General features: G+C 46.8%; 2 protein-coding genes, 1 non-coding gene and 1 pseudogene across 10 annotated transcripts; all 4 read left to right on the top strand.

Moving 5' to 3' along the window:
• Window positions 1-51,587: 51,587 nt before the first annotated feature.
• pus1 (pseudouridine synthase 1) lies at window positions 51,588-70,546 on the top strand. Its single transcript, XM_070886410.1, has 6 exons — window positions 51,588-51,689; window positions 52,339-52,574; window positions 57,951-58,088; window positions 60,306-60,408; window positions 61,260-61,957; window positions 69,431-70,546. The coding sequence occupies exons 1-6, from the start codon at window positions 51,662-51,664 to the stop codon at window positions 69,482-69,484; spliced, it is 1,257 nt and encodes a 418-aa protein (XP_070742511.1). The 5' UTR covers window positions 51,588-51,661; the 3' UTR covers window positions 69,485-70,546.
• Window positions 70,547-101,830: 31,284 nt separating this feature from the next.
• Window positions 101,831-282,427, top strand: ep400 (E1A binding protein p400). Of its 8 annotated transcripts, none has more exons than XM_070888128.1 (56): window positions 101,831-102,123; window positions 109,948-111,299; window positions 122,483-122,596; window positions 122,728-122,815; window positions 150,426-150,548; window positions 155,565-156,001; window positions 160,445-160,768; window positions 164,164-164,349; window positions 165,239-165,379; window positions 168,136-168,217; window positions 168,372-168,421; window positions 168,665-168,722; window positions 168,820-168,909; window positions 170,055-170,171; window positions 171,083-171,285; window positions 171,389-171,566; window positions 173,034-173,170; window positions 173,810-173,979; window positions 175,716-175,890; window positions 177,895-178,031; window positions 189,520-189,706; window positions 189,787-189,956; window positions 193,304-193,482; window positions 197,473-197,736; window positions 200,054-200,218; window positions 201,113-201,283; window positions 201,372-201,466; window positions 204,202-204,521; window positions 207,635-207,837; window positions 209,938-210,107; window positions 213,166-213,362; window positions 217,271-217,382; window positions 219,235-219,378; window positions 221,075-221,236; window positions 226,121-226,204; window positions 228,182-228,316; window positions 230,364-230,408; window positions 230,497-230,650; window positions 233,109-233,353; window positions 233,718-233,891; window positions 240,672-240,719; window positions 240,810-240,946; window positions 243,667-243,723; window positions 245,434-245,512; window positions 251,040-251,213; window positions 253,141-253,186; window positions 253,271-253,380; window positions 256,432-256,645; window positions 260,566-260,714; window positions 263,516-263,620; window positions 269,428-269,623; window positions 272,782-272,939; window positions 275,065-275,211; window positions 276,930-277,007; window positions 277,524-277,601; window positions 281,046-282,427. In XM_070888128.1, the coding sequence occupies exons 2-56, from the start codon at window positions 109,977-109,979 to the stop codon at window positions 281,313-281,315; spliced, it is 9,555 nt and encodes a 3,184-aa protein (XP_070744229.1). In that variant the 5' UTR covers window positions 101,831-102,123; window positions 109,948-109,976; the 3' UTR covers window positions 281,316-282,427. The 8 variants fall into 8 exon arrangements, with proteins under 8 accessions (XP_070744229.1, XP_070744228.1, XP_070744232.1 ...); XM_070888127.1 differs by having other exon boundaries at window positions 253,138-253,186; XM_070888131.1 differs by lacking the exon at window positions 122,483-122,596 and having other exon boundaries at window positions 253,138-253,186.
• On the top strand, window positions 195,860-195,976 carry LOC139269845 (5S ribosomal RNA; annotated as a pseudogene).
• On the top strand, window positions 210,272-210,410 carry LOC139270103 (small nucleolar RNA SNORA49). The gene has a single exon (XR_011594450.1). It is a non-coding gene; the product is annotated as a small nucleolar RNA SNORA49 (small nucleolar RNA).
• Window positions 282,428-288,358: the final 5,931 nt, after the last annotated feature.

Genomic DNA, 288,358 nt, shown 5'->3' with positions numbered 1-288,358 from the left:
GTGGGTCCTAGACCCTGGAACACCTCACATCGACCCTCCCACTGAGATCTGAGTTTCCCAGACCCTGGAACACCTCACATCGACCGGCCCACTGAGATCTATGGTGGGAGGCACCTCATTCCCCCACTCAGTCTCTGAGGAGGCCGTCAAATGGAGAGCTGGACTAGACATAATAACCTGTCATACGAAACAACAACACTAATTGTCTGAAAGGAATCTTATCTGATCTGCATTTGAATGAATCCACACTGACTGCTCCCACTGACTCCCCAGCGAGCCTCTTCCACAGACTGACTGCTCGCTCACTGAAATAATATTTCTGCAGATTAGTTTTCTATTTCCCCGCTTTCCAGCACAACCGTGTCCTCTGGGTCTGCTGTTCTGGACACGGTGAGGCAGCTCGTCATGGGCGACATCATCCAGACCCTTTAGAAACCTAAAAGCAGCAATCACAGCACCTCAACCTCTTCCAGTGAAAACATGCCCAATTTCCACAATCACTCCTCCTAATGCAATCCCCCCGTCCCCTCAATTATATCCTTTTAATTGCTGCAATATCCCTTTCTGTACTGCAGTGACCAGAACTGTATTCGGTGTTCGAAGTGCAGTCGTCCATTGGTTTATAAAGTGTCAGGATTACCTCACTGCTGCTCACTGTTGACCCTTCAACATCTGATCGGCTTCACTCTCTGCAACTGAGCGTCGTTGCGATCACTACAATTTATCGTCAGCCGTGACCCCCAGATCTCTCGCATTCTCAATGCACTTTATTCCCTTTCCATTTAAGTAATGGTCCCCTCCTGGGTTTTTAAAGCACGTGGTGCTTTAATAGGATTTTCAATGTCAATTTAAAGGTTTTACTGTCACAACTGTATTCGATGCCATCGCGTCTTAGAGCTTCTGTCTTGTGTGTGAAGAGCTCCATCTGCTGTGAGAACCTTGCGAACTTTTTATATTTAAATTAAATAAATTGTCTCATTTATTTTTAAGACTTAATATTATTGGTACTTGGCTCCATTCCCTCAAGGCCAGCCCGAGATCACTGCTCCCCACTGGTGTGTCTCGCTCCTGGCCACATGTAACAAATATTTCCTGGATGCGTCTTGTCTCTGAAGAGGGCTGTGTATTTACAGTTTTGAAGAATTGTCTTCTGTTTTCTCCTGATGGGTCTAGCCCGGGTCCGGGTCCTGCAGCCACTCACTGCCAGCTTGCCCAGGTTCCCAACGCTGCCCCTTCCCCTGGTTCAGCCCATTCCCCAACTCCCCACAGCCCGTGAACCCCCCTGAGCCACTTTCAGTACCACTCGCCCTCCTACCGCTGGAGGCAAACTAAGAGGGACTGGGGTCAAGGGGGAGAGTGATGTGAGGGGGGGGATTGTGATCGAGGGGGAGATTGGGGTGGGGGGAGCTTGGGGTCGAGGGGGAGCTTGGGGATGAGGGGGAGCTTGGGGTCGAGGGGGAGATTGGGGTCGAGGGGGAGATAGGGGGAGAGTGGGGTCGAGGGGGAAAGTGGGGCCGAGGGGAGATTGGAGTGGGGGGGAGAGTGGGGTCGAGGGCAGAGTGGGGTCGAGGGGGAGATTGGGGTCGAGGGGGAGATTGGGGTCGAGGGGGAGATAGGGGAGAGTGGGGTCGAGGGGGAGAGTGGGGTCGAGGGGGAGAATGGGGTCGAGGGGGAGATTGGAGTGGGGGGGAGAGTGGGGTTGAGGGGGAGATAGGGGGAGAGTGGGGTCGAGGGGAGATTGGAGTGGGTTCGAGGAGGAGAGTGGGGTCGAGGGGGAGATAGGGGGAGAGTGGGGTCGAGGGAGAGAGTGGGGTCGAGGGGAGATTGGAGTGGGGTCGAGGAGGAGAGTGGGGTCGAGGGGGATATAGGGGGAGAGTGGAGTCGAGGGGGAGAGTGGGGTCGAGGGGGAGAGTGGGGTCGAGGGGAGATTGGAGTGGGGGGGAGAGTGGGGTCGAGGGGAGATTGGGGTCGAGGGGGAGATAGGGGGAGAGTGGGGTCGAGGGAGAGAGTGGGGTCGAGGGGAGATTGGAGTGGGGTCGAGGAGGAGAGTGGGGTCGAGGGGGATATAGGGGGAGAGTGGAGTCGAGGGGAGATTGGGGTCGAGGGGGAGAGTGGGGTCGAGGGGAGATTGGAGTGGGGGGGAGAGTGGGGTCGAGGGGGAGAGTGGGGTCGAGGGGGAGAGTGGGGTCGAGGGGAGATTGGAGTGGGGGGGAGTGGGGTCGATGGGAAAGTGGGGTCGTGGGGGAGTTTGGGGTTGAGGGGGAGATTGGGGTCGAGGGGGAGATTGGGGTCGAGGGGGAGATTGGGGTCGAGGGGAAAGTGGGGTGAGGGGGAGATTGGGGTCGAGGGGGAGATTGGGTTGGGGGGGAAACATTGAAGAGATGGGGAGAGAGAAATCTAGCTTTGCACTCTCCGGCATTTCAATGAGGCAAGTAGCTTGTGAAGTTGTGGCTATTTAGGCCTCCCACACGCCCACACCCCCACCCGCACCCCCCCAACCCACCCTCAGGTAATTCCAGAGCAATGTGCTTAAAGGCACAGGACAAGGTTGGCAGCTAAACCCCGCACTAGAGTTAACACATTCATTAGTGCAGTACCTGGCAGTGCTTTATGATATTGATGGAAAAGGTGGAATATGTTTTAATCTAGGCTGACACTCCACTGCAATACTGAGGGAGTGCTGCACTGTCGGAGGGGCAGTACTGAGGGAGTGCTGCACTGTCGGAGGGACAGTACTGAGGGAGTGCTGCACTGTCGGAGGGGCAGTACTGAGGGAGTGCCGCACTGTCGGAGGGGCAGTACTGAGGGAGCGCTGCACTGTCGGAGGGGCAGTACTGAGGGAGTGCCGCACTGTCGGAGGGGCAGTACTGAGGGAGTGCCGCACTGTCGGAGGGGCAGTACTGAGGGAGTGCTGCACTGTCGGAGGAGCAGTACTGAGGGAGCGCTGCACTGTCGGAGGGGCAGTACTGAGGGAGCGCTGCACTGTCAGAGGGGCAGCACTGAGGGAGTGCTGCACTGTCGGAGGGGCAGTACTGAGGGAGTGCTGCACTGTCGGAGGGGCAATACTAACTGAGGGAGCGCTGCACTGTCGGAGGGGCAGTACTGAGGGAGCGCTGCACTGTCGGAGGGGCAGTACTGAGGGAGCGCTGCACTGTCAGAGGGGCAGCACTGAGGGAGCACTGCACTGTCGGAGGGGCAGTACTGAGGGAGCGCTGCACTGTCGGAGGGGCAGTACTGAGGGAGTGCTGCACTGTCGGAGGGGCAGCACTGAGGGAGTGCTGCACTGTCGGAGGTGCCGTCTTTCGGATGAGACTTTAAACTGAGGCCCCGTCTGCTCTCTCAGGGGGATGTAAAATATCGAATGTCCACTATTTCGAAGAAAAGCAGGGGAGTTATCCCCGCTGTCCTGGGGCCAATAGTTATCCCTCAACCAACATCACTAAAACAGAGGATCTGATTGTTGTCATATTGCTGATTGTGGGAGCTTGCTGTGCACATATTGGGCTGCTGCATTTCCCACATTACAACATTGACTACACTCCAAAAAGTACTTTGTAAAGTTCTTTGATACGTCCAGTGCTCCTGAAAGGTGCTATATAAATGCAAGTCTTTCTTTCTGTTTACCTGTTTGACCAAGCTTTTGGCTGCCTGTCCTAATGTCTCCTTTTGTGACTTTCACAATGGGAGGCTGAGCTTAAAATTGGTGCCGTGACGTTGGCTAGCGCTGTTACTGGATATTTGTGACAGTATTTCTTTGATTGCCTTGAGTCAAGCCTCGTGCAGTTGGCTGGAATCAGCAGCTGGGGATTCTGACATGAATCCGTGACATTTGTTCCTCCAGCTCTGTGCTGCACTCTGCCCAGCCAGGAAGAATAGCTGTCTCCTCGCAAACCGCGACTGTGGGGCCACTGGGTCATATTTTCTGCAGGCCTGAAACTCAGAGATTTTCAAATCTGTCATAAATTTGTTAGTGACTGGTTTTCACTCACTAAAGTGGCAAAGATATCTGGGCATATAAAGACTGTGGCTGTTTAAAGTACATTTTCTCTAGAAAAGAACATAAGAAATAGGAGCAGGAGTCGGCCATTTGGCCCCTCGAGCCTGCTCCGCCATTCAATAAGATCATGGCTGATCCGATCATGGACTCAGCTCCACTTCCCTGCCCGCTCCCCATAACCCTTCACTCCCTTATCGTTCAAAAATCTGTCTATCTCCACTTTAAATATATTCAATGACCCAGCCTCCACAGCTCTCTGGGGCAGAGAATTCCACAGATTTACAACCCTCTGAGAGAAGAAATTCCTCCTCATCTCAGTTTTAAATGGGCAGCCCCTTATTCTAAAACTATGCCCCCTCGTTCTAGATTCCCCCATGAGGGGAAACATCCTCTCTGCATCCACCCTGTCAAGCCCTCTCAGAATCTTGTATGTTTCAATAAGATCACCTCTCATTCTTCTGAACTCCAATGAATAGAGGCCCAACCTACTCAACCTATCTTCATAAGTCAACCCCCTTAGCTCAGGAATCAACCTAGTGAACCTTCTCTGAACAGCCTCCAATGCAAGTATATCCTTCTTTAAATACGGAGACCAAAACTGCACGCAGTACTCCAGGTGTGGCCTCACCAATACCCTGTACAGTTGTAGCAGGACTTCTCTGCTTTTATACTCTACCCCCCTTGCAATAAAGGCCAACATTCCATTTGCCTTTCTGATTACTTGCTGTACCTGCATACTAACCTTTTGTGTTTCATGCACAAGGACCCCCAGGTCTCTCTGTACTGCAGCATTTTGTAATCTCTCTCCATTTAAATAATAATTTGCTTTTTTATTTTTTCTGCCAAAGTGCATGACCTCACACTTTCCCACATTATACTCCATCTGCCAAATGTTTGCCCACTCACTTAGCCTGTCTGTATCCCTTTGCAGATTTTTTGTGTCCTCCTCACAATTTACTTTCCCATCCATCTTTGTATCATCAGCAAACTTGGCTACATTACACTCGATCCCTTCATCCAAGTTATTAATACAGATTGTAAATAGCTGAGGCCCCAACACCGATCCCTGCGGCACCCCACTAGTTACAGTTTGCCAATCGGAAAATGACCCATTTATCCCGACTCTCTGTTTTCTGTTAGTTAACCAATCCGCTATCCATGCTAATATATTACCCCCAACCCTGTGAGCTCTTATTTTGTGCAGTAACCTTTTATGTGGCACCTTATCGAATGCCTTCTGGAAATCCAAATATACCACATCTACTGGTTCCCCCTTATCCACCCTGCTCGTTACATCTTCAAATTTGTCCAGCAAATTTGTCAAATATGATTTCCCTTTCATAAATCCATGCTGACTCTACTTGATTGAGTTATGCTTTTCCAAATGTCCTGCTACTGCTTCCTTAATAATGGACTCCAATATTTTCCCAACGACAGATGTTAGGCTAACTGGTCTATAGTTTCCTGCTTTCTGTCTGCCTCCTTTTTTTAAATAGGGGCGTTACATTTGTGGTTTTCCAATCCGCTGGGACCTTCCCAGAATCAGGGAATTTTGGTAGATTACAACCAATGCTTCCACTATCTCTGAAGGCTGAGGGGTGATCAAATAGAGATGTTTAAAATTATAAAAGGGTTTGATAGGATAGACTTAGCTAAGAGGTTTGGTCAGACCACACTTGGAGTTCTGCGCACAGTTCTGGTCTCCATATTACAAAAAGCATATAGAGGCACTGGAGAAGATGCAAAAAAAAAGATTGACAAAGATGACACCAGAACTGGGAGGTTATAAAAATTAGGGAAAGATTGAATGGGTTGGAGCTCTTCTCCAGAAAAGAGAAGGCTGAGGAGTGACCCGATAGAGGTCTTTAAGATAATGAAAGGGTTCGATAGGGTGGACGTAGAGAAGACGTTTCCACTTGTGGGGGAGACCAAAGCTAGAGACAGTCACTATTTAAACCCAATGGGGAATTCAGGAGAAACTTCTTTACCCAGAGAGCGGTGAGAATGTGGGACTCACTGCCACAGAGAGGGGTTGAGGTGAATAGTATCGATGCATTTAAGGGGAAGCTGGATAAACACATGAGGGAGAAAGGAATAGAAAGATATGGTGATGGGGTGAGATGGAGAGGGGTGGGAGGGGGCTGGTGTGGAGCATAAACCCCGGCACGGAGCGGGGGACCCAATGGCCTGCTCCTGTGTTTTAAATTGTATGTAATTCCCCTATACAGTGCGTGTGTCTAAATGTGTGATGTATACACTTCACTACATAATAAATTTGGGAACACCCCACCAAAATGTATTGTTTACTGTTGGCAATTCCTTTGGTTCGTGCTGGCTTTTCTGTCCCTATCAATTGCAATAACTACCATCCGTGCAGATCGCAAACAGTTGTGTGAGCTTGGAACAATCAGTAGCACTCTTACTCTGAGTCAGAAGGCTGTGGGCTCAGGTCCCCTCCGGCAGTTGAGCATATAGTCGAGGCTCATACCTCAGTGCAGTACTGAGGGGGTGCTGCATTGTCGGGGGGGTTCCATCCTTCAGATGCCTGGAAGGGAGGCGGAAGCAGACTCAATAGTCACTTTCAAAAGGGAATTGGGTCTTTGCCTGAAAGAGAAAGATTTGCCGGGCTATGAGGAAAGGGCGGGGGGAGTGGGACTAATTGTATCGCTCTTTCACAGAGCCGGCACAGGCACGATGGGCCGAAGGGCCTCCTTCTGAGAGATTCTAAGATGAGACGTTGAACCAAGTCAATTTACCTGTTCAGGTAGATCTGAATAATCCCACGGCACTATTCAAACAGAACAGGCAAGACATTCTCTTAACCAACACTGTTAAGGACTCCATCTAGTTTTGATAGTGGGATCTTGCTGTTCGCAAGCTGGCTACCACATTTGTCTACAAAACAGTAATGACGACACATTAAATGAATTCGCTCTACGCAAAGTGCTTCAGGGTATCTCAGAGTGACCCAGCAAGCCAAATGCTTTCTTCCCAACATCTTAAACCAGCTCCAACTGAAGTCCATTCATGAACAGCATAGTTTAAATAAATATTTTATTGTAATCATCTCTTATTATTTTTTTTTTTAAATGTGTACAGCCCAATCAGCGGTTGGGTGAAGTTTACGATTTAGTACAGGTGGGGAAAAAAAACCGAAGACAGAAATACAAGGTGTGGCTTCACAATCCTGAGACCAACTTGAATACATTTTGCATGAATGTAGCACGTTGGTGATTGGCAAATCACACAGCTGAATAACTGGACTCCCAGGGTACCCGGAGAAGGGGAATCTTAAGTTAATTGTTACTCAGCATCTCAAAATCGTACAATGTAGAGTTAGTCGTATCCGATGCCATCTGATAGCCACACTGCTCCAATGGCGATGTTGACGTAGTTGGGTCTGGGGTATCAACTTGGAACATCTCCTCCTCTGGTTGGACGACCGACTCCTCCACAGGGTGCGGCCTTTCCTTCGATTTTCGACAGTGTTTTCCTCTCTTTCTTTTCTTTTTTTTGTTTAAGTCCTTAATGCCTTTGTAGAAATAGCAACTGCAGAAGGAATTTGACCAGACAAGAAACATCTCATTAAGTCCAAGCACTGGGCTTCAACAGTTTTAAACACTTGAATATATTTTGGTGGGGGGGGGGCAAGTTGGGGAGAATGGAGCCTGCGGCACATTGAGCAGGACTTGGGCAAAGTGTAAACTCGAGCAGCCACGGAGCAGGACGCGAGGCTCGAGGTTGATAGGTCCTTACTATACAGTATAAATGCACATGAGGCCCATGCTTGAGAGAAGGTCAGTCTGTGACCTGTCCTTTATTCCTTAGCACTCACGTGATGAAGGTGGGTGGAGCTTCCCCTTTTGTACCTGAAGGCCCAGGTTAGGAGTGTCTCCCACCTAGTGGTCATTGTTCTCACAGTGTACAACTTAGATCAGATTATACATGGGTTACATTGCTGGTTGAATGCATGACAGAGGTCAGTCAGGGACGGAGCCGGGCTGGTTTGCTGTTCACTGGTGCAGCAAAGTCTCCGGCCTGAAATGAGTGAAGGTGTTCCTGGGTCTGAGGCTCGGGGGACAGGTATCCCAGAGGCCGAGACTGGAGCGCAGGGCCTCTACAACAACAACAACTTGTACTTATATAGCGCCTTCAACGCAGTAAAACGTCCCAAGGCGTGTTATAAGACAAAATAAACACATTTGACACTGAGCCACATAAGAAGAAATTATTGCCGATGGAGGTCGGTTTTAAGGAGCGTGTCAAAGGAGAAAAGAGGGGTGGATAGGCGGAGAGGTTTAGGGAGGGAGTTCCAGAGCTTGGGGCCCAGGCAACCGAAGGCCACCGATGGTAGAGTGATTATAATCAGGGATGCTCAAGAGGGGCAGAATTAGAGGAGCGCAGAGATCTTGGGGGGGGGTTGTGGGGCTGGAGGGGAGTAGAGAGATAGGGAGGGGCGAGGCCATGGAGGGATTTGAAAACAAGGATGAGAATTTTGACAGGTTTGGAACAGGGATCTGAGTCCGGGGCCAAGATCCTTGCTTTCCTGGGGCTGAGCCTTATCCAAAGGGTGGCAAGGTCACGATCGTCATGGACCACAATTTAGTTTCGGGGCAATTTTAACCGGACTTGCGGCGTGTGACTTTACACCCCGCCCGATTTCCCTCTCCTTCGAAGTCAAGCGGACGTCAATATCGGGCGGGGTGTAAAAGCGACAGAGTGCTCGATCTTGGCCGGTGAGTCCGGCTGGAATTGGCCCCAGATGTGTCTCAACTCTCTCTCTGCTCCTTACAGAAGCTGCTCGTTATTTTCCAGCCTGTTCTATTTTCCATTTGCAGCTCGTGCCATTGTCTGCACCGTTATATTGTTCTCCCTCCCAGCAGTGCCTCGGAGAGAGTCCAAACACTGGTGCTTTACTCTGTCATCCTGTGCTTTTTCTTTAAACAAAAGAAAAAATGCAGTTACGTGTGAATTATTCGTCGCTCCCAATAACAGGCTCCTTGCGTTAAGGGGCTGTCGGGTATTTTCTGTCACCAGATTGGGGGTGAAGGGAGTGGGGGGCATCAGATATGAACACAGCAAGTCCTGGCTCACTCTGTCAATAGCCCGTCTTACTGACAATCCATCCAAACCAAAATCCTGGGGTGATATGTGCTTCCTCCCACCACCCCCCATCACCCCGCGCAAGGCATGAACATTCAATCGCAAATCCCGATTGTTCTTTTGCGAATTTTATTTTAATATAAAAATTATTGATAACCTTTTATTTTTCGATCGTTTAAAACTCTTATACTCTTACGCTTGCTTTGAGCAGGCGTAAGAGTTTGAAGGACAATCGCTGAGGTGACTTCACTTCAAGCTGAACTTATGGGCCCTGAAACTGCGGCCTCTCCGGGTGCGTACGATGTGCGCGCAGGCCCGAAGAGGCGTCGCAAGTTTTGGTTACGGGCGCGTGAAGCGCATGCGCTGAAATCCAGCACTTGCGATCTGTCGCGCACCTCCACAGGGAAAGGGCCTTTGCGGGCGGAGTATTGGGCTATTGTCCTGCCCAGCGATTGTCCTTCAAACTCTTACGCCTGCTCAAAGCAAGCGTAAGGGTATAAGAGTTTTAAAAGATCGAAAAATAAAAGGTTATCAATAATTTTTATATTAAAATCCCTGTCCATTAAGGTAAGTTTATTTTTAACCCTATTAAAACATATAAAAGAATGTTTAAAAAAATATATTTTTTTGTCTAAAACATTTAATTAAAGACAATTTCAATTAATTTTAAATATGTGAAGTGTTTTTCTTCAAATGTTTGTGTTTTTCGGGGGTGTTCCCGTTCATACAAACGGCGATCCCCGTACAAACGGAACTCACCATCACTGTGACTGGGGAGAGACCGTTGTCATTGATTGGTCCGGCCCATGTGATCGCAGGCTGTACACACGCGCTCCTGGGATACATGGGCCCCCGCGCCGGGCTGCGTATCGAGGCCTCGGAGCGCAAGTGTTCGTTCTTCTGGGACCACCGGGTACATTCGTAAAACATTTTTGTGGTCGGAGGTTTCCGCCCGCGGGAAGCCTCCGACCGCAATTTCAGGGCCATAGAATCGTAGAATGGTCCAGGACAGGAGGGGGCCATTCGGCCAGTCGAGCGTGCCTGTGTGGACAGGATTGCTTGCAGCAATTTGGATTGGCTGCAGCTTGGTTTGGCCCCGGCAATTGCCCGCACCGTGACACAACCAGGTGTGCGCGCTTTATTCATTTTTAGCTCCCTTGTACCATTTCAAACCTTGGAGAAGTTTCCCGTGTCCCCGCGCGCTAGTCCTGGCCAGGAGAGCAAGAAGGTAAGGAAAAAGGGGAAGGTGAAAAAAGAGAGGAGACGACGAGGAGATAGAAAGAGGAGCAGAAGGAGGAACTACGGAAAAGAAACCCTTCGCACCACACAGGAAGGGGGCCATTCAGGTGCTCCTGTCGGTGCAAGCCCTTTACTGGAATTATACAAAGCTATTCCCACTGCTGTCGCTCTCCATAACCCTGTACCCTCCTCGGCTTGAAATAGTTAACCAATTTCCCATTATAAGAGGCAAAGTTCCCTTCCTCAACCATTCCCTACAAAGTATTCCTCGCTCCAACAAAGTTCAGTGATACAGGGGGTGAAATGTCCCTTTTTATAGCCCCGTTAGCGTCTCCCCCAGGAGGGGGGGGGGCAGGAAAGATTTCAGCCAGCGGAGGGGGACCTCTCCACCTCCCAGGAAATTGTGCTTGTGGAGGCGTTGCCATGGCAGTACCACGGCCCGCGGTTAACGCCCCGGGCCGCCGCACAACCAGCGATGACGTCACCACCGTGTGCGGCAACCCCTCACCACCCCACGGGGGAAAATTGCCCCGCGGGTCGCGAAGCTGGCTGACATCCGCTGTCGGGGGCGGTGCTTAAAGGGGGAGGACGCCACGCCCCGCGAAGCCACCTTTTTTTTTTGCCGGCCGACTCTCGGGTCGGCTCGGCGATGGCGTCCCCAGCGAGGTCCATGCCGCCATCGTGCAGCGGGCACTGTGTCTTGGGGGCTGGGCTGCTGGCCCAGTCTCACACTGCCCCGGTGGCCCTGGGGAGGCTGTCAGAGGCCGTGCAGAGCGCACGGCGGCCCACCTCTTTAAGCAAAGGTGAGGGGGGGAATGATGCACGTCAGCGCCATGCGGAGCGACCGCATAGCGTTTGACTCCACCCCCCCTCAGGAAGTGGAACGTGCGAGATTGTGTTCCGCTTCCATTGAGGGGCAGTAAGGGCAATTCCACAGCGGGGGCGGGACCTCCGTGCCGGGCACTAAAAGTCCCGGCTACGGAAGGCACCATCCACAATCGGGGCGTGGGGCAATTTTGCCCCCACAACCTCCTCTTTTCAATTGATTACTCCTCTTCACTTACTCTCCAACCAGAGGAATTGGTCTTTTCCCATTAACCCTATGGAATCCCTTCACCATGTTAACAACCTCTGTCAACCTGTGGAAATAGTCCCAGCAACTCCAATTTCTCCTCACAACCATCGTTTCGCATCCCTGGGATTATCCGAGTTAAACATCTTGCGATTTTCACCTGTATTGTCCGCAAGGGATTTTATTTTGATTCGGGCTTCACGTCGAGCCTGCAGCCCAGAAACAGGCCATTGGGCCCAACCAGTCCATGGGATATACGGCCCAGAAACAGGCCATTGGGCCCAACCAGTCCATGGGATATACGACCCAGAAACAGGCCATTGGGCCCAACCAGTCCATGGGATATACGGCCCAGAAACAGGCCATTGGGCCCAACCAGTCCATGGGATATACGACCCAGAAACAGGCCATTGGGCCCAACCAGTCCATGGGGTATACGACCCAGAAACAGGCCATTGGGCCCAACCAGTCCATGGGATATACGGCCCAGAAACAGGTCATTGGGCCCAACCAGTCCATGGGATATACGGCCCAGAAACAGGCCATTGGGCCCAGCCAGGCCATGGGATATACGACCCAGAAACAGGCCATTGGGCCCAACCAGTCCATGGAATATACGGCCCAGAAACAGGCCATTGGGCCCAACCAGTCCATGGGATATACGGCCCAGAAACAGGCCATTGGGCCCAACCAGTCCATGGGATATACGGCCCAGAAACAGGCCATTGGGCCCAGCCAGGCCATGGGATATACGACCCAGAAACAGGCCATTGGGCCCAACCAGTCCATGGGATATACGGCCCAGAAACAGGCCATTGGGCCCAACCAGTCCATGGGATATACGGCCCAGAAACAGGTCATTGGGCCCAGCCAGGCCATGGGATATACGGCCCAGAAACAGGCCATTGGGCCCAACCAGTCCATGGGATATACGGCCCAGAAACAGGCCATTGGGCCCAACCAGTCCATGGGATATACGGCCCAGAAACAGGCCATTGGGCCCAACCAGTCCATGGGGTATACGACCCAGAAACAGGCCATTGGGCCCAACCAGTCCATGGGATATACGGCCCAGAAACAGGCCATTGGGCCCAACCAGTCCATGGGATATACGGCCCAGAAACAGGTCATTGGGCCCAACCAGTCCATGGGGTATACGACCCAGAAACAGGCCATTGGGCCCAACCAGTCCATGGGATATACGGCCCAGAAACAGGTCATTGGGCCCAACCAGTCCATGGGGTATACGACCCAGAAACAGGCCATTGGGCCCAACCAGTCCATGGGATATACGGCCCAGAAACAGGCCATTGGGCCCAACCAGTCCATGCCGGCGTTTATGCTCCACTCGAGCCTCCTCCCGTCTTTCCTCATCTAAATCTATCAGCATAATCCTCTATTCCCTTCTCCCCCATACGCTTGTCCAGCCTCCCCTTAAATACATCGATACTATTCGCCTCAACCCCTCCCTGTGGCAGCGAGTTCCACATTCTCACCACTCTCTGGGTAAAGAAGTTTCTCCTGAATTCCCCATTGGATTTATTGGTGACTGTCTGATATTGATGGCCCCTAGTTCTGATCTCGCTTGCTGAAGGAAGACAGACGGGGAGGCAGCAGAGAGGAAGATGTCACGGGGACAAAGGACCATCTCCACGATGCACTTTGGTAGCTGAGATAGGGGTCTCCAGGAATTAACGGTTCATCTCCAGCACATCTGAGCAAACCCACCGTGGGGGGGGGAGGGGGGGGGAAATATAATTAAAACAATATCGGGCCTGAATTTGCGTTTGAGGTATTCCCGCGGGCGGATGCCTCCGAACCGCTATAAATCTACGCATCTACCTGATGGTCCCGGATCCACGGAGACCCCCACTCCAGGGCCTCTCCGCGTAGGCCTGCGTAATGGCCCATGTGCCCAGGGGTACTGGCAGTGTTCAAGTGTCCCTGGAATCACATGGGCCGGCCTAACCAATCAGAAAGGGGAGCCCCATTATGCTTATGGGGGATTCCATTTATGTACAGAAGCCCCATAAACCGAATAGGAATCACCTCCAAAAACACATGGACACAACCTTGAAATTTAAAAAAAAAATCATCACAAGTTTAAAATTAATTAAAATCCAATTTCATTAAACATCTCAAACAAAACTTAAATTTTTATTGAAGAATAAATATCATTTTTTTTTAAGGGGCCACACACTTATTTTACAGGCTCTTGAATGTAAAAAATAATTTAGCATTTTTTATTTTAATATTTATTTTTACCCTTACGCTGGTAAAAGGAGGCCAAAACTTGCTGTCGCCAGGTGTAAGAGTTTCACGGGCAGTAGTTGGGAAAATAGCCTAACTCTCCTCCAGCAAAAGTCCATTTCCTAGGGATGTGGAGGATCTGTCAATGAGATTCTTGACAGATTGCAAGTTCCGGATTTTCGTGCATGCTTGAACGCAGAACTTGCAGGGACCCTACGAGCGCGTGCGTAGCAGGTACATGGTCATAGGCCATGGAAAATCCTGGCAAATGTATATTATCTTCCTTTATTGCAAGGGGGATGGAGTATAAAAGCAGGGAAGTCTTGCTACAGTTACACAGGGTATTGGTGAGGCCACACCTGGAATACTGCGTGCAGTTTTGGTTTCCATATTTATGAAAGGATATACTTGCTTTGGAGGCAGTTCAGAGAAGGTTCACTCGGTTGATTCCGGGAATGAGGGGGTTGACTTATGAGGAAAAGTTGAATAGGTTGGGCCTCTACTCATTGGAATTCAGAAGAATGAGAGGTGATCTTATCGAAACGTATAAAATTATGAGGGGGCTTGACAAGGTGGATGCAGAGAGGATGTTTCCACTGATGGGGAAGACTAGAACTAGAGGGCATAATCTTAGAATAAGGGGCCGCCCATTTAAAACTGAGATGAGGAGGAATTTCTTCTCTCAGAGGGTTGTGAATCTGTGGAATTTGCTGCCTCAGAGAGCTGTGGAAGCTGGGACACTGAATAAATTTAAGACAGAAATAGACAGTTTCTTAAATGATAAGGGATTAAGGGGTTATGGGGAGCGGGCGGGGAAGTGGAGCTGAGTCCATGATCGGATTAGCCATGATCGTATTAAATGGCGGAGCAGGCTCGAGGGGCCGTATGGTCTACTCCTGCTCCTATTTCTTATGTTCTTATTCTCTTTGAACAATTTTGTTTATTAATCATAAAAATATTGGAATCGTTTGTAGGCCGGACTCATGTGATAAAAGCCTCCAGGAATATGGCTGGCCAGAGTAGGAGACCCTAATCTGAGAGATAGAGAGGAACATTGTACGTACCACAGCACGATACCGGCTACTGTTCCCATGAGTAGAATCCCAGTGACGACTCCTGCAATGATCTCCAACCCCAAGGTTGACACACCAGTCTTCGTCGATATAGATTTTATTCCCTTCGATAAAGTCACCAAGTGCCTGTCAAAGTCAGCAAATTCACTACAGGATTCTGGACTTAAACCCTCTGTTGACCTCTGTTTGAACGAACCATTTGCCTTTTTCAATGATTTGCGCATTTGAGAAGTTTCACCTAAACAATGTAATTAGAATCGTACGTTATTATAGAATAGAACGATACAGCACAGAAGGAGGCCATTCGGCCCATCGTGTCTGTGCCGGCTCTGTGACAGAGCGATCCAATCAGTCCCACTCACCCCGCTCTTTCCCCACAGCCCTGAAAATTGTTTCCTTTATTATTTGTGTGGTTTCTGTTAATTTTCTCCCTCTGTCTGAAGGAAAAACTCCTCTTACTTTGCCCAACTGGTTCTTGATGTTTCAGGTGCAAGGTTAGATAGTGACATTGGAAGGGTATTGAACCTTGGGTGGGGAGTGGAGAGGGGGGGTGGGGGGAAGGGGCATAGAAACATCGAAAATAGGAGCAGTACTAGGCCATTCGGCCCTTCGAGCCTGCACCGCCATTCAATATGATCATGGCTGATCCTCTATCTCAACACCATATTCCCGCTTTTCCCCCATACCCCTTGATGCCTTTTGTTTCAAGAAATCTATCTATCTTCCGCTTAAATATATTCAGTGACTTGGCCTCCACAGCCTTCTGTGGTAGAGAATTCCACAGGTTCACCACCCTCTGAGTGAAAACATTTCTCCTCATCTCGGTCCTAAATTTCCTACTCTGTATCCTGAGACTGTGACCCCTTGTTTCTAGACTTCCCAGCCCCGGGAAACATCCTCCCCGCATCCAGTCTGTCCAACCCCGTCAGAATTTTATATATTTCAATGAGATCCCTTCTCATTCTTCTAAACTCTAGTGAATACAGGCCCAGTCGACCCAATCTCTCCTCGTACGACAGTCCTGCCATCCCAGGAATCAGTCTGGTGAACCTTCGCTGCCCTCCCTCTGTGGCAAGTATATCCTCTCTTAGGTAAAGAGACCAAAACTGTACACAATACTCCAGGTGCAGTCTCACTAAGGCCCTGTATAACTGTAGTAAGACATCCTTGCTCCTGTACTCAAATCCTCTTGCAATGAAGGCCAACATACCATTTGCCTTCCTAACTGCTTGCTGCACCTGCATGTTTGCTTTCAGTGACTGGTGTACAAGGACACCCAGGTCCCTCTGTACATCGACACTTCCCAAGCCATCACCATTTAAATAATACTTTGTCTTTATGTTTTTCCTACCAAAGTGGATAACTTGACATTTATCCACGTTATACTGCATCTGCCATGTGTTTGCCCACTCACTCAACCTATCTAAATTGCCTTGCAGTGTCTTTGCATCCTCCTCACAACTCACAATCCCACCTAGTTTTGTGTCATCAGTAAACTTGGAAATATTACATTTGGTTCCTTCATCCAAATCATGTATATATATTGTGAATAACTGGGGCCCAAGCACTGATCCCTGTGGTACCCCACTAGTCACTGCCCGCCACCCCGAAAAAGACCCGTTTATTCCTACTCTCTGTTTCCTGTCAGTTAACCAATTTTCAATCCATGCCAATACATTACCCTCAATCCTATGTGCTTTAATTTTACACACTAACCTCTTATGTGGGACTTTATCAAAATGTTAAATTCTGAGGAGAAATGCTGTAAACTTGGCTTGTATTCCATGGAATAAAGACAGTTAAAGGATGATCTGATTGCGGTTTGGGGGATTTTGAAAGGAATTGATCGGCTATCGGCTAGAGAGAGAGAGAAACATTTTCCTCTGGTGGGGAAGTCTAGGGCAAGGGGACATGACCTTCAAATCTGAGCCTGGCCGTTCAGGAGAGAAGTCAGGAAACACTTCATCACACAAAGGGCGGTAGAAGTGTGGAACTCTCTCCCACAAAAAGGGTTAATTAATCATTTTAAATTTGAGATTGATAGAGTTTTGCTAGGCAAGAGTATTAAGGGATATAGAACCAAGGCAGGGGTGGATGAAGTTAGGTCGCAGATCAGCCATGATCTCATTGAATGGCGGAACAGGCTCGAGGGGCCGAATGGCCTCCTCCTGGCCCTATGAATCGGGATTTGGAGTGTCGACCCAAGCTGATTTCCTCCCGTGTCAAACACACAGGTGAGGGTAAAACCAGAGGACACAAAATAACTCAACACAAACTGGGGAATTATTACAGCTCAAACACAACAACTTGTATTTATATAGCGCCTTTAACATAGTAAAAAGTCCCAAGGCGCTTCACAGGAGTGTTGTAAGACAAAACGATTTGACACCAAGCCCTATAAGAGGAAATTAAGGCAGATGATCAAAAGCTTAACCAAAGAACGTTTTAAAGGAGGAAAGAGGTAGAGAGGCGGAGAGGTTTAGGGAGGGAGTTCCAGAGCTTGGGGCCCAGGCAGCTGAAGGCACGGCCACCGATGGTGGAGCGATTATAATCAGGGATGCACAAGAGGCCAGAATTAGAGGAGCGCAGACATCTCGGGGGGTTAGAGATAGGGAGGGGTGAGGCCATGGAGGGATTTGAAAACAGGGATGAGAATTTTGAAATCGAGGCGTTTCTGGACCGGGAGCCAATGTAGGTCAGCGAGCACAGGGGTGATGGGTGATTGGTGCGAGTAAGGACATAGAAACATCGAAAATAGGTGTAGGAGTAGGCCATTCGGCCCTTCGAGTCTGCACCACTATTCAATATGATCATGGCTGATCATGCAACTTCAGTACCCCACTCCTGCTTTCTCTCCATACCCCTTGATCCCTTTAGCCGTAAGGGCCACATCTAACTCCCTTTTAAATATATCCAACGAACTGGCCTCAACAACTTTCTGTGGTAGAGAATTCCACAGGTTCACAATTCTCTGAGTGAAGAAGTTTCTCCTCATCTCGGTCCTAGATGGCTTACCCCTTATCCTTAGACTGTGACCCCTGGTTCTGGACTTCCCCAACATCGGGAACATTCTTCCTGCATCTAACCTGTCCAATCCCGTCAGAATTTTATATGCTTCGATGAGATGCCCTCTCACTCGTCTAAATTCAAGTGAATATAAGCCTAGTCGATCCAGTCTTTCTTCATATGTCAGTCCTGCCATCTCAGGAATCAGTCTGGTGAACCTTTGCTGCACTCCCTCAATAGCAAGAATGTCCTTCCTCAGATTAGAAACCAAAACTGCACACAATACTCAAGGTGTGGTCTAACCAAGGCCCTGTACAACTGCAGCAAGACCTCCCTGCTCCTATACTCAAATCCTCTTGCTATGAAGGCCAACATGCCATTTGCTTTCTTTACTGCCTGCTGGACCTGCATGCCAACTTGCAATGACTGATGTACCATGACACCCAGGTCTCGTTGCACCTCCCCTTTTACTAATCTGCCACCATTCAGATAATATTCTGCCTTCCTGCTTTTGCCACCAAAGTGGATAACCTCACACTATCCACATTATACTGCATCTGCCATGCATTTGCCCACTCACCTAACCTGTCCAAGTCACCCTGCAGCCTCTTAGCATCCTCCTCACAGCTCACACTACCACCCAGCTTAGTGTCATCTGCAAACTTGGAGATATTACATTCAATTCCTTCATCTAGATCATTAATATATATTCTAAATAGCTGGGGTCCCAGCACTGAACCCTGTGGTACCCCACTAGTCACTGCCTGCCATTCTGAAAAGGACCCATTTATTCCCAACCTTTGCTTCCTGTCTGCCAACCAGTTCTCTATCCGTGTCAATACATTACCCCCAATCCCATGTGCCTTAATTTTGCACACCAATCTCTTGTGTGAGACCTTGTCAAAAGTCTTTTGAAAGTCCAAATACACCACATCCACTGGTTCTCCCTTATCCACTCTACTAGTTACATCCTCAAAAAATTCTAGAAGCTTTGTCAAGCATGATTTCCCTTTCATAAATCCATGCTGACTTAGACTGATCCTGTCACTGCTTTCCAAATGCGCTGCTATTTTATCTTTAATAATTGATTCCAACATTTTCCCCACTACCGATGTCAGGCTAACCGGTCTATAATTTCCTGTTTTCTCTCTCCCTCCTTTTTTAAAAAGTGGTGTTACATTAACTACCCCCCAATCCATAGGAACTGATCCAGAGTCCATGGAATGTTGGAAAATGACCACCAATGCATCCACTATTTCTAGGGCCACTTCCTTAAGTACTCTGGGATGCAGACTATCAGGCAGAAATCCCATCAATTTCTCTAATACCATTTCCTGACTAATAAAGATTTCCCTCAGTTCCTCCTTCTCGCTAGACCCTCGGTCCCTTAGTATTTTTGAGAGGTTATTCGTGTCTTCCTTAGTGAAGACAGAACCAAAGTATTTGTTCAATTGGTCTGCTGTTTCTTTGTTCCCCATTATGAATTCACCTGATTCTGACTGCAAGGGACCTACGTTTGTCTTCATTAATCTTTTTCTCTTCACATATCTATAGAAGCTTTTGCAGTCAGTTTTTATGTTCCCTGCAAGCTTACTTTCATACTCTATTTTTCCCCTCCTAATTAAACCCTTACTCCTCCTCTGCTGAATTTTAAATTTCACCCAGTCCTCAGGTTTGCTGCTTTTTCTGGCCAATTTATATGCCTCTTCCTTGGATTTAATTTTCTTTGTTAGCCACGGTTGAGCCACTTTCCCCATTTTATTTTTATGTCAGACAGGGATGTACAATTGTTGTAGTTCATCCATGTGATCTTTAAATATCTGCCATTGCCTATCCACCGTCAACCCTAGTCTCTGAATTAACTGTGTCACTCTCCATCTTAATGAAGAATTCTACCATATTATGGTCACTCTTCCCCAAAGGGCCTCGTATGACAAGATTGCTAATTAATCCTCTCTCATTACACAAGACGCAGTCTAGGATGGCGTGCTCTCTAGTTGGTTCCTTGACATATTGGTCTAGAAAACCATCCTTTATACACTCCGGGAAATCCTCCTCCACAGTATTGCTCCCAGTTTGGTTAGCCCAATCTATATGTAGATTAAAGTCACCCATGATAACTGCTGTACCTTTATTGCATGCGTCCCTAATTTCCTGTTTGATGCCATCCCCAACTACGACTGTTTGGTGGTCTGTACACAACTCCCACTAACGTTTTCTGCCCTTTGGTATTCTGCAACTCTACCCATATCGATTCCACATCATCCAAGCTAATGTCCTTCCTTACTATTGCGTTAATCTCCTCTTTAACCAGTAACGCTATTCCACCTCCTTTTCCTTTCTGTCTATCCTTCCTAAATGTTGGACATCCCTGGATGTTGAGTTCCCAGACTTGGTCAACCTGGAACCATGTCTCCGTAATCCCAATTACATCATACCCGTTAACAGCTATCTGCGCAGTTAATTCAGCCACTTTATTATGAATGCTCCTCGCATTGAGACTCAGAGCCTTCAGGTTTGTTTTTTTTAACACTCTTTGTCCTTTTAGAATATGTTGTAATGTAGCCCTTTTTGATTTTTGCCCTTGATTTCTCTGTCCTCCACTCTTACTTTTCTCCTTCCTACCTTTTGCTTCTGTCTCCTTTTTACTTCCCTCTGTCTCCCTGCGTAGATTCCCATCTCCCTGCCATATTAGTTTAAACCCTCCCCAACAGCACTAGCAAACACTCCACCTAGGACATCGGTTCCGGTCCTGCCCAGGTGCAGACTGTCCGGTTTGTACTGGTCCCACCTCCCCCAGAACCGGTTCCAATGTCCCAGGAATTTGAATCCTTTCCCCTTGCCATGTATTCATCGGAGCTATCCTGCTATTCCTACTCTGACTAGCACGTGGCACTGGTAGCAATCCTGAGATTACTACCTTTGAGGTCCTACTTTTTAATTTAACTCCTAGCTCCCTAAATTCAGCTTGTAAGACCTCATTCTGTTTTTTACCTATATCGTTGGTACCTACATGCACCACGACAACTGGCTGTTCACCCTCCCCCTCCAGAATGCCCTGCAGCTGACATGGGCTGCAGAGATTTGAATCATCTCTAGGTTATGATGGGTAGAATGTGGGAGGCCAGCCAGACATGCATTGGAATAGTCAAGCCTAGAGGTAACAAAGGCACGGATGAGGGTTTCAGCAGCGGATGAGCTGAGGCGAGGGCGGAGACGGGCGATGTGGAAATAGTTGGTCTTAGTTGTGCTGCAGATATGTGGTCGGAAGCTCATTTCAGGGTCAAATATGACACCAAGGTTGCAAACAGTCTGGTTCAGCCTCAGACGGATGTTAGGGAGAGGGATGGAGAACGGAGTTTGTGGCGGGGACCGAAAACAATGGCTTATTAAGAGGGGCTGACCAAAAGCCTAATCATAGATGGGTTTTCAGGAAGGTCTTAAAGAAACAACTTGTATTTATATAGCGCCTTTCAGGAGCTCAGGACATCCCAAAGCGCTTTACAGCCATTGAAGTACTTTTTTGGAGTGTACTTGTTGTGTTTTTAGATGCACTGATAATGACTCCACGAGGCAAAGTATTGTACTTGAATTGTAGTGACCTTTGTCCATTTAATATAACTCCTGAGTGAAGATCACACATGGTGGCCTGCCTTTTATACTAGGCCTGGCACACCTGTACAGGTAACCTACAAGTCTCCTACTGCAGTGCCCTCTGGTGGCACATCTTAGTGACCATACAGCTGGTGGACAAGTTTCCCCTAGTAGTGCCCTCTGGTGGCACATCATATGTAATAGTAAAAGCAGTAAACATGTCTGGATACATAACATCACTCTCCCCCAAGTCCTGAGTGCAAATCGCCTTCATGCATTGACTGTGCTCTGGGCTTAGCTCTATCTGGTTGACCCTTGGAGGGTCGTTTCCATCTTGGGTGAGTAGGTGATGTTTCCTTGGCAGTAGAGGTGCTGGTGGTTTCTGTTTCTGAGTCCACAACCACTCCATTCTCTACCCCCCCCCCCCACCACCCCGCCCCCCCGGCCCCTGCACATACAGATTATGCCGGTGGCTCATTACATTCATATACATTTAAATCCAGAAAAAAAAATTGCGTTTACAGCATTACATTTGTGGTACCGTTGTGAGGCAAGTACATTTGACTGGTGAGGTACATACTTGATACATACTTGGCCTCAGTGCTGGGGTCAGCACCGGTGCGTGAGCACAAACTAGTACCAGAGCTGCTGGATGGTGCCCAGGTAGTCTGGTGATGGCGCGGTGCCCGGTGCTGGCAGTGGGAACCCGGTTGGCTCGAGCTGCCTGCTCTCGGGGCTTTTGCCATTGCTCCTAGCGTCGGGCAGGTTCACAGATGCCTGTGACCTCCCTGTCCTCTCTTTGCGCCCCGGGTCACTGCTGTTCCCTGAGGAGCAGTCGTCTGGCAGGGCACAGGGAACTGCTGACTCACTTGCCTGGGCGTTATTTGGTTTGGGATCCTGGCTGGTCCCGGTCCCATTTGGGAGAACCATTGCGGGTGACCCTTCGTTCCCGGGTGTAGCCTTGGTGGCGATGGGGTCTGGGGGCTGCGCCTTAGCGCAGTTTGCTCTTTCAGGCTCGTGGCGGTTGGTGCCATCGGGTGCCTGAGAGGTGGAGCTGATCAGGGGCAGGGTATCGATACCAGTGCCGTTGCCCTCCTGAGATCGCTTGCTCTGCAGCTTGTCTATATTAGCTGCTTGTGGCACATTCCGTGTGCATCACTCTGGTCCCAGGGGCGCAGCTACAGCATTGGGTAGCTCGCTGGACCTGTGGCTGTTTGCCCGCTGCATTAACTGAATACAGTTGAAATCCTACATCGCACAACGTTTCATTACTCATTGTAAATAAACTGTAGCTCCAATCGCAATCGCACAACTTTTCTTTGCTTATTACATGTATAAAACTCTGATCATCAATTACACGCTTTACATTTAACTCACGATTACTATTACATTGATTGAGAATGTGGACCTGTCCCTTTAAGTGTGGTGGATTGCTGGTCTCCTTTAAGAGAGCCTTGCTATCTTTACCCCAATCCTCCTCTTCGCTTGGTACCACGTGTTGCTCCATCAGCGCTGCACCTCGTGGTCTGGCCGCTGTCATCTTTTCCTTCAGCACCTCACCTCGTGGTTTGTGCGCCATCTTTCCTCCATCCACGATGTCGACTGCTGTGATCCTCTTCTCCCCGGGTTCTGCCACCGAGGCTGGGAAGATCCGATTTTCTTCCTCCGGAATCCTGGAGCCTGGAAGGTGCATTCGGGTCGTCTCAGCTGGATCATCTCCACGCAGTCGTGCTGAGTGGTTTATGCCTCGGGTGCTGTGCTGGTCTGCTCTCTGGTGCTGGATCCAACCTCAGGTGGGGGCTTGCTTTGTCTCTGAGCACGGGGGACATCGATCGCTGGAGGGGTGAAGTCTTCCCACTTCCAATGGATCTTCTCCATCCACCTTCTTCCGAGTAGCGTTGGTCCATCACCTGCAACAATCCACAGGGGTAACTTGTGCAGCGCACCATCATGGAGTACCTTTACATCTGCACTACCAACGACCGGGATAAGTTCATCGGTGTAGGTGAGCAGCTTTGCCTGAACCGGGACCAACTTGGGTCGTTCAGTCTGATTGTCCCATAGCCTCCCAAAGGCTCCTTGATTCATTACTGACTGGCTCGCCCCCGTGTCCACTTCCATGAAGACTGGAACACCATTTATCTTGAATTCCATCCTCAACAGGGAACATTCTGCGGTGCAGGTAAACATGTTATATACCTCATCGTGGGGCTGAGCTGCCTCTCTGACTATCGCTTTATAATCCGCGCTGGATTGATGGCCATCTGCAGACTCTTCATCGACACACTGAGTCCTATTTCTTTTACACATTTGCTGGAGGTGGCCCTTTGTGCTGCAGCCTTTACACACATACACAAAGCGGCACTGGTGAGCCCTGTGATTCCCTCCACAACGCCAGCATGGAGCTACTCGATTAACCCCCCTCAGGGGACTCTGAGTTAAGGGACTCGGGAGCCTGTTCTCTCTCTCCTGAGGAGTTTCTCGTTCTACAGATCTGCCTCTAAAAGGCGCCAGTCTGTATACAGTACTTGCCGGGTTTGAGTCCTGAGGATGAGTCATCTGCCTAGAACCGCAGGTCGAGGTCATGAATGCCTGGCTCACGGAGATGGCCTTCTGCAGTGTCACTGTGGTATCCGCAGGTAGTAGCCTGTGAAGAAGGCCTTCGTGGCGGATTCCAATGACAAAGATATCCCGCAGCGCTTTGGTGAGGTGGTTGCTGAAATCACACGGTGTCGCCAGCCTGAGGTCTGCAGCATATTTCGCGATTTCCTGGCCTTCGGGCCATTGGTGGGTATAAAACCGGTGTCTGGCTGTGAGGATGCTCTCTTTGGACTTGAGTTGTTCTTGGATCAGCGTTACAAGCTCCTCGTACGTCTTGGTCGTTGTCTTCGCTGGTGCCAGCAAGTCCCTGACGAGGCCAGAGACAGTGGGCCCACAACTGGTGAACAGGATAGCTCTACGCTTATCAGCCAGTGTGGCTGTATTATCATCTGCCAGGTCGTTTGCTGTGAAGAAATGGTCAAGCCTCTCCATAAAGGCGTCCCAATCATCACCATCGGTGAACTGCTGCAACGTACCAAGGTTAGCCATTTTCGCGTGAAAGTCCATAATCTCGTCGCCAATTATTGTGTCTTTAAATACTCTAACAATGACTCCACGAGGCAATGTGTTGTACTTAAACTGTAGTGACTTTAGTCTATTTAATGTAACTCCAGAGTGAGCATCACACATGGTGGCCTGCCTTTTATACTAGGCCGGGCACACCTGTACAGGTAACCGACAAATCTCCCACTGCAGTGCCATCTGGTGGCATACCTTAGTGACCATACAGCTGGTGTACAAGTTTCCCCTAGTAGTGCCCCCTGGTGGCACATCACATGTAATAGTACAAGCAGTAAACATGTCTGGATACATGACAGTAGTCACTGTTGTAATTTAGAAAACACGGCTGCCAATTTGTCGATGGCCCTTTGTCAGAACATCACCGACCTGAAACGTTAACTCTGTTTCTCTCTCCACAGATGCTGCCTGACCTGCTGAGTATTTCCAGCGTTTTCTGTTTTTATTTCAGATTTCCAGCCTCCGCAGTATTTTGTTTTGGAATCTGTTTTTGTTATGTTGGTTGAGGGATAGATATTGGTCCCAAGACACTGGGGAGAACTTCCCTGCTCTTCTTCAAATAGTGCCATGAGATCGTTTCCATCCATCTGAGACAGCAAATGGGGCCTTGGTTGAACGCCTCATCTGAAAGACGGTCCTCCGGCAGTGCGGCACTCCCTCAGTACTGACCCTCCAACAGTGCGGCGCTCCCTCAGTACTGACCCTCCAACAGTGCGGCGCTCCCTCAGTACTGCCCCTCTAACGGTGCAGCACTCTCTCAGTACTGCCCCTCCGACAGTGCGGCGCTCCCTCAGTACTGACCCTCCAACAGTGCAGCGCTCCCTCAATACTGCCCCTCCGACAGTGCAGCACTCCCTCAGTACTGCCCCTCCGACAGTGCGGTGCTCCCTCAGTACTGACCCTCCAACAGTGCGGCGCTCCCTCAGTACTGCCCCTCCGACAGTGCAGCACTCCCTCAGTACTGCCCCTCCTACAGTGCAGCACTCCCTCAGTACTGCCCCTCCGACAGTGCGGCACTCCCTCAGTACTGCTCCTCCGACAGTGCCGCACTCCCTCAACACTGCCCCTCCGACAGTGCGGTGCTCCCTCAGCACTGCCCCTCTGACAGTGCAGCGCTCCCTCAGTACTGCCCCTCCGACAGTGCAGCACTCCCTTAGTACTGCCCCTCTGACAGTGTGGCACTCCCTCAGCACTGCACTGGAGTGTCAGCCTAGATTATGTGCTGCAAGTTCCTGGAGTGGGACTTGAACCCACGACCTTCTGACTCAGGTGAGAGAGTTAACTACTGAGCCATGGCTGATACTTACAGGAGGAGACGGAAATGGAGTGGTGGGGTGTAGCATTGTCAATGAGTAGATTTACAGAGGATTCCATCGGACATACGGCCCAGAAACAAGCCATTGGGCCCAACCAGCCCATGCCGGCGTTTATGCTCCACTCGAGCCTCCTCCCATCTTTCCTCATCTAAATCTATCAGCATAACCTCTATTCCCTTCTCCCTCATATGGTTGTCTAGCCTCCCCTTAAATGCATCGATACTATTCGCTTCAGTCACTCCCTTATTGTTCCCATTGGAGATCGCCACTCTAATCCTATTCTCCTCCTCTTTCCCTTTAATATTTTCCTTTCCTAAAGTGTTATTCGCTCTAAAATATTGTGATTGGCTCAGATTTTATAACTGTTTATGGTAATTCAGCCCGATACCAGTACCCCTGTGCAACCATATCATGATGCTATGATGATGGTCACTTACAATAAAAACAGGAAATGCTGGAAACACTCAGCGGGTCAGGCAGCGTATGTGGAGAGAGAAACGGAGTTAATGTTTCCGCTCGGTGACCCTTCACCAGATCACCCTTTGCTCTTGTCCTCTTGTGGCTGATCATGCAACCTCAGTACTCCTTTCCTGCTTTCTCTCCGTACCCCTTGATCCCTTTAGCCGTGAGGACCACACCTAACACCTCATGAATATATCTAACGAACTGGCCTCAACAACTTTCTGTGGTAGAGAATTCCACAGGTTCACTACTCTCTGGGTGAAGAAGTTTCTCCTCATCTCGGTCCTAAATGGCTTACCCCTTATCCTTAGAGTGTGACCCCTGGTTCTGGACTTCCCCAACATTGGGAACATTCTTCCTGCATCTAACCTGTCCAATCCCATCAGAATTTTATATGTTTCTATGAGATCCCGTTCACTATTTAACCTTTCATAGAAACATAGAAACATAGAAAATAGGTGCAGGAGTAGGCCATTCAGCCCTTCTAGCCTGCACCGCCATTCAATGAGTTCATGGCTGAACATGAAATTTTAGTACCCCCTTCCTGCTTTCTCACCATACCCCTTGATCCCCCTAGTAGTAAGGACTTCATCTAACTCCCTTTTGAATATATTTAGTGAATTGGCCTCAACTACTTTCTGTGGTAGAGAATTCCACAGGTTCACCACTCTCTGGGTGAAGAAGTTTCTCCTCATCTCGGTCCTAAATGGCTTACCCCTTATCCTTAGACTGTGACCCCTGGTTCTGGACTTCCCCAACATTGGGAACATTCTTCCTGCATCCAACCTGTCCAAACCCGTCAGAATTTTAAACGTTTCTATGAGGTCCCCTCTCACTCTTCTGAACTCCAGTGAATACAAGCCCAGTTGATCCATTCTTTCTTGATAGGTCAGTCCCACCATCCCGGGAATCAGTCTGGTGAATCTTCGCTGCACTCCCTCAATAGCAAGAATGTCCTTCCTCAAGTTAGGAGACAAAAACTGTACACAATACTCCAGGTGTGGCCTCACCAAGGCCCTGTACAACTGTAGCAACACCTCCCTGCCCCTGTACTCAAATCCCCTCGCTATGAAGGCCAACATGCCATTTGCTTTCTTAACCGCCTGCTTTACCTGCATGCCAACCTTCAATGACTGATGTACCATGACACCCAGGTCTCGTTGCACCTCCCCTTTTCCTAATCTGTCACCATTCAGATAATAGTCTGTCTCTCTGTTTTTACCACCAAAGTGGATAACCTCACATTTATCCACATTATACTTCATCTGCCATGCATTTGCCCACTCACCTAACCTATCCAAGTCACTCTGCAGCCTCATAGCATCCTCCTCGCAGCTCACACTGCCACCCAACTTAGTGTCATCTGCAAATTTGGAGATACTACATTTAATCCCCTCGTCTAAATCATTAATGTACAATGTAAACAGCTGGGGCCCCAGCACAGAACCTTGCGGTACCCCACTAGTCACTGCCTGCCATTCTGAAAAGTACCCATTTACTCCTACTCTTTGCTTCCTGTCTGACAACCAGTTCTCAATCCACGTCAGCACACTACCCACAATCCCATGTGCTTTAACTTTGCACATTAATCTCTTGTGTGGGACCTTGTCGAAAGCCTTCTGAAAGTCCAAATACACCACATCAACTGGTTCTCCTTTGTCCACTTTACTGGAAACATCCTCAAAAAATTCCAGAAGATTTGTCAAGCATGATTTCCCTTTCACAAATCCATGCTGACTTGGACCTATCATGTCACCATTTTCCAAATGCGTTGCTATGACATCAAATTGGAACCCTTCCTTTTGATTCCCCCCTAACATTGGCTTGTATTCTTGAGTTTCGAAGGTTGAGGGGTGATCGGATCGAGGGGTGTATGGTAAAAGGATTGGATAGGGGAGATACGGAAAAGGTATTTCTTGTGATTGAGGGGTGGATCAAGAACAAGGGACACAATCTTAAATTATCCGTCCAGGTGGGAAATCAGGAAGGACTTTTCACACAAGCCGTGACGGAAAGCTGTCACTCTCTCCCCCATGGGGCTGTGGGTGCTGGAGGTCAATTGGAGCTTTCATGTTATGTATGTATGTAGACCTTACCCAAATGTAAGACTTGCCACTAGGGGGCACACCTGTGGGAGACCTGGGTCACCTGTGCACCCTGGGGCAAGCAGGTATAAAAGATGATTCACCATGCTGTCTGAAGTCTGAGTAAAGAGACAAAGGTTACAACAGTTTGAGCTTGCGATATAGTCCTGTGGATTTATTCTGAACATAACAGAGATCACTAGGTTTTTGTTGGGTCAGGGTTTTAGTCACTTTAGTGCACCCCGTCTACGGTCAATTCCTGAGCAACACTGCTCTGTCAGACCTCAAAGTCAAGAATTGGCACATGGTGAAAGACTTTCAAAGTGTGGCAAAAGCAAACTGCAATCCTGAGGGAAACATGTTTGGCATCTATATCCTCAAACTAGCCAAGGTGTCAATCAGGGGGAAAACTCTCCACTGGCTGCAGTCAAACCCAGCACAAAGGAAGATGGTTGTGGTGGTCGGAGCTCAATCATCCCAGCCCCAGGACATCGCTGCAGGAGATCCTCAGGGCAGCGTCCTCGGCCCAACTACCTTCAGCTGCTTCATCAATGACCTTCCCTCCATCATAAGGTCAGAAGTGGAGATGTTCACTGATGACTGCACAGTGTTCAGTGCCATTCGCAACTCCTCAGATAATGGAGCAGTCCGCCCCCACATGCAGCAAGACCTGAACAACATTCAGGCTTGGGCTGATAAGTGGTAAGTAACATTCGTGCCACACAAGTGCCAGGCAATGACTATCTCCAACAAGCGAGAGTCTAACCACCGCTCCTTGACATCCAACTGCATTACCATCGCCGAATCCCCCACCATCAACATCCTGGGGGTCACCATTGACCAGAAACTTAACTGGACCAGACACATAAATACTGTGACTACAAGAGCAGGTCAGAGGCTGGGTATTCTGCGGCGAGTGTCTCACCTCCTGACTCCCCAAAGCCTTCCCACCATCTACAAGACACAAGTCAGGAGTGTGATGGAACACTCTCCACTTGCCTGGATGAGTGCAGCTCCAACAACACTCAAGAAGCTCGACACCATCCAGGACAAAGCAGCCACTTGATCGGCCCCCCATCCCCCACCTTCAACACTCCCTCCCTCCACCACCGGCGCACCGTGGCTGCAGTGTGTACCATCTACAAGATGCACTGCAGCAACTCGCCAAGTCTTCTTCGGCAGCATCTCCCAAACCCACGACCTCTACCCCCTAGAAGGACAAGGGCAGCAGGTGCATGGGAACACCACCACCTCCATGTTCCCCTCCCAGTCACACACCATCCCGACTGGGAAATATATCGGCCGTTCCTTCATCGTCGCTGGGTCACAATCCTGGAACTCCCTCCCTAACAGCACTGTGGGAGCACCTTCACCACACGGACTGCAGCGGTTCAAGAAGGCGGCTCACCACCACCTTCTCAAGGGGCGATTAGGGATGGGCAATAAATGCCGGCCTTGCCAGCGACGCCCACATCCCAGGAATGATTTTAAAAACCGTGGCTGAGAGTCAGGAGGTTGAGGATCATATTCCCTCGCTAGAGACTTGAGCAGATAATGTAGGCTGACAGTCCCAGTGCAGTGCTGAGGGAGTGCTGCACTGTCGGAGCTGCCCATTTTCAAATGAGATGTTTATACCGAGGTCACGTCTGCTCTCTCAGGTGGACTTAAAAGATTCCACGGCACTATTTGAAGAGGAGCAGGGGGAGTTATCCCCGGTGTCCTGGCCAATATTTATCCCTCAACCAACATCACAAAAACAGATTACCTGGTCATTCTCACATTACCGTGTGTGGGAGCTTGCTGTACACTATTGTGTTTCCTACATTACAACAGTGACTTCACTTCAAAAGTACTTCATTGGCTGTAAAGTGCTTTGGTACATCCTGAGGTTGTGAAAGGCGCTATATAAATGCAAGTTCTATCTATGTTTTTCTTTTTAAACCCGAATGTTTAACCCATTCACAAATATGGAGCAGTCTCCTGGTAAAAAGCCAATTATGTTATGGGGAGGGTAATCCCCCATGAAGAATGAATGGGAATTGCTTTATCCTAGTTAGGTTCTTGCATGCCCCAGGCAATTCGCCAACCGAGAAATCTTTCCAGGTCTCTCTGCTAGTATTGGAGTAGAGCTGGCCCCTGGGGTCCATACGAACAATGCGAGTGATTAACCAGCGCCTCGATTCTTCCTCGCCTTGCCTCACTGGCTCCCATGGCTGAAGGTTAGGGTTAGTTGTTGGTGTGAATCTAATGATGTCATGGGTCCTGTGCAATGCTCATTTTACTTTATGAATAGAGTAGAACGGGCCTATAGTCTCTGGAATTTAGAAGGAGAGGTGAGCTCATTGAAATGTATAACATTCTTAGAGAGCTTGACAGGGTAGATGCTGAGAAGATGTTTCCCCCTGGCTGTGGAGTCGAGAACCAGGGGTCACAGTCTCAGGATAAGGTATCGGCCACTTAGGATTGAGATCAATTTGGTGTTGCCTGCTAATTTAAATGGTTGTAGCTCACAGCCTAGTGACTAACGTGCTATCGACAGGCTGTGCGCTCAGCAGAGGGCCCAAGTTCGGGTTGCTGGAGCAAGACTGCCTTCACTCAAAGCTAGCCTGCTCCTTTTCAAGGCGGTCTCCAGCCCTTAACCGCCTCTGAAAAAAAAAATTAAATCCTTCAGAGCTAGGCCGTCTGCAGCTCTTAAAGCGGAACCGCCTTCCGCGCATAAAAAATGTTAAAAGTGCTTCAGCGCTAACTAAAATGGCTCAACAGGCCAGGGAAAGGGCGCCCAGAGTCTCGGACGCAGCATTCCAGCTTTGTGTAGGAGATCAACACTGGAAGGGAGGTCCTCTACCCATAGGGAGCAAGTAGGCCCTCCACAAAGAATGATGAGGGATCAGAGCACAAGGCTGTCATTGCCCTGCAGTGTGGCTCCACCGACCTGTACCCATAGACGTTTCATGACCACAAACGAGTGGTCAAGGTCAGTGAATGCATCTTCAAAAGCCGTTTCCTACCATTATCATCACAGACAGTCCCTCGAAATCGAGGAAGAGTTGCTTCCACTCCAAAAGTGAGTTCTCAGGTGACTGAACAGTCCAATATGGGAATTACAGTCTCTGTCACAGGTGGGACAGACAGTGGTTGGAGGAAAGGGTGGGCGGGGAGTCTGGTTTGTCGCACGCTCCTTCCGCTGTCTGCGCTTGGTTTCTGCCAACTGCACCACAAGCCTCACACACTACACGACACCACCTCATCACTCACCTACCAACCATCTCTACCAAACACGAGGGACACCTCACATTCCTAACTTTACCTCACCTCCTTGGAGGAGATGGGTGCTGGCCATTCTTGGAGGGGGCATGGCTGAGTCCTTGGCCAGCGACGGGGCTGATAGGATACAAGATCCTCGTCTCCTCATATATTATCCTCCTTCTCAAATCCCACATCTCCCTCAACCGCAATATCTTCTGATTTACAAGCTGCCCATGGTGTAAGCACGTACTTCTTGCTTTAACACCCCTCCCCTCATCACAACCCGACCCTTGTGTTGTCCTCATTTCAGATACCCAAGCGATGCAGCTTGCCCAGCCAGTGGCTGACCAAGAAGAGGGAGAGGAGAGTGAAGAAGAAGAAACACCATCCATTTGATTTCACACGCCCAGTCACTAGCTCCACGAGGCCAACCTGCAAGTCAGCAGCCTTCCAGCAGCCTTGCTGCAGCCACTGGGGTAGCACTGCATGACATCAGTAGGATAGGCAAAGGCACACACAAGACACTCACTACGAGAATGCATACGGGTGATGAGTTGATTTCTTGATGTAATATTGGATGCAAACATGGATAAAGTTGGATTGGAAAGTTTGCTTTGTGGACTTTATTTCAGCATTGTGGCCAAGAGGACGCTGCGATGGTCAGTAACAGAGCGAAGGTAAAGGCGTGGGACAAATGCTGAAAGGGGAATCCCCGGATTGTGGTCACTGGTACCGCAGGCGGATGATTCGATCCCGGATATCTCGGACAGGACAGGGCTGTCTTTTGGTTACCTCCTTCCTTCTGCTTCCTCCTCTCTCTGCGAGCAGCATGTCCCCTTTGCTGCCTCTGCTCCATCTCCATGTGATGTTGCAGCCCAAGGGGGGGACGGCAACTAGAGCCCCCAGGAGTGGGAGCAAGTGGTCTTCTCAGAGGCCTTCCTTTCACATCCAAAGCCTTGCAGACGTCCAGCAGCCCTCCCTGCATACTTTTTTTAAAATGGATTGCACCAAGCCGCTACTCCAATAAAATGTAAAAAATGTAAAAAAAAAAACGTTCCAAAAGCAAAAAATCTAAACTTGCCTGAAAGATGTGGGTGTCCCTTTAAGAAGCGCTGGCAACATCAGTGCCGCGCTGCTGCCCGCTTGTTCCTCCGTGCGTGGTTTGGAGACGCCGCTATCGAGGGCGGCGAGGTCCAAAATTACAGAGCGTGAGTCAATTCAGCCGTTGCACGCCGATTGACGTCACGATCTGCTGCATTTAAATGTAGGGTGGCGACCATGGGGAAGGCCAGCTCTGCCGCCCTCCCCAAAATGGCGGCTGCCGCATTCCGCACCGGGAGCGAGGCGGCCGCCATTTTTGTCGCCCCCAGCAAAACCGCACTTAACGGCCGGCGCTACACCTTGCTGTTTCGCGTCCCAGAAATATTACAATTTTTAGCAGCACATAAAACAACAGAAAGGAATATTCTCTCTTCCGGTGGGGGAGGGGGTGGGGGGAGGGGGGGCTTTGTTGTCGGCCCGTTTTTGCACCTTACCGTTGTTGACCTGAACTTCGACCTTTTGGCCATTCACCGTGACCTCACCCTCAGAGTACAACCTCAGCTCGTATAGTCCGGAATCACTGGCCAGGATTGGCTCGAGCACCAGTGAGCAGTTCCCTGACGGAATCAGCGATATGAACATTTGCGCTCGGGCTTCGTATGGGTTGGGCTCGGTGACAGGCTCCAGCACAGACCCGACCACTCTGTAGATGGGTCTGTAGTAATTGTTGTTTCCCGTGATGACTCCCCATTCCACTCGCAGATTGTTAGATCGGATCTCTTCATCCGTTTTGAATGAACACGGTATGAGAAGCCTGTCTCCTTCACTGACCTGAAACTTGGTCTTGCTCATCTGGATGTCTTCAATGTCTAAAGCTGATTTGGAAAGAATTGTTAGAGACGGTTAACGATAAAGAAGAAGCTGCAATCATTCTATCATTCCTTCAGCTAGATTAAACCCATTATGGGCCAGGACTTTCGCCTGCATTCTCGGCGGTTTACTCAGCGGCACAGCCGTGTTTTGATGAAAAACCGCCCGGCAAAACATAGAAACATAGAAACATAGAAAATAGGTGCAGGAGTAGGCCATTCAGCCCTTCTAGCCTGCACCACCATTCAATGAGTTCATGGCTGAACATGAAACTTCAGTACCCCATTCCTGCTTTCTCGCCATACCCCTTGATCCCCCGAGTAGTAAGGACTTCATCTAACTCCCTTTTGAATATATTTAGTGAATTGGCCTCAACTACTTTCTGTGGTAGAGAATTCCACAGGTTCACCACTCTCTGGGTGAAGAAGTTTCTCCTCATCTCGGTCCTAAATGGCTTACCCCTTATCCTTAGACTGTGTCCCCTGGTTCTGGACTTCCCCAACATTGGGAACATTCTTCCTGCATCTAACCTGTCTAAACCCATCAGAATTTTAAACGTTTCCATGAGGTCCCCTCTCATTCTTCTGAACTCCAGTGAATACAAGCCCAGTTGATCCAGTCTTTCTTGATAGGTCAGTACCGCCATCCCAGGAATCAGTCTGGTGAATCTTCGCTACACTCCCTCAATAGCAAGAATGTCCTTCCTCAAGTTAGGAGACCAAAACTGTACACAATACTCCAGGTGTGGCCTCACCAATGCCCTGTACAACTGTAGCAACACCTCCCTGCCCCTGTATTCAAATCCCCTTGCTATGAAGGCCAACATGCCATTTGCTTTCTTAACTGCCTGCTGTACCTGCATGCCAACCTTCAATGACTGATGTACCATGACACCCAGGTCTCGTTGCACCTTCCCTTTTCCTAATCTGTCACCATTCAGATAATAGTCTGTCTCTCTGTTTTTACCACCAAAGTGGATAACCTCACATTTATCCACATTATACTTCATCTGCCATGCATTTGCCCACTCACCTAACCTATCCAAGTCACTCTGCAGCCTAATAGCATCCTCCTCGCAGCTCACACTGCCACCCAACTTAGTGTCATCCGCAAATTTGGAGATACTGCATTTAATCCCCTCATCTAAATCATTAATGTACAGTGTAAACAGCTGGGGCCCCAGCACAGAACCTTGCGGCACCCCACTAGTCACTGCCTGCCATTCTGAAAAGTACCCATTTACTCCTACTCTTTGCTTCCTGTCTGACAACCAGTTCTCAATCCACGTCAGCACACTATCCCCAATCCCATGTGCTTTAACTTTGCACATTAATCTCTTGTGTGGGACCCTGTCGAAAGCCTTCTGAAAGTCCAAATATACCACATCAACTGGTTCTCCTTTGTCCACTCTACAGGAAACATCCTCAAAAAATTCCAGAAGGTTTGTCAAGCATGATTTCCCTTTCACAAATCCATGCTGACTTGGACCTATCATGTCACCATTTTCCAGATGCACTGCTATGACATCCTTAATAATTGATTCCATCATTTTACCCTTTATTTGTTAAAGAGCTCCGCCCACATTTTGAAAAGACCCACATTTGAGGAAACCGCCCACGAGAAGCTGCTGGAACGGGGCGGGAGGTGAGTACCCGGCAGAGAAAGCTAAGTTAAAGGTTTTTTAAATTATTTTTAAAATTCTAAAACGGTGATCACGTTAAAAAGCATGGTCAATTTATTTTTAAACCTAAATGTGCACGAGCAAGTCTAACCAATGGGGCACTCCGTGAGATGGTCTACACCAGCATAATCTGGGCCATTATAATGGGATCAAATAGGTAAATATGGATTTAAATATGAACCAGTATGTACAACTGGATAGAAAGAATTGCATTTATATAGCCCCTTTCATCACATCAGGATAACCCAAAGAAATTTACAGCCAATGAAGTACTTTTGAGTGTAGTCACTGTTGTAATATGGGAAACACGGCAGCCAATTTGCGCACAGCAAGCTCCCACAAACAACAGTATGATAATGACCAGATAATCGGTTTAGTTATGTCGATTGAGGGATAAATATTGGCCCCAGGACACCGGGGATAACTCCCCTGCTCTTCTTCGAAATAGTGCCGTGGGATTTTTTACATCCACCTGAGAGAGCAGACGGGGCCTCGGTTTAACATCTCATCCGAAAGACGGCATCTCCAACAGTGCAGCGCTCCCTCAGTACTGCCCCTCTGACAGTATGACATTCCCTCAGTACTGTCCCTCCGACAGTGCAGCGCTCCCTCAGTATTGCCCCTCCGACAGTACGACACTCCCTCAGTACTGACTCTCCGACAGTGCGATGCTCCTTCAGTACTGCCCCTCCGACAGTGCGGCGCTCCCTCAGTACTTCCCCTCCAACAGTGCAGCACTCCCTCAGCACTGCCCCTCTGACAGTGCGGCACTCCCTCAGTACTGACCCTCTGACAGTGCGGGACTCCCTCAGTACTGACCCTCCGACAGTACGACACTCCCTCAGTACTGACTCTCCGACAGTGCGATGCTCCTTCAGTACTGCCCCTCCGACAGTGCAGCGCTCCCTCAGTATTGCCCCTCCGACAGTGCGGCACTCCCTCAGTACTGACCCTCCGACAGTACGACACTCCCTCAGTACTGACTCTCCGACAGTGCGGCGCTCCCTCAGTACTGCCCCTCCGTCAGTGCTGCACCCCCTCAGTACTGCCCCTCCGTCAGTGCTGCACTCCCTCAGCACTGCCCCTCCGACAGTGCAGCTCTCCATCAGCACTGGGAGTGTCAGCCTACACTTTTGTGCTCAACTCCCTGGAGTGGGACTTGAACCCACAACCTACTGACTCAGAGATGAGAGTGCTGCCCACTGAACCACAGCTGACACCGGAGACTAAAACTCAGAGGGGTAGATTTTACAAATTGTGTTCCTGGAGCAGAGTTCCACTCACCAGGAGTGCATGTTGGGAATTCAGGAGTGGAGGACAAGGTGCTGAGTAGGATTTTCCAACCATTAGTTTTATTGAATTGAAAATCCTTCGAAGACTTCTGTATCAAATTTCCCAACAGGTGCTGTGTGAGGGGTGCGTATATCCATAAATCCTCCACAGTGGTTGAACCAAGGCAGAGTGAGTGTTAGCAGACTACAGATAGTATACAAGGTCTGGCTCTGGGGCTTCTGATGGTGTTGTTAGTAAAATCTCTGCCTTTTCTGACGATACTAAATTGCATAGAAGACTCTTGAAGGGAGAGTTATGATTTAGAGATCGCTGCATTTTCAATGTTGACCCTCCCTTATCCGCCAGCCTCGGGGCTTGGCCTGTGCCGAATAAGGGATTTTGCCGGATGAGGGGAGGTCACGTGTTATAAGGGGAGCGATGCTATATAAACGGTTTGTACAACTTCATTGGTATTGATCATTGGTCAAAAACAGTCCGTGTCTTCATTTCCGTGTCCTAGCAATCAAGTACACACGTTATTGTGTACATTAAGTGTAATTTTTACATCTTTCATGAACTCTGATCGCTGGCCTGACCCCACAATCTCATTGCTGTACTCCCAGCTGGGGAGCCACAGTGTGAGGGGGGGGGGGGAGGAATAGTCAGCGGCCAACTCCAGTCATATTTTCTCATCTGCTTCGCAGTAAGTAAAAAAACACTTGCGGAGTTGGACTGCCGGTCCAGTGGAGTTTGCATCAGAGCGGAGCGATCGGGGATATCGGGGCAGGCTGGCTTGGGGCTGGGTGTGTGGCGGAGAGATCGTGGGGGTTGGGGTGTGGTAGTGGGGAGGGGTGGGCAGGGCGATGGGGAGGGGTTCGGGGCAGGTTAGGACACGGGGCAGCGAGCACAGGGGATGATGGGTGAGTGGGACTCGGTGCGAGTTAGGACACGGGGCAGTGAGCACAGGGGGTGATGGGTGAGTGGGACTCAGTGCGAGTTAGGACACGGGGGCAGTGAGCACAGGGGGTGATGGGTGAGTGGGACTCGGTGTGAGTTAGGACACGGGGCAGCGAGCACAGGGGGTGATGGGTGAGCGGGACTTGGTGACTTGGTGCGAGTTAGGACACGGGGGGGGGAGCCGAGTTTTGGATGAGGTGAAGTTTACAGAGGGTGTTAGATGGGAGGGCGACCAGGACAGGGTTGGAATAGTTGAGTCTGGTGGATGAGCAGATGGACGAAGGCAGGGGTGGAGACGGGCGATATTACAGAGGTGGTAGTAGGCAGGCTTGGTGATGGAGGACTGCACGAAGACTGTACTTGATCCAGGCCCCCTGTATACAACATTGGGGGAGATCCATTAGTTAGTAATTATAATCAGTGCTGCAAGAATAACAGTGTTTATTAATTGATTATGTTCATGTATAAATGTTAAAAGTGTAGATTATATGGAAAGGCCTGTTTGTGTTGAGATAAAATGGAAGCCCACAGATTGCCAGCATGGGCTAAGTTTTGTAAGAAACAAAATGAAAGTCCCCAGAGCTGCCGCATTCGTGTATTGGAAAGCCATTTAAACTAATCAGAGATGGCCGAGCCAGACCAAACTGCCACATGTGTGAGGAGGGCCAATAAGGAGCTGCCCTGGAACCAAAGTCCAATCGGGAGGCTTTCTGAGAACAGTGGCCTTGAGGAATATAAAAAACGCAAGCCAGGAACTTTTCTCTCTCTTCTCTCCCTGTTGGACACACGGCAAAAGACCTCCTGTTGAAGACCAGCCAAATCAGCATGCCGTGAGTTCAAATCAGGCAGCCAAAGGGACGTAACGCATATCACTTTTTATTATAACCTCATTGTATCTTTGTTGTAACTTAGGTAGATCTGTAGGAAATGTGACGACAGCTGTTAAATGCATGTGTGTGCTTTTAATTGAAAGAATCGTCTCACTGTCAAATGTAAGCCCAGAAAGATTTCGAAATCCTACAAAATTGGCAGAGAATGCGGGCAACTGGCGAGACAGCTTTTTGATGATTCTTTTGAACAATTGGAAATCTCGGTAGTTGCGATTCTAACCTGTGTTGCGATTATAATTGAAACAATTAAACGGATCGGGAGTTGCGTCTTAGTGGAGCGGTCGTCTCGATAGTTGTAACTGTTTAAGTGGGGTGGGTTGGAGCTGTTTAAGTGGGGACCCACCAGGAGTTATATTCAAAAGGCACAGGATGAAGGGATCGGTCATGGACAGAAAGCCAACAATAAAAAGTAATGTTGAGCTAGTTTACCAGGAGGGGTTGTCCAAAAAGCTCCCGATACAAGACGCAGAAGAGTTAAGGGCACAGGCACAGCACGAGGGTGGATCTGTGTCATTTAGGGAGATGGGGAGAATTATCCAGGAGAGGGTAGATAGGGGAGCGCTGAGATCAAAATGGGCAAACAGTCTCGTGGCGTTTAGCACTTTTTATTGTGCCAGGAGAGATGAGGAATTATTGAGGCAAGACACCAAAATGATACAAGATTTGAAAGAATTGCAAGTAAAAGAGATTCAGTTAAAAGAAAGAGAGACTGAAGGTATAAAACAACAAAAGGAAGAAGGCCTCCAACTTGTGAAGCAGTTAAAAGAGGGAGAAATAGAGCATTTAAGACAAGAAATTGGCCACTTAAACCACAGCATTAAGCAATTAGAAAGAGAGGCCAAACAGGCAGCTTCACTGCTCCAGCAACAAAGCCTTTCAAACTTAAATGCCACCGCAGCCATTGTTGAAGCAAATGAAAACAAATTAGAGTTAAAAAATATATAAATTGGAAAACTTGAGGCTCCAGCAAGAGATAGAAGATGCAAGAGGTGCATTAAGAGAAGTCATTAAGAAGCCACATAGGGAGGCAGACCACTCCCAGTGCCAACTAGAAATAGCGAGGCGAAACAGTAGGTTAGGGGAGCAGCGGGCCCTGGTATCCACGCTAACACGGGGAGCCATAACAGAGACAGCAGAAGGGGACAAGGGGGAAACAGATTGAGAAGAGGAAGGAAGTCGGTATAATCCCCAGGAGAGTGGTGTAGAATGGGATAGCTTGGAGACACGAGCCAATCGTAGCCATAGTAACCACTTCTTCACGACGTAATGCGCACGATTACATCACCAGTAACCATACCGACTCACGGCCCATCTCTGGTGCTGACGCTACGGTGTGTAGCCACGAGTTGGGGCCCATTAATGATGGGGATGACCTACTGGAAGATAATAGGAGGTGGGAAAATTTCAGGAGGGGTCACCCCGAGTTGGAAGAGAGAGACTTAACACGAGTCCTCCTCTTGGCCTGTTCCACTTCCCTAAAAGATAATGTGCCAGAAGCAGTCCTCCAGCCTGGCACAGTGACCGATGCACTCATGACAGAGATCCTAAACCATTTAGGGATCCGAAACTTGAGCTTAGTGACTCTGCTTAATCAGACCAAGCAGCGCCCAGAAGAGACCCCTAGAGCTTTCAGTAATTGCCTGTACGATATCTATCAACGTACGCAGATGCTACAGTAGGAAAGAATCAGTGACTAAAGTAAATGTTGGTCCCTTAGAAGATGAGAAGGGGGATATTTAATAATGGGAAATGTGGAAATGGCTGAGCCCTTAAACAATTATTTTGCTTCGGTCTTCACAGTGGAAGACACAAAAACCACGCCAAAAATTGCTGGTCACGGGAATGTGGGAAGGGAGGACCTTGAGATAATCACTATCACTAGGGGGGGTAGTGCTGGACAGGCTAATGGGACTCAAGGTAGACAAGTCCCCTGGTCCTGATGAAATGCATCCCAGGGTATTAAAAGAGATGGCGGAAGTTATAGCAGATGCATTCGTTATAATCTACCAAAATTCTCTGGACTCTGGGGAGGTACCAGCGAATTGGAAAGCAGCTAATGTAACGCCTCTGTTTAAAAAAGGGGGCAGACAAAAGGCAGGTAACTATAGGCCGGTTAGTTTAACATCTGTAGTGGGGAAAATGCTTGAAGCTATCATTAAGGAAGAAATAGCGGGACATCTAGATAGGAATAGTGCAATCAAGCAGACGCAACATGGATTCATGAAAGGGAAATCATGTTTAACTAATTTACTGGAATTCTTTGAGGTTATAATGAGCATGGTGGATAGAGGTGTACCGATGGATGTGGTGTATTTAGATTTCCAAAAGGCATTCGATAAGGTGCCACACAAAAGGTTACTGCAGAAGATAAAGGTACACGGAATCAGAGGAAATGTATTAGCATGGATAGACAATTGGCTGGCTAACAGAAAGCAGAGAGTCGGGATAAATGGGTCCTTTTCGGGTTGGAAATTGGTGGTTAGTGGTGTGCCACAGGGATCGGTGCTGGGACCACAACTGTTTACAACATACATAGATGACCTGGAAGAGGGGACAGAGTGTAGTGTAACAAAATTTGCAGATGACACAAAGATTAGTGGGAAAGCGGGTTGTGTAGAGGACACAGAGAGGCTACAAAGAGATTTAGATAGGTTAAGCGAATGGACTAAGGTTTGGCAGATGGAATACAATGTCGGAAAGTGTGAGGTCATCCACCTTGGAAAAAAAAACAGTAAAAGGGAATATTATTTGAATGGGGAGAAATTACAACATGCTGTGGTGCAGAGGGACCTGGGGGTCCTTGTGCATGAATCCCAAAAAGTTAGTTTGCAGGTGCAACAGGTAATCAAGAAGGTGAATGGAATGTTGGCCTTCATTGCGAGAGGGATGGAGTACAAAAGCAGGGAGGTCCTGCTGCAACTGTATAGGGTATTGGTGAGGCTGCACCTGGAGTACTGCGTGCAGTTTTGGTCACCTGACTTAAGGAAGGATATACTAGCTTTGGAGGGGGTACAGAGACGATTCACTAGGCTGATTCCGGAGATGAGGGGAGTTACCTTATGATGATAGATTGAGTAAACTGGGTCTTTACTCGTTGGAGTTCAGAAGGATGAGGGGTGATCTTGTAGAAACATTTAAAATAATGAAAGGGATAGACAAGATAGAGGCAGAGAGGTTGTTTCCACTGGTTGGGGAGACTAGAACTAGGGGGCACAGCCTCAAAATACGGGGGAGCCAATTTAAAACCGAGTTGAGAAGGAATTTCTTCTCCCAGAGGGTTGTGAATCTGTGGAATTCTCTGCCCAGGGAAGCAGTTGAGGCTAGCTCATTGAATGTATTCAAATCACAGATAGATAGATTTTTAACCAATAAGGGAATTAAGGGCTACGGGGAGCGGGCGGGTAAGTGGAGCTGAGTCCACGGCCAGATCAGCCATGATCTTGTTGAATGGCGGAGCAGGCTCGAGGGGCTAGATGGCCTACTCCTGTTCCTAATTCTTATGTTCTTATGTTCTTATGTTAATGTAAAAAACCCACTTTCCCGCCCAATCCCCATATCCCTCGACTCCCCTAGAGTCCAAAAATCTATCGATCTCAGCTTTGAATATACTCAACGACTCAGAACCACAGCCCTCTGGGGTAGAGAATTGTAAAGATTCACCATCATCATCATAGGCAGTCCCTCAAAATCGAGGAAGACTTGCTTCCACTCTAAAAGTGGAGCTGAGTCCACGGCCAGATCAGCCATGATCTTGTTGAATGGCGGAGCAGGCTCGAGGGGCTAGATGGCCTACTCCTGTTCCTAATTCTTATGTTCTTATGTTCTTTTGTACAACCACCACATATACAGGGAAGGCTACTGAACTTCAGTTGGGAGGCCTCACCTGTAAGGTCCCAGCACCGATGCTGATGACCACCCCCGACGGAAGGGGAATTTTAGGGACTGATGTGTTGGATCAGTATGGCGCGGTGATAGATTATAATCAGGACTGTGTTTGGATGGGATTGGGAGGTAAGGCAGGAGTGATAGAAATTTCAGATGCTCACTCGGTTTTTGCTATTAAAAAGCCATCTGAGTATGATGCTCCGGGGAGCGAAAATGAAGCTGTGGCAAAACTAATTCAGGAACACCTAGCGGTGTTTGCCATGTGCAAGCATGACTGTGGAAAAATGGCAGGCGAGGAATCTAGTGAGGGACCCTCCCACTCATTCACTAAACAGTACCCCATCCCAAGGGAGAGTCACCCTTACATCCGAGACACCATAAAATCCCTAGTCGAGCAGGGTGTTCTTAGGACAGGCACTTTCACGACCAATTCACCCACATGGTCAGTTAAAAAGCCTAATAGCAGCTGGCGACTGACTTGATTACAGAAAGTTACATTCTCTAACACCAGCCTGCTCACCGGTAGTAAGAGAAACTCCCACCATATTATCTCAAATTCCTGCTGGTTCCAAGTACTTCTCAACCCTCGACATCGCCAATGGATTCTGGAGTATCCCTGTTAAAGGGGAAGACCAGTACAAATTTGCATTCACATTTGAGGACCAGAGCTACATCTGGACTTGCCTGCCTCAGGGGTTCCACAATGCCCCCACGACATTTCACAAAAGAATGGCTGTAATTTTAAAAGACTTTTCCCACCCGACCTGCTTGCTGCAGTACGTAGACGACCTACCGCTGGAAACCGACAGCATGGAGGAGCATCTGTCCCTTTTGCACGAATTTTTGACATTGTTGGCTCAGGCGGGACTAAAGGTGAATCCCCGCAAGGCTCAATTAGTAAAAGAACGGCTCACCTTTCTAGGAGTGTCCATTTCTCCAGAGGCATCATCCCCCGACTCTCACAAGGTGGAGATAATACAGCGACTGCCATTACCCACTTCCAAAACAGCCCCACGATCATTCTTGGGTTTGGTGGGGTACCAAAGGAACTTTATCCCAGGCTTTGCAGCGTGTGCAAAGCCCCTGTATGATTTAACAAAACTGCAGGGTGACGACATACGCCCGGCATGGACTGATACCCACACCCAGTCTGTGGCTAAATTAAAAACTGCAGTGATACAGGCCGCATGTCGGATCTCTCCTGACCCCATGCAGCCCTTCCATCTGGAGGTCGGGGCCACAGAGCAAAGCCTCACTGCAGTTCTGTACCAAATGCGAGCTGATCGATTACAGCCCATTGCATATGCGTCTCGAATCCTGCAGGGGGCAGAAAAGACGTATACCACATGCGAGCGCCACCTACTGGCCGTCTTCTGGTCGGTAAATCACTTTACCTTTATTACTGGGTTACAGGCTACCGCACAGCGGTGACACACACCTCTGAAACTACTGATGAAACCTGGAGATTCACTAGTTTCCTCGCAGAGCCTCAGCAAATGGACATTGGAATTTATGGAACGAGACATTGATACCATTTCCAAACCCACCACCTTGCTGCCACAATTTCTGGTCTATGAGGGGGACCCGCATGAATATCCGTTATCCCTGATTAACTTTGAGACCCATCCTGTGCAGAAAGAGCCCATACAGGGTGCCTCAGATGTCTACATCGATGGGTCCTCATATCATATTGAGGGATCCCCCTCACACCGGATATGCTGTGGTATTGCCAGAAAGAACCATCCAGCAAAGATGCAACAGACAGTGTTCACAATGTGCAGAAATCACCGCACTTCTAACTGCGGTAAAGGAAACCTCAGATAGATCCGTGACTATTTGGTCCGATAGTACCTATACTACAAACACCATGCTCTCCTTGCCCCTATACCACAAACTGACTATTGTACGATAGACGGTAAGGCCCTGATCCATGGGCCCTGGTTACGCCTACCTTAAACAGCAATCCCAGCCCTGCTTCATAGGAGAGGTAGCAGCCCATAGAATAGGGGGTCCGCATAGTGAGGGAAATTCCAGAGCAGACAGAGCGGCCAAGGACACTGCGATTGATGGGGAGATAGAGGATATAGTTGTTGAGCCCTGCAATGCTGTTAGCAAGGCCTCCCCAACAGACACCTAGATTTAAAATCCCTGCTACAGCAATACTGGTCATATGCTGTTGTAAGCGCCTGGCACGAGGAAGGCAGACCCCTTCCTCAACCAACAGCCTGGGCTCCCAATACCAGACTAGCCACTGCCCCTGACTCCGATGAGCAGTTGCTGATGTTCAAAAGAAAGCCAAACGCCTGCCCGGTGGTGTGTGTTCCACCAGAGGTGGGTCAGGAACTGCTCTCCCTCTTTCACTCCCATCCCACAGCAGGGCACTATTCGGCCCTGGTAACCCTCTACAAGGTAGCATCCACAGCTTGGTGGCCTTCCATGAGGGAAACAATCGACCAATACGTGACACGATGCCGACCGTGCCTGCAACACAATCCTCCTGCATGCACTAACCGAGCCTTGCCTCAAAGCATGCCCCCACCTCAAGGGCCATGGACTCACCTCCAGATAGACTTCATTGGGCCACTTCCACAGGCACAAGGCAATTTTCGGCATGCCCAAGTGGTGGTGGATCAATTCACTAAATGCCGCTCCAACACCGCAATCACGGCAGCCAAAACACTATTGAATCATGTTTTGTAGGTGAGGAGTACCAGTATAAGTGGACAGCGATCAAGGTTCATACTTTACCGGTAACATTTTTACCCACCTGCAGGAAATGTTGGGGATAAAACACGAATTACATATTGCTCATCACCCCCAGTCGTCCGGAGGGGTCGAAAGGGGGAACGGGACCCTCAAGTTAATGTTAAAAAATTGTGTGCGGACCACCCCACTCAATGGGCTAACATGCTGACAATATGCTTAATGGCAATGAGGTCCACACCTCATAGAACAACGGGGGTCTCCCCATATCAGGCCATGACGGGAAGGCTCATGGGAACACCTGGCCAGCTAACACTAACAGGGATGGGTCCCCTAACAATGAAAAAATGTAGTTCCAAATGGCTGGAACAAGTGATAGATCACACCGATCAGACCAATCGATTTGTGGCCACCAAATTGGGCAAGTCAAAAAGACAAATTAAAAAGTGCTTTGACAAGAAAGTACGTCCCTTTGAATACGAGGTGGGAGACTCAGTAATAATTCCAAATTGTGGGGAAAAGGAGCATGCCTTTGAGCCCAGGTGGTGGGGACCGCATATGATTATAGACCGATTGAACCCCGCGGTTTATTTGATTCAGTTACCGGGGAAGAAGGTTGTTAAGTACAAGAAGTGGTTTCACATTAATCAGTTTAAAACTGCCAAAGAGTAAATACTGCACTGATCTTGTTTCCCAGACCACGTTACGGATCCTCACGATGGTCAGGACGACACTGGCCACGACCGAAGCCGAGGGAAGATGGAGAACCGGGAGCTGCAGCATGACCCATGAACATCAGCAATCGTCAATGTGCTTCGAGAAGTGACGGTGCACTGAGGATACGGGAACGGGAGAGTCTCCGCTGGAGATGTTATCGGACTGTGATTAAATCCCCTACACCTTACGAGGTGGGGACCAAGTCAGGCCATGCACCTTTCTCTCTCGCCCTCTCAATGTCTATAATATGTGATCCCTGAGGAGATAAGCCATATGAGGGGTCAATTAGGATATTTCCCCCTCAAGGTGCAGAGTTTGTAAGAATAAAAGTGTTTATTAATTGATTCTGTGTATGTATAAATGTTAAAAATGTAGATTATACGGAAAGGCCTGTTTGTGTTGAGATCAAATGGAAGCCCACAGGTTGCCAGCATGAGCTAAGTTTCGTAAGAAACAAAATGAAAGTCCCCAGAGCTGCCGCATTCGTGTATTGGAAAGCCATTTAAACTAATCAGAGATGGCTGAGCCAGACCAGACTGCCACATGTGTGAGGAGGGCCAATAAGGAGCTGCGCTGCAACCAAAGTCCAATCGGGAGGCTTTCTGAGAACAGTGGCCTTGAGGAATATAAAAAACGCAAGCCAGGAACTTTTCTCTCTCTTCTCTCCCTGCTGGACACACGGCAAAAGACCTCCTGTTGAAGACCAGCCAAATCAGCATGCCGTGAGTTCAAATCAGGCAGCCAAAGGGATGTAACGTATATCACTCTCTATTATAACCTCATTGTATGTCTGTTGTAACTAAGGTAGATCTGTAGGAAATTTGACGACCGCTGTTAAATGCGTGTGTGTGTTTTTAATAAACTGTGCCAATTGTTCTGAAAGAATCATCTCACTGTCAAATCTCTCCAGAGAGATTTAGACATCCTACAGTGCTGACAATTAGAAGCAGGTGGAAGCCATAAATCTCAAACATGCTGTGGGGAGGGGGAGGTGGGGAGATGGGGGGTGGGCAAATGGGAAACATCTTACCCACAGCAACAACAAAAATGACACTGTATTTAATTAATGGCTGTGATCCCATGGGTAAACACTTCGTCATTATTGTTGCACCCTGTTGCCCAGAGGACAGCAACAAATGATGAACCTTCGCCAAATAGGTCAATCTAGCAGTTTATCGTACCTGAAGCAGCCTGCAGGCAGAGTGTAAAGATCCAGAGTCGAGGATAGAAGTGCATTTTATATTCTGTCTCAGCCGTAAGCCATGTTGGACGCTGCTCTGGGCAGGAGGAAGCCGGCCGGCCTGTCCATCCAAACAATGGCCCATTGTGACCCCCAGCATTTGGAATTTGGAACCCAATGTAACAAAAACAAGGTGACACATCAATGTTACTGGCATCACTATCTCCACTCACACTGTATCCATTGCAGCCCAATATAACACATCCACAGAACTAGAATTAATCCACACAATTCATTTTAAACATACTTTTTTATTGCAAACTAAACCTGCCCCCCTCAAATGGGTTGTAAATCCACAATTCAGCGTCTTGACACTTTGCATACTGCGAGTTTATAAACTAACCACCCCTCACTACACGATCCGCAGATTTATTCATGCAGCACTGCAGATGTCAATGGAAAGAAAGCAGTGTGGAATTAGCGTTGGGCACAGGGGTGGTTTTTTGGGAAGAGTGAGGGGGTGGTCTGGGTCGGTGATTCCAGCGGGCGTTAGAATCTCGGCATCGAATCCTGTTTCCTGCTGCACATAGTGCAAAGGTGGGGCTGGATGATTAAAGGTGGGCTGAGTGATTGACAGGTGGGCTGGAGCTGGGTGATTGATAGGTGGGATGGAGCTGGGTGATTGACAGCTGGGCTGGGTGATTGACAGGTGGGCTGGGGCTGGGTGATTGACAGCTGGGCTGGGGCTGGGTGATTGACAGGTGGGCTGGAGCTGGGTGATTCTGACAGGTGGGCTGGAGCTGGGTGATTGACAGGTGGGCTGGAGTTGGTTGATTAACAGGTGGGCTGGGTGATTGACAGCTGGGCTGGGGCTGGGTGATTGATAGGTGGGCTGGGGCTGGGTGATTGACAGCTGGGCTAGGGCTGGGTGATTGACAGGTGGGCTGGAGCTGGATGATTGACAGGTGGGCTGGGGCTGGGTGATTGACAGGTAGGCTGGGGCTAGGTGATTGACAGGTGGGCTGGAGTTGGTTGATTGACAGGTGGGCTGGGTGATTGACAGCTGAGCTGGGGCTGGGTGATTGACAGGTGGGCTGGGGCTGGGTGATTGACAGGTGGGCTGGAGCTGGATGATTGACAGGTGGGCTGGGGCTGGGTGATTGACAGCTGGGCTGGGTGATTGACAGGTGGGCTGGAGCTGGATGATTGACAGGTGGGCTGGAGCTGGGTGATTGACAGGTGGGCTGGAGCTGGGTGATTGATAGGTGGGCTGGAGCTGGTTGATTGACAGGTAGGCTGGGGCTAGGTGATTGACAGGTGGGCTAGAGTTGGAACATAGGGAGGAGATTATTCAGCCCCTTGAGCCTGTTCTGCCATTCAATGAGATCATGGCTGATCTGTCACCCAACTCTATATGCCCGCCTTCCGCCCATATCCCTCGTACCTTTGTTTAACAAAAGTCGATCAATCTCAGATATAAAATTAATTGATTTAGCATCAATTGCCATTTGCGGAAGAGAGTTCCAAACTTCTGCCACCCTGTGTATGTAGAAGTGTTTCCTAATTTCACTCCTGAAAGGTCTGGCTCTAATTTTTAGACTGTGCCCCCTAGTCCTAGACTCCTCTACCGTCGGGAAATGTTCAGACACAGTTAGGCCGTTAACTACATCTGCCACATGACTCATTACTAAATCTAATTTGGCATGCCCCCTTGTTGCCTCCAGAACAAACGGTTGTAGAAAACTATCCTGGACACTCTCAACAAATTCACTACATTTCTGACAGGTGCAAGTCTGCTAAACTATATGAACGTTTAAATCCCCCATTAAAACCACTCTGCCATTACTACACGCTTGGGTTGTGGTAGGATGATTGACAGGTGGTGCTGTATGGGTAGCAGAAGTTTGCAACATATTTAGATACAGTGCAATATATTTAAATACAGTGCAACATATTTGGATACAGTGCAACATATTTAGTTACAGTGCAATATATTTAGATACAGTGCAATATATTTAGATATGGTGCAATATATTTGGATACCGTGCAATATATTTGGATACCGTGCAATATATTTAGATACAGTGCAATATATTTAGATATGGTGCAATATATTTGGATACGGTGCAATATATTTAGATACTGTGCAATATATTTGGATACGGTGCAATATATTTGGATACAGTGCAATATATTTAGATACGGTGCAATATATTTGGAAACAGTGCAATATATTTAGATACGGTGCAATATATTTGGAAACGGTGCAATATATTTGGAGACGGTGCAATATATCCAGATACAGTGCAATATATCCGGATACAGTACAATATATTTGGATATAGTGTAATATATTTGGATGCGGTGCAAAATATTTGGATACGGTGCAATATAGAAACATAGAAAATAGGTGCAGGAATAGGCCATTCGGCCCTTCAAGCCTGCACCGCCATTCAATGAGTTCATGGCTGAACATGTAACTTCAGTACCCCATTTCTGCTTTCTCGCCATACCCCTTGACCCCCCTAGTAGTAAGGACTGCATCTAACTCCTTTTTGAATATATTTCGTGAATTGGCCTCAACAACTTTCTGTGATAGAGAATTCCACAGGTTCACCACTCTCTGGGTGAAGAAGTTTCTCCTCAACTCGGTCCTAAATGGCTTACCCCTTATCCTTAGACTGTGACCCCTGGTTCTGGACTTCCCCAACATTGGGAACATTCTTCCTCTGCATCTAACCTGTCTAAACCCGTCAGAATTTTAAATGTTTCTATGAGATCCCATTTCATTCTTCTGAACTCCAGTGAATACAAGACTAGTTGATCCAGTCTTTTTTGATATGTCAGTCCCACCATCCCGGGAATCAGTCTGGTGAACCTTCGCTGCACTCCCTCAATAGCGAGAATGTCCTTCCTCAAGTTAGGAGACCAAAACTGTACACAATACTCCAGGTGTGGCCACACTGCAGTAACACCTCCCTGCCCCTGTACTCAAATCCCCTCGCTATGAAGGCCAACATGCCATTTGCTTTCTTAACCGCCTGCTGTACCTGCATGCCAACATTCAATGACTGATGTACCATGACAACCAGGTCTCGTTGCACCTCCCCTTTTCCTAATCTGTCACCATTCAGATAATAGTCTGTCTCTCTGTTTTTACCACCAAAGTGGATAACCTCACATTTATCCACATTATACTTCATCTGCCATGCATTTGCCCACTCACCTAACCTATCCAAGTCGCTCTGCAGCCTCATAGCATCCTCCTCGCAGCTTACACTGCCACCCAACTTAGTGTCATCCGCAAATTTGGAGATACTACATTTAATCCCTTCGTCTAAATCATTAATGTACAATGTAAACAGCTGGGGCCCCAGCACAGAACCTTGCGGTACCCCACTAGTCACTGCCGGCCATTCTGAAAAGTACCCATTTACTCCTACTCTTTGCTTCCTGTCTGACAACCAGTTCTCAATCCATGTCAGCACACTACCCCCCAATCCCATGTGCTTTAACTTTGCACATTAATCTCTTGTGTGGGACCTTGTCGAAAGCCTTCTGAAAGTCCAAATACACCACATCAACTGGTTCTCCCTTGTCCACTCTACTGGAAACATCCACAAAAAATTCCAGATTTGTCAAGCAAGATTTCCCTTTCACAAATCCATGCCGATTTGGACCTATCATGTCACCTCTTTCAAAATGCGCTGCTATGACATCCTTAATAATTGATTCCATCAATTTACGCACTACCGATGTCAGGCTGACCGGTCTATAATTCCCTGTTTTCTCTCTCCCTCCTTTTTTAAAAAGTGGGGTTACATTGGCTACCCTCCACTCCATAGGAACTGATCCAGAGTCTATGGAATGTTGGAAAATGACTGTCAATGCATCCGCTATTTCCAAGGTCACCTCCTTAAGTACTCTGGAATGCAGACCATCAGGCCCTGGGGATTTATCGGCCTTCAATCCCATCAATTTCCCCAACACAATTTCCCGACTGATAAGGATTTCCCTCAGTTCCTCCTTCTTACTAGACCCTCTGACCCCTTTTATATCCGGAAGGTTGTTTGTGTCCTCCTCAGTGAATACCGAACCAAAGTACTTGTTCAATTGGTCTGCCATTTCTTTGTTCCCCGTTATGACTTCCCCTGATTCTGACTGCAGGGGACCTACATTTGTCTTTACTAACCTTTTTCTCTTTACATACCTATAGAAGCTTTTGCAGTCCGTTTTAATGTTCCATGCAAGCTTCTTCTCGTACTCCATTTTCCCTGCCCTAATCAAACCCTTTGTCCTCCTCTGCTGAGTTCTAAATTTCTCCCAGTGCCCGGGTTCGCTGCTATTTCTGGCCAATTTGTATGCCACTTCCTTGGCTTTAATACTATCCCTAATTTCCCTTGATAGCCACGGTTGAGCCACCTTCCCTTTTTTATTTTTACGCCAGACAGGGATGTACAAGTGTTGTAGTGGATACAGTGCAATATATTTAGATACAGTGCAATATATTTAGATGCGGTACAATATATCCGGATACAGTGCAATATATCTGGATACAATGCATTATATTTGGATACAGTGCAATATATCTGGATACAGTGCAACATATTTCGATACAGTGCAATGTATTTAGAAACAGTGCAACATATTTAGATACAGTGCAACATATTTGGATACAGTGTAACATATCCGGATACTGTGCAATATATCCGGATACAGTGCAATATATTTGGACACCGTGCAAGATACGGTGTAATATATCCGGATACAGTGCAGCCCCATGTGGTGTCGGTGGGTGGAACAGCTCGCTGCTGTGTGTCGGTGGGCGGCAGTGAGCGGGCCGGGCTGCGGATCCGCTCCACGCTGCAGTCTCCGCTCTCTGGTTGAAGCGGTGTTGCTGCACATGGTGGTGCAAGGCGGTGGGCGAGCAGGCGAGTCCTTCCTTCCTTCATCGGTGCGGCTCCGGCCGCATGGTTTTATACTGAGAGAGGCTGGATCTGCGGCGGCCTGGTCGCTGCAATGGCGCTTGCACCAGTAATGCAGGGCCCGGCTGCTCCTGCAGCACTCTGACTGTGCTTCCAGCAACATTGCAAGGCCGGGCTGCAGGACTCGGTCAGTGCATTCACCCTGCAGCAGTAATGCAGGGCCCGGCTACTTCTGCAGGACTCTGTCGGTGCATTCCTCCTTCCAGCAGCTTTGCAAGGCCGGGCTGCAGGACTCGGTCGGTGCATTCACCCTGCAGCAGTAATGCAGGGCCCGGCTACTTCTGCAGGACTCGGTCGGTGCATTCACCCTGCAGCAGTAATGCAGGGCCCGGCTACTTCTGCAGGACTCGGTCGGTGCATTCACCCTGCAGCAGTAATGCAGGGCCCGGCTACTTCTGCAGGACTCGGTCGGTGCATTCACCTTGCAGCAGTAATGCAGGGCCCGGCTACTTCTGCAGGACTCGGTCGGTGCATTCACCTTGCAGCAGTAATGCAGGGCCCGGCTGCTTGCAGCAGGAGCAGTCCCGGCGCTGCATTGGCCGGGAGGCCGCCATGCCGACTCTAATCGATGTGTTTGTGCCCCTCTCTCCCGCAGGGTGCCAGTCCGGGGCCGCGGGCCGAGGCCAAGGTATGGCCAGCGCGGTGCTGGAGGGCGGGGAGCGGCGGGCCGGCCCGGAGCAGGAGCCGGAGCCGGGGGGGAAGCGCAAGCCAGAAGCCGGCGGGCAGCTGCAGGCGGCCAAAAGGCTGAAGGAGGACCAGAGCAAGAAGTGCCCGAAGCGGAAAGTGGTCCTGCTGCTGGCCTATTCGGGGAAAGGCTACCACGGCATGCAGGCAAGGAGGGAGCCCTCGCAATACTGCACCCCCTCACTGCACACAAACAATCCTCCTCTATTACATTGGTTTTTTTCTATTCTATTTTTATTATTATAAAAGAAAGACTTGCATTTATATAGCGCCTTTCATGACCACTTGACGTCCCAAAGCATTTTACAGCCAGTGCAGTACTTTTTGAAATGTAGACACTATTGTAATGTGGGAAATGCGACATTACAAATGTGCACACAGCAAGCTCCCACAAACGGCAATGACCAAACCTATTATTTAAAAATTCATTCCTGGGATGTGGGCGTCGCTGGCAAGGCCGGCATTTATTGCCCATCCCTAATTGCCCCTTGAGAAGGTGGTGGTGAGCCGCCTTCTTGAACCGCTGCAGTCCGTGTGGTGAAGGTGCTCCCACAGTGCTGTTAGGGAGGGAGTTCCAGGATTGTGACCCAGCGACGATGAAGGAACGGCCGATATATTTCCAAGTGAGGATGGTGTGTGTTTTGATTGAGGAGTAAATATTGGCCCCAGGACACCAAGGAGAATTCCCCAACTTTTCTTCAAAATACTGCCGTGGGATCTTTTACATCCACCTGAGAGAGCAGACGGGGCCTCGGTTTAATGTCTCATCCGACAGTGCGGCGCTCCCTCAGCACTGCCCCTCCGACAGTGCGGCGCTCCCTCAGCACTGCCCCTCCGACAGTGCGGCGCTCCCTCAGCACTGCCCCTCCGACAGTGCGGCGCTCCCTCAGCACTGCCCCTCCGACAGTGCGGCGCTCCCTCAGCACTGCCCCTCCGACAGTGCGGCGCTCCCTCAGCACTGCCCCTCCGACAGTGCGGCGCTCCCTCAGCACTGCCCCTCCGACAGTGCGGCGCTCCCTCAGCACTGCCCCTCCGACAGTGCGGCGCTCCCTCAGCACTGCCCCTCCGACAGTGCGGCGCTCCCTCAGCACTGCCCCTCCGACAGTGCGGCGCTCCCTCAGCACTGCCCCTCCGACAGTGCGGCGCTCCCTCAGCACTGCCCCTCCGACAGTGCGGCGCTCCCTCAGCACTGCCCCTCCGACAGTGCGGCGCTCCCTCAGCACTGCCCCTCCGACAGTGCGGCGCTCCCTCAGCACTGCCCCTCCGACAGTGCGGCGCTCCCTCAGCACTGCCCCTCCGACAGTGCGGCGCTCCCTCAGCACTGCCCCTCCGACAGTGCGGCGCTCCCTCAGCACTGCCCCTCCGACAGTGCGGCGCTCCCTCAGCACTGCCCCTCCGACAGTGCGGCGCTCCCTCAGCACTGCCCCTCCGACAGTGCGGCGCTCCCTCAGCACTGCCCCTCCGACAGTGCGGCGCTCCCTCAGCACTGCCCCTCCGACAGTGCGGCGCTCCCTCAGCACTGCCCCTCCGACAGTGCGGCGCTCCCTCAGCACTGCCCCTCCGACAGTGCGGCGCTCCCTCAGCACTGCCCCTCCGACAGTGCGGCGCTCCCTCAGCACTGCCCCTCCGACAGTGCGGCGCTCCTTCAGTACTGCCCCTCCCGACAGTGCCCCTCCGACAGTGCGGCACTCCCTCAGCACTGCACTGGGAATGTCAGCCTCGATTTTTGTGCTTAAGTCTCTGGAATGGGACTTGAACCCACAACTCTTTTTGAATAAACAAAACAAACATTAGATCAAGTGCCCCCCGATCTGGGGGACACTACAAACACTACAAGGCCCGTTTTTTTGGGGGGTTTTTTTGGGCACTAAAATCAGTTTTTTTTTTCCAAGTGCCCCCTCTAAAAGTGGAGGGGGACACTAAAAACCCCGGCAATTAAAACAAATTAAACTTTAAAACATAAAATCAAATTAAAATTTGGTTGCCGGGGGTGATGATGCACTCCAGTCCCTCCGGCGCCCACCTCTCGCGGAATGCCGCGAGCGTACCGGTGGACACCGCGTGCTCCATCTCCAGGGACACCCTGGCCCGGATGTAGGCGCGGAAGAGAGGCAGGCAGTCGGGCTGAACGACCCCCTCGGTCGCCCGCTGCCTGGATCGGCTGATGGCACCCTTTGCTGTGCACAGGAGCAGTCCTACGAGGAGGCCCTCGGACCTACCCGCTCCCCTCCGCACAGGGTGCCACTTGAACCCACAACCTTGTAACTCAGAGGCGAGAGTGCTGCCAATTGGGCTTATTAAGCAATCCAATTGTGGCATAGAATGCACAGTCTGAAGGGGTGGTGCACAGAGATTCAATGGTAACTTTCAAAAGGAAATTGGATGAATACTTGAACAAGTAAAATATTGCAGGGAAATATAGAGTGGAACTGACTAGATCGCTCCTCGATCGAGCCGGTGCAAACCCGATGGCCCGAATGGCCTGTGCTGTACTGTTTTAAGATAAAATGCATCCATTGAATAGATTTTTGTGCATATGGATACAAATTAAAGGGGAAGTTAGCGAAACAATGGCTGTTGATGCACGGTCCATAAATTCTTTTAAATAGGGATTTATAAACATGTATAGGTGGGATGTGGGTGATGCTAGGTAGGCTGTATTTATTGCCCGAATAAACTGTTCCCGAGCCAGCGACTGCATTCCACTGACCCGCGTGTTCAAATCCCTCCCCGGCCTTGCCCCTCCCTATCTCTGTAACCTCCTCCAGCCCCTACACCCCTCCCAATCTCTGTAACCTCCTCCAGCCCCTACACCCCTCCCTATCTCTGTAACCTCCTCCAGCCCTACATCCCTCCCTATCTCTGTAACCTCCTCCAGCCCTACACCTCCCCCTATCTCTGTAACCTCCTCCAGCCCCCTACACCCCTCTCTATCTCTGTAACCTCCTCCAGCCCTACACCCTTCCCTATCTCTGTAACCTCCTCCAGCCCTCACACCACTCCCTATCTCTGTAACCTCCTCCAGCCCCTACACCCCTCCCTATCTCTGTAACCTCCTCCAGCCCCTACACCCCTCCCTATCTCTGTAACCTCCTCCAGCCCCCTACACCCCTCTCTATCTCTGTAACCTCCTCCAGCCCCCTACACCCTTCCCTATCTCTGTAACCTCCTCCAGCCCCCTACACCCCTCCCTATCTCTGTAACCTCCTCCAGCCCCTACACCCCTCCCTATCTCTGTAACCTCCTCCAGCCCCTACACCCCTCCCTATCTCTGTAACCTCCTCCAGCCCCCTACACCCCTCCCTATCTCTGTAACTTCCTCCAGCCCCTACACCCCTCCCTATCTCTGTAACCTCCTCCAGCCCTACACACCTCCCTATCTCTGTAACCTCCTCCAGCCCCTACACCCCTCCCTATCTCTGTAACCTCCTCCAGCCCCTACACGCCTCCCTATGTCTGTAATCTCCTCCAGCCCTAAAACACTCCTAAGTTGTCCGCGCTCCTCCAATTCTGGGCTTTTGAGCATCCCTGATTATAATCGCTCCACCATCGGTGGCCGTGCCTTCAGCTGCCTGGGCCCCAAGCTCAGGAACTCCCTCCCTAAACCTCTCCACCTCTCTCTTCTCTAAGGCGCTCCTCAAAACCTATCTCTTTGACCAAACTTTTGTCCACCTGTCCTAATATGTGGCTCGCTGTCAAATTTTCTTTGATAACCGCTCCTGTGAAGTATCTTTAGGATGTTTTCCTACTTTAATTTCTTCTTATCTGGCTCAGAGTCAATTATTTTTGTCTTGTAGCACTCCTGTGAAGCACATTTTACCACGTTAAAGGCGCTATTTAAGCACAATTTGTTGTTAAAGGCACTATAGAAATGCAAGTTGTAAGTAGGTGCTGATGCTTTTACAAGTAGTGGCTCTAGGCTACTTCCGAAGGTATTAAGAATGGGCCAAGTACTGCGGGACTATGGTCAGGTGTAGGTCAGGCCACAGAGCAGTGGAGGTGAACCCGTTAGCCTTTCACTGTCGTGGTATTTCTGCTACCAGCCCATAAATGGCCAGATTGACTAAATTCACTTTTATAATTCGATGTGAGATATCAGCTGCCAACTGCTGGCTTGCTAAACCCAGGACCATGGATCGTTCCAGCATTGTATCCTGCCTTGCTTCAAAACCGAAATATTGAAGATATAAAAACAGATCTCATTGAAACGTGTAAAATTCTGACAGGGTTTGACAGCGAAGATGCTGAGAAGATGTTTCCCCCGGGCTGGAGAGTCTAGAACCAGGGGTCACAGTCTCAGGATAAGGAGTTGGCCATTTAGGACTGAGATGAGGAGGAGTTTCTTCACTCAGAGGGTGGTGAATCTTTGGAATTCTCTGCCCCAGAGGGCTGAAGAGGCTCAGTCTCTGAGTATATTCAAGGCTGAGATCGATAGATTTTTTTATTGAGTCGATGGGGAATCGAGGGATATGGGGATCGGGCGGGAAAGTGGAGTTGAGGTCGAAGATCTGCCGTGATCTCATTGAATGACTGAGCAGACTCGAGGGGCCGAATGGCCAACTCCTGCTCCTAGTTCTTGTGTTCCTTTATGGGAAATCCTGGAAACACTCAGCAGGTCAGGCAGCATCTGCGCAGCGAAGAACAGTTCAGGCCGATGACCTTTCTTCAGAACTGGAAGATGTTTGAGGTTTAGCCGTTCATTAGCGAGGACAGAGCTGGGGAAAGGGGGGAGGGAGAACAGAGGGGAGGGTCTGTGAGAGGGCGTAAGGCAGGAGAGCTTCAATGATAAAAGGGATGATGGATGGTGAGAGGCAAAAGTTAGGTGGTGATGGAGCAAATGGAGAAACAAAAGATGCGTCCAGAGGAGGTGTAAATGGCAACCGCAACATCCACCCACTGCCTGGAAAAATGGGAGAGGGGCGGAATACTGGAGAGTAACTGGAGTGGGCTTGGAGTAGGCAGCTGTGAGAGAAATGCTAGCACAGACCTGGCCCGCATGGTATCTTTGTCTGAGGGTATTCAGCAGCACAGGACATAGAATCATAGAATAATTACGACACGGAAGGAGGCCATTCGGCCCATCGTGTCCGCGCCGGCCGACCAAGAGCTACCCAGCCTAATCCCACTTTCCAGCTCTCGGTCCGTAGCCCTGCAGGTTACGGCACTTCAAGTGCACATCCAGGTACTTTTTAAAGGTGGTGAGGGTTTCTGCCTCTACCACCCTTTCAGGCCGTGAGTTCCAGACCCCCACCACCCTCTGGGTGAAGAAAGTTCCCCTCAACTCCCCTCTAAACCTCCCCCCAATTACTTTAACTCTACGCCCTCATGTTGTGGACTCTGCTAAAGTAACCAGGTCCTTCCTGTCCACTCTATCCAGGCCCCTCATAATTTTTATACACCTCAATTAAATCGCCCCTCGGCCTCCTCCTGTTCCAAGGAAAACAACCCCAGACAAAGCAGAGCAATCTCTTTATTCTGTGACGTTAACAAACATTTGTTTTCTGGGATTTTCTTTAAAAACAGCGAAATGTTGGATCATCTCAGTTTAAGACCATTGAGGATGAGCTGGTGAAGGCCTTGGTAAAGGCGGAGTGTATTCCGGAGAACCATGGTGACGATATGAGGAAAATGTCCTTTCAGAGATGTGCCAGAACCGACAAGGTACAGTTTGTGATTTCTCTTCATTGCGATGCTGAACTGCTTTTGTTCATCGTCATGTGGGACTAGTTGTATTGATTATATTGATCGCCAGAGCTGTAGCGAACAGTGAGCTCAGCTGTAGTCACTAATAGACGGTTCGTGTCAACATTCTTGTTCACTTGTGCTTACAACTGACTCCATTCTGCACCATGAATTATTGCCGGTAATTATAGGACCCTCGGAGAGCTGCACTTCCAGTACTGTGCACAGTATTGTCTCTCTGCTATAAAAAAGACAAAGAAGCACTGCGAGCAAGTGCAAGGATGCTGCCAGAACCGAGAGGTTCCAGCTTTCGGGAAAGACTTCGAGGCGACCTGATCAGGGTCTTTACATTGTGAATGGGTTGGGCAGGGTCAATGTGGAGAGAATGTTTCCACTTGTGGGAGAACCCAAAACTGGGGGTCACAAATACAGGATCGTTACCGATAAACCCAATGGGGGAATGAGGAGAGATCCAGGGGTTTGTGGAACTTTGCTGCCACAGGGAGTGGTTGTGGTGAATAGCATCGGTGCTTTCAAACTGAAACTGGATGAGTCCATGAGAGAAAAGGGAATGGAGAGATGTTGGAAGGCTGCGATGAGGCCAATGGAATGGGAGACTGGTGTGGAGTATAAACACCAGCACAGACTACGTTCTATGTAATTGTTAAGTAACTCTGGCAAAAACCATAGGGATCGAGAGAAAGGCACTTGCATTGACGGACCAGCGATCTTTTAAATTCATTATTCTTACAATTCAAGGGTTATGGGGAGCGGGTGGGGAAGTGGAGCTGAGGCCAGGATCAGATCTGCCGTGATCTTATTGAAGATCTTATCGAGCAGGCTCGAGGGGCTGAATGGCCGACTCCTGCTCCTATTTCTTATGCTGATCTCTTCATTTGCAAATCAGATTCTGCCACATTTTGTGGTTGAATCTGGCTCATCGTACTGTGCAGTAATTAATCTCTGGGTGGCGTTTTTCTGCCTCTTCAGGTTCCTTGTAGCAAGGGCTTCTGCCGACACTGACTCCGTAAGGGGCCACAACAAAACGAGCAGCAGTAGCCCAGACTGGCGCTGCCTCCCAACCTCTTGCCCCCCCCCCCCCGGCAGGAAGTGTATGCGTTTGACTTGGGGATGATTCTCCCATCTGTATCTGGAATTGTGCAGTTTTGGCCTCCTTCCCTAGGAAGGATATACTTGCCACAGAGGGAACGTAAGAGCGTAAGAGCCTGATCCGCCATTCAATACGATCATGGCTGATCTGATCATGGATGAAGGTTCACCAGACTGATTCCTGGGATGGGGGGATTGTCCTATGAGGAGAGATTGAGCAGACTAGGCCGATATTCTCTGGAGTTTAGAAGAATGAGAGGTGATCTCATTGAAACATACAACATTCTTAGAGCTTGACAGGGTAGATGCAGGGAGGGTGTTTCCCCCCCGGGCTGGGGAGCCTAGAACCAGGGGTCATAGTCTCAGGATAAGGGGTCGGCCATTTAGGACTGAGATGAGGAGGAATTTCTTCACTCAGAGGGTGGTGAACCTTTGAAATTCTCTGCCCCAGAGGGCTGTGGAGGCTCAGTCGCTGAGTATATTCAAGGCTGAGATCGATAGATTTTTGGATATTAAGGGTATCGAGGGATATGGGGACAGTGCAGGGAAGTGGAATTGAGGTAGATGATCAGCCATGATCTCATTGAATGGCTCGAGGGGCCGAATGGCCTACTCCTGCTCCTAATTCTTATGAATCCTGGGGCCTGCATTTCACAGTTGCCCTGTCGGAACAAACTAGTTCCTCTGCAGCTTCATTTTATTTGCGGTAGAAATATTGTGGGGTGCTAACTCTCCAGCAGTGTTTCCCCCCGGGGCGCGTGGCCGTGTATCAGTCAGGAGGTCCCGCGCAGGCCGTTCGCGGGCTGTTGCCGCTGGACGCAATACCGTGTGTGCATTTAACGGGTCTGCGCATGGGGAAAACCCCGAGGGGAAATTGCTCTCCAGGCGGAGATCCCCCGGGATCGCGTGAAAGGCTGGTTTTACACCCCGCCCAGTATCACTCTGCCCTGGTGTAAAGCCAGTGTTGCACCCGATCCAGTCCGTTCCCCAATGGACGGCTTGGGTTAAAATGACCCCCAGAATGTGGGGCAACAACGATCTAGCCGTTTACTTGTTCTAACACCAACGGTGTTTGCTATTTTCCAGGGTGTTTCTGCTGCTGGTCAAATCGTCTCACTGAAACTCTGGCTCATCGATGACCTAGTGGATAAGATCAACGGAAACTTACCACCAGGCATTAAAATATTGGGTAATGGCCGCCTCTGGACTTCTATTGATGTGACAGCCCAATGTGAGAGTTAAAAAAAAAAAATTATATTCCGATGAGTGTGTCGGTGGGCAGCACTCTCACCTCTGTCAGAAGGTTGTGGGTTCAAGTCCTACTCCAGGGACTTGACCACATAAATCCAGGCTGACACTCCAGTGCAGTGCTGAGGGAGCACCGCACTGTCGGAGGGGCAGTACTGAGGGAGCGCCACACTGTCGGAGGGGCAGTACTGAGGGAGCGCCGCACTGTCGGAGGGGCAGTACTGAGGCAGCGCCGCACTGTCGGAGGGGCAGTACTGAGGGAGCGCCGCACTGTCGGAGGGGCAGTACTGAGGGAGCGCCGCACTGTCGGAGGGGCAGTACTGAGGGAGCGCCGCACTGTCGGAGGGGCAGTACTGAGGGAGCACCGCACTGTCGGAGGTGCCGTCCTTCGGATGAGACGTTAAACCGAGGCCCCGTCTGCTCTCAGGTGGATGTAAAAGATCCCGTGGCCACAATTTCGAAGTAGAGCAGGGTAGTTATCCCCGGTGTCCTGGAGCCAATGATCATCCCTCAATAAACATGACTAAAAACTGATTATCTGGTCATCATCACATTGCTGTTTGTGGGAGCTTGCTGTGCGTATGATTGGCTGCTGCGTTTCCCACATTACAACAGTGACTGCACCCCAAAATGTGTCTAATTGGCTGTAAAGCGCTTTGAGACATCTGGTGGTTGTGAAAGGCGCTATCGAAATGCAAGTCTTTCTTTTGGAACTTGCATTGCGTTTTGTACCATCAGCATGTTCTGTCTGCTGGTTTGTGTCTCCTGATGGCTCGTTGTTTTCTTCGCCAGGACTGAAGAGGGTTACCGGCAGGTTCAACTCGAAGAACACGTGCGATGCCCGCACCTACTTCTACATGCTGCCGACGTTGGCCTTCGCGCACAAGGACCACGACTGGCAGGACCCGGAGTACCGTCTCAGCAGTGGGGCACTGGGCCACGTCAACAGGCTGCTGGCCTGCTACAAAGGGACCCACAACTTCCACAACTTCACGTCCGGCAAGGGCCCGCGCGACCCCAGCGCCAAGCGCTACATCATGGAGATGTTTTGTGAGGCACCCTTCGTGCGCCAAGGGGTGGAGCTGGCCGTCCTGAAGGTCAAGGGTCAGAGTTTCATGATGCACCAGATAAGGAAGATGATTGGCCTGGTGATTGCCGTGGTGAGAGGTCACGCCCCCGAGTCCATCATGGCGCGGAGCTGGGGCGAGGAGAAGGTCGATGTGCCCAAGGCCCCGGGGCTGGGGCTGGTCTTGGACACAGTCCATTTTGAGAAGTACAACAACCGGTTTGGGAATGACGGCGTTCACGAGGCCCTGGAGTGGGCAGACATTGAAGAACAAATTTTGGCATTTAAAGAGGATTACATCTATCCTACCATTATTAAGACTGAAATTGAGGAGCAGTCCATGACTAGTTGGCTCAACACCCTTCCAATCCATGACTTTAGTGCTACAGTATCAGGAGTTCAGTTAAATGCGAACCACTCAAAGGTAATCCACAATCCATTCTCTTTTTTAATAACTTTGTGACAACAGGGATGAGGGGGTTGACTTATGAGGAAAGGTTGAGTAGGTTGGGTCCTCTACTCATTGGAGTTCAGAAGAATGAGAGGTGATCTTATCGAAACGTATGAGATTATGAGGGGGCTCGACAAGGTGAATGCAGAGAGGATGTTTCCACTGATGGGGGAGACTAGAACTAGGGGGCATGATCTTAGAATAAGGGGCCGCCCATTTAAAACTGAGATGAGGAGGAATTTCTTCTCTCTGAGGATTGTAAATCTGTGGAATTCGCTGCCTCAGAGAGCTGTGGAAGCTGGGACATTGAATAAATTTAAGGCAGAGATAGACAGTTTCTTAACCGATAAGGGGTTATGGGGAGCGGGCGGGGAAGTGGAGCTGAGTTCATGATCGGATCAGCCAACATCGTACTAAATGGCGGAGCAGGCTCGAGGGGCCGTATGGCCGACTCCTGCTCCTATTTCTTATGTTCTTATAACATAGAGCAATGGTAACAAAATGCATTTTTATTGGGTCTCTGTTTAGCCCGAGTGCTTTCAGTGATTTAGAATATTTTCGGCAGGGATTTTCAGGCTAATACTCCTGAATTGGTGCCTGTGTCGCCTGATTGATGGGGCACTAACTCTGCCCACAAACTGAGTACTGATCTGGTACAAATACGCACATAGAAACATAGAAAATAGGTGCAGGAGTAGGCCATTCGGCCCTTCGAGCCTGCATCACCATTCAATAAGATCATGGCTGATAATTCCCTCAGTACCCCTTTCCTGCTTTCTCTCCATACCTCTTGATCCCTTCAGCCATAAGGGTCATATCTAACTCCCTCTTGAATATATCTAATGAACTGGCATCAACAACTCTCTGCGGCAGGGAATTCCACAGGTTAACAACTCTCCGAGTGAAGAAGTTTCTCCTCATCTCGGTCCTAAATGGCCTACCCCTTATCCTCAGACTGTGTCCCCTGGTTCTGGACTTCCCCAACATCGGGAACATTCTTCCCGCATCTAACCTGTCCAGTCCCGTCAGAATCTTATACGTTTCTATGAGATCCCCTCTCATCCTTCTGAACTCCAGTGAATAAAGGCCCAGTTGATCCAGTCTCTCCTCATATGTCAGTCCAGCCATCTCTGGAATCAATCTGGTGAACCTTCGCTGCACTCCCAATAGCAAGAACGTCTTTCCTCAGATTGGGAGACCAAAACTGAACACAATATTCCAGGTGTGGCCTCACCAAGGCCCTGTACAACTGCAGTAAGTCCTCCCTGCTCCTATACTCAAATCCCCTAGCTATGAAGGTCAACATAGCATTTGCCTTCTTCACCGCCTGCTGTACCTGCATGCCAACTTTCAATGACTGATGTACCATGACACCCAGGTCTCGTTGCACCTCCCCTTTTCCTAATCTGCTGCCATTCAGATAATCTGCCATCGTGTTTTTGCCCCCAAAGTGGATACCTCACATTTATTCACATTATACTGCATCCGCCATGTATTTGCCCATTCGCTTAACCTGTCCAAGTCACCCTGCAGCCTCTTAGCATCCTCATAGCTCACACCGCCACCCAGTTTAGTGTCATCTGCAAACTTGGAGATATTACACTCAATTCCATCATCTAAATCATTAATATAATATATATTGTAAAGAGCTGGGGTCCCAGCACTGAGCCCTGCGGCACTCCACCAGTCACTGCCTGCCATTCTGAAAAGGACCCGTTTATCCCGACTCTCTGCTTCCTGTCTGCCAACCAGTTCTCTATCCACGTCAGTACATTACCCCCAATACCATGCGCTTTGATTTTGCACACCAATCTCTTGTGTGGGACCTTGTCAAAAGCCTTTTGAAAGTCCAAATACACCACATCCACTGGTTCTCCTTTGTCCACTCTACTAGTTACATCCTTAAAAAATTCCAAAAAGATTTGTCAAGCATGATTTCCCTTTCATAAATCCGTGCTGACTTGGACCAATCCTATCACTGCTTTTCAAATGCGCTGCTATTTCATCCTTAATGATTGATTCCAGCATTTTCCCCGCTACTGATGTCAGGCTAACCGGTCTATAATTACCCGTTTTCTCTCTCCCTCCTTTTTTAAAAAGTTGTGTTACATTAGCTACCCTCCAGTCCATAGGAACTGATCCAGAGTCGATAGACTGCTGGAAAATGATCACCAATGCATCCACTATTTCTAGGGCCACTTCCTTAAGTAGACTGTCAGGCCCTGGGGATTTATCGGCCTTCAATCCCGTCAATTTCCCTAACACAATTTCCTGCCTAATAAGGATATCCTTCAGTTCCTCCTTCTCACTAGACCCTCGGTCCCCTAGTACATCGGGAAGGTTATTTGTGTCTTCCTTTGTGAAGACAGAACCAAAGTACTTGTTCAATTGGTCTGCTATTTCCTTGTTCCCCATTATAAATTTACCAGAATCCGACTGCAAGGGACCTATGTTTGTCTTCACTAATCTTTTTCTCTTTACACATCTATAGAAACTTTTGCAGTCATTGTTTATGTTTCCGGCAAGCTTCCTCTCATAGTCGCTTCTCCCCCTCTTAATTAAACCTTTTGTCCTCCTCTGCTGAATCCTAAATTTGGATATGGGCGGGAAAGTTTTGTATTGTGTCCACTTGAATGGTAAATAGAAATTTATCTGAAAGAACAGTTATAAATCTTTACAACAGCAAAATACCGCGGATGCTGGAAACACTCAGCGGGTCAGGCAGCATCTGTGGAGAGAGAAACAGAGTTAACGTTTTGGGTCGATGACCCTTCGTCAGAACTGGGAAAAGTTAGAGATGTGACGGGTTTTTAAGGAAGTGTAAAGGCAGGGAAAAGGGGAGTGCAGGAAAGAGCGAAAGGGAAGGTCTGTGATTGGCTGGCTGGCTTGGGGCTGGGAGTGCGGCAGAGTGATCGGGGGGGGGGCTGCGATGGATGGCGGGGTCAGGCCAGCGATTGCTGGAGTCGGTAGCGAGGACGGACTTCAATTTGTTCATGTCGGAGTTCTGCGCATGCGCCACCCAGTGGCCGGGAGTGGTTCTGGATAAGGGAGTTCTGGATAAGGGAGGTTCAACCTGTACAAGCGTGTAACCAGGGAGCCGCTGCACCGAGTTGGGGTGATAATCCTCGAGGGTATCTCACCAGCTGGTGCACAATATTAAAGCATATTGGCTTGTGTGTTCTCGCCCTCTGCTCCCATTGGTATGAATACACTAAGCTTGTTCTAGTAACGACAACTATAGATTTGTCCCCGGTTCGATTACAGCATCGATAAATGCAGGGCCATAAATTCCGGCCTCTCCAGGTGTTTACGTGCCCGAAGAAGTCCCGCAGATTCCAGGATTAGGCTCATTGAGAACCCGATGCTTGCGAACTGTCAGAATGTCTTTTGACAGTTCCAACCCATCCCCAGGAAAAGGGCCTTCGCGGGCGAAGATTTGGACTATTTGCTGTAACTCCTGCCCAGCGAATGTCCTTCAAACTCTTACGCCTGTCAAAAGCTGGAGCGTAAGAGTTTTAAAAGATAGAAAAATTACATTTAATATCACACATTTTTATATTAAAATCGCTGTCCATTAAGTTAAGTTTATTTTTAACCCAATTAAAACATTTTAAAAATTAAAAAAAAACATTTTCTAAAACATTTGATTTAATTCAATTTCAATTAATGTTAAATATGTCGGGTGTTTTTTAATTTATGTGCTGTGTTTCTGTGTTTTGGGGGTATTCTCATTGATAGTAACGGGAGCTGGGTACAAAGGGAACTCATCTTTACTGTCAATGAGAATACTACACTGTGATTGGTGGTCCAGGCCCCCGTGATCCCAGGATACCCGTACAATCCCGGGATACGTGGGCCTCTGCGCTGGGCTGCTCATCGAGGCCTCGGAGTGCAAGTGTTCCTTCCTCCGGGACCACCAGGTACTTCCGACCGCAAATTCTGGCCCAGATCTTTGAATTGTATAGTTTTGCCATCAGTTTTTAAAAAAAATAGTTTTATTACTTTTATAAAATTCGATTTTAAAATTCACATCCTTGTTTTCAAATCCCTCCATGGCCCTCGCTCCTCCCTATCTGTGTAATCTCCTCCAGCCCCACAACCCTCCCAGATCTCTGCGATCCTCTAATTATCGCCTCTTGAGCATCCCTTGAGCATCGGTGGCCGTGCCTTCAGCTGCCTGGGCTCCAAGCTCTGGAACTCCCTCCCTAAACCTCTCCGCCTCCTTTAAGACGCTCCTTAAAACCTGCCTCTTTGACCAAGCTGCCGTAATTTCTCCTGATGTGGCTCAGTGTCAAATTTTGTTTGATAACACTCCTGTGAAGCGCCTTGAGATGTTTTACTATGTTAAAGGCGCTATATAAATACAAGATGTTGTTATCTACTCGTACCAACTTTTATAAAATTGTCTTGTCTCCAAGTGCAGGAAGTGTGGAATAATCTTTGAAATGTCCTTACTCATTCCTGGGATGTGGGCGTCGCTGGCAAGGCCGGCATTTATTGCCCATCCCTAATTGCCCCTCGAGAAGGTGGTGGTGAGCCGCCTTCTTGAACCGCTGCAGTCCGTGTGGTGAAGATGCTCCCTCCCTTTCCTCCAACCACTGTCTGTCCCACCTGTGACGGAGACTGTAATTCCCGGATTGGACTGTTCACCCACCTGAGAACTCACTTTTAAAGTGGAAACAAGTCTTCCTCGATTCCGAGGGACTGTCGATGACAATGATGAGGTGTTCCCCTGACATTGCTGCTCTTGTCCTTCTTGGTGGCAGAGGTCGAGGGGGAGGGAAATGCTGTTGAAGAAAGCTTGGTGAATTGTTGAGATGCAAGCTCTAGGTTGGACGTACTGTAGCTGCAATGCCCCAGTGATGGGGAGGGTGGCTATGGAGACCCAAGGGGCAGAAGCAGATGGCACTGTGTTTCTTGTGTTGTTGCGGCTTCTCCCATCTAGTATAAGAATTGAATCGGTGGGACGATGGTCTGGGTTGCAGTCTGGGCCACTCTGATCAAGGTGCACGGGTAGTTAGAGCAGGGAGACAGATTGTAGACTATTCCGACTCACTGGATTTCTGTAGCTGGTGACCCCACGCTAAGAACTGCTGTGGCAGGAAGTTTCTGCCGAGCGATCCTTCAACTTGGCACATTTCACGACGTAACAACAATGCTGCCCATTTGATATTGTAGGCTTGTAGAAAGTCGTGCATTTACATACACCTTCCACAGCCACTGGATGTCCCAAAGCGCATTACAGCCAATGAAGTATATTTGAGGTGTAGTCACTGGTGCAATCGAAACATAGAAAATAGATGCAGGAGTAGGCCATTCGGCCCTTCGAGCCTGCACCACCATTCAATAAGATCATGGCTGATCATTCACCTCAGTACCCCTTTCCTGATTTCTCTCCATACTCCTTGATCCCTTTAGCTGTAAGGGCCACATCTAACTCCCTCTTGAATATATCCAATGAACCGGCATCAACAACTCTCTGCGGCAGGGAATTCCACAGGTTAACAACTCTGAGTGAAGAAGTTTCTCCTCGTCTCGGTCCTAAATGGCCTACCCCTTATCCTTAGACTGTGTCCCCTGGTTCTGGACTTCCCCAACATCGGGAACATTCTTCCTGCATCTAACCTGTAGGAAACGCGGCAGGCAATTTGCGCACAGCAAGCTCCCACGAACACCAGCGTGATCAGGGTCATCTGTTTTAGTGACGTTGGTTCAGGGATAAATATCGGCCAGCACACTCTGCCAGCGAACACCTGTCTGAATTGCACCAGCGATACTCTGATCAATGACTTTATGTGGGCTGTGTTAATTTGCCATTGTCGTATGATGGACATCACCATCCTAATTCCCACTTGAGCCGCCATCGCGACGTGGCTCTGGCTTAAAACTTGGAATAATTAAAGCATTTTATCAATGATTAATGCATTTAAATCTCAATGTTGAAATATTAAATAAAAATCCGGCTTTATTGACGGAGGTGGTTTGGATTTCCAAAAGGCATTCGATAAGGTGCCACACAAAAGGTTACTGCAGAAGATAAAGGTACGCGGAGTCAGAGGAAATGTATTAGCATGGATAGAGAATTGGCTGGCTAACAGAAAGCAGAGAGTCGGGATAAATGGGTCCTTTTCGGGTTGGAAATCGGTGGTTAGTGGTGTGCCACAGGGATCGGTGCTGGGACCACAACTGTTTACAATATACATAGATGACCTGGAAGAGGGGACAGAGTGTAGTGTAACAAAATTTGCAGATGACACAAAGATTAGTGGGAAAGCGGGTTGTGTAGAGGACACTGAGAGGCTGCAAAGAGATTTAGATAGGTTAAGCGAATGGGCTAAGGTTTGGCAGATGGAATACAATGTCGGAAAATGTGAGGTCATCCACCTTGAGGGGGGGAAAAAAAAACAGTAAAAAGGAATATTATTTGAATGGGGAGAAATTACAACATGCTGTGGTGCAGAGGGACCTGGGGGTCCTTGTGCATGAAACTCTGCATGAATCCCAAAACGTTAGTTTGCAGGTGCAGCAGGTAATCAGGAAGGTGAATGGAATGTTGGCCTTCATTGCAAGAGGGATGGAGTACAAAAGCAGGGAGGTCCTGCTGCAACTGTACAGGGTATTGGTGAGGCCGCACCTGGAGTACTGCGTGCAGTTTTGGTCACCTTAACGAAGGATATACTAGCTTTGGAGGGGGTACAGAGACGATTCACTAGGCTGATTCCGGAGATGAGGGGGTTACCTTCTGATGATAGATTGAATAGACTGGGTCTTTACTCGTTGGAGTTCAGAAGGATATGGGGTGATCTTATAGAAATAATGAAAGGGATAGACAAGATAGAGGCAGAGAGGTTGTTTCCACTGGTCGGGAAGACTAGAACTAGGGGGCACAGCCTCAAAATATGGGGGTGCCAATTTAAAACCGAGTTGAGAGGAATTTCTTCTCCCAGAGGGTTGTGAATCTGTGGAATTCTCTGCCCAAGGAAGCAGTTGAGGCTAGCTCATTGAATGTATTCAAATCACAGATAGATAGATTTTTAACCAATAAGGGAATTAAGGGTTACGGGGAGAGGGCGGGTAAGTGGAGCTGAGTCCACGGTCAGATCAGCCATGATCTTGTTGAATGGCGGAGCAGGCTCGAGGGGCTAGATGACCTAATTCTTATGTTCTTATGAACGATGAAGTCCATTTTCCAACCATTTCCCTAACTCTCAAGTTTTACATAAGAATTAGGAGGAGTATTCAGCCCCTCGAGCCTGCTCCGCCATTCAGTAAAATCCTGGCTGATCTGATCATGGGCTCAGCTCCACTTCCCCGCCCGCTCCCCATAACCCTTGACTCCCTTGTCGTTCAAAAATCTCTCTATCTCCACCTTGCATGTTTCAGAGTTTTGACTCAAAACACTTTCTTTACCTTCCTCCTCTCCCACCCCTTCCCCTCTGCTTTCAGGAAGTGAGCGATGACATGGACGAGGATGGCTGTGATGGAGACGATTCTGACTGAGCTGTTCGCTCGGGGCTGGACCTTCCAACACGCTCCCCGGGCCAGCTGGCGGGATGCGAGGACTAGGATCACGGTGCATCAGTTGGAAGTTCCCTGGATCAGCTGTCCATACGGGACACTTCCACAGACTACTCTGGGCAGCGAGACCCAGCCCCAAGTTGTTGAGTTTTTACATTTCAATCTGGGGTTTTTTTTTAAAAGGAAGAAAATGTATTTTGGACTGTGCCTCCTCCAATTAATAATTTGTTTCAATCATTTGCTAAGACGGAGATTTAAGGAGCACTAGCAGAGGAATGTTTTCCCTATTAAATTGTTTGTAACACTCTGGTGGAGGGGGAGTAATGTGATAGACACACAAAACAATAACAGCACAGAAGGAGGCCATTTGGCCCATTGAGTCTGTGCCGGCTCTTTGAAAGAACGTAAGAAATAGGAGCAGGAGTCGGCCATTCGGCCCCTCGAGCCTGCTCCGCCATTCAATAAGATCGTGGCTGATCTGGTCTTGGCCTCAACTCCACTTCTCCGCCCACTCCCCATAACCCTTTATTCCCTTATCGCTCAAAAATCTGTCTATCTCCACCTTAAATATATTCAATGACCCAGCCTCCACAGCTCTCTGGGGCAGAGAATTCCACAGATTTACAACCCTCAGAGAGAAGAAATTCCTCCTCATCTCTGTTTGAAAGAGCGATCCAATTATAGTCCCACTCCTCCCCTGCTCTTTCCCCATAGCCCTGCTAATTTTTTTTCCCTGTCAGGTATTTATCCAGTTCCCTTTTGTAAGTTGCTATTGAATCTTTCTTTTATATATTTGTTTTTTTAGCTGGGTGTGGGAACAGCCAAATTCAGAGGACAACTTCCATTGGACTTTGGACCTTTGCTGTTGCTCCTGTAATCCTGTCTTGCGATAACGTTGCCTCCCTTTGTTGGTGGAATAATGGATCTGCGCGTTGCTGCCGCAGTACATTAACGCAGTCAAAGCTTTATTGTACCTGAATTTCAGGATTGTGTCGCTGTGCGGCATTTAAGCTGATGTATTTGTTTAAAAATAAAAAAAAAAGTGAAGGAAGTTCACCAAAAAATACATTCCACAACATTTTTTGAAACATGATATTTCCTATCCATCTTTTTCATCACTAAGTAATTCTATGGTTTTAAATCTGCATCTTTGTTTAGGAACATGGGGGCGGGAGGCCATTCGGTCAATTAGGCTGTTGAATTAGTTCTTGGCTGATGTATACCGCAACCCCAATTATCCGCATCCCGTGATCTCCTTGGCTAACGAAATCTTGGCTAACGATCCCAGTCTTGAAAACTCCAATTGACCCCCAGCACCCACAGGTTTTTTGATGGAGAGAGTTCCCGATTCCCACTGCCCTTTGTGTGACGAAGTGCCTCCTGACATCACCCCTGAACGGCCTGGCTCTGATTTTAAGGTGATACCCCCTTGTTCTGGACTCCCCCCACCAGAGGGAATAGTTTCTCTTGATCTACCCCATCGGATCTGTTTATAGTTCAATAATACACTAAGAGTCCAGACACACTTTATCGGACAGGAGCGTAAATAGATCGCCCTTCAACCCTTCGAGACGCAAGGGGATACAAGCCCAGTCTATGCATCCTATCCTCATACTTTAACCCTTTCAGCCCCGCGATCAGTCTGAGGAATCTGCGCTCTTTCCCCCCACTCCCCCGGGGCCGATATATCCTCCCTGAGGGGCGGGGCCTAGAACTGGACGCAGTGACTCCTGATTGGTCCAACCAGGACTTTGTACAACTGAAGCATCACTTCACTTTTTTATATTCCAGCCCCCTCGAGGTAAAGGCCAACGTTCCACAGCAGCCTTTCTGATTGCTTTCTGTATCCGTGTGCCAGCTCGTGGTGATTTGTGAACATAAATCTCTCTGATTCTCTGCAGCTCCTTGTCTCTCACCATTTTAAAATAAGGAATTCCTGCTTTTACTGCTGACTAGTTATGATCGCCTGGATGGGTTGGAGAAGAATTTTCCCAGATTTCTTTCTCTCTAAATTGGCCTGGGTTTTTAATCTGGTTTTTAGCTCTCCCAGGAGATCACAAGGCTCCGGTTGGGGTGCAGTGTAGAATGTTTCAGTGCAGGGAGTGTCACAGTTGTGTGGGGAGGACTGGTTGGGCCGGGTGCTCTTTGCCTTTCCGTCATTGTTCATTGTTCATAGGTTTATATGTAACCTTCAGGGCTGCTGACCGAGGGCCGTGTGGCTCTTTGTCGGCCGGCGAGGACACGATGGGCCGGAATGGCCTCCTTCTGCGCTGTAAATTTCTATGTTTTAAAGAGAAAAGATTTAGCATTTTTTCCCCGGCTGCTGTATAAATCTGCTTAACCATCTCCTAACATTAGTGTGTGTTCAGTAAAGTGCGCATCATTCCATTTATAAATTGTTCTGCTCAAAAATAAGCCATGATATTATTGGAACAAAAGCTTTTAAGACTGCTTCCGTTCCTGTCCAAGAAAGTGTGTCTGGACTCTGGGACTGTGGAAAAGACGGGGCAGAAAAATTACAAACATAAAAGCGGGAAAGGACCCTGTGGTCCATGCAGCCTGTCTCCACAATTGAAATAGCTTGTGGGTCACAATATAGACACTCCCTACCGATGTTACCGCTCATCTGTGCAGCCGCGCAGTCATCTGTAAGCAGGCCGCTCACCAGCTTCACACTAGGTACCGCGCATGCGCAAATATTTGAACAAGTCGTGCAGTGGGCAAGGCAGTGCAGTTTCTTCACCACAGGCATTCCCTCGGAATCGAGGAAGACTTGCTTCCACACTAAAAGTGAGTTCTCAGGTGACTGAACAGCCCAATACGGGAAATACAGTCTCTGTCACAGGTGGGACAGACAGTGGTTGAAGGAAAGGGTGGGTGGGACAGGTTTGCCGCACGCTCCTTCCGCTGCCTGCGTTTGGTCTGCGCATGCTCTCGGCGACGAGACTCGAGGTGCTCAGCGCCTTCCCCGGATGCTTCTCCTCCACTTAGGGCGGTCTTTGGCCAGGGACTCCCAGGTGTCGGTGGGGATGTTGCACTTTTATCAAGGAGGCTTTGAGGGTGTCCCTGTAACGTTTCCTCTGCCCACCTGGGGCTCGCCTGTGGTGTAGGAGTTCCGAGTAGCTTACGGGGGGCAATTATTCTCCTCCTCCACCCCACCCACAACCATCTGATCTGGGAGAGGAGGAAAACCAGATTTTAAAAACCCAGGCCAATTTGGGGGTGGGGCGGCATCTGGGAAATTCCTCTCTGACGCATGTAGACAGATCAAAACTAGCCCAGGGGTTCACTGTGGCCCAGATAATTCCCTGCAGCACCTACCCTTCCGTAAGCGGTGATCTCCTCCCCGGCCAGAAACTGGTACAGCTCTCGCTCGAAGGAATTCAGCGAGTCAGTATCCACCGCTCTGGACAGCAGCCTGTTCCAGGGGCGGGGGGGGGGGGTAAATTGCTGGAAGCTAATGAATAATACAGAGTCCAGCGCAGGATCTGCGTTAAGCTCTGTGACTTTACCCTCAGCAGCTGAATACCAATCGCTGCGGTGGCTGAACTGATGCACACTCCGCACGTGTCTGAATTTCCAATTTGAGTCAGTGTCGCCTCGGGCATTGGAAAACCTCACCCGCGCCTGTTCCTGTCATCAGGCCGTGCGTGTCGGCTATGCTGTACCAAGTGTGTCCTTCAACTGCCGTGCCATGCCTATCGTGGCGACTTTAACCCGACTCAGCACAAACCCGGCGGGCGGGCAGTTAAAGTCGCCCGGGCTCTTGCCTGTCCGAAAGCCGCCGTGATCGCAACCTCTGTGACTTTAACCTGCTCTCCTGAGCAGGCAGGGAGAACACCCGCCCGGAGCCAACAAGGGCATGTTGCAGCCCCGATGACATCATTGAGAGCCAGCGGTAATTTTAACTCCGGCCCCAGCGAGGAATCCTCCTGGAGTTAAAATCTGGTCCTGTATGTGCGTAGCAGGATAAATCTGATTGGTCTAAATTGCCAATATCTGTTCGGTTTACCATGTTAATTTGCATCAACATCCAACAGGTAAGAGAAAAGCTAGAGCAACCAATCATGAACAAAGAATAGCAACAAGACCAACCAATCAAATCACTTTTTTTTTGTTTCCGGAGCAAGCAATGAACACAGGATGAATCGCTGAAAATGTTCAAAGCAACCTTGGTGTCCATCTTGCTCTCCGAACCCCCGCTCTGCCCATTCGACCTACTCTGTTGAAGAGCTGTCCAATTAATCCCACTCCCCCGCTCTTTCCCCATTGCCCAGCAAAACTTTTCCCTTTTACGTATCCAATTCCCTTTTGAAAGTTACGATTCAACCTGCTCCCACTGCCCATAACAACTCGCTGCATTAAAAAAAAACAATTGTCCTTGTCCGCAATGTTCCCTTTGAGCTGTGCGGCCGTGCATCGCTCTGAAGGTCCCGTGCAGCCAGCTTGCCGGTGTTTGATTGGGTCGCGCAGCCTGTTAAAGGGGCCACACGGCCCCAACAAACAATTACACGGACCTTTGCTCATCTCGCCTCTGGTTGTTTCTGCCAATTATCTTCAATCCGTGTCCTCTGGTTACTGACTTGTCCGCCGATCACCCGCTCAGACTGCAAGGGGCACAAATCCAGCGGGCAGAGTGCGCATTCTTTTATAAAAGCAAACAAAAACCCAAGGTGGATCAAAGCTTTTTACAGAAGATTACATCGGATATATGGCACAGAAACAGGCCATTGGGCCTAACCAGTCCATGCCGGAGTTTATGTACCACTCGGGCCTCCTCCCATCTTTCCTCATCTAAATCTATTAGCATAACCCTCTATTCCCTTCTCCCCCATACGCTTGTCCGGCCTCCCCTTAAATACATCGATACTATTCACCTCAACCCCTCCCTGTGGCAGCGTGTTCCACATTCTCACCATTCTCTGGGTAAAGAAGTTTCTCCTGAATTCCCCATTGGATTTATTACTGACTATCTTATATTGATGGCCTCTAGTTATGCTCTTCCCCACAATTGGAAACACTCTCTCTGTATCCACTCCATCAAAACCTTTCATCATTTTAAAGACCTCTATTAGGTCACCCCTCAGCCTTTTTGCAAGAGAAAAGAGACCCAGCCTGTTCATCCTTTCCTGATATGTATAACCTCGCATTTCTGGTATCATCCTTGTAAATCGTCTCTGCACCCTCTCCAGTGCCTCTCTATCCCTTTAATAATATGGCGACCAGAATGGTACGCAGTACTCCGAGTGTGGTCTAACCAAGGTTCGATACAGGTTTAGCATAACTTCCCAACTTTTCAATTCTATCCCTCAAGAAATAAACCCTAGTGCCTGGTTTGCTTTTTATGACCTTGCTAACCTGTGTCACAACGTTTAGCAATTTGTGTATCTTTGTTCTCTACCCCATCCAGACTCGCACCCTCCAAGTAATAATGACCTCCCTATTCTCCCGACCAAAATGTAATATCTCACATTTAACTATATTTGCCAATTATATGCCCATTTTTCAAGTTTATTCATCTGTAATTTGTTGCAGTCCTCCTCGGTATCGACTATTCCACCCCCCACCCCCCCCACAAAATACCAATTTGGTGTCATCCGCAAATTTAGAAATTGTGTTTTTGATTCTAAAGTCTAAATCATTAATATAAATTGTGAACAACAGTGGTCCCAGCACTGATCCTTGTGGAACACCACTACCGACCTTCTGCCCCTGTGAATAGCTGCCCTTTACTCCTCACATCGACCGGCCCACTGAGATCTGTGTGTCCCAGACCATGGAACACCTCACATCGACCGGCCCACTGAGATCTGTGGGTCCCAGACCCTGGAACATCTCACATCGACCGGCCCACTGAGATCTGTGTGTCCCAGACCCTGGAACACCTCACATCGACTGGCCCACTGAGATCTGTGGATCCCAGACCCTGGAACCCCTCACATCGACCGGCCCACTGAGATCTGTAAGTCCCAGACCCTGGAACATCTCACATCGACCGGCCCACTGAGATCTGTGGGTCCCAGACCCTGGAACATCTCACATCGACCGGCTCATTGAGATCTGTGGGTCCCAGACCCTGGAACATCTCACATCGACCGGCACACTGAGATCTGTGGGTCCCAGACCCTGGAACATCTCACATCGACCGGCCCACTGAGATCTGTGTGTCCCAGACCCTGGAACACCTCACATCGACCGGCCCACTGAGATCTGTGGGTCCTAGACCCTGGAACACCTCATATCAACCCGCCCACTGAGATCTGTGGGTCCTAGACCCTGGAACACCTCATATCAACCCGCCCACTGAGATCTGTGGGTCCTAGACCCTGGAACACCTCACATCGACCGGCCCACTGAGATCTGTGGGTCCTAGACCCTGGAACACCTCACATCGACCGGCCCACTGAGATCTGTGGGTCCTAGACCCTGGAATACCTCACATCGACCGGCCCACTGAGATCTGTGACGGGAGGCACCTCATTTCTCCTCTTCGGCCTCTCAGGAGGCCGTCGAAAGGAGAGACGGATTAGACATCCCGTTGCAATCTTTCCTGTTGTACAAAGCAACAACAAATAGGTTTCCTACAACGTTGCCACATGATATTCCAAGTTGATTTAACAGTTGTACAAACTGAACTGTGTGTGTTTGGATTCAAATCCTTAGTGTCTTCCTAACGATCTATGCTTTTCTTCTTTCAGTCTTCCTCTGTCTTTCCCTGGCCGCCCGTGTCTGACTGCCATATTGGTCTTGGGGAAGCTGGTAATGAACCCACTTCCTTCATCACCCCATCGTGATGGAAGCAAGCAGGAGTCCAATGAGAATAGTGATCAGGTTCAGCGTCTTGCTCTTCGACCATCAAGCTCACCTTTGGTGTCTATTTCTCATGACTAGGTCCATGATACAGTCCATGGCAGTGTTGAATAAGGATTGACACTGAAATGCAAACCATTTGGACTGCAATGTTAACTTCAAATTCTTGTTCTTTTTTCCTTCACTCTGTACTGAAGCTCTTGTGCTCTCGTTTATGTAACGTCCTGTAACAGAGCCAGCCGTGGCTCAGTGGGCTGCACACTCGCCTCGGAGTCAGAAGTTCGTGGGTTCAAGTCCCACTCCAGGGACTTCAGCACAAAAAAATATAGATTGACACTCCCAGTGCAGTACTGAGGGAGCGCCGCACTGTCGGAGGGGCAGTACTGAGGGAGTGCTGTACTGTCAGAGGGGCAGTACTGAGGGAGTGCCGCACTGTCGGAGGGGCGGTACTGAGGGAGCGCTGCACTGTCGGAGGGGCAGTACTGAGGGAGCCCCGCACTATCGGAGGGGCAGTACTGAGGGAGCCCCGCACTGTTGGAGGGGCAGTACTGAGGGAGCGCCGCACTGTCGGAGGGGGGCAGTACTGAGAGAACGCCGCACTGTCGGAGGGGCAGTACTGAGGGAGTGCTGCACTGTCGGAGGGGCAGTACTGAGGGAGTGCTGCACTGTTGGAGGGTCAGTACTGAGGGAGTGCCTCACTGTCAGAGGTGCTATCTTTCGGATGAGGTGTTAAACTGAGGCCTCGGATGAGATGTTAAACCGAGGCCCCGTCTGCTCTCTCAGGTGGATGTGAAAGATCCCACGGCACTATTTTGAAGAAGAGCAGGGGAGTTCTTCCCGGTGTTCTGGCCAATATTTATCCCTCAACCAACATCACTAAAACAGATGATCTGGTCATTATCACAATGCTGTGTGTGGGAGCTTGCTGTGAGCAGATTGGCTGCTGCGTTTCCCACATTACAATAGTGACTACACTCCAAAAGTATTCATTGGCTGTAAAACACTTTGAGTCATCCGGTGGTCATGAAAGGCGCTATAGAAATGCACGTCTTTCTTTATTTTCCCCTGTTCTTTCATACTGTTCCACCATTGAGAAGTTCCTGGGCCTCTATAAAGTTTCCGTTTACCTTGAAATTTGTTCCATAATACATCCACACAAGCCAACTGGAAGGTCGCCTCCATTTTGTGCTGTTATAGAGATGGATATCAAGAAAAGTTAGGGATCTATTCGTGTCCAATGGAATCAAAGTGTTGGGTAAAATTGTTTCTGACGAGAGTGATTAGAAATAACCTCCAGCTGCTGACAAGGAGAAATGTATTTTTCCCAACCCCAGCGAAACCAACATGAAACAAACCAAATCATCATCATCATCATAGGCAGTCCCTCGGAATCGAGGAAGACTTGCTTCCACTCTAAAAGTGAGTTCTCAGGTGACTGAACAGTCCAATACGGGAATTACAGTCTCTGTCACAGGTGGGACAGACAGTGGTTGAGGAAAGGAAGGGTGGGACTGGTTTGCCGCACGCTCCTTCCGCTGCCTGCGCTTGCTTTCTGCATGCTCTCGGCGACGAGACTCGAGGTGCTCAGCGCCCTCCCGGATGCACTTCCTCCACTTAGGGCGGTCTTTGGTCAGGGACTCCCAGGTATCGGTGGGGATGTTGCACTTTATCAGGGGAGGCTTTGAGGGTGTCCTTGTAACGTGTCCTCTGCCCACCTGGGGCTTGTCGGAGTTCTGAGTAGAGCGCTTGCTTTGCGAGTCTTGTGTCGGGCATGCGAACAATGTGGCCCGCCCAACGGAGCTGGTCGAGTGTGGTCAGTGCTTCGATGCTGGGGATGTTGGCCTGATCGAGAACACTGACGTTGGTGCATCTGTCCTACCAGGGGATTTACAGGATCTTGTGGAGGCATCGCTGGTGGTATTTCTCCAACGCTTTGAGGTGTCTACTGTATATGGTCCACATCTGAGCCATTTGGAGGGTGGGTATCACTACTGCCCAGATTTGAGGTTCTGGTCTTCAAGCACTCTCTTCCTCAGGCGACCCACGGCTGTGCTGGCACACTGGAGGCGGTGTTGGATGGCGCTTGCATCTGCGCACATTCAGAGGCCGAACTCCAAGCCATCGTCAACACCTTCACCGAGGCGTACGAAAGCATAGGCCTTACACTAAACATCCGTGAGACAAAGGTCCTCCACCAACCTGACCCCGCCTCACAGCACTGCCCCCCGGTTGTCAATATCCACGGCCATGGCATCAATACGAGCTCACGGGAAGATTTTGACTTGGAAGGTAATCTGCAAAGTAACCACAAAGTAATGTGAAGACTTCATCAAAGTGCTGCTTCGGACTTGAGCGCAAGAGTTAACACCAGTTACAGAAACCATCCTTCCATAGAACCATAGAAATAGAATCATAGAAAGATTAAGAGATGGAAGGCCATTTCGGCCCATCGTGTCTGTGCCGGCCGACAAAGAGCTACCCAGCCTAATCCTACTTTCCAGCTCTCGGTCTGCGGCCCTGCAGGTTACGGCACTTCAGGTGCACATCCAGGTACTTTTTAAATGTGGTAAGGGTTTCTGCCCCTAACACGCTTTCAGGCAGTGAGTTCCAGACCGCCACCGCCCCCTGGGTGATTTCTTTCCCCCTCATCTCCCATCTAAACCTCCCCCCAATTACTTTAAATCTATGCCCCCTGGTTATTGCCCTCTCTGCTAAGGGAAAAACTGGAAGCAATACGGTGGAGGAGGATTTCCTGGAGTGCATAAGAGATGGTTTTTCTAGACCAATATGTCGAGGAACCAACTAGGGGGGAGGCCATCTTAGACTGGGTGTTGTGTAATGAGAGAGGATTAATTAGCAATCTCATTGTGCGAGGCCCCTTGGGGAAGAGTGACCATAATATGGTGGAATTCTGCATTAGGATGGAGAATGAAACAGTTAATTCAGAGACCATGGTCCATAATTTAAAGAAGGGTAACTTTGAAGGTATGAGGCATGAATTGGATAGGATAGATTGGCGAATGATACTTAAGGGGTTGACTGTGGATGGGCAATGGCAGACATTTAGAGATCGCATGGATGAACTACAACAATTGTACATCCCTGTCTGGCGTAAAAATAAAAAAGGGAAGGTGGCTCAACCGTGGCTATCAAGGGAAATCAGGGATAGTATTAAAGCCAAGGAAGTGGCATAAAATTGGCCAGAAATAGCAGTGAACCCAGGGACTGGGAGAAATTTAGAACTCAGCAGAGGAGAACAAAGGGTTTGATTAGGGCAGGGAAAATAGAGTACGAGAGGAAGCTTGCAGGGAACATTAAGACGGATTGCAAAACTTTCTATAGATAAGTAAAGAGAAAAAGGTTAGTAAAGTCAAACGTAGGTCCCCTGCAGTCAGAATCAGGGGAAGTCATAACGGGGAGCAAAAAAATGGCAGACCAATTGAACAAGTACTTTGGTTCGGTATTCACTAAGGAGGACTCAAACAATCTTCCGGATATATAAGGGGTTAGAGGGTCTAGTAAGAAGGAGGAACTGAGGGAAATCCTTATTAGTCGGGAAATTGTGTTGGGGAAATTGATAGGATTGAAGGCCGATAAATCGGCAGGGCCTGATGGACTGCATCCCAGAGTACTTAAGGAGGTGGCCTTGGAAAAAGCGGATGCATTGACAGTCATTTTCCAACATTCCATAGACTCTGGATCAGTTCCTATCGAGTGGAGGGTAGCCAATGTAACCCCACTTTTTAAAAAAGGAGGGAGAGAGAAAACAGGGAATTATAGACCGGTCAGCCTGACCTCAGTAGTGGGTAAAATGATGGAATCAATTATTGAGGATGTCATAGCAGCGCATTTGGAAAGAGGTGACATGATAGGTCCAAATCAGCATGGATTTGTGAAAGGGAAATCATGCTTGACAAATCTTCTGGAATTTTTTGAGGATGTTTCCAGTAGAGTGGACAAGGGAGAACCAGTTGATGTGGTGTATTTGGACTTTCAGAAGGCTTTCGACAAAGTCCCACACAAGAGATTAATGTGCAAAGTTAAAGCACATGGGATTGGGGGTAGTGTGCTGACATGGATTGAGAACAGGAAGCAAAGAGTAGGGGTAAATGGGTACTTTTCAGAATGGCAGGCAGTGACTAGTGGGGTACCGCAAGGTTCTGTGCTGGGGCCCCAGCTGTTTACATTGTACATTAATGATTTAGACGAGGGGATTAAATGTCGTATCTCCAAATTTGCAGATGACACTAAGTTGGGTGGCAGTGTGAGCTGCGAGGAGGATGCTATGAGGCTGCAGAGTGACTTGGATAGGTTAGGTGAGTGGGCAAATGCATGGCAGATGAAGTATAATGTGGATAAAAGTGAGGTTATCCACTTTGGTGGTAAAAACAGAGAGACAGACTATTATCTGAATGGTGACAGATTAGGAAAAGGGGAGGTGCAACAAGACCTGGGTGTCATGGTACATCAGTCATTGAAGGTTGGCATGCAGGTACAGCAGGCGGTTAAGAAAACAAATGGCATGTTGACCTTCATAGCGAGGGGATTTGAGTACAGGGGCAGGGAAGTGTTGCTACAGTTGTACAGGGCCTTGGTGAGGCCACACCTGGAGTATTGTGTACAGTTTTGGTCTCCTAACTTGAGGAAGGACATTCTTGCTATTGAGGGAGTGCAGCGAAGGTTCACCAGACTGATTCCCGGGATGGCGGGACTGACATATCAAGAAAGACTGGATCAACTGGGCTTGTATTCACTGGAGTTCAGAAGAATGAGAGGGGATCTCATAGAAATGTTTAAAATTCTGACGGGTTTAGACAGGTTAGATGCAGGAAGAATGTTCCCAGTGTTGGAGAAGTCCAGAACCAGGGGTCACAGTCTAAGGATAAGGGGTAAGCCATTTAGGACCGAGATGAGGAGAAACTTCTTCACCCAGAGAGTCGTGAACCTGTGGAATTCTCTACCACAGAAAGTTGTTGAGGCCAGTTCACTAAATATATTCAAAAAGGAGTTAGATGTAGTCCTTACTACTAGGGGGATCAAGGGGTTTGGCGAGAAAGCAGGAATAGGGTGCTGAAGTTGCATGTTCAGCCATGAACTCATTGAATGGCGGTGCAGGCTCGAAGGGCCGAATGGCCTACTCCTGCACCTATTTTCTATGTTTCTATGTTTCTTCCTATCCACTTTAGGCACCTCATAATTTTATACACCTCAATAAGGTTTCCCCTCAGCCTCTTCTGTTCCAAAGAAAACAATCCCAGCCTATCCAATCTTTCCTCATTGCTAAAATTCTCCTATCCTGGCAATATCCTGGTAAATCTCCTCTGTACCCTATCTAGTGCAATCACATCTTTCCTGTAATTTGGCAAGCAGAACTGCACACAATACTCCAGCTGTGGCCTAACTAGTGTTGTATGCAGTTCTAGCATAACTTACCTGCTCTTGTATTCTATGCCTCAGCTAATAAAGGCAAGTATCCCATATGCTTTTATAATTACCCTATCAACATGTCCTGCTACTTTTAAGGATCTGTGGATATACACTCCAAGGTCCCTCTGTTCCTCCACACCTCTCAGATCCTCCCATTTATTGTGTATTCCCTTGCCTTGTTGTGCTTCCCCACATGCACTACCTCACACTTTCCGGATTGAATTCCATTTGCCATTTGTAATGTCTGTAGCTCCACACTGTGGACGCCTGTGTTACTGCAGCTAGTGCTGTTCAATAAAGAGCAGGTCACCTGACCAGCAGGTCAGAAGATTCCGGACTGGCAGCCATCTTTCAGGTTGTGTGTTGTGTGCTTCCCTGAGGATATCACATTTGGCGACAGGAATGGGATGTAATCGGATAATACAAAGCTGAAATTTTTGTTGGTGAAGGATTCAGCCAGCCGACAGAGACTTTGAGAGTTTTTGGAAACAGCTACAAATCTGAGGTAAATTACGAGCACACTTGGTTAAACTGCCAGAGTCAAAATGGCTTCCCCTATGGAAATTATAAGGCATCTGGGGGCATTTCAACGCAACCATGAATGTTTCAGGGCATATGTGGATTGGCTAGAAATGCTTTTCACTACAAATAATATAATCGAAATTCCCGATAATGAAGACAATAACTGGGCAGTGCTGGAACGAGAAAGAGCTATATTCTTAACTGAGGCCGGGCCCAAGTTGTATGAAATGTTGATAAATCTGCTTGTGCCAGACAAGCCAAAGGATACAACGCTGAAACAGATTTGAACTAAGCTAGAACAACATTACAGCCCCGTTCTGTTCGAAATTGCTGAAAGTTATCGTTTCGGAATAAGAAATCAGAAGGCTGAAGAAAATATCAGTGAGTACATTGTAGCATTAAAAAAGCTATCTATTCACTGTAATTTCAGAGACTTTCAGAACCGAGCATTGCGTGATCACTTTATTTGTGGGATGAAAAATGATGCGATCAGAAGAAAGTTATTTGACGACGCCTAACTTGACTTTTGATTTAGGTCGATGAGCATGGCCGACCAATATTCCCAAGAATTTCATACTAATTTCAGTCATCAGACAACCGAGGTGAATCGCCTGCAGGTTCAAAGTAAAAGGTGATGGGGCCCCAAAGTCTCTGAAACTGGAAATGGGAACAGAGCATTGACGTCCTGCTATCGGTGCCTGGGACAACACATTGCTCAAAGTTGTCCATATGTGAAAGCAGAGTGTTTCGTCTGCAAGAAAACTGGGCATCTTGCGAAGGCATACCGACTGAAGGGTAAACCAGCTTTTAAAGCTATGAGTAGAAATCCCCAGAGACTACATAGCATGGAAGAACAACAACAGGACGAGGAGATGTTAGAGTTAAACGTCATCAGGAGCACGAGGTTAACGGACGGCGATTTGAAAAGTATCATAGTCCACATAGACGTTGCAGGATTCAAGATACCCATGGAAATCGACACTGGTGCATCCGGGAGTGTATTGCCGGAGTCGCTATACCTCGACAAATTGCAGGATTTCCCATTGGAGAAATCTAAGATGGAGCTGCGAGGCTACTCGGGAGAGAACATTCCGGTGGTGGGTCGTATCACAGTACCGGTGAAATACAAGGATCAAGTTCAGAGATTGCCTCTAATAGTAGTGGCAGGAGACAAGCCTGCCTTACTAGGAAGAAATTGGTTGGGATCGCTGAAGCTGGATTGGAGTGAGATTTTTCGTGTTGAAATGAGATTTGCGTCAAAAGATGATGTCATCAAGATTTATCCGAAGGTGTTCTGCGAAACGGCCTCCGATCCAAGGCTTCAAGGCGAGTGTCAGGGTACAGAAGGACGCTAGATCGGTTTACTGCAAGCCACATTCTGTACCATATGCACTCAAGGAGAAGGTTGAGCAAGAACTCAAAGGCTAGAGACTGAGAACATTATTTCTAAGATAGATTGATGTAATTGGGCTACACCCATTGTTGTTATATCTAAGTCCGATGGTAAGGTAAGATTGTGTGGTGATTTTAAAGTAACCGTAAACCAGGTTCTAGAGGGTAATGTCCCAAATACATTGCCAAATATAGAAGATTTGTTCACAACACTGACAGGGGGTCAGATCTTCTCAAAGTTGGATCTTACGAATGCCTACTTACAGCTTGAACTAGATGAGGAGTCCAAGTCATGCTTGACTATAAATACTCATCTCGGCCTATAGCAATTTAATAGGCTACCATTTGGAGTGCCTTCCACCCCTGCCATATTCCAAAGGGTAATGAACCAGATTTTGCAAGGTATTGAAGTGGTAGTATGTTATTTAGATGACATACTAATTTCAGCACAAAATAGGCAAATTCATAATAACATATTGAATGAAGTCCTCAAACGGCTAGAGAAGCACAGAGTACGAGTGTCTGCTCGCAAGTGTGAGTTATTTCAAAACTCAGTGGAATACTTAGGGTACAGATTCGACAAAGATGGTTTACATCCAACTCAGGAAAAAGTGGATGCAATCAGAAATGCACCCACTCCCAAGAATGTCACTGAACTTCGATCATTTTGGGGTCTTTTGAACTATTATAGGAAGTTCCTACCAAATTTGGCTACAGTATTAGATCCACTGAATGAACTATTGAAAAACAAGTCCATTGGAAGTGGTTAAAAGAATGTGATACAGCATTCAAGGAGTGTAAAACCAACTTGGTAGGGAGCACCATGTTCACTATGATGTATCTCAGGAGATCAAGCTAGCATGTGATGCCTCTCCGTATGGAATTGGGGCAGTAATCTCTCATGTATTACATAGTGGGGAGGGGAGACCATTTGCTTTTGCTTCACACACTCTCAGTGCCCGTGAGCGTAATTATGCGCAAATCGAAAGGGAAGCTTTGGCATTAATTTTTGGGGTCAAGAAGTTCCACAAATACTTGTGTGGTCATAAGTTTACTCTCGTTATGGACCATAAGCCCCTAACAGCAATTGTCCATCCAAAGTCCCCAGTTCCAACATTAGCTGCAGCGCGAATGCAGAGGTGGTCTTTGATTTTGTCAGCATATATGTATGATATTGAATACAGACGATCAGCTGATCACAGTAATGCTGATGCAATGTCTAGATTGCCTCCCCATCACAAGTTACACCCGATAGGGAAGAAGTGTTTTATTTCTCATACATTGATGAACTGCCAGTCGCAGCTGAAGAGATTGGTAGAGCAACCAAACGTGATCCAGTTATGTCAAAGGGGTATGAGTATATTGCAAATGGATGGCCAAACCAGGTAACAGACAAAGATATTCATCCATTCTTCATTCGTAGGAATGAATTATCAGTCGATAAAGATTGTATCATGTGGGGTGCAAGAGTGGTTATACCAAATAAACTTAGGTCCAAATTATTAGGAGACCTCCATGACCAGCACCTGGGAATGTGCTTGACCAAGAGTTTTGCACGCAGTTACTTATGGTGGCCAGGTCTTGATAAAGATATGAGTACATCGTCAGTCAGTGTACGACATGTCAATCAGTAATGTCAAGCAACCACCACTACAGTACAGCAAGTACCATTACAGCTTTAGAAATGGCCTCCCCAGGGTGTGGCAAAGGTTACATATTGATTTTGCTGAGTTAGAAGGACAACAATTGTTCATTGTGATTGATAGCCATTCGAAGTGGGTTGAGGTGTTTCCAATGTGGAAAATAACAACAAGTAAAACATTAGACATTTTGCGAAGATTATTTTCTTCATTTGGCCTCCCTGAAGAAATTGTTTCGGATAATGGACCACAATTTCGTTCAGAAGAATTTGCACAGCTCACGAGCAAAAACAGTGTGAAACATACCAAGGTTCCACCATACCACCCTGCTTCGAATGGTGCAGCAGAACGCACTGTACAAATTGTAAAACGTGCCCTCATCAAACAAATGTTGGATACAAATCCAAAGAAATGACAGTTGTCATTGGACCACAAATTAGTTAATTTTCCAATAACGTATTGTAATACTTCTCACACAACTACTGGCAGAGTTGTTTCTCAAACGACAGCCACGAGCCAGATTCTCGTTGTTAAAACCAAACTTGCCACAGACCATAGAAGAGACACAATTAAGACAGAAAGAGAATCGTGATACAAGTAGAGTGAAAGAGAGAAGTGTGAAATTAAACCAGAAGGTGAGAGTGAAGAACCATTACCATAAATGGTTAAAGTGGTTACCAGGAAGAGTGGTGAAGATATGTGGTCCTCGCACATATTAGGTCAAGATGTTTGATAATGGACAGGTTAGGTTTGTTCACATTGATCATATTTTACCCACAGACATGGAGGGAGTTGAAGGTGGGAGTGATTCCGTTATTTCTGACTCATCAGATAGTTTTGATATACCAGTAGCATATCCTACATCCAATTTACTGGAAACAAATCCAAGAGAAAGTCAGAATTTAAGTCTGAGTCCGAGTCAGGAAAACAAACAGTCTGAAGTTAGAGAGAGTTCAAATGGAAATCAAGGGCGTCCCTTGGAGGAAAACTTTCCTCAGGATCAGCCTTGAATGAGTTTAAATTAGACACCATGTTTGGAAGGTTCTGTTCGCGAGCGAAGTATCCTCTTCGAAACAGAAAACAAGTGGTTAAGTTTGATTTGTAAATATGGCAAAATAAGTTCATATCCTTGCTATGTATAACCATGCAAGTTATAGAAACATAGAAAATAGGTGCAGGAGTAGGCCATTCGGCCCTTCGAGCATGCACCACCATTCAATATGATCATGGCTGAACATGCAACTTCAGTACCCCATTCCTGCTTTCTCTCCATGCCCCTTGATCCCTTTAGCCGTAAGGGCCACATCTAACTCCCTTTTGAATATATCTAACGAACTGGCCTCAACAAATTTCTGTGGTAGAGGATTCCACAGGTTCACAATTCTATGAGTAAAGAAGTTTCTCCTCATCTTGGTCTGAAATGGCTTACCCCTTACCCTTATACTGTGACCCCTGATTCTCGACTTCCCCAACATCGGGAACATTCTTCCTGCATCTAACCTGATCAAATCCTGTCAGAATTTTATATGTTTCTATGAGATCCCCTCTCATTCTTCTCAATTCCAGTGAATGTAAGCCTAGTCGATCCAGTCTTTCTTCATATGTCAGTTCCGCCATCCCGGGAATCAGTCTGGTGAACCTTCGCTGCACTCCCTCAATAGCAAGAATGTCCTTCCTCAGATTAGGAGACCAAAACTGAACACAATACTCCAGGTGAGGCCTCACCAAGGCCCTGTACAACTGCAGTGGACCACCCTGCTCCTATACTCAAATCCCCTAGCTATGAAGGCCCCTAGGGGGAGTGTTTGCTAGTGCTGTTGGGGAGGGGTTAAACTAATATGGCAGGGGGATGGGAATCTATGCAGGGAGACAGAGGGAAATAAAATAGGGGCAGAAGCAAAAGATAGAAAGAAGAATAGTAAAAGTGTAGGGCAGAGACACCCAAGGCAAAAATCAAAAAGGGCCACATTACAGCAAAATTCTAAAGGGACAAAGAGTGCTAAAAAGACAAGCCTGAAGGCTCTGTGCCTCAATGCGAGGAGTATTCATAATAAGGTAGATGAATTAACTGCGCAGGCAGCTATTAACGATGATAATTGGGATTACAGAGACATGGCTCCAGGGTGACCAAACTGGAAACTCAACATCCAGGGGTATTCAACATTCAGGAAGGATAGACAGAAAGGAAAAGGAGGTGGGGTAGCGTTGCTGGTTAAAGAGGAAATTAACGCAATAGTAAGAAAGGACATTAACTTGAATGACGTGGAATCTGTATGGGTAGAGCTGCGGAATACCAAAGGGCAGAAAACACTAGTGGGAGTTGTGTACAGATCACCAAACAGTAGTAGTGAGGTTGGGGATGGCATCAAACAGGAAATTAGGGATGCGTGCAATAAAGGTACAGCAGTTATCATGGGAGACTTTAATCTACATATAGATTGGGCTAACCAAGCTGGTAGTAATGTGGTGGAGGAGGATTTTCCGGAGTGTATTAGGGATGGCTTTCTAGACCAATATGTCGAGGAACCAACTAGAGAGCTGGCCATCCTAGACTGAGTGTTGTGTAATGAGAGACGACTAATTAGCAATCTTGTTGTGCGAGGCCCCCTGGGGAAGAGTGACCATAATATGGTATAACTCTTTATTAAGATGGAGAGTGACAGTGTCAATTCAGAGACTAGGGTCCTGAACTTAAGGAAAGGTAACTTTGATGGTATGAGACGTGAATTGGCTAGGATAGACTGTAAAATGATACTTAAAGGGTTGACTGTGAATAGGCAATGGCAGACATTTATAGATTACATGGATGAACTTCAACAATTGTACATCCCTGTCTGGAGTAAAAATAAAACGGGGAAGGTAGCTCAACCGTGGCTAACAAGGGAAATTAGGGATAATGTTAAATCCAAGGAAGAGGCATATAAATTGGCTAGAAAAAGCAGCAAAACTGAGGAATGGGAGAAATTTAGAATTCAGCAGAGGAGGACAAAGGGTTTAATTAAGAGGGAAAAAATAGAGTATGAGAGTAAGCTTGCAGGGAACATAAAAACTGACTGCAAAAGCTTCTATAGATATGTGAAGAGAAAAAGATTAGTGAAGACCAATGTAGGTCCTTTGCAGTCAGAATCAGGTGAATTTATAATGGGGAACAAAGAAATGGCAGACCAATTGAACTGTCTTCACTAAGGAAGACAGTTCAATTGGGTCAGTTCACTTTGGATCTGTCTTCACTAAGGAAGACACAAATAACCTTCCGGAAATATGAGGGGTTCGAGGGTCTAGCGAAAAGGAGGAACTGAAGGAAATCCTTATTCGTCAGGAAATTGTGTTAGGGAAATTGATGTGATTGAAGGCCGATAAATCCCCAGGGCCTGATAGGCGCCATCCCAGAGTACTTAAGGAAGTGGCCCTAGAAATAGTGGATGCATTGGTGATCATTTTCCAACATTCTATTGACTCTGGATCAGTTCCTATGGACTGGAGGATAGCTAATATAACACCACTTTTTAAAAAAGGAGGGAGAGAGAAAACAGGGAATTATAGACCGGTTAGCCTGACATCAGTAGTGGGGACAATGTTGGGATCAATTATTAAAGATGTAATAGCAGCGCATTTGGAAAGCAGTGACAGGGTCAGTCCTAGTCAGCCTGGATTTATGAAAGGGAAATCATGCTTGACAAATCTTCTAGAATTTTTTGAGGATGTAACTAGCAGAGTGGATAAGGGAGAACCAGTGGATGTGGTGTATTTGGACTTTCAAAAGGCTTTTGACAAGGTCTCACACAAGAGATTAGTGTGCAAAATTAAAGCACATGGTATTGGGGGTAATGTACTGACGTGGATAGAGAACTGGTTGTCAGACAGGAAGCAGAGAGTTGGAATAAATGGGTCCTTTTCAGAATGGCAGGCAGTGACCAGTGGGGTGCCACAGGGTTCAGTGCTGGGACCCCAGCTATTTACAATATACATCAATGATTTAGATGAAGGGATTGAATGTAATATCTCCAAGTTTGCAGATGACACTAAGCTGGGTGGCGGTGTGACCTGTGAGGAGGATGGTAAGAGGCTGCAGGGTGAGTTGGACAGGTTAGGTGAGTGGGCAAATGCATGGCAGATGCAGTATAATGTGGATAAATGTGAGGTTATCCACTTTGGTGGCAAAAATAGGAAGACAGAATATTATCTGAATGGTAACAGATTAGGAAAAGGGGAGGTGCAACGAGTCCTGGGTGTCATGGTACATCAGTCATTGAAGTTTGGCATGCAGGTACAGCAGGCGGTGAAGAAGGCAAATGGCATGTTGGCCTTCATAGCGAGAGGATTTGAGTATAGGAGCAGAGAGGTCTTACTGCAGTTGTACAGAGCCTTGGTGAGGCCACACCTGGAATATTGTCTTCAGTTTTGGTCTCCTAATCTGAGGAAGGACGTTCTTGCTATTGAGGGAGTACAGCGAAGGTTCACCTGATTGATTCCCGGAATGGCAGGACTGACATATGAGGAGAGGCTGGATCAACTGGGCTTGAATCCACTGCAGTTTAGAAGAATGAGAGGGGATCTCATAGAAACATATAAAATTCTGACAGGATTGGACAGGTTAGAGGCAGGAAGAATGTTGCCGTTGCTGGGGAGTTCCAGAACCAGGGGTCACAGTCTAAGAATAATGGGTAAGCCATTTAGGACCAAAATGAGGAGAAACTTCTTCACTCAACTGCCGCAGAAAGTTGTTGAGGTCAGTTCATTAGATATATTCAAAACGGAGTTAGATCTGGCCCTCACGGCCAAAGGGATCAAGGGGTATGGAGAGAAAGCAGGAAAGGGGTACTGAGGTTGATTGATCAGCCATGATCTTATTGAATGGCAGTGCAGGCTCGAAGGGCCGAATGGCCTACTCCTGCACCTAATTTCTATGTTTTTATGTTTCTATGTTTCTATGCCATTTGTCTTCTTCACCACTTGATGTACCTGCATGCCAACTTTCAATGACTGATGTACCATGACACCCAGGTCTCGTTGCACCTCCCCTTTTCCTAATCTGTCACCATTCAGATAATATTCTGCCTTCCTGTTTTTGCCAACAAAGTGAATAACCTCACATTTATCCACATTATACTGCATCTGCTCTGCATTTGCCCTCTCACCTAACCTGTCCAAGTCATTCTGCAACCTCTTAGCATCCTCCTCACTGCTCACATCTGCAAACTTGGAGATATTACATTCAATTCCTTCGTCCAAATCATTAATGTATATTGTAAAGAGCTGCAGCACCCCACTAGTCACTGCCTGCCATTCTGAAAAGGACCCGTTTATTTCTACTCTCTGCTTCCTGTCTGCCAACCAGTTCTCCATCCACGTCAATACATTACTCCCAATACCAGGTGCTTTAAGTTTGCACACTGATCTCTTGTGTGGGACCTTGTCAAAAGTCTTTTGAAAGTCCAAATACACCACATTCACTGTTTCTCCCTTGTCCACTCTACTATTTACATCCTCAAAAAATTCTAGAAGATTTGTCAAGCATGATTTCCCTTTCATAAATCCATGCTGACTTGGACTGATCCTGTCACTGCTTTCCAAATGCACTGCTATTGCATCTTTAATAATTGATTCCAACATTTTCCCCACTACCGATGTCAGGCTAACCGGTCTATAATTCCCTATTTTCTCTCTCCCTCCTTTTTTAAAAAGTGGGGTTACATTAGCTACCCTCCAATCCATAGGAACTGATCCAGAGTCTATAGAATGTTGGAAAATGACCACCGATGCATCCACTATTTCTAGGGCCACTTCCTTAAGTGCTCTGGGATGCAGACTATCAGGCCCTGGGGATTTATCGGCCTTCAGTCCCATCAATTTCCCTAACACAATTTCCTGACTAATAAGGATTTCCTTCAGTTCCTCCTTCTCACTAGACCCTCGGTCCCCTAATATTTCCGGAAGGTTATTTGTGTCTTCCTTCGTGAAGACAGAACCAAAATATTTGTTCAATTGGTCTGCCATTTCTTTGTTTTCTATTATAAATTCACCTGATTCTGACTGCAAGGTACCTACATTTGTCTTCACTAATCTTTTTCTCTTCACATATCTTTTGCAGTTATGTATGATGATTGTTTGTTAAAATAACTTCTTCATTAAGGAGGGAGAAGTGTAATGTCTGTAGCTCCACACTGTGGATGCCTGTGTTACTGCAGCTAGTGCTGTTTAATAAAGAGCACGTCACCTGACCAGCAGGTCAGAAGATTTTGGACCAGCAGCCATCTTACAGGTTGTGTGTTGTGTGCTTCCCTGAAGATATTACACCACTGTTCTGCCCAACTGACCAGTACATTGATATCTTCCTGCAGTCTACAGCTTTCCTCCTCACTGACAACCACATGAGCAATGTTTGTATCATCTGCAAACTTCTTTATCATGCCTCCTACATTTAAGTTTAAATCATACAAAAAGCAAGGGACTGAGCACTGAGCCCTGTGGAACCCCACTGGAAACAGCCGAAAACTTGGACATTGTGCTCTGAATAGAAAGTCAGTGCTGAATTAAGATCCGGGAGAGTAGAAACCGTGCTCAGCCAGAAACTGGTGTTCAGCAGGGTATGTAACAATCGTGAGCAAAAGGCAACTCACAAGGATGATAGCAGGTGAGGGATTCTAGCTTCAGGAAAGGCAGGGGCTGTTCTCTCTAGAAAGGTGAAGGCTGGGCTACCCGATAAAGGTCTTTATGTTTATGAAGGGGTTTGATCGGATAGACGTAGAGAAAATGTTTCCACTTGTGGGGGAGACCAGAACTAGGGGCCATCAATATCAGACAGTCACTAATAAACCCAATGGGGAATTCAAGAGAAACTTCTTTACCCAGAGAGTGGTGAGAATGTGGAACTCGCTGCCACAGGGAGGGGTTGAGGTGAATAGTATCGATGCATTTAATGGGACGTCAGATAAACACATGAGGGAAAAAGGAATAGAAGGATATGTCTATGTAAACTTGAGGTGATGCAAAACTCGGCTGCCCACGTCCTGACTCGCATCAAGTCCCGCTCACCCATCACCCCTGTACTCGCTGACCCAGGGGCTCCTGGTTAAGCAACGCCCAATTTGAAACTTCCCATTCTTATTTTCAAATCCTTCCATGGCCCTCGCCCCTCCCTGTCTCTGTAATCTTCTCCAGTCCCGCAACCTCCTGAGATCTCTGCGCTCCTCTAATTCTGTCCTCTTGAGTATCCCTGATTATAATCGCTCCACCATTGGTGGCCGTGCCTTCTGTTGCCTGGGCCCCGAGCTCTGGAACTCCCTGCCTAAACCTCTCCGCCTCTCTACATCTCTTTCCTCCTTCAACACACTCCTAAAACCTACCTCTTTGACCAAGCTTTTGGTCACCTGCCCTAATTTCTCCTTGTGTGGTTCAGTGTCGAATTTTTTTTGCCTCATAACACTCCTGTGAAGTATCTTGGGACGTTACACTACGTTAAAGGCGCTATATAAATGCAAGATGTTGTTGATAGGGTGAGATGAAGTAAATGAAAGGAGTCTCGTGCGGAACATAAACACTGGTATAGACCACTCTGGCCGAATGGCCTGTCTGTGTTGTAGTCTGGAAGAAATTTGTAAAAAATCTGCTCATTTGAAGATTTGCATTTCCATTGAAATGCTAACAGCTGAAAATCTATCGTCTAGATGAATATTTGGAAGCTGAAAGGCAGGCTTACTGCTGCCAGGTATTAATGATCTGAACTAAACCCAGGGGTAGTGACCACTCGGCTAATTTATCAACTTCACTTTTCATATTAATGGCTAAAAGTTGTCCCCGAAGTAAACTTTAATCTATTTAATTTTATTATGTAAAAATCAAAATGCTCGTGGAATCTAGAACAGAAGAACATAACAAATAGCAGCAGGAGTTGGCCATGCGCCCCCTCGAGCATGCTCCGCCATTTAATACGATCATGGCTGATCATCGACCTCATCCTCCTCCACTTTCCCGCCCGATCCCCAAATCCCGTGATTCCCCCAGACTCCAAAAATCTATCGATCTCTGCCTTGAATATATTCAGAGACTCAGCCTCCACAGCCCTCTGGGGCAGAGAATTCCAAACATTCACCACCCTCTGAGTGAAGAAATTCCTCCTCATCTCAGTCCTAAATGGCCGACCCCTTATCCTGAGACTGTGACTCCTAGCTCTAGACTCCCCAGCCCGGGGGGAAACATCCTCCCTGCATCTACCCTGTTCAATCTAATCTGCTCGCTTACTTGTGAATGAGATGCTTGACTTAGGCAACATGAACAAAACTTGGCTGTGCCTTTTTGTACTCGAATTAATAAATACAGCTGTTTCTGACCTTATGTGCACCGTGTCTTTTTCATATTCACTGTTGGTAATTGTCAGCGCACCTTGTCAACCCTGCACAAGAGCTGCGTCACCTGCGTCACTCGGATTCATAAATCGGAACATTGGGCAGATTAGTCACCTAAATATATAAACTGGTGCATTTAAATGCGTTTGTTGAAAGCAATACCGAAAGAATGCTGCTGACAATGAGTTTCTCAATGAATCTGACTATAAGTTGAGCACATTTAACAATTTACGGCTTATCATACAATCACAGAATGATTCACAGGCAGCCCCTCGGAATCGAGGAAGACTTGCTTCCACTCTAAAAGTGAGTTCTCAGGTGACTGAACAGTCCAATACGGGAATTACAGTCCCTGTCACAGGTGGGACAGACAGTGGTTGGAGGAAAGGGTGGGTGGGACTGGTTTGCCGCACGCTCCTTCCGCTGCCTGCGCTTGGTTTCTGCATGCTCTCGGCGACGAGACTCGAGGTGCTCAGCGCCCTCCCGGATGCTCTTCCTCCACTTAGGGCGGTCTTTGGCCAGGGACTCCCAGGTGTTGGTGGGGATGTTGCACTTTATCAAGGAGGCTTTGAAGGTGTCCTTGAAACGGTTCCTCTGCCCACCTGGGGCTTGCTTGCTGTGTAGGAGTTCTGAGTAGAGCGCTTGCTTTGGGAGTCTTGTGTCAGGCATGTGAACAATGTGGCCCGCTCAACGGAGCTGGTCGAGTGTGGTCAGTGCTTCGATGCAGAATGATACAGCGCAGAAGGAAACCATTCAGCCATGAACTCATTGAATGGCGGTGCAGGCTAGAAGGGCTGAATGGCCTACTCCTGCACCTATTTTCTATGTTTTCTATGTTTCTATGAGCCTGTGCCGGCTCTTTGGTGGAGCGATCCATCAGTCCCACTCTTCCCGCTCTTTCCCCGTTGATATGTAAATGTTTTCCCTTCAAGTATTTATCCAATTCCCGTTTGAAAGTTACTATTGAATCTGCTCTCACCGCCCTTTCAGGCAGCGCCTTCCTGATCACAACAACTCGCTGCGTAAACACATTCTCCTCATCTCCCCGTCTGGTTCTTTTGCCAGTCATCTTAAATCTGTCTCCTCTGGTTACCGACCCTCCTGTCACTGGAAGCTGTTTCTCCTTATTTACTCTATCAAATCCCTTCGTAATTTTGAACACCTCTATCAAATGTCCACTTAACCTTCTCTGCTCTAAGGAGAACAACTCCAGCTTCTCCAGTCTATCTATGTAACTGAAGTCCCTCACCCCTGGTCATCATCATAGGCAGTCCCTCAGAATCGAGGAAGACTTGCTTCCACTCCCAAAGTGAGTTCTCTGGTGGCTGAACAGTCCAATACGAGAGCCACAGATCCTGTCACAGGTGGGGCAGACATTTGTTGAGGGAAGGGGATGGGTGGGACTGGTTTGCTGCATGCTCCTTCCGTTGCCTGCGCTTGACCTCTTCACGCTCTCAGCGTTGAGTCTCGAAGAACCAGGGTCTTCGGCCAGGGACTCCCAGGTGTCAGTGGGGATGTCGCATTTTACCAGGGAGGCTTTGAGGGTGTCCTTGTAACGCCTCCGCTGCCCACCTTTGGCTCGTTTACTATGATGGAGCTCCGCATAAAGCATTTGCTTAGGGAGTCTCGTATCTGGCATGCGAACTATGTGGCCTGTCCAGCGAAGCTGATCGAGTGTGGTCAGTGCTTCAATACTGGGGATGTTAGCCTGGACGAGGACACTGACCCCTGGTACCATTTTACTAAATCGCTTCTGCACCCTCTGCAAGGTTTTGACATCTTTCCTAAAGGCGGTGCCTAGAATTGGACACAATACTCGGCTGAGGGCTAACCAATGATTTATAAAGGTTTAACCTAATTTCTCACTTTTGTCTTCTCTTCCTCTATTAATAAAGCCCAGAATCCCACATGCTTTGTTTAACAGCCTTCTCAAACTGCCCTGCCACCTTCAAAGACATGTGTACGTTCACCCCCTGGTCTCTCTGTTCCTGCACCCCCTTTAAAATTGTACCCTTTAGTTTATATTGCCTCTCCTCATTCTTCCTACCAAAATCTATCACTTCACACTGCTCTGCGTTTAATTCCATCCGCCATGTGCCTGCCCACTTCACCAGTCTGTGTCCTCCTGAAGTCTGTGACTATCCTCCTCACTGTTTGGTACATTTCCAAGTTTCATATCATCTAGAAACTTTATAATTATGCCCAGTATACCCAAGTCCAGGTTATTAATATATGTCAAAAGGAGAAGTAGTCCTAATACTGGCCCCTGAGGAACATCACTGTATACCTCCCTCCAGTCTGAGAAACAACCGTTCACCATGACTCTCTGCTTTCTGTCCTTTAACTAATTTTGTATCCATGCTGCCACTGCCCCTTTAATGCTATGGGCTTTAATTTTGTTTATTATGTGGTACTTTGTTTGAAAGTCCTATACACATCAGCAGCACTACCCTGTTCAACCTTACCGTCACTTCATCAAAGAACTCAAGCAAGTTAGTCAAACACAATTTGCCTTCAAGAAATCTGTGCTGACCTTCATTTATTAGCCCATACTTTTCTAAATGCAAATTTATTTTTCCCGACATTGTTGTCTCTAAACGTTTTCCCACCACCATAGGCTGACTGGCCTGTAGATGCCGGCTTTAACCCTATCCCCTGGCAATTGCCAATTTAAAGTTATACATATGCCCCCTTTTTAAAGGGGTACAACCAATAAGGTCTCTAATTAATTGAGCATTGTACGTAGTGATTTAAAAATTCTCATCCTTGTTTTCATATCCCTCCATGGCCCTCACCCCTCCCTGTCTCTGTAATCTCCTCCAGCCCAACAACCCCCCGAGATATCTGCACTGCTCTAATTCTGCCCTCTTGAGCATCCCTGATTATAATCGCTCCACCATTGGTGGCCGTGCCTTCTGTTGCCTGGGCCCCAAGCTCTGGAACTCCCTCCCTAAACCTCTCCACCTCTCTCTCCTCCTTTAAGACGCTCTTTAAAACCAAGCTTTTGGTTGCCTGCCCCAATTTCTCCTTATGTGACTTGGTGTCAAATGTTTTGGTCTCGTAACGCTCCTGTGAAGTGCCTTGGGACGTTTTACTACGTTAAAGGTGTAAATGCAAGTTGTTATTTCAATTAAACTTTTGCAATTATAGTCTTGCACCCTAAAATTGCACCTGCCCTCCTTAGAATGCATTGTGCAACAAAAAGATCACCCCTTGTGGATCCAGCCAAGGTGTCCATCCACCAGTCCTGGGTGGACACAGTCGCTGGTGGCCGGGTGGGAGGTCCATCTGGCTGCCTGCCACTCTTCCGTGCTCTTGTCTGCGACCCGGTGGCCCTGGAGACGGAGCATGCGGTGTCAGCCGGGAGACGAGAACCATTTTGTGACGGGTGGGCACTGCAGGGACTAGAGGCTGGAGAAGGGTGATAATATTTAACTTTAGAAGTTTCCGTTTGTTTTATAGTTTCGTTCTTTGTTGGTTATGCCCCTGAAGAGAAGGCGTGCATTTCTACAGCGCCAGTCATGACCACCGGATGTCCCTAAGCGCTTTACAGCCAATGAAGTACTTCTTTGAAGTGTAGTCACTGTTGTAATGACAGGGCGTCGGTTTAGTGTCTCATCCAACTGGAGTGCTACATCACCCGGGGAATCGTATTTTAATTTGTTAAGCTACATTTAAATTTTTTAAATTAATTTATAGAGTCCTTATTGGTTGAGCCCTTGTACAAAGGGGGCATGTGCTTAATTTTAAATTGTCATTGCAGGTGGCGATTTCAAAATTATCATCCTTGTTTTCAAATCCCTCCATGGCCTCACCCCTCCCTATCTCCGTAACCTCCTCCAACCCCACAACTCTCCGAGATCTCTGCGCTCCTCCAATTCTGGCCTCTTGAGCATCCCTGATTTTAATCGGTCCACCATCGGTGGCTGTGCCTTCAGCTGCCTGGGCCTCAAGCTCTGGAACTCCCTCCCTAAACCTCCCCGCCTCTCTCTTTCGTCCTTTCCCATGAAAAGGAACACCTCTTTCTATCTGCTTCGATGCCAATTTGTACGTGGCTTGGGCAATAATCCAGGGACTGGAGCTCATAAATCTAGGCTGACACTCCAGTGCAGTACTGAGGGAGCGCTGCACTGTCAGAGGTGCCGTCTTTCAGATGAGACATCTGTGCACTCAGGTGGGTGTAAAAGATCCCATGGCACTATTTCGAATAAGAAGAGCAGGGGAGTTATCCCCGGTGTCCTGGTCATTATCACATTGTTGTTTGTGGGAGCTTGCTGTGTGCAAATTGGCTGCCGCGTTTCACAAGAACACAAGAAATAGGAGTAGGCCATTTGACCCCTCGAGCCTGCTCCGCCATTTAATAAGATCATGGCTGATTTGATCATGGACTCAGTTCCACTTCTCTGCCCGCTCCACATCACCAAGAAAGGGAAGATAGACTATGAAAGTAAACTAGCACAAAATATAAAAACAGATAGCAAGAGTTTGTATAGGTATATAAAAAGAAAAGAGTGGTTAAAGTAAATGTTGGTCTCTTAGAGGACGAGACCGGGGAATTAGTAATGGGGAACATGGAGATGGCAGAAACTCTGAACAAATATTTTGTATCAGTCTTTACGGTAGAGGACACTAACAATATTCCAACAGTGGATCGTCTAGGGGCTATGTGGGTGGGGGGGGGGTGGAACTTAACACAATCACAATCACTAAGGAGGTGGTACTCAGTAAGATGATGGGACTAAAGGCAGATAGATCCCCTGGACCTGATGGCTTGCATCCTAGGGTCTTAAGAGAAGTAGCGGCAGGGATTGTGGACGCATTGGTTGTAATTTACCAAAATTCCCTGGATTCTGGGGAGGTCTCAGCAGATTGGAAAACTGCAAATGTAACGCCCCTATTTAAAAAAGGAAACAGACAAAAAGCTGGAAACTATAGATCAGTTAGCCTAACATCTGTGGTTGGGAAAATGTTGGAGTCCATTATTAAAGAAGCAATAGCAGGACATTTGGAAAAGCAAAATTCGGTCAGGCAGAGTCAGCATGGATTTATGAAGGGGAAGTCATGTTTGACAAATTTGCTGGAGTTCTTTGAGGATGTAACAAACAGGGTGGATAAAGAGGAACCAGTGGATGTGGTGTATTTGGACTTACAGAAGGCATTTGACAAGGTGCCACATAAAAGGTTACTGCACAAGATAAAAGTTCATGGGGTTGGGGGTAATATATTAGCATGGATCGAGGATTGGCTAACTAACAGATAACAGAGAGTTGGGATAAATGGTTCATTCTCTGTTTGGCAACCAGTAACTAGTGGAGCACCACAGGGATCAGTGCTGGGACCCCAACTATTTACAATCTATATTAACGACTTGGAAGAAGGGACTGAGTGTAACGTAGCCAAGTTTGCTGATGATACAAAGATGGGAGCAAAAGCAATGTGTGAGGAAGACACAAAAAATCTGCAAAAGGACATAGACAGGCTAAGTGAGTGGGTAATAATTTGGCAGATGGAGTATAATGTTGAAAAGTGTGAGGTCATGCACTTTGGCAGAAAAAAATCAAAGAGCAAGTTATTATTTAAATAGAGAAAGATTGCAAAATGCTGCAGTACAGCGGGACCTGGGGGTACTTGTGCATGAAACACAAAAGGATAGTATGCAGGTACAGCAAGTGATCAGGAAGGCTAATGGCATCTTGGCCTTTATTGCAAAGGGGATGGAGTATAAAAGCAGGGAAGTCATGCTCCAGCTATACAAGGTATTGGTGAGACCACACCTGGAATAATGCATGCAGTTTTGGTTTCCATATTTACGAAAGGATATACTTGTTTTGGAGGCAGTTCAGAGAAGGTTCACTAGGTTGATTCTGGGGATGAGGGGGTTGACTTATGAGGAAAGGTTGAGTAGGTTGGGCCTCTACTCATTGGAATTCAGAAGAATGAGAGGTGATCTTATCGAAACGTATAAGATTATGAGGGGGCTTGACAAGGTGGATGCAGAGAGGATGTTTCCACTGATGGGGGAGACTAGAACTAGAGGGCATGATCTTAGAATAAGGGGTCTCCCATTTAAAACAGAGATGAGGAGAAATTTCTTCTCTCAGAGGGTTGTAAATCTGTGGAATTCGCTGCCTCAGAGAGCTGTGGAAGCTGGGACATTGAATAAATTTAAGACAGAAATAGACAGTTTCTTAAACGATAAGGGGTTATGGGGTGTGGGCGGGGAAGTGGAGCTGAGTCCATTATCAGGTCAGCCATGATCGTATTAAATGGTGGAGCAGGCTCGAGGGGCTGTATGGTCTACTCCTGCTCCTATTTCTTATGTTCTTATGTTTATTCCCTTATCGCTCCAAAAAGTGACTACACTCCAAAAAGTACTTCATTGGTTGTAAAGCGCTTTGAGATATCCGGTGGCCGTGATAGGCACTATATAAATGCAAGTCTTTCTTTAAGACGCTCCTTAAAACCCAACCCTTTGACAAACCTTTTGGTTGTCTGCCCTAATTTCTCCCTAAAGTGGCTCGGTGTTAAATTCTCTGGTCTTAATAATCACTCCTGTGAAGCGCCTTGGGAAGTTTCACTAAAGTAAGTAGTAGTATTATAGTAGTATTAGGCAGTCCCTCGTATCGAGGATGACCTGCTTCCATACCAAAAAGGGATGAGTTCACAGATGTTTCAATGAGGGACCTGACAATCTAGTTCCCGAACTACATCCTGATGTTCAGCCATGAACTCTCATTGAATGGCGGTGCAGGATAGAAGGGCTGAATGGCCTGCTCCTGCACCTATTTTCTATGTTTCTATGAAGGGTGGAAGATGCTTGTGCGTGGATTTTTTTTTAACGTGTCGTGGCCATTGCATCACCAGCCACCGCACGGGTTTGGCAGAGCTCGGTCTGGGTCCAGTGGCAAGGGTTGAGGCGCTACGCTTCAATGTGACTAGTGGAGTACCGCAAGGTTCTGTGCTGGGGCCCCAGCTGTTTACATTGTACATTAATGATTTAGACGAGGGGATTAAATGCAGTATCTCCAAATTTGCGGATAACACTAAGTTGGGTGGCAGTGTGAGCTGCGAGGAGGATGCTATTAGGCTGCAGAGTGACTTGGATAGGTTAGGTGAGTGGGCAAATGCATGGCAGATGAAGTATAATGTGGATAAATGTGAGGTTATCCACTTTGGTGGTAAAAACAGAGAGACAGACTATTATCTGAATGGTGACAGATTAGGAAAAGGGGAGGTGCAACGAGACCTGGGTGTCATGGTACATCAGTCATTGAAGGTTAGCATGCAGGTACAGCAGGCGGTTAAGAAAGCAAATGGCATGTTGGCCTTCATAGCGAGGGGATTTGAATACAGGGGCAGGGAGGTGTTGCTACAGTTGTACAGGGCCTTGGTGAGGCCACACCTGGAGTATTGTGTACAGTTTTGGTCTCCTAACTTGAGGAAGGACATACTTGCTATTGAGGGAGTGCAGCGAAGGTTCACCAGACTGATTCCCGGGATGGCGGGACTGACCTATCAAGAAAGATTGGATCAACTGGGCTTGTATTCACTGGAGTTCAGAAGAATGAGAGGGGACCTCATAGAAACGTTTAAAATTCTGACGGGTTTAGACAGGTTAGATGCAGGAAGAATGTTCCCAATGTTGGGGAAGTCCAGAACCAGGGGTCACAGTCTGAGGATAAGGGGTAAGCCATTTAGGACCGAGATGAGGAGAAACTTCTTCACCCAGAGAGTGGTGAACCTGTGGAATTCTCTACCACAGAAAGTTGTTGAGGCCAATTCACTAAATATATTCAAAAGGGAGTTAGATGAAGTCCTTACTACTCGGGGGATCAAGGGTTATGGCGAGAAAGCAGGAAGGGGGTACTGAAGTTGAATGTTCAGCCATGAACTCATTGAATGGCGGTGCAGGCTAGAAGGGCCGAATGGCCTACTCCTGCACCTATTTTCTATGTTTCTAATGCAAGTTGCTGTTGGTGGTGGGTGGGTGGTGCGCTGCCCCTTTAAGAATTGCAACGAAGGGGGGGGGGGGGTGGGGCGAGGAGGCGGAGGCGGAGGCGGGATCAAAAGCCCGGGCGGGCCCTGGTGTGGTCCCGCCTTCCTGCGGGCGGCCGTCGCCGATTGGCGGGCGCCGACGTCAGTCAAGGCGCCGGGACGTCGTGCGACGTGCGAGCTTGACTTCCGGCGAGGCGGCGAGTGCTGGCTGGAGACAAAACCGACGCCATGTTTGATTGTCGAGTGTAGTCGGCTGTGCGCTCGGCCCGGCCCGCCCCTCGCTCCCCACCCCGGGCCGCGTTCGATCGATCGGGTTTTACTTCTTGTTAATTTTGAGGGGGGGGGGAAAAAAAAATTACAATCACCGGCCCCACCCCCCCCCCCCGCGCGCGCGGCGAGGGAGCGAGGCAGAGACGGCGGCCCCGGCGGCGCGGACAGGGCGACAGGCAGGCCGAGATGGAGGCGCGGCCGTGAGGAGGAGAGAAATCGGGTAAGCGGGCCGGGCTGGGCCGGGCCGGGCCGGCGGGAGGCTGCTGCGCATGCGCCAGGCGGGGGCGCGCACGTTGGCGGTGGTGGGTGCGAGCGCGCACGCACGCACGCACGCACACTTGTCCCTGGCCAGGTCGACTTGGCTTGCCTCGCCTCTGATGGACTCAGTGCATCCATCCATCGCCTGCAACTTGCACACAGGATATTTCCACTGATAGGGGAAACTAAAACTGAGGGGAGGGGAGGGGGCATAGTCTCGGAATAAGGGGCCGCCCATTTAAAACTGAGATGAGGAGGAATTTCTTCTCTTAAGAGGGTTGTAAATCTGTGGAATTCTCTGCCCCCCCAGAGAGCTGTGGAGGCCGGGTCATTTGAAGATGTTTTAAGGCGGAGATAGATTTTTTGAGCGATGAGGCAGTAAAGGGTTATGGGGAGCGGGCGGGGAAGTGGAGCTGAGTCCACGATCTTGAAGGGGCTTGAAGGGGCCAAGAACATAAGAAATAGGAGCAGCAATTAAAAACAGCAAAATGCTGGGAATCTCAGCAGGTCAGGCATCGTCTGCGGAGAGAAAGCAGAGCTTAACGTTTCGGGTCGATGACCCTTCGTCAAGGGTCATCGACCCGAAACGTTAAGCTCTGCTTTCTCTCCGCAGAGTCATCGACCAGAAATGTTAACTCTGCTTTCTCTCCGCAGATACTGACCCGCTAAGATTTCCAGCTTTTTCTGTTTTTATTCTAGATTCTGCACCCGCAGTATTTTGCTTTTGAAATAGGAGCAGGAATAGGCCACCTGGCCCCTCGAGCCTGCTCCGCCATTCAGTATGATCATGGCTGATCTGATCATGGACTCAGCTCCACTTCCCTGCCCGCTCCTCATAACCCTTTACTCCCTTATCGCTCAAACATCTGTCTACGCCTTAAATATATTCAATGACCCAGCCTCCACAGCTCTCCGGTGCAGAGAATTCCACAGATTTACAACCCTCAGAGAAGAAATTCCTCCTCACCTCAGTTTTAAATGGGCGGCCCCTTATTCTGAGACTATGCCCCCTAGTTTTAGTTTCCCCTATGAGTGGAAATATCCTCTCTGCATCCACCTTGTCGAGCCCCCTCATTATCTTATATGTTTCGATAAGATCACCTCTCATTCTTCTGAACGCCAATGAGTATAGGCCCAACCTACTCAACCTTTCCTCATAAGTCAACCTCCTCATCTCCAGAATCAACCTAGTGAACCTTCTCCGAACAGCCTCCAATGCAAGTATATCCTTCCTTAAATACGGAGACCAAAACTGCACGCAGTACTCCAGGTGTGGCCTCACCATACCCTGTACAGTTGTAGCAGGACTTCTCTGCTTTTATACTCTATCCCCCTTGCAATAAAGGCCAACATTCCATTTGCCTTCCTGATTACTTGCTGTACCTGCATACTAACTTTTTGTGTTTCATGTACAAGGACCCCCAGGTCCCTCTGTACTGCAGCACTTTGCAATTTTTTATCCATTTAAATTATAATTTGCTTTTCTATTTTTGTCTGCCGAAGTGGCTGCTGCACTTTAGACTGTATGCTTCCTGTGGGATTTAAAAAAAAAAACTAATAACTTCCTGCAGAGTAAGTACAACTTGAAGCATTTTATGTTGCAGTATTGATTTGTGTGTGTATAAGTCGGAAGGTTGTGGGTTCAAGTCCCACTCCAGAGAAATGAGTACAAAATTCTAGGCTGACACTCCAATGCAGTGCTGAGGGAGTGCAGCTGCATGCAAAAAAAAATAACTGCCTACAAAGTAAATACAACTTGAAGCATTTAATACAAAAGCAAAATAATGCAGATGCTGGAAGTCTCAGCGGGTCAGGCAGCATCTGTGGAGAGAGAAACCGAATTAACGTTTCAGGCTTGTGACCCTCTGACGAAGGGTCATCGACCTTTCTTTAACTCACTTTCTCTCCACAGACCCGCTGAGAGATCCAGCAATTTCTGTTTTTATTATTGAAGCATTTAATGTTACAGCAATATATATTACAACTGCATGGGTGGGGGGGAGGGGGGGCTATATAGACATGAGCGTGTGACAGGAGGGAGGTGCTATAGACACGTGCGCGCGGCGGTGGGGAGGGCTATATAGACACGAGCGCGTGACGGGAGGAGGGCTATAGACACGTGCGCGCATGTATGCCAGTCTTGGGCAGGTAGAAGCGCTGGACTTGCCTGAACTGCAACTTGCATTTCAGACTGCATGCATCCCTTGGGCTTAAAGATAAGTAGCTATCTACAAAGTAAATGCAACTTGAAGTATTTAAATTTATTTACAGCTGTGGCTCAGTGGATAGCACCCTTGCCTTTGAGTCAGAAGATTGTGGGTTCAAGTCCCACTCCAGAGACTCAAACACAATCTAGGCTGATACTCGCATTGCAGCACTGAGGGAGTGCTGCACTGTCGGAGGTGCCGTCTTTCAAATGAGACATTGTCTTCTCTCTCGGGTGGATGTAAAAGATTCCATGGCACTATTTTGAAGACGAGCAGGGGAGTTATCCCCGGTGTCCTGGCCAATATTTCTTCTTCTTAGGCGGTCCCTCGTATCGAGGATGACTTGCTTCGACATTAAAAAGGGATGAGTTCACAGGTGTTTCAATGAAGGGCCTGACATTCCAGGTCCCGAACTACATGTTGAAGGGTGGGAGATGCCTGTGGGTGGACTTTTTTAACGTGTGGTGGCCGTTGCACACCAGCCACCACACGGGCTTGACAGAGCTAGGTCTTGGTCCAGTGGCAAGGATTAACCAGGACGACTGGAGGCCAGCTCTGCTGCATGGACCTAGTGCGCACACACATCGCAGTGTGGGCAGGCCCGTGCTGCCCCTGGGCCCTCGCCTCTTCTGGGCCCCGAACTCGCGCCTCTCCTGGGCCCTGATCACATCTCTCTACAATCTCTCGCCGCTCCTTCGCCCTGACCTCGCCGCTCCTGCTGTACCTGCCCACGCTCCAATCAGCGACCTGGATTATGGTGACGTCCAATCCAGTCCTCCTTCTCTAAGTCATCTCCCTCCTGCACCAGCTCGCGCTGCCGATATTTATCCCTCAATCAACACCAGTTTAAAAACAAATTATCCGGGTCATCATCAGATTGCTGTTTGTGGGAGCTTGCTGTGCACAAGTTAGCTGCCGCGTTCCCTACATTGCAACAGTGACTACACTTCAAAAATACTTCATTGGCTGTAAAGAGCTTCAGGACATCCTGAGGTTGTGAAAGGCGCTATAGAATGAGTATTTATGTGTGTGTCAGCAATGAAAATGCAATTTATATGCTTGCAGTATAAATACAATTTAACTGTTTCTGTACTGTAAATACTATGAAGTATTTTGCATGCTACTGTTAACTTATTTTACGTACATACTCTACAGTATGAATAGAGCAACTCGTGTATTTTGTCAGTTAGTTTGACAGCTTTATATATACTGCTTCAGTTTTACTGCTCGTGGAATCTGCAACAGAATGCTTTTGTTTTGCCCACCGCTGATTTCTGTTAGAAGACACTGGTGTACCTTGTAATTTAGGCATGCAGTGCTGCTTATAATACTGTGTGCTAAGTTTCTTTCCATGCCAGTCAGGTGGGTGACGCTGTGCACTTTTAAAATGCTGGGATTCGGTAGGAAGTGAAGAAGTTTACCATCATTGTTTAACATTTCGCTTGGGAGCATAGGAAGACAATTCGGCCATTCAGCCCCTCAAGCCTGCTCCACCATTCAGTTAGATCATGGATGGTCTGTACCTCAGCTCCATTTACCTGCGTTTGCTCCAGTTCCCTCGATACTCAAACCGAACAAAAGTCTATCGATCTCCGTCTTGAAAGCTCCAGTTTTCCCCCAGCAACCACAGCATTTTGGTAGCGAGAATTCCAAATTTCGATTACCCTTTGTGTGAAAAACCCTCCTGAACGACCGAGCTCTACGATTATGTCCCCACAGTCTTGATGTCAGGGGAAACAGTTTCTCCGTATCTACCCTATCGAATCCTTTTCTCATTTTAAACGATTACCCCTCAACCTTCTAAATGCAAGCCAGTTTAGACAACCAGTCCTCATCATTTAACCCTCGGTACCGTTCTGGCGAATCTAGGCTGCACCCCCTCCAATGCCAGTAGCTCTTTCCTGAGGTACAGAGGCCAGCCAGAAAACAGTGGGCTTAAACGTCATGTTAATTGACAATCCCTTAGCATGCAGGATAAAGCGGCCAGTATCTGCAGGACCAGTTTTATTTAAGGTTGTTTTCTCAATGGGGATAAAATATAGTCGCAGTTGCTTCAAATGATGATTGCAGCGCAGCTCCTTCAAAAGATTTGGCATATATTCACCTTTTTGAATGTTTTCGCTGCTTTCAACTCCATTAAGAACATAAGAAATAGGAGCAGGGGTCGGCCATTTGGCCTCTCGAGCCTGCTCCGCCATTCTCTAAGATCATGGCTGATCTGATCATGGACTCAGCTCCACTTCCCTGCCTTTACTCCTTTTTCTGCCTGTTGCTGTGATTATATAATAAATATAAAGAGGGATTTTGTTGTCCCCTGCATCAAATAATTACGGAAGAATTGGGAGTCCTGGGCATAACAGATCGCAAGTCCAACAACAGAGCTCAGTCTTTGCTGCACAAAAGCTGTCAGTGACCATTTCCCTGTTTCTGTACATTCCTATTGTCGCTAGCTTTTAATCCTTCAACACTGATGTATTATTTGTTTAGCGCACTGCATTTGTCTTAGCTTAGAATCTAAGGTACAGCCAATAACAGAATCCAGTGAATAATTCTGATTTGGATCTCTGCTGGTGCTGGGTTAGCAATGTACACAATAATTCTTCCCAGTCCTGCTGGAACTAAGGAAAAGCCAAGGCCCCACTAACCCTTAATAATTTGTACAAATGAACTGGATGGACCTGCATAAGAGCCTCGCTGTATATGCAAATGCAACCCATGAGGCATCGTGGCCACGGTTTTAGGGTGGCCATGTGCAATTTCTTTTATTGCATAAGGTTATTATCTCTACCAGTGTTTTGAAGATCATATTCCATGATTCTCCCTAATTCTCTCTGAAATCGCATGCTGCCTTGGTCATAAACCCCAGAAAGAATGCAAACGTTTGAGTTTAATGAGAATGTACTTTTTAAAGAAAAATGCTGGAGAACATCTGGGGTGATCAGTGGTGGTTGTGGCGTTGGAGATTTTGCCGTTTTGCTTGAGTTAGCAGGCGGGGATGGGTGGGTGGGAAAGACGGACCCTTTCCTCAGGAGATGAAATGGCTCAGCAGAATCTGCAATCAGGTGGCTTGTTCATGTTTTGTGACCAGAAACAGGCTTGATGGCTAAAGGCGTTTTCTCATTCCACATATTCGTATTTTTGCATTAACAATTAAAATGAGACTATTACAGCCCATTACATTAAAAACTCTCAGTAACAATTCATCAAACTAACACTTCACTGTTGGAATGTCATGACTTATTAAAATGACATTAATATTGCATAGCAAGTTCGGGAAAACCCCAAACTGCAGTCATTTTTGTAAATGATGACTTGCCTCTCTCTCCCGTGCAATCTTTCCGAGCTCTCTCCTGGCTCCTTGTGCTCCATTTGATTTACTTCAAGATCCTTGACCTCTCCTTCAAATCCCTCCACGGGCTCAGGCTTCCAAACTTCAGCCATCTCCAGCCTAAAGTCACTGCGCGCGCTCCACTCGTCCATTCAAAATTCTGCGCATGCGCGGTTTTCCTATTTCTGAGCCGGCTGCACGGGAGCTCCAGAGCACTGCGTGGCCGCGCAGTTTAAAGGGAACATTGCTTACCACCCTTTTGTTTGACTCTGGTACCACCTTTTTTTTTTTCTCCCCGGCTCATTACGAGGATATGCTGATAGAGCTAGGCGAGGTCAGGTGGGAGGAGCATAACACCGGCACTGACCAGTTGGGCCGAATGGCTTTTTCTGTGCTGTAAATTCGACGTAATTCACTGTCTATTCATTGTCCGTCTCCCTTTGAAGCATGCTAAAGCACGCCTCTGCGCCTGAGAGTTATAGCAATGCAAATAGTTGTGTTATTCAAGTGACCCTTCTCGGGATCCATTTGACACTTGACTTAAAAGTACAACTAACCTTTTGTGTTTGCATGCGGTAGGTAAGTCATCCTGACATTGAAGCCAGTGCAGTGGGACTGCTTTGCAAGCTGGTAGGGCTGGAGTCGACTTTGAACAGTTTTGTGGGTTTTAGTGATGAAAGCGCCACATGTTTCTCTTGACGGGAGTTGATTTACCAATGCACTGAGTGTTTATATTGTGGTGCGAGTTACAAATTATGATTTAAACACAGTGTGGCTAAATGGGTACTTCCACATTCTGATTATTTTTAAAAGCAGCATTTTTATTTCTTCGGGCAGGTGAAGCTTTTGGCCGAACAATTAATAATACACGGACTTGCGTGTTAGTAAAGGCTGCACCACACCATAGTTTTAATTCAGGGCTACTCGTGAAAAGAACATCTCGTTTTAATTTTGGTAAATTCCAAGGCTTCTTAAATGAAAGGCATTGTTGGAATACCCACAACATTTTCCAGCAATAACAACTTGCATTTATGTAGCGGCGTTAACGCAGTAGGTCCTACGGCGCTTCACGAGAGCGTAATCAGACTAAAATTGACACTGAGCCAAAGGAGGAGATGTTAGGACAGGTGGCCAAACGCTTGGTCAAAGAGGTAGGTTTTAAGAGTGGCTTAAATCAGAGACCGGGAGCTTTAGAGGAGGATTCCCAGAACTTGGGGCCGAGACGACTGAAGGCATGGCCGCCAGTGGTGGGGCGAAGGAAGTGAGGAATGCGCAAGTGGCCAGAGTTGGGGGAAACTGAGAGTTCGCTGAAGATTTTAGGGCTGGAGGAGGTTAGAGAGATTGGGAGGGGGCAAGGCCCTAGAGGGATTTGAACACTAGGATGAGAATTTTAAAATCGAGGCATTACTGGACCGGGAGCCAATGCAGATCAGTGAGCACAGAGGTGATGACAATTAGATTGTAAAAATAGCAATTACATTTCTCTCAACTTTGTATTTTTTTTAAAAAGGAACAAAAGTGAGGTACAATCCAAAAAGGCATGGTGCGAGCGTTTAGCTGTTGAGTCCTGATTCCTAAATGACATGCAGGAAGTAGGGCGTTTGAGTCAATTGTTCCATCAGGGAGATTAGCTAATGAAACTTTCAAAACTTTAATTGTGACGTATAGCTCCTTTTTTTATATAAAAAGAAGATATAGAATTGAGGTTTATTTTAAAGGATGATCGTAAGAATGTTTTGTGCCTAATGAATGCAGAATATTAACTGTACAGAGAACAGGAAAAAAAAGACTTGCCTTTCACGACCTTGGGATGTCCCAAAACAGTTTACGCCCAACAAAGTACTTTTGCAGTGTAGTCACTGTTGTAATGTAGGAAACGTGGCAGCCAATTTGCGCACAGCAAGCTCCCACACAGCAATGAGATAATGACCAGATATGTATAGAGAACTGCCGATATTTGTGTGTTAGTTTGTCAAAGTACCAAACTTCCCAATAGATCATATTAGCTAAAGTACCACGATTCGGTCAGATTTAGTAAGAAATCCAGAATTCACTTAAACTGATTGATTAGTGCAATCTTTAGTTCAGATAATCAGTCATTTGCTGCTGAAATCAGCTCATGATTTTCATATATTAGCTCATGTAAAATTTGCTTTCAGATTTTTCATCAATTTGTTGCAGAAGTACTGTTTGTATCATTGCTATCGGTGAAGTTTTTTGTTAAAATAGAGTTTTGTTTTTTCTCTTCCAGGGTAGCACTCGCCCAAAGGAGCATCGGTGATGATGCACCATGGCAGTGGTCCACAGAATATCCAGCGCCCACTGCAGCGATCCAAGTCATACACGGGCGGCGAGGGAGATGAGCAAACCGCGTTGCCCCAATCTCCTGCCGCGGCGTTTGCTCCGGCCCTCAGCCCCGTGCCACGCACCGTGGCCAGTCCTTCTGGGCCGCAGTCGCCCAGTTACCAGCTGCAACAGCTCATCATGAACCGCAGTCCGGTGTCCGCCCAGAATGTCAACATCACGCTGCAGAATGTGAGCCAGGTGATGGCCGGGAGCCAGCAAATCACCTTGGCCCCGCTCCCGCTTCAAAACCCGGCGTCCCCGGGTTTCCAGTACAGCTCGCAGGCGGTGGGGCAGCAGAGGCGCTTTGAGCACGGGTCTCCGTCGTACATTCAGGTCACCTCCCCCCTGCCGCAGGTGCAGCCGCAGAGCCCCACGCAGCACAGCCCCGCCTCGCTGCTGCAACGGACGGGGTCGACGGCGGCCGCGGGGCTGAGCTTGTGCAACCAGAGCCCGACCCGAGGATTCGTGGACGCCAACGTGCTGGTCCGGCAGCTCAACCTCAGCCCGTCGAGCGGCGGCCACTTCGTGTACCAGGACCCGTCCGGCCTGGCGCAGATCCAGCTGACGGCGGCCGGCCCCTCTGCTCCCGGGCCGCGGGAACGCCGCCTCTCGCAGCCTCACTCGCAGACCGGCGGGACCATTCACCACCTGGGGCCGCAGAGCCCCGCGGCTGCAGGCCCCATGCAACCCCTGCCCAGCCCGGGCCACATCACCACCTCGAACCTGCCCCCGCAGATCAGCAGCATCATTCAGGGACAGCTGATCCAGCAGCAGCAAGTTCTGCACAGCCAGCAGATGGCCAGACCTGTAAACTATGAAAGGACGCCTGTTGCCCTGACCGCGGGCGTGGTGGGGCCGCCAGCTTTTGGGATGACGTCGCCGCCGCCTCCTAACCCGTCTCGGAGCAGCGGCGCTCAAGGCCTGGCGTCGGCCTGCCTGACTCCCACCAGCAGCTGTGCCCCAGCCGTGAGGAAACAACCAAAGAAGTTGGAAGAGATTCCACCTGCCAACCCCGAGATTTCTCACCTGAGGAAGCAGTGTCTGGAGCACCACCTCGCCCAAATGGAGACTCTGAGAGAGACATTTAAGGATTACTTGATTGAACTTTTCTTCCTTCAGCACCGTCAGGGAAATATGATGGACTACTTGGCATTCAGAAGGAAACCCTGTCTAGCCTTGTTGGCGTATCTGAAGCAAAACGACTTGGACCTGGAAGAAGAGGAGGAGGAGGAGCAGTCCGAGGTCATTAATGACGAGGTAAACAAACGATTTACTATTTGGTCTGAAGACCATTCACAGCTTCCAGCCCTCGTGGCAACTGCAGGGTCAGAAAGAGGTTGCGTGTCTGAGGCAAGATGACAAATTCTTCACTGGCGTGCAAATTTATTCTGCTGTCTTTCAAGGCAGGTGAAATTCGGACTAACCTTGAGCTGCTAAGTGGAACAGGGTTATATTCACAAATCTTTGTGAAGGTGGAAATGTTTTGAAGTTTTCTGCCTCTCGGCACCAACAACCACACTCTCGCCCCGCAGTTAGCATGAGAATGGGTACCTCAGCCCATTTCGCTCTGTTGAGAGGCCTATTTAGAGGACCCACGTGGATCATTTTCATCTTAGTCCTACATTGGTGCCAAACCCATATTCTTCCATCCTGTTTTGAGTGTCTCCATTTATATTTGAATGTTTCAGCCAGTGTCCACAGGTCCTTATTCTTTAAGTTAACAATTAGACTGTAGAGAGATTGCACGAGTGACATTTTCTTTGTGCTTTTCCTATGTTTTATATATATATGTACATATATATATTGCTTCAGCATGTAGTAATTTAATGTGATTTTCAAATGTTGTAACTTCAAAATGCACCCAATTCATTTAAGGTTATGAAAAATACGATTTCCTGATTGTGCAGAATCCGACTGGAGTAATATAAAATGTTAACTTAAATCAGGACTTTGTATGGATCATTTAAAAAAGAATCTCAATAATTTATTATATTGTAATAGCATTCAGAATAAATGGAGTTGGGTGTGGAGTAAAGATATTATGTGATATTATGTTACCCGTGAGTGCCAGTGGGATTTCTTTAGAAATGTAAATTGGTGAAGATTGTTAAATCTCTTGGTTTGCATGGTTTCTTTCCACATATTTTTGTTGAATGCTCATTTTTGCCACCCAGCCTGTTGTTGATCTCCATTTAGCCACATCCAACATTATCCATCGTCACTGAGTGTCGGTTTTCTGTTCATGGGTGAAAGGAGAGCCAGGAATATTCTGCAGCTCCGCTCGCTTGTGATTTCTGAGGTCAGCTTTGGGACATTGTACACCATCTAGATCTTCTTCTGCACTGCTAGACATTTAATTCACTTACTAATTCTGTGGTTAATATACTGCAGGAAGAATGAGGCCCCTTTTCTCCAGCAGTAGAGCACTGGGTGCACCGAGCCACAGGGCGGAGTTTGATTCACAGACCGTACTGATTGTGACCATGGCAATTCCTCACTGGGCTTGCCTTGCCCATTCTTGGCAAAAGCAGTAACCAAGGGTATTGTGATGAAATGGCTCTACTTGATGGAACTTGTGTGTGTCTGTGTGTGTGTGCACGCGCACACGTGTGCATTTGTTGGGGAGAAAAACATTAGAGTTAACTCCCTTAAAGCTGGCAAAATTATTTGTGAATGCATTACAACATTGGGAAAGACTCTGATGTGGATCTAAAAGGCTGGCAGAAATGATTTTCTTTTCACTGTCTTACACTTTTCTATTTCATATTTTACGATAAATACTGAAACAGAGTAAAGGTACAACTTGGGTTGTGATTTGCAGTTGCCAAATATTATATAATGGTTGACTTTACTTGTTTCTTTGTAAGCTATTGTGACTGAGCCAACACTTGTGAACTGAAGTGTTTTTTTACGCCTTTTATAAATAACATTTTTATATTTTTCATTTGGAACAGAAGATTGTTTCTGTTATGATCAGAAGTAGCTAAATAATTATTAAAATGCGTGTTCAATGCTCATTAATGAAGTACACAGGTTGGCGTCTGTTTAAAGCTTGCGGACTGTATCGTATGTAAATAATTGTAGAGGTGACTTAAAATATAAGATTGCAAGTTTTGCTGGACTTTGCTACTTAGCACAGCAAGTGCTGTGCTGATTTCAGCACCTGAACGTGTGGACAGCACTTTTATTGGGTGCTTTATATATTGGGCAAAATCTTCAGGTACCCAAATGTATTGTAGAGGTAATGGAGGCATTGGTTTTGTCTCTGGATTGAGCTGAAACATCAGAGTGAAGATTCAGTGTAATGTTTCTGGGAGCAGCCAGTGATTCTGTTGACGAGCTAAATGAATCTGGACAGTTTAATGTTGCAGTACTCTCAGGTCTGGCTGCAATGCATTCAAGATATAGAGAATTAAGTTGTTTCTTGTTGTTGTGCCTTGCTGAAATCTTGGCAAGAGAATGTTTCGTGGTGGATTGGCCAGCAAGCACCTCAACGGCCATTCAACCCTTAACCAGGGCTCAGACTAACTTGTTCAAATAGTTACAAACTGTTCCAAAAAAAGAGAAGGCTGAGGGGTGATCTAATCGAGGTCTATAAAATGATGAAAAGTTTTGATCGAGTGGATAGAGAGAGAATGTTACCACTTGTGGGGAAAAGCATAACTAGAGGCCATCAATATAAGATAGTCACCAAGAAATCCAATAGGGAATTCGGAATAAACTTTTTTACCCAGAGTGGTGAGAATGTGGAACTCGCTAGCACAGGGAGGGGTTGAGGCGAATAGTATCGATGCATTTAAGGGGCGGCTGGACAAGCATATGGGGAGAAGGGAATAGAGGGTTATGCTGATAGATTTAGATGAGGAAAGACTGGAGGAGGCTCGGGTAGAGCATAAACGCCGGCATGGACTGGTTGGGCCCAATGGCCTGTTTCTGTGCTGCATATCTTATTGTCCGTTTTTGTCTGACCTGGGGCGGGCGTGGTGCCGGGGATTGGGAGCATGTGGTCTGGACTGAGTGACAGTTGCACCGACCAATGGGCGATCAGAGCCCACCCAGACTCTCAACCAATCAGGGTGGGGAGTGAAGGCGCAGATTTAAAAGGTTTGATTGACGCTGGGTCTGCTCCAATAAGGAGGCGGCAGTGGATGCGGCGGGACCAGTGGGTGTGGCCACGGGGGGGGGCCTCCTTGGGCTGCTGTGGAGCTGAGAGGAGTGAGTAGCGGAAGCAGTGGGTGGGGGGGTGGTGGAGGGAGCACATCAGCGTTGATTCTATAGACGAAGAAGATAATGGTCTAAACAAGTACTGTTGCAATACAGGTACTAATTTGACCGCAAATGTTTTGTAGTTCTCTGCTAGTTCTATATAATTTTATGTAAAACTTCTAGTTCAATTAAAATGTGTGTTTCGTATTACAGAAGCAGGCACTCTTGTGTTTGAGATAGGTTAAGTGACTGTGTGACCGTTTGTAATTTGCATCTGCAGTACCCTGCCATTATAAACAATTTTATAAGTATACTTAAGCCTTCAATGTCCTGTATTGCTTATTTATCTGCACAATGTTAGTTTGAAAGAAATTTGCCTTCGGGTTTGTCTCCGGGACCAAAACGTGACCCACCAGTAGGCTGACCCTACAGCTTTCTGTGCTCTGAGTGTGACCATAGCCATTTAGTTAGGCCTGTAAATTGGAAAAAAAAACAAAAGACTTGCATTTGCAGAGCGCCTTTCACAACCTCAAGACACCCAAAGCACTTTACAGCCAATGAAGTACCTTTGAAGCGTAGTTCCTGTTGTAATTTAGGAAACGCGGCAGCCAATTTGCGCACAGCAAGCTCCCACAAACAGCGATTGTGATGATGATCAGATAATCTGTTTTGTGTTAAATTGTGCGTGTAACATCTACAAAAGCTAATGCGCTCACTGCCTCTTAGGAACAATTATAGCCATTCAGCCCATCGAGTCTGCTCCGTCAATTCTATTGACCATGGCAGCTATCTTTTTAATCTCAATTCCCTGCCTTTTCTCCAATCCCTTAACACACTTCCTTCCCAGGTAATTCTTTTATTTTTAAGCACCTCTGTAGATTTTTCCTTTTTAATCTATGGCTTTCTGGGATAGTGCCTTCCACATTCGCTCAACCCATTGTGTGAATAGGTTTGTTCCTGGATCTTCAACATGTATTCATGTAGTACTATTAAAGCTTCTAACTGCCCCTGTAGTGCGCACCCAGTCATTTTTATTCTTTAATAAAACAATAAACACATTTTAGTTTCCTACATTACAACAGTGACTACACTTCAAAAGGTACTTCATTGGATGTAAAGCGCTTCGAGATGTCCGGTGGTCATGAAAGGGGCTATAGAAATGCAAGTCTTTCTTTAAAGGTGCATTTTTAAATTTGATCTCTGCATGTGGGCGACACGGACAGAGCCACATTTGTTGCCTCCTCCGTTGTCGCTCTAGAGTTTTACTTTGCTTTGGAAATGTTTTGTGTACAATGACAATGCATGATCCGAGTGGATACATTCAGCATGTAAGACGCATTCTGCTTTGAACGTCACTTCGCTTGCACAGATTGAATTGTGTTCTGTTATTTTCAATGCGATAAGTGTGTAGGTTTTGAATTTTCTATGTGTGCTATTACCACCATCATTTTCAATGGTCCTTGACTTTCTGTATTTACTCAGTTTTAAAAGATTCCTTTTGGTTCATTTGCTATTATCTGTAATCCCTATGTTACTTCCGCATGATCTGTATTCACCCCAATAAGTTAGTCATGTGGACTTCTACATTTTATATGTTGAATGCCTCATTCTTTGTATTGCTGTATATTTTTTTGATGTCAAGTCTGCTTTCAAATGAAGATCTTTTTAAAAACAACAGCAACCTGTATTTATAGAGCGCCTTTATAAAACGTCCCAGGGTGTTTCACAGGAGCATAATCAAGCAAAATTTGACACCGAGCCACATAAGATGATATTAGGACAGGGCTTGGTCAAAGAGGTAGGTTTTAAGGAGCATGTTAAAGGAGTGGAGAGAGGCGGAGCGGTTTAGGGAGAGAATTCCAGAGCTCAGGGCCCAGGCAGCTAAAGGTACGGCCACCAGTTGTGGAGCGAAGGAAATTGGGGATGCGCAAGAGGACAAAATTGGAGTTGTGCAGAGATCTCAGAGGATTGTAGGGCTGGAGGAGGTAACGGAGATGGGGAGGGGCGAGTCCATGGAGGGATTTGAAGAGCAGGATGAGAATTTTAAATTTGAAGGCTTGTTGGACCAGGTGCCAATGTAATAAGCAGATATTCTTGATCCTGTGCCACGTGGACAGGTACGCAGGATTGTTGTATCCATGCATTGATGAATAAAGGGGTTTGGCGGATTTCTATAGAAGCAGGAATAACTTGCTTTTTCCCTTGTTTTGTGTTGGTTTCTGTGTAAGGAAGTCAGCAGTAGTGTCAAGCCATGGCCTCAGTAAACGCATGTTTCTGATACCCTTTACAATGGCCCGTGATTGCATTACATATCTGAATTTGAGTTGTCCCTATTGCAGTTTTTATACAGCTGTCCATAAGATCCTAATTTATCTTCAGTGTAAGGCTATTAACATCTTTTGGCAGGAGATGTTAAACCTTGGGTGAATATAACTGGTCCCCGGGCACTATTTGAAGAGCAGGGAGTTTTCCTCTTGTCCTGGCAAGCATTGCTTCCTCAACCAGCACCACCACAAATGGATTCATTGGCCCTCGTTCATTCACTTGCTGCTTAAGAAATCTTGCTGTGCGCACACTGGCTGCTGCATTTGTACTTCAAAAGTAATTTGTTGGTTGTGACATGTATTGGGACATCCTGGGGAAATAAAAGGTGCTATAAAGCCCACGTTTGTTTTCCTTTCTTTAGAAAGATGTCTTTTAGCTTTTCCGATACTGTGAAAGGTATTGGAGGTGGAATGGAAGAGTATTATTTAATCCGAGTTGAAACTTTATTTTGAATAATAAGCTGGGTAATTTTATTTTAAAAAAAACTTGAGTTCTGTGAGAGCATTCTGTTTAAACATTCAAAGTTCATTGAGTTTCTTTACTCGCCTTTAGTTGAGACAGTTGCAGGAATAATTTGCTGCACATTTTGTTGTAAAATAACCAAATCGGTAGCAATTAAAAAAGCAAGAAATACCTGGGCAGAGAGAGGTTCATCGTGTTCCATGTGCAGTCCTGATGAGTTTAAGTTTGATTGAGAAGCCAATGCTCATTGTTTGTTTCCCCTGAGTCCGTGGGGCGAGCTGCTAATCGCCGAGCTTGCAGCATTGCTGATCTGCTGTTTCTCTCAAGTGCCGATTTTATCAGCGTGCTTATCCGTTGTGATTGACAAAACAGTCTCCCAATCCCAATGCAAACAGATGGTTAGTGTCTGTTTGCAAACACTAGAAACCTTTAATTATTTTAAGTGGACTAGATTAGACACTTTTCTGCATGATCCTATTCTATCTCGAAGCATTATTAAAGAGAGAACGGGCGTTTATATAGCCCCTTTCACACCCGCTGGATGTCCCAAAGCGCTTCACAGCCAATGATTCACTTCTGAAGTGTAGTCACTGTTGGACAAATGTGGCAGGAATTTGCGCACCGTGAGGTCCCACAGACAGCCAAGGTGAAGAATGATTAGTTAATCTAATGATCGTGTTGGTTGAAAGATGAATGTTGACCAGGGCGAGCTCCCTGCTCTACTTCAGATAGTTCCATGGGATCTCTTGAAGAGGCAGACAGGTTTGAGTGATTTTTACCAAATAAATGATCAGCCGTTGTGACTGAACTGTTGAGCTGTATCAGGAAGTACTGTGTGAAATGTTCATGTTCCATTCTAGTTTGATAATGGAGTATTTCTCTTTGGATTTAATTTAAACTTGAAGAAATTGAATTGAGCACACAACCGTATTCATGTACATTGGCTAGTTTCAACTGGGTTTCAAATCATTCTCTTCTCATAGTCCCATGCTTATGGTTCTATTAAACTACTTATCAAGTTACTTCATAAAGTAGCAACTCCAACCAGGCTATTCTAGCTCATGGGATTATTATTATGCAGGACAACTAGGGGCAACCAAAGGTGCTTCTGTAAGTCATATCCTGAAACGAAAGACTCTGCTGTAATGTAAAACACGCTGTCATTCATTGCCTTAATGTCCAATAGTTACATTTTTTGTAGCTACCTAACACTAATCCTTTACGAAAAGATCCATATTTTTCCGAGGTTAATATCCTGTGCGTTGCACACGGGGATTCAAGACCAGTGTAGTCGACATGTGAAGCAGGGTTAGAAGGAAGGTTACTGCACACACAAGGTTACTGCACAAGATAAAAGTTCACTGGGTTGGGGGTAATATATTAGCATGGATAGAGGATTGGCTAACAAACAGAGAACAGAGAGTCGGGATAAATGGTTCATTCTCTGGTTGGCAACCAGTAACTAATGGGGTGCTGCAGGGATCAGTGCTGGGTCCCCAACTATTTACAATCTATATTAACGACTTGGAAGAAGGGACTGAGTGTAACGTAGCCAAGTTTGTTGACGATACAAAGATGGGAGGAAAGTCAATGTGTGAGGAGGATACAAATAATCTGCAAAAGGACATAGGCTAAGTGAATGGGCAAAAATTTGGCAGATGGAGTATAATGTTGGAAAGTGTGAGGTCATGCACTTTGGCAGAAAAAAATCAAAGAGCAAGTTATTATTTAAATGGAGAAAGATTGCAAAGTGCTGCAGTATAGTGGGACCTGGGGGTACTGGTGCATGAAACACAAAAGGATAGTATGCAGGTACAGCAAGTGATCAGGAAGGCCAATGGAATCTTGGCCTTTATTGCAAAGAGGATGGAGTATTAAAGCAGTGAAGTCTTGCTACAGCTGTACAGGGTATTGGTGAGGCCACACCTGGAATACTGCGTGCAGTTTTGGTTTCCATATTTACGAAAGGATACACTTGCTTTGGAGGCAGTTCAGAGAAGGTTCACTAGGTTGATTCTGGGGATGAGGGGGTTGACTTAATGAGGAAAGGTTAAGTAGGTTGGGCCTCTACTCATTGGAATTCAGAAGAATGAGAGGTGATCTTATCGAAACATATAAGATTATGAGGGGGCTTGACAAGGTGGATGCAGAGAGGATGTTTCCACTGATCGGCGAGACTAGAACTAGAGGGCATAATCTTAGAATAAGAGGCCGCCCATTTAAAGCCGAGATGAGGAGAAATTTCTTCTCTGAGGGTTGCGAATCTGTGGAATTCGCTGCCTCAGAGAGCTGTGGAAGCTGGGACATAAAATAAACGTAAGCCAGAAATAGACAGTTTCTTAAACAATAAGGGGTTATAGGAAGCGGGTGGGGAAGTGGAACTGATCCGATCCATGATCAGGCTCGAGGGGCCTTATGGCCTACTCCTGCTCCTATTTCTTATGTTCTTATGAAAGGGATAATTGGATCCCGCTCCTGCCGACCTAATTTGGTCTACATATTAAAGTCATACACCGTCATTTTTGTGTATTACTTATAAATTATTTATAATTAAATAGCAACACTGACAGCAACTTGGGATAGAGAGAAGTAGAGTTGTTTGGAGAACTTCACTGTTGTATTGGCTGAGGGCTACAGCACCACCCCCTGTGGGAGGTTCTAATTACAATGTGACCAGTTTACATGAGTTTCCTAAATAAATGTTTCCTATAGAAATTTCCAATGGATAAGTTGATCAGAATTGTGCACAGACTTAAGATTTTTAATATATTATAGACTTTCCAATCAGAGTAATTCAAACTATTGAAATATACCATGGAACTGGCCACACCATGGAGTGGTGGAGGCAAATTGCATAAATGCATTCAAGGAGCTGGATAAACACGAGGGGGGGGAATGTAATAGAAGGATATGTTGGTCGGGTGAGATGGAGTAAATTGAACGGGAGGAGGCTAGCGTGGAGAACACAGGCATAGTGGCCTGTTTCTGTGCTGTAAAATCTTCGTATGCTCAATATCATTTTTATGTTAAACTATAAAGGATTATTTGGGTTTGGTGTCAAAGCCTGCGAACGGCTGAGATATCCACCTTCAGACTTTCTATAGATTGAAGTTAATAATGAGATTATCAGATTGATGCAGTGTAAGATGTGGAGAAAGAGACTGGATAGTAAAGGTAACCCCTGCCTCTCCCTGGAGTGGGGGTGGAAAGGACCGAGGCAGCATGTAGCTACAGAAATGTAATACGGTTGGCCAAAAAACTAGAAATGGGGGAAAGTAACGATGTAAATAATGGCAGCAAAGCGAGTGCAATAGCATAAAAAGACACGTGTACCTGATGGTGACGTGCAGCTTTCAATGATTTGGTTGCAGTCACTGCAAAGTACATTTAGTGAAGTTAAGCTTCTGAATAATTTGGCAATCCTGCAGTACACTGCACTGGTAGTTTGACCTGAGCAAATGGCTTTGCAGTATTAAGTATCTTCAACATCGTGCTTTTTTTTGCAGACCGTTTTTCAGGGCACTTCAGGTGCTCAAATGAGTTATTGCCTGTTGCAGGAGATTGCGTGCCTTTGGGGTGGAGTGGGTTTAACGGCCAGCAGCTTGCACTATGTGGGACGCAAAAGACCGACTAGCTGGGTTATTTCTCCCCCTGGCTTTTTTCGTATGTTTTGTTTGCTGCCGCGTCTTATGTAAGCTCTTGTGTCGGATAATTTGCGATAATCAGAAAAGTCTAAATATCTTGAAAGCTGCACTTGACGGGTGTTGGATTAATTTGAGGGAGTAGGACAAGTCGGCCGCAGGTTCAGACTAGTAACGGCAGGTTAGGGCCAATTATCCAGAGGGGCGATCAATATTGCAATTGCCGTCTTGTTACAGTGCTGGACACATTTAAGAAACAATTGGATGCTGCAGGGGGAACTGTCGGGGGCTTCTCGACCAATGATCTAAATGGGCCAAATGGCCCTCCTCGTCTTTAGTTGTCCTGTGATCTGTGATCGTCATTGGGTGAAAGAGGAGCATTTAATCTTTGTAGACTGATGTTCAGTGTCGCACAAATCAGTGAAAAGATTGCTTTACTCCAAACTCATTTGTATATCTGATTTTTCTTTAGTGTCAAAAGTTAGAAAAGCTGTTTTTGTCCAGTACTTGTTTATTTTTACGGAAATTTAATGTGATAGAAAATTGACCACGCTGGTAAAATTCAATTGCATTTTTATCGAAGTTAACGAGCAGAAAAAATGATAGCTGCATAAATAAACTGAGTTGGTAACCTATACCGTAACGAACAGGTCTGAGAATGTCTCGCTCTCAGGAATCTGGCATTCTCACTCCGATATCTACTTGAGAGTTTTTGACTTTATTAATATTTCACTGATAATGAGACTTTCACATGGTTCCGTGTTGCAAGATATACCTGATGTTTATAGGGTTTAGTGAAATAATCTGTAATTACCTGGGCTTAATGTTCCAATGATGGGCACTGCTAAAATGAAGACAAATAGTTCTGTTTTTGCCTTTGCCCTTAGAGTTACTTTTTAGTATATTTGGGTGGTGACTTACAGCATTTAATGTTATGCTCATAATTAAAGTTGCCCTGTTGTAGTAAATCTCGATGCAAGCTGTTGATTGCAATTTGTGCAATACAGAAGCAGACTAAAGTGCAATGAAAGAAATAAATTTGACTGTTGTTAAAAGACTGTCACCACCGATTGCAGATTTAAAATCTGTGTACTCTCACGGGCAGTATTGCGGGTGTAAAACCAAACATGGACTTCAGGATTAGCACTGGATGCTACTGCGAGTGATCTGACGTACCTGTAGCAGGACTGTTGACTGTTTGGAGGCTTTGTCTGCTTCTCTGTTTTGGACTTTTGGAGCATTGATGCGCGACATAGCTTAGAGGCTTTGTCCCAATTCGGAAGCTAATGTTGTGTTGTGACAGCCGATGTGAAGGACTCTGATTAACTTGTCTAGTTTCTGGTTTCGTTTTACTGGATAAAGTCCGTTCAGAGAAATTGCAAGTGAATTGGCACTTAAATCAACAAAACGACCTAAACTCCTTTTCCCCCCTCACCACCCCAGAAATTTTTTGGGGGTGTCTTTTTTTTTGTAATTTCAGGTTTGATTCCATTGGGTTAAAATTCGTGCTGATTTTTGCCTCCGGACTGCTAATAATGTAATATGCAGTTTCAGCAAACATTTTTATTATGGCTTGACGACAAACAACATTTTTTTTTTTGTTCCACAACCAATTCTTTTTCAAATTAAGTCAGCAAAATGTCTGCAATGAATCCAGTGAAGCAAGCCTAGGATGAACTCCCCACCCCCCACTGAATTCCCACAGAAGTTTCCTGGCTGTCCTTGTAACACACATAACTTTTTTTGTTGCTCGGACTTGATGTTTCAGTACTGACCCTGTGAATGAATGCATTGTTTTTATTTAAGGTAAAAGTGGTGACAGGAAAGGATGGGCAGACTGGGACGCCAGTTGCCATAGCAACACAGCTTCCCCCTAATGTTTCTGCTGCATTTTCAACACCGCAGCAGCAGCAGTTTCAGGTAAGGAGTCAATGTGGCACCGACAAGTCTGTGAATCATTCTAGCATCAGAAGGGCTAAATCCTGCATCGCTGTGCTGCAACCACTGCGTCCCTTTCTCATGTCTGCTCTTTTTTTTTTGTCCTTCCGTAGCAAACCCATCAAGGTACCCCTGTGGCAGGCACAGCCAATACAGTGGAGATTGAAGCGTTCAAAAGGCAACAGGCTTTGGCTCAAGCAGGTATGTCTCCATTTTGGACCAGTTTCATAAATATTTGTGCCACAAGTGTGACGGTACAAATTGTGCCGTGAGTTTCCCGTTTGACCCACTCTGAGAAGAGGGTGAGGAGAGAGAGAGACAGAAGAGAAACACGTGAGGTCCTTTGACTTCTCTTTGTGCTGTGTTGCACTGTATTGCTCTTGCCGTTAAAAATTGGAACAGAGCAAGGCAATGCTACGGCGCAAAGAGACTTGTAAAGCTTAAAGTTCTCCAGTGCATGTTGTAAATGATCAATCTCTGCATTCAAATAACAAAGCATAAACAGCTGTTACAAACCTGGAGATTGGATTAGTGCTCCACACTCCACTTACAGCCATCCATTGTCCCCTGTGTATTTGACAAGTTGAAACTTTGTGGGGTGTGTGCAGTCTGCTAAGCAGTATTCCATATTTCGATGAAACCTCGCATTCTTTTAGGTTTCCTGTTCGTTCTGGAATTGTTGCAGCTACCTTCTTCCTTGGCCTTTTGTGTATTTATCTTGCAGTTGTTGCAGATTGTGTAATGTATTTGCTTCATGGGTTCTTTGCTTAAGAAATCACAGCAACACATTGCTACTAAGAACTAGTTGGTTTATTAGCAAAGGTTTAACAATCACACTACACATTACCAGTTCATCCACCAGGCTCACAATCACCTGCCTCATCGTGGATTCCCTGAACCCAACTGGCTGGGGTTTTATGGAGTCTTGTGAACATCATGTGACTGGCTAAACCATATCATCATCTATGATGATGACATTACAGGTGGCATTGAGCCTGTCTAGTTCTGGCTCCTCATTTATTTGCTGCTGTTCTTGCCTCTACGGGCACCATTTACCAACTGTTTCCTGTTACTTTTGTTTGTAAGTGTCACCGAGTACTCCTGTGCAGCACCACATGTGATTGCTTGTGCTGTGTGCCTCTTGCTTCTCCAACTTCAGAACTAGGCTCTTGTAAGGTTTACGCATTTGTGATGTTGCTTTATAAAATGTTAACATTTCACATTGCACTCTTTGATTTTCACAACAACCTTTTAATGTACTTGGGATCGGACCTGGCCAGGAATAGGAAAGGGACTTGTGACCGTGGCCAAAAGGTAGTGTTTAATATTAGGTGTTAATGAGGAATCAAGGTTGGGGGGAAATGCGTAATATGGGGGTCAAGATAACTGAAAGCTGTGCCGCAGATGGTGGAGTTAAGAGAGAATGGAAGATGCAGTAGACCAGAGTTTGAAGAGCAGAGAATACGGGCTGGCGGAGATTGAAGAAATTGGGAGGGGTGAGTGAGGGTTGGAGCGATTTTGAGAATGAAAATTTAGAAGTCAAATTTTAGGACATCCCATCATCTCGTGCAATATAAATCATGTTTTTGGAAATTCCTTTTGAGAATCTGGTGAAGCACATCTTGATGCCTGTTGTCCATGCAGAGATGTTAACTTAGTTTACATGGTAAAGCTGAATTTACTACCCAGATTGTGGGCTAGTATTGTTATAGAAGATTTTCTGTTGGAAGATGTAGACCTAGTTAAATAGTGGGTTTAAACCGAAGTAGATTCTGGTGTACAAATACGCGCAATTAGAATTTAGCTAGCCTTCCCCATGTGCTCTAATTACTGAAACAAATGAAGTTTTACAATACATATATATAGCATTGATGCTCAAGCACATGAGGGAGAAAGGAATAGAAGGTTAAATAAAGAGGGGTAGGCGTAGGCTCGCATGGCGCATAGACAAGTTGGGCCGAATGGCTTGTTTCTGTGCTGTACACTCGATGTAACAGAGTAGGTGATGACTATTTATGAGGGGTGGGTGGTAATGCGGGATAATGGTATTAACGACTTGGTGGGAGGAAATGCTGGGTACACTATATTCTGACATGACTGTGTACGTGTGTATAAGTGTGAAGGTGATTCATTTTGGTAGGAAGAATAAGGAGGCCATATACTGTTTGGATAATAAGAGTCGAAATGAGGCAGAAGAGCAAAGGGATCTAGGGGTACAGATATACATGTCAGTAAAAGTAGCGACGCTGGTTAATAAGGCCATCAAATAAAGCACTTGTGTTCATTTCTACGTGAACTAGAGGTGATCCAAAACTCTGCACCCGTGTCCTAACCCGCACCAAGTCCCGCTCACCCATCACCCCCTCTGCTCACTTAACCAGAAGCCAATGTAGGTCAGCAACGCTTCGATTTCAAAATTCTCATCCTTGTTTCCAAATCCCTCCATGGCCTCCCCCCCTCCCTATCTCTGTAATCTCCTCCAGCCCCACAACCCCCCCCTCCCCCCGAGATGTCTTCACTCCTCAAATTCTGCCCTCTTGAGCATCCCCGATTATAATCACTCAACCATTGGTGGCCGTGCCTTCTGTGTTGCCTGGGCCCTAAGCTCTGGAACTCCCTCCCTAAACATCTCTATCCCTCCTCCTTCAAGACGCTCCTTAAAACCTACCTCTTTGACCAAGCTTTTGGTCACCTGCCTAATTTCTCCCTATGCAGTTCGGTGTGAAATTTTTTATCTCATAATACTCCTGAAAAGCGCATTTCACTATGTTAAAGGCACTATATAAATACAAGTTGTTGTTGTTGCTGATGGAATTGTGAAGCAGGGAAGTCATGTTTAACTTGTATAGAACCTTGGTTAGACTACACTTGGAGTACTGTGAACAGTTCTGGTCTCCATATTATGAAAAAGGATATAGAGGCATTGGAGAGAGTGCAAAAAAGATTTATAAGATACCAGAACTGAGAGAGGTTATAACTATCAGGAAAGATTGAACAAGCTGGGTCTCTTTACTATAGAGGGATGACCTGATAAATGAAAGGGTAGGCGTAGAGAAAATTTTTCCACTTGTGGGGGAGATCAGCACTAGAGGCCATAAATATAAGATAGCCAATAATAAATTCAATAATGAATTCAGGAGAAACGTCTATACCCGAAGAGTGGTGAGAATGTGGAACTCGCTACCACAGGGAGTGGTTGAAGCAAATAGTATAGATGCATTTAAGGGGCAGCTAGATAAGACGAGGGACTAGAAATTTATGGTGATGGGTTTGAGGAAGAGACGTAGGAGGAGGCGCGTGCGGAGCACAAACATCGGCCTAGACTCGGTGACTGGTTTGCCCGTGTTAAGTGTGTATTGAGCTCTCTGGTTTATGATCTGTTGTACTTCAGATGGCAAATCTAAACGTCATCGACTTGTGTTGCTAGGCTTGAACATCTGAGAATGATGATGCCTACAGTTCAGACCACAAAATGAGCAAGTTTGAGGGATGGCATCCATGTCAAACCCTACAGGTTAGAGCATGAGTGAAAATAAAGGAAGAAATATAGCGGTGTTTCCATTTTGAAGGGTGGGAAGAAGAGAAGATTCTATGAAATCAAGAAGTATCGGGTATGGAGGCAAATGCCCACGAAAAGCAAGGTTAGCTTTACTAACTCGAAGTTAGTCCATAGGATATACCCAACTGAGCTGCAAGTCTAATGGAAGAAGCTGGAGGTGCAAAGACAAGGTATAGGACCAATGCCATAATGCAGGACACCACCAGCAACTTGCATTTTTATAGCGCCTTTAATGTGATAAAATGTCCCAAAGTGCTTCACAGGAGTGCAGTCGGGCAGAAATTGACACTGAGCCAAAGAAGGGGATATTGGACAGATGTCCAAAAGCTTGGTCAGAGAGAGAGGTTTTAAGGAGCATCTTAAAGGAGGAGAGAGAGAGAGATGGAGAGGTTTAGGGAGGGAATTCCAGAATTTAAGGTCCAGGCAGCTGAAGGCACGGCTGCCAATGGTTGGCCGATGGCTTTCAGGGATGCACAAGAGGCCAGAATTGACGATTTGTAGGGCTGTAGGAGGTCAGACATTGAGAGGGCTGCAACTTGCAAGAGAGAATGTGGTAAATTGGTGCCGTGTTTAAGTGATGCATGGCTTGAATTTTAAAAGTTTGACGTTTGTAGGAGAAAGGGAAATCTGAGGGAGATAAGTTTGGAGGTCATGGTGCGGAGCAAGAGAAGAATTTTCAATGGAGCACTGAGCAAGAGACCAGTTCGGAGAACCTCTGAACATCGTAGTAGTCATAGAACAAGAGAAAGACAAGAAAGGGGTTTGAGGCTGGAAGTGAGAGAGGGAGTATACCGTGGTGTTCCACAAAGTTCACTAGTAGGACCACTGCTGTTTTTGATTTACAGTAATGACTTTGATTTGGGTGTACAGGGCACCATTTAGAAATTTGCAAATGACTCGAAACTTGGAAGTGTAGTAAACAGTGAGGAAGATAGTAATAGACTTCATGAGCACATAGACAGATTGGTGGAATGAGTGGACATATGGCAGATGAAATTCAACGCAGGAAAGTGTGAGATGATACATTTTGGTAGGAAGAATGAGGAGAGACAATGCAAGGTAAATGGTACAATTTTAAAGGGGGTGCAAGAACAGACAGACCTGGGGATGTTTGTGCACAAATCTTTGAAAGTGGCAGGACAGGTTAACAAACCATTTGGAATCCTGGGCTTTATAAATAGAGACATAGGGGCTAAAATTGATGAAGGCCAAGGCCTGCCCAAGTGCTGCCCAAAGGGCCGCTGAGAGACTGGACGGTACTTTACCTGGAAGGTTCCTCTAAAAGAGGTGGCAGTACCGCCCGGCGGCCAAACAGCGGCTTACGCCGTCAATCTGGGCGGCAAAGGGCGGGAGCTCTCAATCTCGGCAGCAAAGGCTGTTGCCGCCCAAGTGCCACCGAGGATGGAGTTGGGCCAAGGGAGGGTGGAAGACCTGCAAATAAAAATCATAGGAAACAAAAAAAAACACCGGAGCACGTTCTGGGGAACCCCATCCAGGTAAGTCGCTGTTTTTAAAAAAAAAAAACCATTTAAAATATTTTCACGAACCCTTTTTTTCCCTTCTCCGTACTTACCGCCAGGGTTAGAACAGCCTCCACGCAGTGGTCCTTCCCCCTGCTGGCACCAACTCCCGCCGACACCAGTCTGGCATCTCAACGGGCGGGAGGCCACTTGCGCTACTTGGCCGCCAGAGGACATCAATGGGCGGTTCCCGGCAGTGCTCCCCTCCCGCTCGCTCCAGCCCAAGTAAAAACTGGGAGCGAGGAAACCAGAGGCAAAACTCGGCGGCAGTAAGGCCGCCAATATCAGGCCCATAGAGTGCAAAAGCCATATAAAACACTAGTTCGGCCCCAGCGGGCATATTGTGCCCACAGTTTAGGAAGGACGTGAAGGTTTTGGAGAGTGTATGCAAGAGATTTACTAGAATGGTTTCAAGGATGAGGGATTACAGTAACATGGATAGACTGAAGAAGCTGGGGCTGTTCTCCTTAGAGCAGAAGGCTGAGAGGAGATTTGATCGAGGTGTTTAAAATCATGAAGAGTTTAGATAGTGTAACTAAAGAGGAACTGTTTCCAGTGGCTGAAGGGTCGATAACCAGAGGACACAGATTTAAGATGATTGGCAAAGAACCAGAGGCAACATGAGCAAAAACTTTTATAAACAATGAGTGGTTAGGATTTGGAATGCACTGCCTGATAGGATGGTGGAAACAGATTCCATAGGAGCTTTCAAAAGGGAATTGGTTGGAGAAAAAATTGCCGGGATATGGGGAGAGTGGGGGAGGGAGTGGGACTAACTGGACAGCACTTGAAAAGAAGTGGCGCAGACTCAAGGGGCCAAATGGCTGTCTTCTGTGCTGTACTAGTCGATGATCCTAGGGCTTGATTATGCAATGATTGGCTTTTTCATCTAGTTTGTCTAGGAGTGCAAGGGAGGCCCTACAAGAGTCTCACTAGATATGGGAGTGTTGTACATTTCGGGTCTGCGCCTTAGATAATCTCGGGTACAGTGTGCTCATCACTCCCATGACTAGTCTGAGCATCTTGCATTTATGGATGTGCCTGCCTGAACAGTATCTTAACTATACAATAGCATAGCAGCTTGTGATCTGGCTGTTTGTGTCTTTCATATACACGCTGCTTCAATCTCCTTGAAGGCAGATAAGGAAACACTTAGTAAAATGAGATCAGATGCGAATCATCAATCTGTTTTATTTCACAAGTGTACATGCAGTGCCACAGCTATGATCAGGTTCCCTGAGTTCAATGAATACAACTTGTCTTTGGCGTTTTCCCACATCAGTGGGTCATCTAGCTTGCCTTTCAAGAAAATAATTCCTGGCTACCCTCCTGCGCACTCTCTCTTGGAGCCAGGCCAAAGCTTGCCCTTGCAGTTTTCAGTTTAAAACCAGACTGACTATGCAACCGTTGCTAGATCTCCCAGACTGCTGGTGTATCAGTTCCTGTATTTGAATCACCCTATATGCATGGCCAGAAGGCACCAGAGACAATCCAACACATTGGGGTGAGGTGCTTATCGATAACAAATTGCTTCTTATTTACAATCTATGGGGAAATAACATTAAAACTAGCTCATTAGCGTTTTAACCACCTATCATCTCGGTGTCTTTTTTTAAAATGAGTGCAAATACACTGTGCTTTTGAAATCCAACATGTCAAAGTAACATTTGTGTAAAATGAATCCTGAAAGGTGACCAGGAAGAATGTTCCAATCTTGGTCCAATGTGAGCTTTATAGAGTTGAGGGTAAAAGCTGCATTTGCCATGAAAGATGAAATTGAGTTTATGAGAGACAGTTTTAGCAATGGAATATATAAGAACATAAGAAATAGGAGCAGGAGTAGGCCAAACGGCCCCTTGAGCATGCTCCGCCATTCAATAAGATCATGGCTGATCTTCTACCTCAACTCCACTTTCCTGCACGGTCCCCATATCCCTTGATACCCTTAATATTCAAAATTCTATCTATCTCCGTCTTGCGGGGGGCGGGCGGTGCCGGCTCATGAGGTAAAAGGGAAAAAAAGTCTTGTATTTGTATCACACCTTTCACGACCATCGAATGTCCCAAAGCGCTTTACAGTCAATGAAGTACTTTTGGAGTGCAGTCACTGTTGTAATGTAGGAAACGCAGCAGCCAATTTGTGCACAGCAAGCTCCCACACACAGCAATGTGATAATGACCAGATAATCTGGTTTAGTGATGTTGGTTGAGTGATAAATATTGGCCCCAGGACACCGGGAATAACTTCCCTGTTCTTCGAAATAGTGCCATGGGATCTTTTACGTCAGGACAGACGGGGCCTCGGTTTAACGTCTCATCTGATAGACGGCACCTCTGACAGTGCGGTACTCACTCAGTACTGTCCCTCCAACAGTGCAGTGCTCCTTCAGTACTGCCCCTCCGACAGTGCGATGCTCCCTCAGTACTGCCCCTCTGACAGTGCAGCGCTCCCTCAGTACTGCACTTGGAGTGTCAGCCTAGATTTTTGTGCTCAAGTCTCTAGAATGGGACTTGGACCCACGACCTTCTGTCTCAGCCGAGAGTGCTGCCCACTGAGCCATGGCTGATACTACTGTCAATAAATAATGGCTGAGGGTGAGTCATCTATATGAGAGGAAGCTAGATATTCCTGAATATGGCTTTATTGGGAGTTCACTTGATGGTAACTTGTTTCGAAGTACATGGTGCTGGGCCCTGTCAAAGCCTTGGAGGAAACAGTGGATGCAAGATATGGGGGAACCCAGCTTTGGAACAGTTCTATAAGGGAATTCAAGATGCAATATTATTGAGTCCGTATGGTACTCCACCCATCTTTAATAGTCCATGATGTGTGGTGGGAAGAAATGGATTTGAAAAAATTAAGTTTTGCGCGCCATCTTATTGGCAAAGTATTTTGCTCTAAAGTACCAAAGGAATTTCCTGTTATTAAGTAACTAGTAACAGCCGCAAATATTTACTAATCTAACCTGCCTGGAAAGAAGTGGAATGTGACAGCAGGGATGATGATTTCTGATAAGACATGGATAGTGTGTGAGGGAACAAAGAGGGGTATTGGGGTTAGAGCATACAAATATAAAACTGTTTGAATGCTGATTCAAATATTGTTGGAGAGCTTGCTTTATTCATGGCTGAGAAATAATTTATAGCGTGTTATCAGTGGATGTGGGTTACATTTAGTGCTTCATAATTATTCTCCCTTTTTTATTGAGAGAACTGTTTTCTCAAAGCGGAGTGTAAATATAGCGCTAGTGAAAGCCTTTCCACCATCTACAAGGCACAAGTCAGGAGTGTGATAGAATACTCTCCACTTGCCTGGATGAATGCAGCTCCAACAACACTTAAGAATCTCGACACCATCCAGGACAAAGCAGCCCACTTGACTGGCCCCCCATCCACCACCTTCAACACTCACTCCCTCCACCACCGGCGCACCGTGGCTGCAGTGTGTACCATCTACAAGATGCACTGCAGCAACTCGTCAAGGCTTCTTCGGCAGCACCTCCCAAACCCTCAACCTCTACCACCTAGAAGGACAAGGGCAGCAGGCGCATGGGAACACCACCACCTCCACGTTCCCCTCCCAGTCACACACCATCCTGACTTGGAAATATATCGGCCATTCCTTCATCGTCACTGGATCACAATCCTGGAACTCCCTAACAGCACTGTGGGAGCACCTTCACCACATGGACTGCAGCAGTTCAAGAAGGTGGCTCACCACCACCTTCTCAAGGGACAATTAGGGATGGGCAATAAATGCCGGCCTTGGCAGTGATGCCCACATCCCAGGAACGAATTAAAAAAAAAAGTTATTAGTATTTTTAAACTTTGCGTACACAATGTGTTTCAGTGGTTATGAAAGGTTCCATGAAATGCAGGTAGCAATCTAATTAAGGTGGCAGGAGAGACCGTAAATGCATTAAGTTATTGCCTCCCTAATTGTAACTCGAAAGTCTTGTTAAAATTATAGAAGCTGTTTTAAAGTAGCACAGTAGATAGATAGAAGTTGCATTAATATAGTGCCTTTCACGACCAAGAGATGTCCCAAATCTCTTTACCGAGAACTGCCGGCAACAAACATTAAGTGCAGAGATAATAAATATTCCCAACAATTGGACAAGTGCCCCACTATTTAGGATAACAGTTGACAGTTGTGCTGCTTTTTGAAGAAGTCTGCTCCATCTCCTGAAAAATATTAATACAAATCTTTGCATTGCTGGACTCGTGCTTGAAAAATGATCCCACAGTACAATTTTATAAAGAAAGCCCTGGGAGGTAATTTATATTGAACAGTACCAGAACCAATGCTGACGCATCTTAACTAGGAAAACATAGCTTAGCCCTGCCTGGATATTACTTTATATTCAGTGTATTCGTGGTTGTGAACCACCAGCGCTGCCTCCGCACGATCCTGCAAATCCCCTGGGAGGATTCTCGATCAGGCCACCATCCCCAGCATCGAAGCACTGACCACACTCGACCAGCTCCGTTGGGCGGGCCACATTGTCTGCATGCCCGACACGAGACTCCCAAAGCAAGCACTCTACTCGGAACTCCTACACCAGGTGGGCAGAGGAAACGTTTCAGGGACACCCTCAAAGCCTCCTTGATAAAGTGTAATATCTCCACCGACATTTGGGAGTCCCTGGCCAAAGACGGCCCTAAGTGGAGGAAGAGCATCCGGGAGGGCGCTGAGCACCTCGAGTCTCATCACTGAGAGCATGCAGAAACCAAGCGCAGGCAGCGGAAGGAGCGTGTGGCAAACCATACACCCCACCCACCCTTTCCTCCAACGACTGTCTGTCCCACCTGTGACAGAGACTGTAATTCCTGTATTGGACTGTTCAGTCACCTGAACTCACTTTTAGAGTGGAAGCAAGTCTTTCTCGATTCCGAGGGACTGCCTATGATGATGATTACTCTGTACCCTATTAGGCCTTGGCTGGGTATTAATCTGTACTCTCTGTAGCCTAGCTGGGTACTAATCTATAGTCTGTATTTTCCTTGCTGGGTTGTACTCTATACTCAACCAGTGCTACATTTCTCTCCTCCCCATCTTTGATGCTGCATGATTTTGAAATGTATGCTCTCTCCCCACAATACAGTTCCCCATCAGTGTCTTCTGATGCACGAGAGCCATGATGGTAGATATCATTGAGTGAGAAAATAACTCATTAGTTTAAAGCTATCTGAAAAGGTTTATTTTAGAAATGGAGCTACTAATTGTTCCTCTTTTGTTTATTTTAATGATGGCAGATACATTTTTTTCATTTTTTTTAATGGTTGTTCCTGTTGTCTTGCGAGCAGAGACCTGGCCATTCAGAACTTGCCTGAGATAATGATCACCCCGATCTTATTGAATGGCGGTGCAGGCTCGAAGGGCCGAATGGCCGAATGGCCTACTCCTGCACCTATTTTCTATGTTTCTATAATGGCTGTTTTGCACCTTCCAAGTGGCTGAGCAGCCACTTCACTGGCTAAGCAATGGGGCAGGGTCATTAAACCATCTCTGGAGAGCCTGAAACTGCAGGAAATTAAGCAGAGCAACACATTTAGGCTTCCTGATTCAGTGATCCAACCACTTCCCAATTTCGCAAGATTGATTTATTAATTGCTAACACATCTATTGCAAAATATTTGTGTGCAATAAGCCTAAGTTTGGAAATCTGATTAAACTAAAGTCCAGGTTTTGAAATTGTGTGTGCATAATCCCGCTCCTGTAGATTGCATTGATAATGATAGTTACATTGATTTCTTGCTCCTGACTTTGCTTGTACTTGTAACACATTTATTTAAACAACCAAACCGTGAGATCTGCAGGTGAGAAGTTTTTAGAGATTTTGAACTATTTTGCGGCTTGGCTGTTTAAGTACAGTGCTGTTTAGTTGATCCAAAAAAAATAATGTTTTGGGGATGTGGGCAGCCTTGGCAAGTCCACATTTATTGCCTATCGCTAGTTGCCCTGAACTGAGTGGCTTGCTAGGCCACTTGAGAGGGTATCGAGAGCCAACCACAGTGTTGACTGGGGTCACGAGTAGGGCAGGTTCCCTTCCTTGAAGGCTATTAGTGAATCAATTGGGTAGTTTGATAATCCATTTGCCAGCATTCAATCATAGGATCATATAGCGCAGAAGGAGGCCATTTGGCCCACCATGCCTGTGCTGGCACCTTGAAAGAGCTATCCAATTGTATATACAAGTCCCAAGTATATATCCAACTTCCAGTGAGTGCAGTGAATTGAGTAAAAGTATTAGTAAGAACATAAGAAATAGGAGCAGGAGTCGGGCATTTGGCCCCTCGAGCCTGCTCCGCCATTCAGTAAGATCATGGCTGATCTGATCCTGGACTCTGTTCCACTTCCCCGCCCGCTTCCCATAACCCTTTACTCCCATATCGCTCAAAAATCTGTCTATCTCCCTTAAATATATTTAATGACCCAGCCTCCACAGCTCCCTGGAGCAGAGAATTCCACAGATTTACAACCCTCAGAGAAGAAATTTCTCCTCATCTCATTTTTATTGGCGGCCCCTTATTGTAAGACTATGTCCCCTAGTTTTAGTTTCCATATGAGTGGAAATATCCTCTCTGCATCCATCTTGTCGAGCCCCCTTATTATCTTATGTTTCAATAAGATCATCGCTCATTCTTCTGAACTCCAATGTGTATAGGCCCAACCTACTCAACCTCTCCTCAAAAGTCAACCCCCTCATCTTCAGAATCAACCGAGTGAACCTTCTCTGAACAGCCTCCAATGCAAGTATTCCTTAAGTACTTGTTGGTAGGCTGGTGATCATCTCTGTGATGCACGTGGTCCAAGCCAATACCCTCCCACCAGCACCGACACCGCACCAGCAATGGGACAATTGCAGGAAACGGTTAGTTGCTCCACCGACACCGCACCAGCAATGGGACAATTGCAGGAAACGTTTAGTTGCTCCACCAACACTGCCCAGCAGTTGAGCAAGTTTCCACTTCCGCAACATTGCCCGCCTTCGCTCCTACCTCAGCCCGTGTGCTGCCGAAACCTTTCTCCATGCCTTTGTCGCTGATTCCAATACTGTCCTGGCCGGCCTCCCAATCTTCAACAACTCTGCGTTCCTCCAATTCAGGCCGATATCTGCACCCCACCACTAACAGCCTTTAGCCCTCAAGGCCCTAAGCTCTGGAATTCCCTCCTTAACCTGTCCGTCACTTCACCTTTCTCTCATCCTTTAAACCCTACCTCGAGCTGAGCTTTAGCCACACCTCCGAACATCTCCTTCTTGGCTTGATGTCAATTTTTGTCTGATTACATTTCTGTGAAACACCGTGAGAAGTTTTTATGCGTTAAAAGGCTCTATATAAATGCAAGTTGTTGTAGAAGAAGTCATGTCCGGTCATTTTAACTTGGCAATTGAAAACTGCCACCTCTTTCTCTGAAAGCCATGAACATTTCTGTGTTACTGAGTTCACGTTCCCTTTATTTTTGGATGGAAAATCGTGATTAATGGAATCTCCCCCAGTATCTGGGTAAATGCATCACGGTGTAACACTGAGCCACACAGCTCAGGGTGTCCCGGGTTTGAGCCCATCCCGCTACGGTGATCCTTTAGTTTAAAAAAAAAAGAAGTAAAAAGATTTCAGAAAAGAGTAATAAAAATGCTAGGTATTGCATCACTGAGCTATGATGCAAAGTTGTGAAGGAAAATAAATGTCGTGCATAGAATTGCATAGAATGTGCAGCACAAACGGGCCATTCGGCCCAACCTGTTTATGCTCAACCCGAGCCTCCTCCCAATCTTATTTACCTCATCTCACCCTATCCTAGCTGTGGCTCAGTGCGTAGCACGCTCGCCTCTGAGTCAGAAGGTCGTGTGTTCAAGTCCCATTCCAGGGACTTGAGCACAAAAATCTAGGCTGACACTCGGTGTAGTGCTGAGGGAGTGCTGCACTGTCGGGGGTGCCGTCTTTCGGATGCGACGTTAAACCCGAGGACCCGTCTGCCATCTCTGGTGGATGTAAAAGATCCCATGGCACTATTTTGAAGAAGAGCAGGGGAGTTATCCCCGGTGTCCTGGGACCAATAATTATCCCTCAATCAACATAACAAAAACAGTTTATCTGATCATTGTCACATTGCTGTTTGTGAGAGCTTGCTGTGTGCAAGTTGGCTGCCGCGTTTCCCACATTACAACAATGCCAACATTCCAAAGGTACTTCATTGGCTGTAAAGCACTTTGAGACTTCCGGTGGTCGCCTTTCTTTTTATATGAATACAAGCTAAAGCAGGGAGTAACCTCATCGTACCTTTGTGCTTTTAATTTATAGAAAAGGATGAAATCCCCTGCTGCAAATTCTCATTCAGTTGAAGCATTCAAAAGGGAATTAGATCAATTTCTGATTCAGCAAGTAGTAGAGTATATGGATTAAGCTTAAGCAAAACAATGAAAATATTGCTTGGTCCTGGAACAAATCTGGGGACGGGTGAAGTGGATGGGGTGGCGGGGCGGGGGCGGGTTGAATGGTATGGAAAGAATGGTTCAGGATGGGTTGCGTGGCCTTTTCTGGTTCTTCAGTTGCACTTTAATTTTTCAAAGTGCTGTTTTAGTTAAAAGCCAATTGGGTGTTATATGTATTTTGGGAAAGCAAAATTCGGTCAGGCAGAGTCAGCACGGATTTATGAAGGGGAAGTCATGTTTGACGAATTTGCTGGAGTTCTTTGAGGATGTAACGAACGGGGTGGATAAAGGGGAACCAGTGGATGTGGTGTATTTGGATTTCCAGAAGGCATTTGACAAGGTGCCACATAAAAAGTTATTGCACAAGATAAAAGTTCACGGGGTTGGGGGTAGCATGGATAGAGGATTGGCTAACTAACAGAGAACAGAGTCGGGATAAATGGTTCATTCTCTGGTTGGCAACCAGTAACAAGTGGGGTGCCGCAGGGATCAGTGCTGGGTCCCCAACTATTTACAATCTATATTAACGACTTGGAAGAAGGGACTGAGTGTAACGTAGCCAAGTTTGCTGATGATACAAAGATGGGAGGATAAGCAATGTGTGAGGAGGATACAAAAAATCTGCAAAAGGACATAGGCAGGCTAAGTGAGTGGGCAAAAATTTAGCAGGTGGAGTATAATGTTGGAAAGTGTGAGGTCATGCACTTTGGCAGAAAAAAAATCAAAGAGCAAGTTATTATTTAAATGAAGAAAGCTTGCAAAGTGCCGCAGTACAGCGGGACCTGGGGGTACTTGTTCATGAAACACAGAAGGATAGTATGCAGGTACAGCAAATGATCAGGAAGGCTAATAGTATCTTGGCCTTTATTGCAAAGGGGATGGAGTATAAAAGCAGGGAAGTCTTGCTGCAGCTGTTTAAAGTATTGGTGAGGCCACACCTGGAATACAGCGTGCAGTTTTGGTTTCCATATTTCCGAAAGGATATACTTGCTTTGGAGGCAGTTCAGAGAAGATACACTAGGTTGATTCTGGAGATGAGGGGGTCGACTTATGAGGAAAGGTTGAGTAGGTTGGGTTTCTACTCATTGGAATTCAGAAGAATGAGAGGTGATCTTATCGAAACGTATAAGATTATGAGGGGGCTTGACAAGGTGGATGCAGAGAGGATGTTTCCACTGATGGGGAGACTAGAACTAGAGGGCATGATCTTAGAATAAGGGGCTGTCCCATTTAAAACTGAGATGAGGAGAAATTTCTTCTCGGAGGGTTGTAAATCTGTGGAATTTGCTGCCTCAGAGAGCTGTGGAAGCTGGGACATTGAATAAATTTAAGACAGAAATAGACAGTTTCTTAAACGATAAGGGGATAAAGGGTTATGGGGAGCGGGCAGGGAAGTGGAACTGAGTCCATGATCGGATCAGCCATGATCTTATTGAATGGCGGAGCAGGCTCGAGGGGCCGTATGGCATACTCCTGTTCCTATTTCTTATGTTCTTATATTCTAATAAGCCACACTCCTGTGTTTGGCTGTCGTGCTATTGGCCTGCCCTGCTGTACTGATACAGAATACTCCTTTTCATCCATGTACCTTTTCCAGTTGTCTTTGGTCAAGGTTTTTTCGTTTCTTAATTGCAGTGTTTTCACCCGCTGTTCCATCCTGTCAGCTGCTGGGAGCACTGGGCCCCAAGGTGAGACTAGCTAGACGCTTTCATTTCGTCAGCAGCTGGTTTCGTACTTCACCTTCTTCCTCATTGTTTAATCTTGCAGTAACTTACAATGCTGAATTGAGATCATTATGCAATACACTTTAATAGTTCAAAGCCTGTAAACCCTATCCTTTTCATAGAAGTCATAGAATGGTTACAACATCTACAGAAGGAGGCCATTCGGCCTGTCGAGCCCATGCCGGCTCTCCAACAGCGCTTCAGCTAGTCCCACTCCCATTTCCAGTTTCAAGGATATCGATAAGTTCATGGCCCTCAATAGGAGGGAATAGCCACTATAAATGCATAATATTTCAGTCCTGTGTAGTTCACGGAATTCAGTCCGTCTTTGCACACATCCTTCTTGCCAAACAGGAAGAAGCGTGTTGTATTCAGTAGTCCGGTGCTTCAGTAGGTGCTGTGTTCCACAGTAATTCCAGTGCATGCTTGTGCAGATTGGCGCCATGAGGATTACTCTACTGTTCCTTCTATTTGCCAAAGTGCTGAGGATGGATTTATTGGATGCAGTAGCTGGTTATTTCCCAGCCCATACTGTAACTCAGTCCTCTGATCAACTTGTCTCTCGGGGCCCTTTAATAATGGTGTTCATTTTCAATTTTAAGCGTGACTTTGTTCAGAGATCCGTGTTAAAGTGACTTCTGACGATAGATCATTATGGATGGTTCAGATTGTGGGTTAGGTAGCATAGTGGCTGTTTACTGAACTAGTAAACCAGAGGCTTGGACGAATGATCAAGAGATGTGACTTCAAATCCCACCACGGCAGCTGGCCAATTGAAATTCAGTTAATTAAATACATTTAGAATAAAAAGCTAGTATCAGTAATGGTGACTATGAAACTATCGGATTGTCGTAAAAACCCATCTGGTTCACTAATGTCCTTTCGGGAAGGAAATCTGCTGCCCTTACCTGGTCTGGGCCTATATGTGACTCCAGACCCACAGCAATGTGTTTGACTCTTAACTGCCCTCCGAAATGGCCGAGAGGGTCACTCACCACCACCCTCTCAAGGGAAATTGGGGATCGGCAATAAATGCCAGCTTTGCCAGTGATGCCCACAACCCCATGAACGAATAAAAAAAATTGCTTTTTAATGCACATTAATCTTTGATATTTAGAATTTTTTTTGAGCATATCTTGGCATAAGTCCACTGTAAAACCAAGATTTCCTCATTTGTTCAATAGATTAAGCTCCCTTGATTTTGTTTTCTCAGTACAGTATTAAGCCAAGAAAACTTATCACAAGTGGGCATAACGATGGTTCCAGTTCGTGGCAGAATTTGTATTGCGGTCAGTAAGGGATTAGCGATCGGAAACATTCAAATCAATCTCCAAAAGTTTGCAATAATGAGGTCCAGCTGCAGAGTTTCTTTGTTAGTCATTAGTATTGCTGGAGTTAGATTAGATGAATATCTTTGGGATGATGTACAGTCCTGGCTCCAGCTTTATTCCTGATCAATTGGTAGCAACAACATATCCGTCTTCGATTTGCATTGGCTGGTTGCAGATTTCTGTACATTGTTGTTATAATTTAAAACAACAATGAAAATGTAATTACTTTTTTACCCAAAATGAACCTGCAAGAACTCATTCTGAGTAAGATTATGGTATCGTTATTTTTTATCAGAAGAGAGGTCATTTACTGCAAACTACAAATTTTAACTTTATTTCCAATTTGCATCTGGCATGCAATTTTAGGAGAGTTAATGCCTTGCCATCTTCATCTAAATTGATTGCTAATTGCGGTTTATTTGCTTGACTGCCTGTTTTTTGTATAGCTGCTTTCACCCTGGCTTCAGAGGGTGCTAGTGCCGTCAACCCACAAGGCACTGAGCTCGCTCATAGAAACATAGAAAATAGGTGCAGGAGTAGGCCATTCAGCCCTTCTAGCCTGCACCGCCATTCAATGAGTTCATGGCTGAACATGCAACTTCAGCACCCCATTCCTGCTTTCTCGCCATACCCCTTGATCCCCCTAGTAGTAAGGACTTCATCTAACTCCTTTTTGAATATATTTAGTGAATTGGCCTCAACTACTTTCTGTGGTAGAGAATTCCACAGGTTCACCACTCTCTGGTGTTGAAGAAGTTTCTCCTCATCTCGGTCCTAAATGGCTTACCCCTTATCCTTCGACTGTGACCCCTGTTTCTGGACTTCCCCAACATTGGGAACATTCTTCCTGCATCTAACCTGTCTAAACCCGTCAGAATTTTAAACGTTTCTATGAGGTCCCCTCTCATTCTTCTGAACTCCAGTGAATACAAGCCCAGTTGATCCAGTCTTTCTTGATAGGTCAGTCCCACCATCCCGGGAATCAGTCTGGTGAATCTTCGCTGCACTCCTTCAATAGCAAGAATGTCCTTCCTCAGGTTAGGAGACCAAAACTGTACACAATACTCCAGGTGTGGCCTCACCAAGGCCCTGTACAACTGTAGCAACACCTCCCTGCCCCTGTATTCAAATCCCCTCGCTATGAAGGCCAACATGCCATTTGCTTTCTTAACCGCCTGCTGTACCTGCATGCCAGCCTTCAATGACTGATGTACCATGACACCCAGGTCTTGTTGCACCTCCCCTTTTCCTAATCTGTCACCATTCAGATAATAGTCTTGTCTCTCTATTTTTACCACCAAAGTGGATAACCTCACATTTATCCACATTATACTTCATCTGCCATGCAATTGCCCACTCACCTAACCTATCCAAGTCACTCTGCAGCCTCATAGCATCCTCCTCGCAGCTCACACTGCCACCCAACTTGGTGTCATCTGCAAATTTGGAGATACTACATTTAATCCCCTCGTCTAAATCATTAATATCTAAATCACCTCGGCAGCCACGCATGACCTGTCTGGCAAGTTCAGACTTGGGCTGGCGTCTGGCTGCGTGCGAGGCTGGTGCACTGGGAGCTGGCATGTTTCGGAGGTTGGTGCAATTGCAGTGGACTGGGGCTCCACACTACAGGAAGGATGTCAAAGCAATAAGAGAAGGTACAGTGCAGATTCACGGATAGTTGCCTGGTGTGAGGAAGCCCAATTCGAAAAAAGACTTGGGAATTGGGGCTGTTTTTTTGTCAGAACAGGGTGATTTGAAAAAGAAAGGAAAGAAAGACTTGCATTTTTATAGCGCCTTTCACGACCTCAGGATGCCCCCAAAGCGCTTCACGGCCAATGAAGTACTAAGGGAGCGATGCCACTTTTACTAAGCTAACGGCAACTCGCATGGCAAGTTTTTGATATTCACATTTGCTGCCTGCCTGATGTTGCTGTACCATTTACCCATAAATAACGGCGAGCACCATTAGCCTTTCTGTTATTTTGACAGCAAATTCTGGCCCATTATAACAGTTTCGGTAAGGATCTGTGGAGTGATGCAAATGTCCCAGGAAATTATTGTGTGGCATAAGTCGCTTGCCATAATAATGGCATCCACCATAAATTCGCCTTTACTGTGACATACGTTTTCAGTAAATTCCAGCCAAATCTATTGATTTCTTCAAAGTATTCTATTGAACAGATGTAGGATTGTTGTAATGTCGGAGAGTATTTGAAGTATTTAAAAAATCTGAAGGGATTGGACAGAGTAGAAAAGCACAGACTGTTTCCAGCGGTTGAGGGCTCTCGAACGAGGGAGTGTAGATAAAAGATTAAATGCAAGGGATCCAGGATAGCGAGCAGGAGCTCTTTTATAGTGCTCAACAAAAATATATTCCAGTGAAAAAGAAGGGCGGTAAGAGAAGGGATAACCAGCCGTGGATAACCAAGGAAATAAGAGAGTATCAAATTAAAAACCAATGCGTATAAGGTGGCCAAGATTAGTGGGAAACTAGAAGATTGGGAAAATTTTAAACGACAGCAAAGAATGACTAAGAAAGCAATAAAGAAAGGAAAGATAGATTACGAAAGTAAACTTGCGCAAAACATAAAAACAGATAGCAAAAACTTTTACCGATATATAAAATGGAAAAGAGTGACTAAAGTAAATGTTGGTCCCTTAGAAGATGAGAAGGGGGATTTAATAATGGGAAATATGGAAATGGCCGAGACCTTAAACAATTATTTTGCTTCGGTCTTCACAGTGGAAGACACAAAAACCATGCCAAAAATTGCTGGTCACGGGAATGTGGGAAGGGAGGACCTTGAGACAATCACTATCACTAAGAGGGTAGTGCTGGACAGGCTAATGGGACTCAAGGTAGACAAGTCCCCTGGTCCTGATGAAATGCATCCCAGGGTATTAAAAGAGATGGCGGAAGTTATAGCAGATGCATTCGTTATAATCTACCAAAATTCTCTGGACTCTGGGGAGGGACCAGCGGATTGGAAAGCAGCTAATGTAACGCCTCTGTTTAAAAAAGGAGGCAGACAAAAGGCAGGTAACTATAGGCCGGTTAGTTTAACATCTGTAGTGGGGAAAATGCTTGAAACTATAATTAAGGAAGAAATAGCGAGACATCTAGATAGGAATAGTGTAATCAAGCAGACGCAACATGGATTCATGAAAGGGAAATCATGTTTTAACTAATTTACTGGAATTCTTTTGAGGATATAACGAGCATGGTGGATAGAGGTGTACCGATGGATGTGGTGTATTTAGATTTCCAAAAGACATTCGATAAGGTGCCACACAAAAGATTACTGCAGAAGATAAAGGTACGCAGAGTCAGAGGAAATGTATTCGCATGGATCGAGAATTGGCTGGCTAACAGAAAGCAGAGAGTCGGGATAAATGGGTCCTTTTCGGGTTGGAAATCTGTGTTTAGTGGTGTGCCACAGGGATCGGTGCTGGGACCACAACTGTTTACAATATACATAGATGACCTGGAAGAGGGGACAGAGTGTAGTGTAACAAAATTTGCAGATGACGCAAAGATTAGTAGGAAAGCGAGTTGTGTAGAGGATAGAGAGAGGCTGCAAAGAGATTTAGATAGGTTAAGCGAATGGGCTAAGGTTTGGCAGATGGGATACAATGTCGGAAAATGTGAGGTCATCCACCTTGGGAAAAAAAAACAGTAAAAGGGAATATTATTTGAATGGGGAGAAATTACAACATGCTGCGGTGCAGAGGGACCTGGGGGTCCTTGTGCATGAATCCCAAAAAGTTAGTTTGCAGGTGCAGCAGGTAATCAGGAAGGCGAATGGAATGTTGGCCTTCATTGCGAGAGGGATGGAGTACAAAAGCAGGGAGGTCCTGCTGCAACTGTCTAGGGTATTGGTGAGGCCGCACCTGGAGTACTGTGTGCAGTGTTGGTAACCTTACTTAAAGAAGGATATACTAGCTTTGGAGGGGGTACAGAGACGATTCACTAGGCTGATTCCGGAGATGAGGGGGTTACCTTATGATGATAGATTAAATAGACTGGGTCTTTACTCGTTGGAGTTCAGAAGGATGAGGGGTGATCTTATAGAAACATTTAAAATAATGAAAGGGATAGACCAGATAGAGGCAGAGAGGTTGTTTCCACTGGTCGGGGAGACTAGAACTCGGGGGCACAGCCTCAAAATACGGGGGAGCCAATTTAAAACCGAGTTGAGAAGGAATTTCTTCTCCCAGAGGGTTGTGAATCTGTGGAATTCTCTGCCCAAGGAAGCAGTTGAGGCTAGCTCATTGAATGTATTCAAATCACAGAGATAGATTTTTAACCAATAAGGCAATTAAGGGTTACGGGGAGCGGGCTGGTAAGTGGAGCTGAGTCCACGGCCAGATCAGCCATGATCTTGTTGAATGGCGGAGCAGGCTCGAGAGGCTAGATGGCCTACTCCTGTTCCTAATTCTTATTTTCTTATCACACGAGAGTTGTGAAGTTGTGGAATGCACTACAAGAGTTAGTAGTTGAAGCAGGGATCATAGGAAAGGGGATAAAGGGAACCGACCAATTATGCAGGAGTTGCTCATGTGAAGGAGAAACTCCGACATGGACTGGTTGCATCGAGCGTCCTGTGTGTGTTGTGAATTCTACGTAATTTAGAGTAAATGGGTTGAGGAAGATAAACCGAAAGATAATCAAAATAGGAGGACATAATAAATGGGAACTAGAAAAATAAAATCTTGTCAAGGATTTTAAATTAGTGTAAATAGGGGGAGAACAGTAGCAGTGTTTTTAAATACTGGGAGTGAACTGCTCTTAAGTGTCAATTAAAGTAAATCTTTAAGTCTGTGGTCGGAAGCAGGAATGGCATAAATGGCAGAAAGTTAAATATTATTTTGCTTCAATATTTACCAGGGAGATAGAACAAGTGGACATGACATTGGATCATGAGATTAGTAATGAAATAACTTCATTTAAAATAAAAAGAGAAGATATATTAAATAAATGAATCAAACTCGAAGAGGAAAAAATCCTGGTCTGGATGGATTGTATCCATGCATTTTAAAAGAATCAAGGGAGGAGATAGCGGAGGCGTTACTACACATATTTACTAATTCATTAGAAAAAGGTGTCGTGCCAGAGGACTGGCAGATAGCTAACGTATTACCTGTATTTAAGAAGGGAGTTGGAACATGTCCAGGGAATTATAGACCAGTCAGCTTAACATCGGTGGTAGGGAAAATAATGGAACCCCTACTAAAGGAGAAAACATCTAGAAGCCAAAAATATAATAATGAATAGTCAGCATGGATTTCAAAAGGGAAAGTCTTGCTTAACCAATCTCGTCGAATTTTTTGAAGAGGTAACAGAGAGAATAGACACGGGTAATGCAGTAGATGTAATTTATCTGGATTTTCAAAAGGCCTTGGGTACCACATAATAGACTGATGAACAAGGTCAGAGAATGCAGAGTCAGGGGACAAGTAGCAGGATGGATCGCTAGCTGGCTTCAAGACAGAAAGCAGAGAGTAGGGGCAAAGGGCAGCTATTCACAGGGGCAGAAGGTGGGTCGTGGTGTTCCACAAGGATCAGTGCTGGGACCACTGCGGTTCACAATTTATATTAACCATTTAGACTTTGGAATCAAAAACAGAATTTCTAAATTTGCGGATGACACCAAATTGGGGGGATAGTCAATACTGAAGAGGACTGCAACAAATTACAGGAGGACATTAATAAACTTGCAGAAAGGGCATATAATCGGCAAATGCAGTTAAATGTGAGGTATTACATTTTGGTTGGAAGAATAGAGGTGTCACTTATGACTTGGAGGGTGCGAGTCTGGGTGGGGTAGAGGAACAAAGGGATCTCTGAGTGCAAATCACAAAGTATCGACACAGGTTAGCAAGGCGATTTAAAAAAAAAACTAGGTACCAGGGTTTATTTCTAGAGGCATAGAATTGAAAAGTAGGGAAGTTATGCTAAACTTGTATCGAACCTTGGTTAGACCACACTTGGGAGTACTGCGTACCATTCTGGTTGCCATATTACATGTAGAAAGGACTGGAGAGGGTGCAGAGAAGATTTACAAGGATGATTAGTCTGGGTCTTTTTTCGCTTGAAAAAAAGAGGCTCAGGGGTGACCTAATTGAGGTCGCTAAAATTGTGAAAGGTTTTGATAGAGTGGATACAGAGATAATGTTTCCACTTGTGAGGAAGAGCCATAACTAGAGGCCATCAATATAAGATAGTCACCAAGAAATCCAATGGGGAATTTAGAAGAAACTTCTTTACATAGTGTGGTGAGAATGTGGAACTTGCTACCATAGGGAGTAGGGGAAGGTTGCATAGTGGTTATATCACTGGACCGGTAATCCTGAGGCCTGGACTAATGATCCGTAGACACGAGTTCAAATCCCACCACGGCAGCTGGGGAATTTAAATTCAGTTAAATAAATCTGGAATGAAAAGCTAGTGTCAATAATGGTGACCATGAAACTACTGGATTGTTGTAAAAACCCATCGGGTTCACTAATGTCCTTTAGGGAAGGAAATCTGCCGCCTTTATCTTTGACTCTTAACTGCCCTCTGAGATGGCCGAGCAAGCCACTCGGCTGTAAGAAACAATAATAAGAATAAAACAGACCACCTGGCCCGGCATTGACCTCAGCACCGGCTTCGGAAACTACAACAGCACACCCAGCCCAGTCAACCCTGCAAAGTCCTCCTCACCAACCTCTGGGATTTGTGCCAAAATTTGGAGAGCTATCCCACAGACAAGTCAAGCAAACGGCCTGACTTTGTCATACTCACAGAATCATACCTTTCAGCCAACGTTCCAGACTCCTCCATTACCAATGTACTCTGGGTGACGGACTTCAATGTCCATCACCAAGAGTGGCTCGGTAGCACCACTACTGACTGAGCTGGCCGAGTCCTGAAGGACGTAGCTGCCAGACTGGGCCTGCGGCAGGTGGTGAGAGAACCTACCTATTTGACCTTGTCCTTACCAATCTAACTGTCACAGATGCATCTGTCCATGACGGCATTGGTAGCAGTGACCACTGAATAGTCATGGTGGAGACCGAGTCCCGTTTTCACACGGAGGACACCCTCCATCATGTTGTGTGGCCACTACCACTGTGCTAAATGGGATAGATTCAGAACAGATCTAGCAGCTCAAAACTGGGCATCCATGAGGCGCTGTAGGCCATCAGCAGCAGAACTGTATTCCACCACAATCTGTAACCTCATGGGCCGGCATGTCCCTCACTTTACCATTGCCATCAAGTCAGGGGACCAACCCTGGTTCAGTGAGGAGTGCAGAAGAGCATGCCAGGAGCAGCACCAGTCATATCTAAAAATAAGGTGCTAACCTGGGGAAGCTGCAACACAACTACATGCGTGCTAAACAGTGGAAGCAGCATACTGTAAACAAATAAGCGAGCCCACAATCAGCGGATCAGATCAAAGCTCTGCAATCCTACCACATCCAGTCATGCATAGTGGTGGATCATTAAACAACTAACAGGAGGAGGAGGCTCCATGAATATCCTCAACCTCCATGATGGCGGAGCCCAGCACACAAATGCAAAAGACAAGGCTGAAACGCTTGCAACCATCTTCAGCCAGAAGTGCCAAGTGGATGATCCATATCGGCCTCCTTCTGAGGTCCCCACCATCACAGAAGCCAGTCTTCAGCCAATTCGATTCACTCCACGTGATATCAAGAAACGGCTGAGCGCACTGGATACAGCAAAGGTTATGGGCCCTGACAACATCCTGGTTGTCGTGCTGAAGACTTGTGCTCCAGAACTAGCCGTGCCTCTAGCCAAGCTGTTCCAGTACAGCTACAACACTGGCATCTACCTGACAATGTGGAAAACTGCCCCGGTATGTCCTTCCATAAAAAGCCGTACAAATCCAATCCGGCCAATTACCGCCCCATCAGTCTATTCTCAATCATCAGCAAAGTGATGGAAGGTGTCATCGACAGGGCTATCAAGCGGCACTTACTCACCAATAACCTGCTCACTGATGCCCAGTTTAGGTTCCGCCCGGACCACTCGGCTCCAGACCTCATTACAGCCTTGGTCCAAACATGGACAAAAGAGCTGAATTCCAGCGGTGAGGTGCGAGTTACTGCCCTTGACATCGAGACAGCATTTGACTGAGTGTGGAATCAAGGAGTCCCAGTAAAATTGAAGTCAATGGGAATCCGGGGGTGGGGGGGGGGTTTAGAAACGCTCCACTGGCTGGAGTCATACGTAGCACAAAGGAAGATGGTTGTGGTGGTTGGAGGCCATTCATCCCAGCCTCAGGAGTTCCTCAGGGCAGTGTCCTCGGCCCAACCCTCTTCAACTGCTTCATCAATGACCTTCCCTCCATCATAAGGTCAGAAGTGGGGATGTTCGCTGATGATTGCATAGTGTTCAGTTCCATTCGCAACTCCTCACATAATGAAGCAGTCCATGCTTGCATGCAGCAAGACCTCCCAAACCAAACAACCTCTACCACCTAGAAGGTGCATGGGAACACCATCACCTGCAAGTTACCCTCCAAGTTACACACCATCCTGACTTAGAAATATATCGGCGTTCCTTCATCGTTGTGGCGTCAATCCTGGAACTCTCTCCCTAACAGCACTGTGGGAGCACCTTCACCACACGGACTGCAGCGGTTCAAGAAGGCGGCTCACCACCACCTTCTCAACGGCAGTTAGGGATGGGCAATAAATGCCGGCCTTGCCAGTGACGCCCTCATCCCAGGAATGAATAAATAAAGTTGAAGAGAATAGTACGGAAGCATTTAAGGTGAGGCTGGACAAGCACATGGGGGAGAAGGGAATAGAGGGTTATGCTGATAGATTTAGATGAGGAAAGACGGGAGGAGGCTCGAGTGGAACATAAACGTCGGCATGGACTGGTTGGGCCGAATGGCCTGTATCTGCCGTATATCCCATGGAATCCTGTGAAATAAATTGAGCATACGTATAGATTTTAAGAAAGGGGTGCCTCAGATGGATATGTTGGCTCTCTTACCTGTGGTTGAATCTGCTACTAAATCTGGTACATATATCTCTTGTATCCAGGAATTATTTTTATAATTATTTTTGGGCGAGCTGCCATGGAGTGCAGATGTGTACCACAAAATATTATGTTTGTTATTCCTAGGTTCGCAATCTAGATCAATGGAATAACTACGAAGTTCTTCAGCACATATAATACCAGCTGTGCATTCGATAAGGGTCAGCTCTGTGCTGGAGGACTGTTTCGGTATATAAATTCGGTCACTTTAGTGAGTGGCTTGTGTTATGTTTATGTGACTATTTCAATTTTCCTTCAGTAAGATGTCGCCCTTCAACATAATAACCATAAATATAAAATGTAATTGTTATAGCCATTGCTTATTCTCCATTGCTATCATGGCAGATGATCATTTAGAAGCCGAAATTATGAATTAATGTCAGAAAGCTGATCAATGTCGACAATAATACCTGTAATTAGCTGCTCGTTAATAAATAATGTCTTGATCGGAAGTGCTTTAGCAAATGTTGAGGCTATACTTGGATTGAAATTTAGCAATGTAATAATTCAATAGTAATGCTGCCATTAGGGCAAGATCAACATTCCTAAGACGGTAAGCCTTATAGCTGAAGGTTTCATTTGGAGATGAAGCTCTGACTATTGTGCACAGGTTTTTTGTTGGCCGTCATTTCTGTGTATGCAGTTTGGTTTACTACTGGGGATCATTTCAGACATGATCCGTGAGAAGATGGGGAATGTTTGTGAGCCCCGCTCACCTTTTCTCCAGAGCAGTGTGACAGAGCAGCTGTTGTTCAATGTGGTGTGCAGCGTGTAGAACAGTAACGGGTTCCCCAACAGACCCGAGCTGTCAGAACCAAACCTCAGCAGCTTGTGAATGCCATTCATACTTTCAGGTGTGTTACTCGCTCAGAGCTTGCTTATCAATGAATGGCGCACAGGATAAGACCCTCTGGTTCACCCAGTCTGTCCCACATAACTGTCACACCTTGTGTATCGCAATATACACACTCCTCGCCCCATCCAAAAACTATGGTGATCTCCTCGGAGAGGGGAAAACCCCAGGTTTAAAAAAATCCAGATCAATTTGGGAAAATAAATCTCGGAAATTCCCCCCCCCCAGCCAGAAACTGGCCCAGCTCTCGCTTGAAGGAATTCAGCGAATCAGCATCCACTGCACGGGACGGCAGCCTGTTCCAGAGGCCCACTATTCTCTTGGGAAAGACCCACCTCCTGACCAGTGTTCACTTTAATTTTTTTGGAATCGCTCGGCCCCTTTAAGGGGCTGCGTGGCCCATTCCAAAATCCGCACATGCGCGTTTTTTTCATTTAAGAGCCGGCTGCATGGGGAGGTCCAGACAGCTGTGTGATTGCGCAGCTTGAAAGGAACGTTGCTCCTGACGTCATAACTCGGTCTGGCCTTGCACAGCTGAAAATATGTGACCTCGCCATACCCCATCCTAAGCTATTTCATTGGAACACATGGTCTACTGGAGCACAATCTATTCCCTCCACATCTTATAAACCTCGATTAAATCACCCCACGTCTACTAAAATGTAGAGCTCTTTTTTTTTAAGCCTATCTTGCTAACGAAGATAATACTTTAAAAATTGTGTGGGGTTGGAGAATGTTTGTAGATTGAGGAGAATGAATGTGTAGGAAGTGGTGGTTAAGGTACATCTGGAGAATAATCGAATTTCTACATGTCACATTATATGCCTTTTCTACAATGCTCTCTCACTAACCTTTATTTTGCTCATGATTTTGTTTTATTTAAGTTGAAAAACCCCAGAGAGCTTCCTCAGATCTTCATGCTGTGGAAAATGTGCCTCTATCACTAGGCGGGGTGCCATTCAGTGAGTGCATGCTGCAAATAATGTGATGTATAAGCAAGATCCCATCAATTTAAAAACCTGATACTTTCAATATACTGCATCCCTTGTTGTAAGGCACCATTAATTTGGCCCTTGAAAACACTGTAAGGCTACTTGTTAATGTGAGATACCTGGCTGTTCACCAACTTGTGCAACACGTTAAGCTTTTAAATCATTTGCATATTCTCCAAATGCCATTTTGAAACGGTTAAGAAATTTGCCGACAGTCAAAAGTTTCATGCATGGTGAGCAAGTCTGCATTGACCTCGAAGGGGAGGTGCTTCAGTAAGTGTTTTTTTTATTGCATAATATTGCGAACTCTGTGTTTTGCTTTTGACTTCAGATCAGAATAAAAGGCCACGGATAGAAGGTGGTCGCCATGGAATGGTTTTCCAGCATACAACTGTGACTACTTTAGGATCTCCAGCTATTGTTCCCTTACAGCAACTTATGCCAACTGTGCAGGGTAAGAGATACCAAACACATCTTCACATGCACATTTTGATGTCTTGTCTCATTTGCAAGCCCCTTTTCCCATATATTTTAAGTTGTGCGTAAACTTCTGAAAGCAATATCCATGTGTTCAAAGTGAGATTAAGAACTTTAGTAAGGGATTCATTTGTAACACATTTCTGCTTATCCCTAACAATGAATGTGAACAATGACAGATTAAAAAACAACAGTGTACACACAGAAAATGAATTATGCATGAACATGAGTGACATTTTCAAGAGGCTAAAACCTCTCTTTACTGGGAAAATCTGTCAGAAAGTATAACATCCACTCCATCCTCGTTTTAATGCTGCCCTCCGGAGCCAATTAACTGGTGTGTTATAAAGAGGGCTGTGCTATATTGAAAGTATCAGTGATATATAAATGCAGTATGCTATGTTTTCGAGTTGAGTATTGACGCATGAATGCACAATGGAAATGTAATCTCGGTTGAACCGAATCTGACAGAAATGCACATGTCCTTGTGAGAGTTTTTGAACATAGCTTTATTTATTTGTAATTCAGAGTGTTTAAAGTTCTGTTTGGAAGGCAGTTTTATATTTGGTAATCGATTCATATTTGGCCAGACCAAGGTGTGGTGTGGACATCATCTTTTATTACTGCATTTCATTACAGTTTTTTTCTCACCATAAAGGTAATGTGGGACTCGTGACTCGTTAACCTGCTCGACTTCTGATCAGTGTATCTTCTGAGAGGGCCTTCTTGCATTTTAAGGTTTAATATACAGGCCCTTTCATTGGTATTTGTTTTTCTATTTTGACTTATTAAGTAGTGATCTTTCTTACTGCACTTCTCTCTTCCCACCGGTGTCTCTTTTATTTCCATGAAAAGTCTTTAGGTGCCAGCCATGGCTCAGTTGGTACCACTCTCGCCTCTGAGTCAGAAGATTGTGGTTTCGTTCCAGTGACTGGAGCACGTATCCAGGCCGACACTCCAATGCAGTCCTGAAGGAGTGCTGCATTTTGAATGAGACGTTAAACCGAGTCCCCATCTTCCCTTTCAGGTGGACGCTAAAGATCCCACACCCTGTCTGAGGCTGAACCAGACTGTTCACAATCTTGGTGTCATATTTAAAATGCGACTCCGACCACATATCCGCGACATAACTAGAACCGTCTATTTCCACCTCTGAAACATTGCTCGTGTCTGCCCCTGCCACAGCTCATCGGCTGCTGAAGCCCTCATCCATGCATTTAAGAACATAAGAACATAAGAAACAGGAGCATTTGTTACCTTTACACTTGACTACTCCAACACACTTCTGGCCAGCCTCCCACATTCGACCCTGCATAAGCTTGAGGTCATCCAAAACTCGGCTGCCCGTGTCCTAACTCGCACCAAGTCCCGCTCACCCATCACCCCTGTGCTCGCTGATCTATAATGGCTCCCGGTTAAGCAATACCTCGATTTCAAAATTCTCATCCTCGTTTTCAAATCCCTCCATGCCCTCGCCCCTCCCTATCTCTATAATCTCCTCCAGCCTCACAAATCCCTGAGATCTCTGCACTCCTCAAATTTTGTCCTCTTAAGAATCCCTGATTTTAATTGCTCCACCATCGGTGGCCGTGCCTTCTGATGCCTGGGCCCTATGCTCTGGAACTCCCTCCTTAAACCTCTCTGTCTCTCTCCTTTAAGGCGCTCCCTAAAACCGACCTCTTTGACCAAGCTGGTCATCTGCTATAATTTCCTCTTGTGCAGCTCAGTGTAAATATTTTGTCTCATAATAACCCTGTGAAGCGCCTTTGTTGATTTCTGGACTCTCTTCCCTCAATCTGGCTCAGTGAAATCACTGAGTCGAATACCGATTGTGCTCTAAACAAAGCAAGCTTTTATTTAAAAAGCAAATCCCGATCGGGGACCTTATCAGACAGAAGGAATGCTTCCTGATAGATCGCACCCACTTCCTACGGACAAAGTGAGTTTACATTTAATATCCATGTTCAGAATGCATTCTCACCTTGGGACGTTTTACTATGTTAAAGGCGCTATATAAATACAAGTTGTTATTGCATCATCATGTGTGAAATAGAGAACTGCAGTGACTGTTGTTACGCAGCCTACATAACAGTCACTATAATCTAACGAGGTGAAGATTGGCGTTTTCTTAGCGAAGGAAATCAATGTTTTACTCACACGAGTACTGGACCCACAGAGGCGCTGTGAGGAGAGCATTTGTGTGTGCTTTAAAAATGTTTCGGTGGGGTGGGTGGTCAGTCAGGGGGAGTTTGTGGTGTAATTAAACGTTCCTCCGAGTCATATGTTCCATTTTCTTTAACTGTCATTGCCCAGGATAGATGTTGAGTGTGTCAGCGGGCATTGAATCAGTTTTTGATTTCTTTGCCGTTTGCCAGAACAGTAGGCTCAATCTGCAAAGGCAAGTTAAGGTACAGTATGTGCAGTGCACGCTCTGTTCCAGTCTGCCATCGATTGGCGTTCAGCCTACTGCTCCCAATCTAACTATCTGCTATTCCTCCGCGACTGTCTCTCCCAGACCTCCTGTGACCAGGTTAATCAATAAAGGTACATGCATTCTGAAATTCCCGACCTGACTTTATATTTTGCACAAAAAAGATCAAAGGAGATGGGAAATAATTTGGAAACTAATCTGCTTAACCTACAGGTGACCCAAAGGGTAAGTTTACTTTTAACTCCTCTCCACAAGCTTCATTCTGGTAATGTTAAGCTGCTTCACCGCCTTGTGGATCTATGTTTTGCATCATTTAACTTTGCGAATTAAATAAATGGCACCATGTGCATCTTTCACAGCATCTCTGGCAGGATTGAGGACCATAGGTTTGACACCGGGGTGGAAAGGAGCCTGGGCGATTGCTGTCAGGAATTGATCATTTTGCTTCCGCTCTGTTCCTGGACCAGTAAACCCATTAAAAATAATTGCATTCGCAATATTGGAATCCCACAGAGCGTTCAGCTGGACCTATTATCATCTATAACTCACGAGTTGAACTTGGCTTACAGGTTTGAGGCAGGCGTGTGTGTTTCTCCCAACAGTTCGGGATCATGTGTTGCCTCTGTTTAGGTCGGATCGAAACCGCGATGCTGACAATCTCTGGAAAGTTGCAGCGTTTACTCGAGTGGAATCAATAAATTTGTTTCCGGGACATTTTGCACTTTCAGAATATGGGATAGTTTGCTGTAGTGTCAGTTTAAAAAAAAAAAAAAAAAAAAAATTCAATAGAGCTTGATGGCAGAAAACCAAGGGCAGCTTCTCAACAAGGAATTGGTCCCAAGAGATTTTTTTCCTCTTAATCAAATGTGCTGAACAGATTCTGTTTGCTTTGAATCAGGTTTGGTTTTAAAAATTAATTTACACTTGAGGATAAATGTCATGAAATGCTAGGAATTGAATAGCTGTTTTCTTGTGTCAGTATTGTGTTGCAGAGTGGCAGATTTTGGCCCATCGTGACTGTGTACTACTCTACCCTATTAGGCCTTGGCTGGCTATCCGATTAGTCCCACTCCCCCCGCTCTTTCCCCATAGCCCTAATTTTTCCCCTTCAAGCATTTATCCAATTCCCCTTTGAAAGTTACTATTGAATCTGCTTCTACCGCCCTTTCAGGGAGCGGGTTCCAGATCACAACTCACTGCGCAAACAAAAATCTCCTTCTCTCCCCACTGATTATTTTGTCAATTATCTTCAATCTGTGCCCTCCGATCACTGACCTTCCTGCCACTGGAAACAGTTTCTCCTTATTTAAAAAAAAAAAAATTTGTTCCAGTGATGTAGGCATCGCTGGCAAGGCCGTCATTTATTGCCCATCCCTAATTGCCCCTTGAGAAGGTGGTGGTGAGCCGCTGCAGTCCGTGTGGTGAAGGTGCTCCCACAGTGCTGTTAGGTAGAGTGTTCCAGGATTTTGACCCAGCGACGATGAAGGAACGGCCGATATATTTCCCAGTCGAGATGGTGTGTGACTGGGAGGGGAACGTGGAGATGATGGTGTTCCCATGCGCCTGCTGCCCTTGTCCTTCTAGGCGGTAGAGGTCGCGGGTTTGAGAGGTCTTGCTGCATGTGGGTATGGACTGCAGGGCAACTTGGAGGGCAACTTATTTACTCTAGCAAACCCGTCGTGATTTTGAACACCTGTTAAATCTCCCCTTAACCTTCTCTGCTCTAAAGAGAACAACCCCAGCTTCTCCAGTCTCTCCACAAAACTGAAGTCCCTCATCCCTGGTGAACCTCCTCTGCACCCTTTCCAAAGCCTTGACATCCTTCCTAAAGTGTGGGGCCCAGAATTGGACACAATACTCCAGCCTACTTAGCATAACTGCCTTGCTTTTGTACTCTCTGCCTCTGTTTATAAAGCCCTGGATACCGTATTTCTGGTTCTGGTGCCAACTGTGGCTGAGTGGACAGCACTCTTGCCTGTTGAGTCAGAAAGTTGTAGGTTTAAGTCCCACTCCAGGGACGTGAGCACAATAAATCTAGGCTGACACACCAATGCTGAGGGAGTGCTGCACTATCAGAGGTGCCGTCTTTCGGATGAGATGTTAAACCGAGGCCCTGTCTACTCTCTCAAGTGAACGTAAAAGATCCCATGGCATTATTTTGAAGAAGAAAAGGAGTTATCCCAGTGGTCCTGGCCAATATTTATCCCTCAATCAACATAACAGAAATGCAGATTATCCAGTCATTATCACATTGCTGTTTGTGGGAGCTTGCTGTGCGCAAATTGGCTGCCGCGTTTCCCACATTACAACAGTGACTACACTCCAAAAGTACTTCATCGGCTGTAAAGTGGTTTGAGTCGTCCAGTGGTCGTGAAAGACGCTATAGAAATGCAAGGCCCTCTTTCACAGCACTATTTCACAGCCTGGCACTGTGGGTGGATAGTTATAACTTTGGTCATTTTGCTAACTGTATTTGTTCACCATTTACTATGTTTAGATGGATTAATTAAGAAAATAACAAATGCACTGACTGCATATTCTCTCTGTTTAACGTCTGTCCAGGTGGAATGCCCCCAACTCCTCAGACGATACAGCTCACCGGCCCGAAACAAACCCAACAGCAGTACGATGCTTCCAAAGGACCGCCGGTGCAGAACGCAGCCAGCCTACACACCCCTCCGCCCCAGCTGCCTGGCAGACTGCAACCCACCGCAATGCCGCTGACGTCGCTCCCGGCTGCCATTCAGTTGGCGCAACAGCACATGGTCGAGACCCAGCTGCAGCCCCACCCCCAGCTTCACCCCCAGCCTGTCCTCCACTCCCAGCCCCACAACCTTGCTCCGGCCAAGGCCCAGCAGCAGTCCATTTCTCTTTCTCAGTCCCAGACCCAGCTTCAGGCTCAGCTGCAGCAGCAGGTGCAAGCTCCACTTCACATCCCGATGCAAACTCAACCGTCAGCACAACTTCAGCAGTCACAAGCACACCTTTCACAACAGCAGGTAAAACGTTGGGTCCGTCAGTGCTATGTTTACCTGAATGTATTGGTAGCGCCGAATATTGCTTTTCGAGACGTAATGGTTTGAGCAGAAACCAAAGACTTCTGGTTTATAGCTCCGAATAGCTGCTTTCTGTACTTCCATCAACACTACAGGTCATAGCTTTTCTTCCTGGTTTCCAGCGGCTCAAACTGTTCCCAATTTCCAGTTTGTAATTGGTGCAATGAATGTTGGAATCATAGAATAGTACAGCACAGAAGACGGACATTTGGCCCGTTGAGTCTGCTTCGTCTCTCTTCGAAGAGCGATCCAGTCCCACTCCTTGGCTCTTTCCCCATATCCCTGCAGTTTTTTCTCCCGAGTATTTATCCAATTCCTTTTTGAAGGCTACTATTGAATCTGTTTCCACCGTCCTATCAGGCAGTGCATGCCAAATCCTAACTATTTATTTATTGTTATTGAATCAATGGCAAATTCCTCCCGCCCCCAGTATGCACATTTGAAGTTTGTTTCTAACCTTTCTCTCCACCATGCTTGCCCCGTGTCAGGAGACCGACTGCAAGGGTGTCCACATTATGGGCCCATGGGTTAAAACGCCCCCTTATCCCCTCACCCCAGCGATCCAGCTCACGAAGCCCAGGCAACGCTGTCCTGTTTGCACCACAGAGGGTTGGAAAATATCTATGTGCATGTGGAGGAAAGGATCGGGCTTGGCTCTGAGGCTCCTCACAAGCGGAAGCCTAGCAGCACAATTCATTCACAGGATGTGGGCATCACTGGCAAGGCCAGCATTTATTGCCCATGACTGACTGGCTTCCCGTTTCAGAGGGGCAATTAGTCAACCACATCCGGAGTCACATATAGGCCCAGACCAGGTAAGGACGGCAGATTTCCTTCCCTAAAAGACATTCGTGAACCAGATGGGTTTTTACGACAATCCGGTAGTTTCATGGTCACCATTACTGATACTAGCTTTTTATTCCTGATCAGTTTTTATTAACTGAATTTAAATACCCCAGTTGCCGTGGTGGGATTTGAACTCATTTCTATGGATCATTCATCCAGGCCACAGGATTACTAGTCTAGTAACATAGCCACTATACTACCATTCCTGGGCTCGGACATGGGGAATGGTTACTTGGGGTGAGGTACAGCTGGGCACCACATGTGGAACCCCACCCCAGCGCCTGGCTCACTGGCCCACTGGTGACCGAATAAATCCAATTCCCTTTTTATTGGATGGAATTCAGGATTGATCAGGTGGCCTTTTTGCAATATTTGGGGCCACTGTTAAAATGCTTACAGGGCTTGACAGGGAGGGTGTTTCCCCCGGGCTGGGGAGTCTAGAACCAGGGCTCACAGTCTCAGGATAAGGGGCCGGCCATTTAGGACTGAGATGAGGAGGAATTTCGTCACTCGGAGGGTGGTGAATCTTTGGAATTCTCTGCCCCAGTGGGCTGTGGATGTTGAGTCTCTGAATATATTCAAGGCTGAGACCGATAGATTTTTGGATATTAAGGGAATCGAGGGATATGGGGACAGTGCAGGGAAGTGGAGTTGAGGGAGAAGATCAACCATGATCTTATTGAATGGCGGGGCAGGCTCGAGGGGCCGAATGGCCGACTCCTGCTCCTAATTCTTACGGTCTTGTGTTCAGTGAATAAATCAGATTCCTCTTTTACTGCATTGGGCAGTACCGGATTTTTAGAAGTTTTTATTGGTGTTTTGGGAATTTCTTTCCATGCTTCTGTTTGTTTTTCTGTGGAAGCTGCCCATCAGCAGCCTTGGTCGGCACCATAGGTGGGGAGCAGAAAGGTGGTACACTGTGATCGTGATCATGGGAGCAGTCCTGGGTATCACAGAATGTCCGTGCACAGGAACTGGACATTCGGCTCATCAATTCTCCTGGGAGTTCCTCACCTCCCATTTGGGCCAACGACTCTTGCTTGCTCACCATACCTCTCTCCTTTTCAGGCAACAAATTTACAATTGATGGACTTGTCTCCAGCAATAGAATGCCACATTGTTTACCGCCCTCCGTGTGAAGGAATGTTGTCTAACCTTCCCTTTAATTCTTTTCCTGATGAACTTGAATTTGTGCCCTCTATTTACTATCTCACCGGCCAGTGCAAACTATCCATCACTGTTTACCTCATAACCCTGCATAATCTTGAAAGAATGAAAGAACTTGCATTGTAAGACCTCTACCTGATCAGCCTTCACCTTCTCCACTCTAGTGGGGGGGGGGGAGTGGGGGATCCTGAGGAAAGCCGTATTTTAACTCTCTCTCGAGCTGTAGCCCATCATCCCTGAAGCATTGTGTTCTTGACTTCTAATACTGCTAGTTCCAGAATTTAATGACAGAACAATGGCAGGCTTTTGTGGAAGCAAAAAGTAATTCCGTGAAACAATTTTGTTGAGATTGAATAAGACTTAACCAATTAATTTTACTCTTAACCATTTTTAATTGTTGGGTTTGGTAGCATAGTGGTTATGTTGCTGGATTAGCAATCCTGAGGCCTGGACTAATAATCCAGAGACGTGAATTCAAATTCCACCACGGCAGCTGAGGAATTTAAATTCCGTTAATTAAATAAATCTGGAATTTAATAAAAAGCTAGTATCAGTAATGGTGACCATGAAACTACCGGATTGTCGTAAAAACCCATCTGGTTTACTAATGTCTTTAAGGAAGGAAATCTGCCATCCTTACCCGGTCTGGGCCTATATATGACTCCAGACCCACAGCAATGTGGTTGATTCTTAATTGCCCTCCGAAATGGCCCAGTGAGACACTCGGTTGTACCAAACTGCCACAAAGTCGGCACTGTAGAAGCACCTTCACCACATGGACTGCAGCGGTTCTAGAAGGTGACTCACCACCACCTTTTTGAGGGCAATTAGGGATGGGCAATAAATGCCGGCCTTGCCAGCAATGCCCACATCCCGTGAATGAATAAATAAAATAAAAAATTCCACGAGTTGGACTTGGTCATTGTTTCCAAACTTGGCTGCGTTTTTAATTTTGACAGTCAATTGAATAAAGAGTGAATATGATGAATGAGAAAATGCCTGTCTTCATCAGGATCCATACAACCCAATCCTCCCTCTTCCTCAATTACCAATCCTGCTGTCCCAATGTGAATTTGGAACCTCCTCCCTTCTGTATGTTCCACTTTAACCAGCACTTGTTAGGCCATCGATTGGTGTATTCCATACTTAGCCCACATATAAAAAAGTTCCTGATTGTGCTTCAGTCCTGGTTTCTTTAACCAGCAGTCATGTAACCCGTTTGTGTTTTTCTGGTTCTGCACAAAACCATCCTTTTGAGTATCGGAACCCAGTAACTAGTAACGGACAAATTCTGTGCTGTACACATCTGAAATACTTCTAACTCGTTAGGATAGGTATCTGTTTAAACTTTTAATGTGACTAACATTTTTAATATCCCCTCCAGTCTTGTGTTCCTTCCTGCACCCTATTATATAGAATGTACAGTACAGAAACAGACCATTCGGCCTAACTGGTCCATGCCTGTCTTTATGCTCCACTTGAGCCTCCTCCATCCTGCCCCGTGAGCATATCCTTCTATTCCTTTCGCCCTCATGTGTTTATCTAGATTCCCCTTAAATGCATTTATGCTATTCACTGCAACTACTCCCTGTGGCAGTGAGTTCCATGTCTCCCCACTCTCTGGGTAAAAAAGTTTCTCTTGAATTCCCCATTGGATTTATTAGTGACTATCTTTTATATTTATAACCTCTAGTTCTAGTCTTGCCCACAAGTGGAAACATTTTTTCTACATCTACCTATACAGAATTCAGAGTTATATTTTTGTTATTTCTCGGTTAGAGATCCAGATAAATGAACCTAGTGCTTTATTTGCTTTTCTTATAGTCTTATTAACTATGTGGCTACTTTTAATGATTTGTGTATTTGTACCCCCAGATCACTGATCCTCGACCCTATTTAGATTCTTATTATCCAAGGAAGTTGTGCCCTCCCTAGTCTTCCTGCCAAAATGCAGCGCCTCACACTTATCCATATTAAAATTCACTTGCCAATTACATGCCCATTTTGCAAGTTTATTAATGTCTTTGTGTATTTTGTCGCTGTCTTCCTCTATGCTCCATCATAGGTGTCTGCCCTTTAAACCACCATGTCCCCACTCTTCAGAGAATCTCCACATTGCCACCTCCCTCCCCTGCAGACACCTCTTTAAGACCCTCCTCTCTGACCATGCCGTTGCCCCTTCCTGTCCCCCAATTCGGTATCCACTCACTTGTGCACGACCTTGTATGGCCCCCTTGAGCTGTCTGTGTGTAGCGAGTGCTTTGGCAATGCAAGTAGTTGTATTCATATAAAGACTTTGTGGTTTCTTTGTAGAAAATCTGAATGTTCGATTTATGAATGACCCGTTCATTTTTGCGCTTTGATTTTGCGTAGACTGTGACGTTGATGCGATCGACGAGCGACTCTGGCCAGGCATGCCAACGACTGATTGCCAATTCACTGCCTACCTCATCCGTGCCACAAGTGACCCTTTCAGGGACAATATCCTCCATTCCCGTGCATCAAACATTGACTAACAGGACTTCCCTGGCTGCTAACAGGCCAGTCTCGCCTGTCTCGCAGTCCAAGCAAGCGGGGCTGGTTGGCTTATCTGTCACAGCACCACCTAAAGCCCAAGCGGTATTGCAGAATTCAGCACCGGTTTTACAGGAAAGCACTACGAACGCACAAGATAAAGTTGTTGAACAAGTCAAACAGGTAGGAACAATGATTTGTAATTTCTCTTTTTAATCCCATTATGTCCAGGTTGTAATGGGTTTTTAAAAATAATTTTGTTGATTATTGAGCAGGTTAAGGTATCAAAACTCAACCCAATAATCTTTTGATTGCTTAGCTGGTTAAGTACATGAGGGAGAAAGGAATAGAAGTATATGCTGATAGGTCGAGATGAAGTAGGGTGGGAGGAGGCTCGTGTAGAGCAGAAACACCAGCATAGCCTTGTTGAGCCGAATGGCCTGTTTCTGTGCTGTAAAATTCTATATAATTCAAGTTATTTTTTTAACTCCTGCACTGACTACATATATTCCTTAAACTCTCCAATTTTTAGTTTAACAATGTGGTGTACGTTTTACTGATTGAAACATACTAGAAGGTTGATTTACAAATAGTTACAGAACCATAGTGGTTACAGCACAGAAGGAGGCCATTTGGCCCGTCAAGCCCGTGCCGGCTCTCTGCAAGAGCACTTCAGCCAGTCCCACTCCCCTGTAGCCCTACAAATGTTTTTTTCTTCAGGTACTTATCCAGTTCCCTTTTGAAAGCCACGATTGAATCTGCCTCCACCATCCTCTCGGGCAGCGCATTCCATATCCTAACCACTCGCTGCGTAAACATTTTTTCCTCGTGTTGCCTTTGGCTCTTCTGCCAAATGTCTTAAATCTGTGTCCTCTTGTGAATGGAAGCTCAAGGAGGTTATTGCATGGGTTCTCTTGTAAGCGGGTGGGCAAGAGGCGGCAGCTGCAGTGTTCAACCTGCTCCCCAAGAGCCTGTTTGACCTCTGATCAGTATGCAGCACCATTGAGCTACTAAGTACATGAAGATTTTATTTTGTAAATTGTCCGATTCAGCAGAGCACTGACAGCCTAATGTAGGTGGTGAATGGAAGTGCTCAGGAAAATAGCACTTGGTCACAAGGCCAGGTTAGGTATAAGGATAAAGCTTTCTCTGTTCCTGTTCAACAGTATGCTGCAATTCCAATTTTGGAAGCAGATTCCCCTTGCAGGAGTGTCTTCAAGGGCTGCCGTGTTCTATGTATCTTGGAGCCTGGGAGGTTACATAGAAAATTAAAATCCACATTCCCTTTTAATCTGCATGGATCTCAAGTTGCAATTAATTATTCTTCAATCAGGCAGTAGCCCTTTCCAAACCTCCACAAAATTCAAACAGGACATGAAAGAAGTATCAATTCAAATAACACTGAATTGCCTGGGCTCTAAGGGCCAGGGCTTGGGGCAGCATGGACTTCATTTGGGTCACCCTTGATTTATTGCACCAATGTGACTCTTCAATGTGGGACATCAACAACCAACTTGAGGAAAGTTGGCCAACTCCTATACAATTATAGGCAGTTCTACGCATAAACTCGTGTCCTCTACTACAAGGGTGTGCAACCCATAGCCACATGCCCTCAAAGCCCATTGAGGAGGCCATTTAGCCCCTCGAGCCTGTTCCACCATTCAATTGGATTGTGGCTGATCTGCATCTTAACTCCATTTACCCCATTTTGTTCCATAACCCAATATCCTTGCCCAACAAAAATCTATCAATCCCAGTTTTGATGTTTTCAATTGACCCTCCGCCTCAACAGCTTTTTGGGGAAGAGAGTTCCAGATTTCCACTAGCCTTTGAGTGAAGAAGTGCTTCCTGACATCATCCCTGAATGGCCTGGCTCTTGAATGTAGGGGGTCTGATTAAGAAGTTTGCAGATGACACTAAAATCGGCTGTGTGGTTGATAACGAAGAAAGCTGTGGACTGCAGGAAGATATCAATGTACTGGTCAGGTGGGCAGAACTGGGGCAAATGGAATTCAATCCAGATACATGTGAGGTAATGCATTTGGGGAAGTCTAACAAGGCAAGGGAATACACATTAAAAGATACGACACTGAAAAGTGTAGAGGAACAAAGGGACCTTGGAGTGCAGGTCGACAGATCCCTGAAAGTAGCAGGCCAGATAGATAAGGTGGTTAAGAAGGCATATGGAATACTTGCTTTTATTAGTCGAGGCATGGAATACAAGAGCAAGGACGTTCTGCTTCAACTGTATAAAACACTGGTTAGGCCGTAGCTAGAGTACTGCGTGCAGTTCTGGTCACCACATTACAGGAAAGATGTGATTGCATTGGAAAGGGTGCAGAGGAGATTTACAAGAATGTTGCCTGGACTGGAGAATTTTGGCTATGAGGAAAGTTTGGAGATGCTGGGTCTGTTTTCTTTGGAACAGAAGAGGGTGAGGGGAAACCTGATTGAGGTGTATAAAATTATGAAGAACCTGGATATAGTGGATAGGAAGGACCTATTTCCCTTAGCAGAGGGGTCAACAACCAGGGAGCATAGATTTAAAATAATTGGTAGGAGGTTTAGAGGAGATTTGAGGGGAAATTTCTTCACCCAGAGGGTGGTGGGGGTCTGGAACTCACTGCCTGAAAGGGTGGTAGAGGCAGAAACCCTCACCACATTTAAAAAGTACTTGGATGTGCACTTGAAGTGCCGTAACCTGCAGGGCTACGGACCGAGAGCTGGAAAGTGGGATTAGGCTGGGTAGCTCTTGGACACGATGGGCTAAAATGGTCTCCTTCCGTGCTGCAAACTTCTATGATTCTATAATATTAAGGTGATGGCCCCTGTTCTGGACTCCCACACCAGAGGAAATAGTTGCTCTCTATCTACCCTACAAGCTCCTTTAATCATCTTAAATACCTCAATTAGATCACCCCATAATCTTCGATACCCAAGGGAATATAAGCCTAGTGTATACAGTGGATTTCTTGCTTGCTGCTCTACTTGTTTATATTTGTGGCGGCTGGTTTGGACAGGCCTGTTGCCTCATTGGTTGGTAAATCATGAATCAGAACATAGATTCATATCAACAAATACAGGAGTCTGTTCAATTCAAACATCTGTTCATATCAACAAATCTGAGATTTTGTCAATTAATGGAACTGCGGATTTATGTGTTACGTGACCTGCAAGGCTTGGGCCCGCTCTAGTCGTGAATAGTTTGTGACTAATTTCCCCTCTGAAGCAGCGAAGGAACTACGTTTTTCTCAATCACTCGGGTAAATTTGAGCCCGAGTTCCAGAGTTGAAGGGACGTAGTGTTCACCCACAGAACCAGCCAGACCACTGTTGTGTTATATCATAGAATCGTACAACACAAAAGGAGGCCTTCTCTGCTCTTAAGGAGAACAATCCCAGCTTCTCCAGTCTCACATTACTGAAGTCGCTCATCCCTGGAACCATTCTCGTAAGTCTCCTCTGCACCCTCTCCAGATGGTGAAAACCAGCAAGGGGATTTTAACTTGTTTTAAATGGAATTGTACAAGGATGTTGATGATTCAGTGATTTCTGCTCCATCGCTCTCTTCACTAATAGGAAAACCAGATACATCAACGAATTGCTGAACTGAGAAAAGAGGGATTGTGGTCAATGAGAAGACTCCCGCGGCTCCAGGAAGCACCACGGCCGAAATCTCACTGGGACTATCTGCTGGAGGAAATGCAGTGGATGGCGGCAGATTTTGCTCAAGAAAGGAGGTGGAAGATGGGCATTGCGAAAAAGGTAAATGTGTGTCTGGTCCAAGGTGTACTAATAGAAAGGAAGGAAGGATGTGCCTTCCTACAGCCCCTTACTGCGTCTCTCCGACTGCCTCGCATCCATGAATTCGCTGTTATACGAGTAAACAATTAGTACACAGCAAGATCCCACTAACCGTGTATGATATGAATGGCGTGCTGGTCAATTTTTGGTGGTGCTGGTTGAGGGATGAAGATTGGTCCAGGCAGATTCCAAAAGTCATTAATTGTCCGTGAAGTGCTTTGACTCGTCCCGAGGATGTGAACGGCGCTATATAAATGCAAGTCTTTTTCTTTTCTTGACGTGATCGAGATATTTGTGACCTGATAGAGGTCTTTAAAATTATGAAGGGGTCGGACAGGGTAAATGTAAAGAAGATCTTTATACTTATGGGAGAGTGATGGGGCGTTAAATACAAGAGAGAAACATCTTTACTCAGAGTGGTGAGAATGTGGAACTCGCTGCCACAGGGAGGGGTTGAAGCGAATAGTATCGATGCATTTAAGGGGAGGCTAGACAAGCATATGAGGGAGAAGGGAATAGAGGGTTATGCTGATAGATTTAGATGAGGAAAGACTGGAGGAGGCTCGAGTGGAGCATAAACGCCGGCATGGACTAGTTGAGCTGAATGGCCTGTTTCTGTGCTGTAAATTCAATGTAATATAAATGTGAGTTCTTTTTTAATCAACAGAATTAATGTTTTGCAGCTCAGTAAACGCTAGCATTAAATGCATTGTGTATTATAAGCAGCAATTTTGAAAAATGAAATTTTACGGCGACGATAAATTGCTCGAGCTGTTTTTATTGTGTTATGATTAATATAGATTATCTATGGTGATAATTCATTTGCAAAAAAAATCTTTATTGCAACCAGCTTGCACGAACTGTTGTACGCCATCATGAAGAACAGAAGCTGAATGAAGAGAGAGCGAGAAGAGAAGACCATGCCAAACTAAGGCGAAAAGCTGCTTCGGTTGCTCGAGAAGTGCAGCACTTCTGGTGCAATATCGAAAAGGTGAAGTATCTAATGAGTCCTGATTGCAATAACCATCTGTCGAGCTCAAGTCCGCCGCAAGTACAGATATGTTGCAGCAAGTGCCGGAAATAATACAACAGGTCTGCCACCTGGAACATTAATTACTCGTGACAGTATTCCCAAATTTGCCTGACAACATTTGGAGTTATCTGGCATTGTGAGTGCTGTTGAAACAAAATGTTGTCAGTGCAGTGTGCTGTGGTGCAGGTGTGCTGCTGTCAGGGTCTGCCATTGATGCTTTATCATGCCTGTTTCAGACACCATAGTGCAGAGACCCAATGCCACATCCCCGATTTTCATCTCTCCAAGCGAGTTGCCTGGGCCTTAAGCTCTGGAATTCTCTTGCTAATCCCCTCCGCCTCGCCTCCTTTCTTCTTGGGCAGTCCCCTGGTGTCGAGGATGACTTGCTTCCACATTAAAATGAGTTAAAGGTGACTGATGCCAGGTCCCAAACTTCATTTTAAAGGGTGGAAGATGCCTGTATGTAAATTAACATAGACATAGAAAACATAGAAAATAGGTGCAGGAGTAGGCCATTCAGCCCTTCGAGCCTGCACCACCATTCAATGAGTTCATGGCTGAACATGCAACTTCAGTACCCCCTTCCTGCTTTCTCGCCATACCCCTTGATCCCCCGAGTAGTAAGGACTTCATCTAACTCCCTTTTGAATATATTTAGTGAATTGGCCTCAACTACTTTCTGTGGTAGAGAATTCCACAGGTTCACCACTCTCTGGGTGAAGAAGTTTCTCCTCATCTCGGTCCTAAATGGCTTACCCCTTATCCTTAGACTGTGACCCCTGGTTCTGGACTTCCCCAACATTGGGAACATTCTTCCTGCATCTAACCTGTCTAAACCCGTCAGAATTTTAAACGTTTCTATGAGGTCCCCTCTCATTCTTCTGAACTCCAGTGAATACAAGCCCAGTTGATCCAGTCTTTCTTGATAGGTCAGTCCCACCATCCCGGGAATCAGTCTGGTGAACCTTCGCTCCCTCAATAGCAAGAATGTCCTTCCTCAGGTTAGGAGACCAAAACTGTACATAATACTCCAGGTGTGGCCTCACCAAGGCCCTGTACAACTGTAGCAACACCTCCCTGCCCCTGTACTCAAATCCCCTCGCTATGAAGGCCAACATGCCATTTGCTTTCTTAACCGCCTGCTGTACCTGCATGCCAACCTTCAATGACTGATGTACCATGACACCCAGGTCTCGTTGCACCTCCCCTTTTCCTAATTCTTTTAACGTAGGGGTGGCCGTTGCACACCAGTTACCAGTGTCCTTTTAACATCATCTCCTTTAAGACACTCCTCAAAACCTACCTCTTTGACCAAGCTTTGGGTCACCTGACCTAATATCTCCTTATTTGGCTCGGTGTTTGATAACGTTGCTGTGAAGCGCCTTGGGACATTTTACTTGCATTTATAGAATGCCTTTGATGTAAGTTGTTGTTCAACTGACCATGCAGGAACTGGGTAATGGATGAGGTAGTCGGCCCGAGTAATGAAGTGTTGTGATTTGCCAGGTGATGCTGACTACAGGTTTAGCCCGTCATTAGCGAAGGGTGCTGTGGCCAGTAATGGATTCACAAGTTGTAACTTTGAAACAGCTGTGCAGCAGGGCGAATCCCACAGCACCTAGGGCTGGAGATATTGTAGAATCATTCCCGGCGTGGTGAGGTGATTATGTAAAGTATAAACAGCATTTGGTTTCTTTACTCTGTTTGACCCTGATCAGGCTTTCGGGGAGAGTTGGGGAGAGGGAAAGAAATTAGCTTGAAGTCCAGAGGATTTGAGGGAGTCATCCATGCTTGTTGGAATTTCTGATAAGACACTGGTCTTTATACATTCTGGAGTTCGCCCTTTTAAACCCTTGTGTCTCCATCTCCCTCTCCTACTTCATAAGAACATAAGAAATAGGAACAGGAGTAGGCCATTTGGCCCCTCGAGCTGCTCCGCCATTCAATAAGATCATGGCTGATCTGATCATGCACTCAGCTCCACTTCCCTGCCCGCTCCCCATAACCCTTTACTCCCTTACCGCTCAAACATCTGTATCTCCACCTTAAATATATTCAATAACCCAGCCTCCACAGCTCTCTGGGGCAGTGAATTCCACAGATTTACAACCCTCTGAGAAGAAATTCCTCCTCATCTCCATTTTAAATGGGCAGCCCCTTGTGCTAAGATGATGTCCCCTAGTTTTAGTTTCCCCTATGAGTGGAAATATCCTCTCTGCATCCACCTTGTTGAGCCCCCTCATTATCTTATGTTTCAATATCACCTCTCATTCTTCTGAACTCCAATGTGTATAGGCCCAATCTACTCAACCTATCCTCATAAGTCAACCCCCTCATCTCCAAGATCCACCTTTTGGTCCAAGCTTTTGACCACCTCTCCTAACATCTCCTTATTTGGTTCAGCATCCATTTTTGTCTGACCATGCCTCTGAAGCACTTTAAATGCACCATATAAATGGCGATAGATGTTTGCACTTTCTAGCACCTGACTATTCGCAAAGATGAGTGCAAGGGAAGAAATATTGAGCACGGGCTCGACGGGCCGAATGGCTGTCGCCATTCTATAATTCGATCTTCTCGGGTAATCAGTATTTTAGGTAGGGTGCATGGCAGTGAGAAAATATTTTTTTTGCCCCAGCACTGTATCATATCGAGAATGTCTTGAGTACGGATTGGAAAAAGGCAGTTTTTAAAGTTCTGCATTTTGTTTTCAGGTTGTGGAAGTCAAATTGCAGCTTTATATGGAAGAGCAGCGAAGACAAGCATTACATTTACGAAAGGAATCATTAAACAGAGGTTAAGAATGTAGTTCAGCCATTTTCTAAAACAAATTGTTGGGTTTATATTTGGGCACTTTCAAGCCCACAGAGCAAAGTTATTTGTTAACTTTAAACTTGTGTAAGTGCTTGAGTACTGTATTTGTAATATTTGGATATTCTTTTGTTCTCAGGCCAAAACTCTGCTTTGTCCTGGCCCAAGTCAGAAAAGCTGAGTGACTTAGTAAGTTCTCAAATGGACAATTTGTATATTAAACTGTGATGTTACAGAACCTTTTTAATAGGGTCCTGTCCAGTGTATATATAAAAAGTGTTGGATAAAGGATTAAGCCAAGATTTTTTAAATAACAGAATATGGATCTATCATCAACATGGAGAAGTACTTCAAATTTTACTCACCTTGGTAAAAGAATAATCCTTGCAACCATTAAAACTAAGTCTGAAGTGGTGTATTTTTAATTTGTAGGATCCATTGGGCATCGAAAGCAAAAGAAAAGCTAGTGATTCGTTTGCTGGGGAAGCAGGTTTGTTAATTGTAGGTTGTCATCTGCCATTAAAGGGGTTTTTATGTCTGCTTGCAAATGAAACTTAAAAAAACTGTGTTCCGACATCCATTTTCAGTGGAAGACTGTGAAGAAACCATCGAAGAACAGGAGGCTGTTGAGGGCATCGTTGACCATCGCAGTGAATTGGCAGATTTAGCCAAACAAGGTAAGCGGGGCTGCTGAATCTCATCCTTGTTCACAAATCCCTCCATGGCCTCGCCCCTCCCTATCTCTGTAATCTCCTCCAGCCCTACAACCCCCCAAAATGTCTGCGCTCCTCTAATTCTGCCCTCTTGAGCATCCCCGATTATAATCGCTCCACCATTGGTGGCCGTGCCTTCTGTTGCCTGGGCCCCAAGCTCTGGAACACCCTCCCTAAACCTCTCCGCCTCTCTACCTCTCTTTTCTCCTTTAAGACGCTCCTTAAAACCTACCTCTTTGACCAAGCATCTGCCGTCATTTCTTCTTGTATGGCTCAGTGTCAAATGTATTTGATTTGTCTTGTAACATTCCTGTGAAGCGCCTTGGGACGTTTTACTATGTTAAAGGCGCTATATAAATACAAGTTGTTGAATTTAAAAGAACCTTGCATTGGCTTGGGAAGGGGGAGTAGGGCGGATTCAGTGTGATACTGTGATTTAGAGTTAAATGATGTGGACAGGTTACATAAATTTAGCTTGCACTCCCTTGAGTTTGGAAGGAATGATCTAAAGCCAAATACTGCGGATGCTGGAAATCTGAAATAAAAACCGAGAATGCTGCAAACACTCAGCAGGTCAGGCAGCGTCTGTGGCGAGAGAAACTGGCGAAGGGTCAGCGACCTGAAATGGTGACTCTGTTTCTCTCTCCACAGACACTGCCTGACCTGCTGAGTATTTCCAAGCATATTCTGTTTTTATTTGAGGGGTGCTCTAATCCAGGTATTTAAAATGATAAAGGGATTTGATGGATAAAGGGAAACTATCTCCTCTGGTGAGTGAATCAAGAATGAGGGGACATAACCGTAAAATTAGAGCGAGGCCATTTCGGAGAGAAATCATGAAGCACTTTATACACACAAAGGGTGGTAGAAATCTGGAACTCTCTCCCTCAATAGGCAGTGGGTGCTGGGGAACCATTGGAACTTTGAAGGCTGAGATCACTAGATTTTTGTTGGGTAAGGGCATCGAGGGATACGGAGCAAAGGCGGGTAAATGGAGTTGAGTTACAGATCAGCCATGATCTAATTGAATGGTGGCGCAGCCTCAAGGGGCCAAATGGCCTCCTCCTGTTGCTACGTTCACATGCAATTAATATTTAATTTGCTTTCAGCTGAAATGCCGCTGGAAGATCTTGTTCGACAGTATGCGGGCGCTTATTCAGAAAACTTTGACTGGCCAGCTCCAGATTCTTCTGACAGTGAAGATGATGACTATGAGGAGGATGAAGGTATGTTATACATCCACTTGGGACAGGTAAAACCTTGGAAGTGATTTATTTTAAATCTGTGGAAGAGCACTTTGTGAATTGAATAATGATTGTTATCTAACTCAATCAGCCTTTTGATAAATTTAGGGCTTGTTTCCTGCAGTTTGCCTCGTTTCTGTATGATTAACACAAACCATCTGAATCTTGTACAATTCATTGTGGATACTAATAAGAACATAAGAATTAGGCGCAGGATTAAGCTATTCGGCCCCTCGAGTCTGCTCCGCCATTCAGTGAGATCATGGCTGATCTACCTTAACTCTACTTTCCTGCACTATCCTCATATCCCTTGATTCCCTTAATATTCAAATATCTATCGATCTCAGCCTTGAATATATTTAACGACTGAGCATCCACAGCCCTCTGGGGCAGAGAATTCCAAAGATTCACCACCCTCTGAGTGAAGAAATTCCTCCTCCCCTCAGTCCTAAATAGCCGACCCCTTATCCTGAGACTGTGACCCCTGGTTCTAGACTCCCCAGCCAGAGGAAAGATCTTCCCTGCATTTGCCCTGTTAAGCCTGTAAGAATTTTGTATGTTTCAATGAGATCACCTCTCATTCCTCTTAACTCTAGAGAATATAGACCTAGTCTACTCAATCGCTCCTCATAGGGCTACAACCAAGAGCTGGAAAGTTGGGATTAGGCTGGATAGCTCTTGGTTGGCCGGCGTGGACTCGATGAGCCGAAATGGCCTCCTTCCATGCTGTAAATTTCTATGATTCTAGGACAATTTCCCCCCCCCACCACCCCCCATCCCAGGAATCTGTCTATTGAACCTTCGTTGCATTCCCTCTACGGCAAGTATATCCTTCCTTGGGGAAGGGGACCAAAACTGTACACAATACTCCAGGTGCGGTCTCTGTGTTTCAGAAATGGAAGAAGAGTTTGCTGCCGAATTTGGCAGTCAGGAGCAAGAGGTGGCAATCGACTCCTTGCTGAGCGTAGAGCAGTACAGAGCGGCGGAGAGAGTAACCAATCCAGCCGAGGGGAGGAGGCCGAGGAAGGACATCGCCGAGGTTTCTGCTGCTGCCGAGCCCCTCCTGCCCAAGGGCACAGCGCGTTATGCATCCTCGGTAATTGTGTTCCTTGGGCCGATTGTGCGCGGGGGGAGTGGCTTTTTGGTGCATTGGCGTGTTCAAAGTACAAACTAGGAGGCCTTTTCCTTTTCTCCGACAGGTGAGGAACGTTGCCCCTTTCTTGCTTCACGGGACTCTTCGCGAATACCAGCAGATCGGGGTGGACTGGCTAGCTGCCCTGCATAGAAGAAAACTAAATGGGATTTTGGCCGACGACTCACGATTAGGCAAGACTGTGCAGATCATTGGATTTCTAGCCCATCTCGCCTCGAATGAAGGTAAGGCGATAGCAAGGATGCAGAGCTCAGATCTGAATATTTTCTGCGATCGTTACAACCTGATCAGTTTGATGTTCACAATTGGGAAAATGTACATTTGTGTTTTGGGAGGACAGCTGAGCGTGCTGGCAGAGCAGCAATCGTCTGGACTTGGTGATATTGTCCAGTCGGGGAAATCTGCTGGCTTGTGCGTCTCGTGTCATTGTGTTCAGTCTATTTTTCAGACTCAACCTCTTTCCCTTTAAGACTTGCATTTATACAGAGCCTTTATCGACCTCAGGACATCACAAAGGTGTTTACGGCCAGTGCAGTACTTTTTGGAGTGTAGTCACTGTTGTAATGTAGGAAACGCGGCAGCCAATTTGCACACAGCGAGCTCCCACAAAAGACAGTGACATAAATGACCAGATTATCATTTTAGTGGTGTTGGTTGAGAGATAAATATTGACCAAGACACCAGGCATAGTGGCTGTGGGATCTTTAACATCTGTCTTAAGTGGGCGGACGGGGCTTCGGTTTAAGTCTCATCTGAAACATTGGTACCTTCGGCAGTGCAGCTCTCCCTCAGTACTTCCCCTCCGACAGTGCGGCGCTCTCTCAGTACTTCCCCTCCGATAGTGCGGCGCCCCCCTCAGTACTGCCCCTCCGACAGTGCAACGTTCCCTCAGTACTGCCCCTTCAACAGTTCAGCACCCCCCTCAGTACTGCCCCTCCGACAGTGCAACATTCCCTCAGTACTGCCCCTCCGACAGTGCAACATTCCCTCAGTACTGCCCCTCCGACAGTGCAACATTCCCTCAGTACTGCCCCTCTGACAGTGCAGCACTCCCTCAGTACTGCCCCTCCAACAGTGCAGCACCCCCTCAGTACTGCACTGGGAATGTCAGCCTAGATTTTGTGCTTGAGGAATAGAAGCAAGAGTTAAGTACGTCACATTCACTCTCACAATTTTGTTAAAATTGTTGCCTGACAGCTATAAACTTGTCTCCCTGATTTCCCAACACTGCCCCTGCCACCGACTTGAACAATTTCAGCCAACTCTTTTCATTGTAGTTGAGCTAGAAATTATATCTGCACATGTTCGTGTACTAAGCAGTTTGCATCCTTTGCGAAATAATAGCAGAAAATGACCGAAATGGACAGCAGCTGGATCAGCATCCAAGAGAGGAGGAGAGGTTAATGATACAGTTGTGAGCTTTGATCACAACTGGCTTTATTTGAGAACATGTAGCATTTGTTTTTCTTTTTAACTCTAGGCTTAGATGTGTTTTTGTGATTTGAAGTGAAGTTAGAAGTGACTGGTTTAATAGTCTTTTATTTGTAAAGCATAGTTTTAAAGTTCTGTTTGTGATTGCCTTCCCATTCAAAATAGCGCACGTTTGTTGATCCAGTCTCGGAGAAATTTTGAATTTATTGTGACAGATGCAGCCTCAAATTTTGATGCATGATCTGTATTTTTGTCTTAAGGTATCTGGGGTCCACATCTGGTTGTAGTGCGAACTTGTAAAATGCTTAATTGGGAAATGGAATTCAAACGGTGGTGTCCAGGACTCAAGATCATGATGTACTTTGGCACAAGGAAGGAACGTAGAGTCAAGAGAGAGGTAATGCTTATATTAATTTATTTATTTCAGCTATAATAGTCAGGAAAGATTGAAAGGACTGGGGCTCTCTTCTCCAGAAAAGAGAAGGCTGAGGGGTGACCCGATCGAGGTCTTTAAAATTATGAAATGGTTTGATGGGGTAGATGTAGAGAAGATGTTTCCACTTGTGGGAGAGACCAGAACTAGGGGCCATCAATATCAGACAGTCACTAATAAATCCAATGGGTAATTCAGGAGAAACTTCGTTACCCAGAGAGCAGTGAGAATGTGGAACTTGCTGCCCCAGGGAGGGGTTGAGCTGAATAGTATCGATGCATTTAAGGGGAAGCTGGATAAACACATGAGGGAGAAAGGAGTACAGGGATGTAAGAAATAGGAGTAGGCCATTTGGCCCCTCGAGTCTGCTCCATGGCTGATGTGCTGATTGGGTGAGATGAAGAGGGGTGGGAGGAGGCTCGCGTGGAGCATAAACACTGGCACAGAGCTGTTGGGCCGGACGGTCTGTTTCTGTGCTGTACATTCTATAGCTTTCATTTTAGTATGCGCCACTCGTTCTTTCTTTGTAGTCCTTAATCTATAAGATGATAAAGAACAAATACTGGGAACCAGAGTAGACAACTGTACATTTCTTGTTTGCAGTATTGGACGGAGCCCAACTCCTTCCACGTGTGTATCACCTCCTACAAGCTGCTGTTAAAGGACCACCAAGCCTTTCGGAGGAAGAGGTGGAAGTACCTGATACTGGATGAGGTGCAACAGCTTAGGAACACGACCGAGCGGCATTGGGAGGCCCTATTCAACCTCAAGAGGTCTGGGTCACTTGCGTTTATGTTAATGCAGCAGGAACTAGCTTCAGCCTATCACTGTGATCATGGGCACGTTTAGATTTAAAGGACTGTATCTCTGACAATATAACTGAGAGCTTGTTTCTGTCACTGTGAGTAGAGATGATGTGGTATTTTCTGGAATGGAGTATATTTGATTTATTTGTGGTATTTAAGACAATTAACAGATTTGATGGGGTTGGTAGTGTCTGTGCGTCTCAATAATGCATTGCACAGATTGAAACCGGGGCTAAAAGGGTTACATTATGAGGACAGATTGAACAGACTAGACTTTTATACCCTTACGTATAGCAGACTAAGCGATGATCTAATTGGGCTATTTAAGATGATTAAAGCAGTTGATGGGTTGGATAGAGAGACATAATTTCCTTTGTTGGGGGAGTCCAGAACATAAGAAATAGGAGCAGGAGTAGGCCATATGGCCCCTCGAGCCTGCTCCATCATTCAATAAGATCATGGCTGATCCGATCATGACCTCAACTCCACTTCTCTGCCCGCTCCCCATAACCCCTTATCCCCTTATCGGTCTATTTCTGTCTTAAATTTATTCAATGACCCAGCTTCCATATCTCTGAGGCAACGAATTCCACAGATTTACAACCCTCTGAGAGAAGAAATTCCTCCTCATCTCAGTTTTAAATGGGCGGCCCCTTATTCTAAGACTATGCCCTCTAGTTCTAGTCTCCCCGATGAGTGGCAACATCCTCTCTGCATCCACCTTGTCAAGCCCCCTCATAATCTTACACGTTTCGATAAGATCACCTCTCATTCTTCTGAATTCCAATGAGTAGAGGCCCAACCAACTCAACCTTTCCTCAAACCCCTCATCCCCGGAATCAACCTAGTGAACCTTCTCTGAACTGCCTCCAAAGTAAGTATATTCTTTCGTAAATTTGGAAACCACAACTGCATGCAGTGGCCTCACCAATACCCTGTATAACTGTAGCAAGACTGCCCTGCTTTCATACTCCATCCCCTTTGAAATAAAGGCCAAGAATCCATTGGCCTTCCTGGTCACTTGTTATACCTGCAGACTATCTTTTGTGTTTCATGCAGCCATTCATGGAGGCTATTCAGCCTATCCAGTCTGTTCCACCATTCAATGAGATCCTGGCTTATCTGTGACATAACTCCATATACTCACCTTTGGCCCATAACCCTTAATACCTTTAGTTAACAAAAATCTATCAATCTCGGATTTAAAATTAACAATTGACCTAGCATCAATTGCCATTTGTGGAAGAGAGTTCCAAACTTCTACCATCCTGTGTGTAGAAGTGTTTTCTAACTTAGTTCCTGAAAGGGGGGGGGAGGCGGTGGCGGTGGCGAGAGAGAGGGAATCGGCCAGAGTTCCTGCCTCTCGATTGCCTACCCAGTTGACCCCTGCTGAGAAGCATGGCAGTGTGGACATGGAGTGAGACGAGTGTGGGTTGCGGCTCAAATGTCCCACATGGTTGAATAGTCCACAGATACCGATTGCCCAGGCAGGAGGGTGTGGTACAGGAGGGTGCTGGTCATCTGGGACTGCACACCGGCAACATGTTTCGGGGAAAGGTGGGAGGACAGTGGAAAGGAGAGGATGGGAAGAGCCCATCTTCAGTGGTCCGTCAGCAAGTTAAAAGGTAATGTTTGATCGGCTTGACCACAACTCATTTTTGATTGATTATGGAATGATTTGTTCAGCAACCTTTTTTTTTTAGTCAGCAGCGCCTGCTTTTGATTGGAACTCCGTTACAAAATACCCCAATGGAGCTGTGGACCATGATGCATTTCCTGCTGCCCGGAATTTCCAGACCGTACCTGGATTTCCCCGTGAAAGTTGGTACAGATGAAAATCAAGACTATTGCCACAAATTGGTGATAAGGATGCATAGGGTGAGCACAGCTTCTGCTTTCACTTGGATAAGCAAAGTGAAAGTCTTGGGGTGGGGCGGGATCGTGGCAGGCAGTCTGGCAGTAGAGGAGCCCGGCTTTCCAGCATATAACTCCTCTAAGCTGTCAGCTGTGGGCTCATGTCCATGGCTTGCCTGGCTGAGAAAATGGCATAGAAAATAGGTGCAGGAGTAGGCCATTCGGCCCTGCGAGCCTGCACCACCATTCAATATGATCATGGCTGATCATTCACCTCAGTACCCCACCCCTGCCTTCTCTCCATACCCCTCGATCCCTTTAGCCGTAAGGGCCACATCTAACTCCCTTTTGAATATATCTAACGAACTGGACTCAACAACTTTCTGTAGAGAATTCCACAGGTTCACAATTCTCTGGGTGAAAAAGTTTCTCCTCATCTTGGTCCTATATGACTTACCCCTTATCCTTAGACTGTGTCCCCTGGTTCTGGACTTCCCCAACATCGGGAACATTCTTCCTGCATCTAACCTGTCCAATCCTGTCAGAATTATATCAGTTTCTATGAGATCCCCTCTCATTCTTCTTAATTCCAGTGAGTATAAGCCTAGCCGATCCAGTCTTTCCTCATATGTCAGTCCTGCCATCCCGGGAATCAGTCTGGTGAACCTTCACTTCACTCCCTCAATAGCAATTACGTCCTTCCTCGGATTAGGAGACCAAAACTGCACACAATACTCAAGGTGTGGTCTCACCAAGGCCCTGTACAAGTGCAGTAAGACCTCCCTGCTCCTTTACTCAAATCCCCTCGCTATGAAGGCCAACATGCCATTTGCTTTCTTTACTATCTGCTGTACCTGCATGCCTACCTTCAATGACTGATGTACCATGACACCCAGGTCTCGTTGCACCTCCCTTTTTACTAATCTGTCACCATCACCATGTGGAGATGGTGTACCTCTCCTGTAAGGGAGACCGTACAGTGGCCTCTTGTACTTCCTGGAGCATGGTTCAGAGCTGCATTATTTTCGGAAGCAATTGAGAGTCTTTCACCTTGGTCAGTACAAGGTGCATTGCACAAGGAACCGACAGGGCTGAGACCAGTTGCTTCAGAATAACTTGCCATGTAGTGCAGGACATATGCTTTCACTTGACATAGAAACCATTACCCTCAAAGGTAAATAGTTATCTTTTTAAGGTAGTTGCATGGTTACTCCAGGCAATGCAGCAATACATGCGATGCATTGATACAGTCCCATCTCACCAAACACACATTGGCTAATTTCTGCAAGCTTTTCTCCTTTTCTGTAAAAGTAATTTTACACAAAAATATCCATTATGTAATGCATTTTGGATAGTTAGCCATTTACTTTTCATCTCGAGTTACTCCTGTGCTCGCTGACCTACATTGGCTTCTGCTCCGGCAATGCCTCAATTTTAAAATTCTCATCTTTGTTTGCAAATCCCCCCCCGCCCCCTGGTATCTCTGTAACCCCCCCCCCCCCCACTTGGCCCCACAACCCAAGATCTCTGTGCTCCTCCAATTCTGGTCTCTTGTGCATCCCAATTTTAGTCACTTCACCATTGGCAGCCGTGCCTTGAGTTCCCACAGTCTTAAGCTCTGGAATTCCCTCCCTAAACCTCTCTGCCTCTCGCTCCTCCTTTAAGTCGCTCCTTAATACCTGCCTTTTTGGTCACCTGTCCGAATAGCTCCTTATGCGGCTCGGTGTCAAATTTTGTTTAATAATCGCTCCTGTGAAGCACCTTGGGACGTTTTACTATGTTCAAGGCGCTATATAAATATAAGTTGTTGTTCTGCAAAATCACGCCAGAGAATGTCTGCAAGCGCACTTCACATCTGTCTCTCTTCACTGTCCTTGTAAAATGGGTTGTAATATTGGGCTATTTTTTTGTGCCGCATGTTTGTCAGCATTAAGTAATTATATTTGTCTTTCACCTTTGATATTTTTAATTGCAAGCATTAAAATGTTGCATGTAGAATTTAAAAGTACCTGGATCTTCACCTCCTAGATGATCCAACCGTTCATCTTGCGGCGATCAAAGCGGGACGTGGAGAAACAGCTGCCGAAGAAATATGAGCACATTCTGAAATGCTGCCTGTCAAAGCGGCAGAAAATCATGTATGAAGACGTCATGTTCCAAGCTGGGTAAGTAGCATCTTTCACGAGATGCAAAATAGATGCTGCTTGTAAAGCGATCTTTGCTTTGTGTTGATTTAGGACAGAATCCGAGCTGAGCCATGGCATTTTGCAAATTGATGCAAAAAAATTCTTAATTTAGGAAGCTTTAAGTCGGGGGAAAAGTTCAGATTGGCTGTCCTCTCCTGCTACCCTCTCCAGTTTCTCCGAGTCTAGTGAGGGTCTGGTTTCATGGATGCTGGCAACCCCTTCTGGCACCTCAACCTGCGGATCATTTAATGTGTGAGCCCGTTGGTAGGTGTAATGTACGCACTGTGAGTATGCTCACAGGTTTGTAGAGAGTTGGGAGTGGCTTCGCCAGTCACATGATGTTCACAAGACTCAATAAAACCCCAGCCAGTTGGGTTCAGGGGATCCACGATAGGGCAGGTGGTTGTGAGCCTGGTGGATGAACTGGTAATGTGTAGTGTGATTGTTAAACCGTTGCTAATAAACCAACTAGTTCTTAATAGCAATGTGTTGCTATGAATTCTTAAGCAAAAAACCCATGAAGCCAATACATTACAGTAGGCTTGTAGAATCAGAGGATACCACAGCCAAACCTCATATATCAACACGTTAGCCAGCAGGCCATGAATGGATACTGACCTGATCTATCCCTCTCCTGAGTAGAATGGGCATAGGCTGACACTCCAGTGCATTGCTGCGGGAGTGCTACGCTGTCAGAGCTTCCGTCTTTCGGATGAGACGTTAAACTAAGACGTCTGCTCTCTCAGGTGGATGTAAAAGATCCCACGGCACTATTTCGAAAAAGAGCAGGGGAGTTCTCCCCGGTGTCCTGGCCAATATTTATCCCTCAAAATAACAAAGCCAAATTATCTGGTCATTATCACATTGCTGTCTGTGGGAGCTTGCTGTGACAAAGCGGAGTGCATTTACTCACTCAGCTATTGGGGGAAATTAGAGTACCCGACGCTCAAACTGGATTAAGGACACACTTGCAAGATACTTAACTAGTCCTCTGTTTGACGTATTAGTAACAGCAGAGAGTTCTTTGTGAACTTCCTCCCTGGGAGAATTGTTGTCTTTCAGATTATACCGAGAAATGTTATTTTCCAACAAATGTCAGCACGTAGCTCCAATTAAGATTTGCGTATAGCAAGAATGGTTTGCGCCTGCATAGCACTGGGGAATTGACCCCTTTGTCCTCTTCAGATTGCTGTTCTGACACACTTTCTCCAGTGTCGCATCAGGGTTCATGCATTGTCAGCAGCACAATAGAAGTGTGATTTTATAAATAATAAATACATTTATCACTTAAATTTAAAGCGTGGTTTAATGGTAGATATGAAGTGTATTCTTTCAGCTTATCCCAGAACTATCATGGAGTTATTCAGGCACAGTCGGGGAGAGAGTTGAATGCGATGTTCCCTCTAATTTGTTTTTGGGGGTGCGTGGCCCTTTTAAAGGGTTGCGGGCCCATTCAGTTTCCACGCATGCACGGATTTTCCACTGTAAAGCCGACAAGCAGCTTGCGTGGTACCCCCAGACTGCGAAGCTTAACGGGAACTTTGGTTAGCATAGCATTGCATAGAATTTACAGCACAGAAGCAGCCCAACAGGTCCATGCCGGTGTTTATACTCTACTCGTGACACCTCCCACCCTGCTTCATCTCAGCCCATCAACATATCCATCTATTCCTTTCTCACTCGTGTGTTTAGCTTCCTCTTAAATACATCTACACTATTCGACTCAACCACTCCTTGTGGCAGCGAGCTCTCACCGCTCTCTGGGTAAAGAAGTTTCTCCTGAATTCCCCGTTGGATTTATTAGTGACTATCTTATATTGATGGCCCCTAGTTCTGGTCTCCCCCACAAGTGGAAACATCTTGTCTACGCCAACCCTATCAAATCCTTTGATAATTTTAAAGAGCTCAATCAGGTCACCCTTCAGTCTTCTCTTTTCTAGAGCGACGAGCCCCTGTCTGTTCAATCTTTCCTGATGGTTAGAACTCCCTAGTTCTGGGATCCTCCTTTGCATCTTCTCCCATGCCTCTATATCCTCATTATAATATGGAGATCAGAACTGTGCCCAGTGCTCCAAGTCTGGGTTGAGTGTAAACGTTTTCAATGTGGCAGCAGAAAAATGAGACTGTCTGCTCAACTTTCAAATCGTCTTTCATGCTGCAATTGGATTTTGAGTTGCAGCTGAGAAACTGAACGTTGTTATAACATTGTACTCCCCCCTCATTGGGATAATTCTGACTGAGTAAAATGCTCTGATCTCTGGCATTGGTGAGCAGTTCTAAAATCACAGACTGCATAAAATATTTAGCATTTTATCACCAATTTACAGTGGTATGGATTGTTGATTTAAGTCTTCAGCAATTATCATTTTATAGGGGAGGAGTTGGGGAGGAGTTAAACTAATATGGCAGGGGGATGGGAACCAATGCAGGGAGACAGAGGGAAACAAAAAGGAGACAAAAGCAAAAGACATAAAGGAGATGAGTAAAAGTGGAGGGCACAGAAACCCAAGGCAAAAAACAAAAAGGGCCACTGAATATAAAGGGGCTGCAGGAGGGGTCAAAACTAAAAATCATGGTTTAAAAACTAGTATTAAAACACTCTACCTAAACGCACGCAGCATTCGAAATAAAGTAAATGAGTTGACGGCACAAATCATTACAAATGGGTATGATTTGGTGGCCATTACAGAAACATAGTTGCAGGGTGGCCAAGACTGGGAATTAAACATACAGGGGTATCTGACGATTCGGAAAGATAGACAAGAAGGGAAAGGAGGTGGGGTAGCTCTGTTAATAAAGGATGATATCAGGGCAGTTGTGAGAGACGATATTGGCTCTAATGAACAAAATGTTGAATCATTGTGGGTAGAGATTAGAGATAGTAAGGGGAAAAAGTCACTGGTGGGTGTAGTTTATAGGCCCCCAAATAATAACTTCACGGTGGGGCGGGCAATAATCAAGGGAATAATGGAGGCATGTGAAAAAGGAACGGCAGTAATCATGGGGGATTTTAACCTACATATCGATTGGTCAAATCAAATCGCACGGGGTAGCCTGGAGGAGGAATTCATAGAATGCATACGGGATTGTTTCTTAGAACAGTATGTTACAGAACCTACAAGGGAGCAAGCTATCTTAGATCTGGTCCTGTGTAATGAGACAGGAATAATAATAAAAGATCCTCTCGAATGAGTGATCACAGTATGGTTGAATTTGTAATACCGATTGAGGGTGAGGAAGTAGTGTCTCAAACGAGCGCACTATGCTTAAACAAAGGGGACTACAGTGGGATGAAGGCAGAGTTGGCTAAAGTAGACTGGAAACACAGACTAAACAGTGGCACAATTGAGGAACAGTGGAGGACTTTTAAGGAGCTCTTTCATAGTGCTCAACAAAAATATATTCCAGTGAAAAAGAAGGGCGGTAAGAGAAGGGATAACCAGCCATGGATAACCAAGGAAATAAAGGAGAGTATCAAATTAAAAACCAATGCGTATAAGGTGGCCAAGGTTAGTGGGAAACTAGAAGATTGGGAAAATTTTAAACGACAGCAAAGAATGACGAAGAAAGCAATAAAGAAAGGAAAGATAGATTTTGAAGGTAAACTTGCGCAAAACATAAAAACAGATAGTAAAAGCTTTTACAGAAATATAAAACGGAAAAGAGTGACTAAAGTAAATGTTGGTCCCTTAAAAGATGAGAAGGGAGGTTTAATAATGGGAAATGTGGAAATGGCTGAGACCTTAAACAATTATTTTGCTTCGGTCTTCACAGTGGAAGACACAAAAACCATGACAAAAATTGCTGGTCACAGGAATGTGGGAAGGGAGGACCTTGAGACAATCACTATCACTAGGGGGGTAGTGCTGGACAGGCTAATGGGACTCAAAGTAGACAAGTCCCTTGGTCCTGATGAAATGCATCCCAGGGTATTAAAAGAGATGGCGGAAGTTATAGCAGATGCATTCGTTATAATCTACCAAAATTCTCTGGACTCTGAGGAGTTACCAGCGGATTGAAAAGCAGCTAATGTAATGCCTCTGTTTAAAAAAGGGGGCAGACAAAAGTCGGGTAACTATAGGCCGGTTAGTTTAACATCTGTAGTTGGGAAAATGCTTGAAACTATCATTAAGGAAGAAATAACGGGACATCTAGATAGGAATAGTGCAATCAAGCAGACGCAGCATGGATTCATGAAAGGGAAATCATGTTCAACTAATTTACTGGAATTCTTTGAGGCTATAACGAGCATGGTGGATAGAGGTGTACCAATAGATGTGGTGTATTTAGATTTCCAAAAGGCATTCGATAAGGTGCCACACAAAAGGTTACTGCAGAAGATAAAGGTACGCGGAGTTAGAGGAAATGTATTAGCATGGATAGAGAATTGGCTGGCTAACAGAAAGCAGAGAGTCGGGATAAATGGGTCCTTTTCGGATTGGAAATCGGTGGTTAGTGGTGTGCCATAGGGATCGGTGCTGGGACCACAACTGTTTACAACATACATAGATGACCTGGAAGAGGGGACAGAGTGTAGTGTAACAAAATTTGCAGATGACACAAAGATTAGTGGGAAAGCGAGTTGTGTAGAGGACAGAGAGAGGCTGCAAAGAGATTTAGATAGGTTAAGCGAATGGGCTAAGGTTTGGCAGATGGAATACAATGTCGGAAAGTGTGAGGTCATCCACCTTGGGGGAAAAAAAAACAGTAAAAGGGAATATTATTTGAATGGGGAGAAATTACAACATGCTGCGGTGCAGAGGGACCTGGGAGTCCTTGTGCATGAATCCCAAAAAGTTAGTTTGCAGGTGCATTAGGCACTTAGGAATGCGAATGGAATGTTGGCCTTCATTGAGAGAAGGATGGAGTACAAAAGCAGGGAGGTCCTGCTGCAACTGTACAGGGCATTGGTGAGGCCGTACCTGGAGTACTGCGTGCAGTTTTGGTCACCTTACTTAAGGAAGGATATACGAGCTTTGGAGGGGGTACAGAGACGATTCACTAGGCTGATTCCGGAGATGATGAGGTTACCTTATGATGATAGATTGAGTAGACTGGGTCTTTACTCGTTGGAGTTCAGAAGGATGAGAGGTGATCTTATAGAAACATTTAAAATAATGAAAGGGATAGACAAGATAGAGGCAGAGAGGTTGTTTCCACTGGTCGGGGAGACTAGAACTAGGGGGCACAGCCTCAAAATACGGGGGAGCCAATTTAAAACCGAGTTGAGAAGGAATTTCTACTCCCAGAGGGTTGTGAATCTGTGGAATTCTCTGCCCAAGGAAGCAGTTGAGGCTAGCTCATTGAATGTATTCAAATCACAGATAGATAGATTTTTAACCAATAAGGGAATTAAGGGTTATGGGGAGCGGGCGGGTAAGTGGAGCTGAGTCCACAGCCAGATCAGCCATGATCTTGTTGAATGGCGGAGCAGGCTCGAGGGGCTAGATGGCCTACTCCTGTTCCTAATTCTTATGTTCTTATATAGTATTAAATGGTGCGTCATTTTGAAACTCGGCTGTACTGCGCGTTGTATTACAAACCCAATGAGATTTTATTGCATGTGCTGCTATATATAGCTCTGTTTTGCATTTCAAATGTCCATGTAATGATGTATCCTTCACTTGCTATTACTTCAGTATTTGAGCTGAGGATATTTATAGGAATATATGAGATTTCCTGCTATATTTAAGTCCCACAAATGACATAATTAGGAGCAGGAGTAGGCCAGAGCCTGCTCCGCCATTCAATGAGATCAAGGCTGATCTTCGACCTCAACTCCACTTTCCTGCACTGTTCCCATATCCCTTGATTCCCTTAATATCCAAAAATCTATCAATCTCCGTCTTGACAGAGATTGATAGATTTTTGGATAGTAAGGGAATCGAGGGATATGGGAATAGTGCAGGACCAGCAAGGTGCGTCGGAGAGACGGGAGTCGGAGCGGCAGCGGCCTATAAAAGGTCTAGTCGTTCGGGGACCAGCGAGGTGAGTGGGAGCGGCAGCGGCCTATAAAAGGCCCAGTCGTTCGGGGACCAGCGAGGTGAGTGGGAGCGGCAGCGGCCTATAAAAGGCCCAGCAGTTCGGGGACCAGCGAGGAGGTGTGGGAGGCCAGCTGGTGCAGCTGCAGCAGGGAGAGAAGGCAAAAAAGAAGTAGAAAGAAATCGAAAGGTGACGTCACAGCGAAAGGGGTAAGTGATTGGTAAGTAGATTTACTTTTTCTTTTCTTTATCAGTAAGTAACCTTTAGCATTGTTGTTGCCAAATTAAGTTAATCTAAGGGTTAAGACATGGCAGGAGAGCTCGGACACGTGTTATGCTCCTCCTGTACTATGTGGGAAGTCAGGGACGCTTCCTGTGTCCCTGATGACTACGTGTGCGGGAAGTGTATCCGCCTCCAGCTCCTGACAGACCGCATTGCGGCACAGAAGCTGTGGGTGGATTCACTCTGGAGCATCCACGATGCTGAGAATGACATGAATAGCAGGTTTAGCAAGTTGGTCTTACCGCAGGTTAAAGGTACACAGCCAGATAGGGGATGGGTGACCAACAGGAAGAGCAGTGCAAGGAAGGTAGTGCAGGGATCCCCTGCGGTCATCCCCCTGCAAAACAGATACACCGCTTTGGGTACTGTTGAGGGGGATGACTCATGAGGGGAAGGCAGCAGCAGCCAAGTTCATGGCACCGTGGGTGGCTCTGCTGCACAGGAGGGCAGGAAAAAGAGTGAGAGAGCTATAGTGATAGTGGATTCGATTGTAAGGGGAATAGAGAGGCGTTTCTGCGGCCGCAACCGAGACTCCAGGATGGTATGTTTCCTCCCTGGTGCAAGGGTCAAGGATGTCTGAGCGGGTGCAGGACATTCTGAAAAGGGAGAGTGACAGCCAGTTGTCGTGGTGCACATTGGTACCAACGATATAGGTAAAAAACGGGATGAGGTCCTACGAGACGAATTTAGGGAGCAAGGAGCTAAATTTTAAAAGTAGGACCTCAAAAGTAGTAATCTCAGGATTGCTACCAGTGCCACAAGCTAGTCAGAGTAGCAATCACAGGATAGCTCAGATGAATACGTGGCTTGAGGAGTGGTGCAGAAGGGAGGGATTCAAATTCCTGGGACATTGGAACCGGTTCTGGGGGAGGTGGGACTAGTACAAACTGGACGGTCTGCATCTGGGCAGGACCGGAACCAATGTCCTAGGGGGAGTGTTTGCTAGTGCTGTTGGGGAGGAGTTAAACTAACATGGCAGGGGGATGGGAACCTATGCAGGGAGACAGAGGGAAATAAAATGGAGGCAGAAGCAAAAGATAGAAAGGAGAATAGTAAAAGTGGAGGGCAGAGAACTCCAAGGCAAAAAACAAAAAGGGCCATATTACAGCAAAATTCTAAAGGGGCAAAGTGTGTTAAAAAGACAAGCCTGAAGGCTCTGTGCCTCAATGCGAGGAGTATTCACAATAAGGTGGACAAATTAACTGGGTAGATAGCAGTTAACGGATATGATGTAGTTGGCATCACGGAGACATGGCTCCAGGGTGACCAAGGCTGGGAACTCAACATCCAGGGCTATTCAACATTTAGGAAGGATAGGCAGAGAGGAAAAGGAGGCGGGGTGGCATTGCTGGTTAAAGAGGAAATTAATGCAATAGTAAGGAGGGACATTAGCTTGGATGATGTGGAATCGGTATGGGTGAAGCTGCGAAATACCAAAGGGCAGAAAACGTTAGTGGGAGTTGTGTACAGACCACCAAACAGTAGTAGTGAGGCTGGGGACAGCATCAAACAAGAAATAATGGATGTGTGCAATAAAGGTACAGCAGTTATCATGGGCGACTTTAATCTGCATATTGATTGGGCTAACCAAACTGGTAGCAATGCGGTGGAGGAGGATTTCCTGGAGTGTATTTGGGATGGTTTTCTAGACCAATATGTCGAGAAACCAACTTGAGAGCTGGCCATCCTAGACTGGGTGATGTGTAATGAGAAAGGACTAATTAGCAATCTTGTTGTGCGAGGTCCCTTGGGGAAGAGTGACCATAATATGGTACAATTCTTTATTAAGATGGAGAGTGACAGTTAATTTGGAAACTAGGGTCCTGAACTTAAGGAAAGGTAACTTCGACGGTATGAGGCGTGAATTGGCTAGAATAGACTGGCAAAGGATACTTAAAGGGTTGACGGTGCATAAGCAATGGCAAACATTTAAAGATCACATGGATGAACTTCAGCAATTGTACATCCCTGTCTGGAGTAAAAATAAAACTGGGAAGGTGGCTCAACTGTGGCTAACAAGGGAAATTAAGGATAGTGTTAAAACCAAGGAAGAGACATATAAATTGGCTAGAAAAAGCAATAAACCTGAAGACTTGGAGAAATTTAGAATTCAACAGAGGAGGACTAAGGATTTAATTAAGAGGGGGAAAAATAGAGTACGAGGGGAAGCTTGCAGGGAACATAAAAACTGACTGCAAAAGCTTCTATAAATATTTGAAGAGAAAAAGATTAGTGAAGATAAACGTAGGTCCCTTGCAATAGGATTCAGGTGAATTTATAATGGGGAACAAAGAAATGCAGATCAATTGAACAAATATTTTGGTTCTGTCTTCATGAAGGAAGACACAAATAACCTTCCAAATGTACTAGGGGATAGTGGGTCTAATGAGAAGGAGGAACTGAAGGATATCCTTATTAAGCGGGAAATTGATGGGATTGAAGGCCAATAAATCCCTGGGGCCTGATAGTCTGCATCCCAGAGTACTTAAGGAAGTGGCCCTAGAAATAGTGGATGCATTGGTGATCATTTTCCAACAGTCTATCGACTCTGGATCAGTTCCTGTGGACTGGAGGGTAGCTAATGTAACACCACTTTTTAAAAAAGGAGGGAGAGAGAAAACGGATAATTATAGACCGGTTAGCCTGACATCAGTAATGGGGAAAATGTTGGAATCAATCATTAAAGATGAAATAGCAGCACATTTGGAAAGCAGCGACAGGTTCGGTCCAAGTCAGCATGGATTTATGAAAGGGAAATCATGCTTGACAAATCTTCTGGAATTTTTTGAGGATGTAACTAGTAGAGTGGACAAGGGAGAACCAGTGGATGTGGTGTATTTGGACTTTCAAAAGGCTTTTGACAAGATCCTGCACAAGAGATTGGTGTGCAAAATCAAAGCACGTGGAATTGGGGGTAATGTACTGACGTGGATAGAGAACTGGTTGGCAGACAGGAAGCAGAGAGTCTGGATAAACGGGTCCTTTTCAGAATGGCAGGCAGTGACTAGTGGAGTGCCGCAGGGCTCAGTGCTGGGACCCCAGCTCTTTACAATATACATTAACGATTTAGATGAAGGAATTGAGTGTAATATCTTCAAGTTTGCAGATGACACTAAACTGGGTGGCAGTGTGAGCTTTGATGAGGATGCTAAGAAGCTGCAGGGTGAGTTGGACAGGTTAGGTGAGTGGGCAAATGCATAGCAGATGCAGTATAATGTGGATCAATGTGAGGTTATCCATTTTGGGGGCAAAAACACGAAGGCAGAATATTATCTGAATGGCGGCAGATTAGGAAAAGGGGAGGTGGAACGAGACCTGGGTGTCATGGTACATCAGTCACTGAAAGTGGGCATGCAGGTACAGCAGGCGGTGAAGAAGGCACATGGTATATTGGCCTTCATAGCTAGGGGATTTGAGTATAGGAGCAGGGAGGTCTTACTGTAGTTGTACAGGGCCTTGGTGAGGCCTCACCTGAAATATTGTGTTCAGTTTTGGTCTCCTAATCTGAGGAAGGACGTTCTTGCTATTGAGGGAGTGCAGCGAAGGTTCACCAGACTGATTCCAGAGATGGCTGGACTGATATATGAGGAGAGACTGGATCAACTGGGCCTTTATTCACTGGAGTTTAGAAGGGTGAGAGGGGATCTCATAGAAACGTATAAGATTCTGATGGGACTGGACAGGTTAGATGCGGGAAGAATGTTCCCGATGTTGGGGAAGTCCAGAACCAGTGGACACAGTCTTAGGATAAGGGGTAGGCCATTTAGGACTGAGATGAGGAGAAACTTCTTCACTGAGTTGTTAACCTGTGGAATTCCCTGCTGCAGAGAGTTGTTGATGCCAGTTCATTGGATATATTCAAGAGGGAGTTCGATATGGCCCTTTCGGCTAAAGAGATCAAGGGGTATGGAGAGAAAGCTGGAAAGGGGTACTGAGGGAATAATCAGCCATGATCTTATTGAATGGTGGTGCAGGCTCGAAGGGCCGAATGGCCTACTCCTGCACCTAATTTGTATGTTTCTATGTTTGAATATATTCAACGACTGAGCATCTGGGGCAGAGAATTCCAAAGATTAACAACCCTCTGAGTGAAGAAATTCTTCCTCAGCTCAGTCCTAAATGGCCGACCCCTTATCCTGAGATAATGCCCCCTAAAGATGGAAATTGATCAGAAAAATCTCTGCCGATCTCATCTTTGCACTCTGTTGTACATCTCTCTCTCTCTCGAGTATTACCCTAGCTGTTGCCCCTGGGCAGTCAGAGGTACAGTTGTGTTGTTTCGCTGCTAACCTTTTAGGCCACTGCTCCAGTACACCATTTGGTAACCCAGCTAATTGTGACTGAGGTCAATAAGTTTCAGGCTGCCAGTCTGGAACTGGCTTTCTCTTTCTTACAAGATTGCTTTGCATCTGTTAAGTGTGTGTGACGCGTGGTGTGTGCAGGGCACACGTTAGCTGCAAGACATCATAGAATCAGAGAAATTTACAGCACGGAAGGAGGCCATTCGAGCCATCGTATCTGCGCCGGCCGACCGACCAAGAGCTACCCAGCCAAATCCCACTTTCCAGCTCTCGGTCCGTAGCCCTGTAGGTTTCTGCACTTCAAGTGTACATCCAAGTACTTTTAAAATATGGTGACAGTTTCTGCCTCTACCACCCTTTTAGGGAGTGAGTTCCAGACCCCCACCACCCTCTGGGTTAAAATATTTCTCCTCAACTCCGCTCTAAACCTCCGACCAATTACTTCAAATTTATATCCCCTGCTTATTGACCCCTCTGCTAAGGGAAATAGGTGCTTCCTATGCACTCTTATCTAGGCCCCTCATAATGTTATACATCTCAATTAAGTCTCCCCTCAGTCTCCTCTGATCCAAAGAAAACAACCCCAGCCTATCCAATCTTTTGTCATAGCTAAAATTCTCTAGTCCAGGCAACACCCTCGTAAATCTCCTCTGTACCCTCTCCAGTGCAATCACATCTTTCCTGATATGGTGACCAGAACTGCACGCAGTACTCTAGCTGTGGCCTAACCAGTGTTTTATACAGTTCCAGCATAATCCCCCTGCTCTTGTATTCCATGCCTCGGCTAACCTTGGTTAGGTTGATGGAACGATTGGGTTGGGGAAGCTTCTTCACGTTTCTGTTGTGGATTGATAGTTTCTGATTATCTGCTGCTGATTTTGAAAACCTCTTTTGACCAACAGCACAATAGAAGCCCTGAGGTCTCGCCATTTTGTTAGTGTTCTTAACCTGCTGATACAGTTGCGAAGGATCTGTAATCACCCCAACCTGAAGCGCCCTAGGTCTGTGTGTTCGGCCTATGTGTTCGGAGCACTGCGGTATTCAGTCGCCTCTCTCGTGTTGAAAGCGCTGCAATACGATCCTTGGAAGGTGAGTGCTGGAAAATGATTCTTCTTTCACCTTTTCCGTGTCTGTCGACGGGTATCCCATTTTCTTTCTTTGTTTTGTAGAATGTTGACTTGTCCTCCTTCAACCTAACTGGAATCGAAAATAAGCTGTCTCGATACGAGACTGAGACGGTCATGCCCACGCGCAAGGTGACGAGGAAACTCATTGAGGAAATCTACAACTCGCCAGATCTCCCGCCCAGACCCAGACCCGTCAAAGTGAAAGTCAGCAAGTAGGTGGCTGCCTCCTGTTGTAAGAAAGACAGACTTGCATTTATATAGCGCCTTTCACGACCACCAGACGTCTGAGTGCTTTATATTCAATTAAGTACTTTTGGAGTGTAGTCACTGTTGTGATGTGGGAAACGCGGCAGCCAATTTGTGCACAGCAAGGTCTCAAAAACAGCAATGTGATAATGACCATATAATCTGTTTTTTGTTATGTTGATTGAGGGATAAACATTGGCCCCAGGACACCGGGGAGAACTCCCCTGCACTACTTCCAAATAGTGCCGTGGGATCTTTTATATCCACCTGAGAGAGCAGTCGGGGCCTCGGTTTAACGTCTCGCCCGAAAGACAGTCTGAAAGAGAGTTGTCGGGCTAACTGTTAGCGACCTTCGTGAGGCACGATGACCCATTGAAATAATTCCGCTCAATAGCCAAACGGCAAATCTACCAATTGGCATTATAGAAATTGTTCAAAGAGTTGCTTTTTGGAGTAATGTAACCCACAGAAAGCATTGGTTTACCCGTTTTCAAAATGAATGAATGCTTCCTCCCTGGCTACTTGAGATCTCCAAGTTAGATACATGCGGCCCGGAATGCGGCAAGCCCAGCTTCTTTTTAAATAGAGTTAATCAAAATAGGACCACTTGCTCCTGCTGGAGTCAAATGCGTGATATTCACCCCCCTGTGGAGGAGAAGCAGGTCTAACCCTTTGGTCCTTTTTTTTTTTGTTTTAAACCGGTGTCCTCAAGTCAGATAGTTTAGTTACATGTGCATCATTTCTGGTTTCTGGAGTTATTCCCACTCAAACAGATAGATGGAGCCCAAGTTTTGGGCCTCAGGAACTTAGTCACAAAAAGCCTGATCAGCGCTTTGGCTAGGGTAGTGGAGGCAGAAATCCTGTAATTCTCCAAGGAACCTGATATGGGAACTGGGCTGGGGAGGAACTTTCGGATTAATGAGCCAAATGGCCACCTCCTCGGTATCTCTTTCGATCTCGGCAGTTGTCCTTGCTGAACCTCTAGACATTAATGACCTTTTGCAAGTAGAATGCCAAAGTTCATACAGTGTGGTCTCCCTGTGATTTGTACAAGTTAAAGATGGCACGTTATTTATATATTAAAGTCACCGCTGACGCTGTTTCTAAAAATACATTGAAAGCAAAACTTATGCAGAACTTAACTCCTTTGCCTCCAGTCAGTGTGTTGTGTTTCTGTTTGAGTGGGGGGGATATAAGTGCTTGTTTTTTTTTGGAGGGGAGTCAGAATTCCTTCCTCTTGTCTTTAGTGCTTTTGCCTCGACAGACTGATGCCAAGAGGACAGTACAACTGTTGTCAAGCATAGGAGCAGGAGGAGGCCACTCAGCCCCTCGAGCCTGTTCCACCATTCAAACAGATCACGACTGATCTGTATCTTAACTCCAAATTTGCGGATGATACTAAGTTGGGTGGCAGTGTGAGCTGCGAGGAAGATGCTATGAGGCTGCAGAGTGACTTGGATAGGTTAGGTGAGTGGGCAAATGCATGGCAGATGAAGTATAATGTGGATAAATGTGAGGTTATCCACTTTGGTGGTAAAAACAGAGAGACAGACTATTATCTGAATGGTGACAGATTAGGAAAAGGGGAGGTGCAACGAGACCTGGGTGTCATGGTACATCAGTCATTGAAGGTTGGCATGCAGGTGCAGCAGGCGGTTAAGAAAGCAAATGGCATGTTGGCCTTCATAGCGAGGGGATTTGAGTACAGGGGCAGGGAGGTGTTACTACAGTTGTACAGGCCTTGGTGAGGCCACACCTGGAGTATTGTGTACAGTTTTGGTCTCCTAACTTGAGGAAGGACATTCTTGCTATTGAGGGAGTGCAGCGAAGATTCACCAGACTGATTCCCGGGATGGTGGGACTGACCTATCAAGAAAGACTGGATCAACTGGGCTTGTATTCACTCGAGTTCAGAAGAATGAGAGGGGATCTCATAGAAACGTTTAAAATTCTGACGGGACTGGACAGGTTAGATGCAGGAAGAATGTTCCCAATGTTGGGGAAGTCCAGAACCAGGGGTCACAGTCTAAGGATAAGGGGTAAGCCACTTAGGACTGAGATGAGAAGAAACTTCTTCACCCAGAGAGTGGTGAACCTGTGGAATTCTCTACCACAGGAAGTTGTTGAGGCCAATTCACTAAATATATTCAAAAAGGAGTTAGATGTAGTCCTTACTACTAGGGGGGTCAAGGGGTATGGCGAGAAAGCAGGAATGGGGCACTTCACTCTATTCCCCCTTCTTCTGGACCCCCTCTCCACCCTTCCGCCAGAGGAAATACTTTCTATCTACCCTATCAAATCCTTTAATCATCTTAAACACCTCTATTAGATTAAGCCTTATCTTCTACACTCGAGGGAATGCAAGCCCAGTCTCTGCAACCTGTCCTCATAATGTAACCCTTTTAGCCCGGGTAACATTCTGGGGAACCTGCGCTGCTCCCCCTCTGAGGCCGATCTAGCCTTCCTGAGGTGCAGTGCCTTGCACTGAATGCAGTCTAACCCGAGGTCTGTACAGCTGCAACATAACTTCCAGCCCTTTATATTCCAGCCCTCTTGAGGTAAAAGCCAACATCAATTAGCCTGTTAAATTATTTTTTGTATTTATTCACTATCTGAATACAAGATCTTTCCCTTTCTTTCCGTGCAGCATCAGCACTAAAGAATGGAAAATAATTTGCATTCACCTTTCTGATTTCTGGACGTCTCAAAGCACTTTACAGCCAATGAAGTACTTTTTCAAGTGTAGTCACTGTTGTAATGTAGGAAACGTGGCATCCAATTTGCGCACAGCAAGCTCCCACAAACAGCAATAAAATAATGACCAGATAATCTGTTTGTGATGTTGGTTGAGGGATAAATATTGGCCCACGACACCGGGGGTAACTCACCTCTTCTTCTTCCAGTAATGGCCCTGGGATCTTTTACGTCCACCCGAGAGGGCAGACTGGGCCGCGGCTTACCGTCTCACGTGAAAGACGGCACCACTGACTGTGCAGCGCTCCCTCAGTACTGCCCCTCCGACTGTGCAGCACTCCCTCAGTACTGCCCCTCCGACAGTGCGGCGCTCCCTCAGTACTGCCCCTCCGACAGTGTGGCACTCCCTCAGTACTACATTGGGAGCCTGGATTGCGTGCTGTCGTGTCTGGAGTGAGGAATGGAGACGGCTTCATCTCTTAGGGTGCTGCACACTGATTCTTGTAATGTGTTGTGCTACTTTGCCTTTAGCCAGAGTTAATGCTCTTCATCAAGCGTGTCTCTAAAGTTTATGATTTGTGTTCTCCCCCCCCCCCCCCCTCCCCCCAAAAATGTCAAGGTTGTTCCAGCCTGTACAGTATGGACAGAAGCCGGATGACAGGACTGTTGTGGTCGTTGGTACCCAGCCACAGCGTATGTCAAGCACTGCTTCAACGGCTGCCACCCATCAAGGACAAGTGCGTGGCAAGTCTTCCGCTGTGGCAGTGCCCGCTTCTCAGGTTATGACTTCTGCGCAGGGTAAGAAACGGCTTCATTCTGCTTCAGTGAACGAGTTTTATATGGGTTTATGTGAGTAATGGGGTTTCATGACTCGCTACCTGTTCCATCTCCTTTCCCTCTGATTTGTACTTTGAACCTCATGGGTGGGCAGTAGGTTTTTCCTTCGTGCCTAATTTTGACAAAAAATGAGAGAATACTGAGTTTTACCGGGGTGAAGAATATATTAGTGTTTAAACTATCTGGTCTAATTAAAATCTGATGATCATCCGTTTTTAATCAGATTGCGTTAAACTATCAGGACGAGCCTTTCTGCTTGTAAGGGACTGAGCCAGGTGTGTATGTTAGGGGGATCAAGGGGTATGGGGTACTGAAGTTTCACGTTCAGCCATGAACTCATTGAATGGCGGTGCAGGCTCGAAGGTCCGAATGGCCTACTCCTGCACCTATTTTCTATGTTTCTATGTTATCTTAATGGAGGAGTTTTTAACGCTGTATTTTTTTCCCTGGCAAATCTGGTCTTCTGTATAGCACAAAAAGGACTTGGAACCCACTAAAGCACGGCTTGGGAAACCTCCCCGAAACCTGCTCTGTGCTTTAAGATCTTTCTGACCCTGTGAAATCCATACAATTGTACTGAGTCTAATTTTTTTTTTAAACTTTAAAAACAAAAAATAAAATGTATTGCATATTTTGAATTTACGGATTAAAGGTCCCGTTGGGATGTTTTATTTTGTCCCGGTCTTTCCCTCTTCCGACTAAAGGCAATGCGATACAGTTCCACTGGCTCCGTCACCACCTTAAGTCGGCCAGTCTTGATGCGAGAGTCCAGACACTTGGCAGGCTATTCACGTGCAGGACGTACTGATCCTGTCCTAATCTAATGCCAGTAATTTTCACCGGGCTTCCCCCACTACCCTGCCTTAACTATGCCGGAAACAACTGCTTACTCTCTTCCTCTGACCTTTCCTCCAAAGTTACAGCGGGAGACTTTTATAAAAAAAAAATGTAATTCTCGGGGTGTGGGTGTCACTGGCAAGGCTGCCATTTATTTGCCCAGAGAAAGTGGTGAAAGAACTGAGTTTGCTAGGCCAAGGGTCAACCACACGGGTATGGGACTGCAGTCATGTTACCGCACCAGACCAGGTAAGGTCAGCAGGTTTCCTTCCCTAAAGGACATCAGTGAACCAGTTGGGTCTTTACGACAATCCGACAGCTTCATGGTCACTTCAAACTGAATTGAAATTCTCAGACTGCCATGATGTGATCTGAACTTATGTTCTCTGGATTATTAGATTAATAACAGAACCACAGCACCACCGTACCTTGGGAAAGACTGTGGAAATTCTACGCTGGATCTCTGATTAAGATCAGGAGCAAGAACCCTACTGACTATTTCTTCCCCTCCCTCACCATCCAGCCTGGCAAAGTTGAGGCTACCTATGTCTCCAGTCTTACCCCAGCTGGGATCCTGTAACTCACCGGAAATTGAAATTGGGACCTTCTTGGTGCGGAGAGCTGAATATCACGTCAAATTGCACAGAAAGAGCCCGGTCAGCCCAACCAGCCCGTGTTGGTGTTTATCCTCAACTCTGGCAGTATTCCGAACCAGACATGCAAGACCTGTTCCTCTCTCTCTTCGCCTCCCTTTTCTTCGCCTCATACAGTTCATTGATCATCTGTGCCCTCAGGGAAATCATCCCCCAATGGAATATTTAGAATGTAAAGGGACCCTATTCATTGCCGTGTTAAGCTGGCACAGATAGCTAGTCATGAAATACCTAATGCGTTTTTTAAATTGGAGGGTGGCAATGCCCACGGAACTGTTTCACATTAAAATGTATATAGAATTCATATACCTGTACTGCACAGTGCTGTTCATATTAACAACAGCATGGTTTTTGGCTTAAGCAGAGCTTGAACACTAACCTAGAAATCCTCTCACGTAAATGTTTTTTTGTTTTCTCCGGCATCGGTAATGGTTAAATTTTACAGGTGTGACTCTTAACGTGACAACCAGCCAATGTTTACATTTCACCGAGGGTTTTGCGGAGAGGTTTTAATTTTCTTGTGTTGCGAGGTCCGTCTGTCGGTGGGAAGCTGGAGCTGCGGGTTTTCCGAGTGTGGGACTTGCTCATCGCCGGAATCCCAGCGGTCACTGCATCTCGCCGGGCTGCCTTTGGCACTGCTGCCGACTTAAGAAAAATCATTGGGGCATTCAAAAAACGTTTTTATTTTCTTTTGGAACACACTTTTTTTGTTAGTTTTAAAAATTGGAGGAGTGGATGGGGTGGGGGAGAGGGTGGAAAAGGCTGTTTGGCCGGGCAAGGTGGTTGGAGGTCGAGTTTTGGGGGGTTGAAATCTCCAGGGTTATGTCCGAGCAGAGTCAGTAACCCTAGGCTGCAGTAACTAGTCTGAAAACGCCCGATCTCATTTAATCTTGGAAGCTAAGCAGAGGTAGGTCTGGTCAGTACTTGGATGGGAGACCACCTGGGAATACCAGGTGCAGTAGGCTTTTAACTTAAAATAGTTGAGGTAACAAAACCATTTCACGGCTTTTGCACAGAGCGGATGGTGAATGGGTCGACCTGTATGATTACGTTGCCTCCAATGTCAGAGCTGCCATCGGGAGTGAAGCTCGCAGCCACCGGCCTTGCCTCCAAATTGTAGTGCACGATGCTTCTTCTGGAGGGGGTGTAACAGCAAAGCAGGAACTTCGAGCCCCGAAGTCTGTGGTGAAATGCATCAACACATTGCGCAAGTTGAGGTTCCCTCCAAACTATGATTGTGTGGTTAAGATGTGTGACACATTTCTGCTTTTCCTCATTTGGACTGGGGGAAGGTTTGAGCTGTGCTGATCTATTATCACCAGGCCAAAGTCCAATAAAACCCGTGGAAGTGGTAAAAGGGTGCAGTCAGTCTAACGCTGGCCATAACTCAGGCACTTCCAAGGCTTTCTGTCATTCCTGGCTCTGGTTGTTGGTCAAACTATCCTTATTAATTAATTTAAGAAAGAAAGACTTACACTTGTATAACGATCTTTGGACGTTCTAAAGCACTTTGCAAGCAATGAAGTGGGGTTTTTTTTAAGTGTAGTGTAATGTAGGGAAATGAGGCAGCCAATTTGAGCACAGCAAGCTCCCACAAACAGCAAAGAGATAATTGACCAGGCCATCTGTTTTAGGTCAAAAGCAAAATACTGCGGGTGCTGGAATCTGGAATAAAAACAGAAAATGCTGTCTCTCCACAGATGCTGCCTGACCGCTGAGGTTCCAGCATTTTCTGTTTTTACATCTGTTTTGGATGTTGATTGAGGGATAAATATTGGCCAGGACACCGGGGATAACTCCCCTGCTCTTCTTCAAAATAGTTCCAAGGTCGTGAGATCTCTTGCATCCACCTGAGAGAGCAGATGGGACCTTGGTTTAATGTCTCATCCGAAAGATGGCATCTCCGACTGTGCGGCGCTCCCTCAGCACTGCATGGGTGTTGTTAGCCTAGGTTATGTGCTCAAGTCTACAGCGTGGGACTTGAACCCACGACCTTCTGATTCTAGGCTACCACTGAGCCATGGCTGAAACAAAACACTGTTTATAGTGTAGTGGTACAGTTTTTTATATAGATGAGGAACAGTGGACTTGCAAGCAACGTTCCCGTTAAGCTGCGCGACCGGACAGCAGTCTGGAGGTCCCGCACAGGCTGCTCGTTGGCTTTTTTCAATGCAAGAAACTGTGCGTGTGCAGAAATTTAAACGGGCTGCACACAAAAATAAACTTGCAGCGAACAGTGCTTGCAAGTTCTGCACAGTGTGCCTACTTGAAGCAATAGCAGGTTAACCCGGTGAGTATATCTTTTCTGAATTTTAATCACTGTTATCCTAAGTTTGTTTTTTTGTGGTGTGGGGGGGGCAGTGGGCGGTGGGCGGGACGGTGAGAACGGAATGTGAATGTGATTTTTGATGCACGTCTCTCGTATACTGGCCGGCACAAACCAACCGCTTGTCATTTGCAGCAGCGACTCCGTTTCAGGTGACTGAGACTTCCGCCAGTGCGCCGGGACAGCAGCAGGCGGTCAACAGCACCATCGCCTCTAGCACAGCCGGCTCGGCCCCGGGCAGCACAGCAGGCCTGGTCACCCAGCAGGGTCAGGTCGCTCCCCAGGCCTCGCACTCGGGCCAGGCCCAGCAACAGGCCTCCTCCGCTCACACCGTCCCAACAACCAATGTGCTGCATCAGAGGCTGGTGCTGACCTCACAGGCCCAGGCAAGATTGCCTAGTAAGTGGCCTCATGAATATTGCCTAATTCTCCCACTTATTACTGTTGCATGAACTCACTCATTTCTTGCTGGCAGGGTCTGTCCCTCACGAGCAGCTAAATTTTTACAACCTTTTTGTTTTTCAAATTCTCTCTCGCTGCCCTATTTATGCAAATCTCTCTCTCTCTCGGGAAGGGACTAATCCATCTGCTGAGATTTTCTTTACACCAGCTCTGGCCATGGTGCGTGGCTAACGAACGAAATGCTGCCCTCTGCTTCACCTTTGTATGTACATCGTGTCCTGGCATGTCTTCCTGCTATCTGGCACTGACCCGACGATAAATTTATCCTCTGGATAATGCACTGCCTTTACAAAAGCTGCTAAAGAAACCGCCTGTCTCTTTTTGTTTATATAAAATAAGTTGCAGATCGAATTGTGTTTGGGATTAAATGGAAGTTTCCAGTTGTCGGCCTTTTATTATTTTTTTAGGAAATGTCCAATTAAATTGATTTCATAAAAATATCGCAGTACAAAAAATAAGTCGGGTTCAAATAAAATGAGTAGTTACTATGAAATGAACCATTTTTAGGTCATACCGATTAGGCACTTCAGAAATGTAGGTGGTAATTATGTAAAATAACTCTTAGTCTGTTGGTTTTCCTTACTTGTATCCAATCCTATGGCAGTATTAACGGAAAGTGTATGTCCCCAATATCTCACGTTTACAATAATTAATCACGTCCAGAATATTGCCCAGCATTATTGTTGCCAGATAACCTTGTGTACCCACGATTGAAACCTAAATCTCTGTATTTGGAGGTTGATTGAGGTTACCCCATTCACACTACAGAGTTATCGCAGTCCCATATTCTGCCCTCGCTGTCAGCAGTGCTAATGTGTTAAATCAAGCTCCTTCTCCCCATTGCTCTTGAGTGAAGCTGGGGGGAAAAGATTTCCTTTGCACTTTGGTATACGGCTACAGGCGAATGTGGAAATCCAACCAAACTAACTGTGCACGCATTCCATTTATTTATTGTGCATAAAATTCGGGATTTTAACTTGTGCCATTTGCAGCGATTAGAACCAGTTTATATCGTGACCTGTTTGGGGTTTGATACTTCTGCCACCTTCCCCGGTAAACGTAGTAAAGTTAAGGTACGGGGGAAGAGGGGGAGAGAATCCTTACCCAATTGGCAGCGTGTGTGGGACAAGTCTGGGAGATAAATTTCCCTCGTAACGTCTTCGGTGGGCGGTGGGGGGGTGGGCGGTGGGGGGGTGGGGGGGTGGGTGGGCGGTGGGGGGGGGGGGTGGGGGGTGGGGGGGTGGGCGGTGGGGGGGTGGGGGGGTGGGTGGGCGGTGGGGGGGGGGTGGGGGGGTGGGTGGTGGGGGGGTGGGCGGTGGGGGGGTGGGGGGGTGCGGAAGCAATGATAACAGATGGCAGGGGTTTATTAAACTTCGGCAGAGACTCTGCTGGCTCACTTTGCTTTTTCTGTTTGCTGGTGCTCTTGGAAAGGCAGTGGGGGGGGAAAAACGCATCTCACTTCATGACACTACACTGATAATAACAGGGTGTCATTTACGGTTTTACAGGCAGCTGATTATAACAGACCTGACACCACCCTCCGATAGCATTAGCCCTGGATGTTGTCTCTGAAAGGCTCCGTCATCTCCCATCAGCTTTATTCATAGAAATCGTTCAAATGCCTCGGTCGAAAGGACAGCTATTTGCAGCATTTGGCTAGATGCGGAGCCCCAAGTGATGTTAAAATAGCAGATAACAAAATAAAATAAGCAAAAGGTTTTTATTTTTAAACTGCAGAAGAAAGAAAAAAGATGCATTCAATAAAGCAATGAGGGTTTTTTCCAAAATTGATCATGTGATGGGAGGAGGAAGAGAAGTAAAGAAAAAGCTTTGCTTTTATAGGATCTAATTCTACCCTTGACTAACATGGCAAAGTTCACACTCTGCCAAACAATAGACTTTTCGATTATGCACATAATGGACAAAGTGAGAAGCAGGTAATGAAGCAATATTGCTGTTTGATTCTTGTCTTCATTAATCAGTGCCAGAAAACTTCATTTGAAGATCAGGGTAGGTGTACGATGTCTCTGAATCGATATTCAGTGGTTGGCTGGATAATCAATTGCCTCGCCAATTTTTTTTTCCAACTTGATTTCACTTTGCTTTCCCTGCATTAACTTCTCTGACACCTTGTTTGTGCACTGTAGATGACCTTGCATGAGTAGAGCTTTGGGTACAGATTTACTAACCGCCAAAGGGGGATGATTCAGCTTCCTTGTTTAAAATGACGTTGCATGCTGTCCTTCCTTCACAGGCGGAGAAGTCGTTACCATCGCCCAGCTTGCCTCCATAGCTGGTGGGCAAGGGCGGGGCACCCAGACCAGTCAGCCCGTGACGCTGCACTTCCAAGGCAACAAGTTTACCCTGTCTAGCAGTCAATTGCGGCAGCTCACTGCAGGCCAACATCTCCAGTTACAAGGTACATCCAGCATTAAGCAGCGACCCATGTGTATGGCTTGTAATTTAAAATATATAGGTCTCGTGTATGCGCGCATTTCTTAGCCACAAACGTTGTTGTGATTTTTGGTCTCACATTTTATGACGGTGTTTACATTTGAAAATGTCCACGGAATACGAATTCCCCATGCAGACAGGTCCTGATGACATTGTTGTTGCAGGCTGTGGTCACTAGGTGGTGATGTCGCTCCACTGCATTCTCTGACACCCTGTGAACAATGCCATGGGAAATCATCTAGTAAGGCGAATGAAGACACTCCTGACAGCGTAGGGAGTTTGGACTCGGCTCTGAGAACGATCTAAGTTACGAGAACAAAAATAAACCAAGAGTAACGAAGGCTAGAAAAGACCCAAGATATGTAACGCCCCTGTGCCAGACGAACACAACTGCTCACAGAGGCCTCTCTGTACTGCACAACTTTGCTGCCAGTATGGCTGAAATCCAAATAAAACCAAGGGGTCTTAAACTTCCAATTAAGAACGAAAGAAAAGTATGCTTCTACCGTGAGAGAACAAGGTAGAATCAAGGAATTAGAGAAAAATTACGACACAGAAAGAGGCCATCATGTATGTGTTGGTCGAAAAAGAGCTATCCAGCCTAATCCTACTTTCCAGCATCCAAGTACTTTTTAAATATGAGGGTTTCTGCCTGTACCACCCTTTCAGGCAGTGAGTTCCAGACCCACACCACCCTCTGGGTGAATTTTTCTTTCCTCATCTCCCCTCTAAACCTTCTACCCTAACCTTAAGGTAGTGAGACCTTCCTGGAAGGAAATTCTGATTGTAATAACTTTAGCAGTGGATGAGAAAAATCATTTATTTTCCCTTTTTTTAATATTAAAAAAAACAACTGCAGGTAATGTACTCCAAATTGTGTCAGCACCTGGGCAGCAGATTATGCGTCAACAAAGTCAAGTTCTGATGCAAGCCCCGTCCCAGGGCAGCGCAGTCCAAAATGCATCCGCTACCTCGGGAAACCAGCAAGGGATTGTACCCAGTTCTGTGCCCTCGGCTATTTCAACGCAAGGTAAACGACCGAGAGACTGTGTAATTAATGTGCTCCGTCCGCGCATCTCTGTTTGCGACGGGTCATAAATTTCCTTTCTGTTTTTCAGCATCTTTCCTCACAACCAGGACGGTTGGGAGCTCCGCGTCGGGTGAGCAGGGAGCTATCCTACGGCCGATATCTTCTCTCGGATCTGCTGCACAGGTAATCACCACCACCTTAACAACAGCAACAACTTTGCATTTATATAGCGCCTTTAATGTAGTGAAACGTCCCAAGGTGCTTCACAGGAGTATTACGAGATAAAAATTTGACACCGAGCCTCATCAGGAGAAATTAGGGCAGGTGACCAAAAGCTGGGTCAAAGGGGTAGGTTTTAAGGAGCGTCTTGAAGGAGGAAAGAGAGGTAGAGAGGTGAAGAGGTTTAGGGAGGGAGTTTCAGAGCTTGGGGCCCAGGCAACAGAAGGCACGGCCACCGATGGTTGAGCGATTATAATCAGGGATGCTCAGGAGGGCAGAATTAGAGGAGCACAGACATCTTGGGGTGTGGGGGGCGGTGGTATTGTGGGGCTGGAGGAGATTACAGAGATAAGGAAGGGTGCGACCATGGAGGGATTTGAAATCAAGGATGAGAATTTTGAAATCGAAGCATTGCTTAACCGGAAGCCAATGTAGGTCAGCGAGCACAGGCGATAGGTGAGCGGGACTGGGTGCAAGTTAGGACACGGGCAGCAGAGTTTTGGATCATCTCTAGTTTGCGTAGGGTAAATTGTGGAAGGCCAACCAGGAGTGCATTGGAATAGTCAAGTCTAGAGGTAAACAAGTTGCAATGGTCATCATGTCAGTCCTGTGTATTCATATTAGCCTTCCAAGAACAATAATTTTGAAAAATTATAGTGTATATGGGAGATCCAGTTTATCTATAATACTTAAAAATCCGTGCATGTTTATAGAAACATAGAAAATAGGTGCAGGAGTAGGCCATTCGGCCCTTCGAGCCTGCACCACCATTCAATAAGATCATGGCTGATCATTCCCTCAGTACACCTTTCCAGCTTTCTCTCCATACCCTTGATCCCTTTAGCCGTAAGGGCCACATCTAACTCCCTCTTGAATATATCCAATGAACTGGCATCAACAACTCTCTGCGGTAGGGAATTCCACAGGTTAACAACTCTCTGAGTGAAGAAGTTTCTCCTCATCTCAATCCTAAATAGCCTACCCCTTATCCTAAGACTGTGTCCACTAGTTCTGGACTTCCCCATCATCGGGAATATTCTTCCCGCATCTAACCTGTCCAGTCCCGTCGGAATCTTGTAAGTTTCTATGAGATCCCCTCACATCCTTCTAAACTCCAGTGAATACAGGCCCAGTCGATCCAGTCTCTCCTCATATGTCAGTCCCGCCATCCCGGGAATCAATCTGGTGAACCTTTGCTACACTCCCTCAATAGCAAGAACGTCCTTCCTCAGATTAGGAGACCAAAACTGAACACAATATTCCAGGTGAGGCCTCACCAAGGCCCTGTTCAACTACAGTAAGACCTTCCTGCTCCTATACTCAAATCCTCTAGCTATGAAGTACAACATACCATTTGCCTTCTTCACCGCCTGCTGTACCTGCATGCCAACTTTCAATGACTGATGTACCATGACACCCAGGTCTCGTTGCACCTCCCCTTTTCCTAATCTGCCGCCATTCAGATAAATTCTGCATTCGTGTTTTTGCCCCCAAAGTGGATAACCTCACATTTATCCACATTATACTGCATCTGCCACTCACCTAACCTGTCCAAATCATCCTGCAATCTTTTAGCTTCCTCCTCACAGCTCACACCGCCACCCAGTTTAGTGTCTTCTGCAAACTTGGAGATATTACACTCAATTCCTTCATCTAAATCATTAATGTATATTGTAAAGAGCTGGGGTCCCAGCACTGAGCCCTGCGGCACTCCACTAGTCACTGCCTGCCATTCTGAAAAGGACCCGCTTATCCCGACTCACTGCTTCCTGTCTGCCAACCAGTTCTCTATCCACGTCAGTACATTACCCCCAATATCATGTGCTTTGATTTTGCACACCAATCTCTTGTGTGGGACCTTGTCAAAAGCCTTTTGAAAGTCCAAATACACCGCATCCACTGGTTCTCCCTTGTCCACTCGACTAGTTACATCCTCAAAAAATTCTAGAAGATTTGTCAAGCATGATTTCCCTTTTCATAAATCCATGCTGACTTGGACCGATCCTGTCACTGCTTTTTAAATGCGCTGCTATTTCATCTTTAATAATTGATTCCAACATTTTTCCCACTACTGATGTCAGGCTAACCGGTCTATAATTACCCGTTTTCTCTCTCCTATAATAGAAACCACCTATCCTGGAATCATAGGAGGAGGCCCATCGTGTCTGCCTGTCGAAAAAGAGCTATCTAGCCTAATCTCACTTTCCCGCTCTCGGTCCGTAGCCCTGTACATTACGGCACTTCAAGTGCACATCCAAATACTTTTTAAATGCGCTGAGAGTTTCTACCTCTACCACCCTTTCAGGCAGTGAGTTCCAGACCCCTACCACCGTCTGCGTGGAAAAAGTTCTCCTCAACACGTCTCTAATCCTTCTACCAATGACTTTAAATCTATGCCGCCTGGTTATTGACCTCTCTGCTGAAAGAAATAGGTCCTTCATATCCACACTATCCAGGCCCCTCATATACACAAATGTAAACGTCACACTGTAATTGTACCCTCCTGCCAGTGGAGGCACTGTTGTGTCACCACTGCTAGGAGGGTGTCATTACAGTGTGACTGTACCGTTCCAGGGGCTGTTAAATCTCGTAAGCCCAACTTTAATGCTTCCAGAGGTAACCCATCATCACTGTAGTTACAGCTTGCTCGGTGCTTTTTTTATTGTGTCACATTTAATAATCTTGTTTTTGATTGATAGGATTCTATAGAAGAAAAGAAAAAACTTATAAAGGAGCGTTTGGACCGGATATTTTTGATCAACGAGAGGCGTTGCTCTGTGGTGCCAGTCTATGGCACAGAACTGTTGGGAGTGTGCTTCTTGATTGGCGAATGTAGACTAGCAAAGCCCAAATCGACTGTGAACTCCTGGCTATCCTCTGGCTACGTGAACTGCTGCAACGTTCAGCAGTCTGTTACTGACTCCCTTGCTGAGGTATCTTGGAAACGGACAGACTCTTTGTCACGGGCAATCCTATCCACGGATCAGAGGCAAGATAGTATGCAAGACATCGTCAAAAGGTGAACACTTCTGTCATGCGATAATTGCAACAGTTGGCGGTTAATTTTACAGTGGAGTCTCTCTATCACAGCTGGAGGTACTGGCGCGCATCTTCCAATATATTAGGCCGCTGATGACATGCGACATGGATTTCAAATTGGTGAGGTGGTCTCAAGATGGTGCTTTTTGCAGCACCCAACTTTACGATTCAGTCCCATGAATTCAACCGTAACCCAAAATTGATGCAGCATTGATCCCACTTCCTGCATCCTGGTTAGATTGCGAGTAGCATCTTTTCTCTGTTTGCAACTGGTGAAGAAAGCAAATACATTCTCATAAACATTTTAACAAAAGAAATAGAAGCATAAGTAAGCCATACGGCCCCTCGAGCCTGCTCCGCCATTCAATAAGGTCATAGCTGATCTTCTACCTCAACTCCACGTTTCCTTGATTCCCTTAATGTCCAAAAACCTATTGCTCTATGTCTTGAATATACTCAACGACTGAGCCTCCACAGCCCTCTGGGGCAGAGAATTCCAAAGATTCACCACCCTCTGAGTGAAGAAATTCCTCCTCATCTCAGTTCTAAATGACCGACCCCTTATCCCTATATTTTCTGAGTAACAAGGTGATGGAATTCAGCAGCAGCTGAGTAGTGGAGTAGGATTTAAACCAGGATTGTTTGGGTTCCAGGATGAAGAGATAATGTGTACTAGTTCCAAAATCACAGTCAGGTACCTGACGAAGGCTAGGCTCGATGGGCCAATGGTCTACTATTGGCCCTACTATTGAGCTATGTGCTGTGGATATCAATATTGGTTCAGAAATTACATATTGCATTGGAGGCCATTAGTGCTGTTGGATTGTGTGTGATTTCTGTTTGACCAGAAGCGCCTTGAAAATAGTTGGGTAGAGTGTGAATACTGTACAGCATAAATAGACAAAAATCTAATGAAGACCTCACAAAATGAAGCCTGGTGGTGACCGTGAGTGTAAAGATTTGGAGACATTATGCTGCTGAACATGGAGGGAACTGATTGGTCTGTAAGCTGTTACACCCAGCGGTCCTGGTTCAGCAGGCAACAACAATTTGCAACTGTAAACGTAGTAAACGTCCCAAGGCACTACATCATTGCGTTATCAGACAGAATTAGTCACCGAGCCACATGAGATATTTGGACAGATGACCTAAAGCTTGGTCAAAGGGGTAGGTTTTAAAGGAGGGGAGAGAGAGGTAGAGAGGTTTAGGGAGGGGATTCCACAGCTCAGGGCCCAGGCAGCTGAAGGCACGGCCGCCAATGGTGGAGCGATTAAAATCGTGGATGCACAAGAGGGCAGAATTGGAGGAGTGCAGACATCTCGGGGGGGGGGGGGGAGGGGAGTTGTAGGGCAGGAGGACGTTACAGAGATGGGGGGGGGGGGGGGGGGGGGGAGGGGAGTTGTAGGGCAGGAGGACGTTACAGAGATAGGGAGGAGCAAGGCCATGAAAGGATTTGAATACAACAGCGATTAATTCCGTAGCTTCGAGGCTTTACCAGTGGTATTCTGCGAAGGTTTTTTGATTTGGTACAGGACATGTAGGTGAAGCTGCAGAACACTTGACACCCTGGCCATATCTCTCCAATATCGGAAGGAGTCATCATTTAATTTTCCATTGTTTTATTTACAGACTTGTAGAAAGCGAGTGATCCAGGTAAAAATCCTACCCAACACTCAAAAAGCAGCCATAGTAGGAATGAACTTGCGTTTAGTTTCCTTCGTGCCCACAGGCTGTCCTGAAGTTCTTCACTGCCAAAGAATTACTTTTGAAGTGTGGTTTCTGTTGTTACGTGGGCAAACGCAGTAGCCATTTTGCGCATGGCAAGATCCCACAAACAGTAAATGAGATAAATGATCATTGAATCTGTTTTGGTAGTGTTGGCTGAGGGAAGAACCAGGCAAATGCCTCTTCTTCAAAATAAAGTGCCGTGGGATTGATCTTATGTCCACCTGAGCGGGCAGACAGGGTCTTGTTTTAAGGCCTCCTATGAAAGAAAACATGTCCAACAGTACAGCACTCCCTCAGCACTGGGCTGAAGGGTCAGACGACTATTTAGTGTAAGATGTGCATCTTAGCTGCAAATATAGATATGTATTGGAAGCAGAAAAGTGACCACTTAAAAGAGTAATTGTTAACTGTTGGTAAGATGTGTTTTGGTTTCTGAAGGTATATCTCCTAACTATAAACATTAACTGTACAGACACAGACCTGGGAGCTCATACTGAATAACGTTGAACAAATTCTCTGTCTTGGAATGTTACCATTTTATAATTGTTTTTATTCGTTCCTGGGATGTGGGCGTCGCTGGCAAGGCCGGCATTTCTTGCCCGTCCCTAATTGCCCCTTGAGAAGGTGGTGGTGAGCCGCCTTCTTGAACCGCTGCAGTCCGTGTGGTGAAGGTGTTCCCACAGTGCTGTTAGGGAGGGAGTTCCAGGATTGTGACCCAGTGACGATGAAGGAAAGGCCGATATATTTCCAAGTCAGGATGGTGTGTGACTGGGAGGGGAACGTGGAGGTGGTGGTGTTCCCATGCGCCTGCTGCCCTTGTCCTGCTCGGTGGTGGAGGTCGCGGGTTTGGGAGGTGCTGCCGAAGAAGCCTTGGCGAGTTGCTGCAGTGCATCTTGTAGATGGTACACACTGCAGCCAGGGGGCGCCGGTGGTGGAGGGAGTGAGTGTTGAAGGTGGGGGATGGGGAGCCGATCAAGCGGCTGCTTTGTCCTGAATGTTGTCGAGCTTCTTGAGTGTTGTTGGAGCTGCACTCATCCAGGCAAGTGGGGAGTGTTCCATCACACTCCTTGTGTCTTGTAGATGGTGGGAAGGCTTTGGGGAGTCAGGAGGTGAGCCACTTACCGCAGAATACCCAGCTTCTGACCCGCTCTTGTAGTCACAGTATTTATGTGGCTGGTCCAGTTAAGTTTCCGGTCAATTGCTAATGGCATTTTCTATCAAAGCCCCCTCGATCAGTATCTCTATTTCAAAATGCGATAAAATACAGGACTGAAGTCAAATTTAGTTTGTTTCCGTTTAGATTAGAGCCTGTCTCACTTTTTGCATTGAAACACTATATTAAAAAATGTTGTGCCTTTTCTGTAGGGTTCACTGTGTTGTTCCAAATGCGGTGGCTCCACCGGCAAGTCTGTACACGTTTAACCCTCCACCTCAGCACACGCACCGCATGCGGCTGTTTCAATCTAATCTTAACAAGGAGCTGGCTCCGTACTCCCAACAGTTGCAACAGGTTACGTCTACAACAATGCTGCAGTTAACTGACCCGAGGCTTGTACAGTTTGACTCAGGTTAGTAAAGCAGATTACATTTGTCGCTTCTGCAATGCAGTGGCTCGTTTTTAATGGCCGTGCGTCCTCTTTTAACGGGCTGCCTGGCCTATTCAAAATACCGCGCATGTGCGGAGGGAAAAGACAAACTTTATTGCAGTTGAAATGTGAAATTGCGAGAGGTGCGTAAGTTCCACCGCTGAACTTTTGACGTCCCGTCTCCGCTGAACACCGGGCTTGAAGCACACAGGGTCTATTTCAAAATCTGTTTTAAAATCCGGCAAGCCGACTGCACGGGACCCCTGGAGCACAGCTGTGCAGCTTAAAGGGAACATTGACAGTGGCATCCCTTGAGTCTGAGATGGAGATGTCATTCCATGCCATGCTGCACACTTGGCCAGAGCGTTGCCCTTTTCATATTAAATGTGCAGTCATTTGGCAGAGTTAGGTGAGAAAGCCACATTCGGAGGGTGGGGGGAGGGGGGTGGGTGATGTGGGATGATTTTAAACTCCAAGCAGTAAGCCAGCAGCAGTGGAAGGCGCCACTCATTAGCGTCCCACTGACCAACATCCAACAACAGCAACTGGCAAGTATTTAGGGCCTTGAACGTATCAAAATGTCCCGCAGCGCTTCATAGGATCATTAGCAATAAAAACATTTTTGATACTGAACCACGTAAGGAGATAATGGGCAGGTGACCAAATGATTGGTCCAAGAGATAGGTTTTAAGGAGCGTCTTGAAGGAGGGTAGAGAGGTTTAGGGAAGGTATGCCAGAGCTCGGGGCCCAGTCAGCTGAAGTTACGGTCGCCAATGGTGGAGCGATTAAAATCGGGGAAGAGCTAGAGGCCAGAATTAGAGGAGAGCAGAGATCTCAGGCTTCCAAAATGGCCCAGGAGTTGGCATTACATAGCAATAGGAGCAGGATTCGGCCCTTCGAGCCCTTCGAGCCTGCTCTGCCATTTAATAAGATCATGGCTGATCTTCTACCTCAACTTCACCTTGCCCTATAACCATCTTATCCCTTAGTATCCAAAAATCTATCCATCTCTGTCTTGAATATACTCAACGACTGAGCATCCACAGCCCTCCGGGGTGGAGAATTCCAAAGATTCACAACCCTTTGAGTGAAAAATGTCTCCTCATCTCGGTCCTAAATGACCGACCCCTTATTCTGGGACTGTGACCCCTGGTTCCAGACTCCTCAGCCAGAGGGAGTCAGTCTGGGACTGTGACCCCTGGTTCCAGACTCCTCAGCCAGAGGGAGTCAGTCTGGGACTGTGACCCCTGGTTCCAGACTCCTCAGCCAGAGGGAGTCAGTCTGGGACTGTGACCCCTGGTTCCAGACTCCTCAGCCAGGGGGGGAGTCTGGGACTGTGACCCCTGGTTCCAGACTCCTCAGCCAGGGGGGGGGGGGGGGAGTCTGGGACTGTGACCCCTGGTTCCAGACTCCTCAGCCAGAGGGAGTCAGTCTGGGACTGTGACCCCTGGTTCCAGACTCCTCAGCCAGGGGGGGGGGGGGGGAGTCTGGGACTGTGACCCCTGGTTCTAGACTCCCCAGCCAGGGGGGGGGGGAGTCTGAGACTGTGACCCCTGGTTCTAGACTCCCCAGCCAGGGAGAAACAACCTCTCCGCATCTACCCTGTCAAGCCCCTTATGAATTTTGGAAGTTTCAATGATATCCCCTCTCAATCTTGGAGAATATCTAAAGGCAGTGTGCCTGACCGAGCCCAGTGTCGGGTCGGGGCAGGGCAGGGCTGTGCAGGGGATCCGGTGGTGGTCAGCGGTCTGGGGAGGGGGTGGGGTCCGTAGACGGGACAGGACCTGCACTTTGCCTGTGGGGCCCTCCTCTTCTTCCTCTCAGCCCCACAAGGGACCGACATACGCCGACCTTGAGCGGCCCCTTCGCCCTGCGCCAGCCTGGCAGGGCGATCCCCAGCCACTTTCCCGCTCAGACCAACATCAAGGCAGAAGCCGGGAGGCCAGCGGGCAAGGGGAGGGGCTTAAAACATCCCTCTGAATTTCAGTTCCGTTTCTTCAGATTAATTGGGAAAGTCCAACACCGGATTGGAATGTGAACAACTGCTAGGTTTAAATTTCATTCCGATGAATCTTTACTCAGGGAAATTGGAGGCGCTGGCTGTTCTGCTTCATAAATTGAAAACGGAAAGGCGGCGAGTGTTGATATTCACACAAATGGTTCAAATGCTGGACATTCTGGAGAGCTTCCTGGACTACCACAGCTTTGCTTTTGTGAGAGTTGATGGTAACGTTCATCTTAATCAACGACAGGTATGCTTTAAAAAACTTTTTTTTTTTTAAATGGCGTTAATATATTTATTTATAATATTCCCTAAAATCCTGGTCCCTGTTTCTAGTATTGGCTCCACTAGTTCGGGGTTAATGTCTTGTGGTGCAACATTAATAGTTTGTTTTCTTTATGTAGCTGAAGCAGTCTCCCCCATCCTTACTACAGGCACTGTAAACCTTGTATTGTGCACTGTCATTGTCCTGGGGGTAGATTATAAAGCCTCCTTCCCTCCCCAGCAGGAATTACTGCGATATTCTCTGGGGCCTAAAGAATGGGCTGACAACAATTTAATCCACCAATGCCTTGCACGTGTAAAACATTTTGAAGGGGGCGAGTGCTTTTGACTCGTGTTTGCAAACTGTAAAGAATGGGAGAAATCAGCAGTGGATTGTTGCAGGTACGATAGTCTGGTGGTTACAGTGCTGGGCTGTCCATTCCGAGGCCATGGCTCAGTGGGCAGCACTCTCGTCTCTTGAGTCCGAAGGTTGTGGGTTCGAGCTCCACTCCAGGGACTTGAGCACAAAATAATTTGGGCTAACACTCCCAGTGCAGTACTGAGAGAGCGCCGCACTGTCGGAGGGGCAGTACTGAGGGAGCGCCGCACTGTCGGAGGGGCAGTACTGAGGGAGTGGCGCACTGTCGGAGGGGCAGTACTGAGGGAGCGGCGCAATGTCGGAGGGTCACAGTACTGAGGGAGTGGCGCACTGTCGGAGGGGCAGTACTGAGGGAGCGGCGCACTGTCGGAGGGTCACAGTACTGAGGGAGCGGCGCACTGTCGGAGGGGCAGTACTGAGGGAGCGCCGCACTGTCGGAGGGGCAGTACTGAGGGAGCGCCGCACTGTCGGAGGGGCAGTACTGAGGGAGCGCCGCACTGTCGGAGGGGCAGTACTGAGGGAGCGCCGCACTGTCGGAGAGGTAGTACTGAGGGAGCGGCGCACTGTCGGAGGGGCAGGACTGAGGGAGCGGCGCACTGTCGGAGGGGCAGGACCGAGGGAGCGCTGCACTGTCGGAGGGGCAGTACTGAGGGAGCGCCGCACTATTGGGAGGGGCAGTACTGAGGGAGCGCCGCACTGTCGGAGGTGCCGTCTTTCGGATGAGACGTTAAACTGAGGCTCCGTCTGCTCTCTCAGGTGGATGTAAAAGATCCCATGGCACTGTTTCGAAGAAGAGCAGGGGAGTTATCCCCGGTGTCCTGGCCAATATTTACTTCTCAATCAACATAACGCAAAAAAACAGATTATCTGGGTCCTTATAACATTGCTGTTTGTGGGAGCTTGCTGTGCGCAAATTGGCTGCCGTGTTTCCCACAATACAACAGTGACTACACTTCAAAAGTACTTCATTGGCTGTGAAGCGCTTTGAGACGTCCGGTGGTCGTGAAAGGTGCTATTCTTTCCTTCGTGGCAAGTTGTGAAATTGAATTAAATAAAGCTGGTCATTTGTGGGCTAGCTCCAGATTGGAGCTGTCAGATTGTTGGAAAAATCCAACTGGTTCAGTAATGTCCTTCAGGGAGGGAACCAGCCCACCCCATACCCAGCTGGCCTGTACGTGACTCCAGCCCCGCACTACATGGGTGACTCCCGATGCCCTCGGAGCAACTGGGAATGGACCAATAAATGTTAGTGCCACCCACATCCCGACAAAAAAATACATTAAAAAAATGTACAGTTGATTAAGAACGAACTTGTATTTATGACGTGATCAGGACACGGGAGAGGTGTGAGTTTGGGGCCAGAAGAGCCGAGGGCCCAGGGGCAGCACGGGCCCAGCCCACACTGCGATATGTGCGCGCACTGGGCCCGTGCAGCAGAGCAGGTCTCCAGTCGTCCTGGTTAACCCTTGCCACTGGACCAAGACCTCGCTCTGTCAAGCCCGTGTGGTGGCTGGTGTGCAACGGTCACCCCACGTTAAAAAAATCCACCCACAGGCATCTTCCACCCTTCAGGATGTAGTTCGGGATCCGGAATATTCGTTCCTTCATTGAAACATCCGTGAACTCATCCCTTTTTGGCATGGAAGCAAGTCATCCTCTATACGAGGGACTGCCTATGATGATGATTTATACGCTTCTATATCACAACCTCAGGACGTCGCAAAGCATTTTACAGCCAATGAAGTATATTTTTGTGGTAATGTCGGAAACCGCAGCTAATAACTGCAATGTAATAATGACCAGTTCATCTGTTTTAGTGATGTTGGTTGAGGGATAAATATTAGCCCCAGGACACCGGGGAGAACTCCCCCGCTCTTCCAAATAGTGATGATCTGAGGAGGCAAACGGTTTCGCGGCACCTCCGACAGTGCAGCACTCCCTCAGTACTGCACTGGAGTAATTGAAGCTACTGTTATTATTCGAAATCCCCATTCTGAAGGTGACCTTTAAGGTCGATTCCCAATAGGGAGTGGCGTTTGCAGGAAGCACAGCTCAAGAAATCTCAACAACAACATGTTTTTTTTGTCCATTTATTTCAATGAGTGGATGCCTGTGATTACCCTAGCTGTGCTACTTGGCCACACTGGAGTACTTGTATATTTGTGATTGGAGAGAATTCTAAAGGGAAAGAACAGACAAGGCCTTCCTCTTCGACATGATGGCAATGCATGGGTTCTAAAACTTTGCACGTATCCAGTAATTTTTTTCTTGTCTGACCCAATTTGCTTCACCCCATTCCCTGACTACCCATGATAGCAAAGATTGTAGATTTAAGTGGTTTGCTCTGTAACTTGCTGGTTTCTCCCTATCCCTGATGTCCGATATTAGTCTCTTGACAGAAACAAGCATCGCATTTAAAAAAAATACTTGAATGTGCACTTGAAGTGCCGTAACCTACAGGGCCTACAGACCGAGAGCTGGAAAGTGGGATTAGGCTGGATAGCTCTTTGTCGGCCGGCGCGGACACAATGGGCCGAATGGCCTCCTTCCGAGCTGTAAATTTCTATGATTCTGCGGAATCTGCTCCCCCTTTTTAATCCGAGTCAGCCGGGTGCGTAACGTGTCTGCGGCGCTGTCCAATCCCTTGTGAACTTTCTCTTTACAGGCGCTGATGAAACTTTTTAATACAGATAAGCGCATCTTCTGTGCCATCCTTTCCACCCGCGGGGGTGCTGCGGGGGTTAATCTGATAGACGCCGATACCGTTATAGTGTACGACAGTGACTTGAACCCAACCCTGGATTCACAGGTCCAGGAATGGTGCGACAGAATCGGAAAGTGTAAAGATATCCACATATACAGGTATTGTAACCTCGTGTGAAAATTACCCTTGTTTGGCAACGTGCTAACGTACACTGGGACCACTACATTGGTCTCGGGCAGAGCTCGCATTGGGTAGAACTTTTTTGACATTAACTTGGGATTGTATCAGCTTAATAGTTTTCGAATTGGGCTCCCAGATCCTAACAACAACAACAACTTGCATTTATATAGTGCCCTTAATGTAGTAAAATGTCCCAAGGTGCTTCACAGGAGCGTTGTCAAACAAAATTGATACTGAGCCGCATCAGGAGATATTGGGACAGATGACCAAAAGCTTGGTCAAAGAGGTAGGTTCTAAGGAGCATCTTATAAGCGATCCATGAGATTATCAGATTACTGTACACGTTGACTTGCACATCATTTTTAATTGCTGTACACTAATATTTTTTGTTTAAGTATTCTACAGTGAGAGCTTTCTTTTGAGTAGCCAGCATTGTCTTTGTGGTGTATTACAGCAGCCCCCAGGAGTTTGTCATTTCTTGCAGAGGGGTCCTAGCCCTTACACAGGAAGCAATTACATCATAGGCTGAGGTCATACACCTGTTAATGTGCTGTGTATGGTCACTAATATGAAGCCTAAACTATCCGATTTTTCCGAATACTTTCCGCTCCCATATAACTTGACACCTGACCTCAATTTTAATCTAACCTAGGAGTGCATTTTTTTTTCAGTCAAGCATTGGAATTGTTTTAAAAGGAAAGCTTTTTTTTTTTGCAAAATGAGAATGGTCAATAGCGCGCTGAAGCCACAGCACGTTAAAAATGTGGCTGTGCTTTAGAGTAAAGCGAAATGTATTTTTTAAAAATGCGTACAGTTATTAAAATATTCCAAAAATACCTGCATTTTATGCAGCACCCTGTGTCCAAAGCTTCTCACCGCCAAATGAATGACTTTTGAGATGCAGTAACTGCAGATCTGTATGCGAACACTGCAACCAAATTGCACGCAGCAAGGTCCAACAAACGTGACATGAGTGACGAACGAACTAACCGGTGCGTTTTTTGGTTGTAATGGTTGAGGGAAGGATGTTGGTCAGGCCATCGAGGGGCTCCTTGTGCTGTGGGATGTTTAACGTCCACTTCCGTTTATTGTCTCGCGTGAAAGACGGAACCTCGGTCATTGCAGCATTTCTTCCGTTCAATACATCCACGGATCCCGAGAAATAGGAGTTGGGGGCAGCGGCAGCGGGGGGAGAGAACTATCGGAGGCCCTGGAAATTATATTTTGGGGTTCTACTGAGAATGGATGTATGCTGGAGGATTGGAGTGGCCAATATAATTCCATAAAAGGGAGACAGTAAACCGGGTTGTTGCAGGCTATTTAGTTTAATATCTGTGGTAGTGACAATTTTGTAATTTTCAATTAAATTGCATTGACTAAATATCTCGAAGAGAAAATCATTAGGTGCAGCCAACATAGATTTCAGAAAGGAAAATCATGTTTAATAAAAACCTGTTCTTTGAGGAAGCAACAGGTGGGGGAAATGCAGTGGATACGGTGTGCATGGACCTTCAGAAAGCCTTCAACAAAGTACAGCACAGGAGGCTGTTAAGAGAACATCAAAGAAAGAACTTAGACATGTATAACGGCCTTCATATTTTCAGCTGATCCCTAAAGGGAGTAAAGGGTTATGGGGAGCAGGCAGGGAAGTGGAGTTGAGGCCAAGATCAGATCAGCCATGATCTTATTGAATGGCGGAGCAGGCTCGAGGGGCCAAATGGCCGACTCCTGCTCCTATTTCTTATGTTCTTATGTAAGGCGATTTACAGCTGATGAATTACATTTGAAGTGTAGTCACTTTTGTAAGTAATGGGATGAAGAATTATGGTAACAAATTGGATTGTAAACTGGTTAGAAGCAAAATGTAGTAGTTAAGGTCAGAAAGCCTTAAAAGCAGCATCTCAAGTGGATAAGACCATTTAAAAAAAAAGGGTGATGGAATACCGTATTTTATGGCAGAAGGTATCGAATATAAAAATCCAGATGTTAATAGTTTGGCTCCATGCTGTAGGGGGAGGGTCTTGAGGCAATAGAGAGTGCTGTCTCACTAGTATACTGCCGGGTATATACAAATAGGAAAAAAGACTTGGAAAATTGAGTTTGTTTTAATAGAACAGAGGAAATCATGGGGTAATTTGATAGAGGTAATTCTTTCTGAAAACCGCAAAGGGCGGGAGCTCAAATCCCACCAGTACAAGTTGTGAAATTGAATTCAATGAATCTGCTAGTTTACGGGCTAGTAAAGGTTCTGCTGATCATAGAATCATAGAAGTTTACAGCACGAAGGAGGCCATTCGGCCCATCGTGTCCGCGCTGGCCGACCAAGAGCTATCCAGCCTAATCTCACTTTCCAGCTCTCGGTCCGTAAGTGCTGTAAATTATGACACTTTAAGTGCACATCCAAGTATCTTTTTAATGTGGTGAGGGTTTCTGCCTCTACCACCCTTTCAGGCAGTGAGTTCCAGACCCCCACCATCCTCTGGGTGAAGAAATTTCCCTTCAAATCTCCTCGAAACCTCCCCCAATTACTTTAAATCTATGTCCTCTGGTGACCCCTCTGCCAAGGGAAACGGGTCCTTCCTATCCACTCTATCTAGGCCTTTCATAATTTTATTCACCTCAATCAGGTTTCCCCTCAACCTCCTCTTTCCAAAGAAAACAGACCCAGCATCTCCAATCTTTTCTCATAGCCAAAATTCTCCAGTCCAGGCAACATTCTTGTAAATCTCCTCTGCACCCTTTCCAGTGCAATCACATCTTTCCTGTAATGTGACCAAAACTGCACGCAGTACTCCAGCTGTAGCCTAACCAGTGTTTTATACAGTTCAAGCATAACCTCCCTGCTCTTGTATTCCATGCCACGATTTATAAAAGCAAGTATTCCATATGCCTTCTTAGCCACCTTATCCACCTGGCCTGCTACCTTCAGGGATCTGTAAACCAAGGTCCCTTCGTTCCTTTATACTTTTGAGTATCATACCATTTAATGTGTATTACCTTGTCTTGTTAGACCTTCCCAAATGCATTAGCTCACATTTATCCGGATTGAATTCCATTTGCCATTATTCTGGTCAGTATAGTGATATCTTCCTGAAGTCCACAGCTTTCTTCTTCATTATCAACCACACAGCCTATTTTAGTGTCATCTGCAAACTTCTTAATCATACTCCCGACATTCTAATCCAGGTGATTGATATATACCACAAAAAGCAAGGGACCCAGCACTGAGCCCTGCTGGGTCCCCACTGGATACAGCCTTCCAGTCACAAAACCATCCATCGACCATTACCCTTTGCTTCCTGCCTCCGAGCCAATTTTGGATCCAACTTGCCACTTTGCCCGGGATCCCATGGGCTACTACTTTCGTGACCAGTCTGCCATGTGGGACCTTATCAAAATCCATATACACTGCACCATACGCACTGCCCTCATCGACCCTCCTAGTTACCTCCTCGAAAAATTCAATCAAGTTAGTCAGAAACAACCTTCCCTTTCCAAATCCATCCTTGATTGATTAATCCACGTCTTTCCAAATGATCTATTATGTCCTTCAGATACATGAGCCTGCTGCCTCTACCCTGCCTGGCCTGTCCAGTGCCACACTACCCACACTGCATGCTTGGTTCTCTGAAGTGAGCCTGCAACTCACCCAGTTGTACAAGCATTTGTTTCAAGAAGACCCACCATCACCATCAGGGCAACTAGAGATGGGAAATAAATGCGGCCTTGCGAGCATCGCCCACCATTTTTGTTTTTGTTGGTTTTTGAATGAACTGCCTTCACATTTGTGCAGATAAACATAAATCTTGGAGCCAGACACTTTGTGGAGTATTTTTGGGGCGAAGCCTCTTAACTCGCCTTCTTCCCATTTACGCCTCTGCTGCAGACTGGTCATCGGCAATTCCATCGAGGAGAAACTTCTCAAGAATGGTACAAAGAATTTGATCAGGGACGTGGCTTCGCACGGGAGCAACTATTGCACAGCCTATTTACAGCAGGTAATTGTCCCCAGTGCGTCCGGTGTCACAGCGCTTTTGAGAAAAATAATCTGTCCTGCGAAAAGTGGAGAGGAAGTTAGGACCAATTTAATGAGAGGTGATCTCATTTTAACTACAAGATTCTGAGGGGGATTGACAGGGTAGATGCAGGGAGGGTGTTTCCCCCTGGCTCGAGTGTCTAGAACCAGGGGTCACAGTCTCAGGATAAGGGGTCGGCTATTTAAGACTGAGATGAGAAGGAATTTCTTCACTCGGAGGGTGGTGAATCTGGAATTCTCTGCCCCAGAGGGCTGTGGATGCTGAGTCGCTGAATATATTCAAAGCTGAGATCGATAGATTTTTGGAGTCCCAAGGGAATTAAGGGATTATGGAGATTGGGCAGGAAAGTGGAGTTGAGTTGGAAGATCAGCCATGCTCTTGTTGATTGGGGAGCAGGCTTGAGGGGCTGTATGGCCTACTCCTGCTCCTAATTCTTATGTTCTTGAGTTTTTTGCGAGCGTGCATTTTGGGTTATTGGGGGCTTCCTCTAAAGGAGTCGCTTAAACTTTGAATCATTTACCTAGACGTTGTTTTCCGTTTCGCACACTTTTCCTGCAGTGAGTCGAGCTGAGGATTCATCACAGTCCGTGTCCCTGGTTACTGGGCTGGCGAGTAATGTGCAGTAAAACACGAGTTCCTTTCCCTAATACGGAAAACTCTGCTGTGGTGAGGCTTCCCATTTTGCATCGAGCTAGAAACTGATGAGATTCCTCATATTTGAGGCTGGCAAAACCATGTGCGAAACAACATATTGACCCAAGCCTATGATTTATGGTCTGTGAACCCATCTCTTGATGTTTCAGGGTCAGTACTGTTATGTACTTGAACTTGAGTTGAAAAGATGCACAGAATGCAGTAGCCTTTCAAGCATCATTACTCTGATGCATTTTTCTCTCCGTTTATCTGTATTTAGTTAACCTGTATGGAAGAAAGATTTATATCAACTCTTTTATGACCACAGGACTTCCCAAAGTGCTTCGCAGCTATAAAGTACTTTTGAAGTGTGGTCACTGTTGCAATGTAGGGGATACACAGCAGCCAATTTGCACACAGATAGCAATGAGATAAATGACCAAATCATCTGTTGGTCGAGGGGTAAATATTGGCCAGGACACCGGGGGTAACTCCCCCTGCTCATCTTCGAATAGTGCCTTGGGGTCTTTTACATCCACCTGAGGGAGCAGACGGGGCCTCGGTTTAACGGCTCATCCGAAAAACTACACCTCCAACAGTGCAGCTCTCCCTCAGCACTGCACTGGAGTGTCGACCTGGATTTAAGTGCTAGGGCCTCAATTGTGGCTTGAACCCACAACCTTCTGACTCCGAGGTGAGAGTATTACCACTGAGCCAAGTCCGACAGCCGTTTAAACCAAATGGTGATTGTGCTCTGTCCCAGTGACCGGTTGAATTTTCGCTCAGTTTTGCAGTGATTGTGACTCGCTGTCATTATCCTCCATCCTGGACCTTGCTGTGAAACAAGATGAAGTCGGATGGGAGGAGGCTCGTGTGGCGCATAGACCAGTTGGGCCGAATGGCCTGTTTCTGTGCTGTACGTTCTATATAATGCCGACTGACTTATTAAAAGCTGAATCAGCTGCATCTCTATGTTAGACTGCGCGCGTGTGTGCACGTCATGGGTGTATTGCCACCTCAGAAACTTAGCTGACAATTGTAATCTTTTCACGCTGATTGTTTTCAATATTATCGTTAAGATTGCTGCTTTGTTGTTACTCAGTTATTCTCCATCTAACCTATCCAGTTGTACCTGGGCTTTTTACAATCAGTGCAAACTATGTTTGACGTTTTGTTGCAGCAAACAGTGCGTGACCTGTTTGAAATCCCTGCGTTTGTGGGAGAGTCTGCGTTGAAGCTGAAGGCGGAGGAGTTTGTCGTGCTGTCTCAGGTGCCGTCCTTAGCCAACCAGATCTCGCCGAAAGAGACCAAACCTTTCTTGGAGGTATGCGAACCCATTTAACCGCTGGTTTTATTATATACCTACTGCTGCTTTCTCGCACGCGCATTGTTCAATGTAGGTCGTCTGATAACCGCTCCTGTGTAGCGCCTTGGGACGGTTTACTACATTGAAGGCACTATATAAATGCACGTTGTTATAGATTGACCAGTAAACTGGATGTTACTTTGCTGAAAACCAGGCACGGTTTGACCACAAGGAGATGCTGTTGCTACGTGTTCAGAATAAACGGTGTATATTCTCCTCCCCAATAGATTGAGATTCCCGCAGCAGAAATTCAGCTTTTTTTCTTCTCTTCCACATTTTATTTCAAGAAATCAAACATTATTTTTAAAAAAACAGCAAAACTTGTAAACATTTAGCAAGATTATATAACAAAAATTTCAAATGGAAAATTTTTCAAAAACCATTGTAGAGCTCATGGATGTATTTAAGGAGTAGCCAGCTAAGTACATGAGGGAGAAAGGAATAGAGGGATATGAAGTGGTGAGGTGAGACTTGTGTGGAGCACAGACCAGTTGGGCCGAATGGCCTGTTTCTATGCTGTAAATACTGTGGCATTCTACAAAGGTGAAACGTAGCAGCCTAGTTTTCACCAACATTCCCGTTAAGCTGCGTGGCCGCGTGGCGGTCTGGAGGCCCCGCCCAGGCCGCTCACAGGCTTTTCAATGTGACGCACGCGCGGAAATTTGATTGGGTCACGGAGCCAGTTAAAGGGACCGTGCACCCCAAAAAAATGAGAGAAAAATGGTTTTCAGGCTGGTATAGTGTAGAATATATTCCCAGCATGGTGTTTAAAGAAAGGTATACATGGCTGCCCGAGTGTGCATATCCGTGCAAGGGGGCACACGGGAATCAGTTACGGGGGTCGGGCGGGAAAGGGGAGTTGATGTAGAAGTGAATGACGGCACAGGCTCGAAGGGCCGTTAGACCCATTCCTGCTGCTATTTATGTTCTTGCACAGGCCATCCCGCCCAGTCCAGAAGTCCAGCTCCCTAACGCCCCAAATCAATTTGATGGAAAACTACACATCGCCCATGAGCGCCTTTTTAATGGAAAAGAAAGAAAGACTTGTATTTATATAGCGTCTTTCATGACCACCGGACGTCTCAAAGCACTTTACAGCCAATGAAGTACTTTTGGAGTGTAGTCACTGTTGTAATGTAGGAAACACGGCAGCCAATTTGTGCACAAGCTCCCACAGACAGCGATGTGATAATGACTAGATAATCTGCTTTTGTTATTTTGAGGGATAACTATTGGCCAGGACACTGGGGCGAACTCCCCTGCTCTTCTTAGTACCATGGGATCTTTTACGTCCAACTGAGAGAACAGACGTCTTAGTTTTTTTGTTTATGTTGATTGAGGGATAAATATCGCCAGGACACTGGGGATAAACTCCCCTGCTCTCCTTAGAAATTGTGCCCATCCACTTGAGCGGGCAGACGGGGCCTCGGTTTAACGTCTCATCCGAAAGACGGCATCTCCGACAGTGCAGCACTCCCTCAATACTGCACTGGGAGTGTCAGCTAGATTTTTTTGCTCAGGTCCCAGGAGTGGGACTTGAACCGACAACCTTCTGACTCCGAGGCAAGAGTACTACTCAGCTGACACTACAACTGAACCTTCTGCAATATAAAATATGCCAATTAATAAAATACCGCTTAACTGTTTTGAAAAGGCTCTGAACAGCATTGAGCAGGAAAGTGGCGATCACGCTAAGTCGGGCCAGGCGGCGAGGGCCGAGCTGAGGGAGGGCGCGGACAAACCCACGGAGAGGCGCAGGTGTGCAAGCTACGAAGAGCCTGCACACCTGGACGGATTGGCTGCGCTCGTTGAGCAGGTGAATGTTTTTGTTTCCTTTTATAGGGTTTGCTTCTCAACCTGTGTTCATAGAAGAGCACATCGTGCCCGTGCCGGTTCTTTGAAAGAGCGATACGATATGGTCCCACTCTCCCCTACTCTTAGAAACATAGAAAATAGGTGCAGGAGTAGGCCATTCGGCTCTTTGAGCCTGCACCACCATTCAATAAGATCATGGCTGATCAGTCAAACTCAGTACCCCATTCCTGCTTTCTCTCCATATTCCTTGATCCCTTTAGCTGTAAGGGTCATATCCAACTCCCTCTTGAATATATCCAACCAACGGCCAGGCATCAACAACTCTTTGCAGTTGGGAATTCCACAGGTTAACAACTCTTGAGTGAAGAAGTTTCTCCTCATCTCGGTCCTAAATGGCTTACCCCTTATCCTTAGACTGTGACCCCTAGTCTGGACTCTCCCAACATCAGGAACATTCTTCCTGCATCTAACCTGTCCAGCCCCATCAGAATTTTATATGTTTCTATGAGATCCCCTCTCATTCTAAACTCTTCTAAAACTCCAGTGAATACAGGCCCAGTCGTTCCAGTCTTTCTTCATATGTCAGTGCTGCCATCCCGGGAATCAGTCTGATGAACCTTCGCTGCACTCCCTCAATAGCAAGAATGTCCTTCCTCAGATTAGGAGACCAAAACTGAACATAATATTCCAGGTGAGGCCTCACCAATATTCCAGGTGAGGCCTCTTTCCCCATAGCCCGACAAATGTTTCCTTTACCTGTGTTTGTCGCACGGTGTTGTTTGGAAGGATGTGGATAATACGGGAACGACTGAGGCACCTAATCGCGCTCACCCATCACCCCTGTGCTCGCTGACCTACATTCTCATCCTTCAAAATTCTCATCCTTGTTTTCAGATCTCTCCACGGCCTCGCCCCTCCCTATCTCTGTAATCTCCTCCAGCCCCACAACCTTCCACGATCCCAGCGATCCTCCAATTCTGGTGTCTTGCGCATCCCTGGTTTCCATCGCTCCACCATTGGTGGCCGTGCCTTCATTTGTCTGGGTCCCAAGCTCTGGAATTCCCTCCCTAAACCTCTCCGCCTTTCTCTCCTCCTTTAAGAAGCTCCTTAAAACCAACCTCTGTGACCACATAAGAACATAAGAAATAGGAACAGGAGTAGGCCATACGGCCCCTCGAGCCTGCTCCGCCATTCAATAAGATCATGGCTGATCCGATCATGGACTCAGGTCCACTTCCCTGCCCGCTCCCCATAACCCTTTATCCCGTTATCGTTGAAGAAACTCTCTATTTCTGTCTTAAATTTATTCAATGTCCCAGCTTCCACAGCTCTACGAAGCAGCAGATTTACAACCCTCAGAGAAGAAATTCATCCTCATCTCAGTTTTAAATGGCCGGCCCCTTATTCTAATATCTGTCCCAATATCTTCTTATGTGACTTTGGTGTCAAATTGAGTGATAATCGCACCTGTGAAGCGCCTTAGGACGTTTTACTACATTAAAGACACTGTATGAATACAAGTGGTCTCGGTGTTCTGTGTGGGGAGGAGGAGGAGAGCTGCAAGTATCACTTTGTGCAAAGGTGTTGAAATGTAAGCTTATTCGGCGTTTTCTGCATTGCTAACGGTTTATATTACAATCCAGAGAATGATTTATATGAACAATTTCCCAGCATATCTATTGTGTTAAATATCACCTGCAACCTTGTCAATCTTTTGCTAATAGAGAATATTATATATTGTTCAGAATTTTCTAAAACTGTTTCTAACCTGCAGGGACAGTTGGTTCTCAGTGATTAAGTTAACGACAATAAATTATTCCTAATTTGTAACTTAACTTTTGGGAATGATTAATAAGTGAGTGGGTCACAGCAGAGTTCAGTATTTTCGGCTGAATTTAGACTGCACTCACTACGTACGGTAGTCGTCTGAGCTGCACCGTCACATCTGTTAGTTTACACACTCATTGCATTGACATAAGGGGGGCGGGGGCAGTGTGTACACGGGGGAGGGGGCAGTGTGTACATGGGGGAGGGGGCAGTGTGTGCACGGAGGAGGGGGCAGTGTGTACATGGGGGAGGGGGCAGTGTGTACATGGGGGAGGGGGCAGTGTGTACATGGGGGAGGGGGCAGTGTGTGCAGGGGGGGGAGGAGGAGGGGGTAGTGTGTACATGGGGTGTGTACACGGGGGTGGGGGAGGGGGGCAGTGTGTACATGAGGGGGGCAGTGTGTACACGAGGGCGGGGGAAGGGGGCAGTGTGTACACTAGGTTGGGGGAGGGGGGCAGTGTGTACACGGGGCTGGGGGAGGGGGGCAGTGTGTACACGGGGGAGGGGGGCAGTGTACACGAGGGTGGGGGAGGGGTCAGTGTGTACACGAGGGTGGGGGAGGGGGGCAGTGTGTACACGAGGGGGGCAGTGTGTACACGGGGGTGGGGGAGGGGGGCAGTGTGTACACGAGGGTGGGGGAGGGGGGCAGTGTGTACACGGGGTGGGGGGGGGGGGAACAGTGTGAATTTAGCTTTGAGCAGGAGGAGAAGCAGACAGAAACGCACTGGAATCCATGCCTCCTATTGACTGGTTGTGTTAAGGTGTTGATTTTGGTCCCAGAGGAGTCTGATTCATGTCATGGTGACTGGCAGTGAGCTTTTATCTTAAACAAACGAAATGACAACCAGTGGGGTGCTCTGTATAAAATCTATTAGTGTCAAAAAAACTTGGGACACCTTCCTCTCCTCCACAAAGCTAAATTACACATTTGAGAACAAAGTGTTGAATAACTGTGTGACCTGCGTTTTGATGGGAACACAATGTTCCTTGCTACACTGCCCTCTGAGCCAGTTACTGAAGCACTCTTCACTTAAACCCGTGTAGCAATGTGCAGATTAAACGGCACTTGAATAATTCTTGGCCAGAATCTGGCACCCAGTGCTGGAAACAGAAATTCTGAGTGAGTGGGTGTGACTTTGGATTAGAATAATTACTGTGTAATTTTGATTCTATTTAAAAACCTTGCAAATGAACACTGAACACGTGGCAGGCACCGGGGTGCCACAGTAATGATGATTTTTGACCCCGTGTTGCCGTTTTACGCCTGCATGCCAATCCTGTTAGGATTTGTTCACACTCTCTCCGTACGACGCGTGTTTCAGAGCTTTAATTTGTCACAATTAATTGCCTAGTATTTCTAAATGAATAAATTAGAACTGGGCAGCACCTCACCGATGTTCATTCTCAGTGGGGAAGATATCAGTGCAGTGTTTAAGACAGTAAACTTCAAGCCCTTTTTATTTTCCTGTGATTTTGCCACTTGCGTGCAGTAGTTTACTTTCATACATCTGACTCGGTCTTAACTACCTGAGGTTTGCTGGTCTCAAATCATCGGAACTCTTGTCTTTAGACTATACTCTAGTTTGCAATTGGCTCGTATGTAATTTTCTTAATGGCTTACCCCTCAAGTTTTAAACTTTTTTTCTCTTTGGAACAACGGAGGCTGAGGGGAGACCTTATTGAGGTGTATACAATTATGAGGGGCCTAGATCGATTGGATAGGAAGGGCCTATTTCCCTTAGCAGAGGGGCCAATAACCAGGGGACATAGATCTAAAGTCGTTGGTAGGAGGTTTTGAGGGGAAATTTCTTCACCCAGAGGGTGGTGGGGGTCCGGAACTCACTGCCTGAAAGGGTGGGAGAGGCAGAAACCCTCATAGCATTTAAAAAGTACTTGGATGTGCACCTGAAGTACCGTAACCTACAGGGCTACGGACACAGAGCTGGAAAGTGGGATTAAGCTGGGTAGCTCCTTGTTGGCTGGCACGGACACGATGGGCCGAATGGCCTCCTTCCGTGCTGTAAATGTCTACGATAAACTCTGCTCCATGTGTTTGAATCCCTCCCACAGAGCCTCACCTCTTACTGTCTCTAATTTTCTCCAGCCCTTGCTCCACACTCTCCATTTCTGTGGCTTCCGCCTCACCCCCCCCCCTCCGTTTTCTTTGCTTCACCGTTGGTGGTCGTGACTTCAGCCACCTCCGAGAAGGCATTCCATGCCCGTTTTTCCTTACTGCTCTGCAGTGCCTCGGGATATTATTCTGCAAGGTGCTGTATAAATGCAAGTTCATTTACAAATGCACCACTAATGAGATTAATATCATATGCTCATCTTCAGGTAGTGATATGTTCACCTTTGCGTCCACCTGAACAGGCAGAAGGGTCCTCGGTTTAACATCTAATTTTTTTTTTTAAACAGCATCCCCGACAATGCAGCACACTCTAATTTAAAAAAAAAACGGCCCTTCAACAATGCAGTGCTCCCTCAGCACTGCACTGAAGTGTCAGCCTGGATTTTGTGCTCAAGTTTCCGGGAGTGTGGCTTGAGCCCACGACCTTCTGACTCAGGCGAGAGTGCTGCCCACTGGGCCACAGCTGACATTTATGGGAATTCACTCTTTTTAGAAAATTGGTACAATAAATCTGCATTCTATAGCTCCTCCATTGCTACAGCAATACAAGACACCACTGCCCTCCTGAACTCTCTCATGTGCTTTCGAAAGTCAGTTTTTAGCCAAGTTAAATTTTCCTCTTTGTAGTTAAGAGACGTTCAGCACTTGAGCCTAGGAGTGATGTTATTGTATGAAGCCATTAACATGCTTGCATTGAACTCGTCTTCCTGTAGTTTTAAGAGGCACTAACTCATTTAAAGTGAAGTGCATTAAAATAACGGAGAGAGGAATTTGATACAAGCAAATACATTAAGCGTTTGTACGAATACATTGGTCCCAGTCATTTCCAAGGGAAATGACGATTGCACACGTGCACTATAACTGAAGTGTTTTTGTTACTTTCCCCAGTCTGAGCAAGTATACTAATGAAATGAATTACTTACGCAGCTTACACCAGTTGAAAAATATGCAATGAATTATCTGGAGCTGACTCAGGCATTTATAACACCAGCAGAACAGAGGCCACCTGAGGTAAGTAAGATTTTAACCACTTGGCTTTGTCTATATATAACAATCCTGCATGAAACTTCCTGCACTTTGCACCTAATACTACCAGAATGAGATTTGTTACAATTAAAAATAAATTGTTCTCTGGATTAATTTGACCAGGGCACAGTCAATGCTCACTCCTAGTCACCCTGAGATGATAATGCTGAGCCTTCCAGTGTTTGTTTTTACAATTGAGTGCTTAGTTGGTCAGTTGAAAGGCATTAAGAGTCAAATACACAGTGTGGGACTGGAGTCACATGTAGGCCCAGACTGGGAAAGGGGGTTCCTTTCTCTCAACACAGCAATTGCTAGACAAAGAAGACCCAAGTCCTTCTAGTTCGCCTTCTCCCACCCTGGGAGTCGCAGGACCCAACAATACTGGAGTTGTTGCCCAATCACAGCGATCAGTCTCTATCAGTGAGTCTACAACAGACCCAGACAAGGGGGGAGAGCTTTGGGAACCAGAGGCCCAAAGTCCCCTGTTTCCCCCCCCCCCCCCCCCCCACCCCGAGCTCGCTGCGCTCCTCACACGTCATGTCTCTAATTCATCATAGGCAGTCCCTCGAAACGAGGATGACTTGCTTCCACGCCAAAAAAGGTGTTTCAATGAAGGACCTAATATTCCAGGTCCTGAACTCCATCCTGAAGGGTGGAAAATGCCTGTGCGTGGATTTATTTTAACGTGTGATGGCCATTGCACATCAGCCACCGCACGTGCTGGACAGAGCTAGGCCTTGGTCCAGTGGCAAGGGTTATGTCTCTAATTATTCCTGTACTGTGTCCCAAAATATTAATTTCTGAAAGAAGCCTATCTAATTTGTGTTTGAATGAATCAATAATGAAAAGCTATTTGAGTTTTTACAACAATTACAATCAGCTTTCTTGGTGATTTCTCTGGTGCAACCCACAAAATGACCAGATTGATTGAATTTAAATTCACGGCTTGCCATACTGGGATTTGAACTCCTGACCTCTTTGGCTGCTGGGTTGCTAGAGCAGAACATTGGCCCTGAAATTCCGATGTCCCGGGTCGGTACAAAGCTTCTACGGACCTGGGAAGGCATCGGAAAAGCCAGGTTTCGGCGTGCAATGCACATGCGCTGCAAACTGGCTTTTCCGATCTGTCAAGTTTCTGGCTTGACAGATCATCCGCATATCGGGAGCGAGGGCACAAGATTTTCCGATATTTACAAATATCTTGCCCTGCAAATGTCTTTTAAAATCTTGCGCCTGAAAAAGCAGGCGTATAGCGTACTGTTACAGGCGCAAGTGTTTAAAAACACACAAACATTTAAAAATAAAGTTATATAAACACATATTTTATTTTTAAAAACCCTCCCCACTACGGTAAGTTTATTTTAAGGCTTAATTAAAAAAACTTTTTTAAAAAGTCGGGAAAATATTTTTTTTAAGAAATTTAATTTAAATAAATGTTAAATATGTAATTTATTTTCTAGTTTTTCTTGTGTTTGGTGAGGGTGGGGGTTCTCATTCATAGTAATAGGAGTTCGGACTTACGGAACTCCTATTACTATGAATGAGAATCTATACTTCACCTGATTGGCTGATGTCTCCAGATCCTGGCCTGCGCACGTGCACGCGCTGTGACGCGCAGTCACAGGAGGCCTCAGGTTCGGAAGTACCAACGGGTACAGCAGCAATAGGCAAGTGCGCATCTTTTTTCTCTTTTTCTGTCATTTGCCCGCGGGAAGAGCTCGAACGGAATTTCAGGGCCATTAACTCATCAGCTTCCAGGTTCGGAGGTTGCATTTGGTGTGGCCACGATAGGTACAACTTGCACCAATAGTACAGCAGACGTTGCTAATCTTAGCGACGAAAGAACCAAAATCATAACGTGCAGAATCTGAAGTAAAGTTGGGAGTTTATCCCCACCCTTACAAGGACTGCGCTTTTGTGAGAGAACAACTAACTTCAGCTCATGTCATTTGTGTACGTCAGGATCGGGTAAAAGCCGCGAAGCGATTGTGGGAGTTTGGACGGTTGCACACTCTGAAGGAGGAAAAGAAGAGGCAACTGGAGGATGAAGAGAACGACGTGTTGTTCACCTACAGCCGGGAGGATGCATACAATAAGGTACCTACTGTCGCAAACAGAGCTTTCTCTGAACAGTTTGTTGGTGTACAAGATGTGGGTCCTCACTGTTGCCCACTTGCTGGTTCCTATCGTAGTTGAATGAGAAGTGAGCTTCCAAGCACATATCCACACCATAACTAAGATCGCCTATTTCCACCTCCGTAACATCGCCCGTTTCCGCCCCTTGCCTCAGCTCATCCGCTGCTGAAGTCCTCATCCAAGACTTGACTATTCCAACACACTCCTGGCTGGCCTCCCACATTCTACCCGACGTAAACTAGAGGTGATCCAAAACTCGGCTGCCCGTGTCCTAACTCGCACCGAGTCCCGCTCACCCATCACCCCCTGTGTTCGCTGCCCATGTCCTAACTCGCACCGAGTCCCACTCACCCATCACCCCCTGTGTTCGCTGCTCCGTGTCCTAACTCACACCGAGTCCCACTCACCCATCACCCCCTGTGCTCGCTGACCTACATTGGCTCCCGCCTCGATTTCAAAATTTTCATCCTTGTTTTCAAATCCCTCCATGCCCATCGCCCCTCCCTATCTCTGTAATCTCCTCCAGCCCTACAACCCCCCCCCCCCCGAGATGTCTACACTCCTCTAATTCTGCCCTCTTGAGCATCCCTGATTATAATTGCTCCACCATTGGTAGCCGTGCCTCCTGATGCCTGGGTCCCAAGCTCTGAAACTCCCTCCCTAAACCTCTCCGCCTCTCTACCTCTCTCTCCTCCTTCAAGACACTCCTTAAAACCTACCTCCTTGAGCAAGCTTTTGGTCACCTGCACTAATTTCTACTTGTAGCTCGGTATCACTTTTTAAAAATGTCATAATACTCCTGTGAAGCGCCTTGATCGTTTTACTACATTATAGGCGCTATATAAATACAAGTTGATGTTAGTTGCACCACCTTGGGGAGTCACGGAGCAGAATCTCTTCCTCAGAATAAAGAGGAATAAACAGGCTGAAGTTAATTGGGGCAGTGGGGGAGAGGGGGGTAGAGAAAGGTTGTGTTTATATAGCACCTCAACATGCTTGCCTGAAACATCCCAGGGTGCTTTAACAAACATTGAACTACTTTGAAGTGTAGGCAAGCATGGCGGCTAATTTGCACACAGCAAGATCTAACCATCAGCAGTTGGCTGAATGCCGGCTCACACTCTCTTTGTGACATTGTTTGAGGGAACAATGTTAGCCGGTGATGCCGGGGGAACTCCCTCCTTTTCGAATCATACAATTGGGTTTCGGAACATCCACCTAAACCAGAATGGAGATTGGGTCTAACACGTGAAGGGCGGCCCCTCTGACAATGCAGCACTCGCTCGGTGCCTGCCCGGCGCGTTGGCATGGATTCTGTACCAGAGCCTTGGAGGGGAGCTGTAAGCTGGAACCTTTTTTGACTGAGGCCAGAGAGCTACCAACTGAGCCAAGTGCCAGCCTTTGGCAAGAGCTGTGAACCAGGTCACATGCCTGCCCATCGATTGAGAAATAATGTTCAACACGAGGTGCGGGGGAGGGGGGGGTTGCTGATTGTCCCTGCGAGGAAGGCCAGGACCAGGGGACATAACTAAGTTGGTCACTAGTGAATCCAGTAGGGAATTGAGGAAAAACGTCCTTAACCAGAGAGTATTATGTTATGGGAACGTGGAATTGAGGTAGAAGATCAGCCATGATCTTACTGAATGGCGGAGCAGGCTCGAGGGACCATATGGCCTACTCCTGCTCCTATTTTTCATGTTCTTCTGAGTGATGAGAATATGGAACTTGCTGCCAGCAAGTTCTTGAGGCGCATTACGTAGATCGGATAAACATGAGGGAGAAAGGAATAGAAGGATATGTTGATGGGGTGAGATAAAGAAGGGTGGGAGGGGGATGGTGTGCAGCATGGACACTGACACTGACATGGACCCGTGGGGCTGAAAGCCGTTTCTGTGCTGTAAATCTGTAACACTTAAACAGAAACTCTGTTAATGAAAAGGTTATCGTGAAACTGCTGTTTTATCTGAGAGAATTTTAATAACATTTATTTACATTTCTTTTTGTAAAGGAATATGTGAAAGGTGGTCAGGATGGCCAGACTGAAATAATGCCTGTGAGTTACAACCCACTACTTTAAAAGGAATTTGAGTCTTTGTACAATTAGATGGCGAGTTGGTCACATTCATTTCTATCTGTGGCAGATTTGGACCCCTCCAACTCCGCCCCAGGATGACAACGACATCTACATGGATCCGGTCATGTGCCTGATGTACGATACGATCCCGATTCTGGAGTCCAAACTGCCCCCGGTTTACGTCCGCAAGGAGCACAAGAGGTTAAAGATGGATCCGACGGGTAAGAAAAGGTTCCTCTGTGTATTGCATGATCACACCTCACTTATTCAAGGCTTCCACACCTAACCTTCTCACTCTTCTGAGGTCGAGGTGTCGGGAGTAGACAGTGTGAACCAGTAAAGTAGAGCAGTAAGAGTGGGTGAGTGTTAGAAACACTTTATTACTGTTGTAAGATTTTGAGCACTTTTTAAAAAAAAAACAAATAAGGAAGACCTGGGAGTCCTTGTGCATGAAACACAAAAAGTTAGTATGCAGGTACAGCAAGTAATCAGGAAGGCAAATGGAAGGTTGGCCTTTATTGCAAGGGGGATGGAGTATAAAAGCAGAGAAGTCCTGCTACAGCTGTACAGGGTTTTGGCGAGGCCACACCTGGTGCAGTTTCTGTGGGGGCTCGAGGTGGATGCAGAGAGGATATTTCCACTCATAGGGGAAACTAAAACTAGGGGACATAATCTCACAATAAGGGGCCGCCCATTTAAAACTGAGATGAGGAGAAATTTCTTCTCGGAAGGTTGTAAATCTGTGGAATTCTCTGCCCCGGAGAGCTGTTGAGGCTGGGTCATTGACTATATTTAAGGCAGAGATGGACAGATTTTTGAGCGATAAGGGAGTAAAGGGTTATGGGGAGCGAGCGGGGAAGTAGAGCTGTGACCATGATCAGATCAGCCATGATCTTATTGAATGGCGGAGCAGGCTCGAGGGGCCAAATGGCCCATTCCTACTCTTATTTCTTATGTTCTTATAAAGCTTGACATGTTAGTTAGTAAAAAAAAGTATAGGAGAATGGGAAAGTACAGGCGGAGGAGAGATGTTGCAGCCCATGACAATGAATACCTGCCAATCAATGCTCCCCGTAACTTGGGCTGCATGGCCCAGTTAAAATGCCACACGTGCGTAGTTTTTTCAATTTAAAAGCCAGCTCACTGGCTGTGTGGGACTTCTGGAACGCTGTGCAGCTTAAAGGGATCATTGTTCCCAATCCCACTCCCTCTATCCTATTCTCCCTTAAATGTTCCCTGCCATCCGCCCCCACTGCTGCCCAGAGTAGTCCATCCCATGCATTCACCTCCCTCTGTGTAAAGTAATTAAATCTAATCTGTCATCGCACCTTTCCTCCTCGAAGCATTGGCCCGTGTCCCCTGGCACCAATATTATCAGGGTCCAATTTCTCTCTTCCCTTCACATATTGGCACTAGACAGTTGCAGATAAATGGCACCCTCCGAATCTTGGAACTGAACGGGTGGTTGAAATGCACAGTGTAAACATGTAGGTATAAATCCCACTTTGGAAAAGGACACGTCGCAAGCATCACAGGCTAATATTGCACCATATTTCCAGTTTAAAATGATACTATCATGGTTAAAAGTTTTGTCTACAGAACTCTTTTGTTGGTAAATAGAGAAATGCGTACTCCATATAAAAATGTGGTGTAACCGTATCAGCGTGGGATGCTAACATTCAAACACGAGCAGGAGCTGAGCTGGGTTCAGCCCTGCTACCTGCGATCCCCAACTGAGCCATGGCAAGTGTGGTCTCCATGGCGGGGAAGGAAAAGAAGTGGCCAAGTATCTTGTGCTAGTAGGCAACAACGGTATACTGATGTTTCCACTCGTGGGGCAGTCTAAAACTCGGGGCCTAATTATAAGATAGTCACTAATAGAACGTAAGAACATAAGAAATAGGAGCAGGAGTCGGCCATTTGGCCCCTCGAGCCTGCTCCGCCATTTAAAAAGATCATGGCTGATCTGATCATGGGCTCAGCTCCACTTCCCCGCCCGCTCCCCATAACCCTTTATCCCCTTATCGTTCAAAAATCTGTCTATCTCCGCCTTAAATATATTCAATGACCCCCAGCCTCCACAGCTCTGTGGGGAAAGAATTCCACAGATTTACAACCCTCTGAGAAGAAATTCCTCCCATCTCAGTTCTAAATGGATGACCCCTTATTCTTAAACTATGCTCCCTAGTTCTAGATTCCCACATGAGGGGAAACATCCTCAAGTGGAAAATCTAGTAATAAATTCAGGAGAAACTTCTTCATCCAGAGAGTGGTGAGAATGTGGAACTCACTACACAAGGAATAGTTGAAGCGAATAGTATAGATGCATTTAAGGGGACGTTACATTGACTTACGTAGTATTAATAGCACAGAAACAGGCCAGAATATGGGAATCTAGATAAACACATGAGAGAGAAAGGAATATGTTGACTGGGTGGGAGGAGGCTGGTGTGGAGCTTAAACACCGGCACGGACCTGTGGGGCCGAATGGCCTGTTTCTGTGCTGCAAATGCTATCTTGGTGATCATGCAGCAGGACAGCCACCGCTGTCACGGCAGAGCAGGTGCTAACCCAAAGATCGGGAACCGCCGGTGGCGCATTGTATCAGGAGCATTCGACCGGCGTTGCTTTTTGTGCATGCGGAAAGTGAGACTCGTGTGTTGACCTTTGTCGATGCAGCTGCCGGAAAGAAGTTGAAGAAAGCTCGTCACGGAGAGCCAGTCACCCCGCCGCGATCGCTGTTCGACAGGTCGACGCCCTGCATGCTCAAAATGCGCCGCGAGGCTAAGGATCAGAAGAAGAACATGTTCATGAAACAGCAGGCGCCGTTCGCCAAGCCCCTGCCCACGCTGACCAAGCCCCCCGTGGACAGCGGCACAGACAGCCCCGAATGGCTGATCAGCGAGGACTGGGCTTTGCTGCAGGTAACACTCCGCTCGCATTCAGCCAACATTTGCCGCAACATTGGGGGGGTCGGGAAGCTCGTGTGTGACGAGACAGATGGGCGGTCGGAGGAAGGTGTACGGGAGAGGGACTGAGGAGTGGGGGGCGCGGGGGTGGGTGGGGATTGTCGGGGGCTGCTGGGGTGAGGGGGGGGGGTGTTCAGGCGTCATTTATGAAAGTAAAAAAAATCCAAAAATGGATCAAATCTTTTTCTTCGGTCGTCAGCACTGACTGTGGAAGGTGTGTTTACATGTCAAATGTGTCAGCAAACACGTGAACTATTCCATGGTTTAGTTTTTAATGGAGGAATTTTTTATTGCCCTGTTCGTTATCTGTTGCTAATAGGCTGTGAAGCAGTTGCTGGAGTTGCCTTTAAATCTGGCCATCGTCTCCCCGGCGCACACACCCAACTGGGATCTGGTCAGTGATGTCGTTAACTCCTGCAGCCGCATATACCGATCACCGAAACAGTGCCGCAACCGATACGAGAATGTCATAATACCGAGAGAAGAAGGAAAGGTAAAAGGCACTAGACCCTCGATAGCTTGGCGCACTTACACATTTAGATATTTTATCATTCAGGGCCAGCTGAGAAAGTCTATATACTGTGTTCATCTACTGGTTCAGAAAGATTGTTTTTTGAAGCCTAGGGCACACAGATTTATCTAAAGAGGAAAGTTAGAAGCAATTTTTTTTAATACTGAGGATCAGTAGAGTGTGTAATGCATCACCCCAAGGTGCTATTGGAACAAAGGCTACAACTTCGTTCAAACGGGAATTGGAAAAGTATTTGAAAAGGAAGCACATAAAATGAGAATGGGCAATCAATGGGTTGAGAGTAGACAGCTTGAGTTGATGGCTTGGCACTGACACAGAGATAATGGACTGAGTGACCTCCTTCTATACTGTAATTGCTATGAATCTATCTAGAAAGTACAGTCCAAAATAGTCTAATGCAATGATGTATTGGTGTGGTTAAAATGAATGCTTCTGGTTCCAATTGGAGTTTGCATGACTCAGACTTTAGGTGCAACTTTGGCTGCATTTGCCCGACATCCGAGATTCCCCAGAAGAGAGTTTTGTTCCACTTTGCTCCGGAGGTAGGTGTGGGTTTTACACATGTGAACCTCACTCTATAAACCTTGTGTAGTTGCCTCTGTCACTTCATTGAAATGAAGCAATGCTACCCTGGTGGGTCGTTGCGTTTAGTTTGCTCGTAGTGTGGGGAAATTCGGGTCCAAGTCTAATGCAGTGGCACGCAGTGTTCCCGTTAAGCTGCGCGGCAGCACAGCAGTCTGGGCGTCCCGTGCAGACACGGAAGTTTGCATGGGCCATGCAGCCTGTTAAAGGGGTCATGCACCCAAAATAAAAATTAGAGGGAACGTTAGTGGCACGAGCTTTACTGTTCACTTCAAATGATCTGCATTCCCCGATTTATCTGTCAGAATTATAGCCAAACAAATCCTAGTGCAAAAACCACTGGGGGTTAATACTTCCATCGCTACTCTCAGTCTCTTTCCTTTTCTGGATGAATATAATTGGACAGTTTTTAAGAACGTAAGAAATAGGAGCAGGAGTCGGCCACCTGGCCCCTCGAGCCTGCTCCACCATTCAATAAGATCATGGCTGATCTGATCATGGACTCAGCTCCACTTCCCCGCCCGCTCCCCATAACCCTTTACTCCCTTAGTGCTCAAAAATCTGTCCATATCCACCTTAAATATATTCAATGACCCAGCCTCCACAGCTCTCTGGGGCAGAGAATTCCACAGATTTACAACCCTCAGAGAAGAAAGTCCTCATCTCCGTATTAAATTGGCGGCCCCTTATTCTAAGACGATGTCCCCTAGTTTTAGTTTCCCCTATGAGTGGAAATATCCTCTCTGCATCCACCTTGTCGAGCCCCCTCATTATCTTTTATGTTTCAATAAGATCATTCTTCTGAACACCAATGTGTAGAGGCCCAACCTACTCAACCTATCCTCATAAGGCAACCCCCTCATCTCCGGAATTAACCTAGTGAACCTTCTCTGAACAGCCTCCAATCCAAGTATATCCTTCTTTAAATACAGAGACCAAAACTGTACGCAGTACTCCAGGTGTGGCCTCACCAATACCCTGTACAGTTGTAGCAGGACTTCTCTGCTTTTATACTCTATCCCCCTTGCAATAAAGGCCAACATTCCATTTGCCTTCCTGATTACTTGCTGTACCTGCATATTAACTTTTTGTGTTTCATGCACAAGGACCCCCAGGTCCCTCTGTACTGCAGCACTTTGCAATTTTTCTCCATTTCTCTTGTAATTTACTCTGTACTTGGCTTCATTTCCGTGCCCAAAGTATTGCTGCGTCGGGCATGTGGGTCCAAACTTTGGGGTCTTATTTTGAATTCTTCCCTGGGGCTTTGCCTCTGTCGCGGTGACAAATGGTTCCACTGTCGAGCTGAGTTATTGAAATTCCGGCTCCTCTTGACTGTGAATCAGGTTTTTATGCTCGTAACCTTTGTGTTAGAAGGTAAATTTGCAAAGTGAACCAACACTAATTTTTGGTTCCCTGTTGATTAATCTTTGCAAAAGTCCCCAGTGTCATTTTGTCATTTTCCCTTTTCCCTATTTTCACATGTGAGTCTGGGCGGCAGGTGTCTGCAGCTATTCTACTCTGGGTGGCATCACAGGCGTGCCCAATCATGCTCCCCTCCCCTCTCCCCTCTCCCCTCCCAAACGCACTTCCAGTGAAGGTCGCCGCATAGTGATCAGATCTGCAAATCCAGGCTCCTCATCGCTCCTCCATCCACCCACCCCTACACCCCAATCTAGGGGCGCTGAGGCAAAGTCGGGTTACTCAGCCGATATCTGACATCTCATAGAATCATACAGTGCAGAAGGAGGCCATTTGGCCCATTGTATCTGTGCAGATAGTACCACTCTCCTGCCCTTTCCCCATAGTCCTGCAAATTGTCGAGTATGTATCCAATTTTTTTTTTTGAGATACTGAAGTCCCTGGTACCATTCCAGTAAATCTCCTCTGCACCCCCTCTCCAAGGCCTTGATATCCTCCCTGATCTGTGGTGCCAAGAATTGGACACAATACTCCAGGCTGATCCAGTATCTACACAGTATTCATCTATCCCATTTTCCAACTTGGCTGGCTGTTTTAACTAGATGGACACCAGGAGCATTGCCCTTGGTGGTTCTTTTCAGCACAACACATGGCTACTCAAACAGTGAGTGCAGCATCCAGCACCTCACAGTCCTGGCTGACAGCCATTTTCCCCACGCATGCTCTGTCTCTGTGTGCTGTTACTGCCCAGCTATGCAGGTTGGCATAGAATCAGAAAACTTACAGCACAGAAGGAGGCCATTTGCCCTGGCGTGCCTGTGCTTGCTGTTTGAAAGAGCAGTCATGCTTGGTCCCACATCCCTGCTTTTCGTCCCTAACCCTACAAGTTCCTCATCCTCCAGTACCTGTCCAACTCACTTTGAAAATGATTTATGGGATTAGCTTCCACCACCTTTTCAGGCAGAACGTTCCCGAACCCGACACCTCTGTGAAAAATGTTCTACTCCTCTCCCCCCTAGCTCTTTTGCCAATGATTTTAAATCTCTGACCTCTGGTATTGACCCATTTGCCAGAGGGATTGTTTTGTTTCCTAACTACTCTTCAAAACCTCTCATTATCTTGAAAACCTCTATTAGGTCACCTCTTAAACTTCTCTGTTCCAAGGAGAATCGTCCTAACTTTTCCAACCTCTCCTCATAACTGAAGGCCCTCATCCCTGGTAACGTCCTGGTAAACCTCCTCAGGACCTTCTCCAAGGGCTTTACATCCTTCCTAAAGCATGCTGTCCAGAATTGTCCGCAATACTCCAGCTGAGGCCGCCATCTGTCTGTCTCTCTTATATTCGGGTTCAAACAGAGATGAGAATTTCCCAGTTTGTGTTCCCAGATGTTTCCACTGATGGGGGAGATTAGAACTAGAGGGCATAATCTTAGAATAAGGGGCTGCCCATTTAAAACAGAGATGAGGAGGAATTTCTTCAGAGGGTTGTAAATCTGTGGAATTGGCTGTCTCAGAGAGCTGTGGAAGCTGGGTCATTGAATAAATTTAAGACAGAGATAGTTTCTTAACCGGTAAGGGAATAAGGTGTTATGGGAGCGGGCGGGGAAGTGGACCATGATCGGATCAGCCATGATCGTATTAAAAGGCGGAGCAGGCTCGAGAGGCCGTGTGGCCTATTCCTGCTCCTATTTCTTATGTTCTTATGTACCTGTTCATCTAGCACATGGTGCACAACAGCAAGTTGTCAAAAAGGGTTCCTGCATTTCACTGCCCCATTCCCCTGGTGAGCTAGCCTTCAGCAGCACTGCGTCAGTCAGAGAGCGATGTGTGTGCTGACCCAAAGCAAACTGCGCAAACATTGAAACCAGCCGCCACCCTGACTGGTGCAGCTGCTGCAGAGCGACAGCGACGTGTGTTCCGAGAAACGTGTCTCATTCAGCAGGACTAGAGAGAGAGAGAGAGCAGAGGGCCCCGAGAACCGATTCCGGTTAGTGCAGGCGGCAAAGAGCAGCAGCGAACAAAGCCTAGACAAAGAAAATGGCACATAGCACTGAGCAGCAGAGGTAAATGCAGCGAGCAACACATGGGCCAGTGTCTAGCGATGGCCCACAGCTATACATTACTGGGGTCGCAAAATAGAAATGCTGCAGATCCAATTCAAGCTCAGCTGCAGATTAGCGATGAAAGTAAGTATTGTGGGTACAGATATTAAAACCACATCGAGTAAAAGAGTGACCTTCAAGGGCTGATTTTGCAATGGATCAAGAGCTTTAGAAAGTTATTTCAAAAGAGGAGCAAATTTCTTTAAAATTTAAAAATCTTAAAACGGCACTTTTTTTACAGGTGTGGAATCTGGATACTGGGCCGATCCGTGGCGGGGTCGTCCGGAAAATGTTCCGAAATCCGGACTGCCCTGCCTCGGCTGCCTGACCTCCACCCCACCACCCCCCCCTCCCCCCGCTTCAGCCCGACCTCCCACACTCATGGCCCGACCGGCCCCCGCTGACCTCTGGTAGCCCGACCTCTTTATCAACCCCCCCCCCCCCCCCCCCGGCCTCTGGTGGACCAACCGACCCCCCCCCCCCCCCGACCTTCAGCAGCCCTCCCGATCTGTGGTGGCCCGACCGACAACCCCCCCCCCCACTTCGGTCCAGGCAAAGACGTTCTGAAGTCTGGAAGTACCCGTAATCCGGAACAGCCTCGATCCCGAGGTTTCCGGACTTCAGACGTCACACCCGTAGGCTTTTTAAATATGGCAGCTTTTTTTAAGATCAGGGCATCATAGAATCACAGAAATTTACAGCACGGAAGGAGGCCATTCGGCCCATCGTGTCCGCGCCGGCCGACCAAGAGCTACCCAGCCTAATCCCACTTTCCAGCTCTCGGTCCGTAGCCCTGCAGGTTACGGCACTTCAAGTGCTCATCCAAATACTTTTTAAAGTATGTAGGTAACGTTCCTTCGAATTTTTATTTGGGCCCGCGCGGTTCATTCAAGCGCGGTTTTTGCATTAAAAATCCCGTGAGCCGATGAGCTGGCTGCGCAGGAGCTCCAGAGTGCTGCACGGCTTAAAGGGAGCATTGCACGTAGGGCCGTGATGGTGCATCACTTTAATATTCAGATTGTGCAGGACACGACTAAGGCTAGAGAAAGTAAGAGACGACAAGTGGACTCGGCAACTAAGGGTCAAGCTGACCAATAGCTTTGAGTTTTGAAAAACTGAAGATTGCAGGAGAGAGGAAGGTTGCACAGGTAGAGGTTCTGAGATCCTGGGAAAGAATAAACTCGAGTACTGTAATGGGCCTTGATGTCCGCACCGGGAAGATGTAGAAAATGTTTGTCAGATGACGTACTTGGACCTTGGATGGAACAGCTCAGCCCCCGCCCCCCCCCGAATTCTCCATTACTCTGCCTCTGACTGCTTGGGCATCCCCCACCCCTGTTGCCCCACCATTGGCATTCATTGGACAAGCTCTGGAATTCCCACCCTTCTGCCCCTCTACCTCCTTCAACCTTGTAAAGACATTCACTCCTACAAGACTTAAGACCCTGCTTCAAACCCAACTCTGACAAACCTTGTGGTCACCAACCCTAGTTTGTCCTCTTTTTGGTTCATCATCCATTTTTACGATGGCACCTCTCGCTTTGGAACACTTCTATGTTGAAGCTGCTACATAACCGGAAGTTGTTGAAAGCTTTTTGTTATTCTCGGGATGTGAGTTTATTGCCCGTCCCTAGTTTCCCTTTCGAGAAGGTGGTGGGGGCCTTCTTGAGAGTGGCTTGCTCGGCCTCTTCAGAGGGCAGTTAAGAATCAGCCAGATTGGTTTGGGGACTGGAGTCCCATAGAAGCCCAGACCGGGTAAGGACGGCAGGTTTCCTTCCCTAAATGATATTATAGCGAACCTGTTGGGTTTGTACGACATCCTGACAGCTTCTTGGTCATATTTTTACAACAATTTAAGTTCTCAATGGCATGGTGGGATTTGAACTCTGGTTCTCTGGATTGCTGGTCCAATAACATAACCACTACGATAAAATCGAGGGGGACAACGGATTGCAAGAGAGAGATTTGAGGTTGGAGGGGGTCACATTATAGAATGACGAGCTTAACTTATGGCCACAAGGTGTTGAGAGGCATAAGTCATAGAATCATCGAAATTTACGGCACAGAAGGAGGCCATTCGGCCCATCGTGTCCACGCCGGCCAATAAAGAGCTATCCAGCCTAATCCCACTTTCCAGCTCTCGGTCTGTAGCCCTGTAGGTTACGGCACTTCAGCTGCACGTCCAAGTACTTTTTAAATGCGATGAGGGTTTCTGCCTCTACCACCTTTCAGGCCGTGAGTTCCAGACCCCCACCACCCTCTGGGTGAAAAGATTCTCTTCAACTCCCCTCTCATCCTTCTACCAATTACTTTAAACCTGTGCCCCCTGGTTATTGACCCCTCTGCTGAGGGAAATCAATATGAAGAAACGGAAGTTATTTTTCCGCAGAAAGCGGGATGAAGCCACTGAGGAACCGGTCCTGCCGAAAAGTCTGGTCGTACCATTGCAAGGAGAGTTCAAATTGATCAAACTCAACTTTGCTGTGAAAGCAGCACCACAGTTTCTGACTAATGTAAACGTGTATTTCTGTGGCTTCTGCTTCGTTACTTTTGTTAAAATTTAGCGTTTTCACTGCTGATTTTTGGTGTTGGGCGGGTAGTTAGAAGGTTTGTTGACTCTGTTCTCGTTGATTTGCAGTTAATATACGAGGCGAATCCAAAGAAAAAAACAAAAAGCATTTACAAGGTAGGCTCATCTTTTTTATAATTCATTGCTCAATCTTTTGTACTTTAATAAGGTGCATCAAAATGGTGTTTGTTTGTATTTTATTTAAAGAGCAAGAACAGTCGCCCCCTGCGGACCAGCCAAATCTATGCACAGGACGAGAGTGTTATGCATACTCAGCTCTTCACAAGTCACTTTGAGCTGGTGAAGCTTATAGCTGGCAAAAGAAGCCCGCCAATCAAACCGATGTAAGTGTCCTTCATTGTATTAGGAACATGGGGATTGCTGGACACAAAAGGCATCAAGGGGCATGGGGAGAAAGTGGGAATATGGTGTTGAGTTAGAGGATCAACCATGATCACATTGAATGGTGGTGCAGGCTCGAAGGGCCAAATGGCCTACTACTGCTCCTATTTTCTATGTTTTTATGCTAGACAAAAAAAAGTCCCATCGAGTTCGCCTTCTCCCATCCTGGGAGTCACACGATACAACTAAGGTGGATGCAGAGAGGATGTTTCCACTGATGGGGGAGACTAGAACTAGAGGGCATGATCTTAGAATAAGGGGTCTCCCATTTAAAACTGAGATGAGGAGGAATTTCTTCTCTGAGGGTTGTTAATCTGTGGAATTCGCTGCCTCAGAGAGCTGTGGAAGCTGGGACATTGAATAAATTTAAGACAGAAATAGACAGTTTCTTAACCAATAAGGGAATGAGGGGTTATGGGGAGCGGGCGGGGAAGTGGAGCTGAGCCCATGGTCAGATCAGCCATGATCGTATTAAATGGCGGAGTAGGCTCGAGGGGCCGAATGGCCTACTCCTGCTGCTATTTCTTATGTTCTAATAGAGTTGTTGCCCAATCACAGCAATCAATCTCTATCAGTGAGTCTACAACAGACCCAGACACGAGGCGGGGAAAACCCCCAGTGGGGGAGAGCTTTGGGAACCAGAGGCCCAAAGTCCCCTGTTCCCCCCGAGCGCGCTGCACCCCCCACGCGGCACAGCTCACATAGTGTCCCAAATTGTTATTTTATCCATTTAATTTGCATTTGAACGAATCAATACTGACTGCTCCCACCGTCTCCCGAGGGAGCCTGGACCATAGATTGACCACTGCGGGAGCTTGCTGTGCGCAAATTAGCTGCTGCGTTTCCTACATTGCATACTTCCGAAGTATTTAGTTGGTTGTAAAACACTTGGGGACATCCTGAGGTCATGAAATGCGCTATATAAATGCAGGTCTTTCTTTTCATGGTCCTCCCAAATAGTTCCAATTTTGTTTTGACTGGCACTCAATCTTGGTAACTTGGGAAAGTCTATGTAGTGTTAAGAGTACATGACCACTGTGCTAAAAAGCTCTGGTCCCCAATGAGAAGACTCTCGGCTGAGACGTGCCTGTAAAATGATGGCCAGTGGTGAAGGATAGAACTCTAGAGCCTAGTCTTTAGTTACTTGCATGCCTTTATTTACAGAGACACACATTACATACTGTGCACCAACATTCCCTTTCAGCTTCACAGCGCTCCAGGGAACCTGCGCAGCCTGCTTGCCGGTTTTTCAATGTAAAACCCGTGTACGCGGTGTTTAGAATGGCACGTGTAGCCCTTTAAAGGGACCGCGCAGCGCCATGAGGAATTGGAGGAAGCATTGCTGTGCACCAGCAAGATCAGCTTGCAACCCTTCCCCAGCCTACTCCCAAATACACACATATATATGTAGTGTGGAGGCATGTCAATACAAGGTACAGCGCGAGCTGCTGCAGGAGGGCGACAGCAGCGAAGAGTGACGTCAGCAAGGTCCAAGTCGGTGATTGGAGCGTGGGCAGATACAGCAGGAGCGGCGAGAGACTGTGGAGGGGTGTGATCGGGGTGCACGGGAAGTGTGAGTTCGGGGCCAGGGACCCAGGGGCAGCACGGGCCCAGCCCACACTGCGATATGTGAGCGCACTAGGTCCGTGCAGCAGAGCTGGTCTCCAGTCGTCCTGGTTAACCCTTGCCACTGGACCAAGACCCAGCTCTGTCAAGCCCGTGTGGTGGCTGGTGTGCAACGGGCACCCCACGTTTAAAAAAAATCCACCCACAGGCATCTTCCACCCTTCAGGATATAGTTTGGGTTCTTCATTGAAACACCTGTGCACGCATCCTTTTTTTTGCGTGGAGGCAAGTCATCCTCATTTCGAGGGACTGCCTATGATGATGATGGATATATATATATATATATGAGAGCAAGAATCCCCAATTAATTCCAACCACCTGAATCCAATTTAAGCCCAATGGCTATACACCACTTTATTACAATGAACATTGCCGACGGTCTGCCCAGCACAGTTTCTCTGTGGTGCTGTGACTGCAATGGGTTCCCTGAAGCGCCGTGCAGCTGCGCAGCTTAAAGGCAATGTTGGTGCACAGTATGTAATGTGTGTCTCTGTAAATAAAGGCTTGTAGGTAACTAAAGACTGGACTCTGGTGTTCGATCCTTCGCCGCCTGGCTATCCGACTTTTGCATGGCACGGCCGAGTCCCACTCTCCTACTCCAAGGGCAAGATAACTAGTGGGAGACGGCAGGGGTTGTGGGTCTCTAAAGGAAGTAAATGGAGATTATACTGCACACTTGTGATCAAAAGGCGGGCAGTTGCTAAATGTTAAATTTTTCCCGTGGTTTTGAATTGCCTGCACTCAGATCAGTTGTGTGCTCAAAAGATATTTGAGGTGTGAAAACTGCATTCAAATCCACAGGGCAAAAATTGCAATCAACGCAGTGTACATAAAAGGACTTGATACGTGCTGACACTGCATTCCTGTGCACTCTTGCATAGGTGTTAACCCAGATGTTGAAATTGGATTAATTTCTGTGTAAAAATAGACCACCGCATGTGAAAACATTTGTGCGTAAACAAGGTTTCTATGCTGATGCGTTGCTTTTTCTCTGTACGGCCACTGGAACCTTTTAATATTGCGCCTTGTGTTCTAGGCTTGGAATGAATCCCTTCCAGAAAAATCCGAAGCACGCATCTGTACTGGCCGAGAGGTGTGGAAACTTTTACTCATTTTTGCTGTTTTAGCTCCTTTGATTTTTGTCTTTTTTTTTGGGTAATACCAGATATGTGAGGTCATGAATATCAGGGCACTTGGAGTACTGTGCACAGTTCTGATCTCCACATTATAACAATGTTACAGAGGCACTGGAGGAGGTGCACAAAAGGATGATGATACATAGATGGGTGGGAAAATAAGTTGTGAGGAGGACGCAAAGAATCTGCAAAGGGATATAGACAGGCTCAGTGAGTGGGCAAAATTTTGGCAGATGGAGTATAATGTGGGAAAATGTGAGATTATCCACTTTGGTGGGAAAAATGAAAAAAGCAAATTATTATTTAAATGGGGAGAGATTACAAAATACCGCGGTACAGAGGGATCTGGGGGTCCTTGAACATGAAACTCAAAAAGTTAGCATGCAGTTATAGCAAGTAATTAGAAAGGCAAATGGTATCTTGGCCTTTATTGCAAGGGGGATGGAGTATAAAAGCAGGGAGGTCTTGCTGCAACCATACAGGCCGTTGGTGAGGCCACACCTGGAGTAGTGCGTACAGTTTTGGTCTCCTTATTTATGGAAGGATATACTTTTATTGGAGGCAGTTCAGAGAAGTTTCACGAGGTTGATTCCTGAGATAAAGGGGTTGTCTTATGAAGAAAGGTTGGGCCTATACTCATTGGAGTTTAGAAGAATGAGAGGTGATCTTAATGAAATGTATAAGATTCTGAGGGGGCTCGACAAGGTAGATGCAGAGAGGATGTTCCCCCTTGTGGGGAGCCTAGAACTAGGGGGCATAGTTTCAGAAAAAGGGGCCGCCAATTTAAAACGGAAATGAGGAAGAATTTCTTCTGAGGGCCGTGAATCTTTGGAATTCTCTGCCCCAGAGAGCTGTGGAGGCTGAGTCATTGAATATATTTAAGGTGGAGATAGATTTTTGAGCAACAAGGGAGTTGAGAGCTATGGGGAGGGGCAGGGAAGTGGAGTTGAGGCCAAGATCAGATCAGCCATGATCTTATTGCATGGCGGAGCTGGTTCGAGGGGCCGAATGGCTTTTTTTTTAATATTCATTCCTGGGATGTGGGCATCGCTGGCAAGGCCGGCATTTATTGCCCATCCCTAATTGCCCTTGAGAAGGTGGTGGTGAGCCGCCTTCTTGAACCGCTGCAGTCCTTGCGGTGAAGGTACTCCTCCTATTTCTTATGTTGTTATGATACCAGAACTGATGATATAACTATCAGGAAACAATAAACAGGCTGGGTCTCTTCTCTCTTGAAATGAGAAAGGCCGAAGGGCAACCTAATAGAGGTCTTTAAAATGATGAAAGGTTTTGATAGAGTGGATACAGAGAGAGTGTTTCCACTTGCAAGAATGGGCAAAACTAGAGGCCATCAATATAAGGTAGTCACCAAAAAATCCAATAAGGAATTCAGAAGAAAGTTTCTTATCCAGAGAGGGGTGAGAATGTGGAACTTGCTGCCACAGGGAGTGGTTGAGATGAACAGTATCGATGCATTTAAGGGGAGGCTAGATAAACACATGGGGGAGAAGGGGATAGAGGGTTATGCTGATAGATTTAGATGAGGAAAGACGGGAGGAGGCTGGAGTGGAGCATAAATGCCGAATGGCCTGTTGTATGTCCGATGTATTCTATGGAAAGCTGAATACTGGAGAGTGGTGTAATATTTTATTAATTTACTGTTTTAGTGGAATCAACTATGACAAGCCTCTGCCACCTATCCAGGTCGCCTCACTAAGAGCCGAACGTATAGCAAAAGAGAAAAAGGTTAGTGTTTGATTGTGTAAAATATAAATATTACGGCACATTGTCTTATGAATGCAATAGAAAGTAAATGATCAGTGTAGAAATTATCAAAAGTTAAAAGTGTAACTCATAACCAGTTCTCAACACCAGTTTTACTCAAGACTGTCAGGTAATAATGTGGTTAGATTGTTCTCTGCAGTTTATCAGAAAGTAGATTTGCATATCCTGCAACAATTTGTTAGGTAGACTTTTACGGTAAGCTGTTCCTGAGCTGATATTCTATTAAGTGTTGTCTTGTGTTTTTAAGTGCAAATATTAACTACATAGTTAAAAATAGGTATTATCATAATTGACCAGTTATTTTTCTTCCGAGTACATACTTTTGAGAACAGTATTAATAAGATTAGGTTGAACATTGTGTGCAGCTTGTCCGAAGTTTCTTTGCTTTGAGACACATATATTGGGTGTACACCTCACTGATGATGCATTTGTCATTTTTGTACTAAAAAGAAATTGAATTAATTAAACCATAAATAAGACAGCAAAGTGGGAACACAAGTGTTAAAGATATTGAATTATCAAATCATTGAAATGAAGTGACTTTCCATTAAGTGTAGTCTGTGCTTCTGGTGTCAGGTTAACGGACAGTAGCAATGCCTAAAAACTTAAAATGCTGGGAATCCACAGTAGGCCAGTCAGCATCTGTATAGAGAAGAGGCCTCTCACTCGGTGTGTGAGTGAGTGAGTCTCACTCTGGGCGGGTGAGTCATTAATGTAAAATACAGATTATGAAGGTGTATTTCTCTTGTTCTCTGGTACTTTCTGTGGAGCTACCGGTTTGTTAAAGGTGCGGGGGGGGGGGGGGGGCGCAGTCCACGCGGTCCTATGGGACGCTAGCAAGTGGTCGCCTCAGACCAGCTCACAGCAGGAATGGGCTTCTGCACAAAACTACAATACACTGGCTCTAAATCTCACTCACATGCCACAGGAGGGCTGTTGTGGGAAGTGGGCCACACTGAGTGTTTGATGGGACAGTGTAGAGGGAGCTTTACTCTGTATCTAACCCCGTGCTGTACCTGCCCTGGGAGTGTTTGATGGGACAGTGTAGAGGGAGCTTTACTCTGTATCTAACCCCGTGCTGTACCTGCCCTGGGAGTGTTTGATGGGACAATGTAGAGGGAGCTTTACTCTGTATCTAACCCCCTGTACCTGGCCTGGGAGTGTTTGATGGGACAGTGTAGAGAGAGCTTTACTCTGTATCTAACCCCGTGCTGTACCTGCCCTGGGAGTGTTTGATAGGACAGTGTAGAGGGAGCTTTACTCTGTATCTAACCCCCTGTACCTGCCCTGGGAGTGTTTGATGGGACAGTGTAGAGGGAGCTTTACTCTGTATCTAACCCCCTGTACCTGCCCTGCCAGTGTTTGATGGGACAGTGTAGAGGGAGCTTTACTCTGTATCTAACCCCCTGTACCTGCCCTGGGAGTGTTTGATGGGACAATGTAGAGGGAGCTTTACTCTGTATCTAACCCCCTGTACCTGGCCTGGGAGTGTTTGATGGGACAGTGTAGAGAGAGCTTTACTCTGTATCTAACCCCGTGCTGTACCTGCCCTGGGAGTGTTTGATAGGACAGTGTAGAGAGAGCTTTACTCTGTATCTAACCCCGTGCTGTACCTGCCCTGGGAGTGTTTGATAGGACAGTGTAGAGGGAGCTTTACTCTGTATCTAACCCCCTGTACCTGCCCTGGGAGTGTTTGATGGGACAGTGTAGAGGGAGCTTTACTCTGTATCTAACCCCGTGCTGTACCTGCCCTGGGAGTGTTTGATGGGACAGTGTAGAGGGAGCTTTACTCTGTATCTAACCCCGTGCTGTACCTGCCCTGGGAGTGTTTGATGGGACAGTGTAGAGGGAGCTTTACTCTGTATCTAACCCCCTGTACCTGCCCTGCCAGTGTTTGATGGGACAGTGTAGAGGGAGCTTTACTCTGTATCTAACCCCCTGTACCTGCCCTGGGAGTGTTTGATGGGACAATGTAGAGGGAGCTTTACTCTGTATCTAACCCCCTGTACCTGGCCTGGGAGTGTTTGATGGGACAGTGTAGAGAGAGCTTTACTCTGTATCTAACCCCGTGCTGTACCTGCCCTGGGAGTGTTTGATAGGACAGTGTAGAGAGAGCTTTACTCTGTATCTAACCCCGTGCTGTACCTGCCCTGGGAGTGTTTGATAGGACAGTGTAGAGGGAGCTTTACTCTGTATCTAACCCCCTGTACCTGCCCTGGGAGTGTTTGATGGGACAGTGTAGAGGGAGCTTTACTCTGTATCTAACCCCGTGCTGTACCTGCCCTGGGAGTGTTTGATGGGACAGTGTAGAGGGAGCTTTACTCTGTATCTAACCCCGTGCTGTACCTGCCCTGGGAGTGTTTGATAGGACAGTGTAGAGGGGGCTTTACTCTGTATCTAACCCCCTGTACCTGCCCTGGGAGTGTTTGATGGGACAGTGTAGAGGGAGCTTTACTCTGTATCTAACCCCGTGCTGTACCTGCCCTGGGAGTGTTTGATGGGACAGTGTAGAGGGAGCTTTACTCTGTATCTAACCCTGTGCTGTACCTGCCCTGGGAGTGTTTGATGGGACAGTGTAGAGGGAGCTTTACTCTGTATCTAACCCCCTGTACCTGCCCTGGGAGTGTTTGATAGGACAGTGTAGAGAGAGCTTTACTCTGTATCTAACCCCGTGCTGTACCTGCCCTGGGAGTGTTTGATAGGACAGTGAAGAGGGAGCTTTACTCTGTATCTAACCCCCTGTACCTGCCCTGGGAGTGTTTGATGGGACAGTGTAGAGGGAGCTTTACTCTGTATCTAACCCCGTGCTGTACCTGCCCTGGGAGTGTTTGATGGGACAGTGTAGAGGGAGCTTTACTCTGTATCTAACTTGTGCTGTACCTGCCCTGGGAGTGCTTGATGGGACAGTGTAGAGGGAGCTTTACTCTGTATCTAACCCCGTGCTGTACCTGCCCTGGGAGTGTTTGATGGGACAGTGTAGAGGGAGCTTTACTCTGTATCTAACCCCCTGTACCTGCCCTGCCAGTGTTTGATGGGACAGTGTAGAGGGAGCTTTACTCTGTATCTAACCCCCTGTACCTGCCCTGGGAGTGTTTGATGGGACAATGTAGAGGGAGCTTTACTCTGTATCTAACTTGTGCTGTACCTGCCCTGGGAGTGCTTGATGGGACAGTGTAGAGGGAGCTTTACTCTGTATCTAACCCCGTGCTGTACCTGCCCTGGGAGTGTTTGATGGGACAGTGTAGAGGGAGCTTTACTCTGTATCTAACCCCGTGCTGTACCTGCCCTGGGAGTGTTTGATGGGACAATGTAGAGGGAGCTTTACTCTGTATCTAACTTGTGCTGTACCTGCCCTGGGAGTGTTTGATGGGACAGTGTAGAGGGAGCTTTACTCTGTATCTAACCCCGTGCTGTACCTGCCCTGGGAGTGTTTGATGGGACAGTGTAGAGGGAGCTTTACTCTTTATCTAACCCCGTGCTGTACTTGCCCTGGGAGTGTTTGATGGGACAGTGTAGAGGGAGCCAACACATGGCCAGCCTGCTATGTTGCGCCTTGTTGCTAGAGTTACTATCTCGCCCTGGCAATGTGTTCGAACTCCCTTTGTTGGATGATTTCAGTTGTGGGATGACGTGTCTGATCACAAAAAGAGTAAACACTCTGCTTAAACGGTGATTGTAGTCTCTCTTTTACATCTGGAACCTGCCGGAACTGAGTCGATCCCGCAGTTGTTGTAGCAGCATCTCGTGGCTTGGGAGTAGATGGGCACAAGCTCAGGTGCCCATTACCCTGGGACACAGTCCAATGTTTACATAGTATTTCAGAGTGTCACAGCTCACATAGCAAGGAGCGACCTTGACCTCTTGGGGAAAGGCGAATAGGAACAGGAGAGTGTGAGCTGGGGGGGGGTCTAGGATCAGAGGGATGGATGGGCCAGCTTTGTAACAGACCTCCCTTCGGCCGAGACAGGGAAATCCCCTGGATTCCTGCTCCCGGCCTGGCGATCCTTGCTGGGCAGTGTGTGATACCGGAGGAGGAGCAGGTGCTGATCTACGAGGAATCGGAGACATGACGTGTGGTGAGTGTACCGAGCTCGGGAGGAACCGGTGACTTTGGACCTGTGGGTCCCAAAGCTCTCCACCACTGTGGTTTTTCTCGCCTTGTGTCTGGATCTGTTGTAGACTCATTGATTGCCCAATTGCCCACAACTCCATTATCGTTTGATCACGTGGCACCCCATCCACCACCTTCAACATTCACTCCCTCCATCACCGGTGCACGGTAGCAGAGGTGCGGCAAATGAGGGTACGGGGCCCAGAAGAGCTGAGGGCCCAGGGCAGCACGGGCCAGCCCACACTGCGATATGTGTGTGCACTAGGTCCGTGCAGCAGAGCAGGTCTCCAGTCGTCCTGGTTAACCCTCGTCACTGAATAAAGACCTAGCTCTGTTAAGCCCGTGCGATGGCTGGTGTGCAACGGTCACCCCACGTAAAAAAAATCCACACACAGGCATCTTCCATCCCTTGCATTCAGGACTGCAACATCGGGTCCTTCATTGAAACATCTATGAACTCTCGTGGAAGCAAGTCATCCTCGTTCGAGGGAACGCCTATGATGATGATGAGAGAAGAGGCCAGTTAGGATCTTCTGGGTATATATCTTTCACCTAAAAAAGAAAGACTTGCATTTATATAGCTTACATGGCCACCGGACATCCCAAAGCGCTTTACAGCCAATGAAGTACTTTTTAAAAAAAAAGTGTAGTCATTGTTGTATTTTAGGAAACCCAGCAGCCAATTTGCACACAGCAAGCTCCCACAAACAGCAATCTGATGATGACCGGATAATCTGTTTTAACAGTGTTGATTGAGGGATAGATATTGGCAGGACACCAGGGAGAACTCCCCTGCTCTTCTTCGAAATAGTGCCCTGGGATCTTTTACGTCCACTTGGTTTAACATCTCATCCGAAAAATGGCACCTCCGATAGTGACGCACTCCCTCAGTACTGCACTGGGAGTGTCAGCCTAGATTGTGCTCAAGTCTCGAGTGGGATTTGAACCCATGACCTTCTGACTCAAAGGTGAGCGTACGACCCACTCTGTTAAGTACCTGAAGAAAAAAAAAATTGCAGTGTACAGGTAAAGGGCGGGAGAGTGGGACTTTGAGGAGAGCCTACACGGCTCGATGGGCCAAATGGCCTGTACTGAAACCATTCTGTGATTCTCTAGCCATGAAATGTCATGACGTTTCTTTTCTCTTTACAGACAGTGACACTGACCTGCTGTGTTTCCAGCATTTTCTGCTTTTCTTAAAGATTTCCCTGCAGGGTTTTTTTTCCCCCTTTTTATTTCAATTACAGCAGTTTGTAGGTTTGCTGAAAACCATGCCTGCAAAAACCAGGAGCAGCACTGAATTGGAATGAAATTTGTTTTAAAATTTTCATGCGTGTATTAATTCCGCGTATATGTTGTTTTTTAATGAACGCGAAGGCTTTAGCCGAACAACAGAGGGCCCAGCAACTGGCACAGCAGCAGCAGGCACAGCAAAGCACCCAGACAGCTGTTCAACAACAGCAGGGCTCACAGGCACAGGCTACGGTGTCTCAGCAGTCCCAGAACGTCGTACAGACTGCTGTATCCACAGTTGCCAACACTGCAGTGCTGGTAAGAAAGATTGTTTTCTTTTGCTCCTCTTTCTTTGAGGCTTTTTTGTGTGCTTTTTAAAAAAATATATATTTTTTTATTCGTTCATGGGATGTGGGCATGACTGGCATTTATTGCCCATCCCTAATTGCCCTTAAGAAGGTGATGGTGAGCTGCCATTTCAGAGGCCAATTAAGAGTCAACCACATTACTATGGGGTCTGGAGTCACATGTAGGCCAGACCGGTAAGGACGGCAGATTTCCTTCCCTAAAGGACATTAGTGAACCAGATGGGTTTTTATGACAATCCGGTAGTTTCATGGTCGCCATTACTGATGCGAGCTTTTTTTTTATTATTCCAGATTTATTTACTTAACTGAATTTGAATTCCCCAGCTGCCGTGGTGGGATTTGAACTCGCGTCTCTAGATTAATAATCCAGGCCTCTGATTTACTAGTCCAGTAACGACCACTATGCTACCGTGGGTGTGTGTGGTGGTGGGAATAAGAGAATTGTACAGCATAGAAGGAGGCCATTCTGCTCTTTTGAGGAGCTATCCGATCAGTCCCACTGCCCCTTGCCCTTTCCCCACAGCCCTGCAAATTTCTCCCCTCCCAGTATTTCCCTTTTGAAAGTTACGGTTGAATCTGCTTCCACCGCCCTTTCAGGCAGTTCGTTCCAGATCATCATAACTCCTGTTTAACAAAAAAAATTCTTGAAAAAAGTTGAACCAGAAAATAAGAAATAGAACCAAGAGAATTGAGTTGCCAGAGCTCGGGGGCCAGGAAATGGCTCACGAGTCAGAGTTTAGACATCTCGATTTAAAGCATTTGTATTTTTTGATTGAAATGTTTAATTGTAATTAAAGTAAATTTTCATTCACACAAGACCCAGACATACATTGCTGTATAACAGGTGCCTGCGGGAGATGGTCACAGCCAAAGTTTGGGCATTTATTTGGAACTTTCGATTTACCAAAAAAAATAACCACGCTGAACAATTTGTAAATCTCAGATTGAACGGGGGAGGTTGGGGGGATTGAAATATGATTTGCCGTTCCAAATATCATTAGGATTTGGCCCCATTATGTACATGTATTTATTTCCTTCAGTAAATGTTTCTTTAAGTTGTCAGACCGCATTTACTTTTAACAACAATAACAACCTGCATTTATATAGCACCTTTAACGCGGTAAAATGCCCCAAGGCGCTTCACAGCAGCGATATCAGACAATGTTTGACATGAGCCACATCAGATAAGCTTGGTTAAAGAGGTTGGATTTAAGGAACGTTTTAAAGGAAAAGAGAGAGGCAGAGAGGTTTCGGGAGGGAATTCCAGAGCTTGGGCCCGAGGCAGCTGAAGGCTTAACTCAGTGCATTAGAGTGTAACAATGAATGTTGTTTTATATTAGTAGGACAAAGCAGCCCACTTGATCGACTCCCCATCCACCACCTTCAACATTCACTCCCTCCACCACCGGCGCCCCCTGGCTGCAGTGTGCACCATCTACAAGATGCACTGCAGCAACTCGCCAAGGCTTCTTCGGCAGCACCTCCCAAACCCGCGACCTCTACCCCCTAGAAGGACAAGGGCAGCAGGCGCATGGGAACACCACCACCTCCACGTTCCCCTCCCAGTCACACACCATCCTGACTTGGAAATATATCGGCCGTTCCTTCATTGTCACTGGGTCACAATCCTGGAACTCCCTCCCTAACAGCACTGTGAGAGCACCTTCACCACACGGACTGCAGCGGTTCAAGAAGGCAGCTCACCACCACCTTCTCAAGGGGCAATTAGGGATGGGCAATAAATGCTGGCCTTGCCAGCGACGCCCACATCCCAGGAGACGAAAAATAATTTAAAGAACAGATTTTTGTGGGTTTTTGGTTGCTCTCAGCCAAATTATATTTCTCTAAGATTAGTTTTCTTTTCTGTTTTGAAGCAGGCTGGAGCTATTAAAACAGCAGCCGGCACAGCAAACATTCAGACTGGTAGGTAATCGCTTTGTGAAGGAATTATTGGGGCAGCTCAGCTCTCCTTCCTGCTTGTGTTCATACGGATTCTCTTCTTTTTAGCCACAGTTGGAGGCAATGTCATTGTGAACACACCAGCAGGAGTCCAACAGAGTACGTTTCAGCCTATTAACAAACGCCTCACACAGCAAGTTATCCCTGGAACTCTTGCAGTAAGTGCTTGAATGAGTTTAGCTGGTCCAGCGCTATATTATTACATTTACTAAAATACAGGGCAGAAAATTATCTATAAATACCCTGTGTTAAAAATCTTGGGTGTAGTGGCACTTCCTGTAAGTGTCATGCTTGCTTCCTGTCACATTCTGTTGGTAACACCCGTATTATATAATGGTGTATGCCTCAGCTCGCCGTGAGCGAAACCTTGCGAGATATGCTGGTAGCACCGTGCTTTCTGCAAGCGTCGCGATTCCTGTCACGCTTCAGACGTCACACTTTAACACATCCCCTGACTTCATCGTAAGCAATGCGATGGTGATTTCCCCCACCACTGGAGAGAACATAAGAACATAAGAATTAGGAACAGGAGTAGGCCATCTAGCCCCTCGAGCCTGCTCCGCCATTCAATAAGATCATGGCTGATCTGGCCGTGGACTCAGCTCCACTTACCCGCCCGCTCCCCATAACCCTTAATTCCTTTATTGGTTAAAAATCTATCCATCTGTGATTTGAATACATTCAATGAGCTAGCCTCAACTGCTTCCCTGGGCAGAGAATTCCACAGATTTACAACCCTCTGGGAGAAGAAATTCCTTCTCAACTCGGTTTTAAATTGGCTCCCCCGTATTTTGAGGCTGTGCCCCCTAGTTCTAGTCTCCCCAACTAGTGGAAACAACCTCCAGAGGAGGTAAAGAGACAGAAAAGGTTAGGAAGGAATATGAAAAGATGAGAGAGACAAAAGAGGAGGTAACGAGAAGCAGACGAGAATGGAGCAAAAGATGCAGAAGGGAAGTATACCAGTGTATGTCAGCGACAGAAGGAAGATAACACACACACACACAGGAATTGTGAGATGAAGACAGACTGGAGTCCATCGAGTTCGCCTTCTCCCACCCTGGGAGACCAAGGATCCAACGATACTGGAGTTGTTGACCAATCACAGCGATCAATCTCCATCAACGGGTCTACAACAGACCCAGACACGGGGTGAGGAAAACCCCCAGTGGGGGGAGAGCTTTGGGAACCAGAGGCCCAAAGTCCCCTGTTCCTCCCGAGCTCGCCACACTTGCCACAAGGCACGGCTCACATTACTCACATACTGTGTCCCACAATATCATTGTCTGAAAGGAATCTTATCTGATCTGCATTTGAATGAATCCACACTGACTGCTCCCACTGACTCCCCAGCGAGCCTCTTCCACAGACTGACTGCTCGCTCACTGAAATAATATTTCTGCAGATTAGTTTTCTATTTCCCCGCTTTCCAGCACAGGCCGTGTCCTCTGTGTCTGCTGTTCTGGACACGGTGAGGCAGCTCGTCATGGGCGACATCATCCAGACCCTTTAGAAACCTAAAAGCAGCAATCACAGCACCTCAACCTCTTTTCCAGTGAAAACATGCCCAATTTGCACAATCACTCCTCCTAATGCAATCCCCCCGTCCCCTCAATTATATCCTTTTAATTGCTGCAATATCCCTTTCTGTACTGCGGTGACCAGAACTGTATTCGGTGTTCGAAGTGCAGTCGTCCATTGGTTTATAAAGTGTCAGGATTACCTCACTGCTGCTCACTGTTGACCCTTCAACATCTGATCGGCTTCACTCTCTGCAACTGAGCGTCGTTGCGATCACTACAATTTATCATCAGCCGTGACCCCCAGATCTCTCGCATTCTCAATGCACTTTATTCCCTTTCCATTTAAGTAATGGTCTCTTCCTGGTTTTTTTTGTCCTCATGTGGAGCACTTTGCATTTCTTCTGCCGCCTATCTGCCCAATTCCCACGTATATTCAAATCCTCCTGTAGCTTACCCTGTTCAGCTTTGGAGACTCTACCACCTTCATTAATTTTGTATCTCACACACACACTGTATCACAGTGCAAGAGAAATAAGACAGGGACAGTGAGTGTGAGAGAGAGCTGGACAGGGTGCTGGTGTGACCTGTTACGACACACGTGTGTATTTGTCCCACGCACTTCCACTCTACGTGATCCTGGCCCACCTGTAACTGCCGTGCCACCTGAACCCCTTCGCTGCTGTCATCACAGATAACATAAGAAGCAGGAGCAGGCCATACGGCCCCTCGAGCCTGCTCCGCCATTCAATAAGATCAAAGACTGTCATAAGCACAAAAAAAGTCCAAGGGTTTAAGAGCTTCGTCTGAATTCCTCTTTGCTGTTTTAGTGGAGTTGTTAATCTATTTAATTTAATTGGGGCAATTTTAACTTTAGACGCTGGTGTAAATCGTGCGCCAATGGATCAACTGCCCAATATACATCTCTCCTGAATTTCCTTTCCATTGAAGCTAATCAAAATAAAAATCGGAAGAGGTGTTTTAAGGGGCTGAGTGCGATTGCTGCGGGGACAGGACGGCGGGCACTGGGTGTGGGGGGCGGTCGCTCAGTGTGTGTGGGGGGGGGGGGAGGGGCGCTCGGTGTGAGGAGGGGGGAGGGCGCTCTGTGTGGGGGGGGCGGACGCTCTGTGTGTGGGGGGGCGCTCTGTGTGTGGGGGGGGGGCGCTCGGTGTGGGGGACGGGACGGGCGCTCTGTGTGGGGGGGGGGGCGCGCTCGGTGTGGGGGACGGGACGGGCGCTCTGTGTGTGGGGGGGGGGCGCTCGGTGTGGGGGACGGGACGGGCGCTCTGTGTGAGGGGGGGGCGGGCGCTCGGTGTGAGGGGGGGGCGGGCGCTCGGTGTGGGGGGGGGTGCGGGCGCTCGGTGTGGGGGGGGGGGGGCGCTCGGTGTGGGGGACGGGACGGGCGCTCTGTGTGAGGGGGGGGGGGGGGGCGCTCGGTGTGGGGGACGGGACGGGCGCTCGGTGTGGGGGAGGGGGGCGCTCGGTGTGGGGGACGGGACGGGCGCTCGGTGTGGGGGAGGGGGGCGCTCGGTGTGGGGGACGGGACGGGCGCTCTGTGTGGGGGGGGGGGGGGGGCGCTCGGTGTGGGGGACGGGACGGGCGCTCGGTGTGAGGGGGGGGGGGCGCTCGGTGTGGGGGGGGGGACGGGCGCTCGATAGTATTTTACACTAACATCTGTGATTCTATCTTCAGTCTGCAGGGGGCACTACAACCCAGGTCGTACACGCTCAGCAGCGAACTGTAGCCACGTCTGCTGCAACCACAGAAGTCGTAGCCATAACAACCAACCAGGGTGTCCGAACTGCAATGGCCCCAGTGACGGCCACAGCCACAGCAGCAGTGGTGTCCACCAATCTGACTCCAGTGCAGTCCCAGACTCGATCATTGGTCACGCAAGTCACCCCAGGTAGGACAACTACTGCCTTCTGCCATGCCAGGAATTGACAATTGTATCTTTGAATATTTTAATGTCCTCTCTATATCTGTATAATAAATCCTGATCTCTCTGCCAGGTCAGTCTTTCAGTGCTGTTCCCAGTAATACCCAGTGTTAACCCATACGTGTGTTAAAGGTGCATCATATATTGTCTTAAACTTGAGTGGTCATCTAGTCTCTGGAATCCACACCTTAAACCTCTCTGCCTCTCTTTCCACCTTTAAGCCGCTCCTGAAAACCTTTTGACCAAACTTTTGATCATCTGCCCTAATATCTCCTTATGTGGCTCGGTGTCAAATTTTTGATATCACATGTATAAAGCGCCTTGGGATGTTTTATTATGTCAAATGTTTGCTGATGATACAAAGCTCGGTGGGAATGTAAGTTGTGAGGAGGATGCAAAGAGGCTTCAAGGGGATATAAACAGGCTCAGTGAGTGGGCAAGAACATGGCAAATGGAATATAGGGCCCAAGTTTCGGCCTCAGTTGCTCCTGATTTTTTGGAGCAACTGGTGTAGAACGGAGTATCTTAGAAATTCAAATTCTCGGCATTTAGTTTGCTCCAGTTCTAGTCAGTTAGAACAGTTTCACTTTGGAACAGAATTTTTTTTTCAAAAGGGGGCGTGTCCGGCCACTTACGCCTGTTTTCAAAGTTTCGGCAGTGAAAACTTACTCCAAACTAACTTAGAATGGAGTAAGTGAAGATTTTTGTACGCTCGAAAAAACCTTGTCTACACTTCAGAAAATCAGGCATAGGGAATGGGGGGGAGGTTTAAAGGGAAGTTTAAAAACATTAAACACTTCAGTTTTACAAATAAAGAGCCATCATCAATAATAAATGATAAAAACATCAATAAATCAACCAATAAAATCAAAAAAAAATTAATAAGAAATATATATTTTTTTAAATCAATAAATAAAACATTTTCTACTTACCGACTGCAGCACCGAGAGGGGGTGTAGTAGGGGAGAGGGGTGAGAAGGGAGGGGGCGTGAGAGGGGAGGGGGGTAGAGAAGGGAGGGAGGGAAGGGGGGGAGGGGGGGTGAGAAGGGAGGGAGGGAGGGGAGTGGGGGGAAGAGAAGGGAGGGAGGAGGGGTGAGAGAAGGGAGGGAGGAGGGGTGAGAGAAGTAAAGGAGGGAGGGGAGAGAGAGAGAGAGAAGGGAGAGAGCGAGAGAAGGAAGGGAGAGAGCGAGAGAAGGAAGGGAGAGAGAGAGAGAGAAGGGAGAGAGAGAGAGAGAGAGAGAGAAAGAAAGGAGAGGGAGACTGAACGGGCCGGGCCCAAGACTTCGAGCTTAGACTTGCCGGATTGACAGGTAGGTGGCGTCGGGAGCGCGGATCGGGGGTGGAGATCGGTCGGGAGCGGAGGTCGGGCAGGGGTGCGGGGGAAGGTCGGGAGCTGGGGAAGCGGAGGTCGGGTTGTGGGGGTGGGGTGGGGGGTGGGTGGGAGCGGGAGTCAAGTCGGGAGGAAGCAGGAGCTGGCCGTGGGAGGCAGCCTTATGCACGCAGCCCCAGTGAGGCCATTGGGCCAGGGCTAGGGGCTGCGTGCTTCGGGCCCCTCCCACACAGTTTTGGGCGCCTGGAGCTACTGCACATGCGCGCCCACTGTAGCGCGCATGTGCAGAGGTCCCGGCACTGTTTTCAGCGCAGGGACCTGGCTCCGCCCCCTACAGCTCGTGCTGCACCGAGCCGAGGGCCAGAGGACCTGCAGGGAGGTGGAGAATCTGGAAGTTTTTTTTAGGCGCACTTTGTGGCGCGAAAAACGGGCGTCCAGGTCGGGGCTGCGCCGTTCTAGGCACGGCTCGAAACTTGGGCCCATTATGTGGAGAAATGTGAAGTTATCCACTTTGGTAGGAAAAATAGAAGAGTATTTTTTAAACGGTGAGAGATTGGGAAATGTTGGTGTTCAGAGGGACCTGGGTGTCCTTGTACACCAATCACTGAAAGTTAACCTGCAGGTACAGCAAGCGATTGAGAAACCAAATGGTATGTTGGCCTTTATTACAAGAGGATTTGGGTAAGAGTAAAGACGTCTTACTACAATTATACAGGGCCCTGGTGAGACCACATCTGGAGTATTGTGCACAGTGTCGGTCTCCTTACCGAAGGAAGGATATACTTACCATAGAGGGAGTTCAACGAAGGTTCACCAGACTGATTCCTGGGATGGGGGGGGATTGTCCTATGAGGAGAGATTGAGCAGACCAAGCCTATATTCTCTAGAGTTTTGAAGAATCAGAGGTGATCTCATTAAAACATACAAAATTCTTACAGGGCTTGACAAAGTAGATGCAGGGAGGATGTTTCCCCCGGGCTGGAGAGTCTAGAACCAGGGGTCACAGTCTCAGGATAAGGGGTCGGCCATTTAGGACTGAGATGAGGAGAAATGTCTTCACTCAGGGTGGTGAATCTTTGGCATTTTCTGCCCCAGAGGGCTGTGGAGGCTCAGTCTTTGAGTATATTCAAGGCTGAGAGAGAGAGATTTTTGGATAATAAGGGAATCGAGGGATATGGGGACAGTGCAGTTGAGGTCAATAATCAGCCATGATCTCATTGAATAGTGGAGCAGGCTCGAGGGGCCGAATGGCCTATGCCTGCTCCTAATTCTTATGTCCTCCCGAACAAACTGAATTGTGCTGAGTGTGGCGACACTACAGTCCTTTTAAAAACTGCTGTGGGACATTCCCAGTCATGGAAGGTGTGTGTGAGTGAGTATGTCTTTAGTTGGTTGAGATTATATTCAGCATGGGGCAGCTACAGTCTCGCAAAGCTTGCTCGATTCTTTTTTGTTTGCCTTTCTCAGGATAAAGAATTGATAGGGGCTGGGTGGTCTCCCAGATGGGGTGAGCGTTTTGGGCCTGATGGTCATTTACATGGAATTACATCCAAGTCATTCAGCCCAGCAGGTCTAAGCTAGTGTTTATGCTCCTTCTCCCACCCCCTCTCATCTCACCCTATCAGCATTTATTTTCATTCATTCACCGAATGTGGGCATCACTGGGAAAGCCAGCATTTATTGCATATCCCTCAGTACCCTCTCAAGCTGGTGGTGAGCCGCCCCCTTGGCTTGCGAGGGCAGTTAAGATTCAACCACATTGCTGTGGGTCTGGAGTCACATGTAGGCCCAGACCGGGTTTGGGTGACAGATTTCCTTCCCTAAAGGCCACGAGTGAACCAGATGGGTTTTTACAGCAATCTACGTTCCAGATTTATTTAATTAACTGAATTTAAATTCCCCAGCTGCCGTGGTGGGATTTGAACTCACGTCTCCAGGCCTCGGGATTACTGGGCCTGTAACATAACCACTGTGCTGCCATTCCCTTCTAACTTTTCTCAGCCGCCTTTTCGTAGAAGTATTCAGAACATTGGAAGCTTTCTCCCCGTTGTGGGTGATCAGTGGTGCTGTGCACATTAGGATTGCCCACAGATGCTGCCTTACAACACTGACTCATTCTAATGGCTTGCCTTAGCGAAGGAAGAGTAGATTAATGTCCAATCTCTCCATTTTATGATGCTCATGAACGTGTGCCGAGAAATAGCACAGCCATTATTGAAGGGGGTCTGTATTAATAATTTGCCCTGCTTAGATTTACTTCTACCAAACTCCAAGATGGAAATTGGATCTTTTTAATTATTCACAGGTACCATATATTATAGAAATTATTTCACTTTCTTTTGAGAGCAGGAAATATGGTCTAGGTGTTTGCAATGCTGATTAAAGCTTGATTTAGTGTAGGAACTGACACGTGGAAAAACCGTTCGGCTTTACATATTTCCCCTCCCCCCACTCTTAACTTTATTCTAATGACGATAAATAAAACTCTGGCTGCCAGAGTGATCATCATCAGCCAGCCTTGACGGTTTGCATTTGTTTGTGGGTTTTTAATCCTCAGCTACAGGCATTCAGCTGACTACTGGAAAACCCATCTCCCAAGCACAGATTCAGCTCTTCCGACAACCCCAGACAGCTCCAGTTCAGGTCCAACAAATCCAGCCCCAGACTCAAACCTCGACCCAACTGAAGACGGTCGCGAAACTGCCGGTAAGATTAATGTCGCGACTCTTGTCCGGAGCATTGCTTCTCTCCCACCAATGAGAGTTATATGTGCGTGTTTGGCTGTCAAATGAAGTGTTCCAAAGACCAAAGTATGTTGTAGTTGCACACTTGGAAATGTCAACTATTGACACAGAGAGGCAGTTTCCCCTGGCTGGAATGTCCAGAACCAGGGGTCACAGTCTCAGGATAAGGGGTCGGCCATTTAGGACTGTGCTGAGGAGGAATTTCTTCACTCAGAGGATGGTGAATCTTTGGAATTCTCTGCCCCAGAGGGCTGTGGATGCTCAGTCGTTGAGTATATTCAAGGCTGAGATCGATAGAATTGGGAATCGAGGGATATGGGGATAGGGCAGGAATGTGGAATTGGGGGAGAAGATCTTGTTGAATGGTGGCGCAGGCTCGGGGGTGCCGTATGACCTACTACTGATCACAAAACAAAACTTTGGGCTCTGTCTTCCACCATTAAGTTTCATGTTATGTACCATTTTCAATTACATATCTACTTCCAACTACATCTTGGCCTTGAAATAAATGTTGTTGTGAGGTCCCACAATAAAACTACTCAACACAATCATCTGAGACCTCTGTTTTAGCGGAGGTTTCTAAGTCATTTATTTTAAGTGGGTTAACGCCTGTGCTAAAGCAGTAGAGGAAGGAATTGCAGATAAACACGTTGAGCACTTGTACACCGGTATTCAGCCATGGCTCAATGGGTAGTACTGGCGCCTCTGAGTCAGAAGGTTGTGGGTTCAAGTCCCACTCCAGAGACTTGAGCACAAATTCCAGGCCAGCACACCAGTGCAGTACTGAGGGAGTGCTGCATTGTTGGAGGTGCCGCCTTTCAGATGAGACGTTATACCGAGGCCCCGTCTGCCCCCTCAGATGGATATAAAAGATCCCACAGCACTATTTCGAAGAGCAGAGAAGTGCTCCCCAGTGTCCTGGCCAAAATTTCTCCCTCAAACTAATAAATAAAATTGCAGGGCTACAGGGAAAGGGTGGTGGAGTGGGACTAGCTGAGAGTCGGCACGGGCTCGAATGGCCGCCTTCCGTGCTGTAACCATTCTATGATTCTATGAAACAGCATCACTAAAACAGATGATCTGGTCGTTACCACATTGCTGTTTGTGGGAGCTTGCTATGCGCCATTTGGCTTCTGCGTTTCCTACATTACAACAGTGACTACACTTCAAAAAGTAATTCATTGACTGCAAAGCACTCTGAGACTCTGAGCCTATGTGAGTAGTCGGGAGTGAGTGAGCGGGCAGGGAAGTGGAGCTGAGCCCAAGATCAGATCAACCATGATCTTATTGAATGGCGGAGCAGGCTAGAGGGGCCAAATAGCCGACTCCTGCTCCCGTTTCTTATGTTCTTATGAGATATCCTGAGGTTGTGGAAGTTCTTTATTTTCTCTCTCTCTCCCTCTCGCTCTCTGTCTGTACTTTTGCATTTATTTCCAATGCACGTGAAGTTTTGTGTGCATCTTGCATTTTAAGTTACAAATGCCTGTGACAACAAGAAATGTTTTAAGTTCAGAAGCACCCAAGTGAGTTCCACGCCCTGCATCACACCAATTACATGAATTCCTCATTGTTCAGTAGGATGTGTTTACAGAAAATCTCCAGCAATGGCTTCTCTTCCCACTCCTGCATCGTTACCTCTATCCTTGGTCCCCTCTTATTTCTCATCTACATGCTGCCCCTTGGCGATATCATCCGAAAACACAGAGTCAGTTTCCACATGTACTCAGATGACACCCAGCTCTACCCCTCCATCACTTCTGTCGACCCCTGCTTGGTATCTAACTTGTCAGATTGCTTGTCCGACATCCAGTACTGGATGAGCAGAAATTTTCTCCAATTAAATATTGGGAAGACTGAAGCCATTATCTTTGGTCCCCGCCACAAACTGCGTTCCCTAACCACTGACTCCATCCCTCTCCCTAGCATCAATCTGAGGGTGAACAAGACTGTTCGCAACCTAGGTGTCATATTTGACCCTGAAATGAGTTTCCAGCCGCATATCCACGGCATAACTAAAACCGCCTTTTTCCACCTCTGTGACATTGCCCGCCTCCGCCCCTGCCTCAGCTCTTCTACTGCTGAAGCCCTCATTCATGCCTTTGTTGCCTCCAGACCTGACTACTACAACTCACTCCTGGCCAGCCTCCCACATTCCACATTACGTAAACTTGAAGTCATCCAAAACTCAGCAGCCCGTATCCTAACCCGCACCAAGTCACGATGACCCATCACCCCTGTGCTTTCTGACCTACATTGGCTCCCGGTTAAGCAATGCCTCGATATCAAAATTCTCATCCCTGTTTACAAATCACTCCATGGGCTTGCCCCTCACTATCTCTGTAATCTCCTCCAGCCTCACAATCCCACACGATCTCTGCGCTCCTCAAATTCTGGCTTCTTGAACATCCCTCATTATAACTGCTCAACCCTTGGTGGCCGTGCCTTCTGTTGCCTGGGCCCCAAGCTCTGGAACTCCCTGCCTAAACCTCTCCACCTCTCTACCTCTCTTTCCTCCTTTAAGATGCTCGTTAAAACCGACCTCTTTAAACAAGCTTTTGATCATCTGCCTTAGTTTCTTCTGTGGCTCGGTGTCAAATTTATCTGTTTGTCTGCAACACTGTTGTGAAGGGTCTTGGGACGTTTTACTACGTTAAAGGCGCTATATAAATAAAAGTTATTGTTATTAATAAAAAAGTAATTGGAGTTTCTGACTGTGTTGTGTAAGTGGGTAGAATTCAAAAAAGCTCTCTTTTTCTCCGTTAGGAACAGTTAATAAAATTGAAGCAGAAACAGCAACAGCTGTCACAGGTGACGCAGAGGAGTGCCGCCCTCACTGGTGCCGTGCCCAATCTCCCCGTGGCCCGCATTGTAAGTTGTGTCCATATTACAAATTGGCAGACCTGTAGCTTATTGCTCACACAAACCATGGCAGTGCTTATATCATACATCTTCCTGATCAGTCCATTTTCATCAGCGCTTCCACTAACTCAAGTTAAAATGATTTTATATGTCTGTGTGTAAATATGTATGTGATGAGAAATATATCCGGAGTGCATCATCATCATCATAGGCAGTCCCTCGGAATCGAGGAAGACTTGCTTCCACTCTAAAAGCGAGTTCTCAGGTGACTGAACAGTCCAATACGGGAATTGCAGTCTCTGTCATAGGTGGGACAGACAGTGGTTGAAGGAAAGGGAGGGTGGGGAGTCTGGTTTGCCGCACGCTCCTTCCGCTGCCTGCGCTTGGTTTCTGCATGCTCTCGGCAATGAGACTCGAGGTGCTCAGCGCCCTCCCGGATGCTCTTCCTCCACTTAGGGCGGTCTTTGGCCAGGGACCCCCAGGTGTCGGTGGGGATGTCGCATTTTATCAGGGAGGCTTTGAGGGTGTCCTTGAAACGTTTCCTCTGCCCACCTGGGGCTTGCTTGCCGTGTAGGAGTTTCCAGTAGAGCGCTTGCTTTGGGAGTCCGGGCATGCGGACAATGTGGCCCGTCCAACAGAGCTGGTTGAGTGTGGTCAGTGCTCCGATGCTGGGGATGTTGGCCTGATCGAGAACGCTAACGTTGGTGCGTCTGTCCTCCCAGGGGATTTGCAGGATCTTGCGGAGACAGCGTTGGTGGTATTTCTCCAGCGATTTCAGGTGTCTACTGTATATAGTCCAGCGTGCATCACACCTTAAATGTCACATTCGCATTTCACGCTCATTAAAACAGCAACAGGTCGGTAGGTATTGAGGAGGCTGGGAACCTTACCAAGGAGCGAGCAGCAAATGGGGATGATAGTATGAATCGAAAATGGGCAGTCCACAAGCCTGTGAAGTAAATGCCATCCTTTAACCCAGTGCCTTGCTCCCTCTCAGCTGAGGGCTCAGTGCTGGAAATAAGGGCCCGATATTACCAGTGCAGGCTTCTCGGACATCCCCAAACCCTCTACAGTTCAAATGGAAATGGGCGCGCTCACAGCTGGTTGGGATCGGGCTTTGCAAGTTTGCTAATCCTCTCCCGCCCGTAGTGGTGGTGGAGGGGAGGGTGTTAAAATTCCCCCCAAGTTTTAGAATCATAGAAGTTTACAGTACGGAAGGAGGCCATTTCGGCCCATTGTGTCCGTGCTGGCCGACCAAGAGCTCTCCAGACCAATCCCACTTTAAGGCTCTTGGTCCGTAGCCCTGTAGGTTACGGCACTTCAGGTGCACATCCAAGTACTTTTTAAATGTGGTGAGGGTTTTTTCCTCGACCACCCTTTCAGGCAGCGAGTTCCAGACCCCTACTGGGTGAAGAAATTTCCTCTCCAAACCTCCCCCAATTACTTTAAATCTATGTCCTCTAGTTGTTGACCCCTCTGCCAAGGGAAACAGGTCCTTCCTATCCACTCTCTCCAGGCCCCTCATAATTTTATACACCTCAATCGGGTCTCCCCTTAGCCTCCTCTGTTCCAAAGAAAACAGGTCCAGCATCTTCAATCTTTCCTCATAGCCAAAATTCTCTAGTCCAGGCAACATTCTTGTAAATCTCCTCTGCACCCTTTCCAATGCAATCACATCTTTCCTGTAATGTGGTAGCCAGAACTGCATGCAGTACTGCAGCTGTGGCCTAACCAGTGTTTAATACAGTTCAAGCATGACTACTTGCTCTTGTATTCCATGCCTCGACTAATAAAAACAAGTATTCCATATGCCTTCTTAACCACCTTATCTACCTGGCGTGCTACCTTCAGGGATCTGTGGACATGCACTCCCAAAACCCTTTGTTCCTCTACACTTTTTAGTGTCTTACCATTTAATGTGTATTCCCTTGCCTAGTTAGACCTCCCCAGATGCATTACTTCACACTTATACATTTGCCACTGTTCAGCCCACCTGACCAGTACATTGATATCTTCCTGCAGTCCACAGCTTTCTTCTTCAATATCAACCACACAGCCCATTTTAGTTTAATCTGCAAACTTCTTAATCATACTCCTGACATTCAAGTCCAAGTCATTGATATATACCACAAAAACAAGGGACGTAGTACTGAGCCCTGTGGAACCCCAATGGATACAGCCTTCCGTCATAAAAACACCCATCGACCATTACCCTTTGCTTCCTGCCTCTGAGCCAATTTTGGATCGAACTTGCCACTTTGCCCTGGATCCCATGGACTATTACTTTTGTGACCAGTGTGCAATGTGGGACCTTATCAAAAGCTTGCTACAATCCATATACACTACATCATACGCTTTGTCTTCATCGACCCTCCTGGTTACCTCCTCGAAAAATTCAATCAAGTTAGTCAGACACGACCTTCCCTTAACAAATCCGTGCTCACTGTCCTTCCACCTGCCCCTCTTCATTCCCCAAAACCAAGTCCAGAATCGCCCCCTCCCTTGTTGGGCTTGTTACATACTCTGGACTGACTAAAGAAGTTCTCCTGAATGCATTCTAGGAATTCCGCACCCTCTGTACCATTCATTTACACTTTTTTTCCCAGTTAATATTCGGGTAGTTGAAATCCCCCACTATTGCAGCTCTATAATTGTTGCACTTCGCAGCAATTTGCCCACAAATTTATTCTTCTATCTCCCTCTGACTGTTTGGGGGTCTAGAGTACACTCCCAGTAGTGTGATCGACCCATTTTTGTTCTTCAATTCAACACATATGGCCTTGTTTGATGACCCATCTAACATATCATCCCTCCTCACAGCTGTAATTGTTTCTTTAATACCCCCCGTCCTTTTTTACCCCCCCCCCCTCTCTATCCCGTCTGAAAACCCTGTAACCAGGAATGTTGAGCTGCCATACCTGCCCTTATTTCAGCCATGTCTCAGTAATAGCTATAATATCGTACTCCCAAGTGTCTGTCTGTGCTCTCAGCTCATCTGCCTTATTTCCTATACTCCTTGCCTTGAAGTATACACCATTTAGTATTGCCAAACTCCCCTGTTGTCTATTTTCCAGCCCATGTTTCCTCTGTCTTCCAAATTCACTTTCTACTTTCTGCTGCCGACTTCCAGCTTTGCTTCTCTCCCCACTGAACTATTCTCTGGCTCCCATCCCCCTGCCAAGCTAACTTCTAGCCTCTCCAACAGCACCAGCAAACCCTCCTGTGAGGATACTGCTCCCAACTCTTGAGGTGCAACCTGTCCGGCTTGTACAGGTCCCACCTCCCCCAGAAACGGTCCCAATGCCTCAGGAATCTAAAGCCCTCCCACCTGCACCAACTCTCCAGCCATGCATTCATCTTCTCGATCCTTTCTGACATGAAAGTTAACAAGTTTCACAAGAAAGGATTAAATTACCTGCAGAGTGACTGCTGTGGCTCAGTAGGTAGCAGTTTCACCTCAGTCAGAGGTTGTGGGTTCAAGCCCCACTCCAGAGACTTGAGCCCATAATCTAGGCTGACACTCTAATGTAGTACTGAAGGAGTGCTGCACTGTCGGAGATGCCGTCCTTCAGATGAGACGTTAAACCGAGGCCCCGTCTGCTCTCAGGTGGACGTAAAAGATCCCGCAACATTATTTTGAAGAAGAGCAGGGGAGCTATCCCCGGTGTCCTGGCCAATATTTATCCCTCAATCAAGATAACAAAAACAAATTATCCGGTTATTATCACAATGCTGTTTGTGGGAGCTTGCTGTGTGCTATTGGCTGCCGCATTTCCTACATTACAACAGTGACTGCACTTCAAAAAGTACTTCATTGGCTGTAAAGCCTTTGAGACGTCCAGTGATCGTAAAAGGCGCTATATAAATGCAAGTCTTTTACACGGCTATCTTTTCCACATTAAGGCGACCACCCGTCTGGGTCCAATAACTTTTCAAAATCCTTTCATCCACCACCATTGTCCGGGACTAAGCGTGCGGCTTGCTTTTAACAACACGTTCTACTGATCTAATAAATGTCAAAAATTACATCATTCACAACAAGTTAATGATTTTATGTTTGGTTTGAATCATCGTCTGTGCCCTTTGAGGAATCTGTCCTGCTTTTGTTAAAGTAAACGGTAATGCGTTCGGGGAGCTTGTTATTTTCCTTTTATTATTCTCTCTCGGGTATATGATAACATTTATCAAATATGTGGTAACACGGCCATTGTCAACACAGTCACTAGGGTGTAGGAGAGCATGGGCATTACACTAAACATCCGTAAGACAAAGGTCCTCTACTAACCTAATCCTGCCACACAGCACTGCCCCACGATTAGCAACATCCACGACGTGGCCTTGGACAACGTGGACCATTTTCCATACCTCGGGAGCCTACTGTCAGCAAGAGCAGACATTGACGACGAGGTCCAACACCGCCTTCAGTGCGCCAGCGCAGCCTTCGGTCGCCTGAGGAAGCGAGTGTTTGAAGACCAGGACCTCAAACCCGGCACCAAGCTCATGGTCTACAGAGCAGTGGTGATGCCCGCCCTCCTGTATGGCTCAGAGACATGGACTATATACAACAGATACCTCAAAGCGCTGGAGAAGTACCACCAGCGCTGTTTCCACAAGATCCTGCAAATCCATTGACAGGACAGACGCACTAACGTCCGTGTTCTCGCTCAGGCCAACATCCCCAGCATCAAAGCACTGACCATGCTCGACCAGCTCCGTTGGGCGGGCCACATCGTCTACATGCCTGACACAAGACTCCCAAAACAAGCGCTCTACTCGGAGCTCCAACACTTCAAGCGAGCCCCAGGTAGGTAGAGGAAATGCTTTAAGGACCCCCTCAAAGCCTCCTTGATAAAGTGCAACATCCCCACCGACACCGGGAGTCCCTGGTCCAATACCGCCTAAAGTGGAGGAAGTGCATCCGGGAGGGCACTGAGCACCTCTAGTCCCAAAGCCAAGAACATGCAGAAACCAAGCGCAGGCAGCGGAAGGAGCGTCGGTCAAACCAGACTCCCCACCCACCCTTTCCTTCAACAACTGTCTGCCCTCCATGCGACAGAGACTATAATTCTCGTATAGGACTGTACAGTCACCTGAGAACTCACTTTTAGAGTGGAAGCAAGTCTTCCTCGACTCCAAGGGACTGCCTGTAATGATGATGATGATGGTAACATGGAATATTAGTGATATACCATTCCAAAGCTGAGAGAATCCCCTGGTTAAATCAAGTAAAGTAAATCCCAATATCACTGTCAAAATCAGAGTGTACAATATTATTGCTTGTGAAATCGCACAGGATGCGATTAGGTAGCAAGGATGTAAACTTAAATTTAAAATAATAGGAATATAGAGTGGGTGACAAGAGAAAGAGGGGGAAAAATATAAATTGATGACATTTCAAGTTATTATATAGGTAATTTTGTAATACCGGGTTCATATCGTATTGAGTGTTTATATAAGTTTCATTAATAGGTTCCTCTTACAGTATTAAGCTACTTCGGACTTGTGTTTGATCAGCCATGATCTCATTGACTGGCGGAGCAGGCTCGAAGGGCTGAATTGTCTCCTCTTGCTCCTAGTTCTTATGTTCTTAGTCTTCAGGATCATAGACTGTGAGCTGAAACCTTAAAAAACTAGAACAGCGAGGACAATTTCACAGGAGCCTTATCCACAGGGTTAATGTTACCATTGTGGCTGTATTTGTTTAAAATTATGCTCATTATATGCAGTGTGATGCTATCCATCCCTTGGTGTCAGTGAAGAGTGCTTGGCTTTTATTTGTAAAATGTTTCTATATGTTGTTTTGTTGTTTTCCCAAGGCCAGGGTTTCAACGTCACAGCTTCAAGCCTCGGGGCAGATTCAGACGCAGCCAGCTCAGACTGCCCAAGTTACTCTCACGAAACCACCGGTTGTGTCTGTCCCCACCGCGGTGGTGTCCTCGGGCGTGACGACACTCCCCGTGACTGTCGCTGGAATTAGCGTGGCAATCGGTCAGCCCCAGAAAGGATCAGCAGGTAATTGAGAAACAAATCCCTGTGAATTGAAAGCCATTTCAACTTGTTTCATGAACAGTAGTGTTCGATTGTTTAGATTGTCTCTGGTAGAAATCTGGAATTCTCTTTCCACCAGAAGGCTGTGGATGCTGGGGGATAATTGGAGCTGCCAGGACTGAGATGGAATGGGTTTTGTTGGGTAAGGGAATCGAGGTACATGAAGCCAAGGCAGGTAGATGGGTTTGAGGCACAGATCAGCCATAATCTAATTGAATGGCGGAGCAGACCCGAGGGGCTGAATGGCCTCATCCTGTTCCTATGTTATGCCATAAGAACATAAGAAATAGGAACAGGAGTAGGCCTTTTGTCCTGTCGAGCCTGCTCTGTCATTCAGTGAGATCATGGCTGATCTTTTCCCTCAACTCCACTTTTCTGCACTGTCCCCATATCCCTTAATATCCAAATATCTATCGATCACTGACTTGAATATACTCAAAGACTCAGCCTCCACAGCCCTCTGGGGTAGAGAATTCCAGAGATTCAACACCTTCTGAGTGAATAGTTTCTTCTCATCTCAGTCCTAAATGGCTGACCCCTTATAACATAAGAACATAAGAAATAGGAGCAGGAGTAGGCCATATGGCCCCTCGAGCCTGCTCTGTCATTCAATAAGATCATGGCTGCTGATCCGATCATGGACACAGGTCCACTTCCCCGCCCGCTCCCCATAACCCCTTATTCTCTTATCGGTTAAGAAACTGTCTATTTCTGTCTTAAATGTATTCAGTGTCCCAGCTTCCACAGCTCTCTGAGGCAGCGAATTCCACAGATTTACAACCCTCAGAGAAGAAATTCCTCCTCATCTCAGTTTTAAATGGGCAGCCCCTTATTCTAAGATTATGCTCCCTAGTTCTAGTCTCCCCGATCAGTGGAAACATCCTCTCTGCATCCACCTTGTCAAGCCCCCTCATAATCTTATACATTTCGATAAGATCACCTCTCATTCTTCTGAATTCCAATGAGTAGAGGCCCAACCTCCTCAACCTTTCCTCATAAGTCAACCCCCTCATCTCCGGAATCAGCCTTGTGAACCTTCTCTGAACTGCCTCCAAAGCAAGTATATCCTTTGGTAAATATGGAAACCAAAACTGCACGCAGTATTTCAGGTGTGGCCTCACCAATACCCTGTACAACTGTCGCAAGACTGCCCTGCTTTTATACTCCATCCCCTTTGCAATAAAGGCCAAGATTCCATTGGCCTTCCTGATCACCTGCTGTACCTGCATACTATCCTTTTGTGTTTCATGCACAAGTACCCCCAGGTCCCGCTGTACTGCAGCACTTTGCAATCTTTCTCCATCTAAATAATAACTTGCTCTTTGATTTTTTTTTCTGCCAAAGTGCATGACCTCACACTTTCCAACATTATACTCCATCTGTCAAATTTTTGCCCACTCACTTAGCCTGTCCATGTCGTTTTGCAGGGTTTTTGTGTCCTCCTCACACATTGTTTTCCTCCCATCTTTGTATCGTCAGCAAACTTGGCTACATTACACTCAGTCCCTTCTTCCAAGTCGTTAATATAGATTGTAAATAGTTGGGGTCCCAGCACTGATCCCTGCGGCATCCCACTAGTTACTGGTTGCCAACCAGAGAATGAACCATTTATCCCGACTCTCTGTTCTCTGTTAGTTAACCAATCCTCTATCCATGCTAATATATTACCCCCAACCTCGTGAACTTTTATCTTGTGCAGTAACCTTTTATGAGGCACCTTGTCAAATGCCTTCTGGAAATCCAAATACACCACATCCACTGGTTCCCCTTTATCCACCCTGTTCGTTACATCCTCAAAATTCCAGCAAATTTGTCAAACATGACTTCCCCTTCATAAATCCATGCTGACTCTGCCTGACCAATTCTATGTTTGTGCCAATGAATAGCAAAAAGCATGTGGTGGTCCTCTTGGATCACTTCAGTTGGAATCGAATGAACATTTTACTGGTAGCAATCCCGCTGCCGTGCGGGAAGGTGCAGGGTTTGAACCCTGCTCCTCCTCTTGTAGGTCCCCCCAGGTCACGCATTACTCTCCAATGCTGTGGTTACTCTCTGCTCCCGCGTGGCTCAGTGGTGGCCAGCCCCTACCTCCTAAATAACAGAGACCCCCTAGCACCCCTCACCATGGCTGGCAAACGTCGAACCCACCCTCACTGCTCCGGTGCTGCCAAACCCTCCCCGGTGCCGCAGCTCCCTGCGCACCACCCCCCCCCCCCTCTCCCCCGCCCCCATCACATCGCTGTCACGCTCCAGCCCCTAAACTCCCAACACACTCTTCTGGAGCTGGTAAACCTCAATTCCCACTGCATTCAAACGCCCGTTCTGTTTCCCCCTCCCCGCGCAGTACTGACAGATACCACGTCCGAACCTCCTCCACCCCAGATCTGGGGCAGCTGTGGTTCCAAGCCTCCTTCCTTAGCCGCAGAGGACGGGCATTCTAGGCTTGTGCAATAAATGCTGGCGTTGCCAGCGATGGTCACATCCCGTGAATGCATTGTTTTTTAAACCTTTAGCCGTTCAGACCCCCGCCCCTCAGGAGTATCTCGTACACCCCTCCTAGCCTTAGACTCCAGACCCCACGTACTCTCACCAGCTGTCTATATTTAAGGAATTGTCATTGTGAACAGTTGTTATCGCCACCACCTCCTGCATCACCCTGACTTCTAACCCAGCACTTTTTGCCTTAGTGTGTGTCCTAGGTGTAATGTATTTGCTTCATGGAATCTTCGCCGAAGAATTCATAGCAACACATTGGTATTAAGAACTAGTTAGTTTATTAACAAAGGTTTAACAATCACACTACACGTTACTGATTCATCCACTCCTCTCACAACTGCATACGTCATCGTGGATGACCTCGACCCAACAGACTGGGGTTTTATTGAGTCTTGTCAACATCACGTGACTGCCTAAGCCACTCACAATGCAACAGCTCTACAAACTTGTGAGCATGCTCACAGATGCATACATTATGTGAGAGAAATTGATAGTTGGAGGCAATAACCCGTTATTTTTATGAAAATGAATAAGAACTAAATGATTTTGTGTTGTCAATTGAAGTAAGTGTCATTTCAGGACTGCATATGTCCCTGTATCTAACCCGGTCTCTTGACTCTCTGCAGGAGGGCAAACAGTGGTGAAAACTGCCATACCACCGCACTTCTCTCAAATGCAAGTGCAGCAACTTCTGAAACTCAAGCAGCAGCAGCAGAAAGCAGGCCAGTCCCAGGTGACACAGGGACAAACGGTGCAGGCTGCAGCAATCACTGCGCAGCAGAAGGTATGAATGATCCTCCAGCCTTTAGCACCTTCACTGGATGTTCTTCAATTGTTACTGGGGGTAGGAGAAGGACCTGGATTTACATAGCGACTTTCCCGACCACCGGACGTCTCAAAGCGCTTTACAGCCAATGAAGTACTTTTGGAGTGTAGTCACTGTTGTAATGTGGGAAACGCGGCAGCCAATTTGCGCACAGCAAGCTCCCACACACAGCAATGTGATAATGACCCAGATAATCTTCTTTTTTGTTACTTTGATTGAGGGATAAATATTGGAGATAACTCCCCTTTATTTAAAATAATGCTATGGGATCTTTTATGTCCACCTGAGAGAGCAGACAGAGCCTCGCTTTAACGTCTCATCCGAAAGGCGGCATCTCCGCCAGTGCAGCGCTCACTCAGCACTGCACTGGGAGTGTTGGCCTAGATTTTTTTTTTTTTGAGTTCCTGGAGTGGGACTTGAACTCACAACCTTCTGACTCAGAGTCGTGAGTGCTGCCCACTGAGCCACGGCTGACACGGGAGGACAAGAAGCCCTTACAGCTTCTGGTCATTTACTTTCTTTTCTCTTTTCCTCCATGCATGTCTGCTGGTGACACAAGTAGGAGACCCGATGTTGATAGCTCATCGAGCTTAGCTCTGAGCGGGGATGTCCCACAGCAGAGGGGTCAATAACCAGGGGGCGTAGGTTTCAAGTAGTTGGTAGAAGGAGTAGAGAGGAGTTGTGGATAACCTTTTTCACCACAGAGGGTGGTGGGGGCCTGGAACTCACTGCCTGAAGGGGTGGTAGAGGCAGAAACCTTCACCACATTTAAAAAGTACCTGGATATGCACTTGAAGTGTCGTAGCCCTGCAGGAAAGTGGGATTAGGCTGGGTAGCTCTTGGTCGGCCGGCGCGGACATGATGGGCCGAATGGCCTACTTCCGTGCTGTAAATTTCGATGATTCTACATTCCACCCTTAGTCTTTGCTGAGAGTTAGCTAGTCTCAATAACAACAACTTGTATTTATATAGCGCCTTTAACATAGTGAAACCTCCCAAGGCGCTTCACAGGAGTGTTGAGATGAACAATTTGACACCGAGCCACATAAGTAGAAATTATCGCAGGTGACCAAGAGATTGGTCAAAGAGGTAGGTTTTAAGGAGCGTCTTAAAGGAGGAAAGAGAGGTAGAGAGGCGGAGAGGTTTTAGGGAGGGAGTTCCAGAGCTTGGGGCCCGGGCAACAGAAGGCACGGCCACCGATGGTGGAGCGATTATAATCAGGGATGCTCAGGAGGGCAGAATTAGAGGAGTGTAGACATCTCGGGGGGTGGGGTTGTGGGGCCGGAGGAGATTACAGAGATGGGGAGTGGCGAGGGCCATGGAGGGATTTGAAAATAAGGATGAGAAATGTGAAATCTCAGCTGAAGTGAGTGAGGGAGGTAGGGAGGGAGGAGAGCATCGGCTGGCGCTCCTGGTCCTGAAGGCTATCCAGTGACACCTGTGGGGATGAGGCTGGAGCACCATGTCCTGGGGGTGGCCAGCAGACACTCACTGTTGAGGCGAGTGCACAATAATGGCCACTCGGAGCTAGCGGTGAGGGGGTGGGGGTTGTGTGGCTACCTGAAAAATCAGCGAGGAAAAGAGAGGTCCACTTCACTAAAACACGAGCAAAAATACTGCGGATGCTGGAAAACTGACATCAAAAGAGAAAATGCTGGAAACACTCAGCCAATCAGTGAGCATCTGTGGTGAGAGAAGCAGTGTTAATGTTTTGGGTCGATGATCCTTCTACTCTGAGTCTGTGTCTCTCCACAGATGCTGCCTGGCCTGCTGAGTGTTTGCAGCATTTTCTATTTTTATTCCACTTTACGCTGCTGTAGGTGAAGATTAGAGTATGTCCGGGAGTTTGTGGGGGGGGGGCTTCTTGCAGACGGGTCACTAGACATAATTTCCCCCATTTTGTTTTTGTTGTGGATTGGACTTGTGGAAGACTAGAGCTGTATCTTATTCTGCACCAACCTTTAACTGACGGAATCGGCGGAGCTGAGGCTGGGCCTAGGGCTGCAGAAGGGTGTGTAGAGGTGCGCGGGGCGGGGTAACGATTGCCTTCTGATGCGTGTCTGTGATTTGCATCCCGCTTCAGATAACGCAGCAGGTCACGGTGCAGTCACAACAACAGCAGCAACAGAAAGTCACTTATACCACCACCCAGCTCCAATCGGGAATGAAGCCACAGTTCCTGAGTGCTCAGAAGCAGACAGGAACACAACAGATGCAGGCACAAATTCAGGTAAATAATGCCAATGTTACGGTGGTGTATTGGTTCTGTTACTGGACTAATAATCCAACTTGAGAATTTAAATCATCTGAAAATGTAAAGATGCGAACAGTAAAAATGACTGAAGCGGTTGGATTGTTGTTTAAAAAAAAAAACCTTGGTTTTACCCATTCCCTTTAAAAGAAAGTTTTGAATTTATATAGAGCCTTTCATGACTACTGGATGTCTCAAAGCACTTTAAAGCCAATTAAGTACTTTTGGAGTGTAGTCACTGTTGTAATATAGGAAATGCGGCAGCCAATCTGCGCACAGCAAGCTCCCACAAACAGCAATGTGATAACGACCAGATAATCTGTTTGTGATGTTGATTGAGGGATAAATATTGGCCCCAGGACACCAGGGAGAACTCCCCTGCTCTTCTTCGAAATAGTGCCATGCGATCTCTTACATCCACCTGAGAGAGCAGACGGGGCCTCGGTTTAACGTCACATCTGAAAGACTGCCCCTCCGACAGTGCAGCGCTCCCTCAGTACTGCCCCTCCGACAGTGCAGCACTCCCTCAGTACTGCCCCTCCGACAGTGCAGCGCTCCCTCAGTACTGCCCCTCCGACAGTGCAGCGCTCCCTCAGTACTGCCCCTCCGACAGTGCAGCACTCCCTCAGTACTGCCCCTCCGACAGTGCAGCGCTCCCTCAGTACTGCCCCTCCGACAGTGCAGCGCTCCCTCAGTACTGCCCCTCCGACAGTGCAGCACTCCCTCAGTACTGCCCCTCCGACAGTGCAGCGCTCCGTCAGTACTGCCCCTCCGACAGTGCAGTGCTCCCTCAGTACTGCACTGGGAGTGTCGGCCTACATTTATGTGCTCAAGTCCCTGGAGTGTGACTTGAACCCACAACCTTCTGACTCAGAGGTGAACGTGCTGCCCGCTGAGCAATGGCTGACTTTAGAGAAGGAAACCTGCTGTCCTTACCCGGTCTGGACCTATATGTGACTCCAGTCCCGCACCTGCCCGCTGAAGTGACCTAGTAAGTCGCTCAGTTGTATCAAACTGCTATGGTTCAGTACATAGGCCATTGCCACCTTCTCGGGGCAACTAGGGATGGGCAATAATCGCTAGACATGCCCACATCCCAAGAATGATTTTTTAAAAATGTTTTGATGGCCGTCTCTGGGAGGGTTATAATTCTGTCCCTTTTACCTTTACAAGAAGCAGTTGATTATGATTCAGTGTATTTGAATACCTGAATCTCTGGCAATAGTGCTGAGAGCCTGTAACACGCGCCTGGGGTCCCAGTAGATTGAGCCACATCTTGCTGCTCACTTTATTGCGACCTGTAATGTATGCACAGGCTTGTAGAACAAAATAGTTGTAGAGCTGTTGCACTGTGAGTGGCTTAGCCACTCAAGACTCAATAAAACCCTAGTCAGTTGGGTCTCGGTCATCCACGATGAGCTATGCAGTTGTGAGTCTGATGGATGAACTGGTAATGTGTCGTATGATTGTTAAAGCTTTGTTAATAAACCAACTAGTTCTTAATAGCAATGTGTTGGTACGAATTCTTAAGCAAAGAACCCATGTAGCAAATACATTACATGGTCCACCTTTGTGTTGCAAAAATAAATGAAATACTCTTGAAACATGTGTTCTCGTATTACGAACGGAGGCCAGTACACTAAATTACTGTCCTGACGCTGATTTGTTTTGTGAAAACATGAATATTATCTTAACAGGATTCTTCATCTTCAGCTGATACCTCGGGCGTGTTCATCGCACGGTTGTTAAGTAAACAAAGTGGCTTTAATAGATTAGTAAGTTGAAAATCATTATTAATTTACTCTAAAGTTTGCAAACTTTAGTTTTCAGGTGATTGACGGGACGACTGTGTTCTGTAACCGGAGTTTGCACTTCTCACCTGTACTTCACATTCACAAACGCACACTGAACCTGATAAAGTGATGCTCTCTAGTATCACTGATCGCTTTAACAGCCCATTTACATTACATCGATACAAGGCGGGTTTGTTTCATGCTGATGCTAGCGATTCGTGGTTTTGATCTGGAGTCTTACTTTGCTTCTTTCCAGAGTCCGGTTGGACTCTCGATCTACACAACAATGTTCTGCCCAACTCTTACCATTTCCTCTCTTTCTCGTTGCCCCCTTAAAAGCACAAATGTAATTTGTTAACATTACTCCTGTTTTCTTTTTACAATTTTACACTCCTCTATTGACTGCAGAAGAAATAATTCTTTAACGTACCTGAAATCATGCATGCTTCGAAACCGTAAAGGATGAAAAGGTTGAAATAAACTGCTGTTGTTCAATAGGTTACAAAACTTCCTCAAATGGTTCAACAGCAAGCAACGGTGGGGAGTATCCAGCAGATGGGAGCGACAGCCCAGCAGGTACCCTTCCCCTCCTCCTGCGTATCTACTCGCTCTGCACGGATGAAGCTATCCGATGTTTCATATCTTCTGTCTGCTGCTACATTTCCACGGTGTACAAGAAGTCGTCTGCCGTTGTTCCCTCCATCCGTTTCCCCTCCTGCCTGCATTTGCCTCACGCTTCCCGTTCTGATTACCTGCCACACGCTTCTCCTTCCGCTCCTCTGCTTCCCGCAATGTGCAGACCCTGTTTCGCGACGGGTTGAGGAAGGGAATGTCGAGAAAAGCAGTAAAGGCCCAGACTTGATTCTCGATCATTCAATGATGCAGCTCGGAAGGGAGGCCATTCGGCCCATCGCGTCTGTGCTGGCTCTGTGACAGAGCGATCCAATCAGTCCCGCTCTTTCCCGGATTTTTTCCTTTTCAAATATTTCTCCAATTCCGTTTGAAAGTTACTATTGAATCTGCTCCTACCGCTCCCTCAGGCAGCACGTTCCCGATCACAACAACTCGCTGCGTAAGCACATTCTCCTCATCGCCCTCTCTGGTTCTTTTGCCAATCGCCTTAAATCTGTGTCCTATGGTTACCGTCTCTTCTGCCAGTCTCTCCTCATTTACTCTTGTCAAAACCCTTCATGATTTTGAACACCTTGATCAAATCTCCTCTTGACTTTCTCCACTCTAAAGAGAATGGCCCCAGTCTCCTCTGCACCCTCTCCCAAGATCTTGACATCCTTCCTAACGTGTGGTGCCCAGAATTGGCCACAGTACTCCAGCTGGGATGTGCCTGGGCCCCACTGTTCGACTGGGCTGGCTATGTGGGGATGACGGGTGGCAACCCATGTCTCCTTGTTCTGGATTGTGACCCTCAGCGGAACGTTAGTGGGCAACGTCTCCGTGCATAAACCAAATGTACAGCACAGAAACAAAAGGTCCATTCCACTACCCCATCTCACCCTATCAACATATCCTTCTATTCCTTTCTCCCTCATGTGAAGCGCTTTGAGACCTCCTGGTGTCATGAACGGTGCTATATAATTGCAAGTTCTTTCTTAACGTAACCCTCTATTCCCTTCTCCCTCGTGTGTTTATCCAGCTTCCCCTTAAATGCATCGATACTATTCACCTCAACCCCTCCCTGTGGCAGCGAGTTCCACATTCTCACCGCTCTCTGGGTAAAGAAGTTTCTCCTGAATTCCCCGTTGGATTTATTAGTGACTATCTTATATTTATGGCCGCTAGTTTGGGACTCTTCTCTGTGTCTACCCTATTGAAGCCTTTCATAATTTTAAAGACCTGTATCAGGTTACCCCTCGGCCTTCTCTTTTCTCGAGAAAAGAGGCCCAGCTTATTCAGTCTTTCGTGATGGTTATAACCTCTCAGTTCTGGTATCTTTCTAGTAAATCTTTTTTTGCACTTTCTCCAGTGCCTCTAATATCCTTTTATATAATATGGAGACCAGAACTGTTCACAGTACAGGTACTCCAAGCATGGTCTAACCAAGTCTAACATAACTTGCTGCAATTGTTTGGAAATTTTAATCTTGACCAGCATCTCCTTTTTGTGCTGCGGATCGTTGATTCTCTGGTCATTTGCTGACTTAGATAAAATACCGAACACTGGACACCTAACTCTTCAAATCTATCCAGATTAAACTCTCAGTCTATAAAGAATAAACCAATCTAGAGAAGCACCACTACAAATGCAAAATGCTACGGATGCTGGAAATCTGAAATTCAAAACAGAAAATGCCGGAAAACCTCAACCACAATGTACCCTCTAATTTTTTCCCCCGTTCCTGTAACTGGCTGCGTGGCCCATTCACGTTTCCCCGCACGCGCAGTTTCTTCCATTGGAGAGCTGGTGAGCGGCCTGCACGGGACTTCCAGCTCAGCGGGCCGGGCAGCATCTGTGGAGAGAGAAGCAAAGTTAACGTTTCAGGTCGATGACAAACGGCAGCAGGGCTAATTGTGCAGCTATATTTGCTGCCAGTTAGCCCTTCTCATTCAGTTTTCCTGCTCTGCTTAGGGTGAGGACAGTCTGAAATTTAAATTTGATTTGCAAAAACTTGAATTTATGTAGTTTTGCATAGTATATACAGCACAGAAACAGGCCATTTGGCCCATCGGGTCCATGCCGTTGTTTATGCTCCACACACGCTTGCTGTGCACCAGTATTTTGTGTCTGTCAAATTAGCAGAATTTGATCCAATCAGTTGACAGCTGATCAGTAAACGACCTCCATTTTTTTTTTTGATTGCCAAATCTAAACTGTAATGTTGAGCATCAGTATTACAGTCATTTGCCTCCTTCAGTATCTCGGGTAAATAATTAGTATTATCTCCGCTTGGCTCAGAGGGTAGCACTCTGAGTCAGAAGGCCCAGTATTCAAGCCCCACTCAAGAACTTGAGCATATATTTTAGGCTGACATTTCAGTGCAGTACTGGGGGAGTGCTGCACTGTCAGAGATGCTGTCTTTCAGCTGAAGCGTTCAACCGAGGCCCCGTGTACCTGCTTGGGTGGGCACAAAACGATAAGGGAGTCGAGGGTTATAAGAACATAACATAAGAACATAAGAATTAGGAACAGGAGTAGGCCATCTAGCCCCTCGAGCCTGTTCCGCCATTCAACAAGATCATGGCTGATCTGGCCGTGGACTCAACTCCACTTACCCGCCCGCTCCCCGTAACCCTTAATTCCCTTATTGGTTAAAAACCTATCTATCTGTGACTTGAATACATTCTATGAGCTAGCCTCAACTGCTTCCTTGGGCAGAGAATTCCACAGATTCACAACCCTCTGGGAGAAGAAATTCCTTCTCAACTCGGTTTTAAATTGGCTCCCCCTTATTTTGAGGCTGTGTCCCCTAGTTCTAGTCTCCCCTACCAGTGGAAACAACCTCTCTGCCTCTATCTTGTCTATCCCTTTCATTATTTTAAATGTTTCTATAAGATCACCCCTCATCCTTCTGAACTCCCAACGAGTAAAGACCCAGTCTACTCAATCTATCATCATAAGGACACCCAGGGACCCAGGAAATGGAGTTGAGGCCAAAATCAGATCGGCCATGATTATATTGAATGGTGGAGCAGGCTCGAGGGGCCAGGTGGCCTACTCCTGCTCCGATTTCTTATGCTCTTAAAAGATCGTGTGGCGCTACTGTGCAGGGGAGTTCTCCTCGGTGTCCTGGCCGACACTTACACCTCGCCCAATATCATTAAAATAGAATATCATGTCATTTATCTCATTGTGTTCGTGGGAGCTTGCTGTGCACAAATTGGCTGAGCTTTTGTCTACAATTCAACACTGAGCATACATCGAAGGTAGTTTGTTGGCTGTAAGGTGCTTGTGGAACAGCCCGGGGACGTGAAAGGTGCTACATAAATGGAAGTTATTGTCTAAATGAGCCTCTTTTTAATCTCTCTCTCTCTCTCTCTCTCTCTCTCTCTCTCTTTATTTTTGTAGGTCCAGGCACAGCCACAGACATTGACGCTGTCCCAGGCAGCTGCAGGCCAGCAGGTCCAGGTGATTCCCACCACTGCCACTGCTCAGGTGGTGCAGCAGCAACTGATTCAGCAGCAAGTGGTGACAGCGGTCTCCCCTCAGATCCAGAGCCCAACCCCCCAGAGCCCACCGCAGCCAGCCACGAGCTGTGACACGCAGGGACAGCCAGCGAAAGTGCAGGTGCGAACTGCCCCTACTGTCAGGCTGAAAGCCCCGGCCAAACCCAACTGAGCTTAGCTGAGCGAAGCCAGGAAGCCCACCACGAAAGAATGTGCTTGCAGCATTAGCTGGACTGTGCTAAGAACAAGTTTGTTTTGACTCCGTTGTGTAATAGCCAATGTATAGAAAAAGCTGACGTCACACACTTCACCAATATCATTTAATGTTGAATCTTGGGTGTTAATGTAACATGTTGATGCACAGCAGAAACTCTGTAAATCTTTTTAAAAAGATGATCCTAAGGTTTAACCTCGGTCGTCTTGTACATAGTAATTTCTCCCTGGCACATTTTTAATGTGCCCCTGTATTTGTTAATTTCAGAAAGTGGATGTTCTTGGCATGTGTTCAGTATTTGTAAATCCATAACGTAGTTGGATGAATGTTGAGTACTCAACTGTAGTATTTTTTTTTCATTACGTGAAAGTTGGAAAGAAGCCTACAGCAACGAACTTCAGAATAAGTTGCATTTGACATTCCTTATCTCGAGAAAGACACGGATGTTTATTAACAAACTTTTGATACCAGGTTTTGTATTTTTGTTAATTCTTTTCATTGCGCATTCATGGTCCAGGATTTGTTTTAAAGTGATGTTTATTTTTATTCTGTATGTCTATGCACATTAAAAATGCAATCTATGCTACAAAGTTATTTCCTCTAGTCTTAGTGTACATGTTGTACAGTATTTGTTATGGTTTTGCATAGCACCGTGTTATAATCATCCTTGACCCTATCCTTGAAAGTGATTATATATATCCTACTGTGATCGGCAAAGAAAAACTGATTAAGAATAGAATTGTATATAAACTTTTTGTTGGGTCACTCAGTGGCATTACCTTTAATCTTTTCCTTTGTTGAACCAGATGTAGATTTTTTTTTTTAAAATAGTCGTATTTTTGTTACATGCGGTAAACTTGGTGAAGGGTGACGGAGAAAGTTTCAGTGACGGCCCAACATAACTGAGACCAAAGGGAACGAGTTTTAAGTTTTCAGCAAAGGTGACCGGACTGTTGATTTCCAATAATACTGTTTGAAATTACTGTTACTGTCAAAATATACCATATTGTTAGTTGTATCCATAAACCACTGCTACTACATTGTAATAAATTAACATATTTGTAAATGCATTACACCCGTTCTTGATAACTCATTTGAAGAATATTTTTTGCAATTGTATTTTACTTTTGAGAGTAATATGCTGGATTTCCGAGGTTTGCAGAAAGGTGGCCTTTTCAGATGTCCATAAGACCCCTTCCCATCCTGTAATATTCCTAAATCAACAACAGCAACTTGCATTTATATAGCGCCTTTAACGTGGTAAAACATTCCAAGGCGCTTCACAGGAGTGTTATCAAACGAAGTTTGACATCGACCCACCTGGGACAGGTGGGAGGTAGCTTTCAAGGAGCGTCGTAAAAGGAGGAAAAAGAGGCGGAGAGGTTTAGGGAGGGAGTTCCTGAACTTAGGGCCGAGGTAGCTGGAGGCACGGCCACCAATGGTAGAGCGAAAATAATCTGGGATGCGCAAGAGGCCAGAATTGGAGGAGCGCAGAGATCTCGGAAGGGTAATGGGGCTTTAGGAGATTACAGAAATGGGGAAGGATGAGGCCATGAAGGGAATTGAACACATGGATGAGAATTTTTAAATCGTGGTGTTGCCGGACTGGGAGCCTCTCTTGTCATTGACACAAGTTGTGCGGATGGTGAGAAGCCAAATCTCAAAACAGCTTCTCCTGTGGTCTTTGTGGCTCAAGTGAAATGTGTTCCTGAAAGTGTTGGATCTCGGTACCTGCCAGGTTTCACATTCTCGGTGAAGATGGCCACCGTAGCTTAGCCCAAGCAGTGTCCCCCTCGGTTGTAATGTTGCCTCATTTTAGTTCTACCAGCAGAAACACAGCAGGAATAGCACCAGTCCAATGCCGCAGCTCTTGGTGCGCATCGAGAACCGTGGAGCAGAGTGAGATCGTGTTGCATTGTGGACACCTGGGAGTCCCTGGCCAAAGACCACCCTAAGTGGAGGAAGAACATCCGGGAGGGCACTGAGCACCTCGAGTCTCATCGCCGGGAGCATGCAGAAACCAAGCTCAGGCAGCGGAAGGAGCGTGCGGCAAACCAGACTCCCCACCCACCCTTTCCCTCAACCACTGTCTGTCCCACCTGTGACAGGGACTGTAATTCCCGTATTGGACTGTACAGCCACCTGACTCACTTTTAGAGTGGAAGCAAGACTTCCTCGATTGCGAGGGACTGCCTATGATGATGACTGACCCAGATTTGGGAATGCTCCTGTGTCCTGTTTTTAAGCTTACCGCTCAAACATTGAGTGGAAAAAAATTTGTTGTGTTTCAAAGTGAAACTTTGTGACAAGTTATCCTGCACCATCTGCCAGACCTGAAATGTGGTTTGGTTAGTGTTGTAGCTGCGATCTCTGCTTTCACCTGCCACTGATCCTAAAGATTACACTCTCATCACCTGTGTTATGAATTTGGGCAGAATGGAGCCAGGCTATTGCCACCATTCTCTAATAACACCTTTAGTGCATGCGTGGGATTTCAGTCTTGGGCTGCACGAGATCATGCCACATTCCTTTAAGCACATGACTACCATCGGCTTGAAACTTGCGATCGACAGCTGATCCGTTGGTCCTCGTTCCTGCTGGGAGTCTGAAATCTGAGCGCTTGTAGCTACATTTTTATGTTATATGAATAAAGCAGTCACTTACTCTCCAGCCCACATTCCTACCGCACCATGATGGTGTGGGAATTTAGGGCTAGACTTTGCCGAGAGCCCCTCAACGCCCGATTGCCCACCCAGAAAAAACGCTAACGTTTTGCAAGTAACGCTGGTGAGAATTTACATAATTAAGTTAAAAATAATCGCCTGCCGAGAAAATGGATCTTGCACCAGTATTATCGGCAGTTAAAGGGGAAATTAGATGAAACAGACGGTTCTTAAAATTCATTAAAACATTTACTCTGCGGTTGGGCCTAGGGAGGGGGGTAAACTTTTTAAAAAGTCACTTAAAAAGAAAATAAAAAGTTAAACATTCCCAAGACAGTTTTAAAGCTAATCGCCGTTTTACAATTTTCAAAAAAGTAAATAAAGAACCTTTAACTTGCCTTCCTTTGCAGAGTTCTCACCTACTGCCCTGTTTCAGCAGCTTTCACAGGGCGGTTCCCTCGGCGATCGGGGCGATTTTCTCGGCGGTGCACGTTGGCGGTTTGGTCCCGGCGGGCGTTTTGAGATTTGGACGATACCATTCACAAAGTAAGGGGGAAACTTTCGCTGGGCGGTTTCTCTCCCCAAAACAGCTGTACCGCCAATAAAACCGCCGAATACGAAGGTGAAAGTTTAGCCCTAAAATCTTGTTTTGGAGATGTGCTGTACTGCCTCGCTATCTTAACAATGTAGCCTGTGTTCAACTGTGACTGGAAGTAAGTCTGTCGGCAATAATCTTTATAATTCCACTCAACTGTACCTCTATGACTTATACTTTGACTTAGTCTTTAAGATTATGAAAGGGTTTTGGTAGGGTAGATGTAGAGAAGATGGCCCCACAGGTGGGGAGACTAAAGCTAGGGACCATAAATCGAAGACAGTTAGTAATAAATCCAATCGGGAATTCGGGAGGAAGTGGTTAGAATGTGGAACACGCTACCACATGGAGTGGTTGAGACAAATAGCATAGATGAATTATAAGTACAGGAAGGAGAAGGAAATAGAAGGATATGCGGCTGGGGTGGGAGGCGACTGGTGTGGAGCGTATGGACCAGTGAGGCTGAATTGTCCGTTTGATGTGCTGTAAATTGTATTTAATCTCTAACTATGAACAGCAATACGACTCAATACATCCACCACACCCAACTGATGAGTTGTGATTTTTAACGTGGAAAATGTACATGGCTCAATTTCCATCATACGATCCAGTCGGTCTTTCTGCAGGGCATCCAGGATAGAAACATAGAAAATAGGTGCAGGAGTCGGCCATTCGGCCCTTCGAGCCTGCACCGCCATTCAATAAGATCATGGCTGATCATTCCCTCAGTACCCCTTTCCTGCTTTCTCTCTATACCCCTTTAGCCGTAAGGGCCACATCTAACTCCCTCTTGATGCCAGTTCATTGGATATATTTAACAACTCTGCGGCAGGGAATTCCACAAGTTAACAACTCTCTGAGTGAAGAAGTTTCTCCTCATCTCAGTCCTAAATGGCCTACCCCTTATCCTAAGACTATGTCGCCTGGTTCTGGACTTCCCCAACATCGGGAACATTCTTCCCGCATCTAACCTGTCCAGTCCCGTCAGAATCTTATACGTTTCTATGAGATCCCCTCTCATCCTTCTAAACGCCAGTGAAGAAAGGCCCAGTTGATCCAGTCTCTCCTCATATGACAGTCCAGTCATCCCTGGAATTAGTCTGGTGAACCTTCGCTGCACTCCCTCAATAGCAAGAATGTCCTTCCTCAGATTAGGAGACCAAAACTGAACACAATATTCCAGGTGAGGCCTCACTAAGGCCCTGTACAACTGCAGTAAGACCTTCCTGCTCCGATACTCAAATCTCCTAGCTATGAAGGCCAACATACCATTAGTCTTCTGCACCGCCTGCTGTACCTGCATGCCAACCTTCAATGACTGATGCACCATGACACCCAGGTCTCGTTGCACCTCTAATCTGCCGCCATTCAGATAATATTCTGCCTTCGTGTTTTTGCACCCAAAATGGATAACCTTATATTTATCCACATTATACTGCATCTGCCATGCATTTGCCCACTCACCTAACCTGTCAAAATCACTCTGCAGCCTCTTAGTGTCCCCCTCACAGCTCACACCGCCACCCAGTTTAATGTCATCTGCAAACTTGGAGATAGTACTCTCAATTCCTTCATCCAAATCGTTAATGTATATTGTAAATAGCTGGGGTCCCAGCACTGAGTCCTGCGGCACTCCACTAATCACTGCCTGCCATTCTGAAAAGAACCCGTTTATCCCGATTCTCTGCTTCCTGTCTGCTAACCAGTTCTCTATCCACGTCAGTACATTACCCCCAATACCATGCGCTTTGATTTTGCACACCAATCTCTTGTGTGGGACCTTGTCCAAAGCCTTTTGAAAGTCCAAATACACCACATCCACTGGTTCTCCCTTGTCCACTCTGCTAGTTACATCCTCAAAAAATTCCAGAAGATTCGTCAAGCGTGATTTCCCTTTCATAAATCCATGCTGACTTGGACCGATCCTGTCACTGCTTTCCAAATGCACTGCTATTTCATCCTTAATGATTGTTTCCAACATTTTCCCCACTACTGATGTCAGGCTAACTGGTCTATAATTACCCGTTTTCTCTCTCCCTCCTTTTTTAAAAAGTGGTGTTACATTAGCTACCCTCCAGTCCATAGGAACTGATCCAGAGTGGATGCATTGGAAAATGATCACCAATGCATCCACTATTTCTAGGGCCACTTCCTTAAGTACTCTGGGATGCAGACTATCAGGCCCCAGGGATTTATCAGCCTTCAAACCTATCAATTTCCTTAACACAATTTCCCGCCTAATAAGGATATCCTTCAGTTCCTCCTTCTCACTAGACCCACTGTCCCCTAGTACATTCGGAAGGTTATTTGTGTCTTCCTTTGTGAAGACAGAACCGAAGTATTTGTCTGCCATTTCTTTGTTCCCCATTATAAATTCACCTGAATCCGACTGCAAGGGAACTACATTTGTCTTCACTAATCTTTTTCTCTTCACATATTTATAGCAGCTTTTGCAGTCAGTTTTTATGTTCCCTGCAAGCTTCCTCTCGTACTCTATTTTCCCCCTCTTAATTAAACCCTTAGTCCTCCTCTGTTGAATTCTAAATTTCTCCCAATCCATAGATTTGTTACTTTTTCTAGCCAATTTATATGCCTCTTCCTTGGTTTTAATATTATCCTTAATTTCTCTTGTTAGCCATGGTTGAGCCACCTTCCCCGTTTTATTTTTACTCCAGACAGGGATGTACAATTGCTGAAGTTCATCCATGTGATCTTTAAATGTTTGCCATTGCCTATCCACCGTCAACCCTTTAAGTATCCTTTGCCAGTCTATTCGAGCCAATTTATGCCTCATACCGTCGAAGTTACCTTTCCTTAAGTTCAGGACCCTAGTTTCTGAATTAACTGTGTCACTCTCCATCTTAATAAAGAATTCTACCATATTTTGGTCACTCTTCCTCAAGGGGCCTCGCACAACAAGATCACTAATTAGTCCCTTCTCATTACACATCACCCAGTCTAGGATGGCCAGCTCTCTAGTTGGTTCCTCGACATATTGGTCGAGAAAACCATCCCGAATACACGGCAGGAAATCCTCCTCCACCGCATTACTTCCAGTTTGGTTAGCCCAATCAATATGTAGATTAAAGTCACCCATGATAACTGCTGTACCTTTATTGCACACATCCCTTATTTCTTGTTTGATGCTGTCCCCAGCCTCACTACTACTGTTTGATGGTCTGTACACAACTCCCACTAGCATTTTCTGCCCTTTGGTATTCCGCAGCTCCACCCATACCGATTCCACATCATCCAGGCTAATGTCTCTCCTTACTATTGCATTAATTTCCTCTTTAACCAGCAACGCCACCCCGCCTCCTTTTCCTCTCTGCCTATCCTTCATGTTGAATACCCCTGGGTGTTGAGTTCCCAGCCTTGGTCACTCTGGAGCCATGTCTCCGTGATGCCAATTACATCATATCCGTTAACTGCTGTCTGCGCAGTTAATTCGTCCACCTTATTCTGAATACTCCTCGCATTGAGGCACAGAGCCTTCAGGTTTGTCTCTTTAACACATTTTGCCCCTTTAGAATTTTGCTGTAATGTGGCCCTTTTTGTTTTTTGCCTTTGGTTTCTCTGCCCTCCACTTTTACTATTCTCCTTTCTATCTTTTGCTTCTGCCTCCATTTTATTTCCCTTTGTCTCCCTGCATAGGTTCCCATCCCCCTGCCATGTTAGTTTAACTCCTCCCCAACAGCACTAGCAAACACTCCCCCTAGGACATTGCCCAGGTGCAGACCATC

Source organism: Pristiophorus japonicus, chromosome 8 (genome assembly GCF_044704955.1).
Source record: "Pristiophorus japonicus isolate sPriJap1 chromosome 8, sPriJap1.hap1, whole genome shotgun sequence".
Classification (NCBI taxonomy): Eukaryota; Metazoa; Chordata; class Chondrichthyes; family Pristiophoridae; genus Pristiophorus; species Pristiophorus japonicus.
Note: the sequence above shows the minus strand (reverse complement) of the source record. Positions and strands in the feature narration are given on the sequence as shown.

What these genes read in the sequence shown, in the direction of transcription:
- ep400 (XM_070888127.1), top strand. Translation starts at nt 109,977, where the DNA reads ATGATGCACCATGGCAGTGGTCCACAGAATATCCAGCGCCCACTGCAG. An exon ending in AACGTAGAGTCAAGAGAGAG is followed by an intron (nt 173,171 to 173,809) that starts GTAATGCTTATA and finishes TCTTGTTTGCAG; the next exon opens with TATTGGACGGAGCCCAACTC. An exon ending in TTCATCTTAATCAACGACAG is followed by an intron (nt 210,108 to 213,165) that starts GTATGCTTTAAA and finishes TTCTCTTTACAG; the next exon opens with GCGCTGATGAAACTTTTTAA.
- pus1 (XM_070886410.1), top strand. Translation starts at nt 51,662, where the DNA reads ATGGTGGTGCAAGGCGGTGGGCGAGCAG. An exon ending in GCAAGGCGGTGGGCGAGCAG is followed by an intron (nt 51,690 to 52,338) that starts GCGAGTCCTTCC and finishes TCTCTCCCGCAG; the next exon opens with GGTGCCAGTCCGGGGCCGCG. An exon ending in ACCAGGCATTAAAATATTGG is followed by an intron (nt 60,409 to 61,259) that starts GTAATGGCCGCC and finishes TTTCTTCGCCAG; the next exon opens with GACTGAAGAGGGTTACCGGC.